The sequence below is a fragment of the Schistocerca gregaria genome, chromosome 6 (assembly GCF_023897955.1).
Source record: "Schistocerca gregaria isolate iqSchGreg1 chromosome 6, iqSchGreg1.2, whole genome shotgun sequence".
NCBI classification, from domain to species: domain Eukaryota; kingdom Metazoa; phylum Arthropoda; class Insecta; order Orthoptera; family Acrididae; genus Schistocerca; species Schistocerca gregaria.
In genome coordinates, this window is record NC_064925.1 from 49,787,857 (window position 1) to 50,076,214 (window position 288,358).

At 43.9% G+C, this 288,358-nt stretch overlaps 1 protein-coding gene across 1 annotated transcript; it reads left to right on the forward strand.

Annotated features, from left to right (window-relative positions):
- The first annotated feature begins 638 nt into the window (after positions 1–638).
- On the forward strand, positions 639–120,537 carry LOC126278390 (myristoylated alanine-rich C-kinase substrate-like). Its single transcript, XM_049978488.1, has 7 exons — positions 639–773; positions 26,304–26,452; positions 34,870–35,037; positions 54,354–54,408; positions 83,405–83,630; positions 107,958–108,317; positions 119,724–120,537. Exons 2-7 carry the CDS (start codon positions 26,327–26,329, stop codon positions 120,052–120,054), a joined length of 1,266 nt encoding a protein of 421 aa, XP_049834445.1. The 5' UTR covers positions 639–773; positions 26,304–26,326; the 3' UTR covers positions 120,055–120,537.
- The last annotated feature ends 167,821 nt before the right edge of the window (positions 120,538–288,358 follow it).

The window sequence follows — 288,358 nt, forward strand, 5'->3', positions numbered from 1 at the left end:
TGTGCTCTTTTCCAATCATTTGGAACTTTCCGTTCCTCTAGAGACTTGCCGTGCACGGCTGATAGAAGGGGGCAAGTCCTTTCGCGGGGGACATGGTAACGTGGATGATGACACCACCATGCCTGTCCAAACTGTCCCTATACATGACATGTCGGCAATTTGTGCCTGGACAAGAAAGAAGTCCTGGATATGGTCCAATCCTCGTCTGAAAACGTAAAATACCTAGAAGGAGATGGAGTTGTGTATTCACGGAAATGGCCACTCGTTTAAACAGTTCTTTTAAATGAACACACCACAACCAGACCATCCATCTGAAAACTGCCAGTAAAGTTGAATCGACCGCTGAAACTTTGAACGTTTGTAACTCCCTTGCAAAAATTGATAGAAATTCGATTTAAATTGGTTTTTACACAGATTACGTACATCGAGTACATAATCTAAAAAGTAAGTTTATTTTCAAATTACTGTAACTCGTTGCTGTTAGTCACCATAAAATAACTTATTGCACTATATTCATAGTTCCGCAGAAGGAGTAACGTTCCTTACAGTTTGCCTGCTCAAATAAATATTCGTTTCTTTGCTATTTTGTGAGTTACAGAGGTAAGTTTGAAGCGCCCTGTTAGTGACGAGGCACCAGAGATACACGGTTGTCGGTAGAGGGCGCTGTAGACCTCTACGAACGAGCACGTGGCTCAGTCGTGTCCCAGTCTGCAGAGCTGCAGGCGTCTGTAGTCCCGTAGCCACCACATTGTTCCCTGAGTCGCAGACTTCGAGTGAGTACGTGGACACTGCCGTTATTTTTGCCGCGACTTTGCTCCATCGTTTCGTGTATTTCGGGAGCTACAAAAGAGCTGTCTTATTACCGTAGCCGCTTTACGGTATGTTTAGAACACATTGTGAACAGTTGAAGTGTCGCTAATGCAGTGCACATCGCTCTTGAGTTACAACACTGTCCCACCATTGTACAACTTTTTCTTTTTGGGTGAAATGCGACTTAGGTCGACCTTGTACACTAATTAAATGCTTAATCCGTTAAAGTGCTTGTGTAGCTCGGCTGAATGTCGAAAAGTGTTTGATGTTGGCTCTTACCGTCATGCTAACGAAATAAACGTTCTCGTGACTGACAAGTATAGTGTGAATGTCTAGGTTTGCTCTATATTTAAAGCACATTTAGATGTAAATACTAAAACTGCGAGATAAATTTAGAAAACCAACAGTAAATTACTCACGAATGTATTTGGACAGCATATTTTGCTGTTGCATATTGTGTGCAATATCACACATAACTACAAAAAAAAATGCAGAGGGTGGCAGAAACAGCGCCAGAATCTCGCTGAGTTAGGTGGCAAAAAGGTTTTTGTCCGTGAACAGAACCATTAAACTCAATTTTCTTGCTACATTAGCCCTCAACCCGCTCGTGAGTTTCTCACGGTACACCGAATCACAATGAATGAACCAAAGCAGGCGAACGTGTTATTTGGAACTTACAAGTAGCTTCTCTAATTCGTAAAAATATGAATTTGTAGCCTCAAGAAGAGGTAGCGAATATTAAACAACGAATGATTGACTTTGCTTTTCCCAGGAGAGAATTTTAAGCTCAGTATGGAATAAAAGTGTAATATTCTACCAAGCAGCGACAGAAGAATGTGTTGACATATTTGGAATGGTCATATCTGAAAACTGTATTCGGCAAAACTGATTTACCGTTACCTTTCCACTCATCTACTCATGACCTGAGTTTACCTACTAGCCTGTCGATTACAGGCACGGCGACGTCCAATAAATTAGTCTTTTTTTGTGCTGGATGGGGAGATGGCTGTAGTGAATGTTTGCGTACTCCGTATGACATGACAGCAGTTCCTCGCTGTGACATGGATCAGTCCTTATCTCTCTAATAAAGTTGCTCAGTGAAAAAAGACATTGCTATTTAAATAATTCTGTGAATAATCGCAGTTACTTTAAGTTTCGAAGGTGATGGTTTGGTTCATGTCGAATGGGTTAATAATCTTTGTAATACACATCACGCTTAGGTATAGCTACCCCCCCTTTTGAAAGCCCTTTTTTCCCCTATTGTGATTTTCAATTTGTTACACACTAATAGAACGTTCCTTAGAGACTGAGATACTATTTTAGTCTTAACACCATGGTCTTCATGAAGCTAAAGCCCCTACTCACGCACCCATTTATCGGCCGGCCGATCAATTTCGTGGCAGCTTACGCACGTCCGACCGATTGCGCTTTGCGATTACTACGCTGCCCTGTTGTGGTTGTTTATTCTAAGAGCTCCTGCTTGGTTTTACACAAAGAAAAGCGGTTTGCCTTGGCTGTTCAATATAAGGCCAAAAAACCCAAGGAAGTGTAGCTAATGTAAAGAAATTTTACTCGCGTTCTGTTCTTTAAATAGCTGGGAACTGATTTTCGTATCTATCCAAGAATGGATGAAACATGCATTTCTGAGCTGCTGAACACCAAACTATTAACGAATCAGAAGTCATGAGAGAGGCTATAAGTTGCAACGTGGGGCTGTTACCTACATTGCGATTATGATGGTGGCGCAGATCATATAACAAGAAGCTTAAGAAATGAAGCATTTAGTGTTAGAACTGTAAATAAAGATCCGACACTCAGATCTTAACAGAGGGCTTAGATGGAGACTAGACTTTCTTACCAAGTATGCCAACGAAGCAAGTGTGTTTAATAATGAAGTTCCCTTGAATGTCGATATTAATTTTCTAATTTCCGATAAGTATTAGCAATAAAACTTCGAAACATACAGGAGGTTGACGGACATCGTAAAGTGTGCCAAATAAAATGTTACGGAGTCATTTAAAAACGAACATTTCTTGTATCTCTGTCGCTATACTTCCCGGAGAAGTTCCTTCCGGCTCGCATCCTGTCGTATGTATTAGAATAGCGTTTACTTCGGCGCGCAGTGACAAAAGGCGAACTTTGAGGCTCCTTGCCCGACGGCGCTACACAGGGCACCATTTGTTGGGTGGAGTGGTACGTCGGCTGTCGGGTGGTCATACCCGACCGACATCCCGAGCAGCGAAGTTTGTCGGTTGGCCGCTCAAAATGCCTAAACATGTCAGTCGTCGATCCGCCGGTTGGTGCGTGTGTAGTGCCCTTAATGTAATGTTTAGTTACGTTGTTGATAGTCGGTGGTCAAGCCTCGCGGCTTCTAAAACACTCGTTACCTGCGAGGCGAGATGCATCCTATTGCCGCTACATATTTCACGACTTAAACCAGGGCTGGACATCCCAGAAGTTGTCTGGGACCAGACCAAAACTGCCAACTAAAATGCAGGACAGAGACTTAATGATGAATTACGTTGAATAGTCTTTAAAATGAAGCAAATTTGATCATTATGAATAAAAATCATTATTCAAAGTTATTTTGTGTTTTCTTTGAACTGACACAAATAACTGACGTAATTTATATAGAGTACGTAACGCAAGTAGCAACCAAAAATATTGAAACTAGTGGAACTACAAAACGTTTTTGAACTCTTGACTAAATACATTTACAAAATTTTATTAAAAGGCACATTTAATGATGGTGAGGAGTTACTGTTTTAGTAGCACAGCAGCTTGACAAACTTACTTATAGACATAGTTGTGATACAGCGATAATCATGTATTTAAGGAGTGACCTTCCGTGAAAGGTTTGCCAGCAGCAGCTATTCTCTCAGAAACCAAGTAGCTTCCTTTGTAGCCACTTCACTATCTTTGCGCGTGCTTTCCCGAAAAGTGGTATTGACTAGACAGTTTTAGCAAATTGGACGGCTTTATTTTCCTCTAGTTATCAAGTTTCGTCATATAGGCATATTTTTATCCAAAATAGCGTCGTATATCCATTTATAAGTGCGATTTATTTGCGGGAACAAACTACTTTACCTTCGCACAGTGTGAAAAAGTACTTATTTGTCCACACAGTATTACTCAGCATTGTTTCTCGCTTGCGTTTGTCAGCCATTCTTTCGGGGCGTCTTGAAGTGAACATTAATAATCATAGCTTGTACTGGATTGTGCACGCACGCGTGGCAAATACATAGGCATATGTATGACTCATATCTCACGATATGATACAAATATTCGTCAGATGTTTGTCAAATACTGAGACGATCTTACTGGTTTTCCTCTTTAAACAACCTTAAGTACTAGAAACACTTCACACGTCGCTTTATAGCGCAAAAGCCACATGGAGTGTTTGCTTGAGTGTGGATGTGTAGCTTACACTGGCAGCCGATAAAGCAGCTTTCCTCACCTTAGGTCACCACCTTGCCAGGTGTGCATACCGCCTGCTTAGTAGAGTGCATTAGCGGTGCATTTTTGTTCCGACCGCTGTTTAACCTTAGTGCTACTGGACCCAAGCCCAGAATTGTTACCTTATCGCAGGCATTTTGATTATTAAGCAGTTAGATATGTAAACCTATTTTAAGCTAGTTGTCAGAGACTTAGTTATCGTAACATTCATTTAAGAATCATAATTGTCAAAAAATATGGATCTGATCATTATTCTCCCGCGGACACAGCGAGAGACGTAACGGTCCGCTTGTGGCCCTCGGGTGTTACGTTCCGCCCTTCTGACTCGAACGTTTCTTTGATCGCTCTGTTCATCTTGAGGTTTCTAGTAGATTTTCTTCGTACATGTAAAACCAACCAGTCATACACTTAGGGCATATGACCAGATTATCGTGATACCCACACAAGGTAACGTTGTGAAACCTTTTTTGTGAAGAATTGTCAAGAGGTCACCTAATTTTACTGCAGAATAATCATACTGGCATCACGTAAAATAGCTGTGCTACCGTACGTAGAGTATGCCAGTTGATGTGGCCTGCTGCTGACAAAACTGATTACCAGACATAGCTGAGGCTTATTCCAAAATATTCGTGCATTATTCACTGCTGATGGCTACTGCGTATACTGACTAATCGCTTTTACAAAACGAGTAATATGAAAAACAGAGCCAACGCAATTTAGCTTATGGTAGAGGCTGGATTTTATGAGCATCACAAAAGTAGAGATGGGCAGTTCTATCAACCTAATGAACCTTAGCTATACTTTCGAAAACTACTCAAGCGATGCAATTTGGATCAGCACAAATGTTCAAAATGAAATGTGCACCTGTGAGGCGTCTCAAGTGTGTGTGTGTGTGGGTGTGTGTGTGTGTGTGTGTGTGTGTGTGTGTGTGTGCGCGCGCGCGCGGACGTGCTAAACTTTTGACTGGATTGGTGCAATATTAGACTACGCATTGTGTCGTGTTAGTGTCAGTGTGTACTCTATCAACACCGCTACGTACTAGTCTGCAAATGTCCCCTTTTGCCGCATTATTGCTCAATATTCGGCAAAGCAGGGAAATTCAGGACACGTTGATTTAGCGCCATTTATAGATGCGCCACATTTGTCCTTGCCGATTGCAGTCTTCGCCAAAAGCTTCGGGTTCTTAGTGTTGAGATCCTAACGCCACAAGTCATGATGATAAAATGCCAAGATTTGACAGAATTTTGGCTTCATAAAGTTAGCAAAGTGACAGGTGTGAAACCTAATTTTCTTTTTCATGTGTAGATCTAGTCACCTTACCACCCTTTCTTGAACCATGTTAGTGCTGATCCTATCTCACCTAGAACAAGAGTAGTTAATGGACTATAAATTCTGATTTTTCTACTGGGTACAGTTTCAGCAGATGGAACTATTGCCTCTTTATCCTACAATTGAGCTGTTTTTTGCCCCTTGTACTTACTCCTCCAGCATTTTACATGTTGCTTCGAAAAGTACAGTTGTTTCCTGGTCCAGAGTTTGACCCTACACATCAGTAATGGACCTACCGACAAATTGGACTTACGTACGCGATTTGGCAGACCGACGGTCGAGAGTTTTTCTTGTCGGGTGGGTAGGGCCGACCTCTGCCTCCCCTCACCTCCCTACCCCCCCCCCCACCACCCCGTTCTAATATACGCAATGTGTAAGCCGGACGAAACTTTGACATATTTTCTGAATATATGTGGACTGTATTGTGAGCGTACAAAGTGCACCATGAATTTGACCTGGAATTAATGTAATTTCTAACTCCTATGAGATATATACATACTAAATCTGTAGTTAGTCATTGCTCTGGCTAAATCGTTAATGACAAAGGCCAATAAATCTGAAGACTGCGTATGTTTGGGGACACCATGTCAGCAGTATAGGTGAAAGACGCAGAGCGTCCATAATGGTCTTGTGTGACATAGATTCCCCCCTGCGGGTCCGGGGGTAAGAATAGGCCCGAGGTATTCCTGCCTGTCGTAAGATGCAACTAAAAGGAGTCCCTCCCCCTCAAGAGGGTAGTTAGCGCCTGCGTCCAGAGACGGTTACACGACCTATATTTGCGGTCATTTTGGTTTTTCACTACTTCTGGTTTCTTCCTAACATTGGTTGGTTCCTTTCTTTATTCTTCTCCATCTCACTGTCTTACTTAATTTCCCTTGCCCTCCTTCGCCCACCTTTGACCTCTTTCCCCACACTGCACAATAGAACTCTTTCCCCACCCCCCCACAATTGACCTCTTTCCCCACCCCCCAAAACACAATTGACCTCATTCCCCACCCCCCACCCCACAATTGACCTCTTTCCCCACCCCCCCCACAATTGACCTCTTTCCCCACCCCCCCCCACAATTGACCTCTTTCCCCGCCCCCCCCCACAATTGACCTCTTTCCCCACCCCCCCCACAATTGACCTCTTTCCCCACCCCCCCACAATTGACCTCTTTCCCCACCCCCCCACAATTGACCTCTTTCCCCACCCCCCCACAATTGACCTCTTTCCCCACCCCCCCACAATTGACCTCTTTCCCCACCCCCCCACAATTGACCTCTTTCCCCACCCCCCCACAATTGACCTCTTTCCCCACCCCCCCACAATTGACCTCTTTCCCCACCCCCCCACAATTGACCTCTTTCCCCACCCCCCCACAATTGACCTCTTTCCCCACCCCCACCCCCACAATTGACCTCTTTCCCCCCCACAATTGACCTCTTTCCCCACCCCCCCCACAATTGACCTCTTTCCCCCCCCCCCACAATTGACCTCTTTCCCCACCCCCCCACAATTGACCTCTTTCCCCCCCCACAATTGACCTCTTTCCCCCCCACAATTGACCTCTTTCCCCCCCCACAATTGACCTCTTTCCCCCCCCACAATTGACCTCTTTCCCCCCCACAATTGACCTCTTTCCCCCCCCCCACAATTGACCTCTTTCCCCCCCCCCCACAATTGACCTCTTTCCCCCCCCCCACAATTGACCTCTTTCCCCCCCCCACAATTGACCTCTTTCCCCCCCCCCACAATTGACCTCTTTCCCCCCCCCCCACAATTGACCTCTTTCCCCCCCCCCCACAATTGACCTCTTTCCCCCCCCCCCACAATTGACCTCTTTCCCCCCCCCCACAATTGACCTCTTTCCCCCCCCCACAATTGACCTCTTTCCCCCCCCCCACAACTGACCTCTTTCCCCCCCCCACAATTGACCTCTTTCCCCCCCCCACAATTGACCTCTTTCCCCCCCCCCCACAATTGACCTCTTTCCCCCCCCCCCACAATTGACCTCTTTCCCCCCCACAATTGACCTCTTTCCCCCCCACAATTGACCTCTTTCCCCCCCACAATTGACCTCTTTCCCCCCCACAATTGACCTCTTTCCCCCCCACAATTGACCTCTTTCCCCCCCACAATTGACCTCTTTCCCCCCCACAATTGACCTCTTTCCCCCCCCCACCCCACAATTGACCTCTTTCCCCCCCCCACCCCACAATTGACCTCTTTCCCCCCCCCACCCCACAATTGACCTCTTTCCCCACCCCCCACCCCACAATTGACCTCTTTCCCCACCCCCCACCCCACAATTGACCTCTTTCCCCACCCCCCACCCCACAATTGACCTCTTTCCCCACCCCCGGAAGGGGTGATTGCTTGAGCTGCCACCTTCGGAACATGCCGATTGGTGTGACCTGAGGTGTGAACAATCACCCAAGGCGGGAGTGCCCTGTGAGAGGGTCCCCACAAGGAAGGAGCGCCCATCGGAGATGCTGGCAATCATGGGGGATTCCTCCGCAATGGATTTCTCTTCTTCTCTCTCGACTTCTGCCCACAAATGGAAACTTGCGCAGCCAACAGTGACAAAAGTACTACCGTCTGCCCCACAGTTCCTCGTACTTTCTCGATCTGAGGACGGAAAGGATTTTTCCTCTGTCAACCCTTTCTTTATCCAGAAGGTCGTAGATGCCATAGCCGGATCGGTCAAGTCTTGTACCAGGTTGCGTAATGGTACCTTGTTACTAGAAACTGAGAGAGCCTTTCAGGCACAAAAACTGCTTCAGGCCACACTCTTGTACATGTCCCCTGCCCGGGTGGAGGCTCACTGCACTTTAAATTTGTCTCTTGGTGTGGTATATACTAGATCACTCGACGGATTGACTGACGAGGAGATCGTCTTTCCTCGTTGAGCATGGCGTGTCGGCTATCCATAGGGTCATGAAAAAGGTCAACAATGACCTTGTACCGACCCAGACACTTTCCTTGACCTTTAATAGTGTTCAGCTGCCGTCGCGCATCAAAGCGGGCTACGAGGTTATTTCTGTTCGCCCCTACGTCCCGACACCTACGCGCTGCTACCAGTGTCAGCGTTTTAATCGCACTCACCAGTCTTGTTCCAATGCGGCTAAATGTGTCACTTGTGGCAGGGCTGCCCATGAGGGTGACTGTCCACCTCCGTCTCCTCGTTGTGTGAACTGTCACGGTGACCAAGCAGCGTCCTCTCTCGACTGTCCCATCTAGAAGGAAGAACGATGTATACATGAAATTCGGGTCAAAGAGAAAATGTCCACCTCGGCTGCTCCTATGCTATTTGCAAGTAGGAAGCCCACGCTGCTCCGAGCGGGGAAATACAGTACTGTCCTCGCCTCGCCTTTGCTCGGACTACCAGGGAGGTGGCCAATAAATCTGAAGAATGCGTATGTTTGGGGACACCATGTCAGCAGTATAGGTGAAAGACGCAGAGCGTCCATAATGGTCTTGTGTGACATAGATTCCCCCCTGCGGGTCCGGGGGTAAGAATAGGCCCGAGGTATTCCTGCCTGTCGTAAGATGCAACTAAAAGGAGTCCCTCCCCCTCAAGAGGGTAGTTAGCGCCTGCGTCCAGAGACGGTTACACGACCTATATTTGCGGTCATTTTGGTTTTTCACTACTTCTGGTTTCTTCCTAACATTGGTTGGTTCCTTTCTTTATTCTTCTCCATCTCACTGTCTTACTTAATTTCCCTTGCCCTCCTTCGCCCACCTTTGACCTCTTTCCCCACACTGCACAATAGAACTCTTTCCCCACCCCCCCACAATTGACCTCTTTCCCCACCCCCCACCACACAATTGACCTCTTTCCCCACCCCCCACCCCACAATTGACCTCTTTCCCCACCCCCCCCACAATTGACCTCTTTCCCCACCCCCCCCACAATTGACCTATTTCCCCGCCCCCCCCCACAATTGACCTCTTTCCCCACCCCCCCACAATTGACCTCTTTCCCCACCCCCCCACAATTGACCTCTTTCCCCACCCCCCCACAATTGACCTCTTTCCCCACCCCCCCACAATTGACCTCTTTCCCCACCCCCCCACAATTGACCTCTTTCCCCACCCCCCCACAATTGACCTCTTTCCCCACCCCCCCACAATTGACCTCTTTCCCCACCCCCCCACAATTGACCTCTTTCCCCACCCCCCCACAATTGACCTCTTTCCCCACCCCCCCACAATTGACCTCTTTCCCCACCCCCCCCCCACAATTGACCTCTTTCCCCCCCACAATTGACCTCTTTCCCCCCCCACAATTGACCTCTTTCCCCCCCACAATTGACCTCTTTCCCCCCCCACAATTGACCTCTTTCCCCCCCCCACAATTGACCTCTTTCCCCCCCACAATTGACCTCTTTCCCCCCCACAATTGACCTCTTTCCCCCCCACAATTGACCTCTTTCCCCCCCACAATTGACCTCTTTCCCCCCCACAATTGACCTCTTTCCCCCCCACAATTGACCTCTTTCCCCCCCACAATTGACCTCTTTCCCCCCCACAATTGACCTCTTTCCCCCCCACAATTGACCTCTTTCCCCCCCACAATTGACCTCTTTCCCCCCCACAATTGACCTCTTTCCCCCCCACAATTGACCTCTTTCCCCCCCACAATTGACCTCTTTCCCCCCCACAATTGACCTCTTTCCCCCCCACAATTGACCTCTTTCCCCCCCACAATTGACCTCTTTCCCCCCCACAATTGACCTCTTTCCCCCCCACAATTGACCTCTTTCCCCCCCACAATTGACCTCTTTCCCCCCCACAATTGACCTCTTTCCCCCCCACAATTGACCTCTTTCCCCCCCACAATTGACCTCTTTCCCCCCCACAATTGACCTCTTTCCCCCCCACAATTGACCTCTTTCCCCCCCACAATTGACCTCTTTCCCCCCCACAATTGACCTCTTTCCCCCCCACAATTGACCTCTTTCCCACCCACAATTGACCTCTTTCCCCCCCACAATTGACCTCTTTCCCCCCCACAATTGACCTCTTTCCCACCCACAATTGACCTCTTTCCCCCCCACAATTGACCTCTTTCCCCCCCACAATTGACCTCTTTCCCCCCCACAATTGACCTCTTTCCCCCCACAATTGACCTCTTTCCCCCCCACAATTGACCTCTTTCCCCCCACAATTGACCTCTTTCCCCCCCCCACCCCACAATTGACCTCTTTCCCCCCCCCACCCCACAATTGACCTCTTTCCCCCCCCACCCCACAATTGACCTCTTTCCCCCCCCCCACCCCACAATTGACCTCTTTCCCCCCCCACCCCACAATTGACCTCTTTCCCCCCCCACCCCACAATTGACCTCTTTACCCCCCCCACCCCACAATTGACCTCTTTACCCCCCCCACCCCACAATTGACCTCTTTACCCCCCCCACCCCACAATTGACCTCTTTACCCCCCCCACCCCACAATTGACCTCTTTACCCCCCCCACCCCACAATTGACCTCTTTCCCCACCCCCCACCCCACAATTGACCTCTTTCCCCACCCCCCACCCCACAATTGACCTCTTTCCCCACCCCCCACCCCACAATTGACCTCTTTCCCCACCCCCCACCCCACAATTGACCTCTTTCCCCACCCCCCACCCCACAATTGACCTCTTTCCCCACCCCCCACCCCACAATTGACCTCTTTCCCCACCCCCCACCCCACAATTGACCTCTTTCCCCACCCCCCACCCCACAATTGACCTCTTTCCCCACCCCCCACCCCACAATTGACCTCTTTCCCCACCCCCCACCCCACAATTGACCTCTTTCCCCACCCCCCACCCCACAATTGACCTCTTTCCCCACCCCCCACCCCACAATTGACCTCTTTCCCCACCCCCCACCCCACAATTGACCTCTTTCCCCACCCCCCACCCCACAATTGACCTCTTTCCCCACCCCCCACCCCACAATTGACCTCTTTCCCCACCCCCCACCCCACAATTGACCTCTTTCCCCACCCCCCACCCCACAATTGACCTCTTTCCCCACCCCCCACCCCACAATTGACCTCTTTCCCCACCCCCCACCCCACAATTGACCTCTTTCCCCACCCCCCACCCCACAATTGACCTCTTTCCCCACCCCCCACCCCACAGTTGACCTCTTTCCCCACCCCCCACCCCACAGTTGACCTCTTTCCCCACCCCCCACCCCACAGTTGACCTCTTTCCCCACCCCCCACCCCACAGTTGACCTCTTTCCCCACCCCCCACCCCACAGTTGACCTCTTTCCCCACCCCCCACCCCACAGTTGACCTCTTTCCCCACCCCCCACCCCACAGTTGACCTCTTTCCCCGTCCCCCCCCACAGTTGACCTCTTTCCCCGTCCCCCCCCACAGTTGACCTCTTTCCCCGTCCCCCCCCACAGTTGACCTCTTTCCCCGTCCCCCCCCACAGTTGACCTCTTTCCCCGTCCCCCCCACAGTTGACCTCTTTCCCCACCCCCCCACAGTTGACCTCTTTCCCCACCCCCCCACCGTTGACCTCTTTCCCCACCCCCCACCGTTGACCTCTTTCCCCACCCCCCCACCGTTGACCTCTTTCCCCACCCCCCCACCGTTGACCTCTTTCCCCACCCCCCCACCGTTGACCTCTTTCCCCACCCCCCCACCGTTGACCTCTTTCCCCACCCCACCCACCGTTGACCTCTTTCCCCACCCCCCCCACCGTTGACCTCTTTCCCCACGCCCCCCACCGTTGACCTCTTTCCCCACCCCCCCACCGTTGACCTCTTCCCCCACCCCCCCCCACCGTTGACCTCTTTCCCCACCCCCCCCCCACCGTTGACCTCTTTCCCCACCCCCCCCCACCGTTGACCTCTTTCCCCACCCACCCCCCACCGTTGACCTCTTTCCCCACACCCCCCCCACCGTTGACCTCTTTCCCCACACCCCCCCCACCGTTGACCTCTTTCCCCACCCCCCCCCCCCACCGTTGACCTCTTTCCCCACCCCCCCCCACCGTTGACCTCTTTCCCCACCCCCCCCCACCGTTGACCTCTTTCCCCACCCCCCCCCCACCGTTGACCTCTTTCCCCACCCCCAACCGTTGACCTCTTTCCCCACCCCCCAACCGTTGACCTCTTTCCCCACCCCCCAACCGTTGACCTCTTTCCCCACCCCCCAACCGTTGACCTCTTTCCCCACCCCCCAACCGTTGACCTCTTTCCCCACCCCCCAACCGTTGACCTCTTTCCCCACCCCCCAACCGTTGACCTCTTTCCCCACCCCCCAACCGTTGACCTCTTTCCCCACCCCCCAACCGTTGACCTCTTTCCCCACCCCCCAACCGTTGACCTCTTTCCCCACCCCCCAACCGTTGACCTCTTTCCCCACCCCCCACCCCAACATTGACCTCTTTCCCCACCCCCCCACATTGACCTCTTTGCTCACCCCCCCCCCACATTGACCTCTTTCCCCACCCCCCCACCTTTCTCCTCTTTCCCCACCCCCCCACCGTTGCCCTCTTTCCCCACCCCCCCACCGTTGCCCTCTTTCCCCACCCCCCCACCGTTGCCCTCTTTCCCCACCCCCCCACCGTTGCCGCCATGTTTCCCCGCCCCCGACCCTTGCCGACCCGTTTCCCCGCCCCCGACCCTTGCCGCCCCGTTTGCCCACGCACTACTTTTGGGCCCCCTTTACCCACGCCCCAACTTTGGCCCTCTTTGCCCCCCTCCTCTTTTCGCCCTTTTTTTTTGGCATTTGAGACAGTCTGTAATTTTTTTCCCTCTCCGCTTTCTTTTTCCTGTTCTTCCTTCCTCCCTGTGCGTGCCTGAAAGCCTTTGCATGCGTAGTTGGTGACGGGTTAACGCGTAATTCCCCACCTTTGGTAGACAAGTAAGGCACACGCGTACTCCCTGGTAAAGGCTAGTCCCGGAAGGGGTGATTGCCTGAGCTGCCACCTTCGGAACATGCCGATTGGTGTGACCTGAGGTGTGAACAATCACCCAAGGCGGGAGTGCCCTGTGAGAGGGTCCCCACAAGGAAGGAGCGCCCATCGGAGATGCTGGCAATCATGGGGGATTCCTCCGCAATGGATTTCTCTTCTTCTCTCTCGACTTCTGCCCACAAATGGAAACTTGCGCAGCCAACAGTGACAAAAGTACTACCGTCTGCCCCACAGTTCCTCGTACTTTCTCGATCTGAGGACGGAAAGGATTTTTCCTCTGTCAACCCTTTCTTTATCCAGAAGGTCGTAGATGCCATAGCCGGATCGGTCAAGTCTTGTACCAGGTTGCGTAATGGTACCTTGTTACTAGAAACTGAGAGAGCCTTTCAGGCACAAAAACTGCTTCAGGCCACACTCTTGTACATGTCCCCTGCCCGGGTGGAGGCTCACTGCACTTTAAATTTGTCTCTTGGTGTGGTATATACTAGATCACTCGACGGATTGACTGACGAGGAGATCGTCTTTCCTCGTTGAGCATGGCGTGTCGGCTATCCATAGGGTCATGAAAAAGGTCAACAATGACCTTGTACCGACCCAGACACTTTCCTTGACCTTTAATAGTGTTCAGCTGCCGTCGCGCATCAAAGCGGGCTACGAGGTTATTTCTGTTCGCCCCTACGTCCCGACACCTACGCGCTGCTACCAGTGTCAGCGTTTTAATCGCACTCACCAGTCTTGTTCCAATGCGGCTAAATGTGTCACTTGTGGCAGGGCTGCCCATGAGGGTGACTGTCCACCTCCGTCTCCTCGTTGTGTGAACTGTCACGGTGACCATGCAGCGTCCTCTCTCGACTGTCCCATCTAGAAGGAAGAACGATGTATACATGAAATTCGGGTCAAAGAGAAAATGTCCACCTCGGCTGCTCCTATGCTATTTGCAAGTAGGAAGCCCACGCTGCTCCCAGCGGGGAAATACAGTACTGTCCTCGCCTCGCCTTTGCTCGGACTACCAGGGAGGTGGCGACGCAGACGTGTGATCTGACCTTCAGCACTACGGTCGTCCGTTCGGCCAGTGCTAAGATCGCCCGGTCGACTTCTCCTCTTCGTCCCGTCGCCCCTCCGATACAAGCACCTTTATCAGCTTCTGCCAGGACGAAGATCCAGAAGTCAGATGCACGGGCCTTTAAGAAGGAACCGTCCCGTACAGACTTCCTACGTACCTCGAACTCCCATCCATCGACCAATACTTCCACAAAACTACCTTCCAAGAAGGCTCATAGGAAGCACAGTTCGCCTTCTCCTTCTCCGCCACGGCGCCACCCAGCGGTTGCCGCCACAGGCCGTAAACCGTTTTGCCTGGCAGCACCGCTGGTAGCCGAACATCTGGCCGTTCACCAGCGGAGGAAGCTCCCCCTTAAAAAGATGGCCGATGAACCTATAGAACCAATGGACGATGACTGTCCGCCTACTGTTAGCGGTGGCAGTGCTTGCTTGAAGCCGGGCCCTCAGCGGCCTTCGAGGTGACCCCTTCTTGCATCTTCTTCTCACGATGGCACTTATTCACTGGAATATTCGCAGCATTCGCTCCAACAGAGAGGACTTGACGTTGCTGCTCCGCTTGCACCGTCCGCTCGTCGTAGCCCTCCAGGAAACGAAGCTACGCCCATGCGACCAAATTGCCTTGTCACACTACACCTCTGTGCGTTTTGACTTACCCCCTGTGGCAGGTTTCTGACTCATGGAGGGGTCAGGCAATTGACGTCCGCATTACACTCCCCACTTTTACATTTTCCATCTGTACCGTTCACACTCCATCGTCGTCTGCCGTTACCGGGGCAGACATGATGCAAATTATTGCTCAGCTATCTGCACCATTTTTGCTAACTGGAGAATTCAATGCCCACCATCCTCTTTGGGGCTCTCCAGCATCCTGTCAGAGAGGCTCCCTGTTCGCAGACGTTTTCAACGAGCTCAATCTTGTCTGTCTCAATACTGGCGCCCCTACTTTTCTTTCACACACCTCACACCTATTCCCATTTAGACCTCTCTGTATGTACTACCCAACTTGCACGCCGGTGTGAGTAGTATGCGCTTTCTGATAAATATTCTAGCGACCACTTCTCGTGTGTTATCCATCTCCTGCATCATACTCCCTCTCCGTGCTCAACTACATGGACCATCTCCAAAGCAGATTGGAGGCTCTTCGCTTCCAGGGCGACCTTTCATGATCAAACCTTCACAAGCTGCGATAGGTCGCACACCTGACGGAAGTCACTCACTGCTGCTGAATATTCCATCCCTCACACTACTTATTCTCCACGTCGCGTACCGGTCCCCTGGTGGATCGCAGCATGTAGAGACGCCTTACGTGCTCGTCGACGTGCTTTCCGCACCTTTAAACGCCACCCTACAGTGGCGAATTGTATCAATTATAAACGATTACGTACGCAGTGTCGTCGTATTTTTAAAGAAAGCAAGAAAGCCAGCTGGGCTGCTTTCACAAGCACCTTCAACAGTTTTACTCCTTCTGTTGTCTGGGGTAGCCTGCACTGGCTATCTGGCACTAAGGTCCACTCACCAGTTTCTGGCTTGACGATCGCGAATGACGTCCTGGTGGTCCCTGAGGGTGTCTCCAATGCCTTCGGCCGCTTTTTCGTAGAGGTGTCGAGCTCCGCTCATTACCACGCTGCCTTCCTCCCCCGAAAACAGGCAGAGGAGGCTCGGCCATCTAACTTCCACTCGAATCGTGAAAACTACAATGCCCCATTCACCATGCGGGAACTCGAAAATGCACTTGCCCGGTCACGGGCCTGATTATATTCATATTCCGATGCTGAAGAATCTTTCTCCTGCGGGTAAAGGTTTCCTTCTTCGTAATGATAATCGTTACTGGATTGAGGGACATGTTCCCGCATGCTGGCGCGAGTCTATTGTTGTACCGATTCATGAGCCGGTGAACGACAACCACTTGCCTTCCAGTTATCGACCCATCTCGCTTACCAGCTGTGTCTGTAAGGTGAGGGAGCGAATGGTTAACTCTCGGTTGGTTTGTCTGCTCGAATCTCGACGCCTACTTATCAATGTACAATGTGGATTTCGTAGGCGCCGCTCTGCTGTTGACCATCTGGTACCTTGTCGACCTTCATATGAATAACTTATTTTGGAAGCGCCCGTCCGCGGATGTGTTCTTTGATATGGAGAAGGCTTACGACACCTGTTGGAGGGCGGGCATTCTCCGCACCATGCATACATGGGGCTTTCACGGTCGCCTCTCTCTTTTTATGCGTTCCTTTTTAATGGATCGACAGTTCAGGGTACGTGTAGGTTCTGTCCTGTCAGACACCTTTCGCCAGGAGAATGGGGTGCCACAGGGCTCAGTTTTGAGCGTCGCTCTCTTCGCCATAGCGATAAATCCAATAATGGATTGCCTCCCAGATGATGTATCAGGCTCCCTGTTCGTGGACGATTTTGCTATCTATTGCAGCGCGTACATGTTTCCTGGAGCGTTCTCTAGACCGTCTTTACTCCTGGAGTGTCGGCAATGGCTTCCGTTTTTCTGCCGAGAAGACGGTCTGTAATAACTTCTGGCGCTACAAAGTTTCTCCCACCGTCCTTATGACTCGGTCCCGTTGCTCTCCCATTCGTGGCGACAGCAAAATTTTTAGGTCTTACATTTGACAGGAAACTTAGTTGGTCTCCACATGTCATATTTGGCTGCCCGTTGTGCCCGTTCTCTAAATGTCCTCCGTGTTCTCAGTGGCACGTCGTGGTGAGCGGATCTAACCGTCCTACTTCGCCTAAATCGGTCGATCGTCCGCTCCAAGCTGGATTATGGATGCTTTGTATACTCCTCTGCACGGCCATCCAACTTACGCCGCCTCAACTCCATACAACATAGGGGTTTAGAGCTTGCGATCGGAGCGTTTTATACTAGTCCCGTCAAGAGTGTTCATGCTGAAGCCGGTGAATTGCCACTCACCTACCGGCGCGATATACTGCTTTGTCGTTATGCCTGTCGGCTACTGTCAATGCCCGACCACCCGTCTTATCCTTCCTTTCTTTGACGACTCTCTCGGCCGTCAATACGGGTTGTATGTCTCTGCCCTGCTACCCCCTGGAGTTCGCTTTGGTCGCCTCCTTCAACACCTTGATTTTTCACTCCCTGCAACCTTTAGAGTGGGCAAGAGCCACACGCCACTTTGGCTCCAGGCTCAGGTTCGCGTTCACCTTGACCTCCACTCACTCCCAAAGGTTACCCCCGGTTCAGTATACCACTCCCGTTTTGTCGAACTTCGTTTGAAGTTCATTAATATGACCTTCATTTATACAGATGGCTCTAAGACCAATGACGGGGTCGTGTGTTCTTTTATTGCCGGGGTGCAAAGTTTCAAATACCGGCTATATGGCCATTGTTCGGTCTTCACAGCTGAGCTCTTTGCCCTCTACCAGGCTGTTCTTTACATTTGCCACCACCGACATTCCGCTTATGTCATCTGCTCCGATTTTCTGAGCGCCATCCAGAGCCTCAGTGATCCGTATCCGGTTTACCCTTTCGTGCACCGGATCCAACGCTCTCTTCAGCAGATGGTGGACGACGGGTCTCCAGTTAGCTTTATGTGGGTTCCTGGCCATGTCGGTATCCCTGGGAACGAAGCTGTAGATGCCGCGGCCAAGGCTACGGTCCTCCAGCCTCTGACGGCTTCTTGTTGTGTCCCTTCATCAGATTGTAGCACAGTCATTTGTCGGCGCATTTTATCGCTGTGGCATGCCGATTGGGCTGCACTTACGGAGAACAAGCTTCGTTCCTTGAAACCTCTTCCCCGCAGCTTGGACGTCCTCCTCACGTCCTTCTTGGCGGGAGGAGGTCGTTTTGGCCCGGCTACGAATTGGACACTGCCAGTTCTGCCATCGCCATCTGCTGACGGCACCGCCGGCGCCGTTCTGTCCATGTGGGCAATTGCTGACGGTCCGCCACATTTTAACGTCCTGTCCGGATTTTACTACGCTGCGTCTTGATCTTGGCCTGCCATGTACTCTGGATGCCATTTTAGCGGATGACCAGGAGCTGCTGCTCGCGTTCTTCGTTTTATCAACTTGACACACCTGTCTAAGGACGTTTGATTATGCTGTTGGTTTTTAATCCAATGCCTGTTAATACGTCTTTTTTAGTGTTGTCCCTTTTAGTTGCTGTTTTAACCTTGTGCCTCGCGGTGCATTCCTAACTTTGTCTGGGCGCTAATGACCATTGTAGTTGTGCGCCCTAAAACCACAAAAAAATAGAGATTAAACGTCGACCTTCTGTAGTTCTGTTTTTATATTTTACTTCAAATACTTATATGAAACGAAATCTAAAAGCCGAAAAATCTGCATTCAAAGGACGTTAATTCATAAAATATACTTGCTTAATAGCTGTGAGTCTGAAAGTCCAGCCTATATAGAAGCCCTCTAAGAGTAAAGTGAGGTTTTTACAGTTGTATCAATTGAGAAATGCTTCATTTCTTACGTATGTGTATTAGGCATTCGCCACCACAATGCGTAGCTCTTCTTCCTTGAATTTGAATAGTTTCTTAAACTCCCAGGTCATCTACGCTACGCACATAACATTTAAATGAATGTCTTTTATTTATTTTGTTGTACCATCATGTAATTCCTCGGTCAGCTATCAATCACGTTGTAGGCTTCACGAATCACTTCAGTTAATAACTTCATGGATTAAACATCATTGAATCTAAGGTCTTCCTACCATATGCCAGTAGCTAAAAACCGTAACGTAGCTAACAGCATCTCCTAGCTTACAGCTTCTCTCATGACTTTTTTTTTCGTTAAGAATGCTTTGATGTTCAGCAGTTCCGAAATGCGTGATGCACCCGTTCTTAAATAAGTACGAAAATCATCGGCTCCCGGCTGCTGAAGTAACAAAATGGTTCTAATGGTTCTGAGCACTATGGTAGGTCATCAGTCCCCTAGAACTTAGAACTACTTAAACCTAACTAAGGACATCACACACATCCATGCCCGAGGCAGGATTCGAACCTGCGACCGTAGCGGTCACGCGGTTCTAGACTGTAGCGCCTAGAACCACTCGGTCACTCCGGCCGGCGCTGAAGTAACACTGTGTGAATTTCTACGAGTAAACTTGCGTTGACCACTTACCACTTCGTCCACAGCTTTCTCTCGCCTTCTTTGCCTTGTTACCTTTAACACAGCAAAGGCAAACCCCTGTTTTTGTGCAAAACCAAGTGGAACCTGGTAGAGCATACACCCAATGAAGCAGATAAGCAAATGAACCAGTCGGCGCTGTAATCTCAGCAGCCGGTCGGGACATGTGTAGGCTGCCACGAAATTGGTCATGCGATAAACTGGTGCTTGTGTAGAAAACCTTCTTCCTAAAAGTCTATTTCCCCATTTCTGCGCTTGTCTGTTGAAGGTCCGTAGTCGTTCTTAGACTGTAGGCACAGAACGAAAGTTCACACAAGTACATACATTGATTTATAGGATTTATATGAAGATTATCTTGTAATCGGAAAGTTCCTGGGCATAAAAATTCGAGGTATAGCACTGTATACTATTCGGAAGAAAAACTACCATATACTCGTAACTGAAGCACAATTTAACTAGACCATTCAGTAGAGTAAGAGAACAACCACTGTTGACGTGTAAGCCTTTCCATTCCACACCTAATTATGAACGCTAGTGTGCAAAATTATGCGTAATAAGTTATATCCGCTTTGTGTGACCATTAACCATAAACTACCAAAATCTATATGAAGCGATAGTTGTTAAACGAAAGCGACTGTCAATCAGTCTCTCCTTCCAGGAACACGTCTTCTGTTTTTTTGTTTTACCATGAAGTCTTTCCTCTGTCAACTATAAATTACATTGCCCATATGCAAGTGCAGTAACACGAAATTTTCATTGCAAACGCTAAACGGACCTGTTCCCGTTGGGCACTTTGTATACTTGTCGAGTCTTAAAATTTTAGACCTGTAAATAATATGCGTCAAGTGGTAAGCCGGCTGGAGTAGCTAAGGTTCTACACTGGCATTAGACATGGTTGGACCTCACATCCTTCCAGCCATTCACATTTCCCGAAATCAGAGCTTATACCGGAGCGGTCACTGCTGATTACGTGACCCCCCCTCCCCCCGATCCACCTCTCTGCATCCTGCTTACTTCCTGTCATCGCGCACAAAATGAAAAGCCAAAAGAGCCAATTGTAGTTCGAATACTTTGTGTTATCAAGTATTGGAGCCTTAATGTTTCGAGTGCATCATTGCATACTTATCGGAAATGTGACGAAATTGACTAAGTTACTCGGAGCGGCAGATGTCTGAGAACATAGTTTCCAAACGGAAAGACATGTCGTATGAGCGTTATCAATACATGTAGGGTGGCCCAGAAGAAATAGTAAATAGGAGATTCGCTGGAGCAATCATTCGAAGCAAAAGCGGAGCCAAATTGGCTTTAAAATGCGTACCTAAACAGCTATAAGCCCTTGATCGTCTTTGCTAATATGAAACAAGACTCTTCTGCTGAACAACTGCTTAAGGTACGCATTTTAGTTTGTCTCTATACGTGCTCCAGATGATCGTTCCTGTATTATCCCTAACTACCGACCATTCGGTCTTAGTGTACTCCGCGGCATTGGCCCCTACTTTGCCCCCATTTATCGCGAATCTGGCCCAGCACAAGAACCCAAGCGACTGGAAAAGTGTGTCGATGACTCCTTCCGAATTTTTGAACATACTTAGTTCGAATGTAATAAATGTCATCGACGGACACGATGCTCCACTGCAGACTGTTAACGAAGGTACGAGCATACGGAGCAGGTTCCTAAATAAATTTGGCTAAAAGAATTTTTCTAGTAATATAAGCCATTACTTTGGTCACTACCGCGAGTGTCAAAGGTAACGTCAGAAGTGTCTACATCTACATTTATACTCCGCAAGCCACCCAGCGGTGTGTGGCGGAGGGCACTTTACGTGCCACTGTCATTACCTCCCTTTTCTGTTCCAATCGCGTATGGTTCGCAAGAAGAACGACTGCCGGAAAGCCTCCGCGCGCGCTCGGATCTCCCTAATTTTACATTCGTCATCTCCTCGGGAGGTATAAGTAGGGGGAAGCAATATATTCGATACATCATCCAGAAACGCACCCTCTCGAAACCTGGACAGCAAACTACACTGCGATGCAGCTTTCTTGCAAAGTCTGCCACTTGAGTTTGCTAAACATCTCCGTAACGCTATCACGCTTACCAAATAAGTCTGTGACGAAACGCGCCGCTCTTCTTTGGATCTTCTCTATCTCCTCCTCCAACCCGATCTGGTACGGATCCCACACTGATAAGCAATACTGAAGTATAGCTCGAACGAGTGTTTTGTAAGCCACCTCCTTTGTTGATGGACTACATTTTCTAAGGACTCTCCCAATGAATCTCAACCTGGTACCCGCCTTACCAACAATTTTATATGATCGTTCCACTTCAAATCGTTCCGCACGTATACCCCCAGATATTTTACGGAAGTAACTGCTACCAGTGTTTTTCCCCGCTATCATATAATCATACAATATAGGATCCTTCTTTCTATGTATTCGCAATACATTACATTTGTCTATGTTAGGGTCAGTTGTCACTCCTTGCACCAAGTGCCTATCCGCTGCAGATCTTCCTGCATTTCGCTACAATTTTCTAATGCTGCAACTTCTCTGTATACTACAGCATCATCCGCGAAAAGCTGCATGTAACTTCTGATACTATCTACTAGGTCATTTGTATGTATTGTGAAAATTAATGGTCCCATAACACTCCCCTGTGGCACACCAGAGGTTACTTTAACGTCTGTAGACGTCTCTCCATTTAGAACATGATGTGTTCTGTTTGCTAAAAACTCTTCAATCCAGCCACACAGCTGGTCGGATATTCCGTAGGCTCTTACTTTATCAGGCGACAGTGCGGAACTGTATCGAACGGCTTCCGGAAATCAAGGAAAATGGCACCTACCTGGGAGCCTGTATCTAATAATTTTCTGGATCTCGTGAACAATTAAAGGGAGTTGGGTCTCACGATCGTTGTTTCCTGAATCCATGTTGATTCCTAGAGTAGATTCTGTGTTTCCAGAAATGACATGACACGCGAGCAAAAAACATGTTCCAAAATTCTGCAACAGATCGATGTCAGAGATATAGGTCTATAGTTTTGAGCATCTGCTCGACGATCCTTCTTGTCTGATGGAAGTGATAAAAGCGCAATAATTTTGCATATACAATATATACATAAATGTTGTTCGGGATCCGTGCTACGTCGACTTAAAGGAAGGCGTCGAAGCAATTTAGAGGCGGGCCGCTAGATTAGTTACCGGTAGGTTCGATCAGCACGCAAGTATTACAGGCGTGCTAGGTGAATTCAAATGTGAATCCTTGCAGTAATGGCAACGGTGTTTTGGCAAGGCGCTATCACGCAAATTTAGAGAACCGTAATTCCAATCTGACTGCAGAAAAATTCCACTGCTGCCAACGTACCATTCAGGTAAGCACCACGAAGACAATTTTTCTTATCTCGTACGGAGGTATGTAAGCAGATTTTTCACCCTCTCTGCCAGTGGACCAGGAAAGGAAATAAATATCAGTACACTGTACCTTCTACCACGGACCATACGGTGGCTTATAGAGTATGTACTTAAGTAGATACTGATTCCTTCTGGGACAACATGTGTAGTTGTACCTTGACAGGAATCTGAATCACATGACCGCCTCGTAACACTATAAAACGGATTGAGGGAACAGCAAGGATTCCGAAAACATCGATCATATCAAACGCAGCTCTTTCTGCCACCAATCTTGAAGGTAATGGATCAAGGTAGAGATGCAGCATTTGTCTTCGAAGAGCATTTGACTTGGTATATCTGCGCTTATTAGTGAAAATTTGATCATATGGGTTTTGACCGGGTGAAACATTTCGTGATAGTGAGAGCGCATCATGTTATCCTGTGTGCACTAATTGGCTGGTCTAGAAGCAACTTAGGCTGTGCGCCAGGGAAGTGTTGGACCTTCGGTGTTCCTGTTTTATGTAGATTAGCGACCTATTAGTGTATTAATGGTAATCTCACAAGAGGTCACGGATTTACTTCAAACTAGGTACACGTGTAGTTGTCCATTAGGACTGAGGGCTACTACTTAGACGGTTTGGATAAACTCGCGAGAGAATTTCTACCCATCAGTGATGCGCCGGCGCTTTGAGACCCTGAGCACCATCTGAAGACGGTCCTGTGGCCGGCGTTGAAGTTCTGTAGCAGCTCGCTCATTGAATAAATTAGTCCCGCTCAATTTTTATGTATATTTTTTCAACATTGGTCACATAGCTTCATCCATGATGTCACGAAAAGACAACATTATTGAATTTCCAATGTTACTTGGTTGTTTGCCAGTTTTACTATAACAATAAATATATTTAAAACTACCAACAAGTAGACTAAACGCATAAAGTTCACATGAAAATGTGTGCCTGTCGTCACTCCTTAAACACCTGATACCTGCAGTCGGGTAAAGTACCATGAACTTGTTTGCACCTTGACACGTCAATCTGCAGAAGCAAGTTTCAAGGAAGCAGGACAGGCTTGGAAAACTAAAGTCCAACATCGATAAATGAAGGAGTAAATAACTTTACTCAGTAATACAATGTGCTACAATATTCCACAATACGATGAAGGCAACTGGCGATTAAGTCAGATGTGATTTCGATTTTAAAAGTTACAGAATATTTTTCAGACACAGGGAAAACAAAATAGCATCTACTACGTCGAAAGACTGCATTTTTCTTGCATTCACAAGGAATCTTTAGAGTTTCTAAGGAAAAAAGAGGGAATTTGGAAATTTTTCCCGAATATCTGAATGCAAGCCAGTGTGTTCAGGAGAAGCAATTTCTTATTCGTTATCAATCCAATATGGAAGTTTGAAAGTGCTTCATACTTTCTAGCTTTCCTTTGCAAATAAGTCCCGTAATATTTGTTGAAATAATTACTAAACAGTCAAATAACATTGGAAATTGAAAGTTCATACAAATACGTCTTTTCATCATATTACTTTACGAAACAATGACTAGTGTTGAAAAATTTCATTTAACGATGATAAGCAGGACTAACAGATTCAGCGATATAGCTTTTACGAAACTTGGACGTCAACCACGTGACAGCTGCCGAGCGCTCAGGGTCGCAACGCAGCCATACGTCACTGACGCGTAAAACTTCTCTCGCGATTTTCTCCATACCTCCTAAGTTGTACGCCTTACTATTTGCATATTGTCCTAATGGACTGCCGGTCGGTGTGGCCGTGCGGTTCTGGCGCTAAAGTGTGGAACCGCGTGACCGTTCGGGTCGCAGGTTCGACTCCCGACTCGGGCATGGATGTGTGTGATGTCCTTAGGTTAGTTAGGTTTAAGTAGTTCTATGTTCTAGGGGACTGATGACGACAGATGTTAAGTCCCATAGTGCTCTGAGCCATTTGAACCTAATGGACTACGGAGTCTACAGTGTTTCAAGTAAATCCGTGATCCACAGGTCGTAGAGCCCCTAGACCAGATTTAAGTACATAACGTAGTTACCTACAGTGAAGTATTGTCTCGAAGCAGGCACAAATACAGTCGAATATCCAAAAATTTCAAGACAGTACGGTCTAAAGCAGGTGACAGACTTCGATTTATTTGTAGAACACATGGGAAATGCAGTTAGTTTACAAGAGAGGCTGCTCACAAATGTGCGAGCCATCGTAGAATATTGCTGAAGTCTGTGGGACGCAAAGACAACAGGAGAAGCAGAGCGCGCGCGCATGTTCGTGATGTAGCAAAAAATGGCTCTGAGCACTATAGGACTAGACATCTGAATTCAGCAGCCAACTAGAACTTAGAGCTACTTAAACCTAACTAACCTAAGGACATCACACACATCGATGCCCGAGGCAGGATTCGAAACTGGGACCGTAGCGGTCGCGCGGTTCCAGACCGAAGAGCCTAGAACCGCTCGGTCACCCCGGCCGGCGTGGTGTAGGACCCCACCCGCAACCGCCGATGAGGCTCCAGCAGGGATCTCGAGGACAAGCTTAGACTAATTTCAGCGCCCGCGCAGTCGTTTAGGCATTCTTCTGGCACCACACACATGACTGGTAGTGGGATGTGAGCTGTGCTCTGTACTTAAATCAGCTGGCTGAATGTGCGTGTAAATGTGCAGTCAAAATTGATCTTGGGTGTAGTGTCGTTAAATTACCGGCTCTCAGAAGTACGACGTTATCTATCCTGTATTAAATTTAGGTGAAATATAAAAATGACTTTCAATTTGCGAAAGTCATTGCAACAAATTTTGTTTTGTAGGGCTTAACATCTCAATAAAATACTGAGAATACTTGTAAAGTCTCGGGGAAGCGTGTTGCAGTGTCTCATGTCGGTAATAAGCATTATTAAAAATCGCTTTACTCCAACGAAAAAATCCTTGAAGCTGTATTTTCAATATTTTTTGTGAACTTAGGTATGTGTAACTGACTAGCGAACCCAGCAATACTTCGCATGTTAGATACGTTTAGGGATTAGGTATAAATTCTAATGTACTCTTCGCCGTCTGACAATATCCTCCTGCAACTGTCTGTCCATTCCCACCCCCCCTCCCACCTCCTCCCCTCCCCACCCCTCCCATCCCATCACCAGTCCATCTCCTATTCCGCCTCTCACCTTGAGCCTTGTTTATAGTTATTGCAAATTCTAATAAGATACGACCCCACACGCTAACTTGCCTGCTTACTGTTTCGCAGCAGACAACCGTCTGAGGCCAACAATGGAAGAACAGCCGAGTCGCGTGAGGGAGGAGGCAGCACCGGCTGCTGGGCAGCAGCAGTCTCCCGAGGGGAGAGATGTGGCAGGTCCGTCTCGTGAGGGCCGAGACACGGCCACAGTGCCACAGGTAGCGTATCACTTTCACGTTTGTCTTACATAGTCCCACAAGGGAAAAAGTAAACCAACCACATTAGTATCAGAAGGTGTGGATGTCAGTTTTTGATGTGCTTCATTGTCCTCCACAACCTCTATAAAGATACTGGTGCAGCTATGTTGATGTACTTTCTGCATTTTTCTGAAGTTAACACGATTAAAGTTTATATTAGTTAGCAATGTTTCTGGTATGAGTGAATATCGAAGGTGCCTTCTCAATACTATTAGCAAATACCATTAAAGCATTGCTTTTTAGCCCCTACATTGCCTTATTCTAATTTCCACTTTTGTCCCACTGCCAACCATAAGATTTGTTATTTATGACACACAGGTTAAAAATGTTCTTAGGCTTGAAAATTCTGGAGGTAATACAGCCAACGGTTGTCAATAACTATTTTGATATTTTCACTCAATACCTGAAAGCAATGCCCCACATAGACAGAAGTTGCTGTAAACACCACAGTTAGAGCTTCTTTGTGGTTGCATCCATTCTGCAGCAAGTCGGGCTAGTGAGCCTGAAGCATAAACTATGAAAGCAAGGATTATCACTGCTCATCACGTGTTACTTCTACCACGCCCCTTTCTCTATAGTATTTGTCGCTCTTGGACGTCCAACCGGTCAGTCGCCAAGACTCGACAGAGGAGCGCCTCTGAGGATGTCCAGCGCAGTCCTGGACGAGACGTCAGAAACAGGTTTCTCAGACCACAACCTCACATCAGCTTTTCAAGCAAACTATCTACGTCTGTACGGCACGTTGCAGTGCATGGAAGTTTTGTCGCAATAACACTGAAATTTGTAGGCTTCAGAAATTACAGTGCCTTCGTTGAAAGTTAAGCACAGCAATCCCCTGCGTACCATACCTCGCTGAATTTTCCGCTTCCTGATTTGTTCCCTCTGGTGGCTGTCGCCTCACTATTCATCTTGAAATGCTGCCACTGCGGTTCATTGTCCATCTCAAAAAGCACGTGCTGAACTATGCTGTCGCAAATGTTTCGACAGATTAAAGGCAGTCGCCACGGTTTGATACGCATCACCCATCTCAGTTTAAATTTCCTTTTTCAATGTTGTGCATTAGTAATAAAGAATCGTTGAGAGAGAACGTTCGTTCGCTAAATCGAGAAGCTGTAACTTACATTACGGCGGTAATATTTACTCGTGTTTAAACTGCCCCTACAGAGGAAACGCATATTGACGAAACTAAAAAAAACAATTGCTGTAATTTATTAACATTGCAGTGTTGCTTCCCTCCTAATCGGTTGTTTAAATTTTTCGAGTAAAATATATGCACTTCAGCTGCAGCCTCTCCGTTCCCTCACCTTCATCAGTAACTATTTCTAGTCATAATTAACGGAACATGATTACCCGTAATGATAGACCTCGGCCGCCGCTTGAGGGATCCGAGTGGTGACCCGTCGCCCTCCCCAAACCGAGGGACCCCTGGCTGCCTTGGCTCACTGGTCCAGCCTCGCTCCTGACCTTCCCACCTCTCCAATTTCTTACCTTGTTTACATCTATCGTTGGTCTAGTGTCTCGTCGACATTATTTCCTGATAGTTTAAAACGTATCTGCATTGTTAGCTTGATGGTAATGGAAGGTGAGGAAACGCTGATAAGGTGCAAAGGGTCTCTACCACCACACAATGTCACCTGCAGACCTCCAGCTCCCTTTTGGGCGCGGCAACACACTCCTCGTCCACTTCCACCCTCATACTGCTTTCACCCCTACTTCGTTCTATGTCTTGGTTTAATTCTCATACCCCGTTAAAATTGGGTTCATCAGAATGTCTTTCCTGTCCGCCCTTGAAGAGCCCCACCTGCAGGGTTGGGCGGCCTCATACCCCTTTGTTGAGTTCGTGCCTGGCCGTCACGGATCCCCAACCTTTGCAGCACCGCTTCACTTTATATGCTGCATGTCTATCTTATTCTTTTTCCGTTATCTTGGGAAACCTGTCCTGGATATTTTTGTGAACGTTTTCTGCAGTTTAGATAGCTTGGCATCTTAAGTTTTCCTCCGTTTCTTACGGTTCATCCGTTTCGGCGTTTGATGTTTGTTTCTTCCTTCTCCCTGTTGTCTCCTGAACGCCATCCCATGCGTTTGACCAGTAGCAGGTGACTGTGTAACACTTAGACAGCTGTGGGACGACTGGTGCACTTTATGTACCCTCTGGTACAGACCATGCCAAGGGAGGGGTGACTGCTTCAACTGCAACCTTCCCAAATTGCCAGTTGGTACCTCTGTCGGTGCTACTGCCCCCCCCTTATGGAGGGGTCGGCAGTTGGAAGCAGTATACCATCAGAGCTGCTGGAAATTGTGGGGATTTTCTTGCAGTGAGCCAGTCACCATCTGTCTATTACACGTAAACAGAAGGCTAGAGTCAATGTCCCAGCTGCACTTAAGTCCCTCGTGGTGTCATGTATTGATCATTTCATTGCTAAAGTTAATCAGGTCATTATTCAAGATGATGTTCATGTAATTGCAGGTCCTATGAAATATTGCTCTTGTTCTTGTAATCAGACTTCGGCTCCATAGACCAACTGTGTTTTTCTAATCCAGCAATGGTTCAGTTTAGCTAATTTACAGGGTGAGACAGGAATATAGTCTTTAGGTCCCTACTGTGAAAATGAAGAATAAAATGATCAGCTGAATACAAGGAACAGCCAACTGAGTACAGAAATGGACCGAGAGTAAATCTGTGAAAGACGATAGTAGTGAAAAGTAGCACAAATAAACAGCGAGAAATTTGAGGATTCATTGTCATGATTTAAAGAATTCTTCTACCTAGGCAGCAAAATGAATGACGGGTGGAGCAAGGAGGATAACAAGACTAGCAGTGGCAAAAAGGGCCTTCCTGGCAAAGAAGTGTACTAGTATCAAACGTAGATCTGAATTTGAGGAAGAAATTTCTGAGAATATAAGTTTGCATTGTGTGGCACTGACACATGGTATGTCCGAAAACCGGAAAAGATAATCTCAGAATTTGATATTTGGTGCTACAGATAAATGTTGAAAATTAGGTGGACTGATAAGGTAGGCAATGAGGCTCTAAAAAAATCACAGGAAAGGAATATGCAGACACTGACAAGAAGGGACAGGATGATAGGACATCCATTAAGATATATCAGTGAATGATTTCCATGGTACTATAGGGACTTAAAGAGTACAAAATCTGTAGTGGAAGATAGACTGACATACATTCAGCAAATACCAGAATTAGGTAGTAGGTGCTACTCTGAGAGTAAGAGATTGGCATAGTAGAGGAACTCGTTGTGGCCACATCAACCCAGCCAGACGACAGATAAGCCTGTGTGTTCTCTGCACAGTCCATCTCTTAGGGCAACAGGTCCAAGAAAGCTTCCATTTCGTCACTGTTGAGAGAACTGCTGAGCTGTTAATGTGGGTTCCTCACAAATACCTTGGCATTCTAACTCTTTGCCTCTGTCTGTCTCTTTGCCTCTGTCTGTCTCTTTGCCTCTGTCTGTCTCTTTGCCTCTGTCTGTCTCTTTGCCTCTGTCTGTCTCTTTGCCTCTGTCTGTCTCTTTGCCTCTGTCTGTCTCTTTGCCTCTGTCTGTCTCTTTGCCTCTGTCTGTCTCTTTGCCTCTGTCTGTCTCTTTGCCTCTGTCTGTCTCTTTGCCTCTGTCTGTCTCTTTGCCTCTGTCTGTCTCTTTGCCTCTGTCTGTCTCTTTGCCTCTGTCTGTCTCTTTGCCTCTGTCTGTCTCTTTGCCTCTGTCTGTCTCTTTGCCTCTGTCTGTCTCTTTGCCTCTGTCTGTCTCTTTGCCTCTGTCTGTCTCTTTGCCTCTGTCTGTCTCTTTGCCTCTGTCTGTCTCTTTGCCTCTGTCTGTCTCTTTGCCTCTGTCTGTCTCTTTGCCTCTGTCTGTCTCTTTGCCTCTGTCTGTCTCTTTGCCTCTGTCTGTCTCTTTGCCTCTGTCTGTCTCTTTGCCTCTGTCTGTCTCTTTGCCTCTGTCTGTCTCTTTGCCTCTGTCTGTCTCTTTGCCTCTGTCTGTCTCTTTGCCTCTGTCTGTCTCTTTGCCTCTGTCTGTCTCTTTGCCTCTGTCTGTCTCTTTGCCTCTGTCTGTCTCTTTGCCTCTGTCTGTCTCTTTGCCTCTGTCTGTCTCTTTGCCTCTGTCTGTCTCTTTGCCTCTGTCTGTCTCTTTGCCTCTGTCTGTCTCTTTGCCTCTGTCTGTCTCTTTGCCTCTGTCTGTCTCTTTGCCTCTGTCTGTCTCTTTGCCTCTGTCTGTCTCTTTGCCTCTGTCTGTCTCTTTGCCTCTGTCTGTCTCTTTGCCTCTGTCTGTCTCTTTGCCTCTGTCTGTCTCTTTGCCTCTGTCTGTCTCTTTGCCTCTGTCTGTCTCTTTGCCTCTGTCTGTCTCTTTGCCTCTGTCTGTCTCTTTGCCTCTGTCTGTCTCTTTGCCTCTGTCTGTCTCTTTGCCTCTGTCTGTCTCTTTGCCTCTGTCTGTCTCTTTGCCTCTGTCTGTCTCTTTGCCTCTGTCTGTCTCTTTGCCTCTGTCTGTCTCTTTGCCTCTGTCTGTCTCTTTGCCTCTGTCTGTCTCTTTGCCTCTGTCTGTCTCTTTGCCTCTGTCTGTCTCTTTGCCTCTGTCTGTCTCTTTGCCTCTGTCTGTCTCTTTGCCTCTGTCTGTCTCTTTGCCTCTGTCTGTCTCTTTGCCTCTGTCTGTCTCTTTGCCTCTGTCTGTCTCTTTGCCTCTGTCTGTCTCTTTGCCTCTGTCTGTCTCTTTGCCTCTGTCTGTCTCTTTGCCTCTGTCTGTCTCTTTGCCTCTGTCTGTCTCTTTGCCTCTGTCTGTCTCTTTGCCTCTGTCTGTCTCTTTGCCTCTGTCTGTCTCTTTGCCTCTGTCTGTCTCTTTGCCTCTGTCTGTCTCTTTGCCTCTGTCTGTCTCTTTGCCTCTGTCTGTCTCTTTGCCTCTGTCTGTCTCTTTGCCTCTGTCTGTCTCTTTGCCTCTGTCTGTCTCTTTGCCTCTGTCTGTCTCTTTGCCTCTGTCTGTCTCTTTGCCTCTGTCTGTCTCTTTGCCTCTGTCTGTCTCTTTGCCTCTGTCTGTCTCTTTGCCTCTGTCTGTCTCTTTGCCTCTGTCTGTCTCTTTGCCTCTGTCTGTCTCTTTGCCTCTGTCTGTCTCTTTGCCTCTGTCTGTCTCTTTGCCTCTGTCTGTCTCTTTGCCTCTGTCTGTCTCTTTGCCTCTGTCTGTCTCTTTGCCTCTGTCTGTCTCTTTGCCTCTGTCTGTCTCTTTGCCTCTGTCTGTCTCTTTGCCTCTGTCTGTCTCTTTGCCTCTGTCTGTCTCTTTGCCTCTGTCTGTCTCTTTGCCTCTGTCTGTCTCTTTGCCTCTGTCTGTCTCTTTGCCTCTGTCTGTCTCTTTGCCTCTGTCTGTCTCTTTGCCTCTGTCTGTCTCTTTGCCTCTGTCTGTCTCTTTGCCTCTGTCTGTCTCTTTGCCTCTGTCTGTCTCTTTGCCTCTGTCTGTCTCTTTGCCTCTGTCTGTCTCTTTGCCTCTGTCTGTCTCTTTGCCTCTGTCTGTCTCTTTGCCTCTGTCTGTCTCTTTGCGTCTGTCTGTCTCTTTGCGTCTGTCTGTCTCTTTGCGTCTGTCTGTCTCTTTGCGTCTGTCTGTCTCTTTGCGTCTGTCTGTCTCTTTGCGTCTGTCTGTCTCTTTGCGTCTGTCTGTCTCTTTGCGTCTGTCTGTCTCTTTGCGTCTGTCTGTCTCTTTGCGTCTGTCTGTCTCTTTGCGTCTGTCTGTCTCTTTGCGTCTGTCTGTCTCTTTGCGTCTGTCTGTCTCTTTGCGTCTGTCTGTCTCTTTGCGTCTGTCTGTCTCTTTGCGTCTGTCTGTCTCTTTGCGTCTGTCTGTCTCTTTGCGTCTGTCTGTCTCTTTGCGTCTGTCTGTCTCTTTGCGTCTGTCTGTCTCTTTGCGTCTGTCTGTCTCTTTGCGTCTGTCTGTCTCTTTGCGTCTGTCTGTCTCTTTGCGTCTGTCTGTCTCTTTGCGTCTGTCTGTCTCTTTGCGTCTGTCTGTCTCTTTGCGTCTGTCTGTCTCTTTGCGTCTGTCTGTCTCTTTGCGTCTGTCTGTCTCTTTGCGTCTGTCTGTCTCTTTGCGTCTGTCTGTCTCTTTGCGTCTGTCTGTCTCTTTGCGTCTGTCTGTCTCTTTGCGTCTGTCTGTCTCTTTGCGTCTGTCTGTCTCTTTGCGTCTGTCTGTCTCTTTGCGTCTGTCTGTCTCTTTGCGTCTGTCTGTCTCTTTGCGTCTGTCTGTCTCTTTGCGTCTGTCTGTCTCTTTGCGTCTGTCTGTCTCTTTGCGTCTGTCTGTCTCTTTGCGTCTGTCTGTCTCTTTGCGTCTGTCTGTCTCTTTGCGTCTGTCTGTCTCTTTGCGTCTGTCTGTCTCTTTGCGTCTGTCTGTCTCTTTGCGTCTGTCTGTCTCTTTGCGTCTGTCTGTCTCTTTGCGTCTGTCTGTCTCTTTGCGTCTGTCTGTCTCTTTGCGTCTGTCTGTCTCTTTGCGTCTGTCTGTCTCTTTGCGTCTGTCTGTCTCTTTGCGTCTGTCTGTCTCTTTGCGTCTGTCTGTCTCTTTGCGTCTGTCTGTCTCTTTGCGTCTGTCTGTCTCTTTGCGTCTGTCTGTCTCTTTGCGTCTGTCTGTCTCTTTGCGTCTGTCTGTCTCTTTGCGTCTGTCTGTCTCTTTGCGTCTGTCTGTCTCTTTGCGTCTGTCTGTCTCTTTGCGTCTGTCTGTCTCTTTGCGTCTGTCTGTCTCTTTGCGTCTGTCTGTCTCTTTGCGTCTGTCTGTCTCTTTGCGTCTGTCTGTCTCTTTGCGTCTGTCTGTCTCTTTGCGTCTGTCTGTCTCTTTGCGTCTGTCTGTCTCTTTGCGTCTGTCTGTCTCTTTGCGTCTGTCTGTCTCTTTGCGTCTGTCTGTCTCTTTGCGTCTGTCTGTCTCTTTGCGTCTGTCTGTCTCTTTGCGTCTGTCTGTCTCTTTGCGTCTGTCTCTTTGCGTCTGTCTCTTTGCGTCTGTCTCTTTGCGTCTGTCTCTTTGCGTCTGTCTCTTTGCGTCTGTCTCTTTGCGTCTGTCTCTTTGCGTCTGTCTCTTTGCGTCTGTCTCTTTGCGTCTGTCTCTTTGCGTCTGTCTCTTTGCGTCTGTCTGTCTGTCTGTCTGTCTGTCTGTCTGTCTGTCTGTCTGTCTGTCTGTCTGTGTGTGTCTCGCCATCGGTAGGCAGGTGGTCACTTTGGCATCATCTTTCTTTTTCTCTTAATGGGAAGTTCTCTGGGGACTCAGACCTCCCAGTTGTTTGGTCGACATCATCTCGGCCTCCTTGCCATGAGATCATTTTAGTTTGGTTGCGTACTGGCTAAGAAGGTACGCCACTACCTGACCGAATGCTCTTTTTCAACCATTTACGTCCTAAAATTTATTTGAAATACGAGGTATTGGAAGCTTAAGCGAACTGCGCGCAGATTGTCGAGAGTTTTACTTTTTATCCGTCGTTGCAATATGGCGGACATTTTTAGTTAGGGACATTCGATGTGTCTAGAGCAAATTTTATGGACCTTTCTGAAAGAGTACATTTCCAGCTCTTTCCTTCTGTGTGTAGTCGCTTTAAAGTTTATCGAATTAGTGTTCTATGGTTATGACGTGGGTTATTATGACCTCGCTTGCGTTTGCACCGTAAAACAAATCAATAAAGGTTCCTGAAGACTTTCCTCGTCCTGACTCATATGGAATTATTAATGATCTCGTAATTCGGTCCCTCAAAACCACAATTAGTTCAGATGAAAGATGAGGAGGAAAACATAGAATTTCATTGCCATATCGACTCCTGAAGTCCCAGCTGTTCTTCTTAATCATTTGTAAAGAGTCTAGTCTCCTCGTACCCCTTATTTATTGTCCACGTAGACATACTCGAATAAACTTTCCGAAAATTCTCCTAAAATTTGAATTTCTATTAAATTTTAACAAATTTATTTTCAGACGTTTTCTTGCTATTGTAGTTAATATCCCTCCCTGCTTAAACCATTGTCAGCTACTTCGCTACATTAATCGTAGCCGATCTACTTTCCCTATGCTATTGTAATTTGCTGAGCTTCACCTTATACATACTGAACTTCACTGTCTTCCTTTTTTGTTGATATTAAACTGTTTTAAAGACACAGCCCACAGGGAGCCATTTTCCTTCAAAGTGTGTCTGACAGAAGTGCATATAATCAAGAGACATATTTCCTGTCTGTGAACTGTTTCCAAATTTGCCCTCGGTTTCGTTCAAAGCTTGCTCAATCTACAGGTTGAATAACAAGGTGTATAGGCTGCAACCATGTCTGACTGCGTGTACTACTGCATCCTGGTGTCGGCAGGTGTCCGCTGGTTGCTCTGTAGTGCAACTACCGTAGAGTTTGAGGGGAAAATGGAGTTTACGTGTGTTTGTACTTGCAGGGTGAGGCCCAGCCGCCGCAAATGGTTGCCGAGGCAGGCGCAGCAGTCATCACCGCTGACGACGACGACGACACGACGACGACGACCACGTCATCGCTGACCTCGCCAGAGGGGGCGGGGGCATCCTCGTCCACTGGCCACGATATGCCGGAGTTGGAGTCTGTAGCGGTACGTGGAGTTCAAAGTAACGAAATTTGCCTGCAACAGAACACTCTGCCCATCGATAACGATTGCCGATTGTGCAGCGAGCTGCTGCTGACGTAAGACAGTTTCCAGGCCACGCCCGCATGTGGCTATACTCCCTTCAGAGAGGCAGCACCTTCACCTCCCAATCCAGAGGGTTGAGAGTGTCAGCTACAAACCTGCGTGTACTGCCACGTAGCCAACGCTGTTCCCGCGTGGGGATGATGCCTGTGAAACGCCAGAGACTGCCAGTGTACAGTGACGTCACAGTGCTGCCCCACGTACGGGATAGACGGCAGTCAGCTAAACCCCCCACCCAGGGGGGGGGGGGGGGGGGGGGGCGGGCGCTTGCTGCTGTTTGGTGGGTTAATGCTTGGTCATCATGGAGCCCCAGCCAATGCAGCAGCTTTTCCTTCCGTGCTGCGTGTCTGTCCTCTCGCTATTCCTATCCCCTCTCTTCGGGAATACGTCTAGGGTGTTTTTCGGGATTATAAGCAGCTAACATAAGAAGTCTCACCACTGTTTTTCGTTAATTTTTTCGTTCCCTCGTTCACCTTCTCCCATCCTTCCTTCGCTTCGGCATTTGGCGCTCCTCTTTTTCTTTCTCCCTGTGCTGTTCAATGCCGTCCCATGCGTCTGACGAGTAACAGGAGACTGGGTAACTCGTAATACCCACCATGCGTGGACAGGTAGGGTTCGCACATACCCCGGGTACAGGCCAGGTTCAGGGAGGGGTGACTGCCTGCGCTGCAACGTTCCCAAATTGCCGATCGGTCCCGCTGTCAGATGTTCTGGAGCTGTGAGATGTGTGATCCACCATCTAAGCCATGTGAGGCCCCATATGGGTGTTGGGGGTACAGTTGGAAGGATGGCGTCATCGGAGACGCTGCCAATAGTGGAGGATTTTCTTGCAATGAGCCAGTCATAAATTTCGCTGCCCATGTCTACCAGCCATAAATGGAATAAAGCTCTGGATTCAAAGACTCTCAAAGCTGCACCACAGTTCCTCATGGTGTTGTGTACTGAAGAATCAGTACCTCGCAACTGTAACTCCGTTAAATTCGTTTCTTTTTCTCGAAGGTGTTGATGCAATTGCTGGCTCTGTGGAATCGTGCCCTCCTTTACGCAATGGCACCTTGCCTTTGGAGACTACTTCCGATTCTCAAGCACAACTGCTTGCCGCTTTGCTTCTCCATGGCTATTCTGTTAATATCGAAGCCCATAGAACTACGAATCCTTCCTATGGTGTTACTTAAAATACGCTGCTCAATAGTCTGACAAAGGCAGAAATCCCAACATAACTTTCCGATCAGGTTGTCGATCGGGTGATGAGAAAGGTAGACGCAGCCTTGGTGCCCACATGCCCTCTTTCTCACCTTTCGTAGTGGTGCTTCCGTCAAATATCAAAGCAGTCTATAAATTACAACAGTTCAACCATACATTCAGAAACTGATCTTCTACCAGTGTCATTATTTCAACCACACTCGAATGTGTGACCTGTGTGGGGATGGCCATGAGGGACATTGTCTGCGCTTTCTTCCCACAGTATAAACTGCAATGGCGACCATGTCGCCTCCTCGAGTGTGTCCCATGTATCACGATGAGCGAGCTGTCCAGCAGACATGTTCAAAGGAAAGTGCCTTACCTGATCACTCAAGTTATTGGCCAGTCGCTAACCTTGCATTATACCATCACGCATTTAAAGTACTGTTCTTGCTACCTCTTGCTCCTTGACGGACACAACCACGCAAACATTAGACCTCAGTCAGCACTGTGGTTGTAAGTTCGCCCAGTGCCATGGCGTCATCGCCATCTGCTCGTCGAGCTGTGCAATAAGCCACCAAACATTAGACTTCCAGGGCAGTAACCTGCTCCACAACCGGCAGGCCGAAAAGGAATGAACGAATACTCCCTCGAAGACTTTTTATGTCCCTCCAGCCTACAAACGTTCTCCTCTGCCAACTGGAAAGCTCCAACAAGTCAAACAAATGCAAACTCTCTTCTCCTTTGCCGATCTGGAGATCCTCTTCAATGGTGTCGCCACATTACACACTCGCCTGACCGGCCTCCATGTCGCTGGTGCGCACAGCCAACCGTTTTTCTGCCCTGGACGCCACAGATCGACAGAGAGAAAATGCTGACGCCTCTGTACATCACATGGAGCAGGACCCTCAGGACTCTTCGCCCTGTAGCCGTAAATCTTTAAAGGTCGGCACGTAGCAGCCGAGGTGACGCTCTTAATTTTTACCCTTCTCCCCTTTCATCTTCGACTCCCGTTCAATGGAACGTTCGTCACCTCCGATCACACAGATTTATGGCTGCTCTTAGAATCACATTATTAGCTTATTGTGTGCCTCCAGGAAATTTGCGTCCTCAAGACTGCTTTCAGCTCTCGCATTTATTTCCAGTCCGTCTGATCTCACCATCTCCTCTCCCTCCCCCTCTCCCCTACCGAGGCCGGCATTCAATCTCATGGGAAGTCATGCTCCATATCAAGGATGATAGTGATAGCCAACGAATCTCCCTAAGTACCCATATTCAACTGTTGCAGTTCACCTTTTCCTTCCCCCACCCGACTTTCCCTCTGTACCATTTATATTCTTCCATCACGTGGTGTCACCAGGGCAAACTTCCTCCAGCTTACTGGTCAGCTACCTCCCCTATTTCTGCTGCTCGGTGTCTTTAACCCTCTTTGGGGTTATCCTACAACCTATCAGAGGTGCCCTCTTGGCTGACCTTAATCAACTTACTCCTCTTCTTGAACAGAGGAGCACCGATGTTCCTTTCAGACTCCTCACAAACCTTTTATTATTTGGACCTGTTCTTCTGGTCTACCCAGCATGCCCATCTTCCAGAGTGGTCCATTAAGTCTGACACATACTCCAGCAATCATTTCCCATATGCTGTTCGTTTGCTGACTCCTACCCCAACTACATGCACAACCAAATGGCAGCTTACTAAGGTCGACTGGAGGCTTTACTTCTCACTGACGCCCTTCGACGTGCAACATTTCCCCAGTGGTGATAGTCTACAGCTTGTGGTTTAGTGGCTAGCGTTGCCATCTGTGGACCATAGGGTCCTAGGTTGGATTGTCAGCAGGGTCAGGGATATTTCCCACCATGGGACTGGGTTTTTGTGTTTTCTCATCTCATCAGTGGCGAGGTTGGAGCTGGAGAGAATGGGAATTTTTACAGGCGCTGTCGACATAAATGTTGACCGCCACACAAACCATCATCACCAGTTGTGATGACTACATGGAATCCTACATATGTTATCCTTAAAGCTGCAGAATGTTCCATCTCTACCCTTCCTCTTCACCATGCTGTGTCCCAGTCCTGCTGGAGGATGGATAAGGCTTCTGTGCCTGCATACTCAGTTTGCTTAAGGAACTTTTAAGACAGTTTTAACGGTAAGTTTGGCTTCCGCCTTGTCGGACACTTTTACCCAGGATTCCATCCTGAGCACTCTCTATCCCCATTAACCCGATAATGGCCTGTCTCCCACTGGGCATCTTTGATTTTGTCGTCTATTGCAGTTCTCCACGGACGAATCGTTGAGTGGCATTTGGAGCACTGTCTCGATCATCCTGTGTCACAGAGCAACGACAATGGCTTTCCTTTGTCCACTGACAAAAGCGTTTGTATGAATTTCTGGTTACGTAATTGTTTTCGTCCAACGTCTTTGCTTTCGTCCAACGTCTTTGCTTTCGTCCAACGTCTTTGCTTTCGTCCAACGTCTTTGCTTTCGTCCAACGTCTTTGCTTTCGTCCAACGTCTTTGCTTTCGTCCAACGTCTTTGCTTTCGTCCAACGTCTTTGCTTTCGTCCAACGTCTTTGCTTTCGTCCAACGTCTTTGCTTTCGTCCAACGTCTTTGCTTTCGTCCAACGTCTTTGCTTTCGTCCAACGTCTTTGCTTTCGTCCAACGTCTTTGCTTTCGTCCAACGTCTTTGCTTTCGTCCAACGTCTTTGCTTTCGTCCAACGTCTTTGCTTTCGTCCAACGTCTTTGCTTTCGTCCAACGTCTTTGCTTTCGTCCAACGTCTTTGCTTTCGTCCAACGTCTTTGCTTTCGTCCAACGTCTTTGCTTTCGTCCAACGTCTTTGCTTTCGTCCAACGTCTTTGCTTTCGTCCAACGTCTTTGCTTTCGTCCAACGTCTTTGCTTTCGTCCAACGTCTTTGCTTTCGTCCAACGTCTTTGCTTTCGTCCAACGTCTTTGCTTTCGTCCAACGTCTTTGCTTTCGTCCAACGTCTTTGCTTTCGTCCAACGTCTTTGCTTTCGTCCAACGTCTTTGCTTTCGTCCAACGTCTTTGCTTTCGTCCAACGTCTTTGCTTTCGTCCAACGTCTTTGCTTTCGTCCAACGTCTTTGCTTTCGTCCAACGTCTTTGCTTTCGTCCAACGTCTTTGCTTTCGTCCAACGTCTTTGCTTTCGTCCAACGTCTTTGCTTTCGTCCAACGTCTTTGCTTTCGTCCAACGTCTTTGCTTTCGTCCAACGTCTTTGCTTTCGTCCAACGTCTTTGCTTTCGTCCAACGTCTTTGCTTTCGTCCTGTTGCTCTTCCATTCATTGAAATCACAAAATACCTGGGATGTTGCTAAACAGGAAACTTCCTCGGTCTTCCAACCTATCTTACCTGGCAGCCCACTGTATGTGTCCAACAATTTTGGGTGTGTCCTCAGTGGTATGTCATAGGGAGCAGATCGAACTATCCTCCTCAGTTTGCACCAGTTCCATGTCCATTCGAAACTAGGCTATGGGTTCGGTTGATCCATCTGACCATCCATTCCACTTAGTCTCAGTACAATCCGCCATCGGGTCATCTATTTGGCGCATGGTGCCTTTCACACTAGCCCACTTGAGTGTTTGTATGCAGAAGCTGCCGAACTCCCTCTATCCTAATGCTGTGACTTTCTTCTCAGTAAATATGTATGCTGTTTGTCTGCATGCGTGGCTACCAGTCATAAGCTGCCTCCTTCGATAAATCGTTTCATCACAAGTATTTGGTGTGTCCCTCTTCTGTTACCTCCTGGAGTTCGCTTCTGTCTCTGTCTCGCAACTTAACTTCATGCTACCTGCAGTTTTCCCAGTGGATGTAAACCCTTCACCGCCTTGGCTTCGTGCAGTGGCCTGTTAACCTCAGCCTTCATTCTCTTACTAAGGACACTACTCCAGCCTCTCTCTGTCGGCTTCAGCTTCACGGCCTTAGCACGGTACTTCACGTAGCATCTTCGTGTACACTGATGTCTCTGACCGTGGTGTAGGGTGTGCCTTCGTCAATGGGATCGCAGGCTTTCGGTGTCGGCTTCCTGTATACTGCTCAGTACTTAAAGCAGAGCTCTTTGTCCTGTGAGGCCATGCAGTACTTCGGGTGACACAGGCTTTTCAATTGCGTCATCTGCTCTGACTCGGCCTCCTTCAGACTCCTTCACTATACACCGCCCATCCCTTAGGGCAGCGGGTCGAGGAAAACTGTCACTTGCTCACTCTCGATGGAGCCACTGTGATGTGTAAGTGGGTACCTGGTCATGTCGATCTGATACGAAACGGGGCTGCTGCCGCTGCTACCAAGGCTGTAGTTCTCGTATCTCAGCCCACTAGTTCTTGAAATCCGTCAGATGACCTGTGTTGCTATCTGTCAGCAGATGGTGTCACTTTGGCATCACCACTGGTACTCCCTTCATGGGAACATTCTCTGGGTTATTGAGCCTCTCCCAGCAGCTTGGACGACCACCTCTCGACCCTCCCGCTGTGCGGAAATAATTTTAGCTAGGTTACGTACTGGACATTGTCTACAATCTGTCCCAGGCATGTTCGGTAGGGTTCACGTCTGTGGAACATGCTGGTCACTCTAGTAGAGTGATTATCCTGAAGGAACTCATTCAGAAGATGTGCACGATGGGGGCGTGAATTGTCGTCCATGAAGACGACTGCCTCGCCAAAATACTGCCGATTTGGCTGCACTATATGTATCGTACAGCCGTTACGGTGCCTTCCATGACCACTAGCGGCGCCCGTCATCCCCACATAATGCTACCCCAAAACAGCAGCGAACCTCCACCTTGCTGCACTCGCTGGACAGCGTGTCTAAGGCGTTCAGCCTGACCAGGTTGTCCCTAAACACGTCTCTGATGATACTCTAGTTGAAGGCATATGAGACACTCATTGAAGAAAATGTGTGATGCCAATCCACTCGGCATGTTGTTGGGCCAATCTGTACCACGCTGCATGGAGTCGTGGTTGCAAAGATGGATCTCACCATGGACGTCGGGAGTAAAGTTTCGCATCATGCAGTCTATTGCGCATAGTGAGAGTCTAACACGACGTCCTGTGGCTGCACGAAAAGCATTCAACATGGTGGCGTTGCTGTCAGGGTTCCTCCGAGCCATAATCCGTAGGTAGCAGACATCCACTGCAGTAGTAGCTCTACGGCAGCCTGAGCGAGGGAAGTCATACAGTTCCTGTCTCTCTGTAGCTCCGTGTCCGAATAACATCGCTTTGGTTCACTCAGAGACGCCCAAACACTTCTTGTTAAGAGCCGTTCGTGGCACAAATAACAATGTGGACGCGATCGAACCGCTGTGTTGACTGTCTAGGCCTGGTTGAACTGCAGACAACACTAGCTGTGTACCTCCTTCCTGGTGGAATGACTGGAACTGATCGCCTGTCGGACCCTCCTCCGTCTAGTAGACGCTGCTCATGCATGGTTGTTTACATCTTTGGGCAAGTTTAGTGAAATCTTTGAGCCGTCAAAGGGATTGTCTAATAGAATATGCAGTCAGCGTCTATCTACAGAAATTCTGACAACCGGGGTGACGCAAAATTTCTTGGATGTCTGTACAATGGATGTTTGTATTGTCCTACCCATAACGATGGCTAATACATTCATTCATCGTGCATTGCTAATGAACTGTCAGGTATTGCACAGAAGTTGCGAAAGAACGCAGATCTTAGTTAAATGCGCTTAACACCTGCAAGAGTGATACGTGGTAACTGGCTGCACTCATTTTTGTATAGAGCTGGTATACGCTGTGCAGACGATCTACCTGACATTTACCCCTCTTCGGCCTAGAAAAATTCCTGAAACTTGGTCAATTAAGCTAATGGTGGCCGTTTACTTGTGTGTAACAAAGCAAACATGTATATCCGGTGCAACTACTTAATGCAAATGTTTTCATCTTTTGGAAATCAAAACATTCAAACAATACCATCGTTCGTAGCGTAATTTTACAGAACAGCTTGGAGTGAAACATCGGAGCCTTATTACAAATTCCTCGAACACGTAACAGAATGATATATGTACTTTCTGAAAGAAAAAAAAATAGTGCTTAATAAACGCTCCTTACAGTACGAAAAAGACATACCAGTTAGTGGAAGGTTTTTATTCGAAAGAACACTAACGTCGGAACAGCTTAAACTGTCATATGCGAAAGGCAGCAGATGGTCCTAGCAGAAACGTAAAAAGCTCACTCAAAGCTGGGAGCCCACAGCCGGGGTCTTTCAGATCAGAATGCGGCCGTAGCCTGGGGAACATCAGTGCAGGAGTAGGTGGCTGGCATGGACTCTCATACCCGTGACATCCACAAATATTATGTCGACGGATCGTCATACCATCAAAGCTGCGATATTGGCTCTTTCGACCGTTTCATTGTAGTATTCCTCCGCATTTTACACAGGCTTAGAACTGGCTACTGGCATCCTATATGGGAGTGTATAAACGCAGTTTATCATCTTTCTAAAAGTGAATGAAGAAATGTTTTGTCCAATTGTATAAATTTTAATACCTTCGCTCATCTTTCGTAGGTTCTTCTTACGTCTTCGGCGTCGTTAGACATGATGTATAACAGCGTGGTTCTGTTGTGCCGTGGCAGACTACAAATCGAAAAGTAGTGTGTTCAGTCACTGGATAATCCTATGAATTTGGTCAGTTATCACTTCTGGAAATGTCTGTTAGCGTAAAAAATTCGGAATAGCACCACAGTATGTCAGACTGTAAGTTCCCTCAGCAAGGGGCGGGATCAGTCAGGTCAAAGACTGGAGGAAATAAACGGTGTTACACTTGCAAAACGGACTTCGCATAGTAAAGCACTCTTGTACGGAAAATACTCTTCAAATTGATGACTGTTTTACTTGCTTTAATGTCTAGCAACCTTTCAAGAAGTTGTTTGCTCTTTTTTAAGAGCGAGCCAATGGAATCCCTTCGGATTTCGGATACGGTATTTACTGCTTCCTCTTTCAGCTTATTTACCAGAATAACATAGCGTTGTTGTCCTGTGCCGATCTATTAACCGATTACTGGCCAAAAATCTATCCGATCATTTTTTGCAAACTTTTATAGATAAATACGTTACATTGAGTGATTAACTGAATAAAAAGTTGTTTTGAAAATTTGTAGTTTATTAGAACAAAAACTACAGACCGTCCCATTTGTGGAACATTGGACAAATGCGCTATCCAAATTCGCAACCTTATTCTCCATGCATAATATTGTAATAAACAACAGACACAATAAATGTTTTAATATTATTGTATGTCTATTCAGTATTAAATGAAGCAAACCACATGTCGTGTACACCAACATTGCACCTTTCACAAATTTTTGTCGTTCTTTCCTTGCAGTAAGGACATCTCTTCTGTGTTTTACTTGGCACAATGAAATGATTTCCTGGATCTGGTCGTACATCTGTGCTCATCCGTCCTCCCATCAATTTGCTTCCTTGTGGTCCTCTGCGTTTTGGTACTGATCCTGTTTTCTTTGATAGGTAAAACATCAATATTCTCCGTCGGACAACCAAAAGTGAGAGCTTCTCATTAGTCAGCAATTTGGTATGCATACCGTGTGTTTACTACGCAGATATCTATCATCTGTGTAGATATCTATCATCTGTGTGAATAATGGACACCACCATTTCTTTTACCTTATCCTCGGCCTATAAAGTGACATCTTCTTGTCCAGCAGATCTACGCCACCCATATGGGCATTGCATTCTTCAATGAGATGTGGCATTGTAACATATTTCCTTTTTCTTTGTCCGTGAGTATCTTTTAGTAGAACTGAGAGGAGTAATAGTTTTGTAATTTGTCGCTACACATACTGGTTTGTCGCTCCATTACACAACCAGAACTTCGTTCTCTTTGTCAAACATGTAGTCATAGAATCCTCGTTGATTTTCTTTTGCCATTCGTTTCGAGTCAATCAAAGGACATGCATTAGTTCGAATCTCTTATTGTTCCCGTAGCTTTCATTTTACTCTCTCCGAGTGTGATCAGTGTGTCAACGCTGGTGGAAAAGTTGTTAAAGAAAAGCTTATATTTCGGATACTCTGATTCTGGAATCGTGCTGGTTAGTTCATTTATTACCCTTGCACCTAAAGGCTCCTGTTTGTTGTCAGTCTTACCACAGTATGGCGAAAAATTATAATGAAAGCCATTCGAACTTGTAAGACACTAAATTTTATATCCAAATTTGATAGGCTTTGCCCTCGGAAACATTTTAGCTGAATGTTTGCCATAAAAACGTACCATGATTTCATCAATTAAGAGTTCTGAATGAAATACGCAAAATTTACCAAATTCCTTTTTCAGTATTTCAAAGTACAACCTCAGTTTGTACATCTTGTCGTTTGTCTATTTGGGAGTTATTGAGATGAATTAATCTCTTTATTTCCCGAAACCTATTTCTTGACATGTAGTTGAAGACTAAAGGAACTGACACCAGGAGCCTGTTCCCAGTACATATTCTCATGGGGAAACTTAAGGTGACCACTCAGAAGTAGTATGCCAATAAATAATTTTAGTTCTTCTTTGGTTAGCAGAAAATTTTTTATGTTGGCAAGCATAAATTTCGTTTTGTTCAATAATAGTATCCATTAGTTTCTCAGAAAAAAATAGTCAAACACCTGGGGCACTGTCTTATTTGCTAGACATTCCGCAACATAATGTTCGTTGTTCTTCCTTGGTTCACTGGTCTTCGTGTATGTTGGTTGACATTTATACCACTTAAATTTACATTTTTTGTAGATAACGTACCACTTTCTGCTCCATCTCCTAACGCTTTTCTTTTGGCTTCTGGAGGTACAACTGTAGCATTAGCTTTATTTCGGCTGGTTATGAGGTCTAAAGTACCGGCTACATCTTGTACAACACTCACTGTTCAGTAGATTTTAGTCAGTCTTCATCTGTTACTACATCTGCATCATGTGGAATAATCGTCAATTCTACGTCATCATCGTCACACTCTTGATGGTTCTCTAGTTCTGCTAGAATTTCTTAAAGTGTAATTCCATTCGGCAGGGTTTATCCTGTTGGAATCGTAAAATTCTAATAGAATATGAAAAAAAGCAGATATAAAGAACGTAAAATGCAATTCTTCTCTGCATAATACGTGTATACAAGAACAGGGCACATGAACAATAAATGATAGTGTACCATGCCATTGTCCCATTACTGGGACGCATCAAATACATCGATATTGCACTTACTTGAAAAAATCTGAAGTATACTTAATCTTACATGGACATCCATATGTTCATAATAAACACGCTCAGACAACTAAATCACAGCTCATTGTCGTCTAGGAACTACCAGCAGACATACAGTGCTGCCAAGTGCGAGAACAAAAATCGGCAAGTTTATAGTTTTCCTGTCGTGAAGTACTTAGAATTAAGTTATTTTTTATTTACAGGCGTTATAGCAGTTAGTTGAACCTACAGGAGCAACAATAAAGGCTAAAATCTCCATTGATTACGTAGAAATAAGTAAAATATACGCGTCCCAAAAAAGGGACAATGGCCAGTAATGCGTTAAAACATTCCACATTAGGGGATATAACAATTTTCCATCCACTGATCATGCAGTCTGTGTATTACACCTTTTCTCCATTTGCCTTCCACACTTAAACGCCGTTCAGTGGAAAACGTTTCTCTGCAGCACAGATGAGGAAATACAATCTGACTTCTTCTCCCCTCTACCTACATTCCTTCGTTAATCCCTTTTTAGTTTCTTCCACAGACATTGGTTGAAACGAAAATTGCAACTGGAAAGAGATGTTAAGGAACACTTTCATAGCTTCAAATTTGGAATTTCGAAATGTAAAAGTGCATTTACGTGACCATCCAGGCATCTTAGATGGTGAAAAAACGGAGCTTACTGTAATAAGCCTATCAGCTAATGCGGAAATTGATATAAGGACAAATAGTTCCCCATCTGAATCAGCGAGTGAGTGTAGTGGCCGCCTATAAATTTAATAGATTCCACAAATCAGACACAGAACTACTAGGGAAAGGGAATAGGTAAGTGCCGACCACATTACCCCATCAAGACTGGGACGTGTTGGCAAGACCAGGTGGGCACTCCCTGGTGTAGCAGAGCACAAGTGCACTGAATCTGCAGACTGTGGGTCTAGTGCGTTCTATTGCTTCTAGATACTCCTAGCATTTAGGGATACAAAGGGCTAGCGCCCTATACTGCGTCCAAACAAAATCACATCCGTAGAATGTACGCGACCTCGGACTGAGTTAACATGGAGTAGATTCTCCTAGGAAGCCCAATTCCTTTGTGAGTACACATGGGACCCTGAGCTATTGCAGACATTCTTCTCTCCCAGACTGCATTCTCTTCCCCATATCCACCCCCTCCTGTGCCCCTCTTTCTCCCTCCGTACTTCCCTTTATAAAAATCCAGCTTTCCCTGGGTTTTGCAATTCCTTTTCAATCTTGTCTTTCCATTCTCCTTTTGTTTCTCGGCTTTCTCTGGTCTTCCTTGGGACTTGACCTCCCTTTGTAAATTGCTTCCGTAGTATTAGCCATTTGGGGAACTCGCCCCCTACCTTCTCAGGAGTTGCTTCTTCCACCTGCTTCCCCCCTTCCTTCCCTACTTTAGCTCCCTCCCCCCTGCTACGTCATCTGTTTTTGTAGCCAGTCCACGTGGTAGGGCTGTTACCTACCCATGTTGCCGAGTCCCCTGGCACCACATGGATGACACTTTTAGTACTTAAGCTGTCACTGCCTCGTGTATGTCTAGGAGTGGATGCTCACCTTCCTGCGGCATCGGAACTCCCAGCAATGGCTTTCATGCTGGGCAGCCTCAACGTGGCTGGTTGGCCCCCACAGGGCGAGCTCCAGATCGGAATAGGTGGCACTGGGATGGATGCTGTGCTCCTATTTCTGGCAACTCGTCTGTGGAACGATCTTCTCTCTCTTCCTACTTTCGTTTCCTCAGCCTTCACTGATTGACAGAATACTTGTCTTCTGCCAATCAATCGTTTTCCCTTTGTGCTTGCAAGCACTTAAGAGACATTTTGGTGATGACTCTCCGTTAGTCCTTAAATATGGCCCAGGGCTTTATTTTCAAAGGGAAGGTCTTCAATTTGACGAGAAAATCGAGAATAACGAGGAACGGCATGGCGTTAATTTAGTCAGGCAAGTCGAGAGAGGTCCAAAGGACAACTGCATTGATACCATCCATCACTTTCATCCTCGCTTTTGCAGATACTCTGCTGGAAAAAATAAGATAGTGACGAGAAACCCTATATCCCACCTTCCATGTTTCCAGTGTCTCCATATTGGTAAAATGTCGCCATTTGGGTCACATGTCTCCACAGTGGGAGGCAAATCCATGTTAGGAGTCCTGGCAGCCAACCACCAAAGTGCCTGAGCTGTTCTGCCCCACATTCTCCTAGCTTGCCGGATTGCCTTGTCTTAAAAAAGGAAAGGAAGATTCAGGAATTCAAAACTCTATCCCAGTCTGAGACCTTGCAGAAATTCGACGATCTCCACGTGGTATTTGTCTAGTTCTGCTTCTGTTGTCTGCCCCTCCTTCCTTCTTACCTCCGTACTGTCCCTCTTCCCTTTCCTCCCCTGTGCCAGTTAAATTTAGCTTCCCTCATGGAACTACTGCTTCTCCTTGGTTGTAGAAGAAACCCCCTCCTTGGGCAATTGCTGAGGATGAGACTGCCTCTAGTAACGCCCCCTCGGTGTCGTTAGAACGAGAAGCCTGTTGTTCAGTCACATGTGGGACCCATGCTCTATGGGCCTCATGGCCACTCGTACTTTTGGATCCTGATGTTGCTGTGATGTGCTCTTTTGCTGACCACAGCTTCTCTCTCTCTCTCTTTGTACTACTCACCTCCAAAGGAACTGCAATGTTACTGTTGGCACCTTTCTCTCTCTAACTTGTAGCTTATATCTTGTTGCAGGAATTGTTTTGTGGGTACTCACTCACGTACTCTGTGACTTCAAGCCTGCTGAAACTGGGTCGGCCCATTGTGAGCCTCTGGTGGCGTCTGTATGTTCTGCATGGACATAGTTTTCGATTTCTCTTCATACTGTGCTGATAGCATTGGCCATTATTTTCCCTGTGGTAACGATGTGCAATCTTTACCTTCACCTACTCTGGTCTTACACTTCCTGCTCTTATTGTTCAACAGCTCCCTTTCCCTTCCTTGTCTCTGGAGATTCTAATGTCCATAACCTTCTGTGGAGTGGTACTGGGACCACTTAATGAGACGAGATCGTTGAAGATGTGCTGGCAGGGCTTGATCTCTGCCTTCTCGACACTGGAGGCCCCCATACTTGTATGGCAGATGGCACTTTCTTAGCCATTGATCTCATCAGTTGTAGCAGTGGATTCCGCACCTCCATTCAATTTGAAATTCATGACGACTTATGTGACAGGGTTAGTTTTTCGATTATCATATCCTTCCTTCAGTATCACTTGTCTGGATGCCCTCGAGGACGGCCCATTATTAACGCATATTTGGATGCTTTCTCCTCGGCAGCCATCCCAAACGTTCCGCCAGATTAAGTCATTGAAAAGTCCATACAGTTCGACGGACGCCAACCTATTGGCAGGTGCTTCTGCGATTGTCTTCCTGGGGTTTTTCCTGGTAGAAAACTGTCCCTTGGTGGACTGCTTTAGATGGTTTTGTGCCTGGGCTCATTGTCTTCTTAAACGCCAGAAACGGATTTGTTGGAATCGATGTGTCACTGCTAGAACGCTGTATACTCTTCGCAGGTATGGGCAAAGATCAGGCGTAATTTTGGCTGTTGTCCTCCAACAGGTGACCCAGCACTATCTGACACAACTTCCTTTATCTTTAGTTCCATGCCCCATGGAGCCTTATAACGCCCTGTCAGAGTAGGAATTGGCTATTGCCTTTGCTCTCGATCACAATTCGGCTGCTGGTAGAGACTGGGTGGACAGTGAAATGTTTAAAAACTTAACTGGAGCTGGCCAATTTCATATACTTGCCCTTTCTGTCTGGAGTGAAGGTAATTCCCTTCCCAATGGCGAAAATTATTCCAGTTTTTCAAAATGATAAATCGCCTCTTAAGATGGAAATAAATCATCTGATCATTTTACCAATGTCTTGGTTACTTGAACACATGAGACGAAGTCGATATTGGATTCTTGAATCCTGGGACATTTTTGTTTCAGCACACAGTGGTTTGTTGAGACCATTCTACTGCACATAGTTTAGTCTGCCTCAATGGCTTTTGCCTGGCGTCAATGCCGTTTTGAGATCTCCTTCGATCTGCATAAAGCTTAAGATATCACATAGCTCTACCATATCCTTGCTATTTTATATTATGGGGCATCTGCGACCTGCTCAAAAACTTTCGTGTCGCGCATTCCAGGTACGTGTCGGTGCCTCCCATAACACAAGTCACCTGCTCGAGAATTGGATTCTGCAGTGTTCTGCTTTGTGTCCCTCTCTTTTTGATGATTTTGAATGGCCTGGTGCAGGCTGTGGTGCCTAATGCCCCCCCTTTTGTATGCTGATTTTTTGTATTTATTTTTTCACCTGTGAGCATTGGCGAATAGATTGCAGGGAGCAATATACGAAGGGCAATCTTGTGCTCTCTCATGGATTCAATTGTTCGGCTTCAAAGACCTGCGTTACGTGTTTGTCGTCACGATACAGTCCATTGCCATCAGTATCTCGACCTTCGTGACCATTCCCTCAATGTAGTGGACTCTAATGTTTTTTGGGGATAGGCCTTTGATGCCCAGTTGTCATGGCTTCCCCATTTTCATTTAACCAGAAATGTTCGTCGCACCTCAGTGCGACTTTGCTGAAGAAACTATGGATTGTAAAGGAGATCACAAGTTTGGGGAGGTCCTCCATGTGAGCATTGGTCGTGTCCCATCTAGATTATGGGAGTCTCGCATAACCTTATACATTACAGATAACTCAACACATTACCGCGTGGTACAACTGGCAACTGACGCCTTTTGGACTAGCCATGATCATCCCCTCAGTGGAGGCAGGGTATCCACTCTTGGAGGTTCTGTGGCAGTAACAGTTCATCGGTTGTGTTAGGCATCCACTGCTCCCTGGAGAATTTAAATTACCTCCTCTTTCCAGATAGGGAGATCCACGTCCCACAATGGTGAACCATTTTTGGGGCGACGATCGCAAAGTGCGTCTGATTCCTTTTTTCTAAGGTCTTCCCTTACTACCTCTTGTGAGACTTCTCACATGATCCTCCGTGGTGCATCACTCGTCCTCGGACCTGTCTTGATCTGTCACGAGGAATGAAAGATTATGCTTATTCTGAGGCCTTCTGCCGCCAATTCTCCATTTTCGGCATGTTTCAGGGTTCACAAGTAGTCTAAATTTGTGGCTCTACTTGCTGATCACGCTGATGTTGCTTACATTCATGTGGAATGTAATGAACTCCCCTCCTCGCTGGATGGCTGCAGTGTTTCCAATGCTGAATTGGTAGCAATCTCTCTTACTTTTGAGCATATCCATTATGGCTATAACGAGTCCTTCCTAGTCTGTAGAAATTCCTCTGTCAGGTTAGTCTCCTGACCAGTGTTACCCTCACCACCCATTGGTCCAGACTGCTCAGGATTCCCTTTGTCCTCAAACAATATGGGTGCTCAGCAGTCTCTGGACTGCTGTTCACATTGGGATGCCAGGGAATGAACTTACTAACAGGTTTGCCAAGTTAGTTACTGGCTCTTGAGATAGTTATCCAATAATCAGATGTTCAGTCGGCTAACTCATTGTCTCCTGTTGTGAAAATCTGCCCCCCCCCCCCTCTCCTTGTGGTGCTCGTTTGGTCGTGGTGCACATTTTGCTGGGTTGTCATAGCCCAGTCATTCTGCAATGGACTCTTAATCTCCCTGACTCACCATCCCTTGTCAGTGGATGCTGCCTAGTGGCTGGCCTAGTTTCATGGTTTATTTGTAAAGGGGGATTTTACCACTCCCTGTGGGAGGATGCCTCAGCACTCTTGGCCCATTTGCGGGTTTGCAGCAGAGGCGTTGGTGCCATCTGTTCCAAATGAGCAAATCTCCGGATTTGGTTGCCCACCCCAGCCCTCATCCCATCTGCTCTTTTGATCGCATGTTGTTGCATTTGACATTCTTTCATTGTTTCCCTGTTTACGTCCCCATTGCAGTTTCTGCCTTTGGGGCCCCCTGCAGCTGCTCTCTTTACAGAGCACCTTGCATGCCTTTCCTCCTCCTGTCTTTTCTTCTTACTTCCCCCACGCTTTGTTGGCCTTCGGTAGATCTTCGCATTCCTTTCCTTGGGTTTCGCACGCGAAGCCCCTCTTTGCCTTGCCTGTTCCAGGCAGGCAGGGGCCGATAACTTCCCAGTTCGGTCCTTTTAATCAGAAACATATCAATTAGCCAATATGAATGAATAAAATTAGATCAATCTTAGTAATTCGGTCTGGGACGAGTGACAAAAATAGTTCCCCCTAAAGGAACCAGTCCTAAAAATGCTAAGTAACAAGAGACAGCACACTTCCATTCCGAAAGCACAGCAAGGATGACTTCTACAGTTCGCAGATATAAACAAACACTTCATGTCTGTGAAAATGTGTTGGTTAAGGGATCTGACGCTATTTTTAATGGAAGTCAACCAGGAGATCCCTTTGCACTACATTAGTTGCGAAGTGACACTTTTCTGAAGTAAACAGTCCCCCACCTTACGTAAATACTTCAAAAAGAGAAATAACTAGACACCTCTAAGGTAGTTCTCCAGTCCCTGATGCATAGTGTTACCGTTAGTCGATGTTTGTCAAGAGATTAAACTGTTAACAAATATGAATTATGTAAAATTTAAATGAACCTTTAAAAAACTTCTCTTCCATTACAATTTCTTCTTGGTTGAAGATTTCCATTCCGTTCTCTACAATACTCAGAGAAATGAGGTTTCACACTTGTAACTATTACGAAAGAAAACTCACTACACACACTGATTTTTCAGTGATTTGTCTAGGGCCAGTTACTGCCTGTTATCCTTGCAGCTGCACAAATGAGGAATTAGGCATTGTTAATGTTGCGGTGGTAAGCGCAGCAAGTTCAGAAAAATTTTTACTGCTGCTATTTATTGAGTGCTCGATAACGAATGGTTTAAGTGGTTGTACTGTTATTTCCTCAGCCAAACTAGACTTGACTAAAGTGATCAGACAAAAATATCATCCCTAGTCACTAACGCTCTTATTTCCTTAAAGGTTTAAATAATTAGCTTAGAGAACAACCATTACAAAGACAAGCCAAAAACGCTTTCCCTTTCCATTCGAAGAACAGAAGTTTGGATCCTGTTTTGAACCATATCATGCCAGATATTAACAAACGATTAAAGGATGGTTGAGATAGTTCTTTTCTCTGAGGAAGTTTGTTTTCACATAAAATGTTAAAAGCTGCCTTTGGCTGTAGGGGTGGAGGTGGTTGGTGTTGGAGCCTTCCCGCTGCATGCTGGTCTAGGCAACTCATGACGTGCCTCCATGAGTAGCTCACACTTTCATCCCTCTCATATGAGGTTTTAATTGCTTTTAGATGTGTTTTATCCCTTTTCTGCCCCATGCCACAACATAATTTTTATTTTAGGGGCAGCACTGGTTGAATAGCGGATGCTCTTTCACGCCTTGACTACAGAGGAGCACGGGTGTCACAGCTGTGGGTGCGACTCCCCCACCGCATGCACAGCCCTGGGGACGCCCACCTGCTGCCCTACCTATTTCTCTCCTTGTCTTTTTTTGTTGGCGGCCGAACGGACTTCCATCGTACCTTTGGCCTTTCATATTTCACTTTTCTTAGTTGGTGGCTAATAAGGGTACTTTGCTCTGTAACGGTCTTACTCGTACTTCATTAGGCTATCAGAGGTTGGATGTAAGGTGGGAGACCTCTCATCTGCTCAGACCTACGTGCCAGGCTGATCCATTCACTTCTCCATACATTTTTCTCAGTTTTGGCGTAAGTATGGCTTTCAATGCATCGGTCTTGCTGCTCCTGCGGACTTTCGTCGGTATACATATATCACATATGTCACTAATTCGAGGTACGGGGTCCTTGGTGTTTAGTCCCTTAACCCTCAATCAAGTAATCAATGTACTTGTAGTATTACACATTTGAGCACATAACAGAAATCAGGTACTAAACTGCAATTAGGAGTTAATTAAATCACGACACAGAAGTCATGATAACAGATATGGAGCCACTACCACCCAGATTTAATATTTTTAAATTACCATTTTCAAATATTTTTGTTTGTTATTGCAAGTGGAACATAGAGAAGTGTTTAGAAATAGAATTCTAATAATTCAATTATGTGAAATAGTTTACCAGCTTTTAGTTAAGCTCATGACATTTTCTATCTTTCACTGTGGATAGCAGTTATTCTTTAAACTTAATTTATTCTGCTCAAATCTTAGCGAAGACCTGACTTGACCGTGCTGTGCTGTATAGCCTTAGGTGCAGTAACATTGGCCTCGCATGTCAGTTCCGTCGCAATGTCCAGACTGCATGCACCTCCACTAACTCGTAGTATGGCTGAGCGGTTCTCGCTGAAGTAGTGTCATTTGCACAAATAAAACGGAGAGTTCAGTTAATTTCTCCAACATTGCTGCTTTAAGTGCCCTGATTTCACTGTATTCCTTCATATTTAAATACAGTCCCAACATTTTCAAATTCATAATAAAACGTACTGGAGGAATTATTACCTTTGCTTAGGAATGTCCATGTCGTGTAATTGGTTGCGATCTAAAATTATTAAATTTTTAACACTTTCAACTAAGTCACGTTTATGTTCGACACTGATTGGCAGAATGCATTTCGTCAGCAAGCTGCCATCAGATATGTAAGAGGCACCACTGGTGCCAATGAATCTTGCGACTGAAGGATGGGAAATAAACGGGACTGACGCTGGAAGTGTAATTTTTATGGTTTCCTCGCCACGCCTCCAACACCCTCCCCATACCGCCCCACTCTCCCTCCACCCTCCCCCTCCCCCCTCCCCCCGCACTTGGCGAGTGGCGAGTCTAATGGTTGCTTTCTCCTCCCCAGGAATGCAGCATGGAACTGGACGCGCTGCCTGCTGCAGCTGCTGATCCTCAGGCTGGTAAGTGTTTTGTAAATCTGACGTCACTGTGGCACAGAGTGCAGGCTTCAGCGCCTTGTGGTGTGGACGACCGTCCTATCTTAGTTGACAACTCGACATATGTCTACGGCAGTGCCCCCTGACGTTCTGTTGCTGTACTGAAACTCCTCAGTCTCGAGTGGTCATATGGTTTACATGTCACTGCCATAACTGGGTGTAGCGTGAGCAATCTGCTGTTCAGTGAGGTTACGAGGAACAGTTTTTACGAAAAAGGCGGGATATAGTGACGAAACGTAGGAGCAAGCAATAAGTTTATTAATGACCAAACAGAATTCATTGGGTCAGTTCTTCTCAAAGTGTGGTAAAATTCATTACCCTCCTGAGAACTGAAGGATTAGGAAAAACCATCCGAACACACATTTATTTGCTTGATAAAATATGTACTTGCGAACATGTACATTTCTAGAACCCAGTAAATGTCTGTTTTATCCTTTTTATCTTGTTTTATTGCCAATTGCAAGTTCCAGACAACGTCCAAAACTATTTTTCTGGTCAAATAATCGTTCGTTGATAGTCTCGTAATTGTTCTTTTCTGATATTTTGTTTTCTGTGTAGCTAGTTTTCTTATAATGGAGAGTGTGAAAGCATTGGTCAGAAGCAGAGGGTGTCCCTTCTGGTCGCTTAACATGCCCCCAGCTGCTTTCAAGGCAGGGCAGCCATCTCCCACCTTCACCCTTTAACCCCTATCTCGCCTGTACTCGTTCTCTTTTATTAACTGTCTGATAACCCACCGTGGTTTTTTCTCTTTCCTCTTCATAAAGTATTCCCGGATTTACACACACAGGATTAAGGGACCGACGGCCCCTTAGCCTGCCCACTTTTACTGCATTTATCCATCACTTCGAAAAGCGCTTTAGAGCCACTCTCAGTTGTCGTGTCGTCCCCCCACCCCCCACCCACCCCCATATACCCAGTCGAAAGACCCTTTATAGTAAGATTTGACGATTGCACAGCAGTCACAGCAAGCAGTTATTTACATAAAGTATCAAAGAGTAGATGTAAAAAGCAGTTTGAAGTGGAGTAGCCAACTATAATCAATCATGAGTAAGGATGTTGCCTCACTGAGATTCATTGGAAGAATCTTGAGGAAATGTCCAGCAAAACGAAGTACACTCGTTAGATTGATACCACTATTGCCAGTGAGTATGGGATCTGTAGCCAAATCCAGTGTCAGATGCCCTCAGGGGCTCAGCATTAGTTTCTGACCTGGGACTGGTAAGCGCCGCCAGTACCCTTTCACTGTAGAGCTCTGGGCATGCTTCAGTGATCACTGTATGGCGTGACAGTGTAATGTTGTGTGTTGTGGGAATGGGGTCTTGGCTTGACAGCTCGGATCGTCAGGATATGAATAATCCCTCAAAACCTTCATTGTGACCTTTAATTCTCCAACATTGTTCGACCACACCACGGGTGGTTCTCTCTGCTTAGGGTTAGGCCCTATGTATCTAACTTTATGCAGTGCTACTAATGCCAGCGTTTGGTCCCACAATGCTGAATTGGATGGCTGAAGCGACCTGTAGGAAGGTGCAGAGGCACTCGATGCAACTAGGACTGGGTCTGGGTTAGTTATTTTGGGAGCCGCCCACTCTGGAGGCGAGGCTGCCCTGCTCTCTCAGGTGAACGAAATTCAGGATAAGTCACCAAACGGATCTCTTAAGCTGAAGCCAAAAAAATATAAGGCGACGAAGCATCCCATCTTTACCAATTCTTATGCACCTATGGCGCAGAAACCTGTTCCTAAGGTACACACACAGACGCAGAGGACGTCCACTGTCCAACCACCCACCCACCAGCACCTGTGCTTGAATGTGTACATGCCAAGGCAAAATGACCAACGATAACTCAATCCAAGCAGTCGCCTCAGAAAGGAACACAAACAGTTAGGTACCGAGCGTCAAGAAGCCGTACGTAAAGCAAAGTGCCTCAGTGCTCCCTTCCCCCTCATCCTCGAAGGGACAGGGTGCAGGGAAAGGTGCACAGCATCCAGGCCAAAAGCTGTCTCGAGTGCCATCAGATGTCGTTCTTTCATGTCTGACAGATGAAATCATGGAGTTAGAGGTGCTGAATTCAGGCAGCCCCTATGCTTCCCCTGACTCTAAAAGTACTTGACCTCCAAAGTACAAAGATAGGGATAAATTAAAAGCACATTGATGAAATGGCTCATCCTACAGTGGGCTTGAAGGAGCTCAGGATGCAGGTGGAGGAACTCTTATCTCAGGTTAGATCTCTCTCTCTCTCTCTCTCTCTCTCTCTCTCTCTCTCTCTCTCTCTCTCTCTCTCTCTCTCTCTCTCTCCCACCACACCACACCACACACACACACACACACACACACACACACACACACACACACACACAAACACGACACACACACACACACACACACACACACACACACACACACACACACACACACACACACACACACTTGCATCAACCATACGTCCCAGAGCTAAGAGGCTATGTACTCCACAAGGACGACGACCTGAGTAGCAAGAGAGCTAGAGGAGGCGTAAGAAGTTTGGTCAGTACATACCACCACTACTCGCCTCCCCCCCCCTCACTTAGTATGACTGTACGAGTAATTGCTGTATCAGTGTGTGCATCATCCATTGACAGCATTCCATTTATTTGCTCCCACATGACGCACTTGGAGAGGCCTTAACCGAACTTATTGCAAAACTCCCCCGCCCTTTTATCCTCTGTGGAGATTTTAATGCACACAGGTACAGAAAGCTGGCTAAAGCCTGAAATAAGTTCTGCAGAAATTTTTACTAAGTCTCAGACGGTGTTCAGGAAAGATAGATTAGGCAGAATTGGTGGTGGAGTGTTGTGTCTGTCAGTAGTGGTTTATCTTGTAGTCAAGTCGAAGTAGATACTCCGTGCGAATTGGTATGGGTGGAGGTTATACTTAACAGCCGAATTAAGTTAATAATTGGCTCCTCCTACCGACCCCCAGACTCCGATGATACAGTTGCGGAACAGTTCAGAGAAAGTTTGAGTCTCGTAACAAATAAATACCCCACTCATACGGTTACAGTTGGTGGGGACTTCAACCTACCCTCGGTATGTTGGCAAAAATACTTGTTCAAAACCGGTGGTAGGCAGAAAACGTCTTCCGAGATTGTCCTAAATGCTTTCTCCGAAAATTATTTCGAGCAGTTAGTCCACGAACCCACGCGAATTGTAAATGGTTGCGAAAACACACTTGACCTCTTAGCCACAAACAATCCAGAGCTGATAGAGAGCATCATGACTGATACAGGGATTAGTGATCACAAGGTCATTGTAGCTAGGCTCAATACCATTTCTTCCAAATCCATCAGAAACAAACGCAAAATAATTTTATTTAAAAAAGCGGATAAAGTGCCACTAGAAGCCTTCCTAAAAGACAATTTCCATTCCTTCCGAACTGACTATGCGAATGTAGACGAGATGTGGCTCAAATTCAAAGATATAGTAGCAACAGCAATTGAGATATTCATACCTCATAAATTGGTAAGATATGGAACGGATCCCACGTGGTACACAAAAAAGGTCCGAACGCTGATGCAGAGGCAACGGAAAAAGCATGCGAAGTTCAGAAGAACGCGAAATCCCGAAGATGGGCTAAAAATTTACAGACGCGCGAAATTTGGCACGTACTTCGATGCGAGATGCCTTTAATAGGTTCCACAACGAAACATTGTCTCGAAATTTGGTAGAAAATCCGAAGAAATTCTGGTCGTATGTAAAGTACAAAAGCGGCAAGACGCAGTCAATACCTTCGCTGCGCGGTGCCGATGGTACTGTTATCGACGACTGTGCCGCTAAAGCGGAGTTATTGAACGCAGTTTTCCGAACTTCCTTCACCAGGGAAGACGAATCGAATATTCCAGAATTTGAAACACGAACATCTGCTAGCATGAGTCTCTTAGAAGTAGATACCTTAGGGGTTGCGAAGCAACTCAAATCGCTTGATACGGGCAAGTCTTCAGGTCCAGATTGTATACCGATTAGGTTCCTTTCAGATTACGCTGATTCTATAGCTCCCTACTTAGCACTCATATATAACCGCTCGCTCACCGATAGATCTGTACCTACAAATTGAAAAATTGCGCAGGTCGCACTAGTGTTCAAGAAGGGTAGTAGGAGTAATCCATTTAACTACAGACCTATATCATTGACGTCGGTTTGCAGTAGGGTTTTGGAGCATATACTGTATTCAAACATTATGAATCACCTCGAATGGGAACGATCTATTGACACGTAATCAGCATGGCTTCAGAAAACATCACTCTTGTGCAACACAGCTAGCTCTTTATTCGCACGAAGTAATGGCCGCTATCGACAGGGGATCTCAAGTTGATTCCGTATTTCTAGATTTCCAGAAAGCTTTTGACACCGTTCCTCACAAGCGACTTCTAATCAAGCTGCGGAGCTATGGGGTATCGTCTCAGTTGTGCGACTGGATTCGTGATTTCCTGTCAGGAAGGTAGCAGTTCGTAGTAATAGACGGCAAATCATCGAGTAAAACTGAAGTGATATCAGGTGTTCCCCAGGGAAGCGTCCTGGGACCTACTGTTCCTGATCTATATAAATGACCTCGGTGACAATCTGAGCAGTTCTCTTAGACTGTTCGCAGATGATGATGTAATTTACCGCCTAGTAAGGTCATCCGAAGACCAGTATCAGTTGCAAAGGGATTTAGAAAAGATTGCTGTATGGTGTGTCAGGTAGCAGTTGACGCTAAATAACGAAAAGTGTAAAATGATCCACATGAGTTCCAAAAGAAATCCGTTGGAATTCGATTACTCCATAAATAGTACAATTCTCAAGGCTGTCAATTCAACTAAGTACCTGGGTGTTAAAATTACGAACAACTTCAGTTGGAAGGACCACATAGATAATATTGTCGGGAAGGCAAGCCAAAGGTTACGTTTCATTGGCAGGACACTTAGAAGATGCAACAAGTCCACTAAAGAGACAGCTTACACTACACTCGTTCGTCCTCTGTTAGAATATTGCTGCGCGGTGTGGGACCCTTACCAGGTGGGATTGACGGAGGACATCGAAAGGGTGCAAAAAAGGGCAGCTCGTTTTGTATTATCACGTTATAGGGGAGAGAGTGTGGCTGATATGATACACGAGTTGGGATGGAAGTCATTACAGCATAGACGTTTTTCGTCGCGGCGAGACCTTTTTACGAAAATTTCAGTCACCAACTTTCTCTTCCGAATGCGAAAATATTTTGTTGAGCCCAACCTACATAGGTAGGAATGATCATCAAAATAAAATAAGAGAAATCAGAGCTCGAACAGAAAGGTTTAGGTGTTCGTTTTTCCCGCTCGCTGTTCGGGAGTGGAATAGTAGAGAGATAGTATGATTGTGGTTCGATGAACCCTCTGCCAAGCACTTAAATGTGAATTGCAGAGTAGTCATGTAGATGTAGATGTACTTTGGAACTCAATCTACCTGCCCCAGAGATAAATATGAGGCTTCTCATGCCATGTGCATACTTGCTAAATGTGGGTAAGAGCACTCACTTCTGCACAGCAACTGGGTCGTTCGCTGCCACTGCTCTCTCGCTTTTCTCTCCAGCTCTGCTCACACTGCTCAATGCGAAGTAGTCGATGACATGCACGAAAGTGGTCACTTCCTGATATGGATTCACCTGCCAGCTGTAATGGAACCCAGAGTGAAACCACCGGGACAGGTGCTCGGTAGAACCGACTGACACTTTATAGCTAGTTGCTTCAGACGGAGCATAATGCGAGTCTCAAGGCATGGATGGATCATATTACCAAATCATGCACCACATCGCTCCACCATTCAGTCCGCAGGACAACAGAAGAGGCTACATGTTCCTTGGTAGAGTGCCGAATACCGTTCTGCAGTCAGGATCAGGCGTCCAGCTCTGCATAGATTCGTGTCGGCCAACTGCAGAGCATGTTGCAGCCTTTCGGGTGACGAGAGCAAACAGTCGGCGAATTATTCGAGAGAGCAAGAAAAGGTCGTGACAACAGTTCCAGAACACTGTTAATAACTTCACCGAAAGTTCTGTTACGTGGGAGACCATCAGAATAATTTCTAGCAGAGGGGGCAGATGCCCCATAGCTGCTATAATGGGGAAACAACACTGTCCAAACCAATCCACGAGACATGCCCAGACTGTGGCGGCATATTTTGCCACAGTTACTGCGACAGACAGTCAGGGTCCAGGTTTCCAGCGCCATAGAAATGTTTGGTTTGGATTTCCAGTCCACCTCTGAAGATAATAACTGCCCATTTTCCATGTAGGAGTTGGATTTTGCATTGTCTGCAGCTCATGACATCCCCTGGCATGACAGGATCCATTAGTGTGCTGTGGCACCACACAAGATGAAACAAAGATATTCTCCTTGGACTCGTTAATGCCATTCTGCGTCAGGTCAGTTTCCCAGCTCGACTATGTAAGGTCTTTCACAGATTTTAAAAGAGGAATTAAAATTGTCATACTGCAGGTAGTTACTGTAGTGTTGCCCTCTTTAGCTGCATGGGAAGACCTTGGAGCGGATGGTCAACCGCCGCTTTGTCTAGACTTACTGTCCAGGCAACTCCTTCGTCAGTTTCAGTCTGGGTTGAGGCGCTATCACTCCATCTTTGACAACGTTACCCTCCTGTAGGCGGCTATGCAACAGGCTTCCTATGCCGACACCATCTTCTAGGTATATTTTTTGGAATCGATAAAGCCTTCGATACTAGTTGGAGGTATCTTCTCCTGGAGCAGCTTCACGAATGGGGTTTTCGTGGTTGTTCCTATTTTTTATTCTGTCCTTCCTCTCGCCACGATATTTTAGATACCGAGTCGGTGATGTCCTGTCTGACCGCGTCCTTCAAGGTAGTGCAGGTGGACGTGGCAAAGGTGGTGTCTGGAGGCACTCTCCCAGTTCCCCACTTGCGGTTCCTTATGGAAGAGGTGGTTGTGAAGTGTGCACGCTAGTGGCTGCATTAAAAGAAGAGTGACTTCTAACCATTTATTGCTGCAAATACACCTCTCCTTCAGCGATGCTATGGCGGTCCTCTGCCGCTGCTTGCCCGGGTGCGGCGCGAGCGCCCAGCAGCTACTCAGCAAGTCGACGCTGCGTCTCCACACTCAAAGAACGTGGCTCGTCCGTACGTGGCTTACACACGCCGGCCTAGGAGGTCCTGAATCCCTTCGCATAACTGTGGTTCATCTCTGCTCTCTGAACCGCGACGACGGTTGTCGTATGGTCGGGAAGTGTGCCGATCCTGGCCTGCCGTGCAGGTAGGCCATATGGCTCCGATGAAGTGTCAGAAACACTGGTGTCCTGGCCGAAGTCGAAACCCCAGGCCTTCCCATCTGCATTGGGAGCTGTCAGCAGAGCCGAACTCGTGACTAGTACTTACAGAGAGGAAGAAATCTCTGCAGCGGTTTTGAGTATGGGCAGTAAATTAACTTACAACCAGCCCCCCCCCCTCCCCCGGAGGTCCACAACTCTTTTGTGGATACGTGCCTGGTGAGCATGGGGCCCCAAGCTAGTGCAGTTCTTTCCTTTCTGGGCTGCACTACCCCCTCCTCCATCCCTCCTTGTCCCCAAACCTTCCCCCCTTACCACCCCTTCACACTCTCTCTCCCCCCCCCCCCCCAGGGGGTCCACAATTCTTTTGTGGTTACATGCGTAGCGAGCACGGGACCCCGAGCTAATGTGGCCCTCCTTCCTCTCTGGGCTGCTTACCTTACTGTCCTGCATCCTTCCCTACCCCCCATCTTCGCCCCCACTCCCCTCACCTCTGGCTCTTTCCTTCCCTTTCTGCCCCTCTGGGAGTACGGTTTGTGCCTGCGTCCGGAGACGGACGCTCGTAAATGTAACGCATTCTTCACCTTCTCTGCTTGTATGTCATCATTCTTCCTTTGTCCTCCTCTTTTCCTTACCTCTTCTCTTTACCCTTTTCACCACTGTGGCGTTTGAGACCTCTCTTCTTTTCTTTTCTTTTCTTTTCTTTCCTTTCCTTTCCTTTCCTTTCCCTTCCCTTTCTTTGTTTTTCCCTCTCTTTCTTCCTCCCTGTGTGTGTCTGAAGGCTGACCCACACATTTTCGTGCGTAGCTCGTGACGGGGTAACGCGTAATTCCCCTCCCTAAGTTCACTGAGTCTCAGCCACAGACAGCTCTTCCATCGTTGCCACAGTTTCTTGTTGTTTCTCGGTCTGACGGTCACAAATTCTCCACGGTCAACCCTTTCATTATTCAGGAAGGTGTCGATGCAATCGCAGGTCCTGTAAAGTCTTGTTCCAGATTACGGAATGGCACCTTGTTGTTAAAAACAGTCAGTGCCCTCCAGGCACAAAAATTGCTGCGTACTTCACTGCTCCACACCTTCCCTGTCTGGGTGGAAGCGCACCGCACTTTAAATTCCTCACCTGGAGTCGTTCATGCGCGCTCCCTCGACGGATTGTCTGACGAAGAGATTCAGCACTACCTGTCTGACCAGGGCGTAACGGCTGTTCATGGAGTTATGAAAAGGGTTGACACAAACATTGTTCCAACCCGTACTGTCTTCTTGACATTTGACAAAGTTCAACTCCCATCGAAAATAAAAGCGGGCTATATGATAATTTCCGTTCGCCCCTACGTCCCAAACCCTACGCATTGGTATCGGTGCCAGCAGTTCAATCACACCAGCGAGTCCTATTCCAATCCGGCCAAATATGTTACGTGTGGCAAGGATACCCATGAGGGTGCTTGTCCATCCCCATCCCCTCGTTGCATCAACTGTATGGGTGACCGCGCTGCTTCCTTCTAGATTGCCCCATTTTTAAAGATGAAAAGCTCATTCAGGAAATCAGAGTGAAGGAAAAGGTGTCGACCTTTGCTGCTCGAAAATAATTCGAAGTCGAAAGCCCACTGTGCCTCAGATAGGAAAATACAGCACTGTCCTTGCCTCTCCTTAGCCAACAAAGGAGGTGGCCACGCAGACTTGTGACACAGCCGTCAGATCGGCCAGCGCAAAGATCGCCCGTTCAACCTCCCCACTTTCGCCTGCTCAATCTATGGCTCACCCTTCATCGTGTTCTGCTATATGTCGATCCCAAAAGTCAGACACCCGGCCTTCCAAAAAAGAGCTTACTCGTGAAGATTTTTTACTTACCCCAACTTCACAACCATCAGTTCCTCCTTCATCTAAACATCGTTTCCAAGAAAGCTATTAAGAAACCCAGTTCCTCTCCTCCACAACGGCGTGTCTCCTCTATAGCAAGACCCAGCGTAACCGCTGTCTTCTGTGTCTCCTGAACAACCTATGGATCAGGATCTTCTGCCTTCGGCTGAGTGCCGTTCCACGCTGTCGGTCGCACGCTCCGAGCAGTCGTTCAGTTGACGGCAACCTTGATCACATCCTTCCATTTTCTGTCCACCCTATGTCCATTATCCACTGGAATATCCGCGACATTCGAGCCAATCTGGATGAATTGTCGCTCCTCTTACTATCCTACTTGCCGGTCATCTTCTGTCTTCAGGAAACAAAGCTGCATCCCCACGACTGCTTTGTTCTCCCCCACGTTTAGTCCGTCCGATTCGATCTCCCTCTGCTGAAGGCACTCCAGCACATGGAGGACTCAAGATACTTCTCCATAATACTCTCCATTATCACCCAATCCCCTTAAACAGTTCCTTCCAAGCTGTCGCTGTCCGTCTTTCCCTTTCTGGATACACCTTCTCTCTTTGTACTGTATACATTCCATCGTCCACACCAATGGAACGAGCTGATCCCCTTCATCTTCTTGATCAGCTTCCACCCCCCATATTTGCTTCTACTTCAATGCCCACCACCCGCTTTGGGGATCTCCACATCCATTTCCGCGTGGCTTACTATTGCTAGATGTCTTCCACCAAGCGGATCTTGTTTGCCTCAACACTGGGGACCCTACATTTTTGTCTGCCTCAACGACAAACTTCTCTCATTTGGACCTCTAGGTTGGTACTGTTCCACTAGCTCGGCGCTTAGAATGGTTCACCCTTGCTGATATACGCTCGAGTGACCACTTTCCATGTGTCCTTCGATTGCAGCCACAACTGCCATATATGCGCCCGAGGCGCTGGATGTTTGCCCAAGCCGATTGGACACTTTTTTCGTCTCTAGCGACATTGGATGACCTTCACTTTCCTAGCGTCGACGCTGAGGTCACACATATTACAGACGTTATGCTTACAGCTGCGGAACGTTCAATACCTCGCACCTCTGGCGCCCCCCAGTTCCTTGGTGGAACGAGGCGTGCCGTGACGCAATACGTGAGAGGCTACGTGCTCTTCGCGTTCTCCGCCACCATCCTACTTTGGCCAACTGTATCCACTATAAGCAGTGCCGTGCTCCATGCCGTCGCGTCCTCCGCAATAGCAAGAAGGCAAGCTGGAAATACTTTACTAGCTCAATTAACACCTTCACTCCCTCCTCGGAAGTTTGGAGTCTGATTCGACGGTTATCAGGAGCGCCTAGTTTCTCCCCGGTCTCTGGGCTCACTGCCGCGCATGATACGTTAGTGGATCCCGTCGCAATTTCTAACTCATTGGGTCAACAATTTGCTGAGATTTCGAGCTCTTCAAATTACCCGCCAGCGTTTCTCCCGAAGAAACGTGCAGCGGAAGTGCGACCTGTTGCTCTCTCCTCTCAAAATCGCGAAAGCTACGTTTTCTCCATGTGGGAACTCCGACATGCACTCTCTTCTCGCTCCTCCGCCCCAGGACCGGATTGTATCCACATCCAAATGTTGCTGCATTAACGCGTCTGCGTTATCCCCTTCACCTTTATAATCGAATTTGGACCGACAGTACTTTTTCCAGACGATGGCGGGAAGCTATCGTCGTTCCTGTTCCGAAACCTGGAAAGGACAAACATCTCCCCTCTAGCCATCGCCACATTTCTTTCACGAGTATATGAGTGTATGTAAGGTTTTGGAGCGTATGGTGAATTGCCGTTTAGCTTGGTGGCTGGAGTCCCGCAGTCTTTTAACACGTGCCCAATTCAGTTTCCGAAACCATCGTTTTGCGGTTGACCACCGTGTTGCTCTCTCCGCTTATATCATGAACAATTTTCTCCGGAAACGCCAAACAGTAGCAGTATTTTTTTAATCTGGAGAGAGCATACGATACCTGTTGGAGGACAGGCATCCTCCGTGCACTGTTCTCTTGGGGCTTTCGAGGTCGGCTGCCCCTTTTTCTTCACAAATTTATGGCAGAGCGCACATTTAGAGTGCGGGTGAACACTACTCTCTCCCGTACTTTCTCCCAAGAAAATGGGGTACCCCAGGTCTCCGTGCTAAGTGTTGTACTGTTTGCCATTGCCATAAATCCAATTATGGACTGTCTCCTTCCTGATGTATTGGGCTCCCTCTTTGTGGACGATTTTGCGATCTACTACAGCTCTCAACGGACCAGCCTTCTTGAACGACGTCTTCAAGGATGTCTCGATTGCCTCCACTCTTGGAGCATCGAAACAGGCTTCCGCTTTTCTCCCAGTAAGACCGTTTGTGTTCATTTTTGGCGTCGTAAGGAGTTTCTTCCACCCTCCTTACATCTAGGACCTGTCAACCTTCCACTTTCGGACGTCGCTAAATTCTTGGGTCTCATGTTTGACAGAAAACTGTGCTTGTCATCTCACGTTTCCAATGTTTCGGCTTGCTGTCTGCGTTCCCTCAACACCCTCCGTGTCCTGAATGGCACCTCCTGGGGAGCAGACCGAGTGGTCCTTCTCCGTCTCTATCGCGCCTTAGTGCGCTCGAAATTGGACTATGGAAGCATAGTTTACTCCTCTCCTCGGCCGTCTATTCTTCGGCGTCTCGACTCTATCTACCACTGTGGATTACGTTTAGTGTCTGGAGCTTTTTACACAAGCCCTGTGAAAAGCCTTTGTGCTGAGACTGCTGAACCTCCGCTGTCCAATCGGCGAGCAGTCCTACTGAGTCGTTATGCTAGCTATCTGTCTTCCATGCCTGCTAATCCCACCCATGACATTTTTTCGACCCCTCCTTCGATGTAGGGTATGCAGACCGCCCTTCCTCCCTACTACCACCCGGAGTCCGCTTGCGTCAACTGCTCCATTCTCTTTCTTTCCGCTTTCCTAAAACCACCTTGACAACTTGGGGTACAGCACCGCATTGGCTCCGTCCACGGATCTGTCTGCTCCGTGACCTTTGTCAATTTCACAAGGATGGTACCCCTTCACTTGTTTATCGTCGGGTATTTTCTGCTCTATGTGCACAAATGAAGGAAGCCACATTTATTGACTCTGATAGCTCGAAAACATCGTTAGGTGTAGGGAGTGCCTATATCGTTGGCGACACCCCAAATCGATTTCGGCTTCCCGACCAGTGTTCGGTTTATACTGCGGAGCTTTACACTGTTCTCCAGGCTGTCCAATACATCCGCCGCCATCAGCGGATACAATATGTTATCTGTTCAGATTCTCTGATCTCTCCTCGGTCTCCAAGCTCTCTATCCTGTCCACCCTCTGGTCCACCGTATTCAGGATTGCCTGCACTTGCTCCATTTGGGGGGGGGGGGGCGTCTCGATGGCGTCCCTATGGATCCCAGGACACGTTGGTATCTGTGGAAATGAGTAGGCCGATGTAGCGGCCAAGGCTGCAGTCTCTCTTCTTCGGCCAGCTATTCGATCGATTCCCTTTGCCGATCTACGGAGTGTTTTATGTCGACGTGTTGTTCTTTTACGGCATGCACATTGGTCGACACTTCCCCATAATAAAATGCGGGACGTGAAAGCTCTTCCCTGTGCTTGGACCTCTTCCTCCTGAGCGCATCGTCGGGAGGAGGTAATTTCAACTGGACTCCAGATAGGGCACTGTCTTTTTAGCCATCGTCATCTTTGAAGCGGCGGTTCTCCCCCACTGCTCTCAGCTGTGGACGGTAAGACACCTTCTAATCGAGTGCCCCTATTTTACTCCGTTACGCGCCCGTCTACAGCTATCGCCTGATATATCGTCCATTTTAGCAGATGACACGCGCTCGGCCGATCGCGTTCTCGATTTTATTACTGCCAGTGAGATGACGTCAGTCATTTGAAGCTCTTTTTGGGGACAACCAATCCCTTTCTGTAGTGGATTTTTAAGCTTTCCTTCTGCTTTTAGTTTCTCCAATTTTTTGAGTTTTGTTCCCATTGCTGTTGGTTTCCATTTTCGTTTTTTACTTTTTTCTAAGTCACAGACCGGGCGCTAATGACCATAGCAGTCTTGCGCCCCAAAACAAAAAAACCTCTTCTTGGGAGTAATGTATCGAGCCTTCATACGGAGACAGAAGTTTGAAAACTCCAGGGTCCTGTTCCCTTTGTTTCTCTCCATCCTCATGCTTTCTTCCTCTATTGGCCTTTCCTTACATTCACTCTTCGCCTTGTTTTCATGCCCTTACTTCTGTCTCTAACTCATTCGCCTTGCCCTATTCTCCTTGCCTTCTTTTCCATGTCTTATTCTCCGCTTCAGCATTTGAGATTTTCTTCTCTCTCTCTCTCTCTCTCTCTCTCTCTCTCTCTCTCTCTCTCTCTCTCTCTCTCTCTCTCTCCTCCCTCCTCCCTCCTCTCTTCTTGTTCTTCCCTGTGCGTGTCTGAAGGCCGACCCACGCGTTCAGAAACGTAGCCAGTGACGGGGTAACGCTTAATTCCCCGCCCTTGGTAGACAAGTAAGGCACGCACGTACCCCCTAGTATAGGCCAGGCTCAGGCAGGGGTGATTGCTTGAGCTGTTGCCTTCCAAACGTGCCGATTGGTCCCTCCGTCTATTTCTCGGGAGGTGTGACCTGAGGTGTGGACAATCACCTAAGGGGGGAGCGCCCTCTGCGAGGGCCCGCATGAGGAAGGAGCGCGCCATTGGAGACGCTGGCAATCATGGGGGATCCATCCGCAAGGGATTTCTCTGCTTCCCTGTCTTCTGCCCAAAACAGAAATCTAGATGAAACTCCTATTCCGAAAATTCTACCACCAGCACCGACGTTTCTTGTTGTCACAAAATCTGAGAGTCGCGATTTCTCAACAGTTAACCCTTTTGCCATTCAGAAGGGTGTAGATGCGATTGCAGGAACATTGAAAACTTGTACTCGGTTGCACAACGGTACCTTGCTGTTGGAGGCAGAGAGCGCCTTCCAGGCCCAAAAATTATTTCAAGCCACTCTCTTACACACGTCTCCTGCATGTGTGGAGACCCACCGCACCTTGAATTCATTGTGTTGTGTGGGGTGTGGTGTATACCAGGTCACTCGATGGACTAACTGGTGAGGAGATTCTTTCCTCTCTGGTCAGTGAGTGACAGCCACCCATCGGGTCATGAAAAGGGTCGACAAGGCCCTCATCGGCCGTATGTATCCAACCCTACAAGGTGTTACAAATGTCAGCAGTTTAACCATACACGGCAGTCTTGTTAAAGTGCGGCCAAATGCGTTACCTGTGGCAGGGACGCCCATAAGGGTGACTTTCCCCGTCCATCCCCTCATTGCATCAACTGTACGGGCAACCACGCTGCCTCCTCTCGCGACTGCCCCGTCTACAAAGATGAGAAAAGTATACAGGAAAGTAGAGTGAAAGAGGTGTCTACCTCGGCTGCTCACAAATTATTCAATATCAGGAAGCCCACTGTGCTTCTGGCACGTCAATACAGTACCGATCTCGCCTCTCCTCGGCCTACCAGGGAGACATGCGATCTAACATTTAGCGGTTCGGTCGTCAGATCGGCTAGTGCTAAGGTCGCCCGATCAACGTCCCCTCTTCCTCCTACCAACCCTAAGGCTCAATCATCATCAGCTACTGCTAAGACGAGGACCCCTAAATCAGACGCTCGGACCTTCAAAAAAGAACCGACACGTGACGATTTCTCGCGTACACAAGCTTCACAGCCATCAACTGTTCTTCCGACAACACGTAATTCCTCAAAGAAGGCTCATAGAAATAAGTTCTCCATCTCCGCCGAGATACGTTTCTTCTCCTGCGCCACCTAGCAATTGCCATCCCCGGCCATCTTCAGTTTCGCCAGGCCACACCGCTGGTAGCCGATCATCTGCCCTTTCACCAGCGGAGGAAACTGCCCCTCCCGATCAGCTCAGGAAGGTGGCAGACGCAACTGTTGATGGACCATGACTCACCACCTATCGATTGCAGCAGCAGTGTTCCCTTGAAGCCAGGCCCTCGGCGGCCATCGAGGTGACCCTTTCTTGTTTCTTCTTTATCTTTTCGCTTCCATAATGGCACTTCTTCACTGGAATATTCGCGGCATTCGGTCCAACCGAGAGGAACTAAAATTGCTCCTTTGAATGCACTGCCCGATTGTCGTAGGTCTCCAAGAAACTAAGTTACTCCCATGCGATCGTATTGACCTGGCACACTATACCTCCGTGCGTTTTGACCTACCCCCTGTAGCAGGTATTCCGGCTCATGGAGGGGTCATGTTGCTGATTCGGGATGCCTACTACGATCCAATCACATTGCAGACAGATCCGCACGCAGTTGCCGTCCGAATTACTCTCCCCACTTTCACATTTTCCATTTGTACTCTTTACACTCCATCATCGTCTGCCTTTACTAGGGCAGACATGATACAACTGATTGCTCAGCTTCCTACACCATTTTAGTTGATTTGAGACTTTAATGCCCTCCATCCCCTTCGGGGCTCTCCAGCATCCTGCCCGAGATGCTCTGTCTTTGCAGACCTTTGCAACCACCTCAATCTAGTCTGGTTAAACACTGGTGCACCTGTCTTCCTTTCGGACGCAGCGCATACCTAGTCCCACTTGGACCTCTCAATATCCACTATCAAACTTGCACGTCGATTCGAGTGGCATGCTCTGTCTGACACATACCCGAGCGACCATTTCCCCTGTGTAATCCATCTCCTGTATCACACCCCTTCACGTTCCACTAGCTGGAACATCTCCAAAGCCAACTGGGGGTTTTTCACCTCCTTGGCGACCTTCCATGATAAACACTTCTCCAGCTACGATAGTCAGGTCGCATACCTCACGGACGTTATTCTCACTGCTGCTGAATATTCCACCCCTCGTACTTCCTCTTCTCCCCGTAGAGTCCCAGTCCCCTGGTGGACTACAGCATGCAGCGACGGTATTCGTGCTCGGCGGTGTGCTTTACTCACCTTCCAACGCCACCCTACGATTCCGAACTGTATTAGTTACAAACGACACCATGCACAATGTCATCGCGCCTTCAGCCGCTTTTTCGCGGAGGTTTCGAGCTATGACCATTACCACCCAGCCATCCTCCCCTGAAAACAAGCAGAGGCGGCACGGCAACCTTCTTACCATTCTTTGAATCGTGACAGTTGCAATATCACCTTCATTGTGTGGAAACTCGAAAGTGCATTCAGCTGGTCCCAATCCTCTGCTCCAGAGCCCTATGGTATCCATATTCAGATGGTAGAGAAACTTTCTGCTGCAGGTAAAGACGTTCTTCTTCGCGCCTATAATCGCATCTGGAATGAAGGTCATGTTCCCACACGCTGGCGTGAATCAATTGTTGTTCCCATCAGAAACCAGGAAAGGACAAAAACCTTCCTTCCAGTTATCGCCCCCATCTCCCTTACCAGCTGCGTCTGCGAGGTGATGGAGCGCATGGTAAATTCTCGATTGGTCTGGCTCCTTGAATCACGACGCCTTCTTAACAATGTCTAATGTGGCTTTCGTAGGCGCCGCTCTGCTGTCGACGACCAAGTTACCCTGTCGACCTTCATTATGAACAACTTTTTGCGTAAGCGCCAGACAGTGGCTGTGTTCTTCAATTTCGAGAAAACTTAAGACACCTGTTGGAGGGCGGGCATTCTCCGCACCATGGCCACTTGGGGCCTTCGCGGCCGCCTCCCTATTTTTTTTTCATTCATTTTTAATGGATCGACAGTTCAGGATACGTGTGGGTTGTTTCGTCAGATGCCTTTCGCCAGGAGAGTGGGGTGCCCCAGGGCTCCGTTTTGAGCGTGGCCTTTTTGCCATAGCTATCAATCTAACAATGGACTGCCTTCCAGCTGACGTTTCAGGCTCCCTTTTCGTGGACGACTTTACGATCTACTGCAGCGCTCAGAGAACATTTCTCCTGGAGCGCTGTCTTCAGCGTTGTCCAGACCGTCTATATTCCCGGAGTGTCACTAACGGTTTCAGTTTTTCTGGTGAGAAAATGGTCTGTATGAACTTCTGGCGTTACAGTTTCTCACCATCCTTACATCTCGGTCCCGTTGCTCTCCCATTCGTGGAGACAACAAAATTTTTAGGTCTTACATTTGACAGGAAACTTTGCTGGTCTCCCCATGTTTTCCTTGGCTGCTCGTTGTACCCGTTTCCTAAATGTCCTCCGTGTTCTCAGCGGTACGTCATGGGGAGCAGATCGAATGGTCCTGCTTCGCTGATATCGGTCCATTGTCCGATCAAAGCTGGATTATGGGAGCTTTGTCTACTCTTCTGCCCGGCCGTCCATATTACGCAGTCTAAACTCTATCTACCATCGCGGGTTGCGTCTGGCTACTGGAGCATTCACACCAGCCCTGTTGAGTCTGTATGCCGAAGCTGCCGAATTACAGCTAAAGTACCGGCGCGATATGTTGCTTTGTCGGTACGCCTGCCCACTGATGTCAATGCCCTACCACCCGTCATATTTCTCTTTGACGACTCTCTCGACCGCCAATACAGGCTGTATGTCTCTGCCCTGTTACCTCTTGGATTTCGCTTTCGTCGCCTGCTTCAGCAACTTGATTTTATCCTGCCTACGACTCTTCCAGTGGGTGAGATCCCGACGCCACCTTGGTTCCAGCCTCAGGTTCGCGTTCACCTTAAACTCGGCTCGCTCCCAAAGGAGAGGACCGCGGATTCAATATACCGCTCGAGGTTTGTCGAACTTCGTTAGAGGCTCGCTAATACCGTCTTTTCTTACACAGCTGGCTCAAAGACTACTGCTTGCGTCGGATGTTCCTTTCTCGTTGTGGATGATACCTTTCTGTACCCGCTCCTTGACCAGTGTTCAAGCTTTGCAGCTGAGCTTTTTGCTGTAAGATGTTCAGTATATCCGCCGCCATCGTCATTCTCCCTATGCCAGCTGCTGTGATTCTTTGAGCGCCATTCAGTCTCTGTGACCCACATTCGGATCACCCTCTCGTGTAACGAATTCTATGGTCCTTTCAGTCGTAGCTAATACCGGCGTCTTCTTTTTTATTCCTGGCCACGTCGGTGTGCCTGGGAACGAAACTTCTGATGCTGCGGCCAAGGCTGCTGCCCTCCTGCCTCGGACAGCTTCCTTTTGTGTCCCATCAACTGATGCTAGTGGGCTTCTTTGCCGGCGCGTTTCATCATTGTGGCATGAGGCTTGGTCCTCTCTCCATGAAAATAAGCTTAGGGCCATCAAACAGATCCCGACGGCTTTGGCGATCTCCTCACGCCCTTCCCGGCGAGAGGTCATTCTGGCCAGATTGCGGATTGGGCATTGCCGACTTAGCCACCTGTCTGGTGACCCCGCCCCGCAGTTCCCCTTGTGGTCATCCATTGACAGTGCGCAATGTTTTATTGTCCTGTCCCCGTTTTATTGACTCTCGTGTTGTCTTATGTCTGCCGTCTACCTCACAGGAACTTTTAGCTGATGATGCTCAAGCAGCTGCTCGTGTCCTTCGTTTTATTACACTGACGGACTTGTCCAAAAAGATAACTTTTTTGTTTCTCTGTGTCTTTGTAAGTGCTTTCTGATGTTGCCCCCCTTGCGTTTTTCTAGGCTATTAGTGCACTAACGTTTGTGACTGGGCGCTAATGACCTTAGTAGTTGAGGGCGCTAAACAAGACTTACAACCAGCGTTAACATTGTGTCAAGGAACAGTGTACACGCATCCTGTACACAATCGATCCTTCTGAACGACACCCTGCACCCCAGCTTTTGTGTGCGACGCTATCCGTGTAATAATTCGTAAAAACTATAGTTTACTGGTCCGCAAGTAAGAAAGCTAAAGTAGAACCTGTAGTAAAGCCCCACCGCTAGGGAAGTATTTGGGCGGGACTGGAAAAGGTGGACTCTCCTCGAAAGGTGTTTGATTCCCCTAAGGGCGATTGGTATAGTCGCGTTATCACTGATACTAAGTGATCAGCGGATGTTTTGGTCAGCTATTGTGCTTAATTTGGATGTATAAATTGGGGCAAGAAGAGTTTGCAAACGTCTAAATTAGCCTTGGATGGAATGCTAAGTGGCCCATCGACCACGGTATTACTATTGGCTCTCTTTGGTTGAACTCAAGACACCAAGAGGAGTAACGTCAGGGTATGGCTACCATAAAGAACCTCAGTTGCTTTACCACCAGTTTTATAGCATTCGCAGTTTGCCACAAGCGCCACCACCTTTGTTAGAACTGTTATCTAAATATATACGTTCAGAGGACCAGTTATTATGCATTGAATAATAACTTATTGTGTGCTAACAGCTTGTGTGTGCACACATGTGATTATCAAGTCACGTTCGTAGACTGTCCTTTCCAAGAAGACTAATTCACAGTATCAGTATTTTATTAAACTGACAATTTTTCCTGTAAAGCATTTTGCACTTGTTAATTTTGTGGAGCAAGAAATTCGTTTATTTTTCTGTGCAGTAGTAAAACACTTACTCCAAATAACTTTCCACTTTTGTTTCCTAAATCGTGTTCATAAAGTAAGTTTCTTTTTATTAAATGAACTGCCATTACAATAAACTAAAAAGTGCTTATAGCTGCCTGTAAGGAAAAGTTATAAAGACAGTATTATTCAGTATTATTTCACTTTGAACGTGTTTTTTAAACTTGTAATTTTTTCTTTGTATATGTTTTAAATTAGTTCTTAAAGTTGTGCACCCGTTTACAAAGCCAGTTTGACTTGGAGTCCAATGAGAGACAAGTTGCTTGGTCCCCTTGTTAACTGTTGAACTACTTTCGCATTGTTCATTATACTTCGTTAGCGAAGATAATGGCCATTTTCTTAATTTTGTGTTACCATTATAATTGATTATGATTCTTCAAACCATACCAGTTTAAGCAACCTCGTAAGCTACTTACGTGATAAATGAATGTAATGGTTCTTTCTGAGCAAGTGCACCAACCTGTACAATCTCTTACTCTGCATCAAACTTTTCTTATAAATAATAGCTGTACTGCCCATTTGTGTAGCGTAGCATCACGTGCAAATTTCTGAATCCCATAGTAATAAATACTGTTTCAAATCATCTGTTGTGATAGTTAATTAAAAATAATGCTATTGCCAGTCGGACTTATTTTATAGTTTTATATCATCCTGTATTTGTTCATTAAACTATATAGTGTTGTTAGACAGCGTGTACTGCAGCATGTATTGGCGAGTCTGTGCTGCGTAAGGGTTAGCTGTTGTATTGTTTGCTAGGGCAAGTTACTGTATAGTATTGAGAATAATTGTTAAGAGATCAGAGTGTCATGCGAGCTTAGTTTTCTTAGGTGTTGTTGATTTCCGCTTTGCCATAAAACTTGATACCGTATTGTCTAATTACGCTTGCGACCGCATGTGTACAATTAGTTTACTTTGCTGATGTTACTGTTTCACTTAAGAAATTAATTTCTTGCCATTGGGTACAGTCGGGGTCAGGCTAAAACCCTTCACAGAAGGGCAATATTGACGATTGCCGATTTTGTAAGGGCTGGTAGTTAAAATCTACTTAGCCACGGTGATGCCGAGTGATAAAATGCTAGGTGCCAAACTAGGATAAAGCTGTCGCATGTGATGTTACCGCCTGCAGCTGTTGTGTAGAATGGACAAAGGGTCTTAGCTGCCATTTTCACTGGCGACCCTGCCGCACGAAGTTATCGCCAGTCCCTTGGTTAGCAAGGTGTATGTACTTCGTCCGCGTGCGCTGACGTGTGATAAACATCCCAATCAATCATTTGTAGCTTTGTACCTTGTTTCCTTCCGCAACAGTTCAATAATTTAAATAGATTTCTTTTTGTAAGCTAGTTTCTATCTTTAACAATAACAGATCGAAATATGTTTAAAGGCATGTGGCAATGATTGACGAATTTTTCAGGAGAATGCTAAACTTTCTTGCGTGATAATACTGCCTGGGGACTTAGGCGATTCATACTCAAATGAATCCACTATTTTAGCAGGCGGTTAAGTCTATAGGAACAGTGAACAACGTATAATGCTGTTGCAGCTAAATATTTGTCCTCTGGACAACTCTTTAAAGACCGCAAAAACAATAGATATGGCGTGAGCTCATTCACTGCTGCGTCGCGACTAAAATCGCTTGAAATGTGGCAACCGTCGCGAACTACTTAAAGCGCCGTGTTGCCGAGCGGAGAAAATATGCCTATGTGGCAATGGCAGCTTGCTTTTCCACTAATTCATCTCATCACTATCTCCCGTTGTCATTGTTTAAAAACAGGTTGTACTGAACATTTCAAATTTCTAGGTGTTCAGATATTAAACTGAAAAGCCCACGTTAAGGATCTTGTTCAGACTTAAAGCTGCCATTTTTACTATTGGAATGGTATCTGGAGTGAGAGATAGTTCGACAAGGAAATTAGTCTACTTTGCTTATTTTCGTTCGCTTATGTCGTGTGGTATTAGATTTTGGGGTAACTCTTTCCATTCTAAAAGGATACTTTTGGTTCAGAAACGGGCGGATTTGGCAATATGTGGTGTAAGTTCACGAGCCTCTTGTCGACCACATTTCGCGAGTCTCAATATTTTGACATTCGTCTCAATATGTATATGCCTTACTGTCATTTCTTGTTCACAATATTAGCTTATTCCCAAGAATAAGCAGCTTTCATTCAGTTAATACTCGGCAGAAATCGAACGTGCATTTGGATTGGACTTCGTTGACTCTTGTGCAGAAAGGTGTGCAGTACACTGCTGCATCCATTTTCAATAAGCTACCACTCGAATTCAAAAATCTTAGCAGTAATCCACGCGCTTTCAAATCGAAACTGCAGTCTTTCCTGATGGGACACTCCTATTCTGTCGAAGAGTTCCTTGAAAAATTAAGCTGTTTCTTGTTGTATTGTTTGCGTTTTCTTAAACGTATGGTTTCAGTTTTTTCGGGTTCATAAACATTTTATAATTCTGTTATCACTTTTATGTTCGTGTACCGACACGTTCCATGACATTGTCTTTCTCCTCGAAGCCCTTGAAACTTCTTACTTTTGCTCTTAATTTCCTTTTTTCCCCCTATTCCTCTTTGTTACTTAGACTTCCTAGGGTATCCTTAAACTTCCTTGATCGCTATTTGTTTATGGCTTTCTGTTGAAACTTAAAAGTTCTTTTTGATCTAGGCTTTTTAGGTGTTCATAGAATCAAATTACTTTCTCATTGTCTACTTACATCGTTTCGCTTCACACTGGTTTTGAGCAACATGCCTAAAGTGTGCCAGAGGACGTGCTAAAAACCACTTAAGTTTAGGTTTCGAAAATTGCATGGGACAATAACTTACACGACAATTGAAGATGGGCATGTAGTTAGGTACGGCTCTGATCAATTTTTTTAAAAAAAAGCGGCCTGGTCTTCCGTGTTTCATAAACCCTTACTTCACTTTAGTTCATGTTAATCTTACAAATTATGACAGTTTCCATTCCATGAAACTTCTTTACGAAGTCCTTTGCCGTCTTCGACGGAATTCTAGTGCTATCAGAAAACCTCAGTTTTCTCTCTTGCCACTGAACTTGTTTCCTCTGCAAGTTTGATAGTCTCCTGCGCTGTTTACTCAACGTACAGGGTCAAAGCGACCACAGTTTCCTCTCATGTTCCAACCTTTTCGTCAGAGTAGCACTTGCAACCTACGTCCTCAATTATTTGCTGATGTATTCAAATCTTTATCTACAGACTTTCCCCTTCCAGCTCCCTGTAGTACCGTGAAAGTCATTCCCTGGTATCTTAAATGTCTATCATCCTCCCTTCTCGTGTTACCCACATATTTCGTTCCCCAGCGAATCTCCAGAGAACCTCCTCCTTTCTTATCAATCCACCAAATTCCTAACATCCTTCTGCGGCACGACATCTCAGATGCTTAAATTCTCGTTTGTTCCGGTTCTCTCTGTCCATTATTCACAACTACACAATGCTGTGCTCCAAACGTACAGTATGAGAGACATTATTCGTCAATGTAAGTCCTGTTTGATACTAGTAGACTTCTCGAGGAATAACATTTTTGGCAACGGTAGTCTGTTGACCTGGCTCCATCCTTCAGGAGCTACTTCTTTGCCCAGGTAGCACAATTCCTAAACTTAGTCACCATTCTCGCCCCCCCCCCCCCACCCCCACCCCCTTTTCCAGTTCCTGATACTTTACTCGCAATTTTCATTTCTGCTACTTCTTACTTTAGCTTTTATTGGATTGAACCTCATTCCCTATTCTATACTCATAAGGCTGTTAATTCCATTAAATTCCGTAACTCTTCACTTTCACTCGGATATCGATGTCCTGAGCGAATCTGATCACTGATATCATTGCACCCTGAATTTCAATTCCATTCTTGAATCATTCTTTTATTTCCGCCATTGCTTCCTCGATGTGTGGAGGGCTACTTTCCTATCTTGTACTTCGTTCTTAGCCTTTGTATTATTGTTCCCTCTTGGTTCTTGTAAATATTGTACATTACCTGCCTTTCTCTGTGGCTTAGTCGTATAATTCACATAATTTCGAACACCTTGCACCATTTTACAATGTCGGACGCGTTTTCCAGGAAAAATCCTATAACGTTCCTTGATTTTCATTGTCTTACCTCCATTATCAACTGCAACGTCAGCACTGCTTCTTCTGTTGTATTTGCCTTTCCTAAAGCCAAATCGATCCATCAGATTTTCTTTTGGATTGTTTTATTTTTGTCAGCAACTTAGATGCTTGACATGTTTATCTGACTGTGCCATAATTCTCGCACTTGTCGGCTCTTGCCATCTTCGGAATTGTGGATATTTTCTCGAACGTCTGGGAGTATATCTCCAGTCTCATAGATCCTGCACGTCGTGAACAGCGTTTTGTTGTTCGTGACTACTTTTAAAGTTTGAAATCTGCCTGACTACGACGAAATTTGACTGGAATCTTACCTCTTGTGAGTCTTGAACAGAGTATTCGCCTACTGTCTTCTGTAACCCTTCTGCTCCTTCCCGAGCAACCGCATTCCAATCCCAAATGACTGCTTTTCATCCGTCTTGACAGACTGAAATATCCATTCGTTATCGTCCTAATTTTTCTAGCAACGTCAGCCTATATACCTGAACTATTGTCGTTGTTGGCTTGCCGTCAGTTCTGATATCAACCCTATTAGCAAACTGTTGACAGTAATTGTCTGTGCCCTACCATCCTTTTCGTAAAGATTCCTACTCATTACACCATTTTCTGCTGCTAGTGATATATCATACCATATACGTGTAGACCTGAAATCGTCTTCTTAGAGTTTCACTTTGAAAGGTGGCTTTCATTTGTGACGTTCATTTTGCAGATTATTCTGCATGTTTGAAGTAAATAAACCCAAATAATGGTTAATTAGTCGTATTAGGTGGATTAGAAAGAGAGAGGTGATTACACATGTCTGAAATAATACGGGCTTTGGTAATGATAATATTTAGTTGCATGGGGTAGGTGTAAGCAGTGGAGGCGAGGAGTGGACGGGCACAGCCGGGGAGGCGAAGGCCGACGAGCGCCGGAAGAGCGTTGTGCAGGGGCCGGGGTCCCAGGGGATGCGGCCGCTGACCGGCAAGCATCAAAAGGAACGCCGCTGAGTGCCAGGTGAGAGAGATAGAGAGAGAGAGAGAGAGAGAGAGAGAGAGAGAGGGGGGGGGGGGAATGTCGAGCAGACAGAGAGCGTCCAACGTACGCCCTGGCACCGCCCGGTCGCGCGCTGTTTTAGCGGCAAATGGGCTGAGCTCTGATTGGGCAGTTCATAAGAAAGTTGCAGGAAACGCTGAGGGTCAACACCTGCTGTTTAAACAGAGAAATTTTTGGATAGGTGGAGAAATTCTCACACACCGCGAGGGAGATGTGGGAGGCCTTTGAAGCGTCGGGATTGGCTGATTAGAGTTTGGCGGCAAGATTGTCGCAAGAGTATCATGGAGAGCGAGGCAGGTGGGACAGCGTCTTGTGCCGTGAAAGCGGACAGTCGCAAAGTTCGGTAGCTCTGAGATAGGGACTTAGATTCTGAATACTATGCTGTGTATGATCTAGAGTCTGCAGCTACAGTAAGACATCGGCGTCCACGATAGGCATTGCATTGGCTACTAGTATAATTGCAGTTGATTCCGCCTTATAGGCAGGCAGTGACCATTGAATGTAGTCAACCAGTGCACAGAGCTATCATACTGGTGTTGCACGTTAGTACAAGACACACTGGGCTTCAGCTTAAAGGGTGTTGAGCCAGTCTTGAAAGTGTTGTATACCATTTAGAGGAAGTATAGGGCTTGTGGTATTAGCATTTTCTGAGTAGTTTATTCTGCTCAAGATATTTGAGAGACTTGTCCTAATTCAGCGACTTCGCAGCAGCAGTCGTCGCCCCAGCAGTATCGACGGAGCCAGCACGCTGGTCGACGGAATTGTAAAACTTGCAGCAGCGGCAGTAAAGTGCAGAAATAGTTGTTGGATCGTGTTCTTGCCATCCACTGAGCATCCGTGCAGTTTTGCTTAAGATTCGTTATTTGTCTTTTTGCATGTTGTTTGGTTTGTTTCTTGGTGGTGGTGTCCGAAGTACGTATTATTTCAGACACAAGAGATTATGGGAACACAGTCAGATCGCATTTACCATTTGCTTATCCAGGGGCATAATTAAATCTAACTTCGCATCAACTTAACATTAAAAGCTGAGACCCAATCTTACCAGTGTAGTATGTCTAAGAACAGTGTACAATTTGTTTTCATTCATGATTTGTTCAATATGATCTACTTTCTATCATGAGATAATTTACAATAAAAAAGTTATTTACAATACCGCTTTTGATTCAGTAGTTGGTGGTAGTTAGCCGTCACTGTCACATTAATATATCTTATTCATGTTTAATATCGCGGACGCCACCCCAATAAGAAGTCCTCCACAACTTCACTGACCTCCCCACGATATATAGATTGAGCCTTAGCGTTTTTCGTTTCTGCTTTTCCACATTTCCTACCAGCTTGAAACTTCTGATATTTCATACCCCGGTTGGATGTTTATCCAATCTTATCATGGTCACCTCCCCTTGACAGTCATTTCCCCAGAGATCGGAATGCGGAACTAACCCTGGATCCTTTGCCAATGGTGAAGTCATGGCAATGGCACTTTCTCAATGACAAACCATACATCCTGTGGACATCCAGTCTTTAATGCAGCGGTTTTTATTGCCTTCTGCATCCTCATGCTGTTGAGCGTTGACTGATTAGTCAGCCATTAAGGGGCAGTGTCCCCACCCCAAGGGCAAGTATCTGCTCTAAACCCCCGGGCACAACTCAGTCCTTTGACAAAGTCGTTAACAGAACGACCGTCAGTTGTTATGCCAGAAGTCTTAGACTGCCATTGTTGATGATTTGTATTCAAAACTGACAGTGTTGAGGTTCGAACGCGGGACGCAGGACGTATCGCTTTCAATTAAGAGTTAGACGCTGCGCCTAGGTCATGTCTTACTTCGCAGTGTCGCGCACTTAAACTTGTGTAAGAGCAGTCTCGTCTCTACCAAAGTTGTACATACGTTTCGCCTTGCGACGTGGGCTTTCACGTCCGGCGTCTTCGCCAGTTCACGCTTTCGGGCTGAGCGACAAAACTCATTCCTAACGTTTCGTTCCCAACTGCAGGAGACATTTCCCGACGTAAAACGGCTACGGCCACCAGGACTGGACGAGTCTGTCGCATCTACAAGGGACGTACAGGGCCACCCGCACACGTCGCGTGTTGCCGACTGCATGACTGGCATCGTCAGTCTGGATTAAGCCTTTCTGTTGCCGCAAAGTCGACCTCTCTATTTTATCGACCTTCAGTCACCTTTCCTATTAAAATTATAAAGTTGTCTGTGAATATACGTGCATGCGTAATAATGCGATGACCTTGCTAAAACGTTCGTTTCACTCAATTTTCGTGGTTACGATGTCGAAATCGTGTTCTGCTACGGCCGATTTTTCGGTATGTCCCAGACACGACTTTGAAGGTCGCGGAATAAGTCAGGAAACAAACTGTAACTACTTAATATCCAGCGAACCTTGTCAAAAGCTTTCTCTGAATCTACAAAAGTTATAAACGTAGATGACCTTTGTGATGACCTGTAGTCTCTGTACAGCCTCGTGTGTTCATACGTTTCTCTGGAACCGACTTTATCTTCCCTGAGGTCGGCTTCTAACAGTTTCCCATTCTTCTGTAAGTAATTCAAACACGAACAGCTGCTAGCATGACTTTCTTAGAAGTAGATACCTTAGGGGTTGCGAAGCAACTCAAATCGGTTAATACGGGCAAGTCTTCGGGTCCAGATTGTATACCGAGTAGGTTCCTTTCAGATTACGCTGATAAAATAGCTCCCTACGTAGCAATCATATACAACCGCTCGCTCACCGATAGATCTGTACGTATCAATTGGGAAATTACGCAGGTCGCACCAGTCTTCAAGAAGGGTAGTAGGAGTAATCCATCGAACTGCAGACCTATATCATTGACGTCGGTTTGCAGTAGGGTTTTCGAGCATATACTGTTTTCAAACATTATGAACCACCTAGAAGGGAACGATCTATTGACACGTAATCAGCATGGTTTCAGAAAACATCGTTCTTGTGCAACGCAGCTCGCTCATTATTAGCACGAAGTAATGGCCGCTATCGACAAGGGATCTCAAGTTGATTCCGTATTTCTATTTCCGGAAAGCTTTTGACACCGTTCCTCACAACCGACTTTTAATCAAGCTGCGGGCCTATGGGGTATCGTCTCAGTTGTGGGACTGGATTCGTGATTTCCTGTCAGGAAGGTCGCAGTTCGCAATAAATAGCAAATCATCGAGTAAAACTGAAGTGATATCAGGTGTTCCCCAGGGAAGCGTCCTGGGACCTCTGCTCTTCCTGATCTATACAAATGACCTGGGTGACAATCTGAGCAGTTCTCTTAGGTTGTTCACAGACGATACTGTAATTTACCGTCTAGTAAGGTCAACCGAAGACCAATATCAGTTGCAAAGCGATTTAGAAATGATTGCTGTATGATGTGGCAGGTGGCAGTTGACGCTAAATAACGATAAGTGTGAGGTGATCCAATGGATTTCTTTTGGAACTCATGTGGAATTCGATTACTTGATAAATAGTACAATTCTCAAGGCTGTCAATCCAACTAAGTACCTGGGTGTTAAAATTACGGACAACTTCAGTTGAAAAGACCACATAGATAATACTGTGGGGAAGGCGAGCCAAAGGTTGCGTTTCATTGGCAGGGCACTTAGAAGTTGCAACAAATCCACTAAAGAGGCAGCTTACACTACACTCGTTCGTCCTCTGTTAGAATATTGCTGCACGGTGTGGGATCCTTACCAGGTGGGATTGACGGAGGACTTCGAAAGGGTTCAAAAAAGGGCAGCTCGTTTTGTATTATCACGTAATAAGGGAGAGTGTGGTAGATATGATACGCTAGTTGGGATGGAATTCATTAGAGCAAAGACATTTTTCGTCGCGGCGAGATCTATTTACGAAATTTCAGTCACCAACTTTCTCTTCCGAATGCGAAAATATTTTGTTGAGCCCAACCTACATAGGTAGGAATGATCATCAAAATAAAATAAATTAGAGCTGGAACAGAAAGGTTTAGGTGTTCGTTTTTCCAGCGCGCTGTTCGTCAGTGGAATGATGGAGAGATAGTATGATTGTGGTTCGATGAACCCTCTGCCAAGCACTTTCATGTGAATTGTAGAGTAATGATGTAGATGTAATTCTTATCGGTATGTTTCAAGCATGAGTTAGAATTGGCTGGGTAATATTGACACCTGTCAGTACATTCCTTCATTGTAATAGTCTCACCAGCTGAGGACCTCCTTCCAGGCACCAGTGGGCTGGAGCCGAGGAGCCGGCCAGCTGAAACTTCTGGAGAAGGGCGAGAGAGACCTTCAGGGTCTCAGGTGTTTGCAGAGGGCCAGCTGCAGGACAGAACCACGGAGGGTGACCGGGGGCGGCCCTTCCCAGAGGGGTCGGCGCCACTGAAGCAGCAACAGCCGCAGCAGTCAGAGGGGGAGAAACAGCAGCCTCAGTCAGGAGGCTCCAGGAAGAGGTAAAGCGCTCCAGTGCAGCAAGGCAGAGCACTCCACAGACGATGTAGCCATATTGTGGGTTAAGGAAGTGTGTAATCAACCATGCCACACACTGGTTGGGACTTTGCAGTAATTTTCACTTGACGATGTAGTACAATGTCTTTGGAATAGATCTGCTGCTGAAAACTAGTGCCTCAGAATTTCCTATTCTGTTCTGAATAATGATTGACGTATTAATGTCGTGCATATTACTCGGTATATTTCGCTGACGCAACTCGCAACCCTCTTCCCCGCGACCACTCAGAATTGCAGCGTATAACATGGCCGTCTATGACGTAACTATGTCGAAAGCACGAATTCTGAGAGTTCGCCCACGCATGTAGCACCCTCCTCCTTCAGCGTAACAATGCCAGACCACACAAGAGGGCTGCGAAGTCTGCAAAAATCCAACGTCTTGGTTCCCTGTCAAAGATCTACACAGTCCTGACTTGGCTCCATCCGATTTTCATCTGTTCCCAAAACTTTGAGTACATTCGAGGACTTCATTTGATAGTAACGAAGCGGTGCAAGCAGAGGCGAGGTTGTGACTCTGCCGACAGTCGAGTTGTCTACGGTGTCTGTATCAACAAACAGGTTTCTCGTTAGGAGAAACGCGTTCGCCAGCGAGACTGTTAAGAAACAAATGCGTAGATATGAAGAATGATGTAGAATGATGTAGAATGTTAATGAAGTTTGATTTATTTAAAAAGATCCACCTTTCATGTAATAAATTCAAAGGATTTACTTTCCAGCACAGCCCCGTACCAATATTACAAAATTGAAAAATGGAGTGAAGTATTGGTCAATTGATCACCATTAGCAATAGTTACATTCAGGGTTTCAGCATTCTCTCAAATGATAGCTTCTTGCATAATGGACAGCGTGAGGGGGCGGGGTGGGGTCTGCTTCTTCGTTGCAGATCCCTCCATCAACAAAATGATGATCTGCTCACTCCCTTTTATTTCTGTCCTCCCTCTTCGGATATTTGTCCTTCCCAGAAGTCCCCTTGCCAGGTTGTGGCCACAAGTGACACTTTCTTATTAATTAATTAATTAATTAATTAATTTTATTTATTTATTTATTTTTTGCTAGTGCATAACTTAGTTCGTAGTTAATGCAGTCTTCTGTTTACATTTTCGTGAGTCAGTAACTGTGACAGATTTTCATTATCACACCACTATTGTGCAAAAAAGGAAATAAAATCAGTAACTAGATTTCACGCACGCACAACCTGCTGGTTAGTGTTAGGCGACATGAGGTTTGACAGCTGACAAAAATTCATTTAACAATAAAATTCTACCATCACAAATACAAACTACTAAAAATAAAATCTGGTACAAACCCTTAGTTTAAAGTTAGTTCAGGTGACACTAATAACAAATTACGAGAACCTTCTGAATAAATACACTCCTGGAAATGGAAAAAAGAACACATTGACACCGGTGTGTCAGACCCACCATACTTGCTCCGGACACTGCGAGAGGGCTGTACAAGCAATGATCACACGCACGGCACAGCGGACACACCAGGAACCGCGGTGTTGGCCGTCGAATGGCGCTAGCTGCGCAGCATTTGTGCACCGCCGCCGTCAGTGTCAGCCAGTTGGCCGTGGCATACGGAGCTCCATCGCAGTCTTTAACACTGGTAGCATGCCGCGACAGCGTGGACGTGAACCGTATGTGCAGTTGACGGACTTTGAGCGAGGGCGTATAGTGGGCATACGGGAGGCCGGGTGGACGTACCGCCGAATTGCTCAACACGTGGGGCGTGATGTCTCCACAGTACATCGATATTGTCGCCAGTGGTCGGCGGAAGGTGCACGTGCCCGTCGACCTGGGACCGGACCGCAGCGACCCACGGATGCACGCCGAGACCGTAGGATCCTACGCAGTGCCGTAGGGGACCGCACCGCCACTTCCCAGCAAATTAGGGACACTGTTGCTCCTGGGGTATCGGCGAGGACCATTCGCAACCGTCTCCATGAAGCAGGGCTACGGTCCCGCACACCGTTAGGCCGTCTTCCGCTCACGCCCCAACATCGTGCAGCCCGCCTCCAGTGGTGTCGCGACAGGCGTGAATGGAGGGACGAATGGAGACGTGTCGTCTTCAGCGATGAGAGTCGCTTCTGCCTTGGTGCCAATGATGGTCGTATGCGTGTTTGGCGCCGTGCACGTGAGCGCCACAATCAGGACTGCATACGACCGAGGCACACAGGGCCAACACCCGGCATCATGGTGTGGGGAGCGATCTCCTACACTGGCCGTACACCTCTGCTGATTGTCGAGCGGACACTGAATAGTGCACGGTACATCCAAACCGTCATCGAACCCATCGTTCTACCATTCCTAGACCGGCAAGGGAACTTGCTGTTCCAACAGGACAATGCACGTCCGCATGTATCCCGTGCCACCCAACGTGCTCTAGAAGGTGTAAGTCAACTACCCTGGCCAGCAAGATCTCCGGATCTGTCCCCCATTGAGCATGTTTGGGACTGGATGAAGCGTCGTCTCACGCGGTCTGTACGTCCACCACGAACGCTGGTCCAACTGAGGCGCCAGGTGAAAATGGCATGGCAAGCCGTTCCACAGGACTACATCCAGCATCTCTACGTTCGTCTCCATGGGAGAATAGCAGCCTGAATTGCTGCGAAAGGTGGATATACACTGTACTAGTGCCGACATTGTGCATGCTCTATTGCCTGTGTCTATGTGCCTGCGGTTCTGTCAGTGTGATCATGTGATGTATCTGACCCCAGGAATGTGACAATAAAGTTTCCCCTTCCTGGGACAATGAATTCATGGTGTTCTTATTTCAATTTCCTGGAGTGTACATGGCTAGGTGGTAGATGGGGGGTGGGGGGTGGGTGATCTTAAATAAATTGCTGTCAACTGTCAAACATCATAGCGCCTAACTCTAGGCAGCATTGTCTGACTGTAATTACGTGTAGTTCAGTGGAAATTTATAAATAAAATGAACCTGTACTGCTCCAGTAAGGAAAAGGTCTGAGAACAATTCCTATAAATAAACCCTGTTAGTGTTTATTAGAACCATGAATCAAGGGAATGTAGTAATGATAGTTTCAAGTGTCTTTAGCAAATATGAAATGAACAAGTTGCTAGTTGCTTCACTATTTTTAAATGCAGATCCAACCCTGCGTAGGTACTAACGAAATTTACATGCACCCAGTAAGTCAGTGAATAAAAGGTGCGGCTCATGAAACTTCAATGGGGACAGTGGCCTGGAAACATGGTAGTCCTACGCTGGTAAAGTCTCGCGCTATGTGGAGTTTGAACTGAAAGCGGAGACTGGCTGGTGTATTATTGAAGAAAGCTGCTTATAATAGTCAACTGAAGGGTCGTGACGTCATTTACTTCGGCCTTACGCGTCCGCAGTTCTAGTGGCTAGCGTTGCTGCCTCTGGATCACAGGGTCCCAGGTTAGATTCCCACTTGGGTTGGGGATCTTCTTCTGCCTGGCGACAAGATGTTTGTGTTGTCCTCATCATTTCATCATCATTCGTGACAAGGACTAGATTGGACTGTGTAAAAATTGGGACTTAGTACGGGCGCTTATGACCGCGCAGTTGAGCGCCGCACAACCCACATTATCCGAGCTTATTGAGGTTGCGTATTCTGTTCAAATCGCCAGACTATTAACAAACCAGTGATAGAGTGCGACCAGTTGATGTATCCCAAATAATTTGACGAATAAAACCAGTTTTCATTTGAAGCAACTTAAGTCCTGGGTAATAAAAGACGGAGCTGATGCACCATAACACTTTTTGACCACTTCATGAAAATGCCCGAAACAATCCAAACCTTTCCATACCGGTCTTCTTGGCTTATTTCTATCAGATGTGATTAAAGTATTAGTTTAGTTAGTTTTATGGTAATTATCCTCAGTTTTGCTAATACTTTTGGTAGTTATAACACTGTCTTATGCCCTGTGATGTAAGTTTTGTGGGTTAGGAGTTCCCATTAACAACTCAGCGGTCACTGGTCAAAACTTTGACTCTATTCTAGAAAAGCCTTTTCAAGTGATTGATGTATTTCAATCGGAGCACGAAACAAAAAAATGTCTTGGAATAGTCTTATTTAAAATGTGATGTTTTAATCAATGTTAATCAAAAGTTAATGAAAATGCATATATAATTTATTATACACACTGACAAAATCAAATTACCGTTCCATAATCCTGGTTGTTAGTACACCCTGAAAAAACCTACTGTGTGCTGTTCAGAAATTGTATAAGTTTTGCTGCCAGTATATGTCTAAAATTGACATAGTTGATTGTTTAATTCAAGTCGGAGCAGAATAAAACAGAACTGAAAAACTGAAGCTCTATTTGCTATGTGAATGCTGTAAGACATAGCTGACACAAAATAAGAGGTAGCATATTACGCTTCCTTTCATTCCAAAATGTCATTCGGGTTTATCTTCTAGGGTAAAACTCATAAAGCCAAGCTTTAGTTTTTAGTTGAAAAAGTGAAATAAGTTATTTGTGGTTTGGACAGTAGAATGTTTGGCGGAGCGCTGTTTATGGAACTGGGGGTATTGACTGCTGCTTCTCAATATATTTATTCCTCAATGAAATTTGTCATTAAAAATATTTTTCTTCAAACCAACAGCACAGATCAGGGAATACCACAAGGGGGCTCGCAACTCTTATACACGCTTTGCAACCATTGGGCCCCAGCATTCGCAGGATTACTTCCTTTCTGTGCTGCATGCTTGTTCTTACCCTGTTCCTTTCCCCTCTGCTTGTACATCGAATGGCTTTCTTGGTGCTGTCCGTGCTTGGACCTAGCTTATGGCTTCCTCAAATTTACACTTCTCGTGTATTCTAAAACTCCTCGTCAAATGGTCTCAATTGTTGGATTTGACCTACCACCAATTTCCAAATTCATCACAAACGGGGTCGTCCTGGGAAGTGTTCCACAGTTGCGCTTTTCCATTTGTCCGCCTCAGCTGAAAACATACCAATGTAGGCCAATAAGTGACTGGGGTATGGGGATTACTAGCTGACAGCTGAGGCTGCGTGCTGTCCATTGGGAGAGCTCCCATTCGCAGTGGGTGGCACCATGATAAATCAACTGAAAATTAAGCAAATTATCTCGCACTGGAGGCCATATGTCCCCTGTCTCTATGAAAGGGCAGCCCTCTTTCAATACACTGAGATGACCCTAAAATGTTCCCTCCCCTGGCTAGGCCTTGGGAGGAATGTAAGGCTAAGAGGCAAGCAGAGCTGTACTCCCAACAATATTTTGTCTGTACAAGGACTGGTTGTGGTTCCTTCTTGCCAGAAAGCTCTTACTCTTTGTGAAGGACCTGGAGAAGTTTGGGAAGTAACAAGTCTCTAAAATGCAAATTTGGTCAATTTAGATAAAAAATGGCATAATCTGCCGATTCGCAGGCACTGCTGACTTAGGATAAGCTGGGTGACGTACCAGTGACTGCCATCCCCCAGTCTTACACTCTGATAAGCTACACGCCAACTTGTAGCGGCGGGGTGTACACTTTCACATAGGGGGCCAGAGGACTATAGGGTTGTTACCGGTGTCTTCATCTTCACCTTACATGGTGATTCATTACCTGAAAAGGTTAAGGTGGTAGTACAATTATGTGAAAATGTTCCCCTCTGCCCCACCCCCATGTGGTACTTAAAGAGCTTCAGATTTGGGCAAGTCTTTGCAGTGCAACGCTAGCCTCATACATAGATGGTGGATGAGCCGTGCATGTGAATTTTCCATGTGCACCTCCCCCTCTGTGTGAACTATATGGGAAGCAATGTTTCCCTTGCTCACCAGATTCGCCGTTTTCGAGAGAGGAAAAGATATGAGAGAATAAGATTTTGGACAAACTCAATTACCAACAGGCAAAGAAGCAAGAGCGGTTGCACCCAATGTGTCAAATGTCAGGCTATAGCTAAGACATCGCCTACAGTGGGTTTTCAGGGCTGTTCAACCAAGCCCACCCTGTGATAGTTGCTTTGCTTCCTTCTTGCTGCTTGCCCCACACCATCTTTGGGAATTATGCTTCCCAACAGGGACATTCGTTCCCACTTCCAACCTACAGAAAAAGCTCCTTCCTCTGGCTTCTCTCGCCCTTCTTCCTAGGATTCCTCCAGTCTAAAACTGACACCAGCCAGTGGCTAAAGGAGCCACAGGTTGCTGATCACAGGGCTTCACTATTACTGTCTTTACCTGAAACTGATTCAGAGGATCTCTCACAATCATCAAAATCCTCGGAGGAAAGACTAGAAACAGTCCTCAAAGGTGAAGGACATTCCAGTGGCCCCCATGCTACCTGTTCCACACCTGTTCCACACCTGTTCCACACCTGTTCCACACCTGTTCCACACCTGTTCCACACCTGTTCCACACCTGTTCCACACCTGTTCCACACCTGTTCCACACCTGTTCCACACCTGTTCCACACCTGTTCCACACCTGTTCCACACCTGTTCCACACCTGTTCCACACCTGTTCCACACCTGTTCCACACCTGTTCCACACCTGTTCCACACCTGTTCCACACCTGTTCCACACCTGTTCCACACCTGTTGTCGAGGTGCAGATCCCATCAGTTAGAGTCCCTTGTTTGCATATCACACTTGATCCTAGAACCTGTGTATATTGCAGCCATAACCCCTCAACTAGTGGCAGTAGGTGATAAGACATAACCTGCTCCCTTGGTCCCCTACAGATTTATTAATCCCCAGTGGAATTGTAGCAGTTTCTCCCACCACCTGGCTAATCTGACATCTAAGCACATTATCTGTCCTCCTTCAGGACACTTCATTCCCAGCAACGCAGACCCCCAACCCTTCTTGGATATCATGGGTATTATGAGAATAGTGCTGCCTATGATGGTTTCCGCACCCCCCCCCCCCCCTCCCCTGTGGGCCTGGCCTAAGAGTAGGCCCGAGGTATCCCTGCCTACCATAAGAGGCGACAAAAACGAGTCTCACATGTTTCGGCCTTTGCGATCGTCCCCTGTCCAGTTTTACCTCCATTTTCCAAACTTTCCCGAAGAGTGAGGCTACTGGGGAAGGGCACCTTACATGCTGCATTGTGTCCACCATGCACTGAGACCTCTCGCTCATTCATTGACATGGATTTGCACTTCCACTCATTCTCCAGCTGTTTGGTGAGGTCACCCTCCAGGATGCGTTTTCTTCCATCCACTGTGCAGTATCGCTTTCTGCACTGACGATTATAATGGACCTGTTTCCTTGGTTGCACCTGATATCCACCATGGTAACCAGTCCACAGTGGTGGAGCCGTCATGTACCCTGTTGTTTTTAGCCTCGTGAACGCACAGGAATCACTCTGTAGATGACTGCGCCATTAACTCCCCATGTATGCCAAGCAGTAAGTGCCGGTCACCCTGTAGTGTTGGGACTCGTGGCAATGGCCATCCTCCTAGGTGGCCTTAGCTGCAGCTGAGTGGCGCCCATGGGGAGCGCCCCTGGTCAGTGGGTAGCATCATGGTGGATGATGCCCGATGAAGTGTACCACGTCATAATTTGCTGGTGAGTACACACCAGCAGTCTCTAATCGTTCAGTCTCAGTACAATGCAAGGACGTGCAACCCTAAATCATTCCCCTCCCAGGCTAAGGATGGCAGCAAACCTTACTCGTCCCAGTACCTCATGTATGAGAGCTGAGGAGGACTCCTTTGTCTCAATGAAACCTCAGTATTTTGTAGAGCATTTAGAGGACAATTTTGGTGAGGTTGAGGGCTGGTCCAAAATACGGTAAGGTTCAGTCTTGATAAATACGGCATCCTCTGCCCAGCCACAGGCATTACTCGCTGGGTATGTTCCCATTACCATCACGCTCATAAGAGCTTCATTATGGTCCAGGTATTAAATTCCAAAGCGACCTTCTTTTGCAGTCTGCCGACTAGCTGTGCGTCAATTTAGAACGAAGAGGTGTTCATATCGTCCAGCTCGTCGATAGGGGACCAAGAGATAATCAGGTTGCTACCAATGTCTTCATCTTGGCCTTAGAGGGTGACATGTGACACAAGAACATAAAGGTGGTGGTCTACTGCTGTGATATCAAGCCATACATCCCTCTGGAAGTTTGACCATATGTCTTCCTGCTGTACTTTGTCACTGTGGATGGGCGGGATTTTACAGCAAGAAAGGAAAATCATGGAACTAAAAGACCCTCGACCGACTGACCTACACAGAGGCTAAGGGGAAGATTGAGCGCCTCCATCCTGTAGCTATAACCACCTCTTACACTGCCTCTATGAGAACAGTTTTCGCCCCCATCAGTTCCTCATATTCCTGTTTGAGCTGAAAGACTACACCTGCCCCCTTGATGGTGGGGTCACTTCCCTCCCTGTTTCTCCCACCCCACTCTACCCCACCTACCTTAGGAGCACTGTCTCCCTAACCATCTGGGACACAAGCCCAATTTCTCAATCCGATAAGTGTAAGTCCTCAGCTCTTCTCACTAGGAAGGGGTCCTTTGGGTCACTCCCTTCCCAGGTTTCGGCTAGTGGGAAAGATGACACCCACCACTGGCTGAAGAGCACAAAAGCAGCTAGTCACAGTGCTTCATGATCATCCTCAGTCCCTGAGACTGAATCAGTGAAGCCTTTCCAGCTAGAGAAACCAAATGAGCAGCGAGAGAAACCTGATAAGATGATCTCTAAGACCAAGGGAATTTCGGTGACATCCCACCACCACTACCTACAAGCTCTGCATCTGAGGATGGGGGTGGAGATTCTGGTGTCTGCTGAGGACATAGATCTCTCCAGACCCTCAGACACAATGGATGTAGATTGCTCAGGAAATAAGTTGGTGGCGACATGTGACCTGGCTATGTAAACTGGCTCATTGAATGTTCCATGCCTTCCCAGCCCTACGATCACATCATCCTCCAGTGGAATTGCGGCGGTTTTTCCACTACCTGTCAGAGCTACAGCAATTGTTAAGCTGTACACCTGCTTTCTGTGTTGCCCTCCAGAAAACCTGGTTCCCGGCAATGCACCCCCCCCCCCCCCAGACCTTCGTGGCTACAGGGGATATTAAAAAGCCGGTAGTGTATATACTAGTGTCAGGTGGAGTCTCTCTGTCCTGAACTCAGTATGTACTGGACCTGTGCACCTTTCAACCCCCTCCACCTCCTCACCCCATCCAAGGTCTATGCCTCCGCCTCCCAAATCCCTCCCTTCCAATTCCTCCTCCCTGCGCCCTCTGCCCCAGGGGCCACCCTTTCTCCTCCTCCCCCTCCGCCGCCTGAGAAGCGATCCTCTTCTCAGGCGTCCATCGAGGAAACGTTCCGGAGGTCCTTCAGAGGTCCGGCGTTCCAAAATGGACCCTGCGCATGGGGACCTCCTTCGGATCCAGCCCATCATCCCCATGCCTCATAGGACTTCCAAGATGGCCTCCACGAAGTTCTCTTTATCCCCCTCTCCACCCCGGCGCGTTTCGTCTGACGCTCCATCCGTGAGTCGCTGCCCCCAGCCGTCCTCAGTTTCGCCGGGACGCTCTGCTGCCAGGTGCTCAGCTGGCCTGTCGTCGGCAAATGCTGCTGACCCTCCTACACAACCCAGGAATGCGGCCGCAGCTGGCGACGACTCGATGGAACAGGATCCGCCTCCCGCCGGTTGTAGCATTGTTCCCTCGAAACCTGGCCCTCCGCGGCCGTCGAGGTGACCAGCCCTTCACTCGTTTCGTTCACCGTTTCTTCTGACTAGCGATGGCCTTGTTACATTGGAACATAAAAGGTATTCGATCTAATCGGGAGGAATTACAACTGCTCCTCCGCCTGCACTGTCCACTCGTCCTTGGTCTCCAGGAAACCAAGTTGCGCCCAACTGACCGTATTGCTTTTACCCACTATACCTCGGAGCGGTCTGACCTCACCCCTGTGGACCGTATTCCAGCTTAGGTGGGGTGATGTTGCTCGTTCGGGACGATGTCTATTACCATCCCATCCCACTGAACACCCCACTCCAAGCAATAGCTGTCTGTATTACTGTTTCTGCCTTTACTTTTTCTGTTTGTACTGTCTACACTCCATCGTCATCCGCAGTTAGTCGGGCTGACATGATGCACCTGACTGTTCAGCTTGCTCCGCAGTTTTTATTGTTGGGCGGCTTCAATGCCCAAAATCCCCTTTGGGGCTCTCCTGCGCTCCTGTCAGAGAGGCTCCCTCTTGGCGGATGTCTTCAACCAGCTCAATCTTGTCTGCCTCAATACTGGCGCCCCAACTTTCCTCTCGGACTCTACTCATATCTACTCCCACTTGAACCTCTCGATCTGTTCTACCACTCTTGCCCATCGGTTCGAGTGGTATGTCCTTTCTGACACCTATTCGAGTGACCATTTCCCCTGTGTCGTTCGTCTCCTGCACTCCACCCCATCCACACGTCCTTAGAGCTGGAACATACCGAAAGCTGACAGTGGACTTTACTCCTCCCTGGCGACCTTTCCGGACCACGATTTTCTCAGTTTTGACAGTCAGGTCGAATACCTCACGGCTGTTATCAATGCTGCCGAACGTTCCATTCCTCGTACTACCTCTTTTTCACGTCGCGTTTCCGTCCCCTGGTGGAATGAGGCTTGTAGAGACGCTATCCATGCTCGACGACGTGCTTTACGCACCTTTCGCCGCCATCCTACGTTGGCAAATTGTATTGGATATAAACAACTCCAAGCGCAATGCCATAGAGTCATCAAAGAAAGCAAAAAAGCTTGTTGAGCCTCTTTCACCAGTTCCTTTAACAGTTTTACTCCCTCTTCTGTCGTCTGGGGTGGCCTGCACTGGCTGTCGGGCATTAAAGCCCACTCCTCGGTACCTGGCCTGACTTCAAGTAATGAGGTACTTGTTGTTCTGTGGATGTCTCCAAAGCCTTCGGCCGCTTTTTCGCGGAGGTTTCAAGATACGCCCATTACCACCCTGCCTTCCTTCCCAGGAAAGAGGCAGAAGAGGCTCTGCGACCTTCCTTCCACTCGCTGAATCTGGAAAATTATAATGCCCCTTTACTATGCGGGAACTCGAACGTGCATTTGCACTGTCCCGGTCCTCTGTTCCAGGGCTAGATGCCATTCACGTTCAGATGCTGACACAGCTTTCTCCAGCAGGCCAAAGCTTTCTTCTTCGTACCTACAATCGCGTCTGGACCGAAGGTAAAGTCCCCATGCGTTGGCGTGACGCCGTCGTTGTTCCTATACCCAAACCCGGGAAGGATAGACACCTTCCTTCTAGTTACCGCCCCATTTCTATTACAATCTGTGTCTGTAAGGTGATGGAGTGCATGGTTAACACTTCGTTAGTTTGGATTCTTGAATCTCGACGGCTACTTACCAATGTTCAATGCGACTTTCGTCGCCGCCGCTCCGCTGTTGACCACCTTGTCGACATTCATCATGACCAACTTTTTGCGAAAGCGCAAAATGGTAGCTGTGTTCTTCGATTTGGAGAAGGCTTATGATACCTGTTGGAGAGGAGGTATCCTTCGCACTATGCACAGGTGGGGTCTACACGGCCTCCTGCCCCTTTTTATTGACTCCTTTTTAACAGATCGAAAGTTTATGGTACATGTGGGTTCCTTATTGTCAGACGTCTTCCTCCAGGAGAACGGAGTGCCTCAGGGCTCCGTCTTGAGCGTAGCCCTTTTTGCCATAGCGATCAATCCAATTATGGATTGCATTCCACCTAATGTCTCAGGCTCTCTTTTAGTCGATGACTTCGCGATCTACTGCAGTGCCCAAAGAACATGCGTCCTGGAGCGCTGCCTTTAGCGTTGTCTTGACAGCCTATACTCATGGAGTGTGGCTAATGGCTTCCGGTTCTCTGAAGAGAAGACGGTTTGCATCAACTTTCGGCGATATAAAGCGTTCCTTCCGCCATCCTTACATCTCGGTCCCATTGTTCTCCCATTCGTGGAAACAACCAAGTTTCTAGGGCTCACACTGGACAGGAAACTTTGTTGGTCTCCGCACGCCTCTTATTTGGCTGCCCGTTGTACACGTTCCCTTAATGTCCTCAGAGTTCTTAGTAGTTCATCTAGGGGAGCGGATCGCACTGTCCTGCTTCGCTTGTATCGGTCCATAGTCCGATCAAAGCTGGATTATGGGAGCCTCAGTCCTTCGCCGATTCTCTCGACCATCAGTATGCGTTCTACGTGTCTGCCCTGCTGCCCCCTGGAGTCCGCTTTCGTCACCTGCTTCGACAATTGGATTTTGCCCTCCCTACCACATTCAGAGAGGGTGAGAGCCCGACACCACCTTGGCTCCAGGCTCCGGTTCATATTCATCTCGACCTCAGCTCGCTCCCGAAGGAGGGTACTCCGGCTGCAGTGTATTGCTCACGGTTTTTGAACTTCGTGAGCGACTTGCCAGTCAAACCTTTATTTACACTGATGGCTCCAAAACTGACGATGGTGTTGGCCGTGCCTTTGTCGTTGCGGCCATCACCTTTAAATACCGGCTCCTCGACCAGTGTTCCAGCTTTACGGCCGAGCTTTTTGCTCTCCATCAGGCCGTTCAGTATGCCCGCCGCCATCGCCATTCATCGTATGTACTCTGCTCTGATTCACTCAGTGCTCTTCAGAGCCTTGGAGCTCCATATCCGGTCCATCCCTTGGTGCAACGGTTCCAGCAGTCCCTTCATTCTTTTGCTGATGATGGCTCTCCTGTCAGCTTTCTGTGGGTTCCCGGCCATGTAGGAGTGCCTGGGAATGAGGCTGCTGATGCTGCAGCCAAGGCTGCAGTCCTCCTGCCCCGGCCAGCCTCCCATTGTGTCCTGTCATCTGACATTAGTGGGGTCGTTTGTAAGATGCTTGTCATTGTGGTGGGATACTTGGTCATCACTTCAAGGAAACAAGCTCCGGGCCGTAAAACCATTCCCAACTGCTTGGACAACCTCCTCCCGACCATCTCGGCAAGAAGAGGTCCTTCTGACCAGGTTGCGGATTGGGCATTGCCGGTTTAGCCACCGCTACCTGCTCTCCGTTGACCCAGCCCTGCAGTGCCCTTGTGGTCGTGCATTGACAGTGCGCCATGTTTTATTGTCGTGTCCCCGTTTTAGTCAATCTCGTATTGTCCTGTCTCTGCCATGTACTTTACAGGATATTTTAGCTGATGGCGCTAAAGCAGCTGCTCGTGTTCGTCGTTTTATTACTTTGAATGGCTTGTCCAAAGACATCTAACTCTTTCACTTATTTTATCTGCATCTTTGTAAGAACTTTCTGTTGTCCCCCCCCCCCCCACCCACTCACCCTTGAGATTCTATGTGCTCTTACAATTGTGACTGGGCGCTAATGACCTCAGTAGTTGAGCGCCCATAAAACAAAAACAAAAAAATACTTTGAACCCGTCTTGAAGATATGGCTGTCAGGTTACAGACAATGCAAGAAATAGCTGTCTTAAGCTTATATCTCCCTCCATATGCTACAGTACCCTTGAACGCATTGGCTGCCCTGATTGCTCAACTCCCTGAACCTTCACTAATTTCGAGAAATTTTAATGCTCATATCCCCTTGTGGAGTTCGCACCCTGCTTGCTGGCCAAGGCAGAAATGTCGAAACCTTACTACCTCAGTGTACCTCAGCCTCTTAAATACAGAGGCCGCCTCACATTTTGTCTCATGGCAGTTACTCTGTCATTGATTTATCACTTTTCAGCCCAGAACTTCTCCCAGATGGGTAGGCAGACTGAGAAGCCTTCATCTCTGCTGACACCACTGACTGTCCCCCACGTGGTGCCATCGATGTTGTGGTTGACTGGGCAACTACAACGCTCGATTCTGCGGCGGAAAATGCGATCCCCCTTTGGGGTGCCCCAGTGCGAGTTGGTAACTTGGTGGTCGCCGGAAGTCGCAGAGTCAATTGCAGAGCGTCGGGAGCTCCACAGCAACATTAGCAGCAACGCCCCAAGAGCACCTAATAGCTTTTAAATGGCTCCGTGTCCGCATTCTCCAGCTTATCAAAAAGCGGAAACAGTGTTTGGAGAGGTATGTCTTGACCATTGAGTGCCATGTCACCTTCCCAAGTCTGGATGAAGATCAGACGTGTTTTTGCGTACCAAACTCCAACAAGTACCCATTGCGCTCTCATCACTGATGTGTTATCTACCGACGCAAACAAGATTGCCGAGCTCTTTGCTGAGTACTATGCTCGAGCCTCTGTGTCGGAAAACTACCCCCCAGCCTTTCTCATTATCAAATGGGGGAGGGAAGGGAAAGTCATCTCGTTCACTACACGCCACAGTGAATCCTATAACGACCCATTTACAGAATTGGAGCTCCTCAGTTCCCCTGCACGTTGCCCCAACACAGCTTCTGGTGCACATTGCATCCACAGCCAGACGCTTAAACATCTCTCATCAGACTAAAAGCGACATCTGTTAGTCATCTTCAACCGGATCTGGTGCGATGGTTGTCTTTCCATGGCAATGGCAGGAGAGCACCATCATTCTGGTGCTCACACCCGGTAAAAACCCGCTTGATGTGGATAGCTATCGGCCCATCAGTCTCACCAACGTTTTATGTAAGCTGCAGGAACGTATGGCGTGTCGGCAGTTGGGTAGGGTCCTGGAGTAATGTGGGCTACTGGCTCCATGTCAGGGCGGCTATCACAAGGGTCGCTCTATCACTGATAATCTTGTCCCTCCAGTCTACCATCTGTACAGCCTTTTCTAGACTACATCGGTTTTGACTTACATACAGCATACGACACGACCTGGCGACATTATATCGTGTCCAAATTGTATGAGTGGATTCTCTGGGGCCTGCTCCACATTTTTATCCAAACTTTACAGTCTCTTCGTACTTCCTGTGTCCAAGTTGGTGCCTCCCATAGTTCTACCACACCCCTCTCCCCATAACCAGGAGAGAGGGTCCTGCAGGGCTCTGTATTGAGTGTATATCTTTAGTGGTCAACAACGGTCTAGCAGAAGGTGTAGTGCTGTCCATTGCACCTTACCAGTATGCAGACAACTTCTGCATTTCGTACTGGTGTTGCCGAGTGGCCCCTACAGGGAGCCATCCACAAGACGCAGTCATGGTCTCTAGCCCATGGCTTTTTTTTCCGGCCGCAAAGTCGTGTGTTTTACTTTTCTGTCGGCGTCGTACCATTCATCTGGAACCAGAACATTACATTAATGATGATCCACTGACTGTAGTGATTCTTAGGACTGATTTTCGACGCTCGATTGACTTGGCTTCCTCACCATAGTTAGCTTAAGCGGAAGTGCTGGCAGCACCTCAATACCCTCTGCTGCCCAAACAACACCAACTGTGGTGCAGATCGCTGAACTCTCCTGCAGCTCTACAGAGCTCTTTTTCAATCCCACTTTGACTATTTGAGGGTGGTTTACGGTTCGTCAGCACGATCGACATTGAATTTACTCGACCCAGTGCACCACTGTGGCGTTAGACTGATCGTGAGAGCTTTCAGGACAAGTCCAGAGACCAACGTCCAGATGGTGGCTTTGGTCCCTCTATTGAAGGTCAGTCGTGCACAATTTCTAGCCAGTTCCCTTGCATAGGTTCGTAGTTCTCCTTTGTATCTGAATCACGGTCTCCTTTTCCCACAGACGGTGGTTCATCTGCTACATCAGCAGCCCAGGTCTTGGCTTAAAATTGTGGTTTGCGTCCGATCCCTTCTATCTGGAGTTGCCGGCCGCGGTGGTCTAGCGGTTCTAGGCGCGCAGTCCGGAACCGTGCGACTGCTGCGGTCGCAGGTTCGAATCCTACCTCGGGCATGGATGTGTGTGATATCCTTAGGTTAGTTAGGTTTAAGTAGTTCTAAGTTCTAGGGGACTGATGACCACAGCAGTTGAGTTCCATAGTGCTCAGAGCCATTTCAACCATTTGAACTATCTGGAGTTGTTGCCTTTACGACCTGTACTTGAGGTCCACTCACGTACACCTCCATGATGAACACCTATGCTGCGGCTTCGCCTAGACCTATCACATGGCCCTAAGGACTCTGTTAACCCCGTGGCTTCCCACTGTCGCTTCCTGTCGATTCTTGACGTTTACCGAGCCCATGAAGCGGTTTACACCGACGGCTCCGTGGCTGATGGTCACGTCTGCTTCGCACATAGTGAAGTGTTTCTTGCCCGATGGCTGCATGGTTTCACTATAGAGCTGGTAGCTGTACCTCGTGCTCTTCAGCACATTTGTTAATGCTCTGGAAAGTCGTTTCTTCTGTGTACTGACTTCCTGAATAGCCTGCAAGCTGTGGACCAGTACTACCCTCTTCATCCTTTGGTAGTGATCATCCAGGTGTCCATCTATGCTCTGGAATGGTTCAGTCGTTCAGTGGTGTTTGTTGGGACCCCAGGTCACGTCGGGATGCCAGGCAACGAACATCCCAGACAGGCTGGTCAAACATTTTATGTTGAATAATATTTATTGGTTTAGATAGTAAATTATTTTCCACTTTTCTTCTTTTGTTTCAATATGTTTGAGATACATTGTAACCTATATTGCTAAATAATTATTAAAGAACATGATTGAGTCTTGTTGGAGTAATACATTCACTGATTTCTGAAGTCATTTTATCCGGTGTAATAGGATTGTCCATTGGGAGAGGGGAGCTATAGCCCCCATAGCCCCTCCCCTTGCCACTGCCCCTGTTCTCATGTGTTTTATTCTTTCCCTTATGGCATAGTTTTATTTGGAACAAGGGACTGATGACAAAGTGGTTTGGTCCCATCCCCCTCTCTTAAACCGACCGACCGACGGACCAACAAACAAACCTGTAATGGTGTCAGGCAGCGTTGGAAGATACATTCCAGACAGTCTAGATAACTTGAGTCTCTTACCATACCTTTGAAGGCTGTGGGTAATGGCATTTCAGGATATTACTATGTGCATTGCTTACCTCTCTTCTGATGCTCCAGAACATATTGTTAGCTCAACCCCCCCCACCACCTTTCAAAATATGGGTGAGTTCAATGACCATAAACCTTTGTGGGGTAGAGTCATGGTCATTGGCCACAGTAAACATCTCAAAAATTACTGTCAGTACTTGACCTTTGCCTGTTGAATACTGGTACCCCCATACACTTCAGTGTCACCTGGATGCCCACACAGATATGCTCTCAACTGTGCACACTGGGATGTTTTAGGTGCTTTTGTCGACATTAGCTCCCTGCTGCAAGGAGATGCCCATGAGGCAGAACTACAGCCACTGTTTCAGCAGCTGATGCAGCAATACCCTGTTCTTCAAGCCTGCCTTGGTGGAAGGCGTTACTGTGGCAGTCTTTCGAAATCTAAGGCTGTTTGATATCATAGGTGGGCTCTAATTTGTCATAAGCGGACCAATGTGTAGAGCACCTCATTGCTCTTTACCCAGGTCTGTGACCTAATAGAAAGATGGAAGTGAGATAGCTAGAAACATTGTTTCAAAGAGTCAGGCAATGTACCTCTCTTGCAGATTTGGGCTCAGATCAGATATGTGTATGGATACCAAATGTCTCCAGATGAACCTGGTATTGCCTTAAATGATACTGCATACACTGACCCAGACACCATTGCCGAACATTTTGCTCTCTGTTATGCTCAAGCCTCAGTGTCTGAGAAGTATCAACCTGCCTTTCATGTTTTGGAACAGTGGTTAGAGCAAAAGAAATTCACTACAATCCACCTACCGCTATATAATGCTGCATTCACTGAGTGGATATTGTCGCCCACTGCCCTGATACAGTCCAGCACCAGATCACATCCACAACCAAATGGTAGAGCACCTGCTGGTGAACTAATGTCATATTCTTACCATCCTTAACTGCATCTGGAGCAAGGGAGAGTTCCCATCGCCATGGCGAGAAAGCTTCATGGTTCCAGTTCTGAAACTGGGTAAGCACCATCTAGAGACACAGTTACTGCCCGAAGAGACTCGCTAATGTTTTTGTAAATTGCTTGAATGCATGGAGAGCAGCCGGCTGTGTTGGCTCCTAGTCTTGGGTGTCTTCTGACAGGATGATTTTCGACTTCCTGTCTCACTGTACTTTCCAGGTTACAGTTGGTTCCTCCCACAGTACACCAATATCAGAGAGAACTGGGCCCCACAGGGCGCTGTACAGTGTGTTCCTCACTTTCTACTAGCCATTAACAATCTAGCAGTAGCTGTGGGGGGGCTTAAGTATGGTTCTCTTTGTGTGCTGATGACTTCTGCTTCTTCTATTCTTCCTCTAGTGTTGGTGTCTCGCTCTGAACGTAGATTGCAAGGCGCCATACCAAAGGCGCAGGAATAGGCCCTGATCTATGACTTAAGATTTACCGCCAGAAGACTCCCGTCATGAACGTCTGTCGTTATACCGTTCACCCACAACCAGAACTTAACCTATATGATAAACTACCGGATGTGGTGGAGATTTACCGAGTTTTAGGACTGGTCTTTATCAGTTCCCCCATCTTTGCCAACTTAAGTATTGGCTGCATTTTAATACCCATCGTTGCCTAAGTAGCACTAGTGTGGTGCAGATCACAGTACCAAAGCCTGGTAGAATCCTACCTCCATTACGGTAGTCTGTCTACCACCACCTTAGTAAAAATATCTCCTTGGCAGTTTTGAATCGAGAATTTTAACAAACATAAATATTGTCAGAAATAGATGAACGGAAGTAAATGTGCACCGGTGGTCCCAAATCTACTTTGAAAGACAGAATTCAACTAAGATTGAATCTTTAAAAATTGTGTGATTCTTGAGTTTCTCCCGGCGTATTTGATAATCAAAATATCCACGGGTGTACTGCCGGTCTATAGTGTCCAACGGGCACAATATTTCGGCGATCAAACATGTCGCCATCATCAGGTGACAAAGGCAATGTTACAGTTGTTGTCTCCCGTAAGGACTACACTGATAAGATGCAGAGCCTGCTAAATGACGATTCCTACCGGAAGATCAGCGTTGACCCTGCAAAGAAGGTGGAGAACAAGACGAGGGTTCTTCTCAAGGACGCAGATTTACCGGAGGGTGACGCTAAGAAATTGTTACCTCAAGGTCCGGTACCGCCTAGACTATATGGACTCCCGAAGGCTCACAAAGAGGGGTACCATTACGCCCCATTGTCAGCAACATCAGGGCACCTACATATTTGTTGGCCAAATACCTGACGGGAATATTAAGTCCTTATGTGGGTAAATGCCCTCATCACATCCGTAATTCCGTGGATTTTGTTAAACGCCTTGATAGCTTCAGGTTGGATGAGTCAGATATCATGGTGAGTTTTGACGTCGTTTCCTTTTTTACGAGGGTACCCCTGCGAGAGTCGCTAGAGTTGATTAGTCAGAGGTTTGACGAGAATACCACTGAACTTTTTAGGCATGTCTTGACTTCCACGTATTTTCTTTTTAATGGAGAATACTACGAACAAACGGAAGGAGTCGCCATGGGTAGCCCACTCTCACCGGTGGTAGCGAATTTGTACACGGAGAACTTCGAGGAGGAAGCCCTGACGTCATCCGAATGGAAACCTACTTGCCTTTTTCCGTTACGTGGACGACACGTTCGTCATCTGGCCACATGGTATGGATAAACTCCTTGACTTCCTTACACATCTAAACTCCATACACCCCAACATCAAATTCACTATGGAGACTGAAATGGAGGGTAAATTACCTTTCCTTGACGTCTTGGTCAGGAGAAGGGCTGACGGCACCCTAGGTCATGGGGTGTATCGAAAGACAACACACACTGATCTGTATTTGCACGCAGACAGCTGCCACCACCCTTCACAGAGGAATGGGGTACTTAAAACTCTAGTACATAGGGCGCGCACTATCTCTGACACAGAGAGTCTACCCCAGGAATTGGAACATCTGAGAACTGTATTTCGAAAAAATTGATACTCAGAGTGGCAGATCCAACGTGCTGTCCGCCCAACCACTGCATCACAACCTGTTGAGATGGATGAAGTCACGAGGGAGGAAGTAGGCACTGCATTTATTCCATACACAGGCGCACTCTCGGGGAAAGTCGCCCGCATTCTGAAGAAACACCGGGTCGGAACTGTGTTTTGTCCTCCGAATAAAACTCGTGCACTGGTGGGGAGCGCCAAAGATGACCTCGGTTTGAGGAAGGCCGGCGTGTACCAGATTCCGTGTCAATGTGGCAAGTCGTATATTGGTCAGACGATGCGTACCGTCGAGGATCGATGCCGTGAACACCATAGGCACACTCGACTGATGTATCCGAGCAAGTCGGCGGTCGCTGAACATTGTTTGTCGGAAAATCACGCTATGGAGTATGACCGCACGAGGATTCTGGTAGAGACGTCGAGATACTGGGACAGCGTTGTTAGAGAGGCCATCGAAATTCGCACAAATGACGACCTCATACACCGTGACTGTGGCTATAATCTTAGCAAGGCTTGGGAACCAGCGATTGGGTTAATAAAGAGTAAATCGAGCAAACGCATAGTTGTGACGACCACGGCGGACAGAGCCATCACACCGACGTCATCTCAGACGGCGTCGCAATCTGTTCCACCGCGCTACCGTGGCGCGGGGTGCGGACGGCGGAGGGAGCGCGCCGCGAGTGGAGGGTATTTAAATCGGCCGCCGCCGCGACCGAACCCAGTTCCCCCTGAGCAGCCATAGCGTACGGATCTCCGTGCCGGCGCGTTCACAGGAGCTCAGTCCGTCAGTTCACCTGATGGCGACATGTTTGATCGCCGAAATATTGTGCCCGTTGGACACTATAGACCGGCAGTACACCCGTGGATATTTTGATTTAAAAATTGTGTTCACAACACGTTACGTAGTATCAATTTATTTGCTGATCTATGAAGCCTAATTATTTCTGACAATTTACATGGAATATTTTAGGAGACATACGTCAGTGTTGTGCTCGGGTAGTATTTTGTGATTAAATGTTACTTTTGCTAGAGAAAAGCACTTCGATGTTAAGTAACAGTTGTGTAAAATCTGATAAATTATACGCAATTTAGTGCCACTCACACGACTTTACAGACAACATTTCTACACAACGTCAAGTGGAGATTTCTTTAGCAGAGTGACAAATATTAGCCAGGCTAATAATTTCTGAGATCAAACGAATTGTTACGCTGACAATAGGTAATTGGTTTTATATTTATTTTTTGATCTACCTGAAATTTCATTTATAAGTGAAATACTATAAAACGGTTCCTCCACAAGGACATCACTGCAGGCCACCTGCATTGCTTCATTCTCAAACTCCCGCCGTACGTCGGTGACTTATCCCAGCAGGATAAGAGTCAACCTTGCTAGGTCAGAATCGTGCTACAGCAGTTTGAGAGGCATTGTGGTGAACTCACATTGATGTCTGCCAGAAAATGTGCCTGACCTATACCCACTAGAACACACATCGGGGACCAGCTGAGTATCTGTAAATCGCCGTGCTGTATTTGCGGGAATTGCTTGATTTGCGTACAGACATCTAAGGCCACGTACTACAAGAATCCTCTGTAGGCGCCCCGGTGGTCCCGGTCGCCTACGGTGAAATGGAAGCCGAGCGGTGACACCTCCAGTTGACAAGATGCTAGGAAATGACTGTGGATACGTCAGAAACGCCAAAGAAACATTATTAATTCATGACACCTTTATTCCCGCCGAGTAAAATGCGGTGCGCGTAACACAGGCTGGCTGAGCTTTGTGATATCGACAACCTTCCCCGATCCCTCGCTGACTCGTAGCGATGCCACCAGCTTTGGGCCGCACCAGTCTTGTTAGCGCAGCGCCGCATGCTGTGACGTAGCGTGAAATGCCCTTACTTCGTACTTCGGCTGTGCGTGGCTGGCGGTGCTTGGCTGGCCGGCCGGCTCGGCGGCAGACAGCAGGCCGCTGTGCGTAGGAGGCTCCGGGTTGGAGTTTCCGGTGCTGTCAGCACGAGAAGTATTCTCGTAGTGCGGAGTGTACTCTATCCCACTCCCTCTTCTTCCCTGGTCCTCCTGGTGGCTCGCCCGCGGTGGACGGGTGGAAGGTGCTGCAGTCCCCCAGCGTCGTCGGCTCACCGGGTTGTGACGGCGGATGCACAGGGCCTAGGCCCCACACGATCTCGACGACGGCTCACTGATGTGGTCAACTTTGGCGGCGAGTGAGTCTGCCGTAACGTCTGCTAATGCTGGGTTGATGATTGACAGTGGCAGGAGAGAGGATCAGAGCTGGTACTGTCCCCTCACAACTGGTGCTGGATGGGCCGCCCTTACTGCAACATCTCCTTAATAAAGATTAACATGTCGATCACCGAGCTGAGCGCTATGCAGCGACCCAGTACACATCTACCTAAAAGTCTAACTGCGAGTGCCTTGTTGCTATCAAAGCTGGCGTATTTAAAGGAAGCAGGAGCGACGCCCTGACGTCATGCTCGTATGTAAAGAACGCATTCGTTCCACTTACACCGCTGATTAGTCTGTTAGGTGTTCTGGTGACAGTTAAGTGTTGTTACGACAGACTTACGCGAAGTTACGAAATGAAGTACAGCTGGCGCTATACCTCTCTTACACTACGAAAGTCTCAGTGTAACACAAACCTGTGTGCTAAGCATTTCTCTCTCGCCTGTTGTGTGTGACAAGGCCGCTGACCCTGCGTGACGACACATTCCGAAACGTGTGCAATGCTCTTACCTCTCGGCTAACCTACTGCCTCTGGCTCTCCACATAGCCAACGTTTCCAACTCTTTTCTATACCGCGACACTACACCTCTGCAGGACTTGTAGAATCTATGCCAAACAGTGTGTTAAACTGTATTTTATGGTTGGAACAAGACTACACTCCTGGAAATGGAAAAAAGAACACATTGACACCGGTGTGTCAGACCCACCATACTTGCTCCGGACACTGCGAGAGGGCTGTACAAGCAATGATCACACGCACGGCACAGCAGACACACCAGGAACCGCGGTGTTGGCCGTCAAATGACGCTAGCTGCGTAGCATTTGTGCACCGCCGCCGTCAGTGTCAGCCAGTTTGCCGTGGCATACGGAGCTCCATCGCAGTCTTTAACACTGGTAGCATGCCGCGACAGCGTGGACGTGAACCGTATGTGCAGTTGACGGACTTTGAGCGAGGGCGTATAGTGGGCATGCGGGAGGCCGGGTGGACGTACCGCCGAATTGCTCAACACGTGGGGCGTGAGGTCTCCACAGTACATCGATGTTGTCGCCAGTGGTCGGCGGAAGGTGCACGTGCCCGTCGACCTGGGACCGGACCGCAGCGACGCACGGATGCACGCCAAGACCGTAGGATCCTACGAAGTGCCGTAGGGGACCGCACCGCCACTTCCCAGAAAATTAGGGACACTGTTGCTCCTGGGGTATCGGTGAGGACCATTCGCAACCGTCTCCATGAAGCAGGGCTACGATCCCGCAGACCGTTAGGCCGTCTTCCGCTCACGCCCCAACATTGTGCAGCCCGCCTCCAGTGGTGTCGCGACAGGCGTGAATGGAGGGACGAATGGAGACGTGTCGTCTTCAGCGATGAGAGTCGCTTCTGCCTTGGTGCCAATGATGGTCGTATGCGTGTTTGGCGCCGTGCAGGTGAGCGCCACAATCAGGACTGCATACGACCGAGGTACACAGGGCCAACATCCGGCATCATGGTGTGGGGAGCGATCTCCTACACTGGCCGTACACCTCTGGTGATCGTCGAGGGGACACTGAATAGTGCAGGGTACATCCAAACCGTGATCGAACCCATCGTTCTACCATTCCTAGATCGGCAAGGGAACTTGCTGTTCCAACAGGACAATGCACATCCGCATGTATCCCATGCCACCCAACGTGCTCTAGAAGGTGTAAGTCAACTACCCTGGCCAGCAAGATCTCCGGATCTGTCCCCCATTGAGCATGTTTGGGACTGGATGAAGCGTCGTCTCACGTGGTCTGCACGTCCAGCACGAACGCTGGTCCAACTGAGGCGCCAGGTGGAAATGGCATGGCAAGCCGTTCCACAGGACTACATCCAGCATCTCTACGACCGTCTCCATGGGAGAATAGCAGCCTGCATTGCTGCGAAAGGTGGATATACACTGTACTAGTGCCGACATTGTGCATGCTCTGTTGCCTGTGCCTATGTGCCTGTGGTTCTGTCTGTGTGATCATGTGATGTATCTGACCCCAGGAATGTGTCAATAAAGTTTCCCGTTCCTGGGACAATGAATTCACGGTGTTCATATTTAAATTTCCAGGAGTGTATTTAACAGGTGGTCACAATTTTTTGGCTCACCAGTGTGTGTGTGTGTGTGTGTGTGTGTGTGTGTGTGTGTGTGTGTGTGTGTGTGTGTGTGTTGGTGTGTGTTGCCCAGGCGCCTCGACTTGACACTTAGCCGGTAACGAGCCTTCGATTTTGCACAGGGGGCGCGCTGGGGAGAGGCGTGTCAAGAGCGCGACCAAGAGGCGCGGCCGCAGGAAGGGTCGGAAGGCGGCGCAGGGCGAGGAGGAGTCGACGTCGGCGTCGCTCTCCACCACGGAGGCCAGCGGCAGCGGTAGCGGCAGCGGCGACGACAGCGGCGAGATGGAGGAAGAGATGGAGGGGGAGGTGGAAGAAGAGGGCGCCAGCGCCAGCGTGAGCGCGAGCGGCTGCGAGCAGCAGAACGGCGTGCCCAGCTCCGGCTCCCAGACGCACGGCGACACCAGCTCCTCCTCGACCCAGTCGAGCGCGTACAGGGCCCGCATGGCGTGGTTGCAGGCCGCCGAGCAGGCGCCCGCTGACAGGTGGGCGCGCGCGGTGCACAGCGAAGCGAGCCTTCTCGCTCTCTCGCTCCTGGTTTCACCTTGTTTAAAACCAAATTCTAGTAGTATTCGCTGTTCATCGTGCGTTGTTCTTAGAGATAATCACAAGAGACTCTACCTTCAGCATCCCAAAACACTGCCAACATGACTTTTCCTGCTGACGCTTGGTTTTTAATTTTTTTGAAGGGTGAGTTGGTGTGCTTCCGCTTGAAGCTTTCTTTTTGCTTCTCGCTCATAATAGTTTCATCACAAGTTAAAGTTTGGTTGCTCACCCTCTGTTTCATAACGTTACTTTAGCTCTGTGCGCACACTCGACCTTGTTTCCTTGTGTAGCCGCATCAACTCCTTTGGGGACCCCGTGTTGCACGTGTTTTGCGCTAATTCGACTTGTTACAGATGTTATGAATCGTACCACTAACTTGAACCTTACCAATTATAATTTCACACGGCGATCGGCTCGAGTAACATCATAAATTCGAGTGTCAAATGAGGGAGCTGAAACTGCAACAGGTCAGCAGGAACGGTGTTCGTCAGTCACTGAGTCGTGGCAATTTTTGAACTGCCCTACCCACTTGTAAAAATTTGCACGATTCATACAACCTTCACCGTAAATATTAGACATTCTACATTATATATTCACTGGTGTGTCACCTTCAATAAGTAAAAAACGAATAACATCGTTTTTCGACTAATTTGGATGTTTCAAGCAGACTCGACATCTTGAAATGTATTTTTGAGGTTATACACAAAACAATTTCGATAAATCAGCTGACCAGGACTCATTCCAATGATGCCAACTCAGCCATAAAAGTACCAAACTTGTCATAACAGTTTTTTTCCCCAAGACCAATTTGTGTCTCTAACTATTGAACGACTCTCGTACAAACCACTACGTAAGACCCTTCTTAAAATTCCTACTACTCGTCCGCGACTCCTCAACAAACGAAATACGTCTCTCAAAGGTACGTAGAGCACACAGTTCAGGCAACGCTGTAATTCACACAGACTGTGTAGAGACTGCTGACAGTCAAGAGGTGTCATTAAAGGCACATGTAACCAAAGTTCAGTGTATATAATGTCAAAGACTAAAAACATATGAACATCTCTAATGTAAATATTAGAAAGAGTCAGATAGTGTAACTGATAAGACTAGTTGTGTTGGCTAAATTTTGACGTAAATATCAACAAACGACATAAGACTATAGTATAACATAAAAAGTCTAGATGATGCATCACATGCTATACTCAAGTCGTTCGACGATTACCATGTTGGCAACGTGGAACTAGTCTATCAATTGTACTAAACTTGTAATGAATACGTTGTACATATCCATATTTCTTGTCTTTGGTAAGGGCTCAAAGATCTTAGGTCACATGGCCCTCCCATGACACACACCTATTAACTGTCAGTTGTCCTTAATCATATAAGACGTTTAGAGCATTATCTAAATCGTTTATCGCACATACCGCTGTGAAACATCGCGCTGTTTTGCAGTTGACCATCTCATCACTTTCTCAACCCATTTCACGACTGGCATTCTGTAGAAATTCGACTGTGGCGGTGTTTTACGATTTGGAGAAAGCCTGCGATACCTGTTGGGAAACTGGTATGCTCCACACGTGGGGATTCTGTGGCCACATGCCCGGTTTCCTTAAACAATTATTAAAGAAGAGAGTTTTCAAGATACGTGTGGGATACCCTCGCCGGACACCTTTACCTAGGAAAACGGTGTGACTGTGTTCTGTCCTGATAGTCGTCCTTTATTCTATTTCCATTAAACCTTTAACGGCCTGTCTCCTGCTGTGAACCTCCGACTCCCTTTTCGTTGACGATTTTGCAATCTCTTGCAGTTCTCAACGGACTTTCCTCTTCGAGCGGCGTATTCAGCGGTGTCTCAATCGTCTTCAATCGTGGAGCATCGACAATGGCTTTGGTTCTTTTGTACTGACGAAACCGTTTGTATGAATTTCTGGCGGTGCAGTTGGTTTCTCCCACTGTTTTCACATCATGCGCCTTTTTGTCTCCCATTCGTTGAAAATACATTTCTGGGGCTTCCCACGTCTTACCTGGCCGCCTGCTGTATGCAGTTCCCAATGTCCTAAATGTACTTCCTGGGGAGTGGATCAGATCACCTTTCTCTGTATCATTTGCTTGTCCCCATTTGAAAGTAGACAATGGGTGTTTTTTATGCATGTGCACGTCTGTCCCTCTTGTATCGCCTCAATACTAGCCACCATTGTGGCATCCGTTTGTGCACGACGCATTTTACACTAGCCCAGTCGGGAGTCTGTATGCAGAAGTTGCCCAATTACTGCTGTTGCACAGACATGACATTTTCCTCAGCAGGTATGCTCGCTGTTTGTGTGCCATGCCTGGTCACCGATCCTGTGCCGCCTCCTTCGAGAATTCCTTCGACAGCATGGGGCGCGCCCCTCTTCTTCTACCTCCTGAAGTTCGCTTTCGTCTCTTGATTTGGCAGCTTAACTTCTCGCTCCCTGCAACTTTCCCGCTGGGTGTGAACCCTTCACAAATTTGCCTGCGGCGGCCACTGTTCACCTCGCCCTTGATTCGCTTCCTAAGGACGCTACTCTAACCTCGCTCTATCGCCTTCAGTTTCACGACATTCGTGTGCAACTTCGCGATAGTACCTTTGTGCAGACTGACGGCTCTCGGATGGATTGGTGTCGGGGTGCCTTCGACGACACCAACGATTTAAGCTATCAGTTTCTGGAACACAGTTCAGTATTTAAAGCAGAGCTCTTCGCCCTGTATTGGGCCACGCAGTTCATCTAGCAACACTCATTTCAGTTGAGAGAGTTGGTTCGACTCTGTCCCTTTAGAGCTCTATGTGCTGTAAACTGTCCATGCTTTAGTGCCATGGGGACCGGGAAAGCTGTCACACGGTCACTCTTGATGAAGGCACTGTGGTGTTCATGTGGGTTGCTGGCCACATCAGTCTGACAGGAAACTAGGCTACTGAGGCTGCTGCCAAGGCCGCGGCCCTCTAGCTCTTCCACTCTATCCGATGTGTTACTGTGTGTCAGCAGGTGGTATCACTTTGGCACCACCACCACCACCACCGCTGCTTCTGCTGCTGCAGTTATGGGAACAAGCACTCGGGACCTCTCTCCCACCAACTTGAACGACTTCCTATCGGCCCCCTCGCCATGAGATCAGTTTAGCTAGGTTGTGTATCATTTACTGACGGGGTGTCCTTTTTTAACAATTTACGTTCTCATTTATCTTGGCGTCAGAGTTGTCGCCCGGTTCAGCAAACGGCACGCGGCCTGTCCATCGCGTTTCACTTTCTATCCGCGTTAGCAATATGACGGACATTTGATCTTTACATTTGTCTATGTTAAGGGTCCTGAAGTAATCTATTGCGAATACATAGAAAGAAGGATACTTTGTTGTATGATCATATGATAGCGGAACAAACACTGGTAGCAGTTACTTCTGTAAAATATCTGGGAGTATGCGTACGGAACGATTTGAAGTGGAATGATCATATAAAATTAATAGTTGGTAAGGCGGGTACCAGGTTGAGATTCATTGGGAGACGCCTTAGAAAATGTAGTCCATCAACAAAGGAGGTGGCTTACAAAACACTCGTTCGACCTATACTTGAGTATTGCTCATCAGTGTGCGATCCGTACCAGGTCGGGTTGACGGAGGAGATAGAGAAGATCCTAAGGAGAGCGGCGCGTTTCGCCACAGGGTTATTTGGTAAGCGTGATAGCGTTACGGAGATGATTAGCAAACTTAAGTGGCAGACTCTGCAAGATAGGCGCTATGCATCGCGCTGTAGCTTGCTGTCCAGGTTTCAAGAGGGTGCGTTTCTGGATGATGTACCGAATATTTTGCTTCCCCCTACTTATACCTCCCAAGGAGGCAGTCGTTCTTCCCGCGAACCATACGCGACTGGAACAGGAAAGGGAGGTAATGACAGTGGGACGTAAAGTGCCCTCCGCCACACACCGTTGGGTGGCTTGCAGAGTATAAATGTAGATGTAGACCCGTTTCTTTACGGCCTATTTTATGGATCTTTATCAGAAACCCTGTTTTTAGATGTCTTTCGTTCCGTCGATTGGGCTGAACGTGTAGCCGTTCGTAACTCCTTTGTCTTCGTGTTCTACGTTTCTGACTTTGGCGCGTATGAAAATAGTTTCTTCGCCCCAAAACAAAACTCAGGTAAGATACGTTGTTTACTGAAGTGTGTGGCGCCAGTCGGTAACAACAGTAACCATTTGGTGTGCACAGGAACGGCAGCACCTTACTGTGCAGCCAGCGGTCTCCTCGAGCAGGCGTGCTGCGAGTTGACCGGCACCAAAGCGGCAGTGGAGGACAGCTGGGGGTGAAATGGCTTCATCGAGAACAAAGGCGTCTCATCATACTCTCCAGATCAACATTTCGTCAAGCAAGCACTTCGCCCCCAGCTATACTACGAAAACGGCTCCTTCATTTGTTAACCGTGAAGAACTGTTAGATCTCGGAAGGTTTGACCCTCCCCACAGCGTTATAGACAAACGAACCTTTTATCAACATGTGACAGGGAGCCCCCGACTGTTCTCGGCTCATTTTTAAAGGAAGGAAGCATCTCAACGCAGCCGAAAGCGCCCATACTAAAAATCTAGAAAGAGGGCGAGAAACTATTTACATCATGATCGATCGAAATTGCTCAGCCATTTAGTAGCAAAAAAACTGCATCTAAACTATACGAAAAAATGGATGTTATAGCAGATTGTGTTTGTATTCATCATCTGGACTTGCAGCTCCTTGTGTTGACCGTGTTTGCAGTTAAAACTGTAGGATGTGAGGTCCACCAGATATGCAAAACACCATCGTGTTTTCCATATCTGGCGGACCTCACATCATACAGTTCTCATTTACAATGACTGTTTTCCTCCTTTGTGTACTGGGGTGGGGTAACAACCTTAATATGAAATCAGTCGGTCACTTAATAAAGCCTAATTCGTCGACTTCTTTGAACTATTACCTATATTACAGACATCGTTCCATTTTCGTGGGCTCGGTGAAATGTCGCCTCTCGCCTCTCCTACTATCCATGGAGGAAAATTGTCAGAATTTTATGACGGATGATGATAGTCCCTTGGATACAGGTGCCAGAGTGTTTCACAAGAACTGGAAGTCAGCGTATGATCTCAAATATCTCATTCGGTGACTTTAGATTATCAGACTGATCTAAAAAATGTGAGCATTTGTCAGAACATAAGTTAGCAACTTGAGTATTCACATTACCTGAGCAGCACCTACCAACCAACATACCCATTTCCTTAAAGGAAACAAGAAGCAAATTTTCTAGGGATATTTACCATTGTCACTCATTATAATACACTGAAATTTTAAAAAACACTTGATGGCTTGTTAAGTTACACTGCGGTTCGCAGAGTGCTTACAGCCGCCAGGTTTTAATTGCCAGATGTTGCTCACCATCAGCACTTTATATAATACCTTAGATCAACAGGTGGCAGTACTTGAGCTTGATGAAGGGATCACACATTCGCAAATGTGTACACGAGGTTTCCATTCAGGATAATTTTTGTTCCACCTAAGACAGAGTACAAATCAACTTACACAGTTGTAGCCACTGGGTATAAAAAGGTTGTCTTCTATACAGACCAAAGTAGGAGTTAAAAATATGTTTCAAAGAAAAAGCTAGAACTTAAACAAGAGTAACAATAAAATGAGTCAATTGTAATTACTGCTTCTGGAATGAGTGTCTGAAATGCATGCACTATATAATGAAATTGGAAGCACTATCTCGAAGCAACAAAAAGCTACACAACAGGCTGTTTCGTTCTCCTAGGGGCCTCAAAACACTTTGGTAAGTTGTTGTTGGCTACAACAGGCCTCCAGCCTTTGCTCCACTACTTCCTTTCTGTGCTGTGTGCCTACACTCCCACAATCCATTTCTCACTTTCTTTCCAGTAGATAGTTTTCTTGGTGCCGACCCTGTTTGGACATGTTGTATGACTAACACCTTAAGTTTCTAATTCTAGCATATTCGACAACTTTTCATTGCGTCTGAGCTGCCACCAATGTTCAAAACTCTCCAGATGGACTGATTGTGCAGGGAAGGTTGGCCTGTGTGATACGTGATCCAACTTTGTGCTTTCCTGTCCGTGCACCCTTCACTCTAATACAGTAATGCACCCAAAACCCAGCACAGTAGTCTTCCTGCTGTGGAGGTGAGAAGGCATGGTGGGTAGTCAGGGGTTGTCAAGTACCTGCCTTATGGTAGCTCCTCCCCTGATAACGCAGGCATCACGCTCACTATATATGCCAAGGTGTGTACACCCATTGGGACTGGGGCATGGCGACTCCGAGCATAGGATTACTGTCGAGGTAGCTGATGCTGCGGTTGGTGGTGCCTATGAGGAGAGCCCCATTGAGAATGGGTGGCACCATAGTGGACAAGCTGTAAATGAAACAGAGGACGTGAACTCCTGCTGGTGGGCATTTGGCCCCAGCAGTCTTCAGAAAGACAGCCATCTTTCAATGCAAAGAGGTGTGATCCAAAAATGTTACATTCCTTGGCTATGCCATGGGGGAATGTAGGGATAAGCAGCAAGCAGAGCTGTTCTACCCAAAGTACTTGGTTTGTACAAGGACTGATGATTCCTTCTCAGCCAAAAAGCCCTTGTTCTTTGGGGATAACTTGGAAGACAAGTTGGGAAGTGACAACATTCTCCAAGATGAAAACTGGGACAGTTCTAATCAAAATGATATTCGTGCTCAACTATTGGAAATGCTCTCTTGTAACAAGCTCGGTGACATAATGGTGAATTTCACTCTCCATAATAGTCTAAATTTAGTTCAGGGCATCATTTTCCAGAGACAACTCCTTACAATCTGATTAGCTACACACCGACTTGGAGCGACTGGGTGTACACTTTGTCCATCATGTACATAGAGCCAAAGGACAAGAGGACTACTAGTGACGCCTTCATCTTGGCCTTTGAGGGGGATTCATTGCCTGAAAAGGTCAAGGTGATGGTGTATGGATGAAATGTCAAACTGTATGTTCCCCCCCCTATATGGTGCTTGAAGTGATTGAAATTTTGGCATATGTCTTTGTGTTGCAATACTAGCCCCATCATTAGAAAACAAACGCTCCCTGTGTATCTCCATCCTCCCCTCCCCCATCCCACCTGACCCCACCCCACCCCCCTCCAATCTGTGCTAACTGTGGGTAGCGCCATTCTCCTGGCTCACCAGACGCCACTGTTTTCCAGAAGAAAAATAAGACTCTTGACAGTCAATTACCAAGAGGCAAGGTAATAGTGGCTGTGCCCAGAATGTAAAATCTCATGCTACTGCTACGACGATGTCGGCCCCCCCTTTGGCAATAGTACTCCCACTAGTTACACCACCTGCAGTGGGCCCTCAGGGCCACTCAACCATGCCTGCTCCTGTGATGATTCAGGCGCTGTCTTTTTGCTGATTCCCCAATACCTACTTTAGAATTATGGCTTCTCATCCATCAGGGACATTGGTCATCACCTTCCTCTGGCTTTTCTCACTGGGAAAGGGTCCCTCACTAAACTTTCTTCAGAGCTAGTCTAAAACTGGACACCAGCCAGTGGTTGAAGGAGCCACAAGCTGCTAGTCACAGGGCTTCACTATAAACAGTGGCTTATCTGAAACTGATTTAGAGCAGCTCTCCCAATCATCCAAATTATTAAAGACATTCCAGTGGCCCCAACGCCACATGTTCCACTCCAGTGGTTGAGGTGGATGTACTGATTGTCACTGAGGTCCCAGTTCACAGCAAAAAACGGAACCTAGAAGCTGCATATGTTGAACCCATAGTCCCTCAACTGTTCAGTGGGTGACCCTAAGCAAAACCTGCTCCCATGGCATCACTGTAAATAGACAACATTATTGTCTAGTGGAATTGCAGTGGTTTTTCCATCGCCTGACTGAGCTAAAACACCTTTTAAGCACTTCACCTGATTTCTGTATTGCCTTTTAGGAGACTTAAGTTTCCAGCAATGCAGACCAGAACCCTTATTGGCTACTAAGGATATTAAGGATTGTCTCTCAGATGCTGGAGTGAAGCCAGGCATACCCATACCAAAGTCCAGTAAAGACAAAGACTTTTCTTCTAACTACTGGCCCATTTGTCTGACCAGTTGTTTGTGAGGTAATGGAATGTATGATTCAGACTCCATTTTTGTTGACGATTTTTCGATCCATTGCAATTCTCCACGTACTTGTCTCCTTAAGCGATGTCTCTAGCAGTGTATAGATCGTGTATACTGTTGGCGCATCTACAATGGCTTTGCCTATTGACAAAGGTGTATAGATTTCTGGCGACGGATTGGCTTCCTTCTACCATTTTGAAACTACGAAATTCCTGGGCTCATGCTCGATAGGAACCTTTTGGCCCTCCCACTTGGCTTACCTGGATGCCAACTGTGTGCTGTCACTCAATGTCCTAAGTGTTCCAGCGGTTCTTCCTAGGAGCAGCTCAGATCACCCTCCTCCATTCCTACCGATCCCTTGTTCGTTTGAAACTATACTATAGAGAGTTCGTTTATGCATCTGCACGTCAGAGGATCTTAAGCTGCCTCAATACAACCCACCGTTGTGGCATCTGTTTGGCCACTGGCGCCTTCTACACTAGCCCAGCTGAGAGCCTGTATATGAAAACTGCCAAACTACTCGATGTCATGTTCTTCTCAGTGGATACACGTGTCGTTTGTCTACTATGCCGCCTCCATAGATGACTCTTTTGATTGCCAATGAAAGCCAGGATCCGGCGATTCGTCGCTATCATGTGACTGTAGAGAGGGAAATTTGGACTTCAGGTCAAACATTTCTGATGCCTAAAACTACCCTTTTCCATGTGGGAGCTCGAATCGGCACTGACTGCGCCCGGTCACGACCAAATCCGGTACTGCATACTTGGACATTTGCCAGTGTCATAAAGGGAAATCCTCTTAGAATGTTTTAATCTAAGCTTCCCCTGTAAGCATTACTGTATTGGCATATTCTTAGATACAAGTAAGCTATAAGATACTACTTGGAGACTTTGTATTCTCGCACAACTGTATCAATGTGGCTTTCGTGGTCACCCCTGCATCTTCAGTCTTTCCTGTCTCATCAGTTTTTTAGGACCCGGGTTGATGTTGTGTGATGGATTTGGGCAGGAGAGTGGTGTTCCTCAGGGCAGTGTTTAAAGTGTTACCCTCTTTCAGTATCACATCTACAGTAAGGAATCCTGTACAGTGCTCCTCATTTGTAGACGATTTTAGTGTTTTCTGTTACTCCTGCAGTGTTTCAATGGCGAGATGTCAGTTGCAACTTCCAGTGCAGAGGTTAGAGGAGTGGGCTGCAAAGATTGGTTTTCAGTTTTAATATGAGGGACACCATCCTACATTTTAGACACAGTTCAGTTTCTGGGCCTCATTTTTGACTACAGATTGTCATGGTTACCTGAAATCCAGAACCCTGAAGTCACTGAACATCATAGTGTCCTAGCCACTGGTCTTGGGGAGTGGACACAGAGCATCTCCTTCAGTTTCATCAAGCTTTTATGCGTTCTCAGCTAGACAATGGTTCCACGGTGTATGGGTCAGTGACACTCCTTTACTTGCGGATCATTGATGCTGTCTGTCATGAGCAGATTCTAGCATCTGTGTGGAGGCAGGGAACCGCCACTTACCATCCGGCGCCAGCTCCTTAAGGTGCGTCAAGTGTGAAAGTTCCTTACAACTCCAACTTCACCCAAACACCATACTGTTGCTCGACCAGCTCTGGAACATATGTTTTCCAACCATCCATGAGCCACGATGCCATTTGGGATCCGCATGCAGCGTGTGCTTTAGTCACTCAGCTTGAAACCAGTTTGACCTCAAATCCAGTGTTTTAATCATTTGCGTTTCTGGTTACTGGAGAGACCCATAGTGATTTCAGATTTGCTACAGTACAGGAGAGAGCGCTCTCCTGCTTCAGTTTTTAATGCAATATTCGCAGATATTTTATCTGAGTACAACGACTATGTAGCTGCTTGTATAGATGGGTCTGAGCAGGGGGACTCGGTGAGTTGCTATGTAGTTTCCCAGATCTTGTCGTCAAGATCAGACTGCTTCCAGAATTTACCATATTCGACGCAGAATTATATGCTATCTTGCAAGCACTGGAGCAGATGAGACGTTCTCCTGGTGTTAATTTCTCATCTGCTCAGATTTTCTGAGCGCTCTTTACTCTCTCCAATGTTTGTACCCCGCAGATACAGTACAGTAACCCAGAATATCCATGATACCCTACATCTACGACGGGTGTGGAAGGTGGTACCTTGGCAGATTGGAATTGAAGAATGAAAGGGCGGATCGAGCAGCCAAGGAGGCGTGTCGTGGTCCTCCTATAGTTCAGTGTGCTATCCCCATGCATGGTGTCACCTCGCTGTTGAGCTAGTTATGTGTCGATTGGAAGACCAGTGACAAGCTCAGTGTCATCGGGCCCACCACTCGGCTGTAGATTACTTCCTTCCAGCCACATTGGCGAGACGAGGTCCTTCTTACTAGTCTTCACATAGGTCACGGCTCAATGAGACACGGATTCTTATTCTGGCGAGAGGACATTGCAATGTGTGGTGCTTGTGGCGTGCAGATCACGGTGCACCTCACTTTACTGGATTGTTTCACTTTCCCACCAGCGGACTGCGGCGGATTTCCCCAGCGGATATGCCATTTGTTTTATGTAATGATCAAGCAAAGGGGTTTTAAAGTTTTGTGAATTCCCCAATTTTTAAAAAAGATTTTAGGGAGATGTTAATGTCAGAGAGTGGATGGTTCATCCTAGATTTTTTGTAGGTGGTTAGCCAGTCACATTTCCTTGTACTTTTCTTTTAGTTCCGCTGTGTATTGCTTCCGCTGTGTATTGCTTCCGCTGTGTATTGCTTCCGCTGTGTATTGCTTCCGCTGTTATCTCTCTTCCCTCGTAATTGATTTTAGGGCATGGGAGAGTGCATGTGATACACTGTGACTGTGTTGTCATTTAGAGTGCATCTGTGTACAACACTTTTCGTTCATCTGCACATTGGTTTGTTCTAAATAGTGTAAGGGCGCTGATGACCTCGCCTTTGGGTGCCCATCACGCATGCACGCAGATGCTCCTGAGACCAAAGGCTCAAAGATGCAGCAATGTTACATACAGTCTTTGCATCAACCAAGTTGATGCCTACTATGGTACTACATAAGGTATTTTTCACCCCCAGACAACTTTTATCGACAGTGTCGGTAACCCTATATCCTGAAATGGGATCATCTTACACACTCGAAGATCCTGTCAGCAATAGCGACACGTTCAAAGGAATGAAGTATAACAAATATCAATACATGCCATTGCCTCTTCCACAGGACTGAAGGGGAGCAACATACACAAGAGCAGAGTGAACGAGAAGCATCAGAGGGGCCAGCACAGCAAGAGCAAGCTGAAGTGGCAGATGAGGGACAGAAAATGGTCGCAGCCACAGTCACAGCAGAGATGGGCTCCGCGACCCTTGGCGAGCAGCAACAGGAACAAGGGGCAGAGGCTGTGGCACAACCGATGGAGGAAGAAGAAGAAGAAGCAGCAGCAGAAGAGGGTAGCGCAGAACCGATGGAACAGGAAGTAGGGGCAGAGGGTAGCGCAGAACCGATGGAGCAGCAGCAGGCAGGGGAGGAGGGTAGGGCCGAGCAGACAGAGTAGAAAGTAGGGGAAGAGGATGGAGCGACCGTGACAGGAGGGAGTAGCAGAGGGATCACTGGACGTTGACACACCTGGGGCAGAACAGCAATAGGCGAGGGTGCCAAGACCTCCTGTAAGGTGACGCTAAAGAGGGAAAGTGAAAGTGACGTGCCAGCACACGACATATGGCTGCACACAACTTTTAGATAAATTCTTACACATTTTTCTATACTTCATAATTAAAAGTGCATGTAACTGCTGTTAAATTACAATAACTGTTACTGATAAAAGTAATTTTATGTTCAGATCATTTGCATGTTATATTTTATGCAATTTAAAAAAAGCCTTTTTTGATCAAAACAGCATGTAATAAGGGCACTAAGGAACAAAATTTTAGGGAAATTTTTAGTGGCTTAGTTCTGTCAAATATTTAAAAGAAAGGAATTTTTATACATTCATGTATAATTTACTATGATGAATAAATAATTGAAGGTTGTATAAATATTGCTTCTCTTCAAATGTGTGGTAATGTCCGTATTCGTATTCCTTGTAAGTTTTCGCAGTTGAGTGACCTGATAAGATACTGCTGAGAGCTGTTTCGGTGATAACTTGCCTCCTCTTTAAATTTTTGAATATTCTTTTATCTTTATGAAGCGTAAATGGAGGCTTATCATACTTAGGTTGAATAAATGAAGTTTGTAGACATATTACTAAAACGGAGCCGAACTGTCCAGACCAATGACTTCAACCAGTGGGGACTAACAGGACAATAGCAGCAGAGTTGCAGTCTTCATAAATATTTTGTACACGATTTTTGAAAGGTCGTATTGCTACATGTTAAATTACATGGTAATGTGTGAATTACTAATGATGAATTTCGGCACTGTACTGACCCCTGACATAGAACCACGCTTAAGATACAATAAAGTAATGTCAGTGCAAGGAGCTATTTAAATGGCTATTAATGTGGCCCAAGTATTGAACTCTAAGTTCGCAAATTCATAAGAAAACAATAAATGGCATCAAAGACCAAAATTATCAAAAGAAAAAGATAACAGCTATTGAAACGAGAACCATTAATTATTGCGATGACAGATTCAGTGCAAAATATATTTGAAGTCTGAGGTTAAAGTATAATAATAAACAGCAGATTAGGAATTAAAAAGCTATAAATCATAATGAGCTCTAATGATTCTCTGGCAATGTTAGTGGGGAGGTGGAATTCTCTAGGCAACCAATCCATCTGAGTACCAACATTAACGATATCTTATTGCATCTTAAGTGACAGTGATCGTGTCCCGCCAAACTACCAAGCTGTGTCACTTGCATTAATTGCACTGCTCCCGTGGGTCGAAAGAATACACTGTGCATGGTGTGAAGCACCCTGGAAGTTCTTTAACGTGGTGGAGGTGCACGATGCTTACCACCCACCCACAGCTGCTAGTCCGTCTCGCGACCGCCGCGATCAGACTGAAGACGCGCAGGTACGAATGTTTCACTGTGTTCTCGATAGCTGCCCCAGGGAGAGAACTTCGGTTTCCGCTTTGCCGTCGCCGAACCAGCTCTGCAGATCTTTCTCGGAACTGCATCCTCGAAAAAATGTTCCACATGTAGTACTTCAGAAAATTCTACCTAGCAATCGCCTGCTGCAGAATTTCTCCATGTCAGTCACATAATCAAATACCAGGTACCGTCTCCCTCCATGATAGGGGCCAAAAATCACCAATTCATGCCAAAAACTACGGACACCCTTTGTACATCTTCTGACATCCTGTGATTCCCCACCGTGACGCATATTTTCAGTGAGCAGGGATATTTGGTTGCGTTGGAACCAAAAGTGTAAAAAGAGGAAATGCACTGGTTGTGCTGGAGATTCACTGCTGGGCACTTAAAAACTCGGATTAACTTCAGATGCAGAGGAGAAACTTATACAGTCTTAACAGAGAATTCTCTTAAGAGCCCACTGAAAGCCAGGCCATAAATACCTGCAGTCAGTTTCTCTCTTGACAGGGAAGTTTCCGAAACGCCAGTTCGCTGTGTGACAAAGGCTAAAAGCTGTAAAAAAAAAAAAAAAAAAAAAAAAGAGGCCATGCGGCTGGCACTGGGAACAATACACTGTGATCCGTTCACAGCAGGACACTGCCTGCCCCTGGAAGACTCCATGGAGGCACAGGCGTTCCGCCAGCCACCTCACAGTGTGAGCCACTACTGCCAGCCACACGATCCCTGCCACTGTCTCTTCATGGCGCGCACGCACGCACGCACACACACACACACACACACACACACACACTCAGAACATTTTGGTCAACAGAAAGACCTGTCACAAAGGCGCATCAATCCTGAAAGTTTTAAAATTACCAAAAAATGTATTAAACCATTAAATTATAACATAGACAAAATATTTTTTTATGTCACTAGTAAGTGGGAGCATTCAGCTCATCTGTGTGCCAGTGTAGTGGCGAGTAAGAGTAATGAAAATAAATTCTGCATCACGACATTATTTTTCATTTTCTCTAATACATGTCTCAACGTATGTCTTCAAAAAAGTGAACATCCCAATATTAAATCTCGATTCTTTACCTGCCAAAAGAATCTTGAATTTTTTTACTAAGCTCCATATCTAGTAGTAAAATATTTGCATCCAGCACTGTTATACAAAGTAGTCTGTGCTGGCTTACTAATTTTTAAACAGATTAGGATTTCTAGCGTTGTTGAGCTTACTGAGTTTGGGCTCCCCATTTACATATAAAAACACTTATTCAGTGTGACAAGACACACACTAAAATGCAAAACATTCCATATAGAAAACATTCCCACCCAGTGTTACGTATAGATCTTGTGTACAGCTCATATCATGGAGTCTACTTCAGAATCAACAGCAGTGCTCTTTTAATTAAGGCTTAAACACGCCATCACGTCTTTCCGCCCCCCCCCCCCCCCTCCTGAGTAGGACATGTATCAAACCTGTCAGAGATGACGATGAGTTATGCAGAAGAGAGGATAGAAAATGTCAAATGGCTAGGTTACTCCACATATGACCCCCTAAAGACTCCATCAGATAAAGGCCAAAATCCTTCAGTGGACGTACTCGTGTAGAGAATGACAGAATAATTAGTCAAATAGTCGCCAAGCTGGTATATAGAATCTACATTAAATTTCATTCAGACTGAGACGTTTTCATCGATTTCTTTCAGATGTGTATAAGTTACTTTCTTTACACAATTCAGTTTTTAGAAGAGACGAACTGTAAATAACTTTAAATTTAAAATTCGAACACTTAAACGAAGATTAAAAAATATTTTACCTTAAAACCAGTGTACTCTTCTACTGGTTTGAAAGTGGCCGGCCTCAGTGCTCCTATGAATGGAGTTATCAACTCTTGAGAGTTTTTTGAACACGGTTGTGGAGATGAAGCAGCAATTAGTATGATTAATCAACTATTCAAAAACAGTCTATCGTTTCCTGCCAACATCTAAACAGGAATGACACTGCCAGTAGTCGACCAGTGGTGTAAATGCCCAGATGGTCACCCCCACCAACTCCCCCCCCCCCCCCACGTCGGGTTGAAACCGGTTAACAATAACAATAACAACAATAATAACAATAACAATAATAATAACAATAACAATAACAATAACAACAATAATAATAATAATAATAATAATAATAATAATAATAATAATAATAATAATAATAATAATAATACAAAGACAAAGGATGAGATGGTCAGATGAAGTTAATTAGACGCCTCATGTTCTGTTGTTACCACACAACAAATTTAGGAATCAACACAACTGGATACAGATCACAAGTATACACAACACTTATTATCAGATACCAAAATTAAAATTTTTAACAGAATGACTAGCTGATCAGATCTGTGTAATAATAAAAAATAACAGGATACCCCAGTCAGAATTAGAAAACATCAAACATCAAGCACAACAAATACTGGAACAAAATATTGTGCAATCAGAAGAAGAAGAAAATACAGTAGTGGACTTAAACATCCCAGAGCTAACAAACAAAGAACAACACGCATCAATTAAACAGAGGAAAAGACTGCCACCAGAACAAGCATAAATAGAACACGAAGTGACACATGTTAGATATAGAAGAAAAATTTCAGCAGACACATATAGAATACAAAGACAAAAATACAGACATTAGACAATTCTTGCATACCCACCTGCGGGTCTGGGGATTAGAATAGGCACGAGGTATTCCTGCCTGTCGTAAGAGTCGACTAAAAGGAGTCCCTCCCCCTCGAGGGGGTAGTTAGTGCCTGCGTCAGGAGATGGACGGTTTCACAACCTATATTTGCGCTCATTTTGGTTTTTCACTTCTTCTGGTTTCTTCCATCCTTTAGTTGGTTCCTTTCTTTGTTCTCCATCTCACTGTCTTACTTACTCTTCTCCTTGCCTCGCTCTCCTTGCCTCGCTCTCCTTGCCTCGCTCTCCTTGCCTCGCTCTCCTTGCCTCGCTCTCCTTGCCTCGCTCTCCTTGCCTCGCTCTCCTTGCCTTCTCTGGTCTCCACCTCGGCGTTTGAGACAGTATTTCCTTTCTTTCCCTCTCTCCTTTCTTTTTCCTCTTCTTCCATCCTCCCTGTGCGTGCCTGAAGGCCGACCCACGCGTTCGCACGTGTAGCTGGTGACGGAGTAACGAGTAATTCCCCGCCCTGGGTAGGCAAGTAAGGCACGCACGTACCCCATGGTAAAGGCAGGCCCAGGGAGGGGTGATGGCCTGAGCTGACACCTTCCGACCGTGCCAATTGGTCCCTCCGTCCGTTTCTCAGGAGGTGTGACCTGAGGTGTGAACAATCACCTAAGGCGGGAGTGCCCTCTGAGAGGGTCCCCACAAGGAAGGAGCGCGCCATCGGAGACGCTGGCAATCATGGGGGATTCCTCCGTAATGGATTTCTTTTCTTCTCTCTCGACTTCTGCCCACAAACGGAAACTTGATCAGCCACCAGTGACAAAAGTACTACCGCCTGCCCCATAGTTCCTCGTAGTTTCTCGATCTGAGGACGGAAAGGATTTTTCCTCTGCCAACCCTTTCGTTATCCAGAAGGGCGTAGATGCCATAGCCAGATCTGTCAAGTCGTGTACCAGGTTGCGTAATGGTACCTTGTTACTAGAAACTGAGAGCGCCTTTCACGCACAAAAACTGCTTTGGACCACACTCCTGTACACGTCCCCTGTCTGGGTGGAGGCTCACCGCACTTTGAATTCGTCTCGTGGAGTGGTCTATACTAGATAACTCGACGGATTGACTGACGAGGAGATTCAGTCTTTCCTCGCTGAGTAGGGCGTGACGGCTGTCCATAGGGTCATGAAAAAGATCAACAATGACCTTGTACCGACCCGGACACTTTTCTTGACCTTTGACAGTGTTAAGCTGCCGTCACGCATCAAGGCGGGCTACGAGGTTATCTCTGTTCGCCCCTATGTCCCGACACCTACGCGCTGCTACCAGTGTCAGCGTTTCAATCAGACTCGCCGCTCTTGTTCCAATGCGGCTACATGTGTGACTTGTGGCAGGGCTGCCCATGAGGGTGACTGTCCACCTCGTCTCCTCGTTGAGTGAACTGTCGCGGTGACGATGCAGCGTCCTCCCGCGACTGTCCCGTCTACAAGGAAGAACGCTGTATCCAAGAAACTTGGGTCAAAGAGAAAGTCTCCACCTTGGCTCCTCGCAATCTATTCGCTAGCAGGAATCCCACGTTGCTTCCAGCGGGGAAGTACAGTACTGTCCTCGCCTCTCCTCGGACTACCAGGGAGATGGCAATGCAGTCATGCGATCTGACCTTCAGCACTACGGTCGTTCGTTTGGCCAGTGCTAAGATCGGCCGGTCGACGTCTCCTCTTCCTCCCGTCGCCCCTCCGACACAAACACTTTTATCAGCTTCTGCCAGGACAAAGACCCAGAAGTCCGAACCACAGGCCTTCAAGAAAGAACCGTCTCGTGCAGAACCTTCTACGTACCTCGAACCCTCAGCCATCGACCAATCCTTCCACAAAACGACCTTCCAAGAAGGCTCATAGGAAGCACAGTTCTCCAGTTCTCCTTCCCCGCCACGGCGCATTTCTCCTCCTGCCCCCCCCCCCCCCCCCCCCCCCACAGCTGTTGCCGCCCCAGGCCGTCATCCGTTTCGCCTGGCCGCACCGCTGGTAATCGAACATCTGGCCGCTCACCAGCGGAGGAAGCTCCCCCTTCTGGCCATCTTCACAAGATGGCCGATGAACCTCTAGAACAAATGGACGATGACTGTCCGCCTCCTGCTAGCGGCGGCAGTGCTCGCTCGAAGCCGGGCCCTCAGCGGCCTTCTCGATGACCCCTTCTGACCCCTTCTTGCACCACCTTCTTCTCACGATATCACTTATTCACTGGAATATTTGCAGCATTCGTTCCAACCGAGAGGACTTGAAATTGCTGCTCCGCTCGCACCGTCCTCTTGTCATAGACCTCAAGGAAACAAAGCTACGCATATGCGATCAAATTGCCTTGGCACACTACACCTCTGTGCGTTTTGACTTACCCCCTGTGGCAGGTATTCCGGCTCATGGAGGGGTTATGTTGCTGGTCCAGGATGATATCTACTATGATCCCATCATATTGCACACCGGCCTGCAGGCAGTTGCCGTCCGCATTACTCTCCCCAATTTTACATTTTCCATCTGTACCGTTTACACTCCATCGTCGTCTGCCGTTACCGGGGCAGACATGCTGCAAATTACTGCTCAGTTCCCTACACCATTTTTGTTAACTGGAGACTTCAATGCTCACCATCCTCTTTGGGGCTCTCCAGCATTCTGTCCGAGGGGATCCCTGTTAGCAGACGTTTTCAACCAGCTCAATCTAGTCTGCCTTAACAGTGGCGCCCCCTACTTTCCTTTCAGACACCTCTCACACCTATTCCCATTTGGACCTCTCTGTCTGTACTACCCAACTTGCACGCCGGTTTGAGTGGTATGCGCTTTCTGATACATATTCGAGCGACCACTTCTCGTGTGTTATCCATCTGCTGCATCATACCCCCTCTCTGTGCTCAACTAGTTGGAACATCTCCAAAGCATACTGGGGGCTCCTCACTTCCTGGGCGACCTTTCATGATCAAACCTTCACAAGCTGCGATAGGTCGCACACCTGACGGAAGTCATTCTCACTGCTGCTGAATATTCCATCCCTCACACTACTTCTTCTCCACGCCACCTAGCGGTCACCTGGTGGACCGCAGCATGTAGAGACGACCTACGTGCTCGTTGACATGCTTTACGCACTTTTAAACGCCACCCTACAGTGGCGAATTGTATCACTTACAAACGATTACTTGCGCAGTGTCGTCGTATTTTTAAAGAAAGCCAGCTGGGCTGCTTTCACAAGCACCTTCAACAGTTTTACTCCTTCTGTTGTATGGGGTAGCCTGCGCCGGCTATCTGACACTAAGGTCCACTCACCAGTTTCTGGCTTGACGGTCACGATGACATCCTTGTGGCCCCTGAGGATGTCTCCAATGCCTTCGGCCGCTTTTTCGCAGAGGTTTCGAACTCCACTCATTACCCCCCTGCCTTCCTCCCCCGGAAGCAGGCAGAGGAGGCTCGGCCACCTAATTTCCACTCCTCGAATTGTGAAAACTACAATGCCCCATTCACCATGCGGGAACTCGAAAATGCACTTGCCCGGTCACGGTCCTCCGCTCCGGGACCTGATTCTATTCATATTCAGATGCTGAAGAACCTTTCGCCTGCGGGTAAAGGTTTCCTTCTTCGTACTTAAAATCGCATCTGGATTGAGGGACATGTTCCCGCATGCTGGCGCGAGTCTATTGTTGTACCGATTTCTAAGCCGGGGAAGGACAAGCACTTGCCTTCCAGTTATCGACCCATCTCGCTTACCAGCTGTGTCTGTAAGGTGATGGAGCGAATGGTTAACTCTCGTTTGGTTTGGCTGCTCGAGTCTCGACGCCTACTTACCAATGTACAATGCGGCCTTCGCGGTCGCCTCCCTCTTTTTATTCGTTCCTTTTTATTGGATCGACAGTTCAGGGTACGTGTGGGTTCTGTCCTGTCATTCACCTTTCGCCAGTAGAATGGGGTGCCACAGGGCCGTCGCTCTCTTCGCCATAGCGATCAATCCAATAATGGATTGCCTCCCAGATGATGTATCAGGCTCCCTTTTCGCGGACGATTTTACCATCTATTGCAGCGCGCAGCGTACATGTTTCCTGGAGCACTGTCTTCAGCGTTCTCTTGACCGTCTTTACTCCTGGAGTGTCGCCAATGGCTTCCGTTTTTGTGCCGAGAAAACGGTCTGTATTAACTTCTGGCTCTACAAAGAGTTTCTCCCACCGTCCTTACGACTCGGCCCCGTTGCTCTCCCATTCGTGGAGACAACAAGATTTTTAGGTCTTACATTTGACAGGAAACTTCGTTGGTCTCCACATGTGTCATATTTGGCTGCCGTTGTGCCCTTTCTCTAAATGTCCTCTGTGTTCTCAGTGGCACGTCATGGGGAGCGGATCCAACCGTCCTACTTCGCCTATATCGGTCGATCGTCCATTCCAAGCTGGATTATGGGAGCTTTGTATACTCCTCTGTACGGCTGTCCATCTTACGCCGCCTCAACTCCATACAACATCGGGGTTTACGGCTTGCGTTCGGAGCATTTTATACTAGTCCCGTTGAGAGTCTTCATGCTGAAGCCGGTGAATTGCCACTCATCTACCGGCGCGATATACTGCTTTGTCGTTATGCCTGTCGGCTACTGTCAATGCCCGACCACCCATCGTATCGTTCCTTTCTTGACGACTCTCTTGACCGTCAATATGGGTTGTATGTCTGTGCCCTGCTACCCCCTGGAGTTCGCCTTCGTCGCCTCCAACACGTTGATTTTTCACTCCCTGCAACCTTTAGAGTGGGCGAGAGCCACACGCCACTTTGGCTCCAGGCTCAGGTTCGCGTTCACCTTGACCTCCGCTCGCTCCCAAAGGTTACCCCCGGTTCAGTATACCACTCCCGTTTTGTCGAACTTCCTTCGAAGTTCATTAATATGACCTTCATTTATACAGATGGCTCTGAGACCAATGACGGGGTCGGGTGTTCTTTTATTGTTGGTGCACAAAGTTTCAAATACCGGCTACATGGCCATTGTTCGGTCTTCGCAGCTGAGCTCTTTGCCCTCTACCAGGCTGTTCTTTACATCTGCCGCCACCGACATTCTGCTTATGTCATCTGCTCCGATTCTCTGAGCGCCATCCAGAGCCTCAGTTATCCGTATCCGGTTCACCCTTTCGTGCACCGGATCCAACGCTCTCTTCAGCAGCTGGTGGACGACGGGTTTCCAGTTAGCTTTATGTGGGTTCCTGGCCATGTCGGTATCCCTGGGAACGAAGCTGCAGATGCCGCGGCCAAGGCTGCGGTCCTCCAGCCTGGAACGGCTTCTTGTTCTGTCCCTTCATCAGATTGTAGCACGGTCATTTGTCGGCGCATTTTATCGCTGTGGCATGCCGATTGGACTGCACTTAGGGACAACAAGCTTCGGGCCTTTACTAACCATAACTCCGTAACTAAACATTTGCGGACCTATGAACTTTTCTCTTTAGTTTCATTTGTAGAATAACATTAAAATATTGGCGCATCTTTGTGAATCACCCTGTGTACATCAGGTCAATTGAGCCAGTGCTCCCGTGCAGGCAAGTCCTACATTAGGTATCACAGCTTCTGAGCTCCATAACAGATCGATTTTTGATTCTCAGCCAAATATTACTCGATTTTGAAAATTCGAAAAGCTACCGTCTACATGAAAAGACTATCTTGCTTAAGAACTTTCAGTTAATATCCTATGCTATGCGGGAACGTATTATTATTTTTTGCTCTGAGCACTATGGGACTTAACATCTATGGTCATCAGTCCCCCAGAACTTAGAACTACTTAAACCTAACTAACCTAAGGACATCACACAACACCCAGTCATCTCGCGGCAGAGAAAATCCCTGACCCCGCAGGGAATCGAACCCGGGAACCAAGGCGCGGGAAGCGAGAACGGTACCGCACGACCACGAGCTGCGGACTGTTATTATTTTTACTATAGATAATTACGTAAGCAAGGACATCTGCAAGAACTTTCATTAAATGTTGCACGAAAGTTCGCGGTTTCCGGAGTGGCAATTACATTCTTTCTACTAGTCATATTTATAACATAAATTCGATAATTTATTATGAAATTACATGGCTTTATATCACAACCATTAAATTGCGTAATTCGTTTAAAATTCAGAAAAGAATAGCAGATTTTCAAATAATTATTTGGTTGATCTAGGTTTCACATTTCTTCCAATCTTAAAATTAAATGTGGACAGCTTAACACGAACAAATGACGATTAAGACAACTGATCATTTGTTCGATTTACCTGAAATGTAACAAATGGTCATTTTTGAAGAAACAACCGATTTTTAATGAAGGAAGAGAAACTTTACTTATAAATGTAAGTTGCCACGAACTAAAAGACGCATTTTTCACTTTTCAGCAGCCACCATGAACATTCAGACATTTGTCAAATCGTGACACCAGCTATTGGAGCTCAACATCAAAGAAATTTGCTGCCTGTTAGTAACAAGTTCTTTCAACATGTTGTTTGCAAGCGCTTTCTGCCTAAAAATTCCTTCAGTTTTAGAAACAGACCAAAGTCTAATCGTGCGAAGTCAGAGAAGCATGGTGCATGACCCAGCGATTCTTAAACTTGTTCAGTTGCGTCTTTATTGTTGCCACAACCGAGCATTATAGTGAAGCAGAATGCGCCGCTAGAGATCAGTCCCCGCCGGCGATTTTGAATAGCGCGTCTCAGCTTTAATAATGTTCCGCGGTACACTCGGCATTTATTGTCATTCCTCTTGACAAAGAGTCTAACAAAAGATTGCCTCCCCGGTCCCAAAAGACAGTGCCCACGATTTTCCGTGTTGAAGGGTCTTGTTTGAATTTTCGTGGTTACGTCGGTGAATTTGAATGACGACACTCAGTAGATTGACGTTTATTCTCTGCACAATCCACGTTGCGTCCCTGATCTCGATGTGACTCAAGAACTCGTCACCACCCTTGTGACAGTGCTCGAAAACCGACCAATAATGTGCCATTCGCTTTGTTTTGCGTTCTGCTGTCAACATTTTCAGCAGCCATCTTTCAAACATTTTGTTTGCATTTGGCAGTAACGATGCGAAACTAGTGGATATTTCTGATGCAGCTCGCCAATAGTGAAGCGCGTACGAACTTGTTTTGCCTTCAAGAACCGAATAAACGAGCACACTTCACAATCGCCGTGATTACTGGTTAACATGGCGACAAACGAAGCAGCAAAACCACACAACCAACACCGGCAGGAACATGAAACGTAATGGCATCGTAGTGAGACTGGTCAACAGTGGCCGATTGTGAACGGACGTCGTGTGAGAGAATGCACGGATACAAAGCCCTCTCGGCTCTCGTTTCAAAAGTGATCATCATATCGCTGTGTCATAGAAAAGCGTAATATCTAATTCAAAATTGTTTTTACTACTCAATGCAGCAACTTCCACAGTTTGTAGTTCATAAAAATAAATCGGAATTTTGGATTTTTCAAAGTATCTCATAACTAGGTTCGTATTTAACTACAGATACATATATTTCCATAGATTCTACTAAAGCAATCGAACTTTCATTAAGAAAAGTATCTTTTACCCCAGTTCCAGAATCAGCTCAGTCAGCTCATCTAAGAATAACATCTCCAGCACTTCCATACTACCACAAAAATTGGAAAAACATAGAAAGGTCGCTTTAAAATACGACACCTCGATAATCATCCAAAAATCCTCCAAGCATTCCAAATGGATAAAGCACATCATTTTTCTTGCTCCTTATTTTTCTGCCGTTATATATACGACCTTCCATGCTTATTTTATTAGCAAGAGATAAAATCAAATGCGACAAAACGGACGATAAAAGAAAAGGATTTTATATTCTTGATAAAACATGTCTGTTCTTTATACTTATAAAATCAAATACCTTGGCCACATATGTTCAGTAATCTGATCCATCAGCTTTAACAATCTTAAAGGTCATGTACACCTGGTGTCTGATTAAGAGGAAGCCATCCATCTCCAGTGAAGTTCACTGTCTTGATTAAGAACATTTAGGGTATATTTCATTTGTCATTCACAGGGTATCTGTAAAATTAGGAGCTTTCAATCTTGTTCTTTTAATAATGATATAATTTTAGTAGGTCATTTCTGAAATACCACTAGTAAAGTCAATTAAATTATCTTTTTCCTCTGTTATTTTTAAATCCTAAATAGCATCAAAAACTGGGTTAATAATGATAATGTGATTTTGAATTAGTGGTTCACTGAATTCAGCATGAGGCACGAATGAAGCGCTATTAGTTTATCAATGGAAACGACGAGTATGCTTCACAAACATTCCATGAGCTACATTAAAATGTATGTTGATTGATTTGAGTGGAACAATTTTAGGAACATCTTTGGCAAGATTCTTCTCATTAGCAAGAGTAATTTGACCACTAAATCCAAGCACACTTCCAATACTATGATCTACATCCATATACAATTTAACAACACTTTCCAATAATAACTCTGTTTAAAATTTCATCCATCTTAATGTGAATATTTGGCTCTTTGTTTTTTTTCACACTTTTTAAGCTATATTGATCAACAGGAATTTCTATTCTCTCTCCATCACACTAAGATTTATTATTTTTTCAGTGTAATATTTGGAATTAAAAAGGTTGTATAAGAACCAAATACTGCAACATTACTATAGCTATCTCATATAGGTACATTCAATTTCTTTTTGAGAACAGATAACTTGCGACTCAGAGAAATAGATGACTCATTTACTAGTAATAAAAGTATTACATAGAAACCGACTGGGAGCCAAAAATAAGAATCCCACAGAAGAAACAAAAAACAAGTCAAAGCCTCACCTGATTCTATTTGATGTGCAGTAATAGGACCCAGGAGATGTGGAAATTACCTTAAAACTGAATGATGATTGAATAATATGAGCTCTGGGATGCTGAATTGGACTATTGGACTCAGATAAACCATCTCTGTTAACTCTAAAAATGTAGATCACCTCAAGACCTAATAAAAATGTGCAAAAAAGTGGAAGCAAAGTGACAGCTAAAGCAGTATCTGGACAGTTCGAAAATTTGTAATACTTTCATTGAAAGTAATGGAGGATATTATACTATTAGATGAATGTCAAGATAATTCGCTTGTAGTAGTTGATTTTATTGAAAAATCGGAATGTGGTAAAAGAAAACTTTAATAGTGGCAGGTATAAAGAAATAGATCGCTTTTAGTTCTTTGATATATTCAAATATACCAAAACAAATAGTAAGAGGGAATCTCTTCCTACAATGTATATAGACAAGATGATACAAATATCGAATTTGAGAATGTTGTTCATTTAAAGTTTCATGATTTTCAACAATATTGTAGTAAATACTCAAATGAGGATCAGTTAGATAAGACTAGGAAACCCAATAAAGGTAAATACAGACATCAAATTAAAGATTTTTTACAAAATAAAAATGTAAAATGCAAGAAATAATTTAATTTTTTATCTTTTGTAAAAGTTTGCCAAGTTCAACCCAGAAGTTGCTAAAATGCTGACGGAAATAGAAAAAAATAACAAGAATTGTTAGGATTTAAGCTTTGGAAACAACTAATAACTGATTATGAAAACTAAAAAAAGATCAGCCTGTTGCTGATGCAGTCAGGCAGGTAAAATATGTAACTGAAGGATTAGGTGATAATGTTCTGAAAGCTTTTGAAAAAAGTAGAGAAGTTGAAAAACAAATCATTCTGTATGCACACACTCTTCCAACAGAATTTGGAGAGGTATTACAAAGTAAACGTTAAGTTAGTGATAGCAGAAATAATACATCAAGTGAATCAGGGCCTCAAGATGTATAAGTATGAACAAGGGAAAAGTAGAAAAATTACAGAAAGAGGATAAAACTAGTGAAGAAATAAATACTGGTGAAAGAATGTGACAGTAAATTAACCACAGTGAAGGTAATTTTTTTTTTTTTTGAGACCTGAAGATTGTTTCAAATTTGTTCGTTTTCTAGCAGTTCAATCCACAGGATATAAATTAACTATTGGTGAAGAAGAACATGCAAGTTCAGGTGGGACTGATGACTCTTTTAACAAAAAAATCGGTTGCTATGGCTGATTTAAACACAAAATATGATGCTGCTGATTTATCAAATTATGTGGGTATATTGTATCATTCTGGAGCACTCTATTCTGATGGTAATGCAAATAAAATTAAAATAAAACCAAGCAGAGGTAAAAAATATAAAAGTATGAGAAAAAAGTTGTCTATTTCTCAAAAATTAAAAGCAGGTTTGGATTCAAGTGTTGGCGAGAGAAAAACAGGACAAGGGTTAGTAAAAAAATACTGAAAAACCAGTTCAATATGTTTGGCTAAATGATGTCAGTAAATTAATCGATAGGTTAGCAGTAATTCATGTGGAAGAAATGAAAATAAAAATTCTAATAACGAGGAAGTAGGAATAACACAGGTGTTAACGACGAATAAGTTTTAGTGAGCTCATTATCAACAACCTTCCTCAGACATTTTGGAAGAGTAAAAAAATATGGATAATGACTTAGCAAACACATAAATTGAACAAACTTCAAAATGCATCTACCAAGCTATGGATTTTGTGGCCTGGGATTCAAACTAGGTGAAAGTTTAGCTACAGGAGACTAAGGAATTAATCCAGAAGTAGTGCGACGCAGGTGCGCACATTGTCAGCCAGCGGGCAGAGCAGAACAGCGGCACGTGTGACCACTGGACACGTGTACCAAGCGAGCGACGACGGTGTCGCTTCCCTGTTTAGGCGGTACCAGGAGGACCGAAGTGCACCTAATCTTGCTTCCCTCTGACGACCGTAGCCTCATGTGAGACGTACTGAAAAATGGCGATAACTGCAAACAAACGAAGAACGGGACAGCTGTGTTCTCAGTCATTTAAACACAACTCGGAACTTTAATTCTTCTTTACAGCAGTAGGTCAAAAACTATGCCGCCGAGTAACAGGCGGCCAGAGCAAGTTCATTATTAAAAGACAATACAACTTATAGAGACTATGGCAGTGTACAGAACAGTGAAGACCGTCGAGCCAAATTAAACGCGCTGGAGAAAATGTATGAAGCACGTCGGCACGATTTTAATGGTAAGTCTTAACTTGTACCGCTTGAACTCTTCGACTCTCGTGTTACATTCGTATCTATATTACTGTGCAAGCTACGGTTGTCAATTTTCCCAGGTGACAATCACAGCACAACTGCACAGGGAGCAAGTTTCAAAATTGTAGAAGACCGGCAAGATCCGGGAAACCGTGTTCCGAAGGGGAGTTTGTAAAAGAATGTATCGTCGACGCTGCAGAACTTTGTGTCCCACGAACGTTAGCGGGTTCCAAGAAATCCATCTTTCCAAATAAACAGTGTCCAGAAGTTTAAATGTTATGGCCAGCGATGTGCTCAGGCAGTTAGTAAATAGGCTTAACGTCTTCGTTACTTCATCTGTTGCGTTGGTTGAAGCTACAGATCTTCTACTGCCGGCCTTTAGGCATTGTTATATTAAGGACGAAATTGTATTTATTAATAACAAGTATCAGAATTCTATTACTAACAAGGTCAAGGCTGGTCTATTCGTAGTGACCGGGCCAAATATCTCACGAAATAAGCATCAAATGAAAAAACTACAAAGAACGAAACTCGTCTAGCTTGAAGGCGCTATGGTTGGCCCGCTAGATCGCACTGCCATAGGTCAAACATATCAACTGCGTTTTTTTTTTTTAAATAGGAAAACCCATTTTTATTACATATTCATGTAGTACGTAAATAAATATGAATGTTTTAGTTGGACCACCTTATTCGCTTTGTGATAGATGGCGCTGTAATAGTCACAAACGTATAAGTACGTGGTATCACGTAACATTCCGCCATTGTGGACGGTATTTTCTTCGTGATACATTACCCGTGTTAAAATGGACCGTTTTCCAATTGTGGAAGAGGTCGATATCGTGTTGATGTATGGCTGTTGTGATCAAAATGCCCAACGGGCGTGTGCTATGTATGCTGCTCGGTATCCTGGACGACATCATCAAAGTGTCCGGACCGTTCGCCGGATAGTTACCTTATTTAAGGAAACAAGAAGTGTTCAGTCACATGTGAAACGTCAACCACGACCTGCAACAAATGATGATGCCCAAGTAGGTGTTTTAGCTGCTAACGCGGCTAATCCGCACATCGGCAGCAGACAAACTGCGCGAGAGTCTGGAATCTCAAAAACGTCGGTGTGGAGAATGCTACATCAACATCGATTGCACCCGTAACATATTTCTATGCTACAGGAATTGCACAGCGACGACTTTGAACGTCGTGTAAAGTTCTGCCACTGAGCACGAGAAATTACGGGACGATGACAGATATTTTTTTTTTTTTTTTTTTTTTTTTTTTTTTTTTTTTTTTTTTTTTTTTTTGTACGCGTTCTGTTTAACGACGAAGCGTCATTCACCAACAACGGTAACGTGTACTGTTAAGCAACGGAAATCCACAATGGCTGCGACAAGTGGAACATCGGCTACCTTGGCGGGTTAATGTATGGTGCAATGTATGCTGATTTCCTACGCAATGATCTACCGATGTTACTACAAGATGTTTCACTGCATGACAGAATGGCGATGTCCTTCCAACGTGATGGATGTCCGGCACATAGCTTGCGTGCGGTTGAAGCGATGTTGAACAGCATATTTCATGACAGGTGGATTGGTCGTCGAAGCACCATACCATGACCCGCATATTCACAGGATCAGACGTCCACGGGCTTCTTTGTGTGGGGAAAGTTGAAGGATATTTGCTCTCGTGATCCACCGACAACATGTGTCAGCGCATTGCCAATGCATGTGCGAACATTACGGAAGGCGAGCTACTCTCTGTTAAGAGTTATGTCGTTACACGTATGCCAAATGCATTGAGGTTGACGGACATCATTTTGAGCATTTATTGCATTATGTGGCATTTACAGGTAATCACGCTGTAACAGCATGCCTTCTCAGAAATGATAAGGTCACAAAGGTACATGTATCACATTGGAACAACCGAAATAAAATGTTCAAACGTACCTACTTTCTGCATTTTAATTTAAAAAAACCTACCTATTAGCAACTGTTCGTCTGAAATTGTGAGCCATATGCTTGTGACTATTACAGCGCCATCTATCACAAAGCGAAAAAAGTGGCCCAACTAAAACATTCGTATATCTTTATGTACGTCACGAATATGTAATAAAAATGGGGTTTCCTATCTTAAAAAAAACGCAGTTGATATCCGTTTGACCTATGGCAGCGCCATCTAGCGGACCAACCACTCCGCCATCTAGTTTCCCCCCTTCAAGCTAGATAAATTTCGTTCTTTGCAGTTTTTTTCGTTTGACGCTTATTTCGTGAGATATTTGGCCCGGTCACGATCAATGGACCACTCTAAGGAACAAGATAATATGGAAAAAATGAAATTGTGTGTTAGTAATAGACTAGGCCGTTTTAGTTGTCTGAGTTTCGATTGTAGTGGTGTTCTTTGGAGGAGGAATACTGGTAAAAATTCCTGTTGTTTTGTTACACATAGTAGGCCACAGAAATCACTGCCTCTTGATAAAGTAACAGATTGGACTAGTATTGAGAAGAAGTGTGGTGCATGTAATACTGTATTTCAGACTAGTGATATACAGGTCGATTACAATTTAAGTTAAACTTTCAAACCGATGTAGAAATAACACCACTGTTCAGGAATATTATCGGAAAAGGAAAATAAATAGTTACAAAATGTAGCAATAGAAGGCGCTGTGAGCATCACTATTTAATAGTGGTCGACTACAAATCAAAAATCAGACAAAAATGCCTAAGGTGCACGTTTGACGTTAAACAAACTGTATTACTGAGTGTGCATGGGTTCATTGGGGTGATACTGTTAGTTACGTAAGCCCATCCAACAAGGGAAAGTCATATCGCATCGGATGGGAAAAATCGGTTTTTAATTGTCCTGAGATCAAAAACCTCATAGAAAGCATCATTCTCATCGGTTTCTAATTGTCCTGAGGCCGAAAGGCTTAAGTCAAAATCGAATCGGATTATTAATTTCTGGGTGATTGGCGCAAAACATGTTCAATATGTTGTTCACCGTTTTCTGCAACAAGTTGAAATCGAGAAACAGTATGTCCCCCAACTGATCAAAGTGTCAGCGGGGTCACGTTCAGAATGTGTTGCGCAATGCGTGCCTTAAATGCAACTAAGTTTGCAATCGGAACACTGAACACATCATCTTTCAGATAGACCCACAGCCATAAGTCAAGTGGACTAAGATCAGGTGATAGGGACGGCCAGGCTGTAGGGTAATGCCGGCTGATACTTCTAGCATTTCCGAAATGGCGCTTCTGCAGCTGCTTAACTGAATTTTCAATGTGCAGAGGTGCGCCAACTTGCATAAAAATGACCCCATCCACAAATCCACGCTGTTGGAGAGCTGGAATGACGTGGTTGCGCAAAAGAGACTCATAGCTTTTACCAGGGACGCTACAGGTAACAGCACCGGAAGCAGCTCTCTCTTCGACCCTATGATAAATGGTGCCGTAAACCCGCACCATGCAGTGAGCTTTTCGGGATGAAGTGGTAGTGATTGCTTTGCGTGTGGATTTTCCGTTGCCCATATTCGACATTTCTGTGCATTGACATATTCTGTCAGATGGAAGTGGGCTTCGTCTGTCCACAAAATCTTCCACGGCCAGTCATTGTACACTGCCATGTGAGCACGAAATTCTAAAGCAAAGGTCTCTCTTGCAGGCAGGTCAACAGGAAGCAACTCGTGCACATGAGAAATTTTGATTGTATAGCGGAAAAGGATGTTACGCGCCTTGCTTAAAGATATGTCCAACGTTCGGGCAATTCTCCGTGCACTACACGTCTGCACACCACAATTCGTCTCCTCTTGCATTACTGTGGCCACTGCTTCCACTGACGTCGAATCAATTCATTCCCGCCCTCTAACAGGTTGCACACAGAAAGAACGTGTCATTTCGAATTTCCGGATCATTTTCTGCAGACCCACGGCAGTAATCGGACCAACGCCATTTTTCAGTGTCTGGAACTTTTGCAGCGCGACGTGTGCACAGTCATCATTCTTGTAACACATCTTTACAAGCAGAGCGCTATCCTGCAATGAGACAGCCATGGCGAACGTCGGAGACGCGAAACGAGGAAAAGCCGTGTACCCAGCGTGTTTATACCAACTTCAAAAATTGCTCTGAGCACTATGGGACATAACTGCTGAGGTCATCAGTCCCCTAGAACTTAGAACTACTTAAACCTAACTAACCTAAGGACAACACACACATCCATGCCCGAGGCAGGATTCAAACCCACCGCCGTAGCGGTCGCGCAGTTCCAGACTATAGCGCCTAGAACCGCTCGGCCACTTCGGCCGGCTACCAACTTCAATAGGTCGTGCGCATGACAGGTATTTAACGTAATCTGACACATACAGCGCCATCTATTGGTCAATTTTCACACAATTTTTTTTCTTCTGCCATACGTTTTTTCCCCTTCTCCGACAATATTTCATTGCAATTTGACGTCATTCTGGCCAGTGGTATTATTTCTACAGCGTTTTGAATGTTTAACTTTAATTACAATCACGCTGTACATGCGACGCGTCGATAACGGTGTGCGTGTAACGGAGGACGATTTGAACTGAGCGCCTTAGAAGGGGACTACGACAGATGTAGACTTACTCCGAGCTGTCGATCAGGCGACTGATGGTGTCGGTATGGACTGGAAGGGTAGGGTTGTTTGGGGGAAGAGATCAAATTGCGAATCATCGGTCTCATCGGATTGGGGAAGGACGTGGAAGGAAACGGGCCATGCCCTTTCAATGGAACCAACCCGGCATTTGCCAGGAGCGATTTAGGGAAATCACGGAAAACCTAAATCAGGATGGCCGGACGCGGGATTTAACGGTCGTCCTCCCGAATGCGAGTCCAGTGAGCTAACCACTGCGCCATCTCGCTCGGTGGACTGGAAGCTGTTAATCTCAGTGAACACGGGGTGAGCACCGATAACCCGAGGCCATAAGACGGGACTCATAGTACAGATGCGCAAAAAGCTGCGACGCACATAAAAGATGTCGTATGGAATTCTACAGCAAGAGGCTGAAAGAAAATGAGCCTACTCATCGCCAGTTTCGGCAGTTCTTGGAGGAATTAGGAGAGGAGCAGGGCGAAATACCTTACTATACCGAAGTACGCTGTCTCAGTCGAGGTAAAATGATCAAAGAATTTTTCGTTTACATTTGGCTGTAGCACTTTTTTTACATGAGATGTGAAAGACTGAACCGAATTAGGAGACCCTTGCTGGATATCAGTCCCTACATCTCTCGTGAACATTACGTCTCACATGAACACCATGAACGTTAGTTTGCAAGGTGAAAATAACTTATTTTGTGACATTTTAGAAAAAAATTAAGTGTTTTTGAAAGGGGGATTGCTCTTTGGGAGCTCCAACTGTTGTCTGAAAACACTGCACATTTCCCTACCCTTGGTTTGGTCCACAAAAGTGCTAAATTTCAAGAATGTGTGTGAATAATTATAAAAATTAAGGATTAATTTCGAGCTCGATTTGTAGGTATTATGAGTATGTCTCTTATCATTTATTGCTCTGCACTGCCGTTTTTAGCGTCAGTTGAAGATTCTCCGAATCATCTACAAATGGAACTGATAGACCTTCAGTGAAATTCACAGCTGAAGGCCAAGTTTTTCGCAGTATGAAGTACAAAAGTATCCTACGAAAACTTCCACAACAAGAATTTCCACACGTGTGTCACAAGCTGCGCGAATTATGTCCATGTTCGGATCTAATTACGTGTGTGAAAGATTTTTCTCCATAATGAAACTGAATAAATCATAGTCTTGATCGAGTACTAGTGACGAAAATCTTCGCAACTGCTTGCGTTTTTCAGTGTGCCATGCTTTTCTGCCCAACATTAACTTCATCGTTCCTCATCACCAATGGTAAACATGTTTCGGATTCCGTTCTGTTTCTAATTTAAAATTGTTATTTACTAACTGCGCCTCATATTGCTCCATGTTACATGGTCGAACACTGTTATCTGAAAAAATTGATATTAAACTGTGTGTTCAAGGTAAAATTACCTGCTTAAAAATTCTTTTTATTGTTGAGATACATGAAGGGTACTTTGGTATCTAATTTTGACGTAAAACCAATCAGGAATATTTATGCACCATTTGTTTTTACGTTTTGTCTTAGCACCGTGACGTTTGTTGATAGGACTATGGAATAACACAATAACTCCCAATGATGGCATTGCACTGTGTGGAAAGAGCACGAAAGTGTCCCAAATACTGTGTATCCTAGCTGATGAGTAAAGCGAAGCAGCGACATATCTGCTTAAATGAGCGGCAAAGATTCCGCTTCCCTGTTTAAACGTCTGGTAAGTGTGCACACTGTAACCAGGAAGTTCCACATGTGCAGCAGCTCGATATGTGTGCTGAATTTCTGGCGGGCCCTGCGTTAGATGAAACATGTGAACTACATGACATTCCGTACAGAGATTATGAAGAAAGATGTGAACTTCAATTATCTGTCAATGAGAGGATGTATGCCCCTGATGCTTCATTAGCAGAAAAGTTATCTGCAACAGCAGTTACAGGAATAATGTATTGAAAAAGCACATTTGGTATGGCACAGCCATGACTGTTTCAGTTGACGCTGATATTGAACTTGATGAAAGTGGGTGGGGATTATAAACACATTAGTAGAACCATTTCAGTGCTATCTAAAAATATTCATTTCCATAAAATTTTTATTCAATAAAAGTGAATAATTTCAGCTCTGAATACAGTTTGCTACCTAGTGGCAGAACTAAGACAAACACAATTAAAATGAAACTGATCAATAGTAAGCTACAAAGTATTAAAAACTTTTAATTGATGCTCAAAAGAGAATGAAAGGTAAAAAAAGTTGTTGTAAATTTATCATAACACTAGGCATACATATAGTTAAAAAAATATTAAACATCTAACAAAAACGAAAGAACTAACAGAATATTAATTTTATTAGCAGCATTATGTGCAACTGGCTCCTCTGCAAAACCACAAGGAATGAAATAAAAATATCATTTATAATCATTACATTTTTCAGCTCAAATCTCTAGATATTTATTCTTATGAATGAATTCCTGGAAATAGTTCCTCATTTACTCATTGAAAAAGAAATGTTATGAATGGTAAACCTACAAGTTCTAAAGTTTAGTGAATTTTAAAAGTAGAGCAAAAGAATTAAGGTATAATGGATATTCTAAAATAAGAAACCAACAGCTTATTGATCTCATCAACAACAAAAATAAACAGGTTAACTGTACTGTAAAAATATAAAAACTACAGCAAAAGATCTTGCAATTATGGATATTCTAGACTAAAACAGGAACAACTTATTGCATGGACTGAATGTAATTTTGCAAATAAATATTTTGAAGTGTTATATATATTGCATTCAAAACCTGAAATATATAAAGTTGCTGATTACATTAAAAAGAAATATCTGTGTGATGAAATTGGATAGAATTTTATATTAGGATACAATTCATTATTTAAATGAGAGAATTTCAAGATTAAATTAATTAGGTTATTACATCAAATAAACTAATTTTATGTCTAGATTTTATAAGAGAATTTCAGAACAAAATAAATTGGGATATTATATCACATCAAAAATTTCATCAGAGAATTTAAAAAGAAAATTTAACTGGGAAATGGTATCTCAATGAAGCATAAATAAAAATCTTATGATACTCTTTCAAGTTAAATTACATTGGGAATGTACATCAAGGAATTGAAAATTATGTGAAGATTTTATAAGAGAATTTCACAATAAAAAATAGAGTGAAAATGTATCACTTAATAAAAATTATCTGACGAATTTATTAGAGAATTTTAAGACAAATTATATTGGGGCGTTATTTCAAGTGACAACAATTATCAGAAGATTTTATGACAGAATTTAAAGACAGAAAGAATTGGAATAGTATGTCAGTAGCACAAGATTTATCTGTAGAGTTTCAGAGAGATTTCAGGATATGTTAAATTGAGAGGATATATCAGGTGATCAAGCATTGTCTGAAGCTTTTATAATGTAATTTAAAGATACAGTTGTTTGCCATATCATTGTGGATTCTGAATCTTTCAAGCAAAGAATGATAACAAGTTATAAAATAATGTAGCAGCATGAAGGAACGAATCTTCTGTAAGTTTAATCAAACAAAATCATCAATTTGTGAAAGCTAAATGTAGTCATATGTTTCATAAAGAATGGATGATAAATGGTTAATGGGTCATTCTTCTTGCACAGTGTTCAAGAATTCTATTAAATATTTTGTACTAACTCAGTGCTATGAAGACTAATTATATCACTAATCAACTCTATACCCACTGAAAATATTGAAACATTTATGAGAACAAGCAGCACTCAAATTTTCTTTCATTATTTAGTATAAATTAATTAAATTGTGATTATAAACAAGTCTTCACACTTCTTCACCATTTGATTGTTTGTTTTTAATTCTATATTTTCCACTGCAAATTTTTTCATTGTGCTCTAATGACATAATTATATTGGCAGTTTTCATCACATAATAATAAAATTTGGTCTCAAATTAGGAACTTCAGTTTCTTGTACTACTGTACTGCTTATGGTATTAGTTTGTCTATTTCTCTTTTTCTTCTTGTATTATCCGTAAAATATTATCAACTAGTCCATTAAAATTTTGTGTGTTCTTTTCAAATTTTATTTAAGTTTTCCAAGTGATTTGCTTGACCTTGATAAATGACAAAACTTCTTCATAAACCTTATCTTGGAAATATTCTGCAAAATGCATATTGGAACTCACAACAAAAGAAGAAATAGCAGGTTCATTGATAAATTTTGTAGGAAGATGAATGTCTTCAGAGATGACTATCCCAGTGCTACAGAAATTTCGATAAGTTTAACAATAATTTTGTTCAACATGGTCTTTAATTGCTTTCTTGGGGCGTTCATTTCCTAAAGTATTGTCACCTTCTTTTGCATAAAACCAAGAAATATTCTTCTCAACAATAATCACCAATACCTTCTTACCATTGTATGCAAGCTTGTTGTTGATGAGATCTATTACTGACTGCATTTAACAGAAAAATTTTTATGGGAAATATTCAGATTGATGACATCATACACACAGGGTGTTACAAAAAGGTACGGCCAAACTTTCAGGAAACATTCCTCACACACAAATAAAGAAAAGGTGTTATTGGACATAAGTCCGGAAACGCTTAGTTTCCATGTTAGAGCTCATTTTAGTTTCGTCCACCTATGCTCAATTTAACACGTTATCATGATTTCATACGGAATACTCTACCTGTGCTGTTAGAACATGTGCCTTTACAAGTACGACACAACATGTGGTTCATGCACGATGGAGCTCCTGCACATTTCAGTCGAAGTGTTCGTACGCTTCTCAACAACAGATTCAGTGACCGATGGATTGGTAGAGGCGGACCAATTCCAGGGCCTCCACCCTCTCCTGACCTCAACCCTGTTACCTACATTTATGGGGGCATTTGAAAGCTCTTGTCTACGCAACCCCGGTACCAAATGTAGAGACTCTTCGTGCTCATATTGTGGATGGCTGTGATACACTACGCCATTCTCCAGGGCTGCATCAGCGCAGGGATTCATTGCGATGGAGGGTGGTTGCATGTATCCTCACTAACGGAGGACATTTTGAACATTTCCTGCAACAAAGTGTTTGAAGTCAGGCTGGTACGTTCTGTTGCTGTGTGTTTCTATTCCATGATTAATGTGATTTGAAGAGAAGTAATAAAATGAGCTCTAACATGGAAAGTAAGCGTTTCCAGACACATGTCCACATAACATATTTTCTTTCTATGTGTGTGTGAGGAATGTTTCCTGAAAGTTTGGCCACACATTTTTGTAACACCCTGTATATGAAGGTACTTCTACTATGTTTGTTTGTGTCAATAGTAGTAGCAGACTATAGGAGTAAAGCAATAAAATATTTGAATGATTTTGGTCATTTGGATATTCCATCAACAGTTAAAGCAGTTCAAGCGAATTCAAAGAAAAATTAATGTTACTTCAGTTAACACATGATTTAAGATAAATGGTGAGTTAAGTGAAGGGATATTAAACTTTTGGGATAGATCTAGAAGCTACATGAAAGATATATTTAGTAGCTTTATAACCACTGTAGGCAAATGGAATAAGAAAAACATAGAATGGAATTAGAAAAGAAAAAAGAAAAATTATTAGAAGTAACAGAGGCAGCATTTTGTGCATGGAAAAAATATATTCTGTTTCTTTATGATAGCAATAATCCTAATATTTTAATTAGGAGTAAAAGAGTAATATATACATATGAAATATATGCTCACCAATGTTCGAAAGGATCTAGATGGGAATGGCAATATCTTAGGTCATGCTCTTTTTCCTAATGTGATAAATGATCCACTACAGATACATATGGATAAGGATGAGATATGGTACTTGAAGATTGATGGGAACACAGCATAATACCAACCAAATATATTTGACATTTTGTTCATGAGACTGATCATGCCTTAGGTTTGCAATATTCAGATGTTTACTGTAGAGCAATGCATCCTTACTATAGTGATTGAAATTTAGATTTGTCTCAAGATGATATCGGTGCTATTTATGTGAAGTTTGTATGGTAAAACATCCATACAACCAACTATTCCAAAAACAACATCAGATGTTTCATCTACACTAATGTAGTCAGTTGAATCAATGTGTCAAGTTAAAAGTCGATCACTTATTATTTGTGAATGATATTTTATATCTTGTCACATTTCGTTATTCATAGGTAATTATATGAAGTCACAATTAATAATTGATTGGTTAACATTTGTACCATAATATTTAAAAAAAATAGATGATGAATATCCAATACCAAGTGGCAAAGTTTTATTATTGGATAGCAACTTTATATGTACGATATATTTACAAACATTGCAATTAATTCAAGGACATTCAATGCCACGATCTAGTATAAAATTACAACAGCATACAACATTAAATGGTACAATCAACAGCTATCTGGGTAACACATTTTTATTCTTTTAGTGCTTTTTTTCTATGCGGACTTGGATGAGTGTAATTTTAAATATAAAATATAAGGAATTATTAGCAGAGAATTTTCGGGATTACCTGCTCGAATAAATTCTGTATTCAGGTACATTAATGTGTTGTACTTTTTCAAAGATAGTGAATTCTACAAATACAACGAATTCACAAAAAATCTACGTGCACAGTCACAAAATACACAAATTTTGGTTTTGATATTTATTACAAACTTGAAAATTATGAATTTCCTTTAGTGGTTGATAATCTTCCAAATACTGAGACTAAAATTAATGTACTTAGTAATGTTTATTTAATTGATGAGAAATATCAAGTGTATTCATTAAAAGGTAGAAAATGTAAGAAACGAAATTGTATAAATTTGCTTCGTTTCAAAAATGATGAAAATTGACACTATTATTATATAAAAATTTATCTGAGATTTCTTCAAATCATATTACAAAATATGAAGATATAACATATATTTGTCATATGCGTTTGTTCCACTGTAACAGTATGGAAAAATTGGGTACTCAAACATGAAAGTGCTCAGTTAACAAATCATTAAAAGTAAAATTATTAGAGAAAGCTTCCTATGTAATTTTTAACATTTATCAAGACACAGGGAGTATCATGTGTCATTTTTGCAGATTTTGAAAGTTTCCTATTAGAATGTGTAATAGTAAACGAAATTCAATACTAATAAAAGTGTTTTAGTGAATTCAAAAAATTCTATATTAACAGAGTATCATTTTCATAATGGTTTATAAAGTAATATTAGAAGATGGTCATAAACTTAGTAACAAAAACATAAATCTGATAGGATTAAGATTAAATAAGGAATCATATACTATGAAATATCAAAAACACAAAAGTGTGGTTTTTCTTAGTATATACACTAAATCAATGGGTTGCTCTAAGGATCTATTCATATATAGAGGACAAAACTGTCATTGAATGTATGAAAAAAGATATTGAATAAATTGGAAGACTTTATCCTGAAATCGAAAAAATGGGTCCAGTAATGTCTGCAGAACAAAAAAGACTTCCAAGCTCTAAAATATGCTTATTATGTTGACATAATTATAAAAGAAATAATAAAACAGGTTGTCATCATGATCATGTAACAGGAAAATACATAAATCCATTGTGTAATAGATGTAATTTACAACTGAAGCACCCTAATTTTGGGACAGTTTATTTAGGTTATCTCTGAAGATCTGATTCTAGTTTGTTCATAAGAAAATTCTGTTATTATAATAAAGAAATAGATATGATGCTAGACAATCAAACAAGATATATTAGTTTGGTAGGAATACAGTAAATTTGAAGACGAAATTTATTAGAACATTTAGACTCGTGGTATCAAGCCTTGAAAAACATTCATCAGATGGGAAAAAGAATCATATGATCAATATTAATTAGTTTATCCAGAAATCTACTCAATCTAGAGATCATAAATGGTGTCTGTCCATATGATTATATGGATTCTCAGAAGACATTTGTAGAGCCAAAGCTTCCAGCAAAAGGAGAATTTTTCAGTAAACTCAATGACTGTGAAATAAGTCATGAAGATTATAAGCATGCAACATTAATTTGGGAAAAATTTAATATCAAAAAACTTGGTGAATGTCATATTCTGTTATTGGCTCATGTGTTTGAAAATTTGAAAGAAGTTGCCTTAAAGCATTTGGTTGGGATACGTGTTGATACTTAATAGTACCCGGTTTATCTTGGCATGGAATACTAAAAATTACTGGATAACCACTAGAATTAATACATGATTATATTATAATTCCAATGGTGGAAAAAGGTATAAGTGGTGGTATAACCCAAGGTGTAAAATATATGTGAAGGAAAATAATAAATATAGGAAAGATTATGACATAAATTAGATATCAAATTATTTAGCATATTTAGATGCAAACAATCTATGTGGTCATGTTGTGAGTCAACATTTACCATATGTTAGATGTGAATGGGATTATCAAGTATGTTTTAATTCTAAAAAAAATTAGTGAGATGTCTGACACTTCTTGAATTGGCTATATATTTAAAATAGATCTAGAATAGCCTAGAGAATTACATGATTTACATAGAGATATGCCACTAGCTTCCAACAAGAAATTTGTGCCTAAAACTAAAGAAAGTAACTTGTTGGCTACTGTGGATGGTAAAAATAGTTATATACTTCACTACTCCGCGAAAGTGTTATGTCCTCCCATGTTTACGTCCATGAATTTCTCTCAGGAACTTGAGTCCCTCAGTTAGCGTTGACGTTGGTTATGTAGGCCTTGACATTGCCTCCACAAAGGCTGGGTTCCCTTTCCCCCTTTTTCCCAACGTTTTGTCTGACCTTCTGTGCCGTTTTGTTTCCCATTTCCTTGTATCTTTTTCGCTTGGTGTTGTCCGCATTGTGTCGCGATGGTGATATGGTGCGCTTATCAGGAAGGGTCGACGGTGGTGCCGGCTCCCCGGTGATCTCTGGAGGACTCCTGCTCTCGCCGCACCCCCCTCCGCCTACTGCCTGTTTGTTTACTCCTCCTCCATTGGTTTTTGCCACCTTAGATCGTGGGACCAATGACCTCGCATTTTTGTCCCCTCCCCAATCAATCAAACTTTCAATACATTATCACAAAGTAATGAGTGCGATTGATAGGGGACGTCAAATTGATTCCATATTTTTAGATTTCCAGATAGCTTTTGACACAGTACTGCACAAGCTACTGCTCATCAAAATGCGTACATATGGACTATCGTTTCAATTGTGCGACTGGATTAGTAATATCCTGTCAGAATGGTCCAAGTTTGTAGTAATTGACAGAAAGTTATCGAGTAAAATAGAAGCAATATCTAACGTTCCCGAAAAATATGTTATAGGCCCTCTGTTGTTCCTGATATACATAAACGATTTAGGAGGCAATCTGAGCAGTCCTCTTAGATTGTTTCCAGGTGATGCTGTAGTTTACCGTCTTGTAAAGCCAACAGATGATCAGAGCGAATCTCAAAATGGCTTAGGTCAGATATCTGTATGGTTCAAAAAGTTGACTCTAAATCATTACAAGTGTGAAGTCGTTCACTTGAGCACTGAACAGAATCCGCTAAATTTTCGTTATGACACAAATACAAAGGCTCTAAACACGACTAAATACTTCCGGAATACAATTGCGAATAACTTAAATTGGAAAAAGGCGTAAATAACGTTTTGGGGAAAGCAAAGCAAAGCGTGCGATTTATTGGCAGAACACCTAGAAAGTGCAACAGGTCTACTGAAGAGACTGACTACACTAAGTTTGTGTCCCCTCTTCTGAAGTATTGCCGATCGGGGTGGGATCAGTATCGGGTAGGATCAATGGAGGACACCGAAGAAGTTCAAAGATTGGCAGTTCGTTTTATATTACCGCTAAATAGGGGAAGAGTGGCATGGATGTGACACACGGATTGGGGTGGCAGTCATTAAAACAAAAGCGTTTTTTCGCTGCGGCAGGACTTTCTCACGCAGTTTCAGTTACCAACTTTCCCTCAGAGTGTGAAAACATTTTGTTGGCACCCACCTACACGAGAGAAATGATCGTCATAAGAAAATAAATGAAAGCTTACACGTTTTTACCGCGCGCTGTTCGAGAGTGAATAGGTACAGAGCAGCTTAAAGATTTTTCAGTGAACCCTGTGCCAGGGTAATGATGTAAATTTAGAAGTAGACCTCTAATCACCCAGTGCTACTAGATGTTGGAGCGAGCAGTACACATCACTGTCAACTCAATTTAATAAATGTCGTAACTGCCCTAGTATCTTCCTATTGAGATAAATAGTGCATGGAACGTACCTGTACTCCTGATTTGAATTAATTAAACATGAAAGGGGGCAAATACTCAAAACTAATCGTCTCGCAAATGGTCATATATTTACTCCTGTAAACTGATAAAAAATGTTTGTTTAGTTTTGACAGTGTAGTGTGATGTATGTCATCTTATTCGATTTCTCTGCGTAGCGTTAATTCCCGTTTTGTATTCGTCAAACTTATTTCTGTTGTTCCTTCTACTAAATCTTCATTTCATGTTATCTCAGCCTTTGAAAGATGTCATCGAATAGCTTTAATTTAGTGTCTTCTACATTGTATCTGCTTCTGTTTCCTCATAACTCTCAATACGTCTTATATGGCTGCCTTTCCATTTGAGAATTTTTCATTGTCTTTCTTCATACTTTATTGTCATCAGCTTTATGCTTCACTACCTTTGTCAAATAACTAACCTGCTCCCTTTTTATGTAGTACCTTCAGCTTCTAAGATTGTGAGCTTATTGATGAGTGTAATCTGGCATATCTTGATATCCTTAAATAAATTGTATACCTTTCGCAGTTCTTGCCTCAAGAGTCAGAACTTGCCATATTAATAAACTACAACAACATGAAATTCCATACTGACGTACAACAGTCACATGTTGATGAACGCTGGTGATAACACGTTTCATTTTTCTTTCCACAGCTTTGCTAGATCTTAGAGTTTTTCATAGAAAACAATGTGTTAACTTCATGAATCTACTTCATCTACATGACTACTCTGCAATTCACATTTAAGTGCTTGGCAGAGGGTTCATCGAACCACAATCATACTATCTCTCTACTATTCCACTCCCGAACAGCGAGCGGGAAAAACGAACACCTAAACCTTTCTGTTCGAGCTCTGATTTCTCTTATTTTATTTTGATGATAAATCCTACCTATGTAGGTTGGGCTCAACAAAATATTTTCGCATTCGGAAGATAAAGTTGGTGACTGAAATTTCGTAAAAAGGTCTCGTCGCGACGAAAAAGTCTATGCTGTAATGACTTCCATCCCAACTCGTGTGTCATATCTGCCACACTCTCTCCCCTATAACGTGATAATACAAAACGAGCTACCCTTTTTGCACCCTTTCGATGTCCTCCGTCAGTCCCACCTGGTAAGGATCCCACACTATGCAGCAATATTCTAACAGAGGACGAACGAGTGTAGTGTAAGCTTTCTCTTTAGTGGACTTGTTGCATCTTCTAAGTGTCCTGCCAATGAAACGCAACCTTTGGCTCGCCTTCCCGACAATATTATCTATGTGGTCCTTCCAACTGAAGTTGTTCGTAATTTTAACACCCAGGTAGTTAGTTGAATTGACAGCCTTGAGAATTGTACTATTTATCGAGTAATCGAATTCCAACGGATTTCTTTTGGAACTCATGTGGATCATCTCACATTTGTCGTTATTTAGCGTCAACTGCCACCTGACACACCATACAGCAATCTTTTCTAACTCGCTTTGCAACTGATACTGGTCTTCGGATGACCTTACTAGGCGGTAAATTACAGCATCATCTGCGAACAGTCTAAGAGAACTGCTCAAATTGTCACCCAGGTCATTTATATAGATCAGGAACAGTAGAGGTCCCAGGACGCTTCCCTGGGGAACACCTGATATCACTTCAGTTTTACTCGATGATTTGCCGTCTATTACTACGAACTGCGACCTTCCTGACAGGAAATCCCGAATCCAGTCGCACAACTGAGACGATACCCCATAGCTCCGCAGCTTGGTTAGAAGTCGCTTGTGAGGAACGGTGTCAAAAGCTTTCCGGAAATCTAGAAATACGGAATCAACTTGAGATCCCCTGTCGATAGCGGCCATTACTTCGTGCGAATAAAGAGCCTAGCTGCGTTGCACAAGAGCGATGTTTTCTGAAGCCATGCTGATTACGTGTCAATAGATCGTTCCCTTCGAGGTGATTCATAATGTTTGAATACAGTATATGCTCCAAAACCCTACTGCAAACCGACGTCAATGATATAGGTCTGTAGTTAAATGGATTCCTCCTACTACCCTTCTTGAACACTGGTGCGACCTGCGCAATTTTCCAATCTGTAGGTACAGATCTATTGGTGAGCGAGCGGTTGTATATGAGTGCTAAGTAGGGAGCTATAGTATCAGCGTAATCTGAAAGGAACCTAATCGGTATACAATCTGGACCTGAAGACTTGCCCGTATCAAGCGATTTGAGTTGCTTCGCAACCCCTAAGGTATCTACTTCTAAGAAACTCATGCTAGCAGATGTTCGTGTTTCAAATTCTGGAATATTCCATTCGTCTTCCCTGGTGAAGGAATTTCGGAAAACTGCGTTCAATAACTCCGCTTTAGCGGCACAGTCGTCGATAACAGTACCATCGGCACTGCGCAGCGAAGGTACTGATTGCGTCTTGCCGCTTGTGTACTTTACATACGACCAGAATTTCTTCCGATTTTCTACCAAATTTCGAGACAATGTTTCGTTGTGGAACCTATTAAAGGCATCTCGAATCGAAGTACGTGCCAAATTTCGCGCGTCTGTAAATTTTAGCCCATCTCCGGGATTTCGCGTTCTTCTGAACTTGTCATGCTTCTTCCGTTGCCTCTGCAACAGCGTTCGGACCTTTTTTGTGTACCACGGGGGATCCGTTCCATCTCTTACCAATTTATGAGGTATGAATATCTCAATTGCTGTTGCTACTATATCTCTGAATTTGAGCCACATCTCGTCTACATTCGCATAGTCAGTTCGGAAGGAATGGAAATTGTCTTTTAGGAAGGCTTCTAGTGGCACTTTATCCGCTTTTTTAAATAAAATTATTTTGCGCTTGTTTCTGATGGATTTGGAAGAAATGGTATTGAGCCTAGCTACAATGACCTTGTGATCACTAATCCCTGTATCAGTCATGATGCTCTCTATCAGCTCTGGATTGCTTGTGGCTAAGAGGTCAAGTGTGTTTTCGCAACCATTTACAATTCGCGTGGGTTCGTGGACTAACTGCTCGAAATAATTTTCGGAGAAAGCATTTAGGACAATCTCGGAAGACGTTTTCTGCCTACCACCGGTTTTGAACAAGTATTTTTGCCAACATACCGAGGGTAGGTTGAAGTCCCCACCAACTATAACCGTATGAGTGGGGTATTTATTTGTTACGAGACTCAAACTTTCTCTGAACTGTTCCGCAACTGTATCATCGGAGTCTGGGGGTCGGTAGAAGGAGCCAATTATTAACTTAATTCGGCTGTTAAGTATAACCTCCACCCACACCAATTCGCACGGAGTATCTACTTCGACTTCACTACAAGATAAACCACTACTGACAGACACAAACACTCCACCACCAATTCTGCCTAATCTATCTTTCCTGAACACCGTCTGAGACTTCGTAAAAATTTCTGCAGAACTTATTTCAGGCTTTAGCCAGCTTTCTGTACCTATAACGATATCAGCTTCTGTGCTTTCTATTAGCGCTTGAAGCTCAGGGACTTTTCCAGCGCAACTACAACAATTTACAACTATAATTCCGACTGTTCCTTGATCCAAGCACGTCCTGTAATTGCCAAGCACCCTTTGACATTGCAGCCCATCCCGCACTTTCCCGAGGCCTTCTAACCTAAAAAATCCGCCCAGTCCACGCCACACGGCCTCTGCTACCCGTGTAGCCGCCAGCTGAGTGTAGTGAACTCCTGACCTATTCAGCGGAACCCGAAACCCCACCACCCTATGGCGCAAGTCAAGGAATCTGCAGCCAATACGGTCGCAAAACCGTCTGAGCCTCTGATTCAGACCCTCCACCCGGCTCTGCACCAAAGGTCCGCAGTCGGTTCTGTCGACGATGCTGCAGATGGTGAGCTCTGCTTTCATCTCGTAAGCAAGACCGGCAGCCTTCACCAAATCAGATAGCCGCTGGAATCCAGAGAGAATTTCCTCAGATCCAAAGCGACACACGTCATTAGTGCCGACATGTGCGACCACCTGCAGCTGGCTGCACCCTGTGCTTTTCATGGCATCCAGAAGGACCCTTTCCACATCAGGAATGACTCCTCCCGGAATGCACACGGAGTGCACACTGGATTTCTTCCCCTCCTTAGCCGCCGTATCCCTAAGGGGCCCCATTACGCGCCTAACATTGGAGCTCCCAACTACCAGTAAGCCCACCCTCTGCGATTGCCCGGACCTTGAAGGCTGAGAATGATCCTCTGAAAAAGGGCAGGCAGCTGCATCTGGCTCAGCCAGAGACAGTGCCTGAAACCGGTTTGTCAGACGCACCGGGGAGGCTTTCTGATCAGCCTCCGGGGACGCCTTTCGCTGCCTGCCACGCCTTGGAACGACCTCCCAATCAACCACAGGCGAGGGCTCAGCCCCACTGCGGGCAGCAACCGGGGCAACCACAGCGGCAGACCGATCTGGGGACAGACGGGACGAGGTTGACATCCCCGTGATACCCAAGTCCAGCTCCCCACAGTGGTGCCCATTGGCAACAGCCTCAAGCTGCGCGACCGAAGTCAGCGCCGATTGCAGCTGTGAGCGAAGGGATGCCAAGTCAGCCCTCATCCGAACACAGCAATCGCAGTCCCTGTCCATTCTAATCGATGTTGAACAACAGTTACTGAAACACGAGTCCGTGCCTAGATAACGCAAGCGAAACACGCAAAGAATGTATCAACTAACCTGTACAAATGCCTAACGACTGCGCTACAATCTGCTGAATTTACGATTACAGTAACTAAAACTCGAAATTGCACCTCCTATACGTAACTCACACGCAATTTAAATAAGAATCTACGAAGTAAACACTAAAGCGCGATGCTACAACTGTCTAATACTATAATACGCCCGAAATATATGAATTAAACAATGCAAGTACCCAAAAACACGCAAAGAAATTAATTAAACTATCTAACAAATAAGTAAGCTAGGGTTATACGACTTGCTGCTGCAGCTGCTTATCCAACGGCAGCAGGGAGCACACTGACTGACCAACCGACACTGGCCGTTCACAACAAAAACAAAAGACAGACGACTACGCGAATTTACACTATTCAGGTACTAAGGCGCGATGCTACAACCCTCAAATACTATAATACGCCCGAAATATATGAATTAAACAATGCAAGTACCCAAAAACACGCAAAGAAATTAATTAAACTATAACAAATAAGTAAGCTAGTGTTATGCGACTTGCTGCTGCAGCTGCTTATCCAACGGCGGCAGGGAGCACACTGACTGACCATCCGACACTGGCCGTTCACAACAAAAAATGTTGCAAGTTTTAGAAGTATGACCTCTGTTCATTCGAGGTATCATATCCGAAGTTTCACAACCAAATTGGTATTTAGCTTTCATCCCACTCGTCAGGATTGTGTACCAACTCCTCCATTCTCATCAGCAATCGAATAACCTCAGTCGACGCACATGTTCTCCTCTCTCGCTCCCTGCCGTGACATGGGCTATAATAGACCCGCCGTAATTCCTTGCCGCTTGTAAGACGCGACTGAAGCCAGTCTTGCCCTACACTTGCCCTAAGACTCGCTTATTAGGACAGCAGTCAGTCATAGCTCACCCACATCTCCGTCGGCCTTTTCGATTTCAGTACTTACGGTCCCCTTTTAGGGTTTGGTTTCAGTTGTTTTTTTCTTAATTTCACTGAAGTGTGGGCCACTTGGGGAAGAACGTTTCAAATGATGCATAAGGTATCCACCGTGCTCTGTCAGGCCCTACACCTCTATTATAGGATGTATGCTCACACCCGAAAGGCAGCGCGGTAACCAACACATCTTATGGGATTGTCATGTATCCTCAGGATTGTAGACTCATAGCAACGTGGGATCACACTGCTGGTGCCTGGGCTGTAACCTCCTCATGTGTGCAGAGGAATAGCGGCCTCTCCAATCCAGTGCACCAGGATTCTGGGCAAAGGCTGCTCTGCCAGGTAGCCACAGCTGTAATAATGTTCCACCTATGCAGAGAGCTTCCAGTCAGAGTCAACAGTATCAGGGTGAGCGATCCTCACTAAGACCGATGAAATTATCTCATTCTGGTGGCTGCGCCAACACGGCCGTCTCAACAGAGACGCAGAGAATTAATATCTCATGGCGTTTACGTCTATGGTCATGCGATGGTGTGAGTCGGACAAAGAGAAATGGAGGTGGACACATCGTCTACTTCTTGGTGTGCTCCTGGATGGATAATCTTTTGAATGAATCCACGAGCCTCGAAAATATTGAGGTTAGGTTCGCAGAAGTTGTTGGAATAGAGGAGAAACAGAAAATGGCCTGTTGATAAATACTTTGAATGCTAACCAGTCACAGGCACTCCAAGCCAGTGACAAGCTCCGGGATATAAGTTACTCCCTCGTCTCATGACAGACTAAACAAGTTTAAAGTTCTCATATTCCATCGAGACCTTAAGCTACAGTCAAAAAACGAGACGCTAACCTATAATGACTTGGCATGTTGGGGAGGCCCTAATAATGTTTGTGTTAGTACTTCCATCCTAGTTTGCAGTAGAATTGTTTTACTTCAATAAGTTAACGTAAGTATTGGAATAAAATATATACCACCCACTCTGCATTGATGCCAGGTGTACCGAAGATGGCGGATATGACGTCATCCAAGATAGTGCTGTGTAGACTTGGCAACAATGCATGGCATCATCCATGATGGAGCCCATGACGTCATTGAAGATGGTGTATTTGGCGACAAGTTTGAATTTTGGTGGGAAGAAGGTCAACTGGGTTACCTCCACTATCCTAACCCCTAACCCCAGAAAAATGGCAAGAAGTTCAAATTCCAATAGGGTAATGCATCACACTCCGGTTACTTCTACTAAGCAATGAAAATCGTGGGAAGAAAGGTCACGTGGGCTGCCTCCACCAACCTAAGTCACCCCACTGCCACTTCCTCCTATGAACTGGCACCGAGTTTGAATTTTTGTGGTAAACAAAGGTCGATAAACGTATCTCTACTAAGCTAAGAAAATTGTGTGAAACAAAAGTCACCTGAGCGCCATCTCTTCCTAAGAGTTATTGGGGAAAGGACTCAGCTTGCACTGGACTCGTGGAGAGAGGAAGGAGTGTACTTTATTTATTTTGGAAGAATTTATTTAGGGATGGAGTATATTTATCACAGTCATACAGAACACACAATCAGACGCGCCACACAGCATACAGACCTGCAAACTACCCCTAAATAACTTATCTGTAATGCTCTACACACACGCCTGCTAATTTTAAACTGTCAAAATAACACACTGCACAGCCTACAGACATGGAAATCACTCATATATAATGCAATACATTTACGTCCAGAGAGCCAAATATCCGGTAAATAAGTCAAAATAATAATCCATCTAAAACATTCTGCAAACATGCTTGCTAATTTTCAACTATCGAAATCTTTATTTAAACAATTAGAGACACCACCATCACCCAGTGTGTTCGCCAGGAGGTCCGCACTCCAACTGATCTAGTACACACAACCACCATCAGAGATCACTGTTGTCTGTTTTGTGACAAAACCCAAGATGGTGGAGGGAAAATGGCTGGAAAATGACTCTGCCTGTGCTGAACATGAGTTTTTATTTTGCAGGCAGTATCTGCACCACGTCCATCTGACCTCGAAAACAATACTGCCACCAGAGCGTGCTGTCATCCCTCCTGTGACATAATCCGAGATGGTGGTCTGTAGGGGGAAAATGGCGCGAAAATGACTTAGCCTGCGCTGGAGTGCTGTGGAGAGTAAGGAAGGAGAGTACTTTATTAATTTTAAAACATTTTATTTGAGGATGGAGTATATTTATCACACTGATAGAAAACACATGCTTAGCGTCACGCCACACAGCCCACATACCTGTAAACTACTCATAATACTCTGCAGACTCGCAAACAGCTCCTAATTTAATAAAATAATTTCAGTACAGACATGCAGACACTTCCTAAAAAAGCAGTACACAGATGTGGAGACACGAAATCAACTCTTAAACTGCCCAAATAGCTCATAGCCCAGCCTACAGACCTGCTCGCAAATTAATCCAACAGAGACGCAAACAACGTACGCTCACACCGCCCGCCGCTTCCTGTCCACTAGACCGCGAAGGAGGATACCGACAGCCCCGTGAAGTGATGCAGCCATCGAGGCGGCGACATCGCTTTCATCATTGGTACCTGAGAAATTCTTCTCGGAATACGTAATCACCTAGGCGCCACTGATGACGCAAAGACTTAATTACAGAGCGCATACGCTCCAAGCTGGGCCGTGCGCTCGTGGGTTCGTCGCTACCTTCCAACTAACTGTGATTCGGTGAACACACTGCAGAAATCCATTCCAGAATAGCAAAAGCTGATTTTTCCCTAGCGATTCTAACGGACCATGCGTGATGTGTGGCTGACACATCACCGTGCGTAGCTACTTACCATCTCAAACACTTCTAGCAATGTCCTCAATGTTATAATGAAGCCACATGGCTATCTGAAATAATAACCAAGTCGAACTCTAGCACACTGCATAGTGTCTGAGAAATAGTTAACGCTCGCATTCTTGATGTATCAGCTTGTATGCACGGAAATTCTTGCCTTCACAGAATCCGGTTACGAAAATAACATCGAATGCACTCTTCCCAGTGCTTCTAATGTGATAGCCTTCCTGCTCTCAACATACGCAAATGTTCTCACCGCTATGTAGAGGCTCCTATATCCCAGCACAAAGAATGTGAATGAATCGAACATTATGATTGGCTCTTATCGAATTTACCCGCCGAATTACTGATGCCGCCGGTATCGAGACCGACCACCTTTTTTTTTCTTCTGCAGACGAGACTTTCAGCAGTTATTTTACACAGATCGCCATATTGCACCGACAACTAAATCTCGCAAAGTGCCATACATATTGTCTAATACTGAAAAACTGTTACTCAATTACACTGCTCTCACATTGAAGACAGGAGATTAAATATTGAACTACAATGGCTACACGATAGAATGAACTCCAACTGGTATATTTCAAGGGACGGTACCACATACATTAAAGTACATAAACGTGTACTAACGTATACTAATGTGCACTAACATGTGCTAACGTGCACCCGTTTTCCCTCGACAAAAACGTGTTACTGTTTCTGCTCCGAACCTGCTTCCCTGTTGGCTCGCTTTTCTACGCACATCTCCAGACTCGATGATTACAAGAACACACCTATTTTCGCATTGCTCAGCATAATATATACCATTTTCCCGGTAGTTCTCGATATCAAGGACTAGGCAGCATCATACAGATCGCTAGCGCAACATAATTGCCATGATGTAGATCGGAAATTATTTCTCTACAAACCCCAAACTTTAGCGATATGCGTGCAGCATGCTGTAAACCACTGAGTAACGAGAAACAAATAGAGCAAACTGATATTACCACTCTAGAATGGCAAAGTCGGTTATGTAACTTATTCCAAATTATTCCTATAATTTACAAGCCAAGTAAGGTCTTTCTGATGTCTAGAAAACAGGCAAACGTGTCTTCCACATGCTAGATTCACACATCACAATCGATCTTCTTTCAACTCAACAAAGGCGCGAAATGTGAAGAAGCAGTCAACCGAACAATTTACATGGTAGGGCATAACAGTCCACAGCAAATGCACTTCCGTATACAATTTTCTCAAATTTCCATTTTATCATGAAAGCTGCCCAACACATACTACAGGGTGGCACATGAAATGTGTTACCATTTTGTTTTTGAATATAAACTTTATTGTCAATACAATCTGAAAGGAACATGTACCACAATGAAGAGCTGTCCATGGAGATTTGTTCTAACTCATCACATGCTCAATATGTCCACCATTTCGTTTCCTAACTTCCTTCAAATGAACGCTGAAGTTAGTGATTACCCTACAGCACATATCTTCCATAACTTCACTGCAAGCTTGAAGAATAAGTCTTCTGAGCTCCATTAAATCACGTGGACGTTTCGGAATTTTTTTTCCTTTAGGTACCCCCAAAGAAAAAAGTCAGATTTTCAAAGAACAATAATTATTGCAATATCGCCGATACACAGCTTAGTAGAGACAACATGGCGTGTAGATACATCGTCAATAATAGATCAACTCTATGCATTGTTTGTGTTGTGTACATAGTCCCGCGTAGTCAGCGCGTACACAACTTTCCCAATAGAGTGCGCCCCACTAAGCACAACAGCGCAGGCGGAGCACTCGTCCATCTCTGCACTACGAGATGGCGCTGTCTTAGAGACGGACCAAATTCTGCTTCCGCCGATCTGCGTATTAATATGCAATGCAGCCAATGAGATTGCTGCTAACGTAGAACCTTTTCTCCTCGCAGATGACACTCGCACAGTGATAACTGCACGCATGAGGTATTATAACAAGTGCAGAGACCTCTGATTAGTCAGTCTGCATCAGTCTGCATTAGTCTGCAGTCAAGTTTCAGTCTGCGCCTAAGAAGATTATCATATCCCTGTACATAGCCATGAAGAGAACTGTATAGACACTTTGTCAAGTATCAGAGATATGTGAGAATAAGATTAACGTACCAAGACCAAGGAAACTTCAGATTGTCAATTGTAAACAGCATCCAGAAGCATGTTATGTAATGTCTATGTTATTTATTATTTTAATAAATGTGTGAAAATTAATCAGTTTCTGTTTAAAGTTGGTCAACGTCAATCTGCTACTCTAAGCGTGCAAGTGGCATTTCTATCGCCTGACCTAACGGCAGAAGATAACTACGCCACGATAAGACCACGAGACATAGTGCTGACACTTGCCTACTTCGTTAGAGCGACAAGTCAAATAATCTGATGGTGTGTGTACCGAAGGTCTTACAGTACGCACACCATAGTTTGAATAACAGTTGCATACAAGCTAAACATTGTAGATACTCATTTGCTGTAGAGACGAGTTTAAAAATATTTCACGCATTTATTTTACTGAATTTTCAAAAATTTTTATTACATTTTTGCTATTGATATGGTCACGACTCGTAGTATGGCAAATAGAATGGATAACATAAACAGTTCGTCTACTGCAAGTTCTGTATCCAATGAAGAAGCACAGAATCAAATTACGCTTGCTCAAACCACTAATGCTCAAACAAGCGAAACAGTAAATGAAATACAAAACCTAAACAATCTAACTGGAGCAACACACAGTATATAGAGTCTCAAGATATGGAAACTGAATCACAAGCAGTAAATTCTCACGATTTACCGGGGGCAGATAATGTTCAAACAGTAAATTTCTCACAATTTATCAATGCAGTCGTGCAACAATTTCAGCAGATGAATACAAGAATACAGAACAATGACAAACAGTTTACGGAAAAATTTCAGGAAATAAACAAAAAACTTGACGGTAATGACGCTAAATTAACCAAAAATGGTACTGACTTAAACAAAAGGATCGATGAAATGGACACGAAGTTTTCAAAACTAACAGTTTTAGCAAAACACAATGAAACCAAAATCAATGAAACCAAAATCAATGTTCTTGAAACCAATGTCAAACAGTTAAGCAGCACGTGTGACACTGTGACGACAAAAGTAGAAAAGTGTGTCACTGCTCATGATGACATCACGAAGCGTGCCACACAAGTAGAGACAGATTTAGAAACCATGACAAAGACAATTGACCAGACAATCAACTTAGAGACAGGCAGACGTTTTTCTAAAATTAATGAAGAATTTCATGAGTGAATTGACAGAAAATACAAACATCTTGACTAATGCATTAGGACAAACCTACCGGCAGTAGTCAAACAGACTGTAGATAAATACATTGTAACGAAAGCGAGCAAAGTACCTGATGCCACACACACAAGAATATGTGTAAACAAACGTGTACACGATGTTGACAGTATAGAGAAGTCAGATCACAGTGATAGTTACATTCAAGCACACAACCGACATAAATTGTCGAGACGTAACAGACATAAGAGAGAAACTTATTCAGACAACTCAGACCGATGTAAATACAGATAAGTAGAATAAAACCGAAATTTCGTAAATGATTCTGACCCACAGTTCTTCTTGTTCTTAAATGTATCAGAGACGAAGGACGAGAAAAGGAAACATAGATCAATCTGACAGACAGCAAGAAAGTTTTATAAAACACCGGACCTTTCAACCTTTTACTTCAGACAAGAAAACCATTCACCCTGTAATTTTCATGAAAGCTTACAAAGACGCATTTCCTCGCACGTGGAGTGAGCAGAGGAAAATTAATTTTGCAGTATCTTATATAAAAGGAAACGCAGATATTTGGGACTATAATGAGGTAGACAGATGCCAAACTTTTCAGCAATTCGAAAATGCTTTCCTGTCAAAACTCTGGTCACATACCGTGGAGGAAAGAATAAGGAGACAGATCGTAGAACCCGGACCATTTAACCCAAGTACGGAAATCTTAGACGTTACTTTGAGAAGTATGTAAATATGACGCATTTCTTGTCAGAACCTGTCGCGTCTAGAGATCTGCTCCGTGCGTTAAAAGTACATTTACCGTTCTATATCAAAGAGAAATTGTTACATATCCCAGATAACGACATAGAATATTTCCTCCAGGCTCTAGATACTGTTGATCTGTTATTTGAAGATCAGCGTAGCAGCCGACATGACAACAAACAATATGACAGTCGTAATTACAACCAAAACAAGCAGTATAGCCAACCTCATCAATACACACCGTAGCATATGTTGCGCCGCAATTTGGCCCTGCAGTGAATGCAAACTATGCTGGCAACAGTGTACCTAATATGCAACCACCCATTTTGAACACTAACCCCACATTTTTGCCTAGCGGCAATGGCTACAAGCGCAGGCGGAACAATAAACAAAACCGCAGTTATGAAAATGGCTAAAACTGGCAAAATAACCGACAAAATTTTAATTACAACAGTAACCAAAACCAACAGGGGCCGGTTTGGTACAGCAATAACCCAAATTACGGAATCCAATATCCAGCACATCCGCAGCCTCAGAATGTAAACAACGGCGCATGGCAACGTCAAACTCAATCACAGCCACCACCGCAAAGAAATTACAGCAATGCAGTACAGAACACAACACAACAGACACCTAGTGCCACTTTTACACAGCAACAAGGAAGGAATGCGTGTGACGGGAATAGACAGTACCCGAATGTAAACATAACAGAAGTAGACAATAACCCACCTACACCAAGACAGACTGACGGAACACAAGAGAGACATTTAAACTAATGACAGCCATTACTAGACCCCAAGTTGTGGCTGAGGAATACTATGGGGGTGACTTTGATTTACAAGAATTATTTAAGACTGACACAGTAAGTACTGAACAAGGAAAAGTAAGAAGTATTTACAAACATAATCCTGTGTTATTCTTACGTTATAATTATGGTCAAAATTTATCAGATGAACTCACTGAAAAAATGGCAATATATGTCGTTCATCACACAAAATAGTAGTACTTGCTTCCACTAAAGCAAAAGTAGGAGGTATAGCTACAAGTCTCAAATTAGATACTGGTGCAGCTGTAAGCGTATTATCTGAGAATTTTTACAATTTAATACAAGAACATGTAAAGTGGATGTGTTTCTAGTGCAAGGATGCAACATACTGACTGCTGTAGGTGAAAAGCCTATTAGTATTAAGAAGCAAGTTTATATACCAGTTCAAGTAGAGAATGGATCGATCACAGTCAATTGGACAGTCTTAGTTGTACCCAATTTAATATGTGATGCTATACTGGAACTGGATTTCTTGCGCATAAAGGACGCTGTAATTGACTTTTCTGCACAAACATGTAGTTTTAAGGATTTTGGCAATCAGTACACCATGCACTGAGAAACTAGAGAAGTAACCCATGATAAACACTGTCCAGGATACAAGTTATAGATAATACATGAGCATGATGATACAGAGACATGCACACCAGTACCTAAGCAAGACATGTTTGAGACAGATACAACTATACAGAGTAAGGTACAGCAGTCATTGGCCTTGTCTGAGGATGAACGAAGTGAACCAGCAGAACTATTGCTTAGATATGCCAGTGTTTTCTCAAATAGACCAGCAGTGATTAACACATAGTCTTATAACATTGAAGTGAAGCCTCATACAGTATTCTACCACAAATCATGTAGTGTACCACACCCACAGAAAGCAGCAGTTTTGAAAGAGTTAAAACAGATGCTGGAGTTGAATATTATTGAGCTCAGCACATCTTCATATTGCAGCCCACTATTAGTTGTAAGGAAAGCTAATGGTAGCATTAGACTTAGGTTAGATGCTAGGGCAATAAACCAGATTATACTACCTGTTAGAACTAAGCCAGAGAACATTGAAGAGCAACTGCAGAAACTTCTAGATGCAAGATATTTTAGTTCCTTAGATTTGGTCAATTCCTTCTGGCAAACAAGACTGGAACCTCAGTGTAGAAAATACACAGCTTTTTCGTTTAATGGAAAGAGTTATCAATTTTGTGTACTGCCTTTTGGCCTGAATATCAGCTCTGGTGTTTTCATCTCAGCCTTAGACACGGTACTGAATGAAGTCTTAAAACATTCTGTCACACACTACGTGGATGATCTTTTGATAGCCACCCACACATGGGAAGAACACTCATACATTCTTAACAAGCCATTAAACAGAGTTACGGAATGTGGTGTTACAGTGAATCTATCTAAGTTTACTTGTGCACAAATAAAATTTCTAGAACATATAATAAATGCACAAGGCATAAGGCCAGATCCCATGAAGCTGGATGCACTGAAGAATTTCCCAGCACACAGAACAAAGAAACAACTATGGTCACTAATTGGGTTTTTCCCATTTTTTAGAAAATTTTTACCTCACCCACTTCTAAACAACCTGCATCTACTCAAACTACTTAAGAAACACCAACTTGAATTACACATGCACTAGTGAATGCAGACATATTATGCCACCCAGATTTTAGCTCATGATACTGTTTAGCTTGTGATGCTTCCAACTATCGTTTAGGAGCATGTCTTCTCCAAGTTGTAAATAAAGATGGTAAGGAAGAAGTTAGAATTATAGGATTTGCTAGCAGAACTTTGACCGAATGTGAAACATCTTACACAACTACAAAACTAGAAATATTAGCCATAGTCTGGGGTTTCAAGAAATTTAACTATTATATTTTTTGCAAGCACACAGGGTATACACAGATCATCATGCGTTGACATTTCTTCTATCATGTAAATTATTACACCCCAGATTAGCCAGGTGGGCGATTTCCCTTCAAGGATACTCATTTGAAATAGTTCACATTAGAGGTATAGATAATGTCATGGCAGACACACTATCACGACGTCCACAAGGATTAAGTAGGGATACAACAGAAACAGAGAACCTCCTTGATTACAGAATTTTGCTATTGCAGAATAGCAATTATACTCAGTATTACAAAGACTTGTGTACAAACATGGAAACACTACAGATGACAGACCCTCACTGGTCAAAAATTAGGAAAGTTATCACAGTTCAGCCTCAGCACATACTGTGTAGTAGATATAAACTAGATAGAGGAGTATTATTTCACAGGAGACACATTTTGAGTACTCCCCAGGAATATGAAAGATATCTTATTTGGCATACAGAAAAGTGCATAACACACTCAAAACTTTTACCATATGTCAGAAGGCAAAAGCAAGTAACCAGTCACACAGAACAGAACTACATTCAATACTGCCTACCACACCATTGAAAATAATTAGTACTGACATATCTGGACCTCATCCTACAAGTTCTGGAGAAGCAAAATATATACTTTTATTTTATGAAGTTTTTAGTAAACATATAAAATTATTTGCAGTGAAATCTGCAACAGCAAATGCCATTATCAGGAGATTTAAGAATGATTACACACCAAATGTTGGAAAACCTGTTAAAATCCTATCAGACAATGCCACATACTATACAGGATTTCATTGGAGGAAATTTTTATCCGACAACAACATGCTACCCATATTGATTAGTAAATTTGTACCACAAGGTAACCCAGCTGAAAGAGTATTTAGGGAACTCAATCGGTTTATCAGGACTTACATACCAAATAAGCAAATCAAATGAGTAAGCCTATTGAACTCATTTGAGGAGGTGCACAATAGTCTAAACATATATGACACTACCTATACACCTATGGAAATCATGTTTAACATAGCAGAAAGAAATGAATGGAGTAATCCAATACCGAAGTTGAAACACGAAGAAATCCCACTAGAAGACAAGCTAAGAGAAGTCTACATTACATTGGAAAGGGAAAGTAAGATAAGGAAAGGACACTACAGTAAACAAACTACGAAAAGACTAAACTACAAGCAATGTGAACTTGTACTTTTGTGTACTCACCACAAAACCACAGCTCTGATGCATAGGAATGCTAAGTGGAGACTTGCCTACGTCGGTCCGTACATAATCCACGGGATACCGCATCCAGGAGCGTACTTCCTAAAGAAGAGAAGAAATGCCAAGTTTATAGGATTATATCCGCATAAAGACATTAAAAAGTACAACACAGAATAGCTACATGTAAATAGTAGATTTAAGGGAATGCACTTAATAATGACAGGCAGAGGATACTAATATTAATTAAGTAATATATATGTATCTGACTGAAGAAAGAAGACATGATTGGAGAACGCTGATGCTGAATATTAAGATAGAAGGTAAGTGATATTATTTGTTATTAAGTATATATGATTGTGCAAGGTACATCTATTAAGGAAGTTTGCAGTACGATGTGTAGATTATGACACCGATTCACACGCACGCCTGCGGAACAAATAGAAATTCTTGAGCACAGCGATTTGAGACCAAAACCCACGACACTGAGTGACGCGAACACAGTGGCCAATTAATTGCATGGTTACCTTAGGTTATGATTTAGTGAATAAATTTCCTTTTCGTTTCGCGGCAACATTTGTGTTTAATAAGCGCCTCAGGGTCCAGTGCTCTAGTTGTGATGTATTTTGTCTTATATTCTCTATTTTCAGGTGAATAAACTTGTATATATTTGTTGAATTTTTGATTTGCAAACAACTCTTTCCATACCTTGTTGACAAAGGATACTTATTTCATTATGTTATTTAGTTGTGAAAACTAGACCACAGCAGAAGGAGAAATGCGAATAATATTGTACATGTCTAAAACGAAACCCTCATATGAATGAGTGAGAAATATAGTTGTAATTGTATTGTTAATTTTATTTCCATGTCAATGTATTGATCTATACCTGTAAGTAAGGACAAGAGTGTAGAAAAGGATCAGAATATAAAAATGTCCACAAATTGAAACTTTTGTCAAACACAATGTGATCAGTGTGTTTACGTGTGAAGTTATTCGCGTGTATGAACAAGTGCGTTGTTAGGTCTTGTGTGTGACTGCGAACAGTGACAACGACGTGATACGGTGAAATTTGCAGTCCAAACGACTCTGAACAAAGACATTATACCAATTACGTTTGACGACGAGCGCAAGCTGTCGCGAACAATTATCGTCGGAGTGCGCCCGCACTCACTAACGACATGAGAAACTAACAATGTAATGCCATGCAAGCGACCGGAGAAGCAACTTATGGAACACTTCAAAATGCTAATAATTCAACGTATGACGAACACTAACCTTAGGACATTGGATAACCAAATCAGTAAACCGTGACGTCGGAAGTGATTTCCATGCCTTCTCCGGGACTAAACACTTGTGGCACACCTAAAGTTACATACTTCAATTCTTACGTACGACCAGATCTGTGAACAACGACAAAATAATCAATCAAACGATAAAAATGAATCCTTTCCTTCGTTAAAAGCGAGGAAAAGGTGCACTGTAATGAACTTTAATGGAAATACAAACCTGTATCACATCCGCAATAACACCGACAAATGGACTTTGACCGCTGACATCAATTGACGGCACGAGCACCTATCAGATGCAAGAAATGGATAAATTACAAAGTATACCAGTACAATGAACATTGAAAACCACCGAGCGAGGTGGCGCAGTGGTTACCACACTGGACTCGCATTCGGGAGGACGACGGTTCAATCCCGTCTCCGGCCATCCTGATTTAGGATTTCCGCGATTTCCCTAAATCGTTTCAGGCAAAAATGCCGGGATGGCCCCTTTGAAAGGGCACGGCCGATTTCCTTCCCAATCCTTCCCTAACCAGAGCTTGCGCTCCGTCTCTAATGACCTCGTTGTCGACGGGACGTTAAACACTAACCACCACCACCATTGCAAACCAATCGAAAATATTTTCCTTTCAAAGTGATGAAGTACTTACCTGCAAGGAACTTTGGTATGCAGTCATATGAACGTTATCACCACGAGATACATCCAAGAATGTACATGCGGCAGCAGAGACTGAAACCGGCAACTACGCGAGACGGAGTATGTAGCAACGATCGCGGCGCGGCAGCAACCTACAGTGAAGCGCATGCGCGCGGACTACAATAACAGACTATGGTCAACAAAGGGACATAATCCGCAACTTAAAAACCGGCTAAGAACTTAATTTGTCAAACTGTAAATAAATGCAATCATAACGTATCTGTATATGTTGTTATGTTTAAGAAATTGTATGAGTATTTATTATTTTTTTAATTTTTGCCATCCCACTTGGGAAAGTTGCTTGTCTCAAGATGTGATCCTTAGCCTCGCAACTTTGGGGGTGGTTTAAAGGCCCCTTTTTAGCCATAGCATGTAAATCTTATTTTTTTAATCAGAGAATCCTGTTTAATAAAGCATGAAAGCCAATGCAAGTTATCTTGTGCACGGTCGCATGTTATCGCTGGTGAGACACAGAAGGGATGTCTAGTATTTTGTTAATTACTTCGTCTGTTATTTGCTCTGGAATGGAGTTGAGGGAGAGCCTCGCGCGTTAGAATGGCCGCTCTAATTTAAACTTTTTAATTTTATATAAAGTCACTGCGAATTGCATGGCGCATACTAGTAATTATATAAGGAAATTTCCACTGCGCACGGACGAGGTATCGACGTGCGGATAATCAACATATCACTACTGATTAATATTGTATTCCCAATGTAAGTAGCATAGTGCACTTCAGTAATTATAGTTATTATTAACGCTAGTGTGATTTCATTATTTGATTAATCCATGATCCTAAAATTTCAACATTACATGTAAACTGTATTTTCAGTATTTATCTCATTTTAGCTCAGAAATAGCGTGAATCACGAACCTCCTTCTTACGGCAACGAAATTCTCAAAGTATATGTCCAATGCCACATTTTATCGTGGTTTATATATATTTACTGATTTTTAAATATTTCCACCAATCTCAATTCAGTTCAACAAAAATTACAGAAAAACCAAAATAAATTTTTAATTGTATCAGTACTACTATATTTTTAATAAGTTTACCTATCCAGCGTACCAGTAAACTCTTGAGGAAGATAGTAAATAACAGGTTTAGTTATTAATTAGAACACATACCCCATTTTTCCATAATGTGTCCGCATTTTATTACCATGTAGATAGCGTGGAGTGAGTCAAGAGCATGAATGTTTACTGATGCATCCATAAATGCATGTGTAATGTGAAGCTGTTAACTACAGCGTACCAGTAGACTCTTGAGGAAGATAGTGGATAACAGGTTTAGTTATTAATTAGTGCACATACCCCCTTTCTCCATTATGTGTCCGCATTTTATTACCATGTAGATAGAGTGGAGTGAGTCAAGAGCATGAATGTTTACTGATGCATCCATAAATGCATGTGTAATGTCAAGCTGTTAACTACCTATGTTTCTGGGAAAAAATGCAAACAAAATATGTATGACGGAGATATACAGTAGTCTGGAATGTGTTGTGCCATGGTTGGTCACGGAATTGATTCAATTTATTCTACCGTGTAACAGAAAGCCGATGTTTCATCTGTATGGGCACCGTAAGCTCGTCTTTTAAGTGAACGGTCGCTCCGTCAGAGCGTCACCTTCAGGTTGCTGGCTAAGGTACGAGAATGAGTCCTTTACAAAAGTAACTGATTAATCACTTTTCTTGTAAGTCTGTTAATAGTAGCGAGGTGTTATCATGCACATTAATTTTTATATTTCTGGTAAATTCAATATGGAGAGCAGAGGTTTTTGGAATTTCCATCGTGCAATCATTGATTCATCAGCCTTTAGCTTTAGGACTGCTGATGTTATCATTATTTAATTACAGGTGCTCCTTTCTTATTTTTACAGCAACTGATGATTTCTTTGTGTAAAACGTATCAGTCATTGCCTTCCATGGGCTGTCGTTGATTGCCGCACAGACAATTAGCGTTCACTTCAACTCGGACATTTCATACCGAATAAGTTGCCTGTTTTCGTGTGTACTGTATAAAAATATTATGGTGTGAACGTTCTTCCAATGAAGAATGATCTCACCGTCAGTAAACTGTATGCCACTGTTCTCCATGTACCACGTGGTCATGGCTACACATACAATGAGCTCTCATCGTTCATCAATGGCTCTCATTTAAGGCAGCATGTGTGTGAATACATATATTGAGAAAGAATATTACTGTGTGAATTTTATCGGAATCAAGATCTATTAAATGGTGAGAATGCGTATACCAGCGTCTTACAAAAGCCATGTGCGCATGACTGTACAGACAATGGGAACCTCTCCTTTTGCATAGCTTTCAGATCAGGCAGTGTGCGTATGTTAATGTGAATTCGATATAAATCTTTTGTGTGCGCTGTAGTCGATGCGTGGACGATGTAGCTGTGAGTAAGGTATATGAAATATCTCTACTACGCTCGCACGTGGTCACCACTACATAGACGATGAGGTTTCTTCTTTCTTGGCCTGTGCGATGTGAATTTTGTCACGCTGATACATCGATGAGTTCACCTTCTTTTTGTTATTACGCGTACTTGCTTAACTTCTACAATAATTCGGTATGTGTGATCTCTCTTGTGTACCGTTTGTAAATATTCAATCTCCGTTCAGGTTGCCCACAATTTCTGGTTGGCGTATGGTACCCCAATTGATTTCTTAAGACTTTTAAAGTGATTGTATTACGGCCCAGCTATAAACCCGACCAATTAGTTACTGAGGATACTTCCCTTCCATATACATTGCACTAAATTAAATAATAATGAGACTATTTAGCATACTGAGAAGTTACATTACGCCCTGCACCTACTGTATGTACTTACTAAGTTGTATGCTTTGTTTTCCCACCACATACTTGCTTTCAAATAATATACGTTGGTGTAGCATATGGAAAAAATCTCTGTTGCTCACGCACGTACTTTCGCGGCCCATTACATACTACGGATGAGCACATAGTGAAAGAATACTCATTGAAGATAGGAATAAGTGGCATAATTAAGCCGAGTGGCATACGATACATTTCTTTCACGTTATATTACCGTGCTACGCAGATGAGGAGCTGGTCAGAGAAGGATACGTACCACAATTTGGACTTGTCCCCACAGCACCACTCCTACTCTATTTCTCCTCTCTAGGGATTTTCACGAGTTAAAACGAGAGGAAAACTGAAACAACCCAAATTATTACGCATGTATGATTAGCGCAGATTCATACCAGAAGATAATGAGACTATGACAGTTTGACTACAGTTTGTATATTCCGGCATGTATTTTTAAACAAGCAGGGAGGATCACAAACAAAATGTTGCAAATCTGTCAACTCTCAAATTAAAGGATGTACTCTTCTACGAAAAAGAAGTTAGCTACATAGGGGCGAACAGATTACAGCAATCTCTGCAATATTCTTTCGGCATTTTTCATCCAACGCATTCCCACACGTTTGCGGCCATGAAATACACTCACAGAGATTGGTCACAAGTGCGGCCAATTGTCTAGGCCATGATCCTACCCAGAGTCATTAGAGCCATCGGACCAACGATATTACGGCTGGTTACCTAACCCTCTCTAACAACTATAAATTCATACTACGTAAATTGGCATTAAGTGATGTTTGCAATACAGAAGGGAATGTAGCACTTACTGATGATTATTATCATGTATATATCACAGACCTTTCAATGTCACTGAAATGAGCTTCATAAATTCCTTAGCCTGAGCCATGGGTTTAGTCTAATGTTGATTTCATTGTAACGACTGGGAGACACCTATAGAATAAACTGAAAATGAAACGTACTTTCAATTCGACAACTATTATTGTTGCAGATGTACACTAAAAAACAAGAGAGCAGTTGGTGAAATACGTAATTTTTTTTTTGTAGAAGTAAACCAAGGATTGTTAATAAACATTGAAAAATGAATTAACACAAACAACATTAAACGAACACAGCAAAAAATTAAACTCTGAACGACAAAATAAACCAGAAACAAACAGAACAAAATCGAACACAAACAAGAACTTTACGAACAAACGAACATTTTTTCAGTGGGTGCAAGCAGCACCCGAGGGTTGGCTACAGGGTCTCTCAGCTGCCCCCTCCACCACCTCTACATGGACTTCCCCCATCTTGTCAGCATCCATGCGACTTTCAGCTGCCTCCTCCTCTTTATATTGATGGGCTTGTTCCATCCTGGCATCATTGACTACACTCTCAGCTGCCCCTTCGTCCTCATCTCCACATATTGGCTCAGCAGCATCCACGAGACCATCATCTGCCCCTTCCTCAATCTCTCCACGCGCTTCACATATCTTGGCAGCACCCATGTGACTCTCGGGCTCCTCCTCCCCTAAATCTTGACAGGCGTGTTTCATCTGGACAGCATCCAGGAGACCCTCAGCTACTCTCTCCTCCTCTTGATTCATCTTGGCACCGTCCACCTAGGCAACCAAGATAGTCTTAGGTGCTTGGTTAAACTAGAAACAACATTATACACTAATACTTACATTATGAAATAATAATAATTGGTAAGAATTTTCAGACATTGCGGTGAACAAGAGGTTTATATGGAGCACTGTTTTACTTCAGAGTTAAAAGAACTTCAGAATTTGAATAGTAGTGACAATGATTAACAGGTAGTAAGTAAGATATTGGAATATTATTACTGCACAGGCATTAGATGCTGATGACTTAGTGTATGGTATGGGAAAGAGAGTCGTCCATTATCACTGATATCACAATAATGTAGCGCTTAGGTCTTCATACTGGCAGCATGTCTGTAACTAAAAAGTCTCGGGCAACTGAAGGACGGGATACAACCCATCCGCTCAGACCAATTATGTCAGAATTTTCCAGAGATGATATACTAACGAGATTTAACAGCTGACACAAGTGTTCAGAAACTGAGGAATGCAGGAGAGAGAAACAGGTGGTACACATATATAACGTCCAGTAATATTTCGACCATAATGTTAAGGATATCGCTTGTTTGAGTCCTGGTACTTCTGTAAAAAATAAAGGAAAAAGAAGGATAGAAGTAGTGGTAGTACAGAATACCTTAGTATATATAAGTTGTATCTCGAAATCCAGTCCATATGTACAGGTTAATTGCAGTATGGGATACGAATTTAATGTACATCGATTTCTTGGTTTTCGTTAGCATTCCTATCCTATTCTTCAGTTGAACTGTATAGGTCAAGTTAAGTACAGGATACAAATTTTAAAGGAGTTGTTTCTTTTGTCTCCACTACTACTAACATTCTGTTCTTATGTAGATAATATTACTAGCGAAAGAGGAAAGATCTACATACATGATACTACTATATAGGTCAACTGAAGAAAAAGATACTACTGCTAATGAAAACGAGGAAACCTACTTACGTAAAATTGGCTACCTGTTGACCGATGTAGGTCAAATGAAGTATGGGATACAATTTTTTTGGTTTCGATACTAATAGTATCGACTGAAATTTATCACAGTTTTACTATCGACGTCAAGAAAACCAATAGCAGTCAAAATTGTATCCCCTCTTCAGTTGAGCTATATAGGTCAACCGAAGAATATGATACTAAATGATAATAGCAAATGGGAAATAATGACAATTATAACATGTGTATTCTGTACTTCATCTTACCAATATGGGTAAATCACATCAATGTTACACATGTCGCTGTTTTCGTCTAGCTAGCACCAGTATCCGGTACTTCAGTTGACCTGTATACTTCAACTGAAGTACGGGATACAAATTTTAAGTTGTCGGACTTTTCGCCTTCAGTAGTGTCAGCATAGACTCAGAAAATGATACTACCACCCAACGAAGAACTGTGTCAGTTACAAGCGTTATGTGGTTTGGGGATTCGCAAATGACGTAGAATTCCTCATTTGCTCTTATTCCCTATCTTTTAAAAGCCTCTCAGATTGTGCATTAACAACACAGAGATTTGAAAACCAGATTTTAAACTCGTTTTTCTTTCCAGTAGCAGTTATGGCCTATATCCATCCATACTTTGTTGAATATAAACGGCTAATTGAATTGAAGAAGAAAGATTGAAATCTGGAAAAATGGTCCGAGGTAAGGCCAAAACCCACTGAGAATTGGGATGCATTGGATTATAAGACGAATGGAAAACTTGAACACATGAAATAGAGAGGGCAGTACAGAATCAAATGGGCAAAAATATTATTTACAGTAGAATTCTTGTCTAGAACCAGCTGCTGCTTTTAAATGTTTAAAGAAGAAAATTAAAAAATAAAAACAGGAAATGAAGCCTCAAACGTGAATGCACACAGGTAAACATAAGTTTTGCGGTACTCTGAAAACGGGAAAACAAGGCTGGACGCAGAAGAAATGCGAAACAATAGAAGCGTGTGTAACAATCGGAAAGTTAAATACGATATATGGGAAAATTATGGAAACCGTTAGAGGAGAGAGATTCACATGCATAAATATCAAACGCTTACCTGGAAAGCCATTACGAACGAAAGGACGGAGGTCGGAAAGCTGAATTTAACGTATGAATAGATCGTACAAAGTACCAACTTAAAAAAGAAAGTGGATGAAGATTCGAAATGAAATATGGTACACTAAAAACAGCTTCACACAGCAGTAAAGAACCAATTCGAAGAAAGACTCTTGGCGTACATTACAGTGTCAAAATTGTTCAGATCACTGGTAGGGAACCTGAGAAAGGTGTTCCACGTGATATATTAAACATCCTAAGCAGGCGAAATACACTCAGACATGTAACTATCCCATTCCCAGACAGACCAAATGCTCACAAGTTTTAAAGTTAACGGAATAGACACGAAAAATCTAATACGAATTAATGAAGACGTTGGTAGCGGAGGTTCCGCGGAAGTATGGGGACTAGAAAGTTATTTCCGACCTTAGGACTCTGAAGACAGACTGCTGCAAGGCAAAAGTAAATCGGTAAGAATTCCATTTCTGAGGGTCACAGGGATAGAATACAGGGAGTCATGTGGCCCAAAACATGTGCAGAAAACAAAGTAGGTTGACACGACTATTTCTATCTCATCCACGAATAGTTACGCAGGCACTTGATAGGAAAAGCTGAGACGATGTGCGTAGATTGGAATATAAGAAACAATTTACTACTGAAACAGTGCATAACGTGCGAGAAGACATGAAGAGCCGGCCGCCGTGGTCGAGCGGTTGTACGCGCTTCAGTCTGGAGCCGCGCGAAGGCTACGGTCGCAGTTTCGAATCCTTCCTCGGGCATGGATGATGTGATGTCCTTAGGTTAGTTAGGTTTAAGTAGTTCTAAGCTCTAGGGAACTGATGACCTCAGATGGTAAGTCTCATAGTGCTCAGAGCCATTTGAACCCTTTGACATAATGAGTTTAACTCCGACAGAAGAATGAAACCAGCCTCTTAAGTGATAGACCTAGCCACATGAGACATCTTTCGTGACCTGTTTTGTAGGTGACGTTCGTGAAGGTTTTTTCTTTACTACTCACCACAACTCATGTATGCCAAATACACAGTAAAGTAAGCATGTATCTCAAACCAGGGTGTTGTGCAAACGTTTTCGTAAACCCTGTCTGGTGCCATAGTCAAACTCCGTTAACTTCACTAACCCAACGAATCTAAATCAATTCCCAGCAAGAAACTGACGTCAGCGATTTTCGTATCTAACACTAGATTTCGATATTATCTCCTAAATCTGGGCGATTGTTTAAATGAGTAGCGATACACTAGATTTCGATATTATCTCCTAAATCTGGGCGATTGTTTAAATGAGTAGCGAGGACTCCTACAGACTGCGTCTTGAACGCAGACCACCAGAAGAAGGGAGCGTGTGTCGGTGTCAGGCCGCAGTACAGAGCACGTGGCGTTAGCTCCACGGCAGAGGCACTGTCCGTGCCTGCATCCTAAACGATGGGAAGCTGATGTGTGCGTTTTAACTTGGCGTGTCCACTGGCGCAGAGGGGGCATATCGTGAGTTAGCAGCTACAGGTTGTGTTCCCACGTTATGGGAACTGCTAGATCCACAACGGTGAAAATGTAAGGCTGGAGTGGGATGAAAGACCATCTGGATCTTATGTGCTTAACAGCACGCCTCCCTGAGATGACAGGCTGCTGCGAAGCTAACTGAAATTTTGTTGACTCTGCTAAGAAACGTGCGAGCACTGACATAGGATAATGCGAATAAATTCTGGAGTCGAAGAACAGAACTCACATGTGTCTACATGGAGAACGCCTGATTGGCTGAACGCACACTCCGAAAAATAAATAAAATTTCTGATACTTATTGGGAGCGCTCTGTAGAACAAACTTCCACCATTGATTCACCAGCAGACACATCAGTTGTGAAAGGCACATAGAGTTTCGCCTCTCAGGGAGAGCAGTCTTCAGTACAGATCAGATGACAGTGCGCTGCAGCCACTACGGCAGCCCCGCTCGCGGCCACAGGTAACGCTAAGTATGGTGAGCGACAGCGGCGTCCGATAACTAAGCTGCAGGGTGTATGTAAAGATGTACGACTGACATTACGTCTTCCACAGTTCAGTTGTGTTTACTGGTAATCTCGAACACAACATGTACTCAGTCAAGACAATGGGTGCAGGCACGAGTATTTCTGTACTTCTTTTATATATGATTAATATTCGGGAAGCGCTGTGGAACTATTGCGAACGTGGTTGTTTTTGGAAACTAATTAACCAATCTTTTCCAAGGTATGGGTATTTTAGTTACAGTATCAAGTAAGTTAATACACTACTGGCCATTAAAATTGATACACCAAGAAGAAATGCAGATGAATAATGGGCATTCATTGGACAAATATATTATACTAGAACTGACATGTATTACATTTTTACGCGATTTGGGTGCATAGATCCTGAGAAATCAGTACCGAGAACAACCACCTCTGGCCGTAATAACGGCCTTGATACGCCTGGGCATTGAGTCAAACAGAGCTTGGAATGGCGTGTACACATACAGCTGCCAATGCAGCTTCAACACGGTACCATAATTCATCAGCAGTAGTGACTGGCGTAGTGTGACGAGCCCCAGTTGCTCGGCCACCATTGACCAGGTGTTTTCAATTGGTGAGAGATCTGGAGAATGTGCTGGCCAGGGCAGCAGTCGAACATTTTCTGTGTCCAGAAAGGCCCGTAAAGGACATGCAACATGCGGTCGTGCATTATCCTGCTGAAATGTAGGGTTTCGCAGGGATCGAATGACGGGCAGAGCCACGGGTCGTAACACGTCTGAAATGTAACTTCCACTGTTCAAAGTGCCGTCAATGCGAAGATGAGGTGACCGAGACGTGTAACCAATGGCACCCCATACCATTACGCCGGGCGATACGCCAGTATGGCGATGACGAATACACGCTTCCAATGTGCGTTCACCGCGATGTTACCGAACAAGGATGCGACCATCATGATGCTGTAAACATAACCTAGATTCATCCGAGAAAATGACGTTTTGCCATTCGTGCACCGAGGTTCGTCGTTGAGTACAACATCGCAGGCGCTACTGTCTGTGACGCAGCGTCAAGGGTAACCGCAGCCATGGTCTCCGAGCTGATAGTTCGTGCTGCTGCAAACGTCGTCGAACTATTCGTGCAGATGGTTGTTGTCTTGCAAACGTCCCCATCTACTGACTCAAGGAACGAGACGTGGTTGCACGATCCGTTATAGCCATGCGGATAAGATGCCTGTCATCTCGACTGCTAGTGATACGAGGCCGTTGGGATCCAGGACGGTGTTCCGTATTACCCTCCTGAACCCACCGATTCCATATTCTGCTAATAGTCATTGGATCTCGACCGACGCGAGCAGCCATGTCACGATACGATAAACCGCAACCGCGATAGGCTACAATCCGACCTTTATCAGAGTCGGAAACGTGATGGTACGCATTTCTCCTCCTTACACGAGGCATCACAACAACGTTTCACCAGGCAACGCCGGTCAACTTCTGTTTGTGTATGAGAAATCGGTCGGAAACTTTCCTCGTGTCAGCACGTTGTAGGTGTCGCCACTGGCGGCATTTGCATATCACAGCATCTTCTTCCTGTCGGTTAAATTTCGCGTCTGTGGCACTTCATCTTCGTGGTGTAGCAATTTTAATGGCCAGTAGTGTACTTAATGAACATAACAGTTTTCTGCTCGTGTGACCTTATGTTTAACATGACGTTTGTAGCGAAGTGTAATATATACAGCCCTATAGCGACCACTGTTTCATTCAGTAGTATCATAAATCTCATATTTATATTCTTCTAACGCGCTAGGACCAAAATTTATTAAATAAATTCAATTTGTTAATTTTGGCCCTGCCCAATACCTTTAACTAAACTTCTGTGATCCTATAGGAAGTGATTTGTTAATCGGTAAGGTCACCCGCTATAGATACTTGTGTCTTCCGCAGAGGTATGTCGATGGCTTCGTCGTAACCTAACAAAGGGAACTTACTAACGAAAACGTAATTTATTTGTACGTTATTATGCAGAATCTTGTGCCAAAGAAAAGTGTTACTTTCAATTAAAAGTGAATCACGCGGAGTTATTAATTACCTATATGTCAGGTGCGCTGATAAATGCGAGTTGTGCCATTGGCGTCGTGTGTGCTCTACCGACTGTTATTACTGCTATTTCACACAAATAGTCTGGCTAAGTTAAGAAGTTGCAAATTCACGCTTATCTCATCACGTGGACAATTATTGATGGAATTATAATAAACCCGAAAAGACTGCACTGATGCTTTTCATGTGTCATGTCTGTTATAAGAAATTTGAGTTGTTTTCGGTATGCCATTTGTGTCAGTCACAGAGGATTCCATTAATACAGTTGGAATGTATTCGAAATCTGATTAACTTCGATTAATTCTTACCAAGTTTTCTGCTATGTTAAGGTAGTCACTTCGCTTCTACCATGTACGTTAGATGAGTCATCACTTTCTTGCAGGCATACATCGCCGAACTGTTGTAATTGGTTCCGAGTGCTTTATGGGTTCCCTTCTGTCTCACAAGTGCCACTGATGGTATATGGGGCGTCATTGATACTCAGCTTGTGGTTTCGTACGAGTGTATGCTACTGAAGTGTTCAGTTCCGTTAACAGTCTGGGCTAACATCACTCATACCTATATCCTTACGTACATGGCAGTTTTCTCTTTGATGTGATACGTCCTGGCGCCAGTATTTGTTCTCAGTTAAATTCACGTCGGCCAATCGGATTGCGGTTCTCCACGTTTACATAAACCACATAAAACGGTTATCGGCATACTTGCGTTTAAAATGAGTCAAACGGTTTCACACTTCGAACTACATCTGTAATGAATTCGTCGACACTGGATGCCGTTCGCTAGTCTTACATTATTACCTCAAATCTGCGATACTGATGGACGGATGAGTCTCCGACTGGCAGCAGTCATTGGCCAGTTGTGACTCGCACAGCTGCAGATCTATAATTTGCGCTCATGAAGCTGTTTGAAGCTGCTGTGTTTCACACGAGTGTTATAATCGTAACCCGTGGATATTTTACACCGGGCCTTACTGCCCCACAATAATAACTATCCGTACGACCCAAGATTTACATCTTTATCTTGTAACCAATCTATCATTTGATTGTAATAAAGTGAGCCCCTTAAACTATCCTTCCGGAATTTGTATTCGAGGAGGCATGTCTGGAGCATCAGAAATTCTCGACAGACGTGATCTGGCAGGGTGGCTGATTGTGCAATGAGTGCAGTTTAAGAAGTACCTGTTGTTTCTCAGTTCTCAACCCGTCCATCCGCCTCTCCCTGCCTGCTCTGCACGGCACTATTGACGCTGACTCACCCCAGCAGGGCCCTCCTGCGGCGCGGCGACCAGTTTATTCTCACGTCTCTTGCGGCGACGGCGACGCTGTTCAGTGTGTTTGCGCTCGCGGCCATCAGACGGTGGTATTTCTTCGGCTGCCTTTCTCTTCTTGACGCTACCAACAGCATGGCCCTGTGGATGGTTTCTTTTTACTATCGCTTATTCAGCTAGGACGCCATATGTCTAAGAGAAGGGAACTTTAGACAACTGACTTAGCTTTGTTAAACATTTTGTATATCAAGTTAGCATACCATAATTGTGTCTGATAACGAATGTGAAATGTGATTCTATAGGCATTTGTCAAAAAATAATATATCAAATAGAAATAGGGAACTGAGAGGCACGCGAATGAAAAGGGTACAGAATGTTTTAATGTGGCACACATAACAAAATAAAGGTTGGTTGACACGAATAATGATAAGGCATCTAGGAATAATGAACCTCGCACCTGAAAGAGGAAGAATGTGAAGGTGTGCAAAGTGTATAAAAACCAGATTGATGGCCGCGCACTGTGTAGTACACAACACATGAAGAAAGCTGAAACAAGTCAATAGATATAGGTATCGAAAAACATAGACATTGTCTGTGATCCGTTTTCTGTATAACGTTTGTAATGCATCTTTGTTCACTAATTGCGACAGCGTAGCAGAAGTACACGTACAGCAAGAACATAGTAAAATACGCAGGCAATTGTAAACAAGAAAATTTGCTAGCGAGAACCTTCATTTATTTTTATAATACTCTCTGTTACCACCTTAATTTCTCTCACTTGATTCTCTGATCGTCACGTGAATATACGTTTAAAGCTCTATGACGCCGCCTAGTCTAGCCCGAATTCACATTCTGGAAGACTAAACAAGGAGAATACGACAACATCGTTACCTTTTGTTTAAGAGCCCCTCACACTGTACAACTCTCTTCGTGTGGTGTGATCTGGTTACTTATATTCTTATTAACTGTTCTTCATGTTTCAAAACCTTATTCTGAATGTCGCATTGATGGGGTCCATATGCAATGGAACCGTAAACCATATTACGTCGCATTGGTGTCGCGTCTGTTTCTCCTGCAGCTACTGAATAGAAGCTCAAGTCGGATTTGTGCCTCTCATTACCGACAGCACATGCCCACTGCAGCTCATAGCAGCACTTAGGTTCATGAACAGGTATTGTAGCTAACACTCGATATGATCGTACATCGTGTACTGGACACTTGAGGTAGCATGTCGAATGCACATGGGGAACCATGTAAGACTGAATCGACTGTTAACATGCGTTTTTAGCTTGTGTTTCAAACCACTGGTATATTCCGTATCCTTATAATTTTACAACGGAAGTTTACTTTCCACAGAAATATCATTCCGTTGTATGTCATATTTATTTTAGGATATTGTAACCACTGCTATTTTGTATTAATGGATTACAACAAAGTGAGTCCCTTACCAAGTCCCGCGTGTAAAAGTGAGAGAGCCGTCTGGGAGAGTGACTGATTCTGCGATGTATATCCGGTAGTACTGATGTTTGCTCACCTCTGCACGGCCGTCCTTATCGTCGTTACTATTCTCTTCTTTCTTCATGCGAGGGGCAGGTCCTGGAGTCGATTGACAGGGAAAGATCTCGAAGATGGACGGATACTCTGGCTCCCTTCTCTCTCTGAAGCGTCCGTACTCCATAAACTGTGGGTGTTTCGTTTTTGCTATTACTAAGTCATGTAGTATTGCATATAACTAACACATGGGAATGCTCTAGAGATTCGACTTACCACACTTGAATGGATTTTATGTCACATAGGCAGTTGGTAAGTGCAAATTCTGAAGAATGTGTTACATAGTGTTATTGGGAACGGTTATAAATTAATAAATCAAATAAAGTAGAGAAATGAGAGGTACAAGAGTGAAAAGATGAGGTAAGCCTTTGATGGAACATGCTCAACAGGATTTGACGCAGGTTAATGGGACTGCTGCTAAGAAATCCTAAACTAGTTAACGGCCACTTGAAACCAAAACTTTTGTGTAGGTGCTAACTGTAGAAGATATTAAGCAGATTTAGCCAATGCCGTGTGGTAAACATACTGATATAAAAAGATTAGCCCATGAAGAAGAATGAAACCAGTCAAGAGACTCATGGTCCATAACCATAATTGATTAACTTTGGCCGAGGGTGTGTATAACGTCTATGATGATGTTTTGTTTACTAATTACAGCAGTACATGTGTATGCATAGATGTGAACACTAAGTACATAGTAAATTTTGCATGCAAATATAAACATGAAACTTGGAAACGAAAATATAAAGTTATGCTAATAATACTACACTAAATCATTTGCTGAATTAAATTAATTGAAATGAAATGTCGTGTGGCTATAGCCTCCCGTCGGGTAGACCGTTCGCTTTTTTTTTCTTTTTTTTAGAAATCTCGTTTTGTTCGATTTTGTTCTTTGCATCTGCTCGGGGTGGACGTCGTAGAATATCCGGGCATACGTTTAAGTTTGTTGTTGATCTATTAACTCAGTTTTTTTTTATTACAGAGGGAGCTAACCCTCTGACCGAACACGCTGAGCTACCGAGCTGGCACCACTCAGCTACCGGGGGCGGACATTAAATTAATTAATGTAATACCTTGCTAATATAATATAAATTAGGTGTCCTGATAAATTATTAGATGGAATAAATTTAGCCACATATAATAATTCAGATTCATCGCACGGTATAATAATTTCTGAAATTGTATACTTGCTTTAAGTTACTATATCTTTTTTTCTTTAATGATTCACACCCATAATATTACTCCATATGTACATCGTTATTCGTGTTAGTTGTTGTTTTATTATAGGGCAATTGTTTCGTTTAGGTACCTCCCTTAGTAAACATACTTGATCTACCGTTACAGAATATCTTTCAATGGTCTAAATGGTTTCCAGTTTTTTGGTAACATCTAAGTTTCATTGGCAATTGTTCTTGTATGTTTATAGTTCCAGAACCTCCGCTTTGATGTAACAAAGGCACTAATTCTCCATCGCATAATGTAGCAGTGTTATCAAATGGAAAAAACAAGCAAGTATACGCAAGCGCCAATGCTTTCAATCAACTTTTCCCTGCTAATAAATGCAAGGAGCGTTATAGTGCAAACCAGGCGAACAATTAGCCATTAGATCGGACCCAGGGACCATCATTCCGTAATACTTTCGATGTCCACAGGGTTTCCAATAATCAGTGTTAAAAGAGTAATCTTAACTGTCAATCGTGCTACGGCTGACGCATTGACGATGATATTATGGTTATAGCACAGAGACAATTTGGGGATACGTATTGACTGACAGAGACAGTGTTCTTTTTGTGACGAAACATCCTGTCTATTGCCTTTGAGTAGAGGATGACAATTCCGAAACAGTGACTCTTTTGCACAGTTTACGCTTCTGATGTTGAAACTGGTAACTCAGAATGCTTGTCTGAGACATAGGTAAGGCTTTCATCAGGCGAATAAGCCGACAAACGTTTTATTGTACTGGTTCGCTATCTTTAGACGTCGTGGGTAGAGATTTCCACCACACTATGTGATACATGTGGCCAGGAAAGAGCATATGGTCTAAAACTGTTCAAGTGTGTGTGAAATCTTATGAGGCTTAACTGCTATGGTCATCAGTCCCTGAGCTTACACACTACTTAACCTAAATTATGTTAAGGACAAACACACACACCCATGCCCGAGGGAGGACTCTAACCTCCGCCGGGACCAGCCGCACAGTCCATGACTGCAGCGCCTTAGACCGCTAGGCTAATCCTGCGTGGCTATGGTCTAAAACATTTCCCGTCTGTCTCCATTCTTGAATCACACTTCTATCGTTAAGCTCAGCTCAGACAGTGATAAAATAACTACTACTGCAAGCAACGCCTTTAGCAGATTTCAGGGTCGTCAATGAGGTCTGGTTTAACCTGAGACAGAAAGTAATTCACCCAATTCGTTCATTAAAGAATTCACCCTAGAATGGCTTACTGCTGTCGTGAGCCGAAAAACAAAATTCTACAATTCTGGTAACAGTTTGCCATCAGACACTAACGTGTTCATATCATGGTGCCGTTACTTAGATTCAGTTTCTGATTACGTGTAATAGGTGTAGGATGCCATTTGGTCAACACAATATCTTGACAAGAAAATGTACCGTGACACATTCGCCACCTCTGGTCCTCTCTAATGAAGCGCAGCAATATTTTTCACGATTTATCCTATACAGTTCATGTTCGCTACGTTTTCATACAAACTTTGCAAATAAACAATCTGCTTATAGGATCACACTTGTCTCAGCGAGTCACTTGGGCCACTATTATTAAAGTAATCGGAATTACCCTCCACAACGGTTTCGAGAGAAAGAATATAAGGGACTTGTAACCAGGTATGTGGAATCGCAGAAGCACTCTTCTTCCTTTTACGATCAACGTTCGTCTAACTGTCGGTTTCTTGGACGCATTATTCGTTGGACGTTGTGTACTCACAACTCTCTGTCCACCTCCTCGTGCCCGTCACTCTGTCTGTCTCCTTCCAGCACTCTCTCCATCTTTCTACTTCTCACTCTCCTTCCGCCGGCCGCTGTGGCCGAGCGGTTCTAGGCGCTTCAGTCTGGAACCTCGCGACTGCTGCGGTCGCAGAGTTCGAATCCTGCTTCGGGCATGGATGTGTGTGATGTCCTTAACTTAGTTAGGTTTAAGTAGTTCTAAGTTCTAGGGGACTAATGACCTCAGATGTGAAGTCCCACAGAGCTCAGAACCATTTGAACCATTCTCTCCTTCCATCTGCTCATCCTTTCTCTGTGCTCCCCCTCTATCTATGCACTCCTTTCCCTTATGTCGCTCTCCTGCTCCCCCCTCTACTTCCACTTTCTCCTGCCCCCTCCCTCTTATTCCTTCTTCCCATCCTTCCCTCCCCCCTTATGTTTGACCGTCTTCTCCTCTTCCCCTGTTCAATCCATTATGGCTCCTGTAGCGACCCTTTTTTCTATCCCGACTTCCGTATCTTGCATGAAAGTAGGAATGTTAATTTATTTATACATTGACTGGTATTCAGGGGTTTTGCTTTATCCCGGCTAGTTCTTAAATTAACCCCAGTGAGCCACTACACGTATTGTCTTCCCAGTTCTGAAGGAAAAAACCATAAGTAAATTAATACTAGTGTTTTCAATAGATTCTTGTTCACTTGTTTCAGTTCCTAGTCTGCAGTTTATTCTTGGTGAAAATCACGTAACCTAATTATTTATGAACCTAAATCGAAGTAAAGTTCAAGACGAGTAGTCACTTTCAAATTAACACGTTATTTTATTTAACAGTAATTATTAATAAATCAGTTCATTCACACGATCGCATTCAAAGGGGTTCTTTGAATAAGTATGTAATCTGGCATCCCGTCAATATCAGAGATACTAAACAATGTTCTGTCGCTCTCGATGAAAAGATTGTTCCCGTTTAATATCCATAAACTGCCACGAACTATGATTACTAGTCGCGTGAAGTAAAGCTTTTCCACTGTCACAATACAAAGTCCGAATCTGTCCAAAAATCGTTAATTCCGTAAAATATTTAAATCTTCACACGAAGTGACGTTAAAGTCAGAGAGATTATTGATAACCTCCCCGTTCCTCTAATATGACAAAAGTTCTAATTCTGATCTGAAATTAATGCTTCCCAAAAAACAATCTCGTCGCGATTTATTCTTGCGCCCTGGTTTAATAAAGCTCCTATTGTTGCTTCCTAAAGCTGTACGTCCTAATTGACTTCGTACAGGCTAGAGGATAGAGACTGGAGTATCATAATTGCATTGTATGTATATTTATACTTTAGTAAACGCTATCTTTGGTGTTCAAGACCAACGTTCTGTGACTATAATATTGATTTTCTCATATATAAGAATAACTAATAATTTAACCATTTCTATCGTTTTCCCCCCTCCCATGCTTCCAAAATTTATGATTAAAATTCTTTTCTTTTTCTATTATTTTTCTACTATAGATTTCACTCTATTTTTCTCTTATTTATATTTCGTAAATTACTACTTGTGGAGGGGCTTAGGACATTTTCTGAATTTATATTTCGAGGCGATGGGAGCTAATTTGGGAGCTATTTTGGTTTATTAACACCGAGAGGCGTTGTAGGTGTTACGCTCCCCCTGCCTCTGTCCATCTTTTTCTTCCCTTTTCCGCCCTTCTCTCCGTGTCAAAGTAATTCTCTTCCTCTCTCCTTTCGCTGTCCACCTCCTGCTGTCCCTTCTCTCTGTCCATTTCCTCTTCCACCACTCTTTGTCTGTCACCTCCTCTCACTATCTGTTTCTTTCTCCTCCTTTTCCCTCACTGTACATCCAAATGCCCTTTTCCCCTTGTCTGTCCGTGTTATCGCTCCCACAAGTATAGGAGGCTTGTGATTCTCATCTCACAATATGTTATTCCCAGATCGTAACGAATATGTGTACCAAATATGTTAAACATATAGGATCAGATTTATGCAGTGTCTTTGACAATGTATGGATATGACAACTATGCTTCACATTTATTTAAAATACAGAGTCCGCTAGAAAAAATGTATACACTCTTAGTCAGGCTCTATCGAGAGATCGATAATGTCGTTCGACTTGAGTTACGAGTGTGTTGTAGTAGGATCTTAGCTCAACAAGTGTTAGTACATTTATCTTGGAATTGAGAAAACAAGATGGCCGGAGCACGCTTGACATTGTAGCAACGAAAATGTATATTGAAGTGATTTTTCAGGCTTGATAATGCCGTTGAAGTGCAACGTCAGTGCAGGCGTAAGTTGGAAAAGGGAACCGCCAATCCGCCTAACAATTAAATGCATCATTGACAAGTTTGAATTGCATGGAACGATTTGTGATATTCGTAAAGGAAGATCAGGAAGACAGCGTACAGCTACAAGTCCTGCATCGTCGGCACTCGTGTTGGAAATTATTTTGTATATTCTATTCAGAAGTCTGCTACGCAATGTGCACGTGAAGTGAGGGTTAGCAGTACAAGTGTACGAAGAATCCCGAAAGCTGCAAAGTTGAAATTTTACATTCCACGATTACTGAACGCGATTTATGATGACGATCCTGATCGCCGAATGCAGTTTTGCGAATGGTGTCAGCAAATGGTAACGGATGACGAACAGTTTGTGACGAAGTTAGTGTGGAGTGACGAGACGCAATTTAAACTTAATGGAACTGTGAATCTGCTGACAGTGTGCTGGACACCGGAAAATCCGCATGTTTATGTGGATAAAGCGCTCAATCTACCAGGGCTCCATTTGTGGTGTGGCCTATTAACCAGGGGCTTAGTAGAACTCTCCTTCTTTGATGTTACTGTCATTGGAGAAATGCACCTGGAAATTTTACACACATAAATTTTGCCAGGTATATGTGCTCTTTGTGGAGCTGATGAAGAGGTCTTCTACCAACAGGACGGGGCGCCACCACACTACCACCTAACCACACGAGCTTTCCTGGATGATAATTTTATAGAGCATTGGATTAGACGAACGTGGCCCATTGAGTTCCCTACACTGTTACCAGGTCTAACACCTACGGACTTTTTCTTGTGGGGAACTGTGAAAGATAACGCCTATTGACGTAAGCCACGCACGGTGGAGGAACTTTGCCAGGACATTACAGCGAGATGTGCAGCGATCTCCAATGTAACCTCGACTGATGTAGTTGCGGCGACCGCCCGACGTTCTGTTATGTGTATAGCCGTCAACGGTAACATTTTGAACAATTAAAGTAGCAATGTGCGGAACTGTAAGTTGTAAAACATGTGTGATAACTATTAAATGTAAAATAACACATAAGTACTACTTTTCGTTCCTTAAAGTGTGTATAAATTTTTTTCTTGCGGACTCTGTATTTAACGTGTATTTGTAGATATATTTTACCTGTATCTCTAACGAAGTTCCTCCTGCAGATTCATTTCCACACAACTCACTATTTATGACATGAAATCTCCTGAATTATATATGGCGTACAAATAAATAATTTTCTAAGTAGACTCTACGGGATTTGTGAATACGTATGTGACAAGTGTTGCGAATGCAGTTGATAGTAAAGAACCAATAGATTAATAACTCATGCATAATGTGTCAGTATTTCACGCTTCTTAGTCTTTGATATCATGCCTCCTCCTGAATTATATGTGGTACAACGATTGTAGACTCTGTGGTATTGTGAATACAAAGTGCAAAGAGGTGTCTCGTACACAGTAGTACATAAGTAACAAATTAAAACTTGATGCTGTGGGAACAGCGAAAATGTAGAAACGGAAAAGTAATTTTCTTTCTTCATTTCCTGGAGTTGTCAACGAGAGAAATTTGCAAGACACTGAGTGCTCTCGTGCTCAGATCATATACTGAAAGCATGGAGTACGGTTAGTCGCGTGTTATGGGTTACACTGCTGTTTTTCTGTGTGCGTCAGAATGTGTCCCACGGGGTACGGAGAGAAAGGGGGAAGAGTACATGAACATAGTGTGGGAGGAGGAAGTGAACGGAGCAAGACCGGGTTAGTAGATGGCCAGAGAGAGGTGGAAAGAGGAGATGGGCAGAGAGAAGTGGTACAAGTAGACAGACAGAGGGAAGGGACGTTTGGGAAGTGTGCATGAGGGAGATGGTGACGAAGTGGTCAATTGGAGAGGGAGAGAGTTTGAAGTAGCACATGGGGGAGAGGAGACAGAAAACGTGTGTATTTCTTCCTTTCTAATAGTAAATTGGGAGAAATAAATACCCGGGCGCCAACATGCACTCAGCCAATAAATATATAAGAAACGGCTACTGGCTCTCAAAACTAAACTAACATCTCACTAAAATCATAATTCGCACAGGTCAAATATGTTGTTCTTTAACAGTTAATTTTAAGAGAGCAATGAAAGTAGATAAACGGGTGGACATAGAACGAAAAAGTTATAATAGATTTACATGGCGCAGAGTGACCAGAAATTGTGATGAGTTAGTATAACTCCATTCTTGCGATAACAAAATTGTGTAGTTCAATCTTTAAATGGCATTTGGAGTGGACAAGTGTGGATGTATGTAAAGAAAACAATAAAATAAGCGGACAATAACCTACGATGGGTATAACGGGTTCACAGTCATGAGAATATTACCGAAGGAAGCAATATGAAAAAGCAGAGAGTCTGATAACCTAAAGCCGGCCGCGGTGGTCTCGCGGTTCTAGGCGCGCAGTCCGGAACCGTGCGACTGCTACGGTCGCAGGTTCGAATCCTGCCTCGGGCATGGATGTGTGTGATGTCCTTAGGTTAGTTAGGTTTAAGTAGTTCTAAGTTCTAGGGGACTAATGACCACAGCAGTTGAGTCCCATAGTGCTCAGAGCCATTTGAACTATTTTGATAACCTAAAAATATCATGGACTTATGGTATTGCGTAGGTGACGGTTTTATATTTAGTTCTTACCGCAGCAGAAGTCACATACACTATTCAGACAGAACATTATGACCACAGACCTATTGTACATATAAATACTTCCAGCCAATAGCGGCGTCACACGGCAAGGAATGACTGCTAGTCTGACACACGCCTGTGCATGTACTATCAGTGACAACGTTGTTCGTCTGTAGAATAGGGAAGGCGCGCGATCTATCTCCGTTGGGCTGAGGTCAGATTGTGATGGCCCAGAGGCTCGCAAGACCGTGCCGGGAACTGCACGACTTACCGAGTTTTCGAGAAGTGCTGTGGTGAATAATTTCAAGATGCAGCGAAACCAATGTAAAACTATGTCCTCACGTCGTGAGCTTAGGTGGCAACACCTCATTACAGAAGTCAGACTGCAAAAGCAGGACAGGTGGCGAACTGTGACGAAACTAAGATCAGACTTCAAGGCTGCGCAGAGTACAAGTGTATCTGAGAGCGCAGAGCACCGAACACTCCTAACGAATGGCCTGCACAACCGTCGACGCATGCGTGCGCCAATGTCAGCACCTGACGTCGGCAGCTGCGACTCAAATTGGCACGTGGCCACCGACACAGGAGTCGGCACATTGGCAGAGCGTTTCATTGTCTGATGAATCCCAATACCTTCTTCATAATGAACTGTTTGCTGACCAAGTACATCCCATTATGACGATTACGTTTCCTGAAAGCTGTGGGATTTTAGCAAGATAATGGACCATGTCACGAGACCAGGAGTGTGGCGGAGTGGTTTGACGAAGACCCCAACCCACCAGATCTATACCCTACCGAAAACACGTGGGATGTGACCGAACATGGCTTCACGGCTTATCGCTCCCCTTCCCCGAATTTACGGGAATCGGGTGACGTCATCCGTGCCAAAGGTAAACATACCGGCTATTTGGTAGGTCGTCGTATGTTCTGTCTGCTCAGTGTATGTGTAAAGCCTGTATGTAACAAAGTTCATGGGTAACTGAAGGCAAATATTTTCAAATAAAATCAGTTTAAAAAGTATGTTTATGATAATATCTCTGTAGAAATTAATAATGAAAGCGAACAGACATTATATCATTTGAAATTATTAATAATACACCCACTAGTTGATTTTACTGATTTATAATTGTTAGTATTTGTCCTGTTATAAGACAAATATTTCGACTATATAATACTCTGCTTCCACGAACAGCACAATATGCTGCGTAACACCTGAGAAGCCACAACAAAATCACTATACGCGTAAACCAGTGCCTATACATTAAGAGAACCATGAAGATGCCTCAAACGTGAACTACATAGCGATCAGAAAGTTGAGGTTGTTTTTGTGGGCTGGCTCTGACAAGGATTTGACCCTTGCTCAGTTTGTTGGAATAATATCTTGAAACTGTAAATTCTGCGTTAATAGAGAAAAAATGAATTGTATACCTCGATCAATGCTTCACGTTCAGTGGGACTGTGGTGAAGTGCACATCGAACAGTGCAGGCATGCTTATGTTTTGGAATTAGTTTTATGTTACATCAAATGAGGAGTTATGAGATACAATGGAGCTCACTCAGTATTCTCCTGCTTCATTTATCCCAGGCGAACTGTAATTCCGTATTACCCAGCCGTAACACAGTGTCAGTGTTCAGGACGTCCACGACGAATGGCAGCTGCAGTTAACCGCGAGATAATATCTAGAGTACCATAGTAACAAGTGAGGTGTATTTCCTTATCCGAGCAGAGTTAGACACGAGAGGCGTAAGAATTTTAACTCTAAGCATTATTTCCATCCATAATTTTCATGGTTCTTCAGTGGCATATTCGGTCAGCCGTAGACAATAGAGACAGCCTGCTATAAGACATCCATCTAAAAATGTGTGTGCTGCTTCGATTTCCGAAACGTGATCCAAACTAGACAGGCGTATCACCTTCAGAAGGTTCTTTGTTATTAGGTCAGGCAGACTCGACCCTAAAGGGTACATTCTCCGATATACACATTAGTTACCCTACCATAGGACTGCAGATATCGGTAGCACGAATTAAATTACGGTGGGTATTATCCACCCTGTTAGCCGGTTTTTAATACCCGAGAACTGAGATAGGTGGAGTAAGAGTGGAAAGTACTCTTGCTCCAACTTGAGCAACCGCCGGTGCTCTGTTTAGGGAAATTCGTGTACAAGAGACCCAGGACAGAGCTAGCCTACCTGGAGTCTCACGTAATTCTTGCCACCAATAGTGAATATTTGTACTCGGTCGATATTTCATCAAAAATCAGGATAAGGTAACTTTTCCTGTTATTTGGACGATCGAAGCGACAACAAGAGACGTGGAATTCTTTCCTAAAAGTCATTGGAACATAAATAACAAAAACTGGCACTCTTTCAAAAAGCAATAATACGGTTGCTGAAGTAAATTACCAGAGACCGGCTCAGTGTAAGTATCTTACTACACATTCTTTACAGGATTATACGCGGAAGACTTCTAGTATCAAAAGCGACATTTTAATTAGTTACATGTTAAGAACTCCGTGGTACAATGGAATACGGAATACTCACCAGTGACTGCCGAACATGTCTTAAAAATTGTGAAAACCTCTTAACTGGATAAATTTCCCCCCCCCCCCCCCCCAGCAGTCATCACATATGATCATTTCCTAAGACCCCCGTCTCAGATGAAAGAGATAAATTATATTCGGAAGTCCTCTACGAATTCATTCCTTGGAATGTATTATGCTCAATGTCCTGTGCTCTCTCTCGTGACAAATTGTCCCTTCACGACTTTTCTACGAAACTTATCGACATCTGAATTAGAGTCTGCTACCTCCGTGAATAATGGTTCCAGTTCTCTAATCTAAATCGGTGACTGGAAGTCCAACTTCCTACATACCTATCCTGTTGTCGGCTTCTGGGCGTTTACTAAAAGAGCTCTTGAAAGACTTTTTTTTCTTTTGTGTTCAGATCTTTCCAAAGTGCAGTACCAAGTGTGCAAGAATAAAACAAATTACTCATACAAACCCAAGAGGACTCCCTAAACGTTCAGATCAGCGCACTACTCTGTTTTTAATATACACACGAGATATGAAGAACATCATCACACCAGAGGTTAAATCTGTCCAGTGTGCTAATGATTAATCGCTTTTCTTCTACACTTAAAGACCAAATCTCTATGCCTAATGTCAGGCAGAGCCATTTACTCCTTCAATGACTGTACGACTGCCAACGACCCAACAGTTTGACTAAGAAATTGTCTACAGTTGTCATCAGCCCACTATGTAACCACGAAAAGAAGCAGCATTAACCCAGTGAGACCTGCAGCTGGAACTCGGCGGTGTGACCACTGTAAGTCTGTCTTCGTCCGCTGCATCATCGATTAGAATGATCGTTGTACCACACCGTTGCGAAAGGTGCACTTCATCAGTTCGACTTAGTAGAATTCGGGTGCAGCCTTCTGGGCTTTGGAGAAATGCGATCAACTTACAAGAATGTCTTACTAGGAGAAGTTGTTGATGCCTTGCTGGATGTCGGCGTCAGTACTTCGAGAGATATTTTAATAATCAAGTAGGGCAGCAGCCCAATACACATTAATCACGCTCCTGCGACAAATGACGGTGTCTTCCACACACAAGGTCTGCATTGGAAATGAGGAGTGTTTGTCCTCTGCTAATGAAAGCATTAGCTTCAGTGCACAGTATCTACAGTTAGGTTCAAACAGATACATCCATAGACCAACTTAGAAATCCATTCCGGTATCAGATGTAAAATCTCGGTAGTCACTATTTACAGTACGATGAAAAATTGCTTTCGCACAATGAGTTCGTTACATTGCCTACTTCAAACTTTACTGACGCACTTTGTTCACTTTTATATTGATTGCTTTTAATTTCAAGAGACTTCAGCAGATAGATGCGTATTATTTCTCCCGCAGCTGAATTGTTCCTAAGAACTTCGTCTGCCGCCACATTGTTCATATTTTAGTACAGAAGCGGCAGCGATTCGAGAGGCTCTGACATTAGGTATTTATGTGAGGCTCCAGAACCTGCTGTAGTCTAGCAATCAAAAAGCGTGTTCCATTCTATTCAGATTAGAGTGTAACAGTAAGATGAATATTCAGGTATTTGAAATTTTACGATAAGCATTAAGAAATAAACGAAAAGTCATGAGAATTTCATTCCAATGGGCCCCAGATCATGTATGGCTGGCTTAGGAGACTTAGTCAGAAAGCTGGCGAAGAATTCCAATAGTTCTGGATGTGCGACGAACGTCGTTCTACCATCCTCAGATTTCCAGCTGTGGGCGACACTGCGATCCAGCCAGTAATTAGAACGTTCTTTTGTCTTCGAGACTTCCAGCCTAGTAGGAAGCTGAAAACTATCTTTGTACTTATTCGTATGAACCATAAATTCATCCTAACTACTTACATTTGGTAGACCTCAGGGATATCCGTTTCTGCGAGTGTCAGAACACACAAGAAAGAAGGAGACACAAGTAACCATCTGTTTACCTACAAGTACTTGGACATATATCAAAACTCTTTAGTGCAAAACCTTGTGAAATTGATGAATCCCATTCCAACAAGTGCTCATGTTTTGTTATATCATAGGGATCCTCAAATATCTTCCCCACTCCTTCTGATGCGTTTACGCTACATACTAATTTTATTTTCTTCTAGCTCAGGAAAGTAAGTAAATTCGCTGTCCTCGATTGTGGCACCACGTGCTTTCTGTCCATCACGGACTTTCGTTTCTGCAAGCTCCCAGTAGGTTGACTGAAGAAACATGTTTATCTCAGCATTAGCATGGTTTTAAGAAATAGAGGTAATTTCTGCACTTTTGCACTGGGTTGACTATAGAAAATGCTTCAAAATGTTACTATACCCTGCGCTATAGAGAAAGAGATCACTTATTTCCTCAAAACAACACAGCGATGCTGTTTATAGGTGTAGCGCTGTGTCTCCATTCGGCACATTCGCAGCAGAGAATACTAGACGTAGAAGAGAGCGAAGAAAAGGAGGAGGAATATGATGACAAAGATTACGCATTTCCAATGCGGTAACGCACCAGAACACCAAAACCTAAGCGAACGGAACATTAAGGACGTTTCATACAGTACATCTACCTGAGATGTTGAATAAAAATTGTAAAATTTGAATATGTTTACGTTGCCTGGTTTTAAGGATACCTGTCTGAAGTCAGGTATAGAGATTTGGCCTTTAAGTGTAGAAAAAGGCATAAATCACCTGAATACTGGAGAGTTTTAACCTCTAGTGTAATGGTGTTCTTCATATCACATTTGTGTAGTGCACTAAATGCAAAACACGTTTTCGTTTCAACGAAAGAGAAAGAAGGAACTATTTTTTCAGTTCTATAATAAAAAGAGTCAACGACCTTGCCGCAGTGAAGACACCGGTTCCCGTCAGATCACCGAAGTCAAGTCCTGTCGGGCTGGGCTAGCACTTGGATGTTCGACCATGCGGTCTGCCGTCCGCTGTTGGCAAGCGGGGTGCACTCAGCCCTTGTGAGGCAAACTGAAGAGATTCTTGTTTGAGAAGTAGCGGCTCCGGTCTTGTAAACTGACGCACGGCCGGGAGAGCGGTGTGCTGACCCAAGCACCTCCATATCCACATCCAATAACGCCTGTGGACTTAAGATGGCACGGTGGCCGGTCGGTACCGTTGGGCCTTCATAGCCTGTTCGGATGGAGAGAGAGAGAGAGAGAGAGAGACAGGGAGAGGGAGAGGTAGCAAATAGAAGAAACAGTATAAAGGACCATATACATAGGGACTTGCAAAAGTGAGTGGCACATGTCGGCCCATGCTTGTGCAACAAGTGTGACGCGTTGTCAGAAGACAGTACATGCTCTGGCTATCTTGCAGACACAGTTCTCCAGTGATACAGATAACAAGTGAGAGTGAAATCACGCGACAGCTGGGCACGTACTCCAAGTTTGAATTGCTCGGGACAGTACGATCATTGTGGGCATAACGTCTGACACACAGGTTAGCCGTGAATTCTGACGCTGTATGGACTACATTCAATATCGCATTCAGCAACAGTGAAATTCTGCCAACAGTTTGACCAAAGCCGGACAGATGAGTTTCATGCTGATCGCCAATGGAGGCCATCGACTTGTACGTCTACCATAGACGACAATGTGAAGGTATCGAGGATCTGATTCACACCTTTCGGACGATGGAGACATTTACACAGATGTTCTACCATGGCTACGTGGCCAGGAGCGGGTTTCTATAGTCGGGAAAGTGAGCGACTGTTAAAACATTTCGAGTCCTGCTTACAGAGCTTTGATGACTATGTTGCAAAATATTGTCACGTATCTGTGTTTGTTTGAAGTTTAATGCAACAATCAATATAATGTACTTGGCGTGACATAACAACGTGCAACGTGCATTCTGAAGGCGTGGAGTGAACAATTTTCTGATAGTATTTTATGACATAATAATTAACTAACAATTTGCGGTACTTACGTAAAAATGTTTATATATTTCAGTGATCAGATTACAAATAAAATATCTAAAGATAATCCGTGAAAATATGTCATTATTAGGATGTAAAACGAGTTTGTAGAATGATGTAGCATATATGAGTCTACTTGCCCTAATACTTTTATGATTCATAAGAATTTTTTAAAATTTCTTATTTCAGGTTTATTCGGCACCAGAACGTTTAATTGACAACCAATACAAAATTTTTGTTCGCAAAACTCAAGCTCAGAATCGAGAAGAATAAATAAAGCTCCTGTTTGATATTTTAGGCTTTCCTGGAGTAATCAGAATCGAAAGTCTCCTCAGAGGCCTGTATATTACGAAGACCTGCAACCTTGGCATCAGTTTTCAACACGACTCAGCAACAGGGGTTCTGATAAGGAGGGGGAACAGCTGGATCGCCGAAATACTGAATGAAGTTGATTTTCTAATGCGGCAGCCAACCTGAAGTGTCATTCAAGAAAGCCCTTATTTCTTTTACACGAAATAATAGTGTGGTTGTACGAAATATGGTTTGTTATTTATAAGTGAATATACTTGTTAATCTCTCTGTGTATGCATTTCATTCTCTCTTGAATACTTCTTCGTGTTTTCTGACTACTTTTGATATGTTCAAATAGATTTCGCGCTGGCAGTTGTCCAGCCGAAATATCGTGCGAAGAAGTTTACGACGACCGGCTGCAAGCCCGAAATCTATTTGAACAATTGATATGAAGATGGCTGGCAGTTGTCCAGCCGAAATATCGTGCGAAGAAGTTTACGACGACCGGCTGCAAGCCCGAAATCTATTTGAACAATTGATTCGCCGGGAAATTTTCAAATTTTACATACATTTGATATGTGAAGATTCCTTAGTTCTAAATATTGAACATATGTGAAACGGCAAATTAATTTAAAACCATTATTGTTATTGTTATGGTCTTCAGCCCTGAGACTGGTTTGATGCAGCTCTCCATGCTACTCTATCCTGTGCAAGCTTCTTAATCTCCCAGTACCTACTGCAACCTACATCCTTCTGAATCTGTTTAGTGTATTCATCTCTTGGTCTCCCTCTACGATTTTTACCCTCCACGCTGCCCTACAATACTAAATTGGTGATCCCTTGAGGCCTCAGAACATGTCCTACCAAGTTGTGCCACAAACTTCTCTTCTCCCCAATCATATTCAATACCTCCTCATTAGTTATGTGATCTACCCATCTAATCTTCAGCATTCTTCTGTAGCACCACATTTCGAAAACTTCTATTCTCTTCTTGTCCAAACTATTTATCGTCCATGTTTCACTTCCATACATGGCTACACTCCATGCAAATACTTTCAGAAATGACTTCCTGACACTTAAATCTATACTCGATGTTAACAAATTTCTCTTCTTCAGAAACGCTTTTCTTGCCATTGCCAGTCTACATTTTATATCCTCTCTACTCCGACCATCATCAGTAATTTTGCTCCCCAAATAGCAAAACTCATTTACTACTTCAAGTGTCTCATTTCCTAATCTAATTCCCTCAGCATCACCTGACTTAATTCGACTGCATTCCATTATCCTAGTTTTGCTTTTGTTGATGTTCATCTTATATCCTCCTTTCAAGACACTATCCATTCCGTTCAACTGCTCTTCCAAGTCCTTTGCTGTCTCTGAGAGAATTACAATGTTATCGGCGAACCTCAAAGTTTTTATTTCTTCTCCATGGATTTTAATACCTACTCCGAATTTTTCTTTTGTTTCCGTCACTGCTTGCTCAATATACAGATTGAATAACATCGGGGAGAGGCTACAACCCTGTCTCACTCCCTTGCCAACCACTGTTTCCCTTTTATGTCCCTCGACTCTTACAACTGCCATCTGGATTCTGTACAAATTGTAAATAGCCTTTCGCTCCCTGTATTTTACCCCTGCCACTTTTAGAATTTCAAAGAGAGTATTCCAGTCAACGTTGTCAAAAGCTTTCTCTAAGTCTACAAATGCTAGAAACGTAGGTTTGCCCTTCCTTAATCTAGCTTCTAAGATAAGTCGTAGGGTCAGTATTGCCTCGCGTGTTTCAACATTTCTACGGAATCCAAACTGATCTTCCCCGAGGTCGCCTTCTACTAGTTTTTCCATTCGTCTGTAAAGAATTCGCGTTAATACATTATTTATACCATGTTTTCTCTGCATATATGAGTTGACATTTGTACCACACAGTTTGCAGTATGGCTCAGTAAACCCAAGCGAAATAATGTGGTAATAATAAGATTAATAAAAATGCAGCAAAGTATAGGCTGTGTGTGTGTGTGTGTGTGTGTGTGTGTGTGTGTGTGTGTGTGTGTGTGTGTGTGTGTGTGTGTGTTGGCTGTCCTACCTATGCCTTCTTCATATATCTCCATACTTTACTTCCTCTGCTCCCCAGTTGATTAAAGTCGACTTGAGGGCTAATATGAGAGGACTTACAAGAATGTCGTTAGATTAACGACCCCAAGAGGGAAATGAAACCGGTGCATCAAATGTATCTAATGCCTAGCAGCCCACATCTGATGTCTTAATGAGATACAAAGTATTCTTTGAGTTATGGCCGAGAAAGAAGAGAAGGCCGTGTTGGCGAAGTGGTTAACGCGCTGGAGTTTCATACATCTCGAGGTGCTGAGATCCTCATTCAACGTTTTCACCTGAATTTTATTCATTTTCTCAGTCCATTTCAAGCAGGTGCCGGAATGGTTCACTTGAAAAGGTTATGATCCGTTTATTGGTACAACTTTGTCCGATCCGAATGTCGTCGAGACGTCAAACGCAAATTTTCGTTTCTACTTATCTAGTACATCACAAAGTAGGGTAAAGTTTGAGCGCGGTTCTAGAAATTTCTTTAATCAGTTGGCAACATTTTGGATCCTTAATCGATAGCTTGGATATAGAGTAATTAAATTTGCATCATCTTAGTTCCTTCCTTCAGCCTACTAAAACCTTTTACTATTTTATTTAGAATTAAAAAGTAAAGAATAAAGTTAATGCCTCATAGGGTAAAACTGCCAAGGTTTTCATTGATACCCATCCAACTTTCCTGAGTTCATGTTGTCTCCCTGAGGTACTAGACGTACCCTAAAGCAATATCCCTAAACAGTTTCTTTCACTGAATAATTGAATTATGAATCCATCGTGATCAAACATTTGAGACTCGAAAAATAAGTTCTAGTTGCATTTACTGTATGTCCTTATCCGTGTTACACCAGTTCTCAATTTTCTCTCGTCGCAGAATGAGGAAATTCTGTGGTCCTTCAGCTCTTCTTGTATATTCATAGATCTTTTAATTTATATGTACATCACACTTAAGCACGTTTACATAATTATATTTCAGTTACGCCTTTCTTGCTATTGATATTTCACTACATCCAAATTAGAACACTGAAGATTGTAAACTCGGCAACACGCAAATAAAAGTAAGAAAATCTAATCTATGTCGTTATTGCTTGTACTTACACCCAAATCTCCATATATCAGACACTCAGATCGGTACCAAACGTTGTGTGTCAATAGAGTACCAACCAAAACACCGATTTAGTTCGTGCTGTGTGCTGTCGTCCAATAGAACATTCATAAACGATAATTAAAAGTAACACCAGCACAATGGAGTATAGGAGACGCGTATCTGTGATAAAACGCCACAGAGAACTGTGGTAGCTGAGTGGGTAAGGCGTTAGCTCCTCGTCTTAAACTTCCGAGAATTCGAAGCCCACTGATGACGATTTTTGTAAAAACAGTTTACGCGTGATATTGTTATAAGGGATAACACTTTCCTGACATGTAAAAAGACGTTTCGGAGTTTGTAGCAATGTTATTTTTGCTGGCCACCATATCCCATTACCACACTCCAGGAACAAAGGAAAGCATAGGGGGTGCAACGAACATAGTTTATTTATTTTCCTTTTCTCTCATTAATACCACCGAGAATAGCAGGTTGATACTCTATCGACGCACAACGTTTGGTATTGATCTAACTGTTTCACATCTAGAGGTTTGGGTGTTAGTGATAAATTGCTATGAAACGGGGGAGGATCATCACATAGAGCCGACGACGATGTAATTCGGTCACACATGTTGCAAGGTCTTAACTTCCAACGCCTAAATTAACATATGTAACATATTTTCCTGAACCTGTAAACCACTATAACACGTTCCGAAATACTTCACGTTAATTATAATGTTAAGCCGTGAATCACAGCTAGTATGAACGTTCATACTACGGACTATTTCACTTCTATCTCCCACTACGAATGGTCGTAAGTAGTGGAAAACAAACTACTGATACTGTAAGGGAATAGTGATGATGATACAACTGTGTTTTTGTATTTACTTATTCTTAGCATTCTTCTCACATGCATCTGACAACGTATTTGCATTCCCTTCCACCTTATTGTGGAATGAACCCTATCAAATGGTTCAAATGGCTCTGAGCACTATGCAACTTAAATTCTGAGGTCATCAGTCGCCTAGAACTTAGAACTAATTAAACCTAACCAACCCAAGGACATCACACACATCCATGCCCGAGGCAGGATTCGAACCTGCGACCGTAGCGGTCGCTCGGTTTCAGACTGCAGTACCTAGAACGTCACGGCCACTCCGGCCGGCTGAACCCAATCACTTGCGGTAATAAGGCAAGTTGGTTCGTACATCGGGAGAAAACTGTTTATTTAATTTGGATGCTTGTTTTTCTATTGCAGTTTTACATTTACATTGAAAACGATTCCATAATTTCTGGACATAATTCGGTCAGTTCTGATCCCCAAAAAGAAAAAAAAATTGGACATAAGGTGATCTATGTGGATAGAACGTAAAGCGAAGAACTTATCTACGATGGAGTTAGGTGGGAGAGTTCCGCATGAGACATTTAACAGACTTATTTGCTTGGGGTGCATGTTTAATGCTGTTTGCAGAAACGTGCACACGCATGAAATGGAGCTCTAATTTAGCAACGTGCATTCTCTATTACTGTATCTGCACTGTAGTTTTGTGGAAACAGTTTCGCATGAACTAGCACAAACAGTATACGTTGCTCACATTCGCAGTTTGGTGGAACTCAACGAGCTCATAGTGTGACTACTGCAAGTTGCACTCCACTGAAGATGCGTAAGTTGATTGCAAATCCGCTTAAATAATCGGAATTATCTATCAGTCACTTCGTTGGCCTTACTGGCACAGAAACGCAAGACGACAAGAGAAGACCACAGTGCTGAATTCAATTTTCCGAAAATCACAACAGATCGTAATTCGGATGCCACTTTCAGTCATTGCACAAACTTGGAAGTATTAGTTTTGAGACAAGTATTCAGGATGTAGGAAATCAACTGAAATCCTTTTCCAGAGGAAAAGCATCAAGATCGGATGTGAAGCTGGGACATTCTACAGAGATCACTCAAAGAAGTTGCACCCCTTCGATTACCAGTTTATTATAGGTCGCAAGAGCAGCTAGGTAGCTGGAGCAACTGACGGTACCAAGCGATGGGAAAAGAAGCGTAGGTCAATCCAGTTTTCAGGAGAAGTCGGCGGGCAGATTCGCATGATAATACGGCGCTACTGACAACGTCCGTCTGTTGTAGATCTGTGGAACAAGTTTTATGCTCACTCATTTGGGCGTTTCAGCAGAAAGAAAATCTGTAAAAGAGTCTTCTGCAGACAGAGATCTTGACCGACTTAACAGATAGTTCGGAAGCTGACTCAACCTGTAATCATATACCATCGGGATTTTTCTCACTATGTAGGCGTTAACTGATGCATGCTATTTTAAAAAGTTTCAGATATTCTTGCAGGGTGTAGTATTGTTCAAAACTGAAAGAAGAAAATAATGACGTGTTCGGAAACAAGAACATATTGAGATACAGATCGTTGAATATCCCCAGTTCACAGCCTCCGTTATATTTACAAGTAAGGCGGCATTCTCTTGTGATGGCACAGTAAATTACGGCGGTACGGTCGTGAGGGCTGATGCCATTCCTGCTGCAAACGTGGCTTTGTGGGGTCATAATTGCTTCAGCATCAGTTAATGCGCTGCAGTTGCAGGTGACAGACTCATTGAGCGAGACACTTATCCAAACAGGTTAAAAGTGCTTTGTATTACCGATTACCAGTCCTATTGCAGAACTATGTACAGCGGGGCACCATACCGCATCGTTTCTTAGGCGATATCCTCGCCGAGTCGGTCCGGTATCATGTCCCCATCATACACCGGAGAAGAATGTGCCGGATTTCTGGCTGTGGGGGCATTTAAGGTCATCGGCGTATGCCCAGTCCATCGACAAAGTGCGAACGTAGCAGGAGCGTGTGACCAACGCATGTAACGCAATCCGGACAGAGGCAGGTGCATTTGAAAGAGAGTGTGCTTAACAGAGAAGGATGTCATGATCCGAGAAAATCACACGCCGCTCTACTTATAGAGTCTAGCTCCATGTGTGACTACGGGAAATTTCCTTGCTGATTTGGACAATACTGCGTCAGTTTGGAATATATGACCCTTGCTTTCGAACACCTGTGTTTATCCACAGGTAGTATAGGTGATGATCGTATGCTGCAAAGACTGACCACAAGGTTTAAAAATAATTAATGCCGTTAAATGGGCGAAAAGCTTTGAGGTGCTTTGGTCACGAGATTGATTATCCGTCACTGGAGTCAGTCACAATCTTCGAAGCTCTGGAGCTTAAGTTCGGACCGATTTAAATTTGAACGACCCAACAAACCTGGCTCTTGTTATGGCACAACGGAAGCAAGTAGCCAAGAGGTCCACAATGTTTCACCTATTACGCACGACTGAAGTACATACGTATACGAAACAAATGCTACTCTAGTATGATGCAAGACTGTCGCACAATCAGCTTAACAGCTGATGCATCCACATTGGTGATAAGAATAATACAGAGAATAATGAGAGAGAATGATCTGGATCTGTTCTGGTTTTGGCTTTGATACAGTTGGACACGAGCAAGCAGTGCTGACATAGTGATTGATAATTGAAGCAAAATTTATGGAAAATTAAGACAATAGACATCAGACTAAGTGTTCGGCAATGTAAAATAGTACCATATGTTCAAAATTCACAGGAAATGTGTAGCCTGTAGGAAAATACGGATAATATATGTACAGGAAGCACGAGGGAACGAAGGAAATGAAAACCAAGATCGGAGTGCTCTAATTAGACAGGACACTATGGTTCAACCTGTACGTCTTAAAAACAATCAGGGGTGTACAAGAGAAATTCATGAACTGGATTTGAATTCAAAGTGGAAGGTATCAATGACAGGATCTGTTGATGACATTGTTACTCTCCGTGCCCACTAGGAGCGGCTGCAGTGTTGTTTTCAGGCCGCTGTTGCTCAAACTGCCCCTCGAGACCTGGTAGAGCGTCCTCAGGTATTGATCTGTTGTCTAAGGTAGCATTTCACGTGCGTCCTGTGCTACATGCACCGGGCAGTTTTCTCTAATTCCGTCTTCATATATGTTTCCCACGGGGTCTTCATGTTGTTCCCGTAGCGACTTCAGAAGACCGAGTCCCGAATTCTAGGCAGAACTCAACTGGAAACTGGTGTCGCGGTTAATAATACTCTCTGTGACCTTAATCTCAATAGATTCTTTGCTAATGCTGCCCCAATATCTCGATTTATGTGTTAGAATCGTGCCATCGTTATAGATCATAGAATGATTGAATTATAAACAATGCACGAGAATCACTGACTTGGTTGCCTGTGTCAGTATGGTGTGCCATTGATGCTCTTTGCACCTATGGCAACGGTATTAGTCGTCTGGCCGATATATTCCCTCCCACATTCAAAATGTATGTGGTAAAAGCCCGCTTTCAGCAGATCCAAGTAAACCTTCACACTCCCTGGTAGAGCCTTAAGCTTGGTGGGTAGATTGAACACGCTCTTGATTGTTCGAGGAGAATTCTTCTGAGTTTTGCAGATATCGGCCCGACATATGGCAAATATCCAACTTTCTTCATTTCGTCTTTTACCTCTTAAGGAACCTCTGATGGGTAAACATACCGTAGTGCGTTTTGAACATATCTAGAAGAGTATCCGTTTTTGTAGAACACAGATTACAAGTGTTTTATCTCCGTAGCCAAATTATTCGTGTCTGTTCAACCAGTTCTGAGTAAACTATTATTCTGTGTCGGACAGCGGCAACTGCTGGCGCGCAGTTGCAACCGGAGTGTGTTTGAGGAAGGCCTACGCACTGTGACTGAAGATACCATCTGCCTTCCTCTTGACTAGAACACCTAGGAACGGGATAGCCCATCCACCCCCAGTTCCATGATAAATGTAATGCTATGATGGCGTGAGTTTAGGAGGTCCAAGAAAACATTGCGATTTTCCCTCCCGTGATGCCATATAACAAAGGCGTCTTCCACGTACCTACAAAAAAACATTGCAGTTGATCTGGAGCCCATGTAAGTGTCTCCTCTTCAATTCTCTCCATAAGGAGATTGGCCATCATCGGTGAGAGAAGGCTACCCATTCCCACCCCTTTCATTTGCACATAGAATTGATCCCCATATAGGAGGTACAGTCATGGACAAAATGAGGGAGACCCCTCGCCTTTTTGTTATGCCGATCCGCACAGCTTTGAAGTCTGCTACACAGCCTAACAGGTAAGATGACGAAATGCTACCAACATACTATACACAAACGTGTAATTGAAAAACTATCCGAGCTTTTTCAGACTGTTTTCAATCATGTGTAAGACTACGTTAACGCTGAATAGTGTGTTAAGCACAATACGTAAATATAAAATATAAATGAAAGAAGAAACGCTAACTAGTATAAACTTTACTAATAAAAATGAATTCCAGCTTATCGCGATAACATAACTGTTTCAGTAAGACAAAGTACACCATATCGCTACGAATTAGCAAAATATTACGCGAATTCGGCCACGAAACGGTCAGTGTCGTCGTTCAGACCAGTCACACTGCATTACCGTTGCTGAACTACTATGAAAGTGTGCAAATTTAGCAAAGCGTGAAAATTCATATCGAAATTCTGTTAAAAAATCATTCGTTGCCACACTTAAGTCAATTCAGTTATTGACAGAAGCGGAAAAAGTAGGCAGTAACAAGTATGAAATTCTAGAAGAGTTTCATATTGATATCCACAAGGCGCTGGTTCAAAATAAAGGTAGCAATAAAACGCATTGGGGGCGCGAGAATTTCTTAAAATGGCTTAATTGAAAGTCTGTCTGCCACTATCGAGATTAGAACCAAAAACAAACCAGACCTCCCTTGCAGTAGCTAACACCTTTTACTACACTTGCAGACAGGCCAGGCAAACAGCTCTCTATTATTACCCCAGACATGAATAAGCCGGCAATTTCGCAATGAAAATGGCAAAATGATCTGCAGTTTCTGTTGTATAGAGCTTTCTGGACTCAAAAAAAATGAATTGTCTACATTTATGTCACCGCTTATGTGACAAGCGTTCGAGATGTTGATCGCAATAACAAAATACTGTTACTAGCGAGTAATTTAGTACGATAATTCTTCACCACCCCAGGAAATAAACGGCGACATAGAGGCTAAACATATCCTACAATGTTTCGAATTCTCCATTAGACTCACCACAGCCAGAAAACGTTCATTAACCGAATTGTTTCTTAAGCCAGCTAGTAATGGGAATGATCTCACTTCTAAAACGCGGATCTCAATTACCACGTGTATAGGCAAATGGATTATTCCTGTAAATGTGATTTGGATCGAAAGCGTAGCTACGATTATTATGCTGATGTATTGACTGCAACTATAATATTGCGAGTAAAGAGTAGTGTGAATTATTCCTTCGTTGTTAGGATTTCATCACCTAAATCGGTAAAAATAGAATCCTACTAATCTCACTTTCTTCACCGTCTATCTGTCTACCCAACCCTTGAAACTCGTTTACCTCGAGTACGTGTAGACATAGTAAGCGGAAATGTGTCACACTTTCTGCGGTATACGGTCCCTTGGTGGTGTAAAAAAGTGAGCTTCTATGTCAACGCAATCTAAAGGTACGGCCGTTTATGTAAAGAAAATTTACGCGAAAGGTCAAAAAATGGCTCTAAGAACTATGCGCCAAACTGCTTAGATCATCAGTCCCCTAGACCTGGCACTACTTAAATCTACCTAAGCTGAGGGCCTCATACACATCTATGCCCGAGGTAGGATTCCAACCTGTGACTGAAGCAGCCGCGCTGTTCGTGACTGAAGCGCCTAGAACCGCTCGGCCACAACACCCGCTAAACTCTTTTCACTATTAACAGAACTTCGTTACGAATCTTCAAGCATTGCTAAATTTGCACACTTTCATAGTAGGTCAGCAACGGTAATCCAGTGTGACTGGTCTGAACGATGACACAGACTGTTTCGTGGCCGAATGCGCGTAATATTTTGCTAATTCGTAACGATGTGGTGTACTTCGTCTTACTAAAACAGTTATGTTATCTCGATAAGTTGAAATTCATTTGTATTAGTACAGTTAATACTAGTCAGCGTTTCTTCTTTCAGTTATATCTTATATTTACGTGTTTAGCACACTGATCAGCGTCAATATAGTCTTACACATGATTAAAAACAGTCTAACAAAGTTCGGATAGTTTTTCAATTTCACACATGTGCATAGTATGTTGGCAGCATTTCGTCGCCTTGCCTGTTATGCTGTGCAGCAGACTTCAAAGTTGTGCGGATCAGCATAACGAAAAGGCGAGGAGTCTCCCTCGTTTTGTCCACAACTGTACGTCGAGGTAAATATGTGCCTCAATAAGTCTATCAGAAAACAGTCGAACGTTTCCCTATCAGATAAAATGAATCATTCAGTGCTACGAGGGTGAACAGGGGCTCCATGTCGAAACTGACCGTGATGTCAGATATCTTGACCTGTAACTGCCTCAGGCGTTATATGAAATCCTCTGAGTTACGAATGTGACGGGTACACTTTCCCACATATGGCTAGAGCATCTTCTATAGGAGTTGAGCAGTGAGGTAGGTGGTTGGGCCCGTGTTGCTGACTAGTAGAGGAATGCCTTCGTTTTGCAACTTAGGCAGACCATAAGGTCTTGGCGTCACTGGTGCTCTTGCTCTTACCTGCTTAACGACCTTTTCTGGAAGGCCGATTTCCTTTAGAAGAGCCCAGATCTCCTTATACACCTTGTCTTGTGAAGTCGCTATCCACTGGTCTTTCTTTATACCGGGTCGTCCAGAAGTTGTCGCACCTTACTCTCATAATCTGTCTTCTGTAGGACGACGGTAGCATTCCCCTTCATCTGCTGGTAACACCACAACGCTGTCATCTTCCCTGAGTTGTTTAAGGGAAAACATCCCATCTCCAGAAACGTTTCGTGAGCGCTCAGCGAATCTCCCTTCGCACTTCTCCAGCATCATTGGCAGTAAATTTCAGGCCCACCTGCTCCACTGCACTAACGAAGGCCGCAGCAGGAACATTTATGGGGGTAACTGAGAAATTAAGACCCTTGAAGAGCACTTTCAATGTGTTTGCGTCGAATCCCTTCTCACTGAGGTTGACGACCGTGCGAGCGTCCTCGTTCGGCTGCGCCTTGTTATTAAGACGTTCTAACTCGGCTAGTTGACAGGACGCCGATTTCTTCCCTGTGTACTCCGCTAGTGACCAAAAGACGCCATCCAGTCGGTCCAAGACTTGTCTGGTTAGAAGGTTTGGTACAAAATGGTGTAGTGACAGCAACACTCTGGATGTCACATCAAGTCGGTCACACATGTCACGTACTCTCTCCCTGACCAATGCTAAGCTCGCTCGATGGTTAATTCTGTTGATCAGTCTAGAATTGACGTCATGTTTAATTTTAGCAAACACTGGAACCACGTGCTCTTCTTGGTGTCTAGGCCGGAAACAGAGAGAACAGAGCTTTTTCACGTTCCCTTGTTAAAACTTATCCAGCGTTCTAATTATGACATAGAGGGAGAAGTACCCACACCCTAAAGGCCAGGTACTGTCGAGCAAGAAGAGATATTCAGAATGCAAGGGCGATCATTCAGTATGCTCATACTGCAAGATGTGCCAGCTACAGTCTCTGAAAGCCGAGGCTGGAGCTCCTTAGACCAGTGTCCGACCATCTGAAAGCGCATACCAGGTAAGAAAACCAGGACCAATGAAGTCGTTAAAGATAGGTGCTCCGGCGTCTTATGATTTCTGAGCCGACCTGCTGCTGTAGGGATAACGTCGTTGAACGTTTGAGGGTGAGGGTCTAAATTAGGACCCCCACTTTCAAACTTTCGTTGTATACATCTACATCCACATCTTCATGGATACTCTGCAAATAACACTTAAGTCCCTTGCAGAGCGTCCATCGAACCACCTTTACAACAATCCTCTGTTATTCCACTCTCGAACAACGCACACACAAAACAAACACATATACCTTTCCGTGCGAACTCTAATTTTCCTTATTTTATCAACATGATCTTTTTTCCCGATGTATGTCGGCGTCAAAAAAATATGTTTGCACTCGGAGGAGCAAACTGGTGACTGAAATGTCGTGATAAGGTCCCGCCGCAACGAGAAACGCTTGTGATTTAATTATGTCCACCCCAAATCCCGTATCATGTTCGTGAAACTCTGCCCCCTATATAGGGAAGGATGGGGAAGGAAATCGTCCGTGCCCTTTGAAAGGAAACATTGCGGCATTTGCCTGAAACTACTGAGGGAAATTACAGAAAATCCAAATATGAATGGCCGAACGCGAGTTTGAACGGTCGTCCTCCCGAATGTGAGTCCAGTGTGCTAACCACTGCGCAATCTCGCTCGGTCTACTATGAACTGTGACTTCTCTGACAGTAAATCACGTACCCACTTGCATAAGTGACGCCATATTAAGTAAGCACGCTATTTCATTACAAGCCACTTGTGAAGTACGGTGTCCAAAGCCTTCTGGAAATCTAGAAAAACGGAATCAATATGAAGTCGCTTGTAGATACCACTCAACACATCTTTGAGCATACAGTTACTTCTGTTTCATAAGAACAATGTTTTTTAAACCTTCGAGGTAAAAGTTTGATCACAATATACGTTCCAAAATCCGACTGTACATCGGCGTTAATGCTAGGGTACTGTAATTTAGTGGATTACTCCTATTGCCTTTCTTGACTATTAGTGCGAACTTTGGAATTTGCCTGTCCTTGTGTTCGGATCTTTCGACGAGCGAGCTGTTGTTTATATTGTTAATTGTGAAGCTAATGCATGAGCGTACTCTCATAGCAACTTAATTCGCATACATTCCGGACCGGAAGACTTGCTTTTATTAAATGATTTGAGTTGCTTCACTACTTCGAGGACATTTAATGCACAGTTATTCTTGTTGGCAGCTGTTCTTGATTCAAATTATGAAATATTTAATCCGTCTTCTTTGTTGAAGGAATTTCGGAGGGCTTTGTTTAGCAAATCTGCAGTGGTAGTACTGTCATCGATAGTATTTCCTTTGCTATCGGGCAAGAAAGCGCTGATTGTGTTTTCTCGCTAGATATTTAACATACGAGCAAAATCTCTTTGGATTTCCTACCAGGTTTCGAGACAAAGGTCCTTTATGGTAAGTAATAAAAGCATTCCTTGTTGATATTCGCACTACATTTCGAGCTTTTGTAAAAGATCGGAAATTTTGTGTGTTTTGCGTCCGTTGAAGTTTGGCATGCTTTTTAGTTATTTCTGCAACGGTGTTATGATCAGGTTTGTGTAGCCGATTTTTTATTTGTTTGGTATAAATCTTTCAATTGCTGTCGATACTATTTGTTTGAATTCAAGCTATATCAGGTATACACTTACACTGTTAATTAAGGTGGAATGGAAATTCTCTCTCAGGAAACAGTGAAGCGAATTTTTATCTGGTTTTTTGAATAGAAGTATTTTAGTGGATTTTGGAGTGACGGTACTTAGGCCCGCTACGACAACCCTGTGTTCATTGATTGCTGTATCCATTTTGATGCTCGTTACTGGCTCAGGATAATTTGCTGCTAAGAGATCAACAGTGTTTTTACAATCATTTAGGATTATAATAGGTTGGTCAACTAATTACTCGAAATAAGTTTAGAGAATGCGTTTAGCACCATTTCGCATAATGTTTAATGGGTACCTTCGGATTTAAGAACGTATTTTCACCAACATATCGAGGGCAAGTTGAAGTCACCACCAACTATAACTGTATGAGTCGTGTACGTGTTTGAAATTAGACTGAAGTTTTGTTTCAACCTTTCAGCAAGTGTATATTTCAGCTGGGAGGTCGGTGAAACGATCCAGTTATTATTTTATTCCGGTTGTCAAGAATGACATGTAACCATATAAACTCACAGGAACTATCTACTTCCATTTCGGTACAAGATAAACTGCTTCTAACAGAAACAAACACGCGACTGCCAGCTGTGTTTAGCCTATCCTTTCTGAACACTGTTAGGTTCTTCGCAAAAAATGTCGTCTAAGCATAACTTTAAGTACCTATAACGATTAGAGCATCAGTACTTTCTTTTAGCCACCTGCAATATTGGCTGCACCCTGTGCTCTTCATGGCATCCAGAAGGACCCGTTCCACATCTGGATTGGCCCCACCAGGTATGCACACGGGCTTTCTCCCCTTCCTTGGCAGCCATATCCCTAAGGGTCTCCATAACGCGCCTGACATTGGACCTCCCAGCTACCAATAATCCAACCCTTTTTGAGTGCCTGGATGTTGCAGGCCGAGAGGTTTCCTTTGAAATAGGACAAGCGACTGCATCTGACTGAGGGACACTGTCAGCCGCAGATAGCCCCTGGAATCTGTTTGACAGCCTAACGGGGGTGGCCTCCCCGGGAAGTCTTCTGTAGCCTGCCCCCTCCCTCTTCATATGCAGACGTCGTTTCAGAACACCCACACCGTTGTTTGAGGAACTTTACATTCCTGTCCTTGTCTTCTTGTGGACTTGCGAGGGCTCTGTGTGAACGCGTCTCGGATATGCTCGGCGTTGTCATCACACGTGCGTTGCAGACCAATGCCCTTCCCTGTGGGTATACAACCAACTTCCAAGGATTTTGTATACCACTAATAAATCTACAAGTGCAGAGGTGGCTTCTTTCTGTATCGCCGTCAAAATGACGTTGGACGTGAACAATGGACTGAATTTACTCAAATTCCAACACACAAAACGATTTCTCTTGTGAAGTTGTAGCCATGCTGTAGCGTTGGCGCAGCGGTTAAGGCTATGGAGTTTCAAACATGTAAAAGTACTCACACCGTCATTCAGCGACCTCACGTGAAATTTAATTCATTTTCTCTAGCCATTTAAGAAACGCGATTGGTTCACCTGAAAAGTTTATGATCCATTTTATAGTACACCTTTGCCCAATCCGAAAGTCGACGAGACGTCAAAACCAACTCTCCACGTCTGTGAATATAGAGCGCCATGGCATAGGCCGAAGGTCCAACGCAGCTCTAGAAATCAGGTGGTAAATTTTTGGATCCTAGTAACCAAATTTGCATTATCATCCTTCCTTCCTGGAGCTTACTAAAATATTTCGTTATTTTGTTTAGAGATGAAGAGTAAAGAGTCAAGCAGTGCGTCATGGAGTAAATCGGCCATGGTTATCATCCACATCCAGCCCTCTTTCTGGGTTGTCTCTTAAGTAGGGAACGATTCCTACGACCAAAAATGCTAAACAGTTTCTTTCATTGCATTAGTCATAAATTTCAGTGAATAGTTTGATAGGAAATATATGATGATCAGACAACTGACATTCGCAAATTAACTGCTAGTTGCGTTTACTGTAAATGGTAACCAGTGTTCCAACACAGCTCAATGTGCAGCCACAGCAGAATCAGAAAATTCGGTGACTTTGTAGCGTACATCTTGTGAGGAACATATGCATCAGACTTGAGAACATTTAACTAATTGCATTCATGTTACGCCTTTATTGTGACTGAAGATCGTAGTTTCAGGAACATGCAAACCAGTTGTTAAAATCGAAATTGTTGTCTTATATCTCGTACTTAGATGCAAAATCCTGCGGAACGGAGGAAGATTAATACGTACATCCCACGGCGACATGCACGGTGCAGTGTCTTTACCTTCTAATGCCTTAGAAAACTTATGTAATACATACTTTACTGAACATTTAAACTACTATGAAATGTTACGAGAAACGTAAATGGTAATGTTAATGCTAAGCTGATAATGACATTCAGTATGAACGCTGTCCTACTAAACAGTTCAATTCCGTACCACATAATGAATGGTTCTAAATAGTGGAACAGTAAATTGCGATAATAAGAGGCAATAGCAAAATGATTCCGTATCTGGGATTGTTTGTTAATTATTTATTCCTAAAATTCTTTTCAGATGCATCCAACCACATATTTTAATTCACTTCCACCTTCATGTGTACTGAACATAAAGGACTTAATGGTAATCAGACAAATAGGTTCGTACGTAGTGACAAAACGCGTTATTTAATTGGGATGCTTGTTTTACTTCTGAAGTTTTAAATTCACGCTACAATCGCAAAACGAATCGAAATCGATCTCTCCTGATTCTCAAAAAAATTTGATTGACAATTGATATAAGGTGATCTGTTTTGCTTAGCCTATATCCCGAATAATTAATCTAAGATGGCGAAGGGTCGGAGGGTCGCAGATGAACCATTTAACAGACCTGTTTGCTTCGAACGTATATTTACTGCTTGTAGGAACATGCACACACCAGAGCTTGAGTTAAAATTTAGCAGCGTGCATTCTCGATTACTGCATCTACGCTAGTTTCACGACGTTTAGCGAAGAAGTATCCGCTGCTCGTTTTGTCAGTCTCATGAGGCTCATGTTGAGATCATCGTAAGTGTGGATCCACGGAATATGTGTGAGTTCAAAACGATCAAAGTTTTCTGATTAGTTGCTGCGTTAGCCCTACTGGCCCATAAATAGAAGACAATAAAGAGAAGGTCGAATTCCTGTATTTGACTGTCCTAAAATATTACCCCACGAAGCTTTACAATTATTGCTCCTTTGAATCATCGCACAAATGCCGAAGAGCTAGTTTTGAAACAAGCGACCACGAAACAGGAAATCAACAGAAATCGCTCATCAGAGGAAACACATTGTCGATGAGTGAGACAGTGCGACATTCTACACAGATTACTCGCATCAGGCGATTGGAAAACATGTGCAAGGCATTCCCGTATTCAAGAGGGGTCGTCGGGTAAATGCACATAATTGCAGGCCAGCATTACTGTAGTTCATTCACGGCAGAAGTGGCTTACAACAATTTTGTTCGACCGATTTTTAAGAATTGCTGATCACTCTCGAGCATTTGTCTGGTTTGACTAATATAAGTGACTGAGAAGATTCAACTAAGGTCGGTACTTTTCGCCGAACGATTCTCGAGTAGGCGCGAGAACGTTACGGTGTGCTCAAAATACATACTCCATTCGCAGGCGCCACAAGCTGTTGTACATCACGAAGATGGTACTGTAGAAATTCCACGGGCTTAGATGTCGAAGAAAGATGGGCAACATATTCTCACGAAATGCTAACTACTGGGAAATCAGAACAATTGGAGTCGTTACGATGGTTTGTTTACAGGAGACCTTCCCTGTACCATGTGCGAATATAAGAGGGGAGGCAGGAGGGCTGAAACACACTGTGCCGCACAACGTAAAGCGGTTTGCGGAGCATATCTGTCGAAGCAGAGTGATGCACGATTCACAGGAGACTCCCAAGTCAAAATACTAAGGAAATACGCGTATAAACTTTGTAAGTGGCTTTGGCGATGCTCGGATTCACGGAGTATCTTACTCTCGTTAGGACACGCAGGATTCAGCAGTAGAAGCTTTTGAAACTGTTGCCTACAGTATCAGATTTCAGCGTGGACTTGTTATGATGGCTGAATATGGATTGGTAACTTACCTCCATTGTTTTTCGTCACAAGTCTGCTTCTCTTCAAAAGTTAACCTTCTTTCAAAACCTTATTTAACTTCTATGTGCTAAGAACAGCAACAGACTCTGTAATCACTGAATTCCTCTCAAAGAATTTCGACACACGCCCGGATGACTTGAGCTCTCGAAGCAGACAGTTGGTAAGCAACGGCAGAGTCACGTCGCACAATTTTCTCATTGTTGTGAGCCTTCCCTGGGACCACCGATGCTAAGCAGCGAATATTGGTGAAGACTAGCGGCCGCATTATTGGGTTTTTGTAAGACTGATTTTAGCGTTTTTGGAGTCCTTCAGTTGAAAGTGTAATGGACTCCAATATTAACACAGGAACCGTCATTATATTTTTGACAGAGCCTTTCTAGTTCTCTGTGGCAAATGAGCTACTAAAAAATGGCTCTGAGCACTATGGGACTTAACTACTGTGGTCATTATGCCCGAGGAAGGATTCGAACCTGCGACCGTAGCAGTCGCGCTGTCCCGGACTGCGCGCCTGGAACCGCGAGACCACCGCGGCCGGCCGAATGAGCTACTAATTATTCCCTATGTCGAAACACGGAAAAATTTACAAGCAGTTGAGATATTTACCGGTGCTACAACTATCTTCTCTTTTGATAATATAGTAATGGGACGCGTTTTACGGAAAAAATCCTATCATATGTAACTCACAGAAAAACACAGACTTGTTATGCGTACCTGATTATGACCACAGTTCGTGGCCTAACGCTACAATCACATAACATTTTGGAACTGCAGTACACAATGAACCACACTTCTAAGCTGTGTAATATGAAACCCTTCTGCTGTTTCTCAGTACATGTTTGGAGGCTGAGAACCGATCTACCTGTGTTCGGGCGCCTGTGTCACCGCTACTGTGGCAGTACAAGTACAGCCTTACCGGCTGTGTGTTGCTGCTGAGTCTCCTGCCTAAACACCACCTCGACAACCGACAACAGGCACCAGCAGATTCCTGGGACCGAGCCTCGGCGCGGCTCCAGTCGTCGAGACCGCTGAGCCTCTGACGGACGTCCACGGCCACGCCGGGCCGCAGTCTCCAGCGACGTGGCCGCAGCGCTGACAACGGGGAACACGGGGCCCGTGTTCGGCAAGTTCCTCCTTGCCTGGCACTGACGCGCTACCTCTCGCGCTTTCAGGCAGCGCCGACTCGGCACGTTCGCTGCTAGACGGCAGAGGGAAGAAGACAGAGTGACTGTAAAATCCCGCAAGGAAACTATTTTAATTAAATGGCGTCTCGCTAGCGCCTTGGCGTTCTGCAGGATCACTCAATCTCGCTCTCCGCTCGACCTCCTGATAACAACACGACATTTGCTCAGATCATAATGGGGTGAATAAGGATAAGACCTTTAAATCAGGACCCTACTAATGACAATTCAAAATTGATTTTCGTAATCTGTTTAACTCGATTGCGGATGTTCATTATAATAATGGTGTTAGAAAGGAAAATAACGTTATCGATTCACGGGGTTATAAAAATTGTAGTTCCAGTTTCAAAAATCTGTAAACAGCTAACCACTTCTCAATACTATTTATAACTTGAACGGGTTATTATCGAAAAAGGCAAAAACGCTACAGGAAAAGAAATACGAAAGTTTTGCCATCAGATGGTGCTGGCTGTAAGGGTGAAAATATGCAAAATATAAGACACATGGTAAACGGCTGTTTTTCAGTTTGCGTCTGAGATACTCAGAGTAACGATCTCAATGCAGGATCGCAAGCTGCTTGTAAAGCTCTTTTACAAGAACGGGGACTGTGGGCCAGCAGCTGTGCAGAAGTTCTGGACACTCAGGGGTATGGAAAAGTTTTTTGGGCCGATGTCTGCAAAGGGTCTGGAGTAAATGGTAACGACATTCCTGAAGAAATATTCTGCACTGCCAGCGGGCTCGAGCAGAGGTGTGTAAACATGGAGTGCACGGGGAATTACCCGAACTTTGGACATGCCTGTGAGACCGGTGCATAAAATTCCTGCGATACATCATGTATCCACATCCGTACAAAATTACTCATTTTCTGGACTTGCTTCATGCTGGCGTGGAGTTAGATAAACGTTTGCTCTAGAATTCCTTACTCGCATGGCAGTGTACAATGAGCGACCATTGAACATTCTGTAGGCGAACCCCGTTTCTACGGGTATTCCAAGGATCTGTCAACCGGTGGAACAATGCTCGTATGGGAGTACAAAAAATTCGAATAAGTTCCTGTTTATTTAAAGGACTCCGACTGAACAGCAGGTTATCAGCTCCCTCACTTTACCTTTTTCAGTGCTTTTAAAAACTTTCCCAAAAATTGTGTCATGCGAACGTACTCGGGCTTTTCTTAACATGCAACTCACCTCAGAGTCCCACCAGCTCTCCTAAACAAACCCACTAGTCCATCGCGGTAAGTCACTCAAACCCATCCATTTCTGCCGAGTGATATTTTTCCGGAAGTCACACTGTAAATCACTAGTCTCATTTATTCTACACACCAACGTGACTAGTCATTTTGTTGCCACACCCCCGAATAATTTTAGAAATTCTGACTGAATGTTATCCATCCCCTCTCCATTATGTGACCACTACTCATCGAAAACTACCTTAAATTCTGACTCTAATGTTGGATCTGATCTCCTTGCCCTTCCCTGTCGACTTCCGTTACTTACTTTTCCCATGATGTCATCAGGCAAGTCCTCCCCATCACAGACGCCTTCAGTGTACTCTTTCCAAGCATCCGTTCTCCCCTATTCATTTAGTAGAGGACTTTCCATTGCACCCTTTAGTGTTAACGCCTTCGTTTTAACTTTTGTATATGCTGAGTTAGTCCTTTCGACTGTAATTAATTGTGCGATTGCTTCATATCGTACATGTGGTCATTTCGCCTATACTTCCCTGAATAGCCTATTTAGTTCCTAAGTGTTTTGCATTTCTATATTCCTGAACGTGCCTGAACATTTTTGTATTTCCTTCTTGCGTCGGCCGGCTCAAGTATTTCCTCTGTTAGACGTGGTTTATTCGCAGTTGCCTTTCATGTACTTACTTTTTCTTTCGAACATTTATGACTGCCAATTTTAGAGACCCTTATTTCTCTTCATCGGGACTGCCTACTGACTAATATACCGAGTGATCAAAAAGTCAGTATAAATTTGAAAACTGAATAAATCACGGAATAATGTAGACAGAAAGGTATAAATAGACACACATGCTTGGAATGATATGGGGTTTTATTAGAACCGAAAAAATACAGAAGTTCAAATAACGTCCGACAGATAGCGCTTCATCTGATCAGAATAGCAATAATTAGCATAACAAACGGCTCTGAGCACCACGGAGCTTAACATCAGTCCGAATTAGCATAAGAAAGTAAGACAAAGCAAAGATGATGTTCTTTACAGGAAATGCTCAATACGTTCACCATCATTCCTCAACAATAGCTGTAGTCGAGGAATAATGTTGTGAACAGCACTGTAAAGCATGTCCGGAGTTATGGTGAGGCATTGGCGTCGGATGTCGTCTATCAGCATCCCTAGAGATGTCGGTCGACAACGATACACTTGCGACTTCAGGTAACCTCAAAGCCAATAATCGCGCGGACTGAGGTCTGGGAACTTGCGAGGCCAAGCATGACGAAAGTGGCGGCTGAGCACACGGTCATCACCAAACGACGCGCGCGAGAGATCTTTCACGCGTCTGGCAATGTGGTTGGTTCTAATACAACCCCATGTCATTCCAAGCATGTGTTCAATTTTTACCTCTCTATCTACATTATTCCGTGGTTTCTTAAGTTTTCATATTTATACTGACTTTTTGATCACCCGGTACTTTTCGCAGTATCTGTAGCTTCAGAGAACTCAAAGCCTATCTTTTCATTCCTTAGTACTTCCGTAACCCACTACCTTACGCACTGAATCTTTCTAAATAGTCTCTTGATCTTGAGCCAACTCTCCATCAATGCCAAATTGCGGTCTGAATCTATATCTGCTCCTGGGTAAGCCCTACAATTCAGTATCTGATTTCGGAACTTATGCCCTACAAAAATGTAACTCAGCTGGATTCGCCCTCTATTTCCTGGCCTATTACAAATATGTCCCCTCCTCTTGTGTGTTTTGAAGACAATATTCGCTATTAGCACCTAAAAATGTATTGTAAAACTCCTTTAGTCTTTCTCCTCTGTTATTCCTACTACCTAGCTCGTATTCTCTCCTAAATTCTTCTTCTAATCAGTCTCCCACAGTCTCATTGCAATCTCTGGCTGTGAAAGATGTTGTGTTCAGGGCTCCCATTAGGAATGTAGCTCAACTGAAGGCACAAATTGCCCAACGCATTCTCAACGTGACCACTGACATACTTCGATCTGTTGTGGAACATGTTTTTTCTCAATAAGAAGTACAATAGTATCGAAGAAAATTGACGGATATCCGAAATGTGAAATGATTTGGGTGAAGGTCACGGTTAAAGTAGGCTCAGACATGGTAATTGGATGTCTCTATAGACCCCCTGGCTCAGCAGCTGTTGTGGCTGAGCACCTGAAGGATAATTTGGAAAATATTTCGGGTAGATTTCCCCGCCATGTTATAGTTCTGGATGGAGATTTTAATTTGCCGGATATAGACTGGGAGACTCAAACGTTCATAACGGGTGGCAGGGACAAAGAATCCAGTGAAATTTTTTAAAGTGCTTTATCTGAAAACTACCTTGAGCAGTTAAACAGAGAACTGACTCGTGCCGATCACATATTAGACCTTCTACATCTATATCTACATCTACATCTACATTTATACTCCGCAATCCACCTAATGGTGTGTGGCGGAGGGCACTTTACGTGCCACTGTCGTTACCTTCCTTTTTTGTTCCAGTCGCGTATGGTTCGCGGGAAGAACGACTGTCTGAAAGCCTCCGTGCGCGCTCGAATCTCTCTAATTTTACATTCGTGATCTCCTCGGGAGGTATAAGTAGGAGAAAGCAATATATTCGATACCTCATCCAGAAACGCACCCTCTCGCAAGCTACACCGCGATGCAGAGCGCCTCTCTTGCAGAGTCTGTCACCTGAGTTTGCTAAACATCTCCGTAACGCTATCACGGATACCAAATAACCCTGTGACGAAACGCGCTGCTCTTCTTTGGATCTTCCCTATCTCCTCCGTCAACCCGATCTGGTACGGACCCCACACTGATGAGCAATACTCAGGTATAAGTCGAACGTGTGTTTTGTAAGCCACCTTCTGGTGACAAACAGACCCGAACTATTTGAAACAGTTAACGCAGAACAGGGAATCAGCTATCATAAAGCGGTTATGGTATCGATGATTTCAGCCGCAAATAGTAATATTAAAAAAGATAGCAAAAGTGACAAAAAGCAGATTACAGAGTACCTGACGGCTCAACACAAAAGTTTTGTCTCAAGTACATATAGTGTTGAGGATCAGTGGACAAAGTTCAAAACCATCGTACAATTTGAGTTAGATGAGTATGTGCCTAGCAAGATCGTAAGAGATGGAAAAGAGCCACCGTGGTACAACAACCGAGTTAGAAAACTGCTGCGGAAGCAAAGGGAACTTCACAGCAAACATAAACATAGCCAAAGCCTTGCAGACAAACAAAAATTACGCGAAGCGAAATGTAGTGTGAGGAGGGCTATGCGAGAGACGTTCAATGAATTCGAAAGGAAAGTTCTGTGTACTGACTTGGCAGAAAATCCTAAGAAATTTTGGTCTTATGTCAAAGCGGTAGGTGGATCATAACAAATTGTCCAGAGACACTGTGACCAAAACGGTACTGAAATAGAGGATGACAGATTAAATGCAGAAATACTTGCCCCCTTCTTGCAGCGGTCTACCATAGGTCTCTAGAAGAGCGTAGCGTTCCAAAGGATTGGAAAAGGACACAGGTCATCCCCGTTTGCAGGAAGGGACGTCGAACAGATGTGCAGAACTATAGACCTGTATAAAAAAAAAAAAAAGAAACGTCGATCAGTTGTAGAATTTTGGAACACGTACTATGTTCGAGTATAATGATTTTTCTGGAGACTAGAAATCTTCTCTGTAGGAATCAGCATGGGTTTCGAAAAAGACGGTCGTGTGAAACCCAGCTCGCGCTATTCGTCCACGGGACTCAGAGGGCCATAGACACGGGTACCCAGGTAGATGCCGTGTTTCTTGACTTCCGCAAGGCGTTCGATACAGTTCCCACAGTCGTTTAATGAACAAAGTAAGAGCATATTGACTATTAGACCAATTGTTCCCAGATAACAGAACGCAGCATGTCATTCTCAATGGAGAGAAGTCTTCCGAAGTAAGAGTGATTTCAGGTTGGCTGCAGGGGAGTGTCATAGGACCGTTGCTATTTACAAAATACATAAATGACCTGGTGGATGACATCGGAAGTTCACTGAGGCTTTTTGCAGATGATGCTGTGGCGTATCGAGAGGTTGTAACAAAGGAAAATTGTACTGAAATGCAGGAGGATCTGCAGCGAATTGACGCGTGGTGCAGGGAATGGCAATTGAATCTCAATGTAGACAAGTGTAATGTCCTGCGAATACACAGAAAGATAGATCCCTTATCATTTAGCTACAAAATAGCAGGTCAGCAACTGGAAGCAGTTAATTCCATAAATTATCTGGGAGTACGCATTAGGAGTGATTTAAAATGGAATCAACATATAAAGTTGATCGTTGGTGAAGGAGGTTGCCAGATTGAGATTCATGGAAGAATCCTAAAGGAAATGCAATCCGAAAACAAAGGAAGTAGGTTACAGTACGCTTGTTCGCCCACTGCTTGAATACTGTTCAGCAGTGTGGGATCCGTACCAGATAGGGTTGATAGAAGAGATAGAGAAGATCCAACGGAGAGCAGCGGGCTTCGTTACAGGATCATTTAGTAATCGCGAAAGCGTTACGGAGATGATAGATAAACTCCAGTGGAAGACTCTGCAGGAGAGACGCTCAGTATCTCGGTACGTGCTTTCGTTAAAGATTCGAGAACATACCTTCACCGAAGAGTCAAGCAGTATATTGCTCCCGCCTACGTATATCTCGCGAAGAGATCATGAGGATAAGATCAGAGAGATTAGAGCCCACACAGAAGCATACCGAGAATCCTTCTTTCCACGAATAATACGAGACTGGAATAGAAGGGAGAACCGATAGAGGTACTCAGGGTACCCTCCGCCACACACTGTCAGGTGGCTTGCGGAGTATGGATGTAGATGTAGATGTAGAAATCTCAACTTGTGCAGAAAACGTTGGGCAGCAAGTTGAACATATCTTGGAACAGTCTCGCGACAGGAAACAGCCAATTGTTTGTTGCTTTTCATGGAATTTCTGGGCTCACAACAATGAAAACAGATTTTTCCTCTTCTGATGATGTCCGCAGTTCCTGGTCTAGTGGCTAGGGTTGCTGCCTCTGGATCACAGGGTCCCGGTTTCGATTACCTGTTCCCAAGGTTTACTTCCGCCAGTACCTCCCTCCCACATTCCAAACGTCGCAGCAGTTGCCCAGCACTGTCACTCCTGGAAGACAGGATATTTCAGAGAAAGGCGCTAACTAAACCCTAGAGATGGACAGCAATAACAAACAGATGCCTCAAAAGCTATGTAACTGCAACAAAGTCGTGAAAATGTGTAAAAGAAAACATTGTGTAGAAAGCAAAAGTTCAAAATTTTATCATTACATCAAATTAATTGGGACAGAACGAACATACGCAACAGAGACATTGAATTGAGGATTAATAAAGGAAAATAAATGTACCACGAAAATGTTATGAAGAACTATGATAGACAGTAAAAACATGTAAAGTAACAAGCAATAGAGATGAATTGTTACAGCGTGGAAAAGGCCGCGCACGGAATTGTTTTTTGCGGGCTCTTGGTGTTAGTTTCCTATTTGACCTAAGAACATAGGGTAGAAATATTTTTCTTTAGCCCGGACCTGCGGACATTTTTATAGGCGTTATGACATCGGCTTTGCTGTGGCTTTTTTACAGTATAATGAGCAACGTTTGATCGACGACCCGGAGCTGGCGCCCATGAAAAGTGGATGAATCGATTAATTCCATTCGCAAAAGATTGTAATTGGGCTGAAATTAATGCTCTGTTAATGATACCATTTGTATGTGAACCATTCGGATTTGATGACGAAAAACAGTCGCCCTTAAATAACAGCTGACTGGAGTGACACTGATGGTTCAAATTTGGTCCACTCATGTATCGGACCTTCGTCTAAGATACGTTTCAACAGTTTCAAAGCAATCTAGCTTCGTTTGGATTTTACGAACAAGAAAAACCTTTTCCTGCGAGGTTTCTGAAGCGCGTCACTTCTATACTTGAAACCGATTCAAAACGGCTCAAACACTGCACGAATGTAGATAAATAGAGTCAAAACAATTTTGTTTTAATCCAATAATGTTGATCCGTTATCGAGATAAGATGGTTTAGGTTCGAGTTTATTGTAGTACATAAAATTCGTACTTACTTGAATCGATTGCGCGTAAACGGTTTCAAGTAAATCAAACAAATACAAAACGCCTTACTACGGTAAAATTGAAAACTCTTTTTCAAAAATTTAGATGGAGTTGGATTTTATGTGGAAAATACACATTTCTGTGAGCCTTTCTGAGCACGCCACGCCACTTCTATGTTCCCAAATAGGTTCAAATGTTGTAAGAAGTTAGACAAAATCGTGTAATTAATGGCTATCCTATTGTTTTGTGAAAGCTTTATCTCTTGCCACGATATAGCGGTCTAAGTTTGCACACAAATGCAAGTAAAATCCGGTTTTATGTGAATAGCACAAGCTCAGACCGTTTAAGGTGACAGAGATGATAGTAATAAATTCAGTCCTACTGTAAATGTAACAAACGTTTGCCAAAATCTTTTATCATTCGTCTTTTACTTGCGCAAAATCATGCGTTTTCACACGAAATTGTGTTTCGTACAAACGCATTTTATTTTTAGCTATGCATTTGGACATAATTAAAATAACGTTTAATGGTTCAAATGGCTCTGAGCACTATGGGACTCAACTGCTGTGGTCATTAGTCCCCTAGAACTTAGAACTACTTAAACCTAACTAACCTAAGGACATCACACACATCCATGCCCGAGGCAGGATTCGAACCTGCGACCGTAGCAGTCGCACGGTTCCGGACTGCGCGCCTAGAACCGCGAGACCACCGCGGCCGGCAAAATAACGTTTACTACTGTTGATTATCATTTCCTTGTTAATGCGTTTCTTCTTCGCCAGTGGCTTATAACTCCATAAAAATCTTTGGACATCAAAATAAAGCATGTAACAAACCATTATTATGCCCAGCCCTGTATAAAATGATATATTTTTCGCTAGAGCATTTAAAGCTTTGTCGACGACCACTCAGACAGTTAAACTAACCTACGAATTGGTACAAAAATAAGTGTCAGAAAGAGGTCACCTTACTTCTAACCAGTAGATAAGGTTTTTCTGTGTTTTCGTAAACTCTAACGTGCTGTCTTACAGAAAATTTATTTTCGGACACAACAACTGGAATAAAGCAATAAGTGGATCGTTTTATAGACCTCCCACCTGAAATAATACAATCGCTGAAAGGTTCAAAGAAAACTTCAGTCTAATTCTAAACACGTACCCGACTCATACAGTTATAGTTGGTAATGACTTTAATGTACAATGGATATGTTGTCGAAAATAAGGGGTTAAATCCAGAGGTATGCATAAAACATGAAGTGTAGACCGGTTGAAACGTCACAGTAGTTTCCGCTGTATAAGCAGCAGGTTTCGCTGCTCACTCGCACCGGGAAATACAAATAGAGGCGGCTCTGCCGCCAATTTTATTGCACGACGCGGCCGGCCGCGGGTGCAACAGAACCCATGTGGACGGGTGGAAAGAAATTTGTCAGGCTTCAAAATATGTATTTATATGTGTCGTGTATTATGCATTTCTTGTACGTGAATGTGAATCTGTACATGAACTTTCCTAATTCTCCTCACACCTTTCCGTAAAGCGTGGCCAAATCTTAGTTGGGAAGTAGTTTTGTAGTATAGTAGTGCCAACCTTAGGTAAACAATTGTCATCAATCTTTAACATACCTTAAAAATCACAAAGAAGTCAAGTTAAAGGAATTCATTTAAAATAAAATATATGGAATGCAAGGACCCACACATCAGCGTGTGAGCTCTCCAGCCCCTTGCCTAGTATCGTACAGAAAGGGCACGCTCTCTAGGTAGCGCTCTCAAGCTCCCCTCCCCAGTTGTCCATTGCGCAATTTTTCATTCAGGGCTTGACGACATCAACTATCATCTGGCGTCCCTAGGCAAGGAGGCTAGACGAGAAACTTTCACGATGTTCAAAGAAATAGTATCGTCAGCAATTGAGAGATTTATACCAAATAAATTAACAAACGACTAAGCTGATCCCCTTGCTACACAAAAAGGGTCAGAACACTGTTGCAGAAACAATGAAAGAAGCACGCCAGATTTAAAAGAACTCGAAGACTCCAAAATTGGCGATCTTCTACAGTATCTCGAAATTTAACGCGAAATTCAGTGCGAAACCGTTGTAACAGTTTCCACAACGAAAAGTCAAGGAGATTCTGGACGTATGTAAACTATGATAGCGGCAAGAGACAATCAGTGCTTTCTCTGCACGACAACAATGGAAATACTATCAATTACAGTCTTCCTGAAGCAGAATTACTAAACATGGCCTTCCTAAATTCTTTCACCAAAGAAGACTAAGCAAGTATTCGAGAATTCGAATCAAGAACAGCTGCCACCATGAATAACAGATAAGTAGGCGGCCGCTGTGGCCGAGCGGTTCTAGGCTCTTCCGTCTGGAACCAAGCTGTAGCTACGATCGTAGGTTAGAATCCTGCTGCGGGCATGGATGTGTGTGACGTCCGTCCTTAGGTTGAGTAGGCTTAAAGTAGTTCTAAGGGACTGATGACCTCAGAAGTTAAGTCCCATAGTTCTCAGACCCATTTGAACCATCTTTATCTATGTAAACAGGTTTAGGAGGCAATCTGAAAAGCCGACTGAGGTTGTTTGCAGATGACGCTGTCAGTTATCGACTAGAAAAGTCATCAGAAGATCAAAACTTATTACAAAACGATTCGGAAATTGGAAAGTCACCCTCAATAATGAAAAGAGTGAGGTCACCTGCACGACTGCTAAAAGGAATCCGTGAAACTTCGGTTACACGATAAATCAGGCATTAAATTCAAGTAAATACCTTTTCATTACAATTACGAACAACTTATATTCGAAATGACACATAGAATATGTTTGCGGAATACAAACCAAAGACTGCCTTTTATTGGCAGAACACTTAGAAAATGTAACGGATCTACTACAGAGACTGCCTACACTACGCTTGTCCGTCCTCTTTCGGAGTAGTGCTGCTCGGTCTGGGATCCTCACCAGGTAGGATTAACGGAGTACACCGAGAAAGTTCAAAGAAGCGCAATACGTTTTGTATCATCGCGAAGTAGGGGAGAGAGTGCCACTGCCATGACAAAGAATGTAGGGTGGACCATCATTAAAACAAAGGCGTTCTTCGAAGCGGCAAAGTCTTCTCAAGGAATTTCAAACATCAACTTTCTGCTCCGAATGCAAAATTATTTTGTTGACGTTGACCTATATATGGATAAACGTTCATTATAATAAGATAAGAGAAACCAGAGGAAAGGAATATGTGTTCGTTTCCTCCACGCCCTGTTCGAGATTGGAAAAACTGAGAATTATTATGGCGGCGGTTCCACGCACTCTCTGCTAGGCATTTAAGTGTGATTTGCACAGTATCAATGTAGATGTAGATGTTATTGCTTTGTTTAAACAAACAATGACAAGAACTTTAAGATACGACATAACAGCAACATGTATGCTTTTCGGTAATTTGTTATTTGTTGCTCGAACTTTCAGCGTTCGTATGATTCATTACAGAGTCACTTTTTTCTTGTTGTGATTGAGATGAAACAGTTAATTTACAAGATCATTCCGAAACTTTCTAAATTTTGAAACAACACCAACGGTTAGCTGACAAGCAGGTTCCATTTGACCACAGATCTGTACGATTCCCAATAAGTTGGGTATATGTTGGTCAGCCTATCCTAGGGCGTGGTTACCTGTATGTCATGATACATTATGAAGATACTTTGGCATTTTATAGTGGTCGATTGTAACTTCGTCTGTGAACTGTTTCATAACGTGTTTGGTCACTTGGCTCTTGTTGGCTCCTTTGCAGCTACTTTTATGAAGCAAAATGACGTAACGTCTCTTGTTGCCGTTGAAATAGGCGAAAGCCATTTGCCGTCCAGAAAGCCTTTGACAAGTAACCCTTTTTAACAGCAGTATGTGTGAATGGAGAGATTTACACATTTTCCTGAGCTTCGAAGCTGCTATTTCACATGAACCATGTGCACACGTCATTTTTTGTACAGCCATTCTACATTTTTGTTCGCATCCTAGGTTTATCTATATATTATGGTTATATCGTAAGTTTATCTAGGCAGCATAAACTATTTATATAAATATTATCAAAAACTTCGAACAGTATTTAATGTCTTGTATGTATCCTGTTTTTGTTTGCTGTTATTTTGTATACTGTGTTGAGCATTTGTCTTTACAATGCGTAAACATCCTCATGCGTAGATAAATTAGATGTGTAACTACAAAACAGAAAATTAAGAACAAAAAACAAAAAATATGCATAATTAGAAAACACATATAATAAAACAAAACAGAAAAATAGTAAATATAAAAACGTATGAAAAAATAAAAGCAAAAACCGTCGTACAAGCATGTGACCTTGGAGTGGTGGTCATGCTTGCATGCTCTGAGGACACAGCATGCGATACTGGACAAGTTCAACCATCCCAGATTGGTAATCGTAGAGGAGAAAGACGAACGGTGTCCAACTCAAAGAGCATGGTAGAAAAGACAGCAAAAAAACCTATACCGGGTCGGTCGTCGTCCAACAAAAATTTACATCGGTTGGCAAGCTGCGGCGGTCTAGTGTCAGAATTGTGATACAGTAAAAGTTGGGACACACGAATGATAAATGCTCTTACTGTAGCAGAGTTAGGGATGCAGAAGAAGGAAAATTATCTGCCAGATTCAAAGAAATTTAAATGGAACGTTCTGACATATTCACTCTTTATGAGTTAACCCTACATTCTCAGGGCAGTGAGCTATCTGACCTGCAAGGTGTTGGTACACCTGATCTTGCAAAAGTTCCTCATCCTGTGCCAAAATCCAAAATATTCGTCAGCCATACTAAACAATATATAGTACCATACGCCTGAAGAGCATACATGTAATTTCTGAGAAAGTTTTTCTATAGGGTCAAAATTTCTAGGGCTGGATTTGCTACTGTTGGGATGAGAAAACATTTTATTCTTTATTTTTTCGGGTGGGGGAGTTGATTTTTTTCCTTGAAGGGACAATTTCTCCCCAAGGCGACCACCTGTTACATGTACGGTAGGAGACGTAAGAACAAATTTATGTGCTTCTAGGGAGTGGGATATATCTACAATACGAAGTATCCAAGATACGTGTTTGCTTGTACGAGTATATAGGATGTATCCCCGAGTGGGGATGCATGCATCCTAAACTTCAATGACCAGTTGTATCATACCGCACGACAAGGCAAATGCAATTCTGGAAGACACGATGACGTGTTGCATGTTATATGACATCTTGTACGATGTTACTTGACTTGACATGACACATTATATTACATGGCATGTGTACTAATACTAAAAAGTAAAAAATTGCGATTATGTCAAGATATTTTGATTTGAATGTCTCTGAATGTGCCAGACAAGTAGGAAAGCTAGTTCTCTTATTTTACATCCTTAAGTCTGCACAGACCTTCCTTGCCTTTTTTGTACTATGACAGCATTTTTTATTCTGGCATTGTTATGTAAGGTATCGTTCAGTCTTTCAGTCTTCCATCATTCGTCCTTGTATAATGTTTACGTAGCCCCTCTCGGATGCAAGCAACTAAAGTCAACATGTAAGAATAACAGGTACACGTATTTTCTTATCCCGTAAACTTCTGTTTCATGAATAATGTATGCTGTTACATCTTAATATCAACATCGCCAGTCTATTTTGTAATTCACTTGATGTGTTTTGTAGATTTTTAGTTTATAAGTCTACAATCTGGATGACTGAGGGATCTCACTTTATAATACCAACCAAAACGATATTGCAGTGCTGGTACTGCTAAAGGCTGAAAGCAAGGGAAACTAGATACGAAATTTTTCCCGAGGGTACGGAGCTTTGCTGTATTCCTTAATGATGATGGCATCCCCTTGGGTAGAACATTCAGTAAATAAAATAGTCCCCCATTCGGATACTCAGGAGAGGGCTACTCAAGAGGATGACGACATCAGGAAATACAAAACTGGCGTTCTACTGATAGGAGAGTGGTATGTTAGATCTCTGAGTAGGAGGAGGTATGTTAGAAAACCTAAAAAGTGAAATGGAGCGGCTACAGTTATATATTGTGAGGAAAAGTGAAGATTATTGGCAAGTGGAACAGGACTTTCGGACAATTGAATACATGGTAGTAGATACAAAATCCAGCAGAGGCAATGCAGGAGTCAGTTTAATAATAAATAAGAAAATAGGAATGCTGGTAGATAACTGTGAACAGTGCAGTGAACGCATTATTGTAACCAAGATACCAATAAAAACACGAAGCCCACACCCACCATAGTAGTACAAATTTATATGCCAACTAGCTCCGCAGATGGTGAAGAAATCGCAGAAATATACGATGAGATAAAAGAAATTATTCAGATAGATTAGGGAAACGAAAATTTTGTCATTGGAATTCGATAGCAAAAAAAGGAAGACAATGAAAACTTGTAGGTGAATATGGACTGGACACAAGGAAAGAAAGAGGAAGTCGCCTGGTAGAATTTTGCGCATAGCACAATTCATTTATCACCAATACCTGGTTAGAGAATCGTTAAGAGACCTGGAGACACCAGGAGGTTTCAGATTTATTATACAATAGCAAGACAAAGGTTTAGGAATTAGATATTAAATATCAGCATATTTCCAGGGGCAGGTATGGACTCTGACGACAATTGACTTTTTTGTTATTAACTGTTAAATGAAACAGAAGAAAATGCAAATAGTTAGGAATTTAAGGAGATGGGATATGGATAAGGTGAAAGAACCAAATAAACTGGTACAATTTCCTAATATCGTGTAGGGCAGAAGTGCCGAAACACGACGTGGCATGGACTCAACTGATGTCTAAAGTAGTGCCGGAGGGAAATGACACCATCAATCCTGCAAGGCTGTCCATAAATCCGTAAGAGTACGAGGGCGTGGAAATCTCTTCTGAACAGCACGTTGAAAGGCATCCCAGCTGTGCTCAATAGCGTTCATGTCTGGCGAGTTTGGTGGCCATCGGAAGTGATTCAACTCAGAAGAGGGTTTATGCAGACATTCTGTAGCAATTCTGGGCGTGTGGGGAGTCACATTGCTCTGCTTGAATTGCCCACGTCCGTCGGAATGCACAGTGAGTGGGTACAGGTGATCAGACATGATGCTTACGTACGTGTCACCTGACAGAGTCGTATCTAGACATATCAGAGGTTCCGTATCACTCCAACTGCACACGTCCACACCATTACAGAGTCTCCACCAGCTTGAACAGTAGCCCATGCAGGGTCCATCGATTCATGAGGTCGTTTCCGTACCCGTACACGTCCATCCGCTCGATACAGTTTGAAACATGTTCCCAGTCATCTACAGTCCAATGTTAGTGTTGATGGGTCCAGGCGAGGCGTAAAGCGTTGTGTCGTGCAGTCTTACGGATACACGAGTGGCCTTCGGTTCCTGAAAGCCCATATCGATGATGTTTCGTTGAATGGTTCACACACTGACACTTGCTGGTGGCCCAGCATTGAAAACTCCAGAAATTTGCTGAAGGGTTGCACTTCTGTCACGTTGAACGGTTCTCTTCAGTCGTCATGGGTCTCGTTCTTGCAGGATCTTTACGTGGGTGCAGCGATGTCGAAGATTTGATTTTCTACCGTATTCCTGATATTCACGGTACACTCGTGAAATGGCCGTACGGGAAAATCTCCACTTCTTCGCTACCTCGGAGATGCTGCGTCCCATCTCACGTGCGTCGACTATAACACTACGTTCAAACTCACTTAAATCTTGATAACCTGCCATTTTATTAACAGTAACCGATCTAATAACTGCGCCAGACTCTTTTTGTTTTATACAGGTTAGTCTGCTGTTTACATATGTCTCTGTTTGAGTACGCATGCCCATACAGTTTCTTTAGCGCTTAAGTGTAGAACTTAATTGATGAAAGGAGAAAATATAAAAATGCAGAAAATGTAGTAGGTCGAACCCAATAAAAATGTCTAAAAAATGAGATTGACAGGAAGCACAAGATTGTTAAGCAGAAATGGCTATACGGTAAATGTAAGATTTCAGAAGCGTATTTCAATATGGGAAAGATAGATATCTCCTACAGGAATATTACAGGGGCCTTTGGAGAAAAGAGAAGCAGTTGTATAAACATCAAGAGCGCAGACTCAAAACCGGTCCTAAGCAAATAAGAGAAAGCTGAAATGTGGAAGGAGTATACAGAGGGTCCGTACAAGGGGGATGAACTTGAAGGCAGAATTACAGAAACAGAAGAGTACTTAGATGAACATGAGATGGGAGAAAGGAATATGAAAGACCACTGAAAGTCTTGGGTGAGAACAAAGCCTCGGGGGTAGACGACATTCTGTCAGAACAACTAGTAACCTTGGGAGAACAGCCATGACAAAATACCCCCCTCTGCTTACCAAGATATATGAGACAGGTGAAGTACCCTCAGACTTCAAGAAGAATATAATAATTCCAATTTCAAAGAAAGCAGGAGCTAACGTATTTGGATATCACCGAACTTATAGTTGCAAAATACAAACACGAATTCGTTATAGAAGAATGGAAAAACTGGTAGAAGCCGACCTCGGGGAGGGCAAATTTGAATTCCGAAAAAATGTAAGAACACAGGGAGCAATACTGGATCTACGGCTCCTCTCAGAAGACAGGGTAAGGGAAGGCAAACCTATGTCTATAGCGTTTGTAGACTTAGAGAATGCTCTTGGCAACGTTGATTGGAATACTGTGTTTGAGATTCTGAAGGTGGCAAGGTAAAATACATAAGCCAAAGTACAGAAAACAGACAACTGTTATAAGAGCTGATGGGTATGAAAGGGAAACAGTGACTGATAAGGCAGTGGAGTGGTTTGTAGCCTACTCTCGATGATATTCATTCTGTACAATGAACAAACGGTGAAGAAAACCAAAGAAAACTTTTTAGTAGGAATTAAAGATGAGAAACAAGAAATAAAATCTTAGGTTATCCTATGACACTGTAACTCTGTCAGAGACAGCAAAAGACTTGAAAGAGCAGTTGAATGTAATGGACAGTGTTTTGATATAAGAAGAACATCAAGAGAAGCAAAACGAGGATAATGGAATGAACTCGAACAAAATCAGATGATGCTGAGGGAATTAGGTTAGCAAACGAGACGTTTAATGTAATATATGTGTTTTGCTATTTGGGCACCAAAATAACTAATGATTGCCGCAGTAGAGAGCATATAAAATGCGGACTGGCAATGGCAAGAAAATAGTTTCGAAGGAAGAGAAGTTTGTGAATATCGAATACAGATATAAGTGTCAGGAAGCATTTTCTGAAAGCATTTGTATGGAGTGTAACTAGATATGGAAGTGAAACATGGATGATAAACACTTTAACCAAGAATACAAAATAAGTTTTTTAAGTTTGGTGCTACAAAATAATGCTGAGGATTAGATGGGTAGATGACATAACTAATGAGGAAGCATTGAACAGAACTGGGGAGAAAAGAAATTTGCGGCACAACCTGACCAATAGAAGGAATCGTTCGATAGAACACATTCTGAGACGTCAAGGGATCGCCAGTTTAGTAGTGAATGAAAGCGTGGGGGATAAAAATTGTAGAGGGTGACCAAGAAATGAATACTGTAAGCAGATTCAGAGGGATGTAGTTTTCAATGGTTATTCGGAGATAAGTGCCTTGCACAGGGTAAAGCACCCTGGAGAGCTGCATAAGACCGGTCTTCAGACTGACGACCACAACAATAACAGAAAGTCTACCTTGCATGTTACACTTGTGTCTAAAATCAGAATAATATAATTATCTGAAACAATCACATATTTTTCTAACAAATAAACATAAAAATGAGTTGTTTCGGTCGACATTTGCCACTCTCAGATCATAAAATACAAAAGGTGCCTTAGCCCCACCACTGACAACTTGGTTTACGCAGCAGTGGGATGGAACCACTGCCTGTGTTTTATGATCTGAGGATGGTCGATGTCGGCCGAAACAGGTCATTTGGCAGGAATAGATTTAATTGTGCTGGATAGTAAAATTATTCTAAAAGTAAGTAATTACTTCATCCTATATCGATAGATATGTCAACCTTCCCTTTGTTCGTACAATGTTAAGGACTAAATGAAGGAAATGTAAGACTCATCTCAGCTTTCCCAGCTGTTAATTCTAGTTTCCTTTGCTTTCCAACTATTCCAAATTTTCATAAGCCCCTAGTTAGATGGAATTTCATGCACCAATTATCTGTTGTAATTTACATCGCTGACAGAAAATCTAAGCAAGAAAGCATATGAGATAAACTTGCTCTCGCATGTACGATGTGCTACAAGATCTACCAACAAACAGTCTGAAAGCACGCATGCCACCCCGGTTAATTCGGAAAGTATCAGTTCTTTCGACTTCCATGTGAGGACGACGCTGCAGCCAACATCCGGCCAGCAATGCTCACCTGGTTGAAGAAGAAGGTTGAAGAATTCCAAATACCGTGTTAAATCTGGCCCAAGATTAGGGCAGCTCAAGTGAGATATAGTTATACCTTGAATAAGTGGTCTCTCCTTTTGTTTCTGACTGCAACTTCGTAGCAGAGGAGCAAACTATAGAACAACTTTTTAAGCAGTGCATTTTTCAGTGATCTGAGGACTCTACATCAAGTGACTACGAGTACTCTGGACCAGTTGGCAAGTGTCATCATTTCCGTTTGGTTCTATATACAGGGTGTTCGAAAATACACGGTGCAGGTTGCCAGTACTTCTCATGCAACTGAGTGGACAGGTAATATTTTCATCCAGAACCCATCTCCGTAAACGTACCGTTCCCGTGCTAAAACCATTTGAAAACATATTGGTGACGCGGACACTTTTACAAGTGGCTGATTAGTCGTGACCCAGCACATCATTTGTTTTACAACACCACAGTCACGCCTGTTGGCGGTGATAGTGCCATTTCTCTAAGCCGCTGCGTAAATGTGGGTAAAAGGGTATGCGATAGAGTCGGACGTTGTGGAAAAAATCGTGATGAAGGCGAAGGGCAGCTCTTCCATTACTATTCAGAAGCACGATGTCTCTGTAATCTGCAAACGTGTACTCAAGCATGTTGCTGTAACACTCAGAGACATGTGGATGAGGCTCGACCAGGTCAGGGAGGTAAGACAGACATCCAATGACTTCAGTCGATCCGACGAAAGTACCCCTCACCATGAGACACTATTGCATACCTACGTAGTAAACATGTTTTTAAACGGCTGTAGCACGGAAACGGTACGTATCGGGAAATTAGCTCCTATTCAGAGTACGAGTATGTACTCACTCCCCTCTACAAGTCCTAGAACTTGTTGTAAAGGCTGTTTCCGATCACACAAACACACACACACACACACACACACTTTAACTTGAGACAACTAAATATCTCGTAAAATACGCATCGTAAAGGGGACATGTGTCTGTACTAAAACTAGCCACTCCTATCCACGTCTCGTGTTTGTGAGGAATCTAGTTTCTGTTTTCAAATGAGAAGCCCCCCCCCCCTCCCATTTTTATTTCCTATTCGGATTCTAAACAAGAGAAGACTTTCTGTTTTTTTGAAGCCATTGTCCTCCATTCGTGGTAGGCGGCGCTGTAATCGACAAATATAAAGTGTGCTTTTTTGCTATTACTTGGTCATACATTTCATTTACGGTGTAAATGAAAACCTTTGTGTTCTAACACTTCGTATTTATGTTCGAAATTTACATTTGTGTACCATGTTTGTTTGTGCAGTACAATACGGTTAGCTGTTTCAGAGTCTGCCTAGAAGCTAAGTTTAGCATGATCGCGGAACAACGAAGTGAATGTAATAGTTCTCTGCTCCCATCGGAATGCTTAATTTCGGTGAATCCCCATGCCTCTTACCGTTGGGTTGCCTCATTTCGTTGAGTATCCATGGCACATTAGCCTGTCACGTTCACTTCATGGACATTTTACTTTATTTCAGAGGTTGTGGTTCGGATTCCATCGGTAGCAGCACAGCTGCCAGTGCTAGAGTTACTGGGGTTCGCAGGCGGTCTCCCAAATCAATCATTCCGATGGTATCGGGACTCACCAAAAGCAACCCTATAGGAACGTAAAACTACGTCACCATACAAGTAGCTTATCTGCCAGAAATGTCAAGGCCTAACCATACTATTTGTGCTGTACAATCACAAATGCAACTCTCAAGTAACATTGAACATAAGCATCAACCAATAGAACATACAGGTTTACATTTACATTGTAAACGAAATGGAGAATCAAATGCTTCGGTTCCTAATTGCAAAAACAGGCACACATATTTTTCGATTATGGCGCCATCTACCACGAATGAGAAACAATCCCTTCAGTCAACAGTACGTATTTTTTGGCGTATAATCTGAATGTGCTAAAAAAATGGGATTTCCCATTTGAAAATACGAAGCAGACCCCGCCCACCTAGGAAGAGTGATTAGGAGAAAGCCAACGGCAGTAGAGATAGACGTCAACATTAAAAATACAAACTTTTAACCTAGAACACTTTTTTCGTGCGATGATTCGTTTCCAAGATACTTAGTTTTCTCAAGTTAAATTAAAACGGAAAAAATGGCAATACCGAGAAGGAATTTGCGACATAAACGAAAGTTAGTAGGAGTGTTTCTACATCTCAAACACGATATTTATTCTAAATTTCGCGCCAGTCGCGTAGGAGTGGCGCTACTAACGCCACTGTAAGGATTCAAATCAGTTTTAGCTGCTGGTAAACCTTTGGGGACGGGGGGTCGTGGTCCCAGAAACTCTTCTGTTCCTGAAGTTTCGTCCACGACTGCGTTTGGTTCGCTCAGGTTTGCTTTGAATACACGCTGTAACGGTCATTGGCGTTAGTTGCCTTTAAGATTAGACGTGGTGACTCGATGTTTATCAATGATGCCTTTAAGGCGACTAAGATTCCATTGTCATCACTTCTTAGTCTTTGAACGAAAGCGTCATCCACAACCAGCGTTAACCTTGCCTATATTTACGGATCAAGTGCAGCAGACGTGGATCTCAACATCGCAAACTAACAATCGCCACCTGTAAAACATACTGCAGGTACATTTTCATGCTTTTATACAACATTCTGGAAGGTACACCGGTTATTAATGTACCAGCGTTTCACTTTTGCAGTGGCTTATCTCATGTGTACATTAGTTTGTTGTTTTGCGTTGTCAATCACTTAGATGCCATCTGGCAAATGTATTCCCGAGAACTTTCAGTTCTCTGCTTTAATTACTTTTGGGTGTTGCAATTTTTTCCCTTTTCCGTATACAGTGTGTGTGTGTGTGTGTGTGTGTGCTACGCATATGATAATGACGCGCCGAGTTTCCGGGCCGTCTGAGCGCGCCTTGTCACGGTCCGCGCGACTGCCCCCGTCCGAGGTTCGAGTCCTCCCTGGGGCATGGGTGTGCGTGTTGCCCTTAGCGAGAGTTAGATTAAGTAGCGTGTGAGCTTAGGGACCGATGGCCTCACCAGTTTGGTCTCATAAGATCTTACCACAAATTTCCAATTTTCCCATATGATACTAATTTATTGGACATTCCATTCCAAATATCATGCACTGGTAACTACGTATGTAAGTATTTTAATCACGTGTAATTTTGAGCCTCGGGATATAAGACGACGTGCAGTGAATCGAGTGACCACAGAATGAAATAGCCTCCCTTTACATGCTGAATTAACATGCTTATAATTTGCAGTCATTTGAGTATCCCTTTTTAATTGTTTTTCAATATATTAATGTAGGTTTTATACTGTATACACTACAGACCCATGCACGTTACACGGGTGATTCCTATAAGGAACGAATTTAACAATTTAATATTCTCGAATGTTGCACTGTTGCAATATTTACAGATTAGTAACCATTCAGCAAGGTTACCCTGCGAGCATTAGTTATGTCGCATGTTAATTCCATGAAAAAATTCCATGATAAAATTAAAAAATTGCTTAAAAAGGAAACTTCTTGTTGACACCATTAGAAGCAAAGCACTGTATAGTGATGAACCTATCAGCACGAAAACTGAGCTCACAGCCTAAGATCCACAAACCAGAACGTCCGATGGGTCCCATTGTGAACTCCAGCAATAGTCCAAGCTACAAAATCACGAAGAAACTTAATGATATTATCCGTAAGGCATATGCATTTGAAAATAACTTCTCCATCAAAAACAGTTTTGAGCTCATCAATAGCATAAAATTTATCCCGTTCCCTGTCACAGCTAAATTTTCATCTCTTGACTTAGTCAACCTATATACAAACATACCTATCACAGAAACAATTAGTTTAGTAAGAAATAACTTACTCAAACATGGGACTATGGGTAGAGCTGAAATCTATGAATTCTTAGAGACCCTGGAGCTTATATTATCTCACAACTACTTCTTGTTCAACAACAAGTTCTACATTCAGGAAGATGGATTGGCAATGGGCAATAGTCTTGCAGGCTTGCTAGCAGACACACATACCAATAACTTTGAAAACAACTTTTTTAGATCCAAAACCCAAGTAAAAGATAAGCTGCTTTATTACAAACGTTATGTTGATTACACTCTCATTCTGTTCAATGGAACAACAGAAGAAATAAATACTCTAGCCAAAGAACTTAATAAAATGCACAATAAAATTAAATTCACAGTACAACATGAGACACCAGAAGACATTAACTATCTTGATCTAACAATCTCAAATAAAAATCAAAAGCATAAATTTCAAATTTCCAGAAAACTAGCGACCACCAATGTTACCATACACAAATCCTCTTGCCATCCAGACCAACATAAAAAAGCATTCTTCAGAACAATGGTTAACTGCATGCTTAAAATCCCCATGGACACAAATGAAAGACAAAAAGAAGCAGAAATTATTAAAACACTTGCCTCCAGCAATGGGTACAACCCTGCAATAATAGATAAACTAATCCATACAGCAAAATTAAAGCAACCAACTGATGAACAACCACCCACAAACAAGAAGACCGCATTTATAAGCCTGCCTTTCCTAGAGAAGATTTCTCATCAAATTGCCCACCTCTTCAAGACATACAACATAAAAATAAGTTTCTTCACCAACAACAAAATACAAAATAAAATCATACACAGCACCAAAACCACTATAGAACAGCATCAAAAGCCAAGTGTGTACAAGCTCATTTGCAACTTATGTCCAAGCTTCTACATTGGACAAACTGGTACAAGCTTCCCAACAAGATTTAAAGAACACATAGATGCACTCCGTCTTAACAACCAGAATAAGTCCAGCTTTGCCTCGCATCTTGCCCAAGACAATCATTCTGCAAACAACATAGAAGACAATCTCCAAACACTCCATTTTGCCAACAAAGGCACAGTACTTGACCTTCTTGAAGAAATTGAAATATTTATCTACAAAATACAGCACCTGACTACCTACTCAATGATCAAACTAAACTGAGAAACAAATTTTTCCTTCAGAACTTTGAAGATCTACTAGTTCAAAACAAATAACCACTCAACGAACCATACACCACCTCTCCACCCCACCCCTCTCCAACAACCTCCCCCCTCCCCCTCCTCACATCCTAACTAGACCAGTGCCAATGTAATATCCTACCACAGAATAAAACCAGTACTATATTTCTAAATGTTAAAGCCCTCTACTGCTCACATAAATCAGTACTTCTATACAGAAGCTACCTTTACCAATATTCCAGATCACTTTAATGTTAGAATAAAAATAAGTCCACGCTTAAAGAACTATTTTTCATCGTTTTCAAATATAGAGTGTACATCCATACAAACAGCTTTAGTCCATTACAATCACTATAACTTGTATACGTACACCTTTAACTAAAATAAACAGAAGCTACTCTTGCTAATACCCCAGATCATGTTAACAACAGAAATAAGTCAACAGTTCATCTCAAGGTTAGTTATTAATTAATTTAAATTAATTATAATAATAATAATAATAATTAATAATAATTAATAAATAAATTTAGTTAATTTAAATTAAAATATAAAGGTTCTATTATAACAGACAGCTACATCTCACTGCAGATAAAATAACGCTGTAACATTGATTCATGGATATCCATGTTAATGCTAATCACATAAAAAGATTAAAAACAAAAAAAATAAAAACGCTATGAACTGCCTGTATTATATGTAATATACAAACAAAAATAAGTATCAGATCGCCTGAAGTTTGTTCTTGTAGTAGTTTATTTATTTATTTTATTTTGTACTCTCATGTTACCGCCAGTCTGATTAAACTATTTGCCCTTATATCGACCTTAATTCATGTAAAGAAGACCAAATTACATCTCTGTGCAAAGTAGGCCTATGCTATATCTTTCTGTCAAGATCTTTGTAACAAGCAACAGTTGTAAAGCGGTTGCTGGATGCCAGAAAAGTCTCGCTGTCAGAGTGGAATTAATATAGTTTGTGTGCAAGTGTGTGTAGTGATACAACAACTGGACTTAGAAATGGAGGAAGATAGATGGACACTAACCGGAAAAAGCTGCGTATACTGTCGCAGTAATTAAAAAACTAAATTTACATCCATATCGACAGATCAGCTATAGTTATGGCGGTACATTAAAGTGTATTCCATCTTTTTGTCATCGGGCCGGCACCCAGCATTATGCTAGAAATAATGATGTAATTTCCTGAAACCATCTGAAGATGAACCTGAAAAGGTTCGAAAACCGGTTCATGGAATAAAACATAATTATTCAAAAAAGGACTGGTTGCAGTTTAGTATAACTTATTTACATTCAATATACAGTCACGGTTCTAACATATATCCGTAACGGATAAGCATAATCCGAAAATTTTTATTCTTAATGTGAAGGCTACAGAAACACTGCTCCATGTACTATTTGGATGCTTGGTGTAGCAAAGAAAAACAGATTGACACAGGAAAGAAAAAAGTGATGTAATCGACAATGTATGAGCTGAAAATAATTAAAAATGGAAAATTGCGATCGCGGGTAACATGAGAAGTCCTGAATGTCTATTGATTGGCCTGTTGTTACGACAATGGTAATCTGGTATATACGCATTGAAGTGGCTAACATTTCATGAGTTTCGGGATAAAGGAGCGACAGCGAATGTCATTTACGTTCAGATAACTAACAGGCTAAGTTTGTTGTGAGGCGTGGGTCGCAGGTAGGGAGAAGTGGTCAATGCTGTTCCCTGAATCTGTACAGTGGCTTCTGGGAGCCACCTGTTGCCAAATGATGCCACGCACAGGTTTTCTAATTATCGTTTGACTCGCCCCGGAGCTCACTAATTTACGAGACTTGTGCGTCTTCTGTGTAGCCAGCTAGAAAACTGAGGTGACACGCGCAGTGTCTCAGTGTCTTATTTTTAGATGTAGTATTAGAAATATATATAGTGTTGAACTGCTGAATATCAAGTGATCAACTTTTTTCCAGCGACCTAAAAGCAGTAGATAAATAAAAAATTCAGATTTATTAAAGTGTCGCTTGCTTCTTACTTGCCGCGCGGGGTAGCCGCGTGGTTTTAAGCGCCCAGCCACGATTCGCGTGCCTCCCCCCGTCGGAGGTCCGAGTCCTCCCTCAGGCATGGGTGTGTGTGTGTTGTCCTTAGCAGAAGTCAGTTTAAGTTAGATTAAATAGTACGTAAGCCGAGGGACGGATGACCTCGGCAGTTTGGTCCCATAATCCTTACCACAAATTTCGACCACTTGTCATTTCCTTTCCTGTTACACTCGCAAATAGAGCGACTGAAAATTAATGCCTACATGCGTCCATACGAGCTCTGATTTCTCGTATCTTATTTTCGTGGTCCATAGGCGAGGTGTATATCACCAGCAGTAGAACCGTTGAGGGGTCAGCTTCAGATTCCAGTCTTCTACTTTTCTCAATAACGTTCCTAAAAAAGGACGTCGCCTTCCCTCCAGGGATTCCATTTTAGATTTCCGAAGCATCTCCGTAGCTCCTGCGTGTTGTCCGAACCTACTGGTAACATGGGGCGCAGCCCGCCTCTGAACTGCTTGGATGTCTGACTTTAATCACACGTGGGAAGGATCCCAAACAATCGAGCAGTATTGAAGAATAGGTTGCAGTAGCGTCCTATGTGCCGTCTCCTTTAGAGACGTATCACAGTTCCCCAAGATTCTTCCAATAAACAGCAGCCATCCGATCACCTTTCCTACCACAATCCTCACATGTTCGTTCCATGTCATATCGCTTTGTAGCTTTACCCCCACACATTTAAACGACGTGACTGTGACCTGGGACACTACCAACGCTGTATCCCAAGATTAAGGGTTTGTTTTTCATGCTCAACTGTATTGCCTTCGATTGTTCTACGTTTAGAGACAGCTACTATTCATCTCACCAGCTAGAAAATTTTTCTAAGCCGTCTCGTATCCTCCTACAGTCACGCAATTCTGACGCCTTCCGTACACCACAGCATTATCAACAAACAACTATACATTGCTACCCACCCTATCCGCCATACCATTTATGTATACAGAAAATATAGCGACCCTATCACACTTCCCTGGGGCACGTCCGACGATACCGTTGTCTCTGATGAGCACTCGCGTCGAGGTCAACATACTGGGTTGTGTTACTAAGGAAAACTTCCAGCCACTCACATATGTGGGAAACTGGTCCGTGTTCTCATAGCTTCGTTAAACATCTGAAGTGGAAAACCGTGTCATACGCTTTCCGAAAATCTAGAAATGTGGATCCTGCCTGATGTTCTTCATCCATAATTCGCAGTAATCATGTGAGAGCTGAGTTTTGCACGAGTGATGATTTCTATAACCATGCTGAATCGTGAACATAAGCTCACTGGTCTCAAGAAAATTTATTATATTCGAAATGAGAATGTTTTCAAGGAGTCTGCTGCAAGCCAATGTCAAGGATATTGGTCTGCAATGTTTCTGGCCCGTTCTCTTCGTTCTCTTTCCCTCCTTATACACAGAAGTCAGTTGCGCTTTTACCAGTCGCTTGGTACTTTGCGAAGGGTGAGAGATTCACGATAAATACAAGTTAAGTAAGGGACCAGTGTCTTAGCATACTCTTTGTAAATCCCAATTGGGATTCATCTGGGCCTGGCGAGTTATTTGTTTTCATCTGTTTCAGTTGTTTCTCTATGCCAGGTATGCTTATTACTATGTCGCCCGTATCCGAGTCTCTTTGTACGACTCCACCCCCTGAACCATTTCTTAAACGCGAGATTTAAAACTCCGGCTTTAGTTTTGCTATCTTCAAGTGCCACGTCAGACGGGTCAACAAGCCCGCTTAGCGATGTTTCTCGGTTTCCGCCCATATTTTTTGCCAGGGTATGGCGGTGGTAGTTGTATCCTTCGCGCATAGATATTTTCACGGAGGCACGAATCTATGTTAACCTTTGTCTGACGCCATTTGCGCGTTCTCTTTCGAACCGAAAGCAACAGCCTTTGTTGTCTTAGCATTTTCTGAATTTCGTTGTCAAACCACCGTTGCTCTTTTCCGCCCTTATTCCACTTACTAGGACCATAATTCTCCAGAACGATTTACAAACTGTTTAAGCTTCGGGGATAATTTTTCTGTGTCTATCTCACTAGAACTAAGTGATGCCAATTCACTGTCTAAGTGAGATGCTGACAACTTCTTATCTTCTCTTTCTAGAAGAAACATTCTCCTAACTTTCTTGACCGATTTATTAACTTTTGCAACCATAATTGCTATAATGACGTCTTGATTATTAATTCCTACTTCTATATTGACGCTTTCGATAAGGTCCGGCCTCTTTGTAGCTACGATGTCTAATAAATTTCAACTGCGTGTGGGCTATCAAACTAATTGCTCAAGATTGATTTCAGCATACGTGATCAAAAGTATTTCGCAAGACTGTCTGTCTGTACCCCATGCATTGAACCCATAGACGTTTCAGTCTGCACTCGATACGTCAGAGTCGCATCCTACTGTTATTGCGTGATATAGGTATTTACGTGCAACTGGCCGTAGACTTTCTTTGAATGACTCTCGAACTGTCACAGCGGAATTGTATGGCCGGTGAAACATATAACAAATAACATGGTTTCACCTCGACCTGTAATACGAGACCAGATAACGTCACTGTCACACCCAACTTTGACCTCAGTAGAGACAATATTTTCCTGAACTGCATTAAATACTCCCCCTCCTATGGTGTCTAATCCACGTTTCCGATATATGTAACATTATTCGCTAAATATCTCAGAGTCTTCTGCTTCAGGTTTCACCCAACTCTTGGCCCTAGGAATAATTTGAGTGTGACAACTTTACAGAAAATAAAACAGACAGTGCTTAAATTTGAAAACGGCCAATCCACTACCGGAAAGAAATTAACAGCTGTCCATTGAAATTTCAACCACAGGAAGATCAGTAAATAACTAAGTTGTACTTACTTTACGTAAACGCAAGAGTAGCAAGAAAACACGATTAAATTTGCTGGTGATCAGGGGGTATACAGAGTACGATCCATACAGAGCTCCCATTCAGTCAGCAATAATAGTTATAACACGATTCCACGTAGAGCTTAATTGAGCTTGGATGGGAGATATTGGTACCTCATAGAGTGCCACCTCAACTCAGTGCCAGAGACCATCGATCATCCCAGCTGTCAACTGTTGGCGTACTTAGTCACTCGTCAGCTAATCTAGAGAACTTATTGGCAGGGGAAAATAGAACACTTTTCACTATACTTCATGTATTAACTGACAGGAGTCCACGTGTAGTGTTTACTGATTTATTTTCGTCTCCACTCAGAGATATACATAATACAGAGATAAATAACAAAGAGAGGACTTATGCAGTCATCAACAGCCTCCCCAACATAGTCACTCTCAAGTTGGGTGACCGTCTGCACCGGCCGACCAAAGTTTGAAGGACTGAGGTCCGCCCTGTTCCACATTTCCCTAGAATTCTTTCAATAGTGCGGGTTCTCTTCCACACATGCTTCAACTCTCAGCTAAAGAGTATGGCACGTTATAAGCCTCAAGTCAGTTTGAACGTAGTGTTACACTCGGTGCACAAGCGGTGGGACACAGCATCTCAGAGGTAGAGATGAAATGTGAATTTTCGTGTGCGACCGTTTCATGAGTGTACCGTGAATATCTGGAATCGAGTAAAATATCAAATCTCTGGCAGAGAAAGATCCTGCCAGAACAGGACTAATAACGACTGAAGAGAATCGTTCAAAGTGACAGAAGTGCAACCCTTCCGCAAATTGCTGCAGATTTCAATGCTGGGCCATCAACAAGTGTCAGTGTGCGAACCATTCAACAAAACATCATCGATACGGGCCTCTGGAGCCAAAGGCGCACTCGTGTACCTTTGATGACTACACCACACAAAGTTTTACGCCTCGGCTGGGACCGTCAACACCGATATTGGACTGTTGATGACTGGGTATATGTTGCCTGGTCGGACGACACTCGTTTCAAATTGTATCGAGCGGATGGACGTGCATTGGTGTGGAGAAAATCTCATAAATTTTTGGACCCTGCATGTCAGCAGGGGACTGTTAAATCTGTTGGACGCTCTGTAATGGTCTGGGGTGTGCGCAGTTGGAGTGGTATCGGACCCTTGATACGTCTGGATATGACTCTGACAGGTGACACGTACGTAAGCATCCTGTCTGATCACCTACATCCATTCATATCCACTGTGCTCTCCGACGGACGTGGGCAATTCCAACAGGACAATACGACAACCCACTTGTCCAGAACTGTTACAGAGTGGCACCAGGAACACCCCTCTGAGTGTAAACACTTCCGCTGGCCAACAAACTCCCCAGACATGAACATTATTGAGAATATTTGGTATGCCTTGTAACGCACTGTGTAGAAGAGATCTCCATCCCATCGTACTCTTACGGATTTACGGACTGCCCTACAGGACTAACAGTGTCAGTTCCCTCCAGCACTACTTCAGACATTAGTCGAGCCCATGAAAAGTCGTGTTGCGGCACTTCTGCGTGCTCGCGGTGGCTCCACACGAAATTAGGCAGGTGTATCAGTTTCTCTGGATCTTCAGTGTATTTCTAACAATAAAGTCCTAAATGTTTCTTCCTCTATTATCGTTTTCCAAAATACTTCTCAGATAGTGTTTCTCAGTTCGTACCATACGCTCATCCATCAAGCCGCACGTAGGACAATAAGCTTCAAAGAAACACCCTGATAGGTCTTCGTGTTCTCGAAGAGGTGAGTGAGGTATTTTAGTTCTGCGCGCGACATGAAATATAGTCCCTGGCAGTCCCCTTCTCGCCGGAAATATGGGAACTGCATCATATATTTGCTTGTTTTCACATTTAACATTAGTTCAAATTGGAGAGCTGTTGTTATAGCAAATCTAAAAAGAAGGTTGTAGCACCGAAACAAGTTATCGAGCTTGACAAAAAGTGGACCTACGAAATCTACGCCTGTTACAGAAAACGCCTTGTTGATTTCAATACAGTCAGATGGTAGAGGACCTTCTATTTCGGATACGCAGACACTTCTGTTTAGTTTCCAAGGAGACACGTATGTATGATCATTTTTACCGCTTCTCTTCCCTTCAAGATTCAAAAGTCGTTACGTATTTCAGACAACACTATAGCAGTTCCTAGGTGGTGTAAATATAGATGCCTCTGTCGAATGAGTAGTTTTGTGAATCGGTGGGTATACTCTATGAGTAGTGGGTGCTTTTCTTGTATCTTAGTCTCTGCAAAGTGAACTCGTCTTCCAGGTCGTGCAAGTTCGTTACGAAAGAACTTGTTATGACATTAAATTTCATTTTCCGTTGGAAGCTGGGTATTTGGCAGGGAAGCTATGATGCTGAACCATCCGCATCCAACTGCGTTTTTCTGACTGTAACTCTTGGAAAGTGAATTTGCTCTTAACATTTTCTGAGCGTCGAACCTTATAGATTAAAGGCAATAATCCATGCCGTTATGCGTAATATTTCCAGTAAGCTCTATATTTTGACGCGTCAATGGAACACACCAAAGCATTAATAATGAAAAAATGTTCGATATCTTTCGCATCTCTGGAAGGGAATCGTCAGAGATTTTTTTCGGAGACCACATGTGAAGTGGCTGACTTTAACACGGAGATCCATTCCATCATAGTACAGAAGACCCGAATTTCCCCATTGATGTTCCACGTAATACCAGATTTGCAGGATCATATGTGATGGGACAACGTCGCGGCTGCAATGACGTCAAACTCTCTTAGGTATCAATTACTCTACGAACAAATGTATTCTGACAATAGCGGTGTCTCCGTATCTAGTCCAGAGTCAGCATAGGATCGCTCCACATTCTGGCGTTTGGGATGCCAATTACGGAGAACTGGTGAAAAAATCTCAGAAGTCGCGAACCCAGGAAGGCGTATACTTAGTCAAGGCGCGGAAGCGTCACCATTTTAATAAAGGTACACTGCTTTTACTTAGGATCAAAATAACAAATGTGTTTTAGTCTTGGAGATTCTGATGTACAGCGCTGCTCCATGAACCTAACCCAACGCATGACATACCCCGAAAAACAATTTTTTCGACAATGGATGTTGATGAAAAGATACCTAGAGAATCATAGAATTTCGCAGTCACGTGCAGTAACTTTCGCTTAATTAGCAGGCTCATACTGCATTTTACCGGTTACGGGACGGAAATCATAGAAAACTTATTCCGTGTCCCAATCAAAGCCTAACACTGCTGTGTGTTCTTCAACTCTTCGCTGATCCGTTTTCCATATTACCTCTAGTATTTTATAAATACTATCCCATTTTTTCATTGGAAGTTGTTTCTATATCAGCAGACTTTTCAGCTGCTTTTGTAAGGATATCAGATTATTGTCGTCCTCGCAACAGGCGGCAAAGTTGTCCACGAAAGTACTTTCAAGCAGAAGTTCTGCTGTAGTAGGATATGTGCCCCTAAGTCCTGTAGCCAAACCACGCAAAGATGCGGAAAGCAGAAACTTGGTGTATGCGAGGGCAAACTGTAAACGTGTATTATACCTGTGAATGATGACGTCAACATAGTTTGCCAAGCTGCATCTTTCTTCTCAACACAAAACCGGGGGAATTTCGTTGTATCTCTGTCCTTTTCGTTCTACGTCAGTTGTAAATATACCTGAGTGCCATTTCCAATGATAATCTTCTGGAACATCCATAAGCAAATTCATGATGACAATATGTCAGACACCAGATTGGAGCCTGTGTCCAAAATGTCATTGAGTGATGCTGAACTGTTTTTCCGAGTTGAAGCAGCAAATAATTCTACGTTTTGCAAATCTCAGTCTTTCTTTCCTCACAGCCTGATGAGGAAGGTAGGATACATAATTTATAGTATCCTGCGTATTGATCGTTTCGCTCTGCTGGTTCTAAATGTAAATAAATATTTGGGAATGATACATCTCACAAAACTGAACGTTATAGAAAATTTTCATTGTAACGATATGCAACGTTTACCTGCGTCTAGAACGGGCTACTTTAGTTTTGTTGCTACATTCGTTAATCTTACTACCACTTAACAATCTTAAAATTCCATTAGCTTCCTGACGTGCCTTTCTGCGTTCTACAGTCTTGTAGCATACCATAAACCAGTGTTGAGCAATATCTGCAGCTAACGCACGCCGAGTTTTGGGTGCCATCATGCGGCTATAATTGTTCACGATTTTCCCTTTGGCTCGTAAGGATTATCGGGATATTTAGAGGATGACGTTCACAGCTTAAAGTCCTGCTGAACTTTGTTTTATATTGTGTTTGTCGTGTACATTTGGCGAAGAAGTTTCGTTCATTTTATGTGTTAGATGTAAAAAAAAAAATGCTATACTTTAAGAATTTGTTCACAGATTACCATTAATGTAATGATTTTACAGCATAATAATGAGTAACTGATTGCTATCAGTTAACAAAATACATGTATGTGAAACGGTAAAATAAAAGGAAAGAAGGACATAAATGTGAAATGTAAAATAACAATTGAAAACATAACATTTAAGTACTCTGGCAGCACGTAGTGACAGCTTATCTTCCACAAATGGGATTTTAGAAACCACCTGTAACTTCGCGAGTCAATATGCAATAGCATTTTATTGCAGTAACCTACTTTGTAGTACAGGCTCGTAGCTTTGGAGCCACTGGCGGTGGCAATATACGGCCGCTGGTGTCTTAGCGTGACTCACTTGCACGTGTCGCTAGCCTAGCCGTGGGAAGCGCAACCTGTGTTAGTTCGAGCGACAGATTATTCAAGCCCCTAATAATCTAAATAAACAGTCTTAAATATTATTCAGTTTTTTTAAAAGTCAATATACAGCCATTTGTTACTGAAAGAAAGGTTGTGTTAAAATCTCAGCTATCTAGCTGAGATACTTTCAGATTCACAGACAATTACCTAAAACACCAATAACTGACGCTTGTAGGATTTAAGCCAGTTAGGATTCACAGCAGATAGTCTCTTAGTATCATTTGGAATTATTACTGAAGTTCACTAAATGGCAAAACGATTTATTTAGATTTTTATAATTAAAAACGTCCACCATTTTTCATTTTAGTAACATAGAACTAAGAAAGGGTTAAAATTTATTTAATAATTGTTTTGTTGTGTGAATAAATGACAGTGAGTAAGAGTGTATATGTGGGACATACGTAAAGATTCAGTATTATCTGATGTTAAACATTACGTAACTATGTCATGGGAAAGTGTGAAGCAAGCAGTTGCAATGAAAGCTGTAATTGCCCTACCTTGCTGATGACGTACGTCCAAGAGTATTTGCTTTTGTAAGAAGGCAGCCAGAATAGCCATTTGCTGAGTAATGATTTTCTAATGTCACTTCAAGATTAGTTTTCTTTTCGTTTGGTTTTGTTAAACATTTTATTAAGATTTGCATGATGAAGTGACGTAAATGCATATGTGAATATTGATTGGCGTTGGACAGTTTTGGCGCGAGAAAGAACTCGAAGGATTGTTTTGATTTGGCTGGTCATTTTGAACAACGAATCAGAGTTAAGCATTTCCCAAGCTCTACCAAGCAGTAAGCCCTGTAAGGAACTGCAGGGAGTCAGCCGTTGGCTAGCTATTGGACATACAGGCCATGTAAGAAGTTACTGGTATTTCGAGTCCGGATGGTATTGCCGTGAAAGCACTTTCATTTACAGTAGATTGTGGAAATTTGAGCTTTGTGAAGTGTTTCATATTCATCTATGGCATAGTTGGCGAGCAGTTTTTTTTTTTATTACAAATCCACTGAAAAAAAGACCGAATGTGAAACTCATATATTGTAGCAAAGCATCGACTGTAGATCACGTAATAATTCGGGTCGGACATAAGTACATTTATGGCTGTTTTGCGTGTATACTTGGTTGTAAGAACTGTGAGCTGAGGAAATTTATATTAGTCGTTTAAATAAATACGGGCTGATGGCTAATTCTTTAATTTTGAACCTAAAGATGTAACGAACTTGTTGCCGAATATTGACACTTTTTCTAAAAGAACGAGGCAAACGCCCTCCACCCGAAAATCGTTATAAGATATTACAGGATAGCTTGCTACCAGAGTTTAGACGGACTTTGCAAACGTAAGTTTTGACGATGTTTTTCTTCAACGCTGCTTTTAACATCGTCTGAACAGTATCAACGTCTGCAGAGAATCGGTCTGGTGACCATATGCAGTACTGAGGTAGGTGGAATTTTTTTAGTGCACAGTACGATGAAAGACAGTGGTCATACACTCCTGGAAATGGAAAAAAGAACACATTGACACCGGTGTGTCAGACCCACCATACTTGCTCCGGACACTGCGAGAGGGCTGTACAAGCAATGATCACACGCACGGCACAGCGGACACACCAGGAACCGCGGTGTTGGCCGTCGAATGGCGCTAGCTGCGCAGCATTTGTGCACCGCCGCCGTCAGTGTCAGCCAGTTTACCGTGGCATACGGAGCTCCATCGCAGTCTTTAACACTGGTAGCATGCCGCGACAGCGTGGACGTGAACCGTATGTGCAGTTGACGGACTTTGAGCGAGGGCGTATAGTGGGCATGCGGGAGGCCAGGTGGACGTACCGCCGAATTGCTCAACACGTGGGGCGTGAGGTCTCCACAGTACATCGATGTTGTCGCCAGTGGTCGGCGGAAGGTGCACGTGCCTGTCGACCTGGGACCGGACCGCAGCGACGCACGGATGCACGCCAAGACCGTAGGATCCTACGCAGTGCCGTAGGGGACCGCACCGCCACTTCCCAGCAAATTAGGGACACTGTTGCTCCTGGGGTATCGGCGAGGACCATTCGCAACCGTCTCCATGAAGCTGGGCTACGGTCCCGCACACCGTTAGGCCCTCTTCCGCTCACGCCCCAACATCGTGCAGCCCGCCTCCAGTGGTGTCGCGACAGGCGTCAATGGAGGGACGAATGGAGACGTGTCGTCTTCAGCGATGAGAGTCGCTTCTTCCTTGATGCCCATGATGGTCGTATGCGTGTTTGGCGCCGTGCAGGTGAGCGCCACAATCAGGACTGCATACGACCGAGGTACACAGGGCCAACATCCGGCATCATGGTGTGGGGAGCGATCTCCTACACTGGCCGTACACCTCTGGTGATCGTCGAGGGGACACTGAATAGTGCAGGGTACATCCAAACCATTATCGAACCCATCGTTCTACCATTCCTAGACCGGCAAGGGAACTTGCTGTTCCTACAGGACAATGCACGTCCGCATGTATCCCGTGCCACCCAACGTGCTCTAGAAGGTGTAAGTCAACTACCCTGGCAGCAAGATCTCCGGATCTGTCCCCCATTGAGCATGTTTGGGACTGGATGAAGCGTCGTCGCACGCGGTCTGCACGTCCAGCACGAACGCTGGTCCAACTGAGGCGCCAGGTGGAAATGCCATGGCAAGCCGTTGCACAGGACTACATCCAGCATCTCTACGATCGTCTCCATGGGAGAATAGCAGCCTGCATTGCTGCGAAACGTAGATATACACTGTACTGGTGCCGACATTGTGCATGCTCTGTTGCCTGTGTCTATGTGCCTCTGGTTCTGTCAATGTGATCATGTGATGTATCTGACCCCAGGAATGTGTCAATAAAGTTTCCCCTTCCTGGGACAATGAATTCACGGTGTTCTTATTTCAATTTCCAGGAGTGTACAATTACGGAACGCACAGTGACTTTTAACCCCCCCTAGCAGCACAGCTTCATTAAGCATGGATCTACGTGGTTTGAAAGTTTCTCGAAATTATGTTTAACAAAAGTTAAAATTTTACAAAATTTTTAATTGTGGTGCAGTAGTTTGCAAAATTTCAGATTATGAGAATAGCTGTATATAATTTTCAACAACGTTAATTACAAGTCAATTTTTATACGCAAAACATTATATCATCATTTAGAAGATAGTCCCTCTAAATCTAGATCACATTATGGGCTGCGTTCTACTTCTTAATAGTGGAACTACGCAGAAACAAATGTATACTCCCAGATTTCATCAACATCGTTTGTTTACTCTTGGGAACGTTCACCTATTAGTCTTACCCCACTTTTATTGAACAGTTTTTTACTATATTATTGTTGTTTCTCATCGTTAGAGCCAATAATAGTATTGTACATTCTACTTTTATTCCATTTATCTTGGTTTCAATACAGTTGTTGACAGATGATTCTAGCTCCATATGAGGATTTTATTTTCTTGTCGCCTTTCGGCTGTTTAACGACTGCTGCTAATCCCTGTGGCGTTGGCCACAAGACCTCCTCCGTTCCTAAAGATACCCAGCGCTTTCACTTCCTAGAACCTGCACTGCCCCACCTTGGCGTATTCTGTTATAGTCTGCTCACTGCTTACTCAGTGTCGCAAGTGCCCATTAGCAGTATCCCCACACTTGCTGCACCTGAATACACTAAGCTCCATATTGCACGTACAAATATCCAGTTTCTGGCAACTTATCTCGAGGAGTTCCGTCATGGATTGGAAAACATAGGTATCCGTACTATACTTCTGTCAGAGATCTGGCTCAAACAAAGCATTCCCACAAGCTCGGTAAATCTGACGACTACGTGTTTCTTAGACACGATAGATGTAACAGACGAGAGGAAGGAGTAGGCGTATACATAGTCTATGGTTCTCAACCCACTGTGTTACACACATCGAACAAAAATGAAGATAAATAAGTAGAATATGTATTAATTTCCTTGACAGAAAGTGCTTGAAATGTGTTATTTACAAACTTCCTAAAGTACGTGTGGTTGCCTGCTTCGAAATTGCCTTTTCAGGTCTCGAAACAATACATGAGCTGGTAACATTAACGTAAATTTTCTGCACAATAGTTGCTTCCAGTGCTATATTTTGGCACGTGCTCTCTTCTTCAAACGTGTTTCTGCTTCAGGTTTCTCTTACCCATCATATAAGCTCTAGTCAGCCTCTCGTAGATATATTTGCAATTAAATCCCAAACACAGGATTTTCACCTCTCAACTACTTGCACCTGGCATGCCTGCCTGTGACGTAATTTTCATGAAGTATGCAGTAGAATGTCCAAGAAAGAAAACACAACTGACTACATACCGAGGCTTCAGATGCAGTAATCTGTCTGAACTTGCAAGTAAGCTACAAGAAATAGTTTGAGTGGCATCTTCCGTTCCTTCCTTGGAAGCGAAAAACCTCTCGATTTACTTAAAAACTTACGTTTATGAAAAAAATGTGCTCCCCTACGGACCAAAAAAATAAGGAGGAAATCTGCACGTTGTCTAACTGAAGAAATAAAACAGCTCATGAGTCTGAGAGATTCGGGATATCGATGATACAATCTATGCCCTAAGCCGGGTAGGTACCTTAGTTGAATGACTATGGGAACATACAAGATGATTCAGATAAAATTTCTAGTGACTGCTTGCTCTAAACGTAGAAAAGCGTACGTAAATGCAGATGAATAGGAAAGACAGTCTTGTAACCTTTAAATACAGCATTAGTAGGGTGCAACTTCGATTGAATATCCAGTCATAACGTTGCAAAGCGGCATGTAATGTAATGAAGACATCATTTTGGTAATAGGTAAGGTTGATGCTCGACTTCGATTTATTGGGAGAAGTAGGGGAAAGTGTAACTCATCCATGAAGAAGACGGAGTTAAGAACGCCAGTGCGACGCATTCTCGAGTACTGTTCGAATATTTGGGATCCCCGCAGAGGAAAAATTAAAGTAAGGCATCGAAGCAATTGAGAGGCGGACGGCTGACATTGTTACCGACAGTTTCAATCGGTACATGAGTATTACACGGATGCTTGGTGAATCAAAATGTTAATCGCTGGAGGGGATACGATGCTCTTCCCTCAAGATACTACTGCACAAGTTTAGAGAACCAGCATTTGAGGCTGACTGCAGAACGATTCTACCACCGCCAACGTACATTTCGCGTATTGACCATGAAGATAACATGCGAGAAATTACAGATCGTATGGGGGCCTTTAGGCAGTCGTTTTCCTCTCGCTCTATTTGCGACAAAAATAGGAGGGGACAAGACAAGTTGTGGACAAGATGCCTTCCGCCATGCAGAATGCGGTGGTTTGCGAAGTATGGGCGTCGGTGAAGGTGGAGGTATCTAAGACCAGTCCTTAACAATAAGTATCTTTACTGAGGCCTGAAAACATGGACTAGTTAAGGAACTACTAAAATTGGCGCTGCAACGGTACCCAATGATTACGGATCTATTTGCATACTTCCTGTTGCACCGAAGGTCTTAGAATAAACTAACAAATTACGTAACTACAGACAACCTACTAGAGGAATAACAATCGTGCTTCCGTAAACATGCAAGTACAATATCTGCCTTAATAAAGTTAACATACAGTATGACCTGAAGCTTATCATGGATGCACAAGAGGCAACTATCACGTGCTGCTCGGACTTCAGCAAAGCATTTGACATTGCCGACATTTAGTTTCCGAACTTAGCAGACTAAATTTCTCGCCGAGTGCAGTGTAATGGTATCGCTCATACACGTCGCATCGCCAGCAATGTGTCATGTTGAGTACCATGAAGACTCAAAGGAGGCAGGCAGTTTTAGACAGGTCCTACGGTTCTTTATTAATTTTTATAATATGTTCATTGAATACCAATGATGTGTCATCAGTTTTGTCCTGCTGAAAATACCACGTGACCAAGCTATATCTAAGTACAAAACCAATAGGCCTCAAGACAGCCATCGAGAATGTCAATACCGACCTTAGCGCGATACCAAAATGGAGGCAGTCTGTCGGGTTCAAGAGCAACCCACCCTAAATCTGACCCGTCTTTGTAGACTCATTAGCCCGAATTATCGGGAATTCCTACCACCTTCAATCCTAATTGGAAAAAATATCATCTTATCTATCTCTGCACATGTTCTAGAAGAAATAATAGATGAAAATATAGATTGGGATGAGCACGTAACTGCTCTGTACAAGACGGCATCAGCACCTCTGCACGTCTTACAAAAATATACCATAAAACCTCTTCCTTCTTGACCAGAAAACAAAATTACTACGAACACATATACTTCCATTTATTGAATACAATGAATGTACCCTGCAAGGTCTTTCTCAGGAAAGCTCACGGTACCTGTAACTGGTCATGGATGCCACTGAAACCTTGATCATATTTCACCATCATATACATACCTATCCTGAGTACGTGCAGACTAGTGCAGATTTTTTCCATATCCTTCGGATTCTCTACTGTCTTACCAACGTACATTGTCCTTCATACCTCTCCTGGACCTTAACGTTCTCGTCTCAAAAACATACCAGAAATACCCACTCCTATCAGAGAAAAATCGTTTCTACACCACTCCATGGTTGAGCCACTTTCACGAAGTCCTTCTCAGAAGCAGGAACTCGACCCTGGCATAACCTCCTGCTCTATACTAGATAAATGAATAACATTTACAACTTCAGAATAGAGCTAGTGACATACCTACTGAAGCATAAATAATGGACACGACTGTTCCTGAACGCACTCGTTAGCGCCAAACATACTTAAATTTCCTTTCACCAGAACTCGCTGTATCGAGAAACATCTATTTTGTACACCTACACATTCTTTTTACAACTGCCACCGTCAGCATTGTCATCGCTGTCATGATTACCATTTTTTATTGTTATTAACGTTATTATTAACGCAGCGGTAGTAGAAGTACTGCCAGTATTAACCTATCAGCGCATAGTATTACTCACACTATTTGTATTGATACTATAAGCATTTTGATACTATTTATCATATTAAAATTTCTATTGTTTAGGCAAATATGACGTAAAAGTGTAATTCTTATGTGAAACTTTGGCCAGATGGCCCTAAGCTGTTCAGGTTGAGATATAAATAAATATTTCTCCTGAAAGTATCTCTAAGCTGATGGCTGGGAGTTTAACGGTGTGTGTCATAGCTACAGCTGTTGATGCTGCGGCTGAAGCCAGGTAAAATAAATGCATAAATAAATAAATAATTAAATGTCGCGTTTGCAACCGATTAGGATCCAGTATCTGCTATCGTTCATGTTCCTTTCAAAACTGCCCTGTTAACAATGTCGACATATTCTTCGCAGTTCTTTACGTCAGCGTGTTAGAAAGCAGATCCTCAATTGTGTCATCCTTCAATGATTCGTTTCTTATTGAAACTGCACAAACGTATTTCTGTATTTCTGTATCCGTCTCCACATCATACCTTGATTGGGTCTAGTGAAGCAGGGGATGCAACCCATCGGCTTTGACCAATGACGTCATACAGTAGTCATAGATAGTAATGTCTTCACTTCGAGGCATAGATAATAAAACAGTTCTGTGTTCCGTATAAGCGCTATCATTGTACATTAATATAATTGAATGTGAATCTCAAAGCGATCGCTTGGTATTCCTTAAATTATTATTCTTCGTGTGATTTAATGAAATTAATTGGTTGTTCCTTTTTCAAACGGTACTTAATTTTATTCGTAATGATATTGAGGTAATTTGGAGTATTAGTTTGTTATTGTAGAACAATTTTTAGTGTCTTATTTTCGTTTATAGGAATGGATTTGTCTGTTCCAATGAATCTTGACGATTTAAGACAAGCTATGGGCGAAGACATGTTGACCACAATTTGTTTCTCGCAAATGTGTAGTCTTATTGCTGAATACGTCCGATGTCGTGAGTACGGCGAACATATGCTCCTCGCCAGTGTATCAAGTCGCCGTGCTCACGACTTATTTGTATGGAGGTGCAGCAGAGACCGGTTGTGGCGATCTATTAGGAGGGGAACGTGGTTCGAGAAATCTAAGCTCGCCCTGAGAGGCATAACGAAAAACACTTACTGTTTATGTTTAAGATGTCCTGCGTGGCTCTGTGTGCATGAATGTTGTGTGAGTAAATGTACGGTAGTGGACTGGTACTCGTTTTGTAGGGAAGTTTGTGGGGAATACATGAAATATAGGGGGCCGTTGGTGTTATGGGGCGGGGGTGGGGTGGGGGGGGGGGGGGGGTTATCGTCAAAATTGACGTGTCGCATTTTGGGGAAAGGAAGTACAACAGGGGGGAATCTCCGGTGGGATTACGGGTGTGGGGGGCAGTAGTTTCAGGTCAGCATTCTGACGAAGTGTTGTTCAAACTAGTACCAAATAGAAGTGAGGAAGTTTTGGTTAGCTTAATTGAAGATCGAGTTGCAGAGGGTTCTATTGTTATTTCAGACGCGTTTTCTTCATGTAGGGATTTAGGGGATAGGGATTATCAACATCTTGTAGTAAACCACAACATTGAATTTAGATAATTATTCACAATATAGAGGGTTACTGGTCAACGGTGAAAACTCTTATAGGGAAAGGGAAACGACAGATTTTAAAATCGACACTTCAAAGCCACCTAGACGAGTATTCGTGGAGACAAAGTATTCCGCGGACATACTGCCCGTTTAAATGTTTTATTAAACATGTTGGGCCTTGGTGTGTGTATGAGTGAGTGTGTGTGTGTGTGTGTGAGAGAGAGAGAGAGAGAGAGAGAGAGAGAGAGAGGAGAGACAGGTTTCGTAATGTTATGTTTGTTGTGAGTGTGGGTATGTGATTTTCGTTAACGTCTGTCTAGGCTTGCTTCTGTTATTCCTCGATATTTCCGTCTGGTAAGTTCACTTTTCCATTTGATTATTTTACTGTATTTCACTATTTTGACAGATTTCACTGTTTTATTCCACCAATATGTGTATTTTCGTGTTGTGAAGTACGTAATAGAAATTTCTCAGCTGTCGATCTTCTTTCGTTTGCCAGCACTAGTATCAGTACGACATTTTCGAATCTGTACTTGCTTTATTACAGGTGAAACCCCCGACACAACTAAAATTTGTATCCCGTCCTTCACCTCGCCTTTACACTGACACTATATATGTCAATCGGCGAGCAAGATACAAATGTTGCATATAGCTATATAGCTCAAATACTGCACTTAAGCAATACAGTTCGAAATAATTTCGAGATACAAATGACATAAAAGTAACGTGATGTATTCTTTGCTAGTAATATATTTCATTCATTTCTATCCGTTGTATTTGGCGGATAAAAACACGCGATATCGTTAACGTGAAAATACTACTGGCCCTTATATATGTGAAGTATAGTTTTTCTCTCTTGCATTCCTTTGTTTCTGAACATTCGTCTCAGCTCTTTCATCTTTGTAATACATGCTCTTTGGTCAATTCTGACGTCATTGGTCAAAGCAGACGGGTTGTATCCCCTGCTTCACTAGACCCCCTTGATTTGATGTCACATGCGAAGAATCAGAGAAAATAGTACAAGAAACTTTCCATAGATCGCGCTATCGCAAATTGGTGCTACGCTAGAAAATTCAAAGATTATAGCAATATAAACAAACAATAGAAAGCGCTGCCTGCGGTTAAATATTTTATCATTGCAAGACTTTGTTTCAACTGTTACTATCCAGCCTGTAAATGAACCTCACAATACTTGCAGAGTTTACTTGATATACGTTTGCTAGAATAGTAAAGCGTACAACTCAATTGCTGGGCCGAGGCTATGCTAGTACTGAGTATTCTGCTATATGCTGTCTCCGTTCTTACCTCGACCCGAGGGCGTGAAGCAAGTGGCCGTCGATTTTCGTCTAGCAGCTGGACTGCCACTCCACTGCCATAATATCCTAGTCACAGGTTCCCGGGTGTCGGCACCATATTATGCACAATGCATTAATCGACGTGTAATGTTTACAGCTTCATTTTCGTCTCCATATCACTCCTGGAAATCGAAAAAAGAACACATTGACACCCGTGTGTCAGACCCACCATACTTGCTCCGGACACTGCGAGAGGGCTGTACTAGCAATGATCACACGCACGGCACAGCGGACACACCAGGAACCGCGGTGTTGGCCGTCGAATGGCGCTAGCTGCGCAGCATTTGTGCACCGCCGCCGTCAGTGTCAGCCAGTTTGCCGTGGCATACGGAGCTCCATCGCAGTCTTTAACACTGGTAGCATGCCGCGACAGCGTGGAAGTGAACCGTATGTGCAGTTGACGGACTTTGAGCGAGGGCATATAGTGGGCATGCGGGAGGCCGGGTGGACGTACCGCCGAATTGCTCAACACGTGGGGCGTGAGGTCTCCACAGTACATCGATGTTGTCGCCAGTGGTCGGCGGAAGGTGCACGTGCCCATCGACCTGGGACCGGACCGCAGCGACGCACGGATGCACGCCAAGACCGTAGGATCCTACGCAGTGCTGTAGGGGACCGCACCGCCACTTCCCAGCAAATTAGGGACACTGTTGCTCCTGGGGTATCGGCGAGGACCATTCGCAACCGTCTCCATGAAGCTGGGCTACGGTCCCGCACACCGTTAGGCCGTCTTCCGCTCACGCCCCAACACCGTGCAGCCAGCCTCCTGTGGTGTCGCGACAGGCGTGAATGGAGGGACGAATGGAGACGTGTCGTCTTCAGCGATGAGAGTCGCTTCTGCCTTGGTGTCAATGATGGTCGTATGCGTGCTTGGCGCCGTGCAGGTGAGCGCCACAATCAGGACTGCATACGACCGAGGCACACAGGGCCAACACCCGGCATCATGGTGTAGGGAGCGATCTCCTACACTGGCCGTACACCTCTGGTGATCGTCGAGGGGACACTGAATAGTGCACGGTACATCCAAACCGTTATCGAACCCATCGTTCTACCATTCCTAGACCGGCAAGGGAACTTGCTGTTCCCACAGGACAATGCACGTCCGCATGAATCCCGTGCCACCCAACGTGCTCTAGAAGGTGTAAGTCAACTACCCTGGCCAGCAAGATCTCCGGATCTGTCCCCCATTGAGCATGTTTGGGACTGGATGAAGCGTCGTCGCACGCGGTCTGCACGTCCAGCACGAACGCTGGTCCAACTGTGGCGCCAGGTGGAAATGGCATGGCAAGCCGTTCCACAGGACTACATCCAGCATCTCTACGATCGTCTCCATGGGAGAATAGCAGCCTGCATTGCTGCGAAAGGTGGATATACACTGTACTAGTGCCGACATTGTGCATGCTCTGTTGCCTGTGTCTATGTGCCTGTGGTTCTGTCAGTGTGATCATGTGATGTATCTGACCCCAGGAATGTGGCAATAAAGTTTCCCCTTCCTGGGACAATGAATTCACGGTGTTCTTATTTCAATTTCCAGGAGTATATATATATATATATATATATATATATATATATATATATATATTACAGAGATGAATAAAGATCAGAGCTCATTCATGATGAAGATCATGTCGAACGTGTATTCGATGTAGATGGCTGAGGAATCACTCATGACTAAATGTAATGCCAATTATGGAACATAAAAACTTCATTTGCTTGACTCTGTGGAATCAGGAGGGAACCATGAGATAGGGCTTAAAGGGCGTGTTTGGCTACGTTTGTCCGTAGTATTTCCATTTACTGCTCCTTGATGACTGATATTCGAGTGCCCCCTCTAGTCTTCCTCTTCTGTGTAATGCAATCTTTCGGTGAGATGGCATATTTTAAAGAGCCATTTTTATCAGAGATCCCCACTAACTGATTCACTACTTCATTAAATATAATGTTAGCGTGTCCCTTGGTCCACATAAACGTTAACTTCTACGTGAGAGTGCAGACTTTTTTGTGGCATTCTTAGTGTCCGCTACCATTAGATTAGTTTTTCTGAGAAGAGCCTACGTCTCAATGTCTTGGAACAACCTTCTACAGTACAGTAAAAGCGCAATGTTTATATTGTTAGTTTCCGCAACTAAGTTAAAGCTTCACGCGTAGTTCGTTGGCGTTTCTGTGGAAAGTCTCCCTGGGAAGCGCAATGAGATTCTTTGCAACATGTGCTGGGCCACAGGAACACGCAACAACCCCCGCCGTTTGCTGTGGTTTTGGAGCCGTCGTTATATACACTACCGGACAAAAGTTTTCGATTACCTCACAACTATGGATTTTTAATTAAAACAGAGAATTCATTCTGAATATTTTATCACATCCCCAATTCCTATAATAAAACAATTATAATCATGTAAAGTTGGAAGCGCCTGTACTGTGTCTTTGGTTGGTTGTTCATCTACAGGGGCACTGATGAGCATCCACTGCAACACTGACGTACCTTAACCTAAGCTAGTTCCGTTCTAATACGCCTCATTCCTTCAGTTCGCGTTAGTGAATAGTACAGTGGGTGAATCTGGCAGTGTGCTTGTATACCTAGTGGGTTCGTAACGTATTATCTCCTAATGAGACAGAATCAGAAGACTGGAATTCAAAAACGTGCTGCAATTTAGCCCTGCAGGAACGTTACTCTAGAAAGACAACAGCAACAAAAGTTGGCATAACATCATCTACAGTGATATATATGTCGTGGCGGTTCAAGTAAACTAGTGTCAATGTGTGTCTGAAAGACACCGAGTAACATCATACAGGAAAAATCAATTCATATGTGCACAGACTAATCACAAGAGGACGCGTACTGCACCTTAAATTCTCGAGAAAGTAAATACTATGCGAGCAACTCCAGTCGCTGTCCCAATAGTGCAACGCCTTCTTCGTGAACAAGTTTTAAAGTGGTTTATAGCGGCCATAAAACGGTTATTATGTGAACAAAATAAGATGGAACTATTACAACGGGCACGGCGAAAGCAGTGGTTTTCACGGACGAATCTAAATACGAAGTATTTTAGAAGCCATCGTCGACTTCGTGGAGAACGTATGAGGAGTAATGTTTGGCGACGACGGCGGATGGTCGGCCATGGTGTGGGGATGTTTTATGGTTGATAAAGTCAATGGTCTAATGAGAATTAATAAAAAATTAGAGGAGTACAGAAAACAAAAATGTGGAGAACAGAAGAATATGATTTGGCCAAGTTAGTCTCCTGCTTTAAATTCCACTGAAGTCTAACGGGGTGGACTTGACAGGGAGAATAGATGAAAGAGGTTATCTAATGTTGAAGGTCTATATAATAATTTACAGAAGTGTTGGACTACAGTATCTGCAAAAACACTACAAAATCTTATCTCCAGAATGACAAAAGTTTGTGTAACTGTACTGAGGGCACAGTGTTGGTACTTTGTAGAGGCTAAAATCTAAACCATGTTATACTTAATCACAGAGAGAGAAAATACTTATTTTGTTGGTGAATTTAGTTCGTATGTTGTGTTTTTTCGTAAGGGATCGAAAACTTCTGACCGGCAGTATATCGCGAATTACCACAGGAAACTATCAGCAATGCTGTTTTTTGTGAGGTGCGCTGCTCCGACGAAAGTTTTTGTTGGAAAGTAGAAAAGGTCTGCTGCTTAACTCTATTTGTTGTAATGGTAATCGGCATTATAAAAGGCACACATTGTAACGGGGTTTCCAATGTAGTTGTTGCACACTCATTTACGAGTTGGTATTTCATACAGACCGTCCTCCTCACGGTAATTTGCTAGCATTGTCCCTCCAGCTGCAATTTTCGACTGTATATGCCGTGTCAAGCAACAAAGATTGTTTAACAATAATGTACGCATTTGAAATAGTTACGTCAGTTCCGTTAGTGAACGTTGAAGACAAGCGGAGAAAATGGTAAAGAATATTGTGGACATGTCGGTAGAATTAACGCGTATTTAGAGAACTGCTTTGACATTCGTTTGCAGTACTGTATTCAAGCCCCTACCACGACGTAGCGGAAAGCGAGGCAGCTGTCCCCCAACTGAAGCAGCTGATCGCCGCCTTTTGCAGCGATGAATCCTAGTACTGGGGTTGTGATTTGAAGTATATGAGGCGCAACAAGACCAAATTGAAGCACAAATTAAACACATGTTTGTTTTTAAAAAATACTGAGTATTCGAGTCTATTTTAAAAGTATACTTAAATAAATGAAGTTTCCTAATTTCCGAAATACGTCTGCATAGAGATGCGAAATTTAAGAACGTAAGGCTCTTTGCTAACAAGGTGGAGCGAGTTTACAACGAGCTATTTGCATTAAGTACATTAACCCTGTTAGTATGTTTAGCAATTTATATGCAAATATAATATAAGTACTTGACATGCAACTAAGTACCTTTGTAATCTAACACTGCTACTTATCCCTATGTAACTTGCAATTTTTGTAGCAGAAAGTTTGTTAGATACAGTATAAAGTGCAAATATAGACATCAGGTTAGGGTGTAGAACAATCTGCTGTCACCAACATTTAGAATTTGCATTATTTGGTTTTGCAAACACTATAGGTTTTTCAAATGAGTTGGAAATTCAAATACTGCCGGTGTAGCATCGTCCTTCAGTTGACGTCTATTTACATAATTTTCCATGTAACAATTCTCTTCAAAATGAAGAGAGCACAGCTAATGATTTGCTGTCGGTTGGAAGTTCTCTCTCCGAGTAGCAACAATCCATTTCCGATTTAGAAAATCATTTGTAGGCGGAAATCTAATCAAAACAAACGCTCATGATGTATTATTTCTCCATGAAAATACTATATACAAGTAATAGAAAGTAACAAACAACCAGAAATAACTGGCCTGTAAAATGTGACATTGTTTCCGTCTTCGTCTTTGCTTCCATTCTTACTGTTACAATTAAAAGCAGCACACGACCGAACCATGTTCACGCACTGTTTCCCTGCAAATGGCGGCTTCTATCACGTTCAATGTGGGGACGCGACACTAGCGCCAATGCGCGGTCTAGTTTTTATTTAGTAAGTCTATGGGAGTATTAACTCCGGCCTGACGCATTCTACTTTTTCACATGCGCAAGAAAGCGTCTCGGATTCTCATTGTTTATTGTTCTAATTGATAATACCCACACTGAACAAACACTGCATCTCTTTCACAGTGTATATTGAACCGAATATTTGCTCCCTTATCAAGATGACGGTCATGTCGTTGCGCCTGTAGGACACACTGTACTGAATTGTGAGGTAGTCAGCCAAAGACGCAGACAGAAATTTTTGCAATTAAATGGTCGATGTTCCAAAATGGAACAAATACAGCCCCGAACTTATATATAATTTATACACTTGTATAAAACATCGAATATTCCAGAATATGCTTCTATTAAAAGTAGAAGGAAGTCACAGATTCCGAAAGAAAATACACAAACGACTAAAAAATGACTCGGTGAAAGGAGATCCTAGCCAGAAACCACTTCGTTCTCAGCCCGTACCCATATGCGTAACACTATTTTTCAAAGACGGAATTTATATCCATTTATTTGATTTTACGATGTTGTTAAAGCCGTATCTATCGAGATGTCGTTAACTGACATTCAATTACAATAAATTATACAAAGAAGGCGCGATTTTGATAAACTCCTAATGCGTTGGTATCTTGAAACTGTATCCACCAAGTATCGATACGAAAAACAGCAAGCACGAAAAACACTAAACACGAATATTTTTAACCAACAGTACTTCGCTACCTGCATTTTATTACAAAGAACCGTACCACAAGCGGCTCTTTTTTCTAGTGATCATCAATATGATAGCATTACATCAGATCATATTCAGAGTATTTAAGCAATAATGTAGAAACACCAGCAATAAGGGCCAAAACTACAAACATGGTGGCTCCTAAATTGCGTTTGTTAGGCAGAAAGCCCTTATACATCTCATCAGTCACATTCCTCTCCATGAAACAAAAAGCTGCGGCATCTGATTCTACCTGCCACGGTCGATATGATATTCCCCGTTGTGACACCATACATAATAGACCTGCTTCTCGTCCAAGTTCGCTTTCCCGCCTTGAGTGAGGACTGCTTGACCGTTTGTTTAATACCAGTGAAATCTGTGTACAGTGAAACACAAAGCAAACTAAAAAAAGGGCCAGAACATTCAGAAAACTGGTTTATAGTATTTTTTTTGTATGTCGTTTCAGAGCAAAATTGTTAGAGAAACCTATGTTAAGTGTTAGGAAGTTCTGCGAACTGTTGTTATTACTCATGCAGAACGCCGTGTTCCACTGTGCTGCACAATATACCATCTGGATGTTCCCTCTGTAGGCGTATGTTGCTGCTTCATTTAGCCGTTCGGCCTGTGGAACTGTTTAACATTTTGTCATAAATAACCTTTGTTATCTGTGACATTTGATAAATGCCAACCTTTTTTGATGAACAATCAGACTGCGTTTTACTACAAACCAGGCAAGATGGCCATGGCTCCGGCGCAGTTTTCCCAGGTTTCCTGACCGCACATAGCCCGAATGGGAGAGCCAGAAAACTGTAATGATCCTGGGACTAGGTTTACGGTCACCTCGCAAAGTGTGAGAATACCAAAAACAGTGTAATTAAAACTATACTGCAAAAGAGCAAACAAGTGAATAGTGAATATTCCAAATAAGGTGAGAAACAATGACTAAACGGGCGTTAGTGGCAGCATATTGTCGCACATTCTCAACGTTAGTCAATTGCTGCCAGGGGGCATTGTAACGTCTACTGGCAAAACACATATTACATGTGGTAAAAAAGGAGAAAAGAATAATTGAACTGGATGATTGTAATTGCGTGGAAAATGATTGTGTGAACTTTATGTAATAAAGAGAAACCATTATGTGCCAAGTTTTATACTTGTAAAGAATTATTTACCGATCTTTTTTTTTTAAGATAATAACTGTGTCGGCGAGTTCTGCAACTGCCACAGTCGATACTTATTAAATATCAAACAAAGATGAGAATAGGTCACAACGGGTATAAATAGTAGTGACCAAGCATTAATTTGTCTGTCGTCTTCTTGGAGTTACGTCAGTAGGAAGAGCCTGTGACGCAATATTGTATGCTTGTGTAGCATTCTTTTGTCAAGATTGTGAGAAGGACGCCATTACGTACTGATTCGTAAAGCTGTGTAATAATTTAATCTGTCGAAATGTTTTGAATAGAGTTACTTAGTGAAAACTTGCATTATGATTTGTAATAAGCTTGCCTGGTATTTTATCCCATCGCTTTAAGACATTTTCAGTTATTTAAATATTATTCGTGGTGCAGAGCTGCGCTACGAACGAACGAGCCACTGCCGCGGCGCATTCACACTGCATTAAATAAAACCAATCATACCGCAAAGAAGTGGACAGGTAAAAGTGAACTAAAATTATTTCTTTCAGCTTTCGAAATTGCAGGGCAGAGCAGCAGATTTTATGACGTGTTTTACAGGTGGACGCGGGCTGCGGATGATATAATATTAACAGTGCAAAACGGTAATTTACCTTCACAACATAAAAGAAATCTTGCTGTGTGTAGTTCTGGTCTGGCAAACATTATAGTAAAAACATCTTTTTCTCTGGTAATAGTCTCATGTTCTCGTATTAGTCGTGGTACTTATTGGTGTTTTACTGTTAACAAAAATCCACTGCAAAATTTTGATGTTGAACAAATATCGTGTACTGTAACATCAGTATTGATAACTGTAAAGTAAGGATGATATGTTGAACTTTATAGCGAGTTACAGTAACGAAACAATGTTCCTTTAATAGAAAGCCAGATCCAGAATAATAAGAACATAATGTATTTTGTTTTGTTGAAAATTATAGATCCAAAGAAAGTCACAGCACAGCCTCCCTAAAAAATATTTCAGGGCTCTTTTCGTAGCAACATATTAATCTCAAATATTTATCAATATATTAGTTGTTACGCGACCAATAACGAAGCAAATAGAGAAAGCGAAAATACTTGTTCGATAGTTACTATTTGTTACTTCTGAATGGAGGTATTTCAGTTATCTTTTGTGGTTAGTTAACAGGGACGAAAGCATCTTGGTAGAGTGCAGGTTTATTGCCCGCATCTCGTGGTCGTGCGGTAGCGTTCTCGCTTCAACCGCCCGGGTTCCCGGGTTCAATTCCCGGCGGGGTCAGGGATTTTCTCTGCCTCGTGATGACTGGGTGCTGTGTGTTGTCCTTAGGTTAGTCAGGTTTAAGTAGTTTTAAGTTGTAGGGGACTGATGACCATAGATGATAAGTCCCATAGTGCTCAGAGCCATTTGAACCATTTTTGAACCAGGTTTATTACAAAAGATGTCGTCATTTATTTACAAGCTTACATTTGGCTACTGATACTGGCGAAAATTTCGGTAATTCATAACTCTTCATGGCTAGTCAGCAATATGATATGACTAGATTATATTAGATTAGATTTGATTACATTAATACTTTTTCCATAGGTCATGAATACTAAATTTCGTAATGATGTGGAATGCGTCATTTTAATGAAAGATTTCTTTACATACCATGATTCAATTTCTTTACAACAAATTTTTACTCTCTCTGTCATTCTTTTTTTTATTTCTCTCTCTCTCCTTCTCTCTCTCTCAAACACACACTCATTCTCTTTTATTTTTATTTGTTTCTTGTGCTCGACTATCAGTGAGTCACAATAGCGTCTGTGAATGAGTTTCTTAGTTTTAAGTACACTTACGAAAGAAATATAAAAACAACTATGAGAGTTACTGATTTATGATGCTTAGTTTGCAGTCAGTTCAGAGTATTATTAGTAACTACGCTTCAGTCCATAAACCTAGTTACAGAAACGCGAATCAGACGCATTATGTATTCCAGGCCGTGCCAGCCGCGTCTTTGAGACGCCAGCTATGGTCACTTCCCTGCCTGTTGCAGGATCACATCTGTTCGTCCTCTTCCTGCTGGTACTGTAACTGAGATTTGGCAACAAGGCAAGGTACGTTTGGCACATCTGTGACCGACGAGTTACTTCCTGGAGTGCACAGAATTAAGCCTGGAAGTTCACTTGATTTTTCCTGTCGTTTCCATTTAATAATCTGAGTTATTATCGCCTGAGGTGTAACAAAAGATTGTAAATTTGCGGTTTTCAGCCCAGGAAAGTCGTTGCACGTGGAAATAGCAACTAATCTCGTCCTTTAAATAGCGGTTTACGAGTTCTAACCAGTACTGGCCTCCTAAGAGGCAACCAAGACACTTACCTCTTAGCTAGCTCTGTGATAACATGCTGAGCCACAGAAAAAAATGAATGTACTGAACATGCTGCAAACCACTACAGGGAGCCTGTGTCAGAGTTCTCATGCAGTGTGGCGCAACGGCGTTACGATAGAGAAATGGGTCACAGAGAAGAGGATTTGGTGGTCTGTTGGATTGGTGATAGGTTGATATGGTCTGGGTTCGATTCTAACTTCTGCTGATGATTTTTGATAGTGAGAGACAGATTCTATTCTCTTCTGGCTATGTCAAGTGAAAATGGTGTAACGGCATTGTAGTCTGAAATTCATATTAAACATGATATTCCCTCTCTACCAAGTAGATGTTAGTTTGAACCACAATAAAGTCAGGAGTGGCGACATGTAGAAACTCTATCACCAGTACCCTTTCTTATAGTATTTGTTTGTTTCTAGTTACGAAACAAACGCTATGTAGGATCACAGGACACTTATTCCATCTTTTATTTGAGCTTCTGTATGTCGATAAAATTGGTTTTGAACTGGGAATGCAACTCAGACCGCCCTTAACGCTGACTTTGATCTCTTCGTGACAATACAGCTCAACTACAATTTGTTGTTTGTTCAAAACTCCAGATTCCTCAACATCTCCACATTTTGCGCACGATTGGGTTCGAATACTGGCCTGGCACTAAAGTTTCATTATGTATTATCAAGCTCAAGCATAATATCACCTATCTGCTGGTGGATAATAAATTTGATTTTTAATGTAATTCTACATCTACATCTACATTTACACTCCGCAAGCCACCCAACGATGTGTGGCGGAGGGCACTTTACGTGCCACTGTCATTACCTCTCTTTCTGTTCCAGTCTCGTATGGTTCGCGGGAAGAACGACTGTTTGAAAGCCTCCGTGCGCGCTCTAATCTCTCTAATTTTACATTCGTAATCTCCTCGGGAGGTATAAGTAGGAGGAAGCAATATATTCGATACTTCATCCAGAAACGCACCCTCTCGAAGCCTGGCGAGCAAGCTACACCGCGATGCAGAGCGCCTCTCTTGCAGAGTTTGCCACTTGAGTTTGTTAAACATCTCCGTAACGCTATCACGGTTACCAAATAACCCTGTGACGAAACGCGCCGCTCTTCATTGGATCTTATCTCCTCCGTCAACCCGATCTGGCACGGATCCCACACTGATGAGCAATACTCAAGTATAGGTCGAACGAGTGTTTTGTAAGGCACCTCCTTTGTTGATGGACTTCATTTTCTATGGACTCTCCCAATGAATCTCAACCTGGTACCCGACTTACCAACAATTAATTTTATATGATCATTCCACTTCAAATCGTTCCTCACGCATACTCCCAGATATTTTACAGAAGTAACTGCTACCAGTGTTTGTTCCGCTATCACATAATCATACAATAAAGGATCCTTCTTTCTATGTATTCGCGATACATTACATTTGTCTATGTTAAGGGTCAGTTGCCACTCCCTGCATCAAGTGCCTATCCGCTGCAGATCTTCCTGCATTTCGCTACAATTTTCTAATGCTGTAACTTTTCTGTATACTACAGCATCATCCGCGAAAAGCCGCATGGAACTTCCGACACTATCTACTAGGTCATTTATATATATATATTGTGAAAAGCAATGGTCTCACAACACTCCCCTGTGGCACACCAGAGGTTACTTTAACGTCTGTAGACGTCTCTCCATTGATCATAATGCTGTGTTCTGTTTGCTAAAAACTCTTCAATCCAGCCACACAGCTGGTCTGATATTCCGTAGGCTCTTACTTTGTTTATCAGGCGACAGTGCGGAACTGTATCGAACGCCTTCCGGAAGTCAAGAAAAATACCATCTACCTGGGAGCCTGTATCTAATATTTTCTGGGTCTCATGAAAAAATAAAGCGAGTTGGGTCTCACACGATCGCTGTTTCCGTAATCCATGTTGATTCCTACAGAGTAGATTCTGGGTTTCCAAAAACGACATGATACTCGAGCAAAAAACATGTTCTGAAATTCTACAACTGATCGACGTCAGAGATATAGGTCTATAGTTTTGCGCATCTGCTCGACGACCCTTCTTGAAGACTGGGAGTACCTGTGCTCTTTTCCAATCATTTGGAACCTTGCGTTGCTCTAGAGACTTGCGGTACACGGCTGTTAGAAGGGGGTCAAGTTCTTTCGCGTACTCTGTGTAGAATAGAATTGGTATCCCGTCAGGTCCAGTGGACTTTCCTCTGTTGAGTGATTCCAGTTGCTTTTCTATTCCTTGGACACTTATTTCGATGTCAGCCATTTTTTCGTTTGTGCGAGGATTTAGAGAAGGAACTGCAGTGCAGTCTTCCTCTGTGAAACAGCTTTGGAAAAAGGAATTTAGTATTTCAGCTTTACGCGTGTCATCCTCTGTTTCAATGCCATCATCATCCCGGAGTGTCATTCCGAGCTGCTGGTGGAGAATAGTTCGATAGCTGACGTCTCTTTGTGTGTAGTCAACAATGATATGTGTGGGGTTCGATTCCCAGTCAGCACTGAACTTTTCGTCATATTATTTCTAGTTCAAACATGCTCACATGTCGCTTCTGGTGTACCAATTCCATATTTAACGTTCGTTTTCTCTAGAATATAACAGCAATAGGTGCCGTGTTGGAGACCTGGGAGGTAAAAAATTAATGTTTCCTCTCGTCATTTCGGTTAAAACATCTAGCTATTGCCGAGAAAATCCGATATGTCACAGTTGACTGTGCTTCGATATCAATCCGGCTACGTCCTGGGCTCTAATCACTCTCGAACACAAAGCTTTAACTCACAGTATTTCAAGTAAGTTACTTGTGAAGGAGCAATAGTTAACATCTCTCGTAATTCGTTACCAGGGACAACAGATGTTGGGTAGGAATTCGCGTCCATTAAAAATGTTTACGTTATGTAATTTAAAGTTGATATTTGCTAACTTATATTGTCTAAAATCGAGGTATATCACTCTCTGTATGCCTAATCAGGAATGACAGTTAGTTTCCGTCAGTCACGAAATCTTTGTTTAGTCTTCTTGACCTGGGTTTGAATCCATATGCAGAACGAGACGGTTCGTTGTGTCATTTGAAGTTCATACATATTTCCAACTAGCTGCTCGTGAATAAAAATTTTAATGTCATTTTCTGTTAAATAATAAGAACGGTATGTTACTCTGAAGAGGAAATCATGAATACGACGAACTTACTACGTGCATTACCTATGTGATGTAATAATGAGACTGGTAACATTTCAGGATGTCATTTATTGTAAGAAATGTGAGCTTACTGGACTTAAGGACAGTCTTGTCTGTGAAAAGGTGTTCCCTGATATTTGTAGTATCGTGGAATTACTTTACATCTTGAGTTATTGTGATACAGAGCAGTGTTTTCTAGTGGTGACTTGTTGGAACCATTTTCAATAGTCAAACGACTGTACCAAGGAGCGATTAGAGGACCTGCTAGACAGCTGCGTTATGCGGGTTGCATACGAATCGGGCGAAGTGCAATTCAGGTCGATCAGATACTTTTGAGTACGACTGTACGTACTTTATTCCAATGCTAACGTCGCAGATTACAGACATGGATGTAAACCTTATTTTCCTCTTCCTATAAGGTGATTTTTGATGCCAGAAGATTGGACAGATGACGTCCTTTTCTGCTAATAAGGACACTTGCGGGTCGTGCAGAAGGACAACACATCAGTACAGACATTGTGAACAACCTGCTACGTGTGTAATCTGACCAAAACATCACGTCCCTTCTTAAAAGACATATTCAGTTTTAAGGAGGAGAATGAAATCCAAGAAAATCTAGGATTATGAAATACTTGACCACCTATCACACCAAAGGGTTAAGAAAAGTTTAAACGACTCCGTCCTAATCGTCAGGGCGTCAAACTTTCCAAATAGTGTGACGAACCTCACACGGTGACAAGGTATAAAACAGCAACTCCTGGTCTTAACCAATGGCCAATGCCTATTTTTCAGTCAGGGAGAGGTCACCAGCTCCCTTGACGCCTAATCCCACAGAAACAGCTGGAGTTGCCTCATTGTCCTCGGGCATCACCACAGAAGGCGCCTCCCGCCCAGCACGAAACAAAAGAGCAGTCTACCACCAAATAGTGTCTGACAGAGCCGTAAGTTGTGAGTTGTAGAAAAGAACCTTGCTCTTCTGTCCCAGGAGTCGAGACGCGAAAATCCTTACAGAAACATACATCACAGGGATAAGGAAAGTCGAAAATTGAACCTAATTCTCCTTCTCGAGTTGATCCGGCCACTGTCTCACCAGAAACAGAGCCTATGAATACTGATGAAAAATCATGCATTTAGGTGTAGCAAAATGCTTCGTACTCTAGTTTCCCCTTCGCTGTTTTTTCAGGTCCGAATCTGTCCTTCCTTCAAATGAACTGTATCGGCGTCGATTGCCACTTAGCCGAACTATTTCAGCAATTTGCTACAACCTCGGCAGCTGGCGTGGCATTTCAGGAAACAGGAAACCAACTCTCTACTCTGAAAATCGTTTTAACGCCGAGAGGGCGTCTGGAGGAGTCTTCACGTTTATACGCTCTCATGCTTTCAGTAGGAAGATGCCACTATGCCACTACATTCTGCCTTGGAGGCTGTGGCTGCTTATGAACACCTGCCAGTTCGGGTAACATTATATATATCGCTTGTGGAAGTTGTGGCACAGCTGCCTCCTCTCTTCCTCGCCACTGTAGGGACTTCAATGCACACAATCCTCTGTGGGGCAGAAGAACACCTCCAGAATGGGGTAAATAATAGAGAAATTTCAAAATTGGAAGTCTGCCTACTTAATATTGGATCTACAGCACATTTCAGTACGACCCATGAAACCTATTCAGCCACAAACACTACAGCCTGGAGCCCAGGAATCTCACCCTTGATCCAGTGGTACGTCCAAGGCGACCTCTGAGACACCGACCACTTTCCTATCACTGTGTCTATCTCAACGCACCGACCAATGAAATATACACTACTTTTATAGCTTGGGAAGACAACTATCAAGGTTTCCCTCATAGCTTCTCTTGAAGCCAGGCAAAAGGAACATTTTCAAAGGAGAGGAAGGATATTAACATCTTCAACGAAATTTTCTCACTGTACAACGGAGTGTGCACTGACATGAAACTTCCTGGCAGATTAAGACTCTGTGCCGGACCGAGACTCAAATTCTGAACCTTTGCCTTTCGCAGGCAAGTGTTCTAACGTCTGATCTACCCAAGCACGATCACCCATCCTCACAACTTATAATATTAACATGATTATAGGTGCATCGAAAGCGACAGTACCCTATTCTTCAGCCAGTCAGTACTGGAAACCTGTGCCATGTTGGTATGAGGAAATAGCTGCAGGAATCAGAGAGTAGAAGGCCGGTTTCACACCAACACTGTACCTCAAGAGATCATTTAATCGAGTTCAAATTGCTTCGCGCAAAGACAGTTTTTAATAAATACACACATCAAAAACAGTTTTGCATCATCCCGGTTCCCAGAAATCCTGAGGATAGGAGTTGGCTGTGGATCTTCTATCAAAGACACAGTCCCTTTGACTGTTCAGAGATCTCACCAAACCCGCCCAAAGATGTAAACAACCATGCATGAGCAGCGACTATTAGACGCAAGGGTGCCCGGTAGCTGACCAGTTCCAGTCATTCCACCGGAAAGGAGGTACACGGCTCGTGTTGTCTCTAGTGCAACCATGCCTAGGCGGTCAATACCGCTGTTCGATCGCGTCCGCATTGCTACTTTGTGCCAGGAGGGGCTCTCAAAAAAGGAAATGTCCAGGCGTGTCGGAGTGAACCAAAACGATGTTGTTCGCACATGGACAAGACACAGAGAGACCGGAACTGTTGATGACATGACTCGCTCAGGCTGCCCAAGGGATACTATAGCAGTGGATGATCGCTACCTACGGAGAACCTGATAGTTACGCCACCATGTTGAATAATGCTTTTCGTGCAGCCACAGGACGTCGTGTTACGACTCAAACTGTGCGCAATAGGCTACATGATGTGCTACTTCACTCCCGACGTCCATGGCGAGCTCCATGTTTGCAACCACGATACCATGCAGCGCGGTACGGATGGACCCAACAACATGCCGAAGGAACCGCTCAGGTTTGTCATCACGCTCTCTTCACCGACAAGTGTCGCGTATGCCTTCAACTAGACAATCGTCGGAGACGTGTTTGGAGGCAACCCGGTCAGGCTGAACGCCTTAGACATACTGTCCAGAGAGTGAAGCAAGGTGCAGGTTCCCTACTGTTTTAGGGTGGCATTATGTGGGGCCGACGTACTCCGCTGGTGGTCATGGAAGGCGCCGAAACAGCTGTACGATCCTCCGAACGATAGTGCAACCACATCGGCAGCATATTGGCGAGGCATTCGTCTTCATGGACGACAATTCACACCCCCATCGTGTACATCTTGTGAATGAATTCCTTCAGGGTTACTGTATCGCTCGAGTAAAATGGCCAACATGTTCTTCAGACATGAACCCTATTGAACATGCCTGGGATAGATTGAAAAGGGCTGTTTATAGACGACGTGACCCACCAACCTCTCTCAGGGATCTACGCCGAATTTCCGTTGAGGAGCGGGTCAATCTGGACCAACAGTGCCTTGATGAATTCGTGAATAGTATGCCATGTCGAAAACAGGCATACATCAGAGCAAGAGGTACCGGTGTATACAACGATCTGGACCAACACCTTTGAAGGCTTCGCTATATTGTGGTACAACATGCAACGTGTGGTTTTCATGAGCAATATAAAGGTCGGAAATGATGTTTATGTTGATCTCTATTCCAATTTTCTGTACCGGTTCCGGTACTCTCGGAACTGAGGTGATGCAAAGCTTTTTTATGTTTGTAGGAGGAAGCATGGGAGACGGGAACATGACAGCAACCAGCATCATGTCTACAGGAGTGAAAAGCTATTCTAAAGCAGCTACACTGTTTTACATAAAGTGGGAGAATATTTACTGAGGATTATCTATTACGTTTGTTTGCTGTGTTCAATAACCTAATGAAAAAGCGCTGTTTATTTATGCACTGTACTAATACAAATGAATTAAACTTAAGATAATGTTACGACAAGTATCTCAAATGCTCACGAATTAACAGGACGATACGCACGTTTGGCTTGCTGGGTTCACGTTCAACGTACACTCATACTGAAGAAGCGTTACAGGACTACCACGAAAGTGCGCAAATGTAGCACTAGCTGTAGCAGCAGATACGAATACATTATTAAATTCTGACAGTAAATCATTTAGTGTCACAATTAAGTCAATGGAGTTGACAGGACCGTAAAATACTGACGTTAACAAGTGTGCAGTTCAGTTTTTCACCTTTAGATCTACAGGGTACAGAATCAAGACAGCGAGAAAACTTAGGGGCAGATGTTGTCTTAGTATTTCTTTACTGACAGCTGATCTGCCTGGACATCGTTCTTTCAGAGAAGAGGTAAAAATTTTGACCCCAGGGAGATTAGAACCGAAACCCAACGCACTCATCTGCCTGAAAGGTGAACACTTCACCGCAAAGCCAGGGATACAGCATCACCAAACAGTGGCACCCTTGTTCTCCCAATGATGGCCACGGGAGGGAATTTCCAACGTAAATAGCGAAGTAAACTACATTTCATGTTGGAACGAACTTCCTGGACGTAAGACTATATGTTTGCTACCTCTGTTATCCCTTAAATGAGAGTAATTGAGAATATTTTAGGAAAATATCGAGTGAATTTACCAAGGTAATTGTGAACTGGTTCAGGAAGTATATCAATCTTCACACATTTGCCAAACATGTTCTACAATATTCTCAATTATCCATTAGATTAGCGACAAGCAGAATATGTTTGCTCAGCCGCTGTGTTTCTTGAACTGTATGACACTGGAAAACATAGCCCTTTGAAGATGCAGAGTCACCAGCTGCCATTGGCTGGAAACAGAAATAACTAATATAGCACTTGACGCTTCTTTGCTTTTCTGTAACTATGATTTGTGTCTAAAGAAAAGGTGCAAGTAACATCCAGATGCATCGACTACAACTCGAACATCATAACGGCTGTTTAGAGCAGGGAATTATTTGGGAAGTTGTCCTCTTCAGTAGCTGCCGAGGCAATTTTGTTTTTCTGCCTTAAGCGAAATGCAGATTAAAAATCTCATTCAGTGGAAGCTATTTTCTTTTTTAGTATCACCAGGAGCTGTTCACATTGTGACTCCATAATATTCATTTTAACATTATACGCTTGAAAAACAGTTTTCCTTATGGATGCTTGCATTGGCACCACCTCTAATACATAAGAACACAAATGAGAAGATAACATTACTCTGTTTATGAACGATCACTTTCTGTAATGAAAATTCATAAGCTGTGAAAAGCATATAGATTCAAATCAGAAAGCAAATTTTGCAAGAAAATCTTTCACAATGACAGGAAAATAGGACTCAAAAGCCGCGAAGGTATTTAAACAAGTGAATCATTGCAGTGCAAATTCAATTCCAGCTTCTGGTAACATGAAAGCGAAAGTAGTTGTAATGGGAACGTGACACAAGGAACAAGATGTTCCCACAGTAATGTGTCATTCTAAAGCAAAACTGTTAATTATTCTATAAAACTAAGGGGGCAAAAAGTCGCATCTAATTGTAACAATTACAAATGACTGCTGGTGATGCTATGTCAATCAAAGTGAGAGGCGCCTGATTGATGAGATTTTCAGTTTCAGACAGATTTAGATAGAGAGGAATCATATTAACAAGTTGATGTTACCCCAGGTGAGAATGAGATAGAATGTCCGTGCGGGACCACGCAAGTGGCACATATTATTTCCATTTTTTTTTTTTTTTTTACACTGACGACGCCTCTAGGCTGTTACAACTTTCGTATGAGAGTTATCGAAATTTATTTGTTAAAGCAGACCACTGTTTTAAACATTACAGTCCTTACGGCTGTATCTTTCTTATTGGGCAATACTAATTGTAATTTCATCTTGGATGCTGTTGGTAGGATTAATAACTCTTTCAAAACAGACCTTGTCCATATCAGCTTGTCCCTTGAAACAATTGCTCATCGGCTCTTCCTTTGATTGAGTGCAGAGGGTCCCATAAATAGAGTAAAACCAGAAGGACAAATAGATATGGAGACCATAATGTTACTCTTTAAATCATCGTGGAATAACTTGAAAAAGTTAATCAATGGTAAGACGACGAAATTAGTTGAACTGGGGAAGGCATAACTCATGTCGCAATTTCTTAGTTCAATAAATCTCCCTACAGAGAGAACCAGTTTTAAGTATTTCAACTCTATCTGTTTACTCTAATCCCACTCTAACAATCATCAGTCGATTATCATTACTAGAGGCATGTCAAATTAGCTATTAACTCAACATAGGTCATTTACATTGAAAGATTCTTTCGACACACGGGGCAAAACAGTATTGGTTTTCTTTTGTATTGCAACAAAGCTTCTCAAGTAAAATATAATCTCGCTTCCTCTAATACGTAACACATCATTAGTGGAGTGTGTGTTAAATTGAATGATTGTAGTATGTGTAATTAACCATGCAACAAAAATGGTTCAAATGGCTTTTAGCACTATGGGACTCAACTTCTGAGGTCATCAGTCCCCGAGAACTTAGAACTACTTAAACCTAACTAACCTAAGGACAGCACACACATCCATGCCCGAGGCAGGATACGAACCTGCGACCTTAGCGGTCGCGCCGTTCCAGACTGTAGCGCTTAGAACCGCTCGGCCACCCCTGCCGGATAACCATGCAAGAAACAAAATTTTCCTCACATAGTTTGTTGTTGTTGTTGTGGTCTTCAGTCCTGAGACTGGTTTGATGCAGCTCTCCATGCTACCCTATCCTGTGCAAGCTTCTTCATCTGAGTACCTACTGGAGCCTACATCCTTCTGAATCTGCTTAGTGTATTCGTCTCTTGGTCTCCCTCTACGATTTTTACCCTCCACGCTGCCCTCCAGTACTAAATTGGTGATCCCATGATGCCTCAGAACATGTACTACCAACCGATGCCTTCTTCTTGTCAAGTTGTGCCACAAACTCCTCCATCCCTAAGTCTATTCAATACCTCCTCATTAGTTATGTGATCCACCCATCTAATCTTCAGCATTCTTCTGTAGCACCACATTTCGAAAGCTTCTATTCTCTTCTGATCCAAACTATTTATCGTCCATGTTTCACTTCCATATATGGCTACACTCCATACAAATACTTTCAGAAACGACTTCCTGACACTTAAATCTATATTCGATGTTAACAAATATCTCTTCTTCAGAAACGCTTTCCTTGCCATTGCCAGTCTACATTTTATATCCTCCTCAACTTTGACCATCATCTTATTTTGCTCCCCAAATAGCAAAACTCCTTTACTACTTTAAGTGTCTCATTTCCTAATCTAATTTCTCAGTATCACCCGAGTTAACTCGACTACATTCCATTATCCTCGTTTTGCTTTTGTTGATGTTCATCTTATATCCTCCTTTCAAGACACTGTCCATTCCATTCAACTGCTCTTCCAAGTACTTTGCTGTCTCTGACAGAATTACAATGTCATCGGCGAACCTCAAAGTTTTTATTTCTTCTCCAAGGATTTAAATACCTACTTTTGTTTCCTTTACTGCTTGCTCAATATACAGATTGAATAACATTGGGGAGAGGCTACAACCCTGTCTTACTCCCTTCCCAACAACTGCTTCTCTTTCATGTCCCTCGACTCATAACTGCCATCTGGTTTCTGTACAAATTGTAAATAGCCGTTCGCTCCCTGTATTTTACCCCTGCCACTTTTAGAATTTGAAAGAGTATTCCAGTGATCGTTGTCAAAAGCTTTCTCTAAGTCTACAAATACTAGAAACGTAGGTTTGCCTTTCCTTAATCTTTCTTCTAAGATAAGTCGTAGGGTCACTATTGCCTCACGTGTTCCAAAATTTCTACGAAATCCAAAAGTGATCTTCCAGTCGTCTTCTACCAGTTTTTCCATTCGTCTGTAAAGAATTCACGTTAGTATTTTGCAGCTGTGACTTACTAAACTGATAGTTCAGTAATTTTCACATCTGTCAAAACCCGCTGTCTTTGGCATTGGAATTATTATTTTCTTCTAGTCTGAGGGAATTTCGCTTGTCTCATACATCTCACCAGATGGTAGACTTTTGTCAGGACTGGCTCTCCCAAGGCTATCATTAGTTCTAATGGAATGTTGTCTACTCCCGGGGCCTTGTTTCGGCTCAGGTCTTTCAGTGCTCTGTCGAATTCATCACGCAGTATCGTATCTCCCATTTCATTTTCATCTACATCCTCTTCCATTTCCATAATATTGTCCTCAAGAACATCGCACCTGTATAGACCCTCTATATACTCCTTCGAACTTTCTGCTTTCTCTTCTTTGCTTAGAACTGGGTTTCCATCTGAGCTCTTGATATTCATAAAAGTGGTTCTCTTTTCTTCAAAGGTCTCTTTAATTTTCCTGTAGGCAGTATCTATCTTACCCCTCGTGAGATAAGCCTCTACATCCTTACATTTGTCCTGTAACCATCCCTGCTTAGCCATTTTGCACTTCCTGTCGATTGGATTTTTGAGACGTTTGTATTTCTTTTTGCCTGCTTCATTTACTACATTTTTGTATTTCCTCCTTTCATCAATTAATTTCAGTATCTCTTCTGTTACCCAACGATTTCTACTAGCCCTCGTCTTTTCACCTACTTCATCCTCTGCTGCCTTCACTATCACATCCCTCAAAGCTACCCATTCTTCTTCTACTGTATTTCTTTCCCCATTCCTGTCAATTGTTCCTTTATGCTCTCCCTGAAACTCTGTACAACCTCTGGTTTAGTCAGTTTATCCAGGTCACATCTCCTTAAATTCCCACCTTTTTGCTATTTCTTCAGTTTTAATCTGCAGTTCACAACCAATAGATTGTGTTCAGAGTCCACATCTGCCCCTGGAAATGTCTTACAATTTAAAACCTGGTTCCTAAATGTCTGTCTTACCATTGTATAATCTATCTGAAACCTAGTATCTCCAGGGTCCTTCCATGTATACAACTTTCTTTCACGATTCTTGAACCAAGTGTTAGCTATGATTAAGTTATGCTCTGTGCAAAATTCTACCAGACGGCTTCCTCTTTCATTTATTAGCCCCAATCCATATTCACCTACTACGTTTCCTTCTCTTCCTTTTCCTACTGTCGAATTCCAGTCTCCCATGACTATTAAATTTTCGTCTCCCTTCACTACCAGAATAATTTCTTTAATCTCATCATACATTTCATCAATTTCTTTATCTTCTGCAGAGCCAGTTGGCATAGTAGGCATGGGCTTCGTGTCTATCTTGGCCACAATAATGCGTTCACTATGCTGTTTGTAGTAGCTTACCCGCACTCTTATTTTTCTTATTCATTATTAAACCTACTCCTGCATTACACCTATTTGATTTTGTATTTATAACCCTGTATTCAGCTGACCAAAAGTCTTGTTCCTCCTGCCACCGAACTTCACTAATTCCGACTATATCTAACTTCAATCTATCCATTTCCCTTTTTAAATTTTCTAATCTACCTGCCCGATTAAGGGATCTGACATTCCACGCTCGATTCCGTAGAACGCCAGTTTTCTTTCTCCTGATAACGACGTCCTCCTGAGTAGTCCCGGCCTGGAGATCCGAATGGGGGACTATTTTACCTCCGGAATATTTTACCCAAGAGGACGCCATCATCATTTATCCATTCAGTAAAGCTGCATGCCCTCGGGAAAAATTACGGCCGTAGTTTCCCCTTGCTTTCAGCCGTTCGGAGTACCAGCACAGCGAGGCCATTTTGGTTAGTGTTACAAGGGAAAATCAGTCAATCATCCAGACTCTTGCTCGTGCAACTACTGAAAAGGCTACTGCCCCTCTTCAGGAACCACACGTTTGTCTGGTCTCTCAACACAGATACCCCTCCATTGTGGTTGCGCATACGGTGCGGCAATCTGTATCGTTGAGTCACTCAAGCCTCCCCCCCAATGGCAAGGTCCATGGTTCATGGGGGGGGGGGGGGAGGGTCACTTAGTTTATCACACAAAAAGGGCAACATCAAATTTATACGCAAGCTAAGTAATGGAAATCAGTAATATCTATACCAGATGTGCCAGTGAGCATTTCAAACATAAGTGACAATTCTGAATTCACAAGTTTATATACCTAGTCCGAAGTAAAACTATATTTATACAGATATGATAGAATATACACATGTCTTAAAGAATGAAAGAATATTTCCATAAATCTCTGCAACTAGCTAATGACTTTTATAAAGAAATTTTTTGATATAGTTGTCTGCTATTAAATGTGATAACATCGAGGATATCTAAATATTGGCGACGTTGCATAATCAATAAAATCACAAAATCCAAACATAAAACAAAATTATAAAAACTTTGGTAAAGAATAAGCAGAGCCTACATATCCAATTTCAGTGTTCCTGCACTGTCAAAGTGCAATGAAGTGTACAGAGCAGTGAAATGCCAGAATGGTCAACTTTGTGTCAAAGCATGTGTCAGCACTACCATGTCAAGCATCTAGTCATGTACCTCAGTAACTTTTTCCCAATGTAAAATTGTCTCACCACAAGATAATCAGCTCCTCTTCCCACAGTACTATAAATCAGCAGTAATACTGTTCATAAAAGCATATAGCTATATGCATGTTTCAGGCAATAAGCGTATCAATCCATCAAAGTTACTTGCAAGTGCAGAATGAGCAATAATAAGAACAATGTCACATGTAGTCCATTCTATTGTGGTTAAAAGATCAATAATAAATTCTGATGGCATCTTTAACATGTCGGAATGCGTATCTCAAAGTCTAGCAGAGTAACTCAACTTCTTTCTCAATGTGTCTCACGTGTATTAATTTATGACCTCAAAACCAAAATGTAAAATATTTTCAGTTCTCATCATCCATAACTGTACGAACGCTGAATGTAATAGTAATTGAGGCAAACAAACACAGCATCACTTCTTCTTCACATAATCAAAGTGTCATAGTGTAGTGTAATAAACAATATCCAGAGTTATCAGTGTACCAATGCGCGTAACATAGCTAAATAAACCTGTCACTCATAAATAGTTGTGTGTTTGAGGTATGCATGTAGAATCCACTGGTTATCAGTTCAATGCTGAGCGTCGTTATGGTATAGTCTGTGCCATGTAGGAAGGCACTTCCGTGCAGCGAGGCGGAACGATAGGGAATAATGTAGGGGATGACGTATGCCTAAGCGTGGCGGCAGTGAGCGTTCAAACGATGCTCTCACTGCCAGACTGTTTCACTGTGGACAACAGTAAGGTTGATGTGCCTGCAGTACATCGAATTATGTGTTCGGATCTATAAAGAGGGTAATAAATTTTAAAACCGACTGCGATCACTTGTCTACATGAGAGATGTACTAACAACATTGCTTTTGCTGCTCCAAAGCTTCCGTGTTACATTGAGAACAGCTGAAACAGCTTTGTGAAGACGTACACCTTCCTAATATTGTGTAGGGACCCGCGAGCACGCAGAAGTTCTGCAACACGACGTGGCATGGTCTCGACTAATGTCTGAAGTAGTGCTGGAGGGAACTAACACCATTAATCCTGCAGGAATGTCCATATATCCGTAAGAGTACGAGCGGTTGGAGGTTTCTTCTGAACACCACTTTGCAAGGCATCCCAGATATGGTCAACAATTATCGTATCTGGGGAGTTTGGTGGCCAGCGGAACTCTTTAAAACTCAGAAGAGTGTTCCTGGAGCTACTCTCTGTAGCAATTCTGGACCTGTGGGATGTCGCACTGCCCTGCTGGGTTTGCTCAAGTCCATCGGAATGCACAATGGGCATGAATGGATACGGGTGAACAGACAGGATTCTTACGTACGTTCACCTGTCAGAGTCGTATCTAGACGCATCAGGGATCCCTTATCGCTCCAACTGCACTTGTCCCACAGCATTACAGAGCCTCCACCAGTTTGAACAGCCCACTGCTGACATGCAGCGTCCATGGATTCATCAGGTTGTGTCCATACCCGTACACGTCTATCCACTCGATACAATTTGAAATGAGACTCGACCGACGAGGCAACGTGTTTCCAGTCATCAACAGGCGAATGTCGATGTTGACGGGCCCAGGCTAGGCGTAAAGCTTTGTGTCGATCAAGGGTACACGAGTGGGCCTTCGGCTCCGAAAGCCCATATCGATGACGTTGCGTTGAATGGTTCGCACGTTGAGGCTCGTTGATGGCCCAGCATCGAAATCTGCAGCCATTTGCGTAAGGGTTGTACTTCTGCAACGTTTAACGATTCTCTTCAGTCGTCAATGGTTCTGTTCTTTCAGGGTCTTTTCCCAGCCGCAGCGATGTCGGAGAATTGATGTTTTACCGGCTTCCTGATACTTACGGTACACTCGTGAAACGGTCGTACAGGAAAATCCCCACTTCATCGCTACCTCGGAGGTGCTGTAACCCTTCGCTCGTGCGCCGACCCTAAGACCACGTTCAGAATCACTTAAATCTTGATAACCTGCCGTTGTAGCAGCAGTAACCGATCTAACAACTGCTCCAGACACTTGTTGTCTTACCCAGGCGTTGCCGATCGCAGTGCTGTATTCTGTCTGTTGACATATCTCTATACTCGAGTACGCATGCCTAGACCAGTTTCTTTGCGCTTCAGTGTATACACACAAAAAAGTTTGTATGGAATGCTGCAAGCACAAGCCCTATTGGTACTTATCCGCTTTTGTTACAGAATAATAAATTAATAAATAAAATTTGCAAAACGGAATGCCTAATGTGTGTAAGTCTTAGTTGATGCCTGTGGCAAGATGAATGAGTAGGCCCCAAGCTGTAGTAAGAAAAACAGCTCCAGAGCACCAGCGGGCCACCTCCAGGCTGAACTGCTGTACAGCAGCCACACACTGGGAGATAAACGCGCCACAGTGTCGTCCACTCACTCGACGCCGTGCATTGCTTGGAAGAGAGACACGGTCGCGACGCGTTGGGCGACTCCACGGGCCTCCGGTCGCCTCACGTTAGAGGTGAAGGGCCGCGCGGTCCTCTGCTACCAGATCCACACCATCGGCAGCGGTCCTAAACGGACAGCGCACTCTGTTAAGGGGGTGACTAATATTTTGTCCATCAGATTATTTTCAAATTTTTTTACTGTCGTCTGCGGTGACGTTCCCATCGAGATCTATCACTAAGAAGTCCAACCAGAAATAGTCAGTTCACGTCTTGAGGAATTTCGTTTGAGTTTACCGGATGTTCCGGAGTCTCACCTTTGGGAGAGACCCAAACTCAAATTCAGGGTCTTACGCTAAGCACTGACGGGGAACACGCCGCTGAAACTCAGTATCTGTTAAGGGATTCATCTGAGACAGATTATAAGGTAGTGGGCTATTATTACAAAGTGGAAACGGGACAATAGGCTAGTATGCTCATCTAAAACAGACGTACGAAAGAATGTCACTACTTCTCAAGCGCACACTATCGTTAGTGCCCTTGGTGACGCTATGATGATTTCAGGTTGATCACTGTTTTTAACGGAATGTGCACAGTATGCACTGACTATGCTAGTTTAACTGTGAGCATTACAGCAGAAACAGAATGCACCGCTACACAAAGAAGAAACTTTCAATCAGAGTCTAATATTCTTTCCCTATTTACTACAGCCATAAAGTTGAGCTTCAATTAAAGTAAATGCATTTTTGGTTAAACTTTATACCATTCTTGCACTATACAATTATCACTGGGAAGATATTTGTTGTAAATCGATAATCATTTACTTGTTTTTTCTGTCTTACTTACAGCTCATTGCTCAAGGATCAGGTGCGTTTCGTTGCGATTCAAATACTTTTAGTACTGCGATTCTTCTCTTATTTACATCGGGCGTGTTTTCATCAGAAAGATTGCTCCACTATCACAAAACAGGACGAAAATACAATCTGGGTTCACTTCTAATATTTTCAGAATCGCTCATTGATCATTTTTACATGTTGAAGACAAAAGATCAATTACGAAGAATGCAGTTGGTGCACTTCTGTTGTATTTACTACCCTTCCTCTTGTTCATGAGACTTCTCAAAACATACACTATTTTAATTATATCAATTTCTAATCAGATTATTAATTTTTACACAGACTTATACACTCCTGGAAATTGAAATAAGAACAACGTGAATTCATTGTCCCAGGAAGGGGAAACTTTATTGACACATTCCTGGGGTCAGATACATCACATAATAACATTGACAGAACCACAGGCACATAGACACAGGCAACAGAGCATGCACAATGTCGGCACTAGTACAGTGTATATCCACCTTTCGCAGCAATGCAGGCTGCTATTCTCCCATGGAGACCATCGTAGAGATGCTGGATGTAGTCCTGTGCAACGGCTTGCCATGCCATTTCCACCTGGCGCCACCGTTGGACCAGCGTTCGTGCTGGACGTGCAGACCGCGTGAGACGACGCTTCATCCAGTCCCAAACGTGCTCAATGGGGGACAGATCCGGAGATCTTGCTGGCCAGGGTAGTTGACTTACACCATCTAGAGCACGTTGGGTGGCACGGGATACATGCGGACGTGCATTGTCCTGTTGGAACAGCAAGTTCCCTTGCCGGTCTAGGAATGGTAGAACGATGGGTTCGATGACGATTTGGATGTAGCGTGCACTATTCAGTGTCCCCTCGACGATCACCAGAAGTGTACGGCCAGTGTAGGAGATCGCTCCCCACACCATGATGCCGGGTGTTGGCCCTGTGTGCCTCGGTCGTATGCAGTCCTGATTGTGGCGCTCACCTGCACGGCGCCAAACACGCATACGACAATCATTGGCACCAAGGCAGAAGCGACTCTCATCGCTGAAGACGACACGTCTCCATTCGTCCCTCCATTGACGCCTGTCGCGACACCACTGGAGGCGGGCTGCACGATGTTGGGGCGTGAGCGGAAGACGGCCTAACGGTGTGCGGGACCGTAGCCCAGCTTCATGGAGACGGTTGCGAATGGTCCTCGCCGATACCCCAGGAGCACCAGTGTCCCTAATTTGCTGGGAAGTGGCGATGCGGTCCCCTACGGCACTGCGTAGTATCCTACGGTCTTGGCGTGCATTCGTGCGTCGCTGCGGTCCGGTCCCAGGTCGACGGGCACGTGCACCTTCCGCCGACCACTGGCGACAACATCGATGTACTGTGGAGACCTCACGCCCCACGTGTTGAGCAATTCGGCGGTACGTCCACCTGGCCTCCCGCATGCCCACTATACGCCCTCGCTCAAAGTCCGTCAACTGCACATACGGTTCACGTCCACGCTGTCGCGGCATGCTACCAGTGTTAAAGACTGCGATGGAGCTCCGTATGCCACGGCAAACTGGCTAACACTGACGGCGGCGGTGCACAAATGCTGCGCAGCTAGCGCCATTCGACGGCCAACACCGCGGTTCCTGGTGTGTCCGCTGTGCCGTGCGTGTGATCATTGCTTGTACAGCCCTCTCGCAGTGTCCGGAGCAAGTATGGTGGGTCTGACACACCGGTGTCAATGTGTTCTTTTTTCCATTTCCAGGAGTGTATTTTCAGAATCTAGAAGTATGAAGCAGTACCAATGTAACATTTTATGTATATCTTTTTTAAATTTACAATGTTATTTTCTACAATTTGAAAGCTTCTTACGTGAATAAATCTGTAAATACGAGTCAAAGAATTTTTTCTACATTTTTTTAAAAAATGAAGTTTCAAATGAGGCATTTCAATTCTAATACAGCTACGGTATTACCTGTATGGAATTTTTATGTAAAATGTGGTTACTGAAAACCAAAATTTCGACATATTTGTTTAAATAAGAAGTTTTCGATGAAACTGACTGTACTTTTATAATCAAGAGACACATTTAATAAATGGTATAAGAGAAAACCGAACTGTTGACTGGATAGCTAGCCATTTTTTGTTTCTGATTATCTCTTCTGTTCCAAAATCAATGTTGAGATGACCTAACTCTATTGACCTTTATTGCTTTACTGTACTACATGAAATGTTGCGAATATGAATAATGATCAGCCGTATAATGAAATGACGACAATGAAAATTTATGCCAGACTGGGACTCTAACCTGGACTTCCCACTCATCGCGAGCGCTCGCTTTGCCATATACTTTTGTTTTTAGACCTCATATTGTTCGTTATTCTTCGTTGCATTTTTTCGTGGCGGACGTCCCATGACCCCCATCACTTTCATCGTTCATCTGTTCACTCAGTTACCATTTGGCTACCCAAGCACGACTCAAGGCCAGTCATGTCATCAACGATGTTCCTACAGCCTTACTCGTGCTATGTTCCTTCGGATATATATGCACGTCTGAAGGAACATTACATCGTAATTGGCAATAACACAGGCACTGCAATGACGTATTTATTGGTATAGGTTATACATACGTATCGTATACGACTGTTACTTATGAAACACGCTGAACTACATAAATACTGCTGCATAAACACCGATACGGTGTTATTCAGGTATACTGTCGTACCGCTGATACGCTTCAAGAGGCAGAATGCAGCCGGGTAGTAAAGACGTCCTCTGCGTGGAGCTGGTTGAGGTTGGGGAAGTCGTGCATCCACTAAGTCATATAAAGCTGATGCCCATGTAGTGCTTATCAAAGTAAATTAAATATAATAAACTTAAATTAATGAACAAGCTGTTTTGAACTAAATTATGTTGAATGAATTAGGTCCACGCCACAGACCCTGCTTTAAAATAATGCCATTGTGTGTGAAGACAATGATGCAAAACACCTTTGTAATACCTCTCTCGCAACAGCATGAGACAACAGTAACACTTAATTCCACATAACAATTGTCTGATTTTTAATACTTGAAAAGGAGAGATTTATGCATTATTGACGATGACGGATGCTCTATGGCTCACTACAAAAAGTGAAACAAATCATACTTTATCTTAGTTTTATTCGATAGTTTGCATAGTGGTTCATCACTTGTAAGATTAGACACTGAAGTCAGTAGAACAACGGAGTACAAATGTATTAACGTGTGCGGTTGTGCAAACTTCTCAAATTTGCGCTCGGGTCGCTAGCACATCCAGACAAGAAGATTATACAGGAGGAGAGGGAAATTCGCATCGGATAAAACACATGTTAGGTGACACATGTACCTCAGCGATTTAACATCATATTTTACGATCGGTAGTAATATTTTCAAATAGGTGTGAATTAATCAAGCTAAAATAACACAAATTTTCTTCGAAATGACGGCAGGAGCCATCGAAAGGATTATCAACAGAGTGATTCGGCAGCTCATCGCCGTTTAAATAAAAAGTCGACCAGTGTGCACAGGATTGCAGAGGTGAGGACAAGAATCGTAGACATGTATCACTGCATCTACGGCCTCGTAGTTGTCTAATAATTCAAAGAAAAAATGCGATTAACTAAAGAATAATGAAATTCACACTTAATAACTCTCTTCTTATTACACCAATTGTCCTACAGGGGCCCTCCCGATATTCAGAGAATGGAATATGCTGTTCGCTGACAGCGTGTCTGTTCAATTACTCTTAGATTCCCATCTGCCACTTAAGACGTAGGGAAAACTCATGCAGAAGCAATAGTTTGGAGTTAGCTTTTCCAGTTCATAGTATTCAGAAATTGGTAGGCTGTCCTAGCCTACATGAGAACACCATTTGTTTTTTGCAGTCACCAGTACTAGTTCCCACATGCGAAATACCATCAACGAGCAGAGTGCTGTGTGTTATTGCCCACCATCTATCATCACTAAACTGCAGCTGCAGACTTTGTCATTCAAGCTAAGACGACGCACAGATTAGAAGATCCTCACAACTAGCAAAAAACAGACTGTACGTGTAAGGCATGAAGAAACTGACAAAAATATATCAACTACATTAATAAACATGCAGATCGTTTATACACAATGCACCTTGTTTTGTAGTATTTGTATGAGATCGCAATATATGAGTACTTTGTCGCCGCGCGGGATTAGCCGAGCGGTCTGAGGCGCTGCAGTCATGGACTGTGAGGACGGTCCCGGCAGAGGTTCGAGTCCTCCCTCGGGCATGGGTGTGTGTGTGTGTGTGTGTGTGTGTGTGTGTGTGTATGTGTGTGTGTGTGTTTGTCCTTGGGATAATTTAGGTTAAGTAGCGTGTAAGCTTAGCGACTGATGACCTTAGCAGTTTAGTCCCACAGGATTTCACACACATTTCAACACTACTTTGTCACGTACCTGATATGGACCTGCCAGTGCTCCCTTGCTGTCGAAATTTTGCTTACGCCTCCATTGTACCTTGTCTAAGTACCACAGCTTGCCAGAGTACCACAAACTTCACTCCTTTACTACCTATAGGCAAGTTTTCAATAACCTCTGCACGTTCTGGTTTAAGTTATTCAAATGACAGTATTCATCACGCTTATTCGCACACTAAACCAATCCAGAGTGACCCCATGCATGAT

What these genes read in the sequence shown, in the direction of transcription:
- LOC126278390 (XM_049978488.1), top strand. Translation starts at nt 26,327, where the DNA reads ATGGAAGAACAGCCGAGTCGCGTGAGGGAGGAGGCAGCACCGGCTGCT. An exon ending in AGCTGCTGATCCTCAGGCTG is followed by an intron (nt 54,409 to 83,404) that starts GTAAGTGTTTTG and finishes ACCTCCTTCCAG; the next exon opens with GCACCAGTGGGCTGGAGCCG. An exon ending in TCAGGAGGCTCCAGGAAGAG is followed by an intron (nt 83,631 to 107,957) that starts GTAAAGCGCTCC and finishes GATTTTGCACAG; the next exon opens with GGGGCGCGCTGGGGAGAGGC.